The sequence below is a fragment of the Callithrix jacchus genome, chromosome 19 (genome assembly GCF_049354715.1).
Source record: "Callithrix jacchus isolate 240 chromosome 19, calJac240_pri, whole genome shotgun sequence".
NCBI lineage: Eukaryota > Metazoa > Chordata > Mammalia > Primates > Cebidae > Callithrix > Callithrix jacchus.
Window position 1 is genome coordinate 32,114,931 of NC_133520.1, and position 247,031 is coordinate 32,361,961.

At 47.6% G+C, this 247,031-nt stretch overlaps 1 protein-coding gene and 1 pseudogene across 50 annotated transcripts; both read left to right on the plus strand.

Annotated features, from left to right (window-relative positions):
• Positions 1 to 22,831: 22,831 nt before the first annotated feature.
• On the plus strand, positions 22,832 to 229,282 carry NFASC (neurofascin). 50 transcript variants are annotated; one of them, XM_035280869.3, is made up of 34 exons: positions 22,832 to 22,944; positions 126,219 to 126,327; positions 143,311 to 143,380; positions 149,774 to 149,954; positions 156,091 to 156,108; positions 157,269 to 157,374; positions 159,485 to 159,681; positions 160,123 to 160,245; positions 163,465 to 163,635; positions 167,876 to 167,926; positions 173,990 to 174,101; positions 174,512 to 174,696; positions 176,019 to 176,150; positions 178,991 to 179,134; positions 179,846 to 179,957; positions 180,643 to 180,809; positions 181,254 to 181,401; positions 182,628 to 182,752; positions 183,629 to 183,673; positions 184,929 to 185,030; positions 185,323 to 185,520; positions 186,812 to 186,882; positions 188,210 to 188,432; positions 190,517 to 190,632; positions 192,341 to 192,545; positions 193,817 to 193,939; positions 195,001 to 195,174; positions 197,633 to 197,647; positions 204,445 to 204,681; positions 208,470 to 208,586; positions 209,881 to 210,033; positions 216,669 to 216,800; positions 219,547 to 219,616; positions 222,902 to 229,282. In XM_035280869.3, the coding sequence occupies exons 3-34, from the start codon at positions 143,369 to 143,371 to the stop codon at positions 223,131 to 223,133; spliced, it is 4,197 nt and encodes a 1,398-aa protein (XP_035136760.1). In that variant the 5' UTR covers positions 22,832 to 22,944; positions 126,219 to 126,327; positions 143,311 to 143,368; the 3' UTR covers positions 223,134 to 229,282. The 50 variants fall into 50 exon arrangements, with proteins under 50 accessions (XP_035136760.1, XP_078213106.1, XP_008983769.2 ...); XM_078356980.1 differs by lacking the exon at positions 156,091 to 156,108; XM_008985521.5 differs by lacking the exon at positions 143,311 to 143,380.
• LOC144580399 (large ribosomal subunit protein uL13 pseudogene) lies at positions 152,025 to 152,906 on the plus strand (annotated as a pseudogene).
• Positions 229,283 to 247,031: the final 17,749 nt, after the last annotated feature.

Sequence of the window (247,031 nt, forward strand, 5' to 3'; positions counted from 1 at the left end):
GGCTCTGTACCAAGTTCTTTTGCACCGAAGCACAGAGCTCTGTCTTTCTCTGTGGCCCAGATCTATATAGGGCAGACTGTCAGGTTCTGACTGCAGGCCCCTCTGTGCCCTGCAAGTAAGGTTGTGTCAATTGCTGTTTCTCTTACAATAAATGTCTCCAGTTCCAGCACAAGGCGGCAGCAAAGAGAAGCAAACTGCCTTGATAGTTGGGCGGAAAAAGGAGAAAGTAGGCTCTGGACAGTCCCGGTAACCTGATAGGTAAATGAGTAGCGTTCACATTTGCTTCAAATCAAAAGCCAAAAGGTAGTGTTTTGCCAAAGACCTTTAGAACTTAATTTTAAAGGTTAGGGAGGGCCAGGTGTGGTGGCTCGCACCTGTAATCCCAGCACTTTGGGAGGCTGAGGCAGGAGGATTCCTTGAATCCAGGAGTTTGAGACCAGCCTGACAACAGAGCAAAATCTTGTCTCTATAAACAACAACAAAAACCCCAAAGCATTAGCCGGGTGTGGTGGTGCACATCTGTGGTCCCAGCTACTTAGGAGGCTGAGGCATGAGGATCCCTTGAGCCCAGGAGGTCGAGGCTACAGTGAACTGTAATTATACCACTGCACTCCAGCCTGGGTGACAGAGCAAGACCCTGTCTCAAAATAAATAAGGGTAAAGGGCATTGGGGATACTCTAGACTAAACAATACCTGATGCACTATTTGTTGAATGAGTGTTAATTGATAAAAATATAAATCCATATAATCTTCCTAGAAGATATATGCATTATATTTTAAATTTTTTAAATGTTCAAACCCACTCATCCAGAAATTCCACTAAAAAAGAATGAATATATAAAGAGCTAATTTTATACATACAAAGTTGGACACCACAACATTTTATATTTTTTTGACAGAAAGAACTAAATAACATCAACATGGAATTTGTTTGTTTTGTTTTGTTTCGTTTCGTTTGAGATGGAGTCTTGCTCTGTTGCCCAGGCTGGAGTTCAGTGGCGTAATCTTGGCTCACTGCCACCTGTGCCTCTCGGGTTCAATCAATTCTCCTGCCTCAGCCTCCCCAGTGGCTGGGGTTATGGGTGAGTGCCACCAAACTCAGCTAATTTTTTGTATTTTAGTAGAGACGAGGTTTCACCATGCTGGCCAGGCTGATCTCAAACTCGTGACCTCGTAATCCACCTACCTCAACCTCCGAAAGTGCTGTGATTACAGGCGTGAGCCACCATGCCCGGCCAGAATTAGTTTTAAATCTTGTGTACACCAAAACGAAAAATGTAAAACTATACAGCCAGCAGGTATGATGGTGTCAAAAGTGAAAAGCAGTTTACAAAATGCTACACATAGTATGCTCTCACTCGTGTGAAGTGCCCAGGGATTCTCTAGGTAGTGGGGTGAAGGTGGGGTGCGTCTCTAAAGAATGGAGTCATCATTGAGAATCACCTGTGGAGACTTTTAAAACCACAGTCCTCCCCAGCCACTCACCCCAGGAAACTGTGATAGATCCCTCTGGGAGATAACAGTTACATTTGAGAATCGTTTCAGGAAGGGAAAAGGCTAGAGAACTGCTGGAGGTGTATACATATCCATTTGTGTGTATATGCATGTGGGATGCTAGGGGGATGCTCACCAGAATGACAGCATCAGTCTTCTCTGAGTGGTGAGATTTTCAAGTGTTTTTCAGTAATAATAATGATAATAGTAATACTTCTAATAATCATAATAAAAAATAGTTTGTTTAATCATCCACCTGTTGAAGGACATCTGGGCTGTTTTGAATTTTCACCTATTACAGATAAAGCTGCCATGAACATTTGTGTACAGGTTTTGGTGTGAATATAAGTTTTAATTTCTCAGACATGCATGCCCAAGAGTGCATTAAGGCTTGTTTTACTGCCTAGCATATGGCCTATCCCAGACGCTTCATGTGCACTTGAGGATGTATATTCCATTTTTGGATAGAGTGTTTCATCGATGGCTGTTAGGTCCAGTTGGTTTATAGTGTTGTTAAAGTTTTCTATTTCTTTTGATCTTCTGTCCCATGGTTCTATTTTTGGAAGTGGAATATTGAAGTCCCCAACTATTACTGTTGAATTGTCTGTTTCATTCATGTCAGGTTTTGCTTCATGTATTTTGGTGCTCTGACATTAGGTACATATATGTTTATAATTGTTATATCTTTCTGATGAATTGAACCTTTTGTCATTGTAAAATGCCCCTCTTTGTCTCCAGCCACACTTTTTCTTTTGAAGTCTGTTTGGTTTGATGTCAGTCAGTATAGCTACTCCAGCTTTCTCGTGGTTGCTGTTTGCATAATAAATATTTTTTCACTTTTCTACTTTCTATCTGCATCTTTAAATCAAAAGCGTGTCAGATAATCTCTGTCTCTAGGCACAGGCAAAGATTTCATGATGAAGATGCCAAAAGCAATTGCAACAAAAGCAAAAATTGACAAATGGGATCTGATTAAACTAAAGCGCTTCAGTGCAGCACAAGAAACCATCAGCAGAGTAAACAGACAACCTCCAGAATGGGAGAAAATTTTTGCAAACTATGAATCAGACAAAGATCTAATATGAAGCATCTATAAGAAACTGAAACTTGACCTTTGTCTAACATCCAGCATCTATATACAAGTTTGAAAGTATGATGTCGGATGTCTGCTATAAGGATAGGTGCTCTCATTTTGTAAAGATTCCAGGGATTCTATACATCTTGCACATGTACCCCTGAACTTAAAATAAAAGTTTACAAAAAGCATGTCTACTGTAGACAGCATATATAGTTAGATGATGTGTTTTTTACCCCAGTCAGATAATGTCTCTCTTTTGATTGAATTGTTGAGTCTATTCCCATTTATAGATATGGTTGGATTTACATCTGCCATTTTACTTTCTGTTTTCTATGTCTCGTGTCTTTTTTGTTGCCCCATTACAAAGTGGGCAAAACATGAACAGATATTTTTCAAAAGGAGACATACATGCAACCAACAAGCATACCCAAAAAACTTCAATATCCCTGATCATTAGAGAAATGTAATTCAAAACTACAAAGAGACACCATCTCATGCCAGTCAGAATGGCTAGACTAAAAAGTCAAAAAAATAACAGGTGCCGGCAAGGTTGCAGAGAAAAAGGGATGCTTATGCCAAGCTTGTTAACCTGCCACCCCCGGGCCACATATGGCCCAGGATGGCTTTCAATGCAGCCCAACACAAATTTGTAAACTTTCTTAAAACATGAGACTTTCTTGTGATTCTTTTTTAGCTCATCAGCTATTGTTAATGTTCTTTATGTGTGGGCCAAGACAATTCTTCTTCCGGTGTGGGCCAGGGAAGCCAAAAGATTGGATACCCCTGGCTTATACACTGTTGGTGGGAGTATAAATTAGTTCAGGCATTGTGGAAAACAGCATGGGAATTCCTCAAAGACCTAAGAACAGAACTACCATTCAATCCAGCAATCCCATTACTAGGTATTTGCCCAAAGAAATATAAATCATTCTGCCATAAAGACATATGCACGTGAATGTTCATTGCAGCACTATTCACAATAGCAAAGACATGGAAACAGCATAAATGCCCATCAATGGTAGACAGGATAAAGAAAATGTAGCACATATATAGCATGGAATACCATGCAGCAATAAAAAGGATGAGCTTATGTCCTCTGCAGGAACATGGATGGAGCTGGGGCCATTATCCTTGGCAAACTAACACAGGAACAGAAAACCAAACACCGACGTTCTCACTTATAAGTGAGAGCCAAATGGTGGGAACACATGGACACACAGAGAAGAAAAACACACACTGCGGCCTATCCGAGGGTGGGCAGTGCAAGGAGGGAGAGGATCAGGAAAAATAACTAATGGGCACTAGGCTTAATACCTGGGTGATGAAATAATCTGCACAACAAACCCCCATGATACAAATCTACCTATGTGGGAAACCTGCGCTCATACTCCTGAACTTAAAAGTTAAAAATAAGCATGTCTTCTTTAAACAGCGTATATAGTTAGATCGTGTTTCTTTTCCCAGGTGGATCACCTGCCTTTTGACTGAGGTGTTGGGGCTGTTCATGTTTATTGACATGGCTGGATCGACACCTGCCATTTCATTTTGTTTTCTGTCTCCGTCTTTTTCGTTTCTCATCGACGGCTTTCTTTTGCATTAAGTGCATCTTCCTGATGTAGCATTTTAATTTATTTTCTTTGTTTAGGCGCCACAAGCCAAGGAAATATTTTAATTTATTAATAATTTTTTCATGATATTTTTGAGCTGTCGTTTTAGTGGTTACTCTAGGATTTGCCATATACATGTTAACTCGTCAGAATTAGCTTTAGGTTTACACTAGCTTAATGCCAGTGATATATAGAAATGTTACTCCTACATAGTTCTATTCTCTCTCCTCCCTTTTCTGTGGTATTATTATTACATCAGGAGCCCTTTTATTTATTTGTTTTTTTGAGAGACAGGGTCTCACTCCGTTGCCCAGGCTGGAGTGCAGTGGCATGATCATGGCTCACTGCAGCCTTGAACTCCTGCACTCAAGCAATCTTCCTACCTTAGCCTCCCGAGTTGCTGGAACTACAGGTCCCAGCTACTTGGCCACCACACTTAGATAATTTTTAAATTATTTGTAGAATTAGGGGTCTTACTATGTTGCCCAGGCTGGTCTCAAACTCCTGGGTTCAAGTGATCCGCCTGCCTTGGCTTCCCAAAGTGCTGGGATTACAGGTGTGAGCCACAGCACCTGGCTGAGGAGCTTTTTAAACATACAGATTTCTGGACTCTGCCCGAGGCCTACAAAATCAGATTCTACATTTTTTAAAACTTCGCAGGTGATTCTGATGATTGGCAAGTTTGGGGATCTCTTTTCTAGAGGGTGAGGAAACTGAGGCTGAGATGTGGCACCAGTTGTACTCCCAGGAGATGGCGGGCTGTGCCCAGAGCCCAGGCATTCTAGCTCCCAACCTGTACTTCTCCCCACACACCCTGCTGCTTCCCCATGGGACTGCCCTGTGACCTCTCTGTCAGTTTCCTGCTTTTGGCACCTGCCAACTTTTCAGAGAGGTAAAATGAATTAGGAATTAAGAGGGAAATCAAATGCCCCTCTTATTGATATTATAGATTATTGTGCCTTCATGGAGATTTTATTTATTTATTTGTTTATTTTTGAGATGGAGTTTCGCTCTTGTTGCCCAGGCTGAAGTGCAATGGCACGATCTCGGCTCACCACAATCTGCTTCGTCGGTTCACAATATTCTCCTGCCTCAGCCTCCTGAGTACCTGGGATTACAGGCGTGCACCAACACACCCAGCTAATTTTTTATATTTCTTAGTAGAGATGGGGGTTTCTCGAACTCTGGTCTCGAACTCTGACCTCAGGTGATCTGCCCACCTCAGCCTCCCAAAGTGCTGGGATTACAGGCATGAGCCCCCGCGCCCGGCCCATGGAGATTTGAGGGGAAAGTCGGAGACCTTGTACAACCGTGTCCATGATGACCAACAAGGACTTGGATGAGTCATTCCAGAAGGGCTTACTCCCCTTTGTTACCTATGAAGAACTAATATAATAAACTGAAGAATAATCCACCCACTTATTCATCGTTTATTAGTGTCTAGTAGATGCCAAGAGTTTGGGCAGGCATTAGAAATAACAAGATGAATGAGAGGCAACTCTTGTTCTCAAGCTGCATAGAAAGAACAATGAATTAAAGGATGCATGGAAAATATTTAACCTACTCAAAAAGTTTTGTAAACAGACTTTTTTATAATAACTTATATGGTAGCAACATCTGATTAAACCTGAAAATATTTGGTGGGAAAACCTGAGCTGAACTGACACACAAGCTAAGGAAATGAATTATAGCTTTATTCATCTCACTTAGTGTGAATATTCATACATTTTACTGCATACATATTAATGTGTTTGATTTACAAAGTTCTGCCTCAGACCTCACTGGAGTTGTGACATTATGTGTAGTATCTGAACCAAATTATCTATCTAAAATCTGAAAAATTATGAATTCTGGCTTAAGGATTTCAGATAAGGAATTTTGTATCTGTATATATACGTATATGTATATATATTGAAACAGAGTTTTGCTCTTGTTGCGTAGGCTGGAGTGCAAGGGTATAATAATATCAGCTCACCGCAACCTCCACCTTCTGGGTTTAAGCAATTCTCCAGCCTCAGCCTCTTGAGTAGCTGGGATTACAGGCGCCCGCCACCATGCCCAACTAATTTTTGTATTTTTAGTGGAGAGGGGGCTTCACTGTGTTGGCCAGGCTGCTCTTGAACTCCTGACCTCATGATCTGCCTGCTTTGGCCTCCCAAAGTGCTGGGATTACAGGCATGAGCCACTGTGCCCAGCCCTACCTGTATTTTTTTTTTAAGTTCCCTTTGGTTCAGGAGGAATTCCAGAGCATTGAAGTTCATGGCCATAGTATAAGGCAGAACTTCCAGAAAGAGCCTCTGAATGACCACTGGGATACAAATACAAGAGCTGCAGCATTTCCGTGTGGGTCAATCAGGCTATGGCCCTTTATCTTCTATTGCTACAGAGCACTGAACTAAACTTGGCTGGTGAATCTTCTATAGCGTCATGCAATAACTTTAGACATGGTCTCACCAAAGAAACAACCGGGCCTGTACTGACCCCACAAAGGCAGGGTGGACCCCTCTACAGGTGCTGGGCAGTGACTCTGAGCCTCTGTCCAGCCGTCAGTGCCCAGGTGGGGTTGGGGTCTGACAGGAGGGAACAATTTCCCCAGCAGCTATGTGCAACTCGGCCGTGGGAAATCCAAGCATGAAGAGTGGAGAGTCAAGGCCGAGAGGTAGGCAGCAAGGTGCAAGTCCAGACAGGGGGCTCAGGACAGGGCTTTGGTGCCAGAGAAGGGGACAGGCAAGGGCAAGCAAGGACTCAGTCTGAGAATGTGCCAAGGCAAGAGCTCGGTCAGTGGAGGCAGTACAGATGACCAGTTACCTGTCTGAGATTAAAGCAGAGAATAGGCTTAGGGAACGAGGCTGGGCCTTCTCAGCAGCAAGGCTGCCTGGATCTGAGTTGCACTCTAGAGAGCTAAGTCTTTCCCTATCAAGGTCTAATTCAGCACCTGAGGTTGAACATGGACCAGATTCTAGGAAGTTTCCCTCTGTGGGCAGGGCCTGGCCCCAGAGACCAAAGGTCCACAGAGAAGAGATATTAGGAATCCCTCCAGTTCTACAAACCATAGTGACTTGTGTTGGTCCAATAGATAATACATAATAGATAATGTGCAATAGATAATGACCTTGCCCACAGAAAGGTTTGACCCTTGCCCAGATGCTGAGAGGTAACCCCTAAGCCGGTGGAATATCCTGCCTGCTAACGATGCCTTCGTTTATCTGCACACATAAGGGTGGGCCAGGAGAGATCAGGTGTGATCAGTTCCGTGTCTGGTCTATGGCCATGCCAGGTAGTTTGAATGTTAACAATGCAGTATATGGAGTTGGGGCAAGAAGAAGGTGTTAAATCACACAGTATCAGTTTGGTTTCTGGAGGGGCTGGAGACTAAGGTGAGCCGTGTGCGTGGTCAGCTGCACCTACATGATTGACTCCCAGTAAAAACCCTGGGCACCAAGGCTTGAGTGAGGTCCCTGGCTGCCAGCACTCTCCGTGTGCTGCCCCATATCACTGCTGAGAGAAGCAGGCACTGTCCACACGTCTTTTCTGGGAAAGGACAACTGGAAGCTCACACCTGGTCTCTCCTGGCCCAGCCTTATGCGTGTAATGGTTTTTCTGAGTTCTCCAAGTCCTGCTGGTAAATCACCTAACCTGCAGGTGGCCTTGGCGATCTCACAAACTGCAGTCCCATTTTCCTCCCTAAAACAGACCCCAGATGGACCCTGAATGCCAGGCCTTTTTGTGTCGTTCTTACTCCTCCAGGCGTTTCACCACCTCAAGTGCCTCAGTGACCAGCCGAATCCCTCTGCAGATCAGCATGCCACAGTGGCCAGTCTCTTCCTCCCCATGGCTGGGGCCAGTGCAACTATGTGAGTGTTCCATCTGCACCTGGTCGCAGAGTTCCATGTCTATTTCTGGCTTCCAGGCCACTTTCCAACAAGAAGTCCAATTATGGAGCTAAAAATGTGATTTGGACATTGTATATTAGCAATGATTTTATGAGTTCCTACATAAATAACTCACCCTTAACCCCCACCAGTGGAGGAGCTGCCTGATCACAGTGAGATCTCCAGCAAGTCCCTTCTCATCTGCAGGCTTCAGCTTCCTCCCTACAAACTAATAACCTGCCCTGCAGACTCTATTGCTCATGAAGACTAATTATAACCTAGGGTCTGTAAGTGCTTTGTGTTATGCAAACTTCAGGAGAGGACATTTTCAGAGACAGCAAAGAGGGTTCCACCCTGACTGACTTTGGGTAAAAGTCAAAATTTTTGTCTATGTTTTCTATGCCTCCACTTTCCTTAGAAAAATATTTTATTAGCAGCAAACTAAAGTAACAACCTTCAAGATAATTTAAAAAATAGAATGTAGAGCAGGAGAGCACATTCACTCATGCTTTTGTGAGTTGTCCGTCCCTATTTCTTTCTAAGCATATTTTTGATTGCCTGTAAAATAGAAAAAGGCCTCTTCCCTTCACATTTTCACATAAACCCTTTCTTCTTTTCACCAAGGGAAGTCAACCTTCGTTGTGATTTCACTTTCACTGTGATCCTTGCCCTGATCCCCATAATTCTGGGGGCTTTCCTGCCCCCTGGTCCCCTCCCTTGGTTGTCCCAGCTGATCCCTGTGTGGCGCAGACACAGCATTCTCGTTAGTGGAGCATTTTTCCAGAGCAACCGCAGCCCAGGTGGTGAGATAGGCGTCATTACCCTGTGGGCTCCCGCAGGTGCCACAGCCTGATCCCTCTCAACTTCTCTAATGAGCTGGAAGACAGGAAAATTAACCTCATGAATATGCAGGTACCATTTCCTGAGATTGGGGTCCGTCCTCATCTCTTCTTTCCAAGACATCCTCGATCCCTCTTCCTTTTCTTCTCCACGTTGCTCCCTATTCAGAAGAATCAATAGAGACCAGAAGGATGAAAAAGACTTTCTCCACCAACCCCTAAGAAAATAAGCAATTCACAAAAAGTTAAAAATATGAAGTTTTAGCTCAGTCATACAGACTTTGCTTTCTACTCTAAAATGTATCTACATTTGCTTTAAGACATATGCAGTTGATCCTCGAACAATGTAGGTATTAGGGACTCTGACGCCTGCACAATCAAAAATTTGTATATCTTTTGACTCTTTAAAAACTCAATTACTAATAACCTACTGTTGACAGAAAGCCTTAACAATAATGTAACAAGCAATTAACACACATTGTATGTGTTAACGTGTTATATGTACATTATATATTGTATATATTATATGTATTATGTACTGTATTCTTATAATAAAGTAAGCTAGAGAAAGGAAAATGTTAAGAAAACCTGGCCAGGCACAGTGGCTCATCCCTGTAATTCCAGCATTTTGGGAAGCTGAGAAGGGCGGGTCATTTGAGGTCAGGAGTTCAAGACGAGTCTGGCCAATATGGTGAGACCCCATCTCTACTAACAATACAAAATTAGCCAGGCATGGTGGCACACACCTGTAGTCCCAGCTACTCAGGAGGCTGAGGCAGGAGAATCGCTTGAACCCAGGAGGCAGAGATTGCAGTGAGCCGAGATCACACCACTGCCCTGTAGCCTGGGTGACAGTGCAAGACTCCATCCTCGCTCCCCCACAAAAAAAATGTTAAAGAAGAGAAAATGTACTTATTTATTACTCATTAAGCAGAAGTGGATCGTCATAAAGGCCTTCATTCTCTTGTTATCTTCATGTCAAGCAGGTTGAGGAGGAGGACGAGGAGGGTTTGGCCTTGCTGTCTCGGGGGTGGCAGAGGTAAGAGAAAATTCACATATAAATGGACTCACGCAGTTGAAACGCATGCTATTCAAGGGTCAGCTGAACAGGCACATCTCATTGTATTGTGCTTCATTTTATTGCCCTTCCCAGATACTGGGAAGATGCCCTCTAGGACTTTCATAGCTGCAGAGGAAAAGTCAAAGCTTGGCTTCAAAGCTTCAGAGGTGGACTCTGTTGTTATGAGTTGAGGCAGCCGGTGACTTGAAGTGAAACCCAACACTCATGTACCATTTTGAAAATCCTAGGACCCTTAATAATAATGCTAAATCTACTCTGCCTGTGTTCTATCAGTGGGACAGCAAAGCCTGGATGACAGCACATCTGTTACATCATGGTTTACTGAATATATATGTGTGTGTGTGTGTGTGTGTGGAGAGAGAGAGAGAGAGAGGGAGAGCAAGAGAGAAAGAGAGAAAGAGAGAGAGAGTCTCACCCAGGCTGGAGTGCAGTGGCATGATCTCAGTTAGCTTCAGTTTTGACCTTCTGGGCTCAACTGATCTTCCTACCTCAGCCTCCTGAGTAGCTAGAATTACAGGCACACACCACAACATCTGGCATTTTTTTTGTTAGTTAGTTTGTGTTTGCAGAGACAAGGTCTTGCTATATTGCCCAGGCTGGAGAGTTTACTGAATAGTTTAAGCCTATTGTGAGGCCAGCAGCTGAGAAAAAAAATTCCTTTCAAAATATTATTGCTTATTGACAATAAACCTGGTCACCCAAGAGTTCTGACGGAGATGTACAAGGAGATGAATGTTGTTTTCATGCTGCCAGCTCAATATCCATTCTATTCATGGATCCAGGAGTAATACTGACTTTTGGGTCTTACTATTTAAGAAATACGTTTTCTAAGGCTATAGCTGCCAAAAAATAATGACTCTTCTAACGGATCTGGGTAAAGTAAATTGAAAATATTCTGGAAAGAATTCACCATTCTAGATGCCATGAAGAACACTCATGACCCATGGGAAGAGGGAAGAAGTTGGTTCCAACCCTAATGGATGACTTTGAGGAGTTGAAGACTTCAGTGGAGGAAGTAATTAATTGCAGATGTGGTAGAAATTGTAAGAGAACCAGAGTTAGAAATGGAGCCTGAAGATGTGAGCGAATTGCTGCAATCTCATGATCAAACTTAAACGAATGAGGGGTTGCTTCTTGTGAATGAGCAAGGAAAATGTTTTGTTTCGTTTTGTTTTGTTTTGTTTTGTCTTGAGACAGAGTCTCCGCTGTTGCCCAGGCTGGAGTGCAGTGGCACTCAGCTCACTGCAACCTCTGCCTCCCAGGTTCAAGCAATTCTTGTGCCTCAGCCTCCTGAGTAGCAGGGACTGCAGGCGCCTGCCACCCCACCTGGCTAGTTTTTGTATTTTTAGTAGAGACAGGGTTTCACCATGTTGGCCAGGCTGGTCTCAACCTCCTGACCTCAAGTGATCTGCCCACCTCCACCTCCCAAAGTGCTGGGATTCCAGGTGTGAGCCATCACACCTGGCAAAAGTGGTTTTTTTGAGAGGAAATCCACTCTCGGTGACGATGCTGTGAAAATTGTTGAAATGACAAAAAAGGATTTAGAATATTCCATAAACTTAGTTGATAAAGCAGCAGCAGGTTTTGAGAGGACCAACTCCAATTTTGAAAGAACCTCTACTGTGGGTAAAATGCTGTCAAACAGCATTGCACGCTACTTTAGTAAAGCAATGAGGCAAACTTCATTGTTATTTTTAGAAATTGTTAAAGCCATGTCAACTTTCAGCAATCACCACCCTGAGGAGTGAGCAGCCATCAACACGAGGCAAGACCATATACCAGCAAAAGGATCACGACTCACTGAAGCCTCAGATGACTATTAGCCTCTCTTAACAACAACATATTTTTAAATTAAGGTCTGTACATTGTTTTTTTAAAATGTGCTATTGTACACTTTATAGACTATAGTATAGTGTAAATGTAACTATTTTTGGGGGGATGCAGTGTCACTCTGTTGCCCAGGCACAGAGTGCAGTGGTACGATCTCGGTTCACTGCAACCTCTGCCTCCCTAGTTCAAGCAATGCTCTGTCTCAGCCTCCTGAGTATCTGGGATTACAGCCTGCCATCATGTCCAGCTAATTTTTGTATTGTTAGTAGAGACAGGGTTTCACCATCTTGGCCAGGCTGGTCTTGAACTCCTGACCTCGTGATCCACCCGCATTGGCCTCCCAAAGTGCAGGATTACAGGCATGAGCCACCACACCTGTCCTAAATGTAACTTTTATAAGCAGTGGGAAACCAATAAATTTGTGTAACTTGCTTTATTGAAATATTCCCTTTATTGGGGTGGTCTGGAGCCAAACCTGCAATATCTCAGAGGTATGCCTGGTAGTTTTTGGTTAAAAGTACAGACTCTGAGGCCAGGAGCAGTGGCTCACACCTGGAATCCCAGCACTTCAGGAGAACAAGGCAGATGGATTACTTGAGATCAGGAATTCAAGACAAGCCTGGGAACCAACATGGTGAAACTCAGTCTCTACTAAAAGTATAAAAATTAGATGGGTGTGGTGACACATGCGTGTAATTCCAGCTACTCAGGAGACTGAGGCAGGAAAGATGCTTGAACTCGGGAGGCAAAGGTTGTAGTGAACCAAGTTCATGCCACTACATTCCAGCCTGGGCAGGAGAGCAAGACTCCATCTCAAAACAAAACAAAACAAACAACAGCAGCAACCCAAAAAACGAAAAACAGCACAGACTCGGAACCATACCGCGTGGGTTCAAACCCAGATCTTCAGTTTGCCAGCTCGGAGAACGTTGGTAACATATTTAACCTCCGTCTTTGGCCTAGGCTTTCTCATGACACTGTAGTAGTGATTCAATGTGTTTTATCTGTTATCAGTTCTTAGAGACAGGCATACAGTAATCACTACTTGCCTTAGCTATTCTTATTTCAGCATAAAAATATACAAAATTACCTACTAGCTACATGATGAAACTTTCCCCATTCTATCCAAGTTCTCATTAAATCTGAGCAAAAACTAGGATCCATGAAGATATTTCTTGTTCTAGAATCCTTGGTATAGCACTGACACCCCATGCTGAAATGAGTGGAAGTAGAGAAAAGTTGGCCCCAGAGCAATCCCTGCCAAAATCCCCGTAGCAGGGTGTTTGATACCAGCTGGACCACTGCTAAAACCCTTTTGTCTGGCACCAAAGCCCAGGTCACCCTTGCATGCCCACAGGTTTCCATCTCTTACTGCTGCTGAACACAGGCCTGTTTGTCAGCCTTGGTACTGTCTTTGCTCATGTTGAGTTCAGTTTGGTAAATATTTACTGAGGAAGGGAATGTGGAAGGCAGGATAAAGGAAGTTGCCAAGCCAGGATGTGTCCCAGGTAAAGCCACATCAGACCTTGGCCTGACTCACAGATACTTTGAGTGTAACTCCTCCACAGAATAGTCCTCCCTGAGGCAAAGAGAAGGGCTTTCTGCCCCTTATAAGTCATCATTGGCCACTGCAACCTCCATCCATCTCAGAAAGAGGCAGGTCCTGCAGTGGGATCAGGGGTTCAGGGAGGGACACAGGTGGGACCCCTTTCCTGTTCGTTGCACCACTCACAGCAGCTGGGGAATGGGAGCACCAGCTCTAAAGTGGATATGGCTGGGTCACTAGCAGTGTCTACGACATCTGGTTTCCACTTTTTAAAAACACGCATCATGCATCATGAGGTTGCTATGGGAGTGGTGACACAGAAATTCTAAGCTGGAAGTGGCAATAACAACAGGGACACAGACATGTGACTGAGTGGCTCCAGGGCAATAATGTGCCGGAACCAGCTTATGCCAGCTCACGGGAGCCGATGATTAAATTTTCAGGAACTTTGCAGCCAGCTGTGAGAGATAGCCATCGGGAAACATTAAATTACATAAACTTACAATCAAATAATTACATTGAAAGAAAAAGTAGAAATAACTCAAAGCTCATCATTTTCTAACGATTTTACTGTGTTTTACTATCATCTATGATCTTGAGGTTATTTATGTTCACAGTAGCTGTATGGTGGAAATGTGATCTAATGGTCTCTCCTTCATTGCATTGAGTGACATCATGTTGACATCTTGAAATTGACCATGGTAGGAGAATTTACACCACAGAAATCAGAAAATGCTACACCTTGGGGCTGTTTTTCTTTCCAGTGAACCAGTTGTTAAGTATTTACCAGGGCATCACTGATTCAGATGGACTCATTCTCCCCCAATATGCACCAACACACGCAACAGCTGAATGCTTATCCATGGGGAGGTTCTTCCTGGGCAAGGATAGATGAGCAGCTTCTGTTTGCTCTTGGAGTTTTTTTAAGACGAGTCTCAGTAAGAAAAGGGGTTTCTTTTCTTACTCCAACACCTTTGCAGGTAGGAGTCACCTGGTCAGAGCACTTGGTTTGTATGAAACAGAGGGAAATTATGGTCCATGAAAATGTCTCAGGTACCTTTAATATTTTCCTTAAATGATGACTACTGATCAATTTGTTTAAAATGTTCTCTTGTGTCTGAAAGGATGTGGCACCATTTATTTCAGTCTCAGCTTCAATGAGGGGGTGAATGATGAGGACTTATTACAAGTCAGAAAGTGCCTAAGGAAGCATAAGGAAAATATCATTTACTCCAGCTCCTAACACCTAAGAACTGAAGGAGTGAGTCTATTTGGAGGCCTGAGAAGAAACAAGATTTAATTATGAAGGCTATGTTATTTATAAAGCTTAACAGAGAAATTCTTTGTTGCTAATGAAGTCTTAGAGGATCCTTAAAAGGAAGCCTGCAAATTACATGTGAAACTGTGACAAATCCTGTATTTAGAAGCAGACACCATCCCATCTGCCACTGTCACATCCACTCTCCCAGGTCTACCCAGAGGTGGTGGGAGGCAGGAAGGCCACCCACCTTGGGACCTGGCCTCTCCCCATGAGCTCAGGTGCACAGCTTGCAGACCTGAAATATAAAAGCTTATTTTAAACAAACAACTCCTCTTGCCCACTTCCCAGGGGTTCTGTGCTAATAAATTGGCATTAATAAGATAAACTAATTGGGGGTGTCCAGGCCCACAGGCTGGGTTCTCAGCTGCGACCTCCTGGCTCCATGCCCTACTCTGGCTGATCCTGACAGCCAGCAGAAATTGTGTTGGGGGTGGAGGCAGGGGCAGGACAGGAGTCTGGGGCCTGGGATCTAGAGTCTGGAGCACAGTACCCCTGACTTGCTACAAAGTCATGGTGAAGTCTCTTTTCCTTTTCCCCAGCCAGGTGGGTCTGGCCCAGTGCAGAAGGAGGCATCCTTAACCATTTGGACTTACAGCTCCTTGGCAGAATGAAATAATACAATAATAGCCTGTAGGAAGTGAAAAAGACCCTCAAGGTACAGGGACCACATTTTCCTGATAGAAAACTGAGGTACTTCTGGTAGGTGACAGCTTAAAGAGAGAAAACTGAGACACTTAATGTGACAAAGCATCTTCATACATTTACTATATGCAAGAGGCAATGTCAGAAAGACAATTTAGATGCTGAAATGTTGCAACGAATAGGACATCTCCATGGTTTATTGGAAACAACAGAAAGGCCATCATGAATCTGACCAGTGGTCGCTGTGGTGGAGACCTTCTGTGGTTGCTACGTGAAGACAAATATTTTCTTTGGCTATATTTCAGCATCCAGCTTGGTTATTTCTGTCTAAAATGTTTATTTCTCCAGGAAATAATTTTAGCCAAGTAATTCCCACTTCAAATATAAGAAGGGAAACAGACACCAGTCTTTAGGCTATGAGGACAGCCAAACCTCTCTGTATTTCCCTTCTTAGGTCTGTTCATTATCTGTTTGCTGATACCTAACCACAGCCTGTTACTTCATTAGGCCTGTATTTACTCATTGAGAGGCCATTCTTTACAATGTGTTTTCAGATGTTCTCATGCCTGTCTTAGACTACAAATGTCTGTAACTCTTTGATTAGCAGCAAGCACAGCGCCGCACACAGGGAGGTACTACATTCATAGAGGCCCACTCTGAACAGTTGTGCAGGTCGCACACTTTGTAAGTCCAGGTGGGGCCCATCATAATGTAGTCCAGTGCTGTTCAATAGAATTTTCTGCCATGTTCTTCAACCTGTGTCATTCAATGGCCGCTAAGTACATGTGGCTCTTATACACTTATAATGTGGTTAGTGTGACTGAAGAGTTGAATTTTTAATTTTAGTTAATTTAAATTTAAATTTAAATAGTCATTTGTGGCCTCTCCCTGTGGCTACTGTCATTGGATAGCAATGTCTATATTCATAGCAGCTCTGCTTTTACTCATACATTCACTCATCCACAGCTTCAGCTATGAGCAGTGTATGGTGCTGGGCCCTATAGATACCCCCAGAGGAAGATGGTCCCTGTTCTAGGAAACTTCCAGTGCCCTACGTGCTATGAGGGAAGCCCTTACGGAGTGCACTGCTGCACAGATCAGAGGCTGGGTCTGGCTGAGTGAGAGTTTTTTGTTTTGTTTTGTTTTCACACGAGAGATGTTTAAGCTGGGTCTTCAGAAAGGAGTACATCACAAAGGTAAAGTGAGTAGGAGCTTTTAAAAACAAAAAGGAGGAGCGATTGTTTTCATATATTTTGTTTTGGGTTTTGTTCTCTTTTAGGGACCAGAATGTCTCACTGTGTTGCCCAGGCTGGCATGCAGTAGCTATTCACAGGAATGGTCATTGCACAATGAAGCCCCCAATCCCTGGGCTCAAGCAACCCTCTCGCCTCACCCTCTCAAGTAGCTGGGACTGTAGGCATGCACCACCACACCAGGCTTTTAATATGTCCTAACCATTTGATTAAGATGATATGAATACATTTGGGGTTAGCAGGCCACAATCAATCTCAAGACTATTCGCGCAAATATGTTTGCAAGACAGCTGCAAAATGAAAAGCTCTTTTGATAAAGGTTTTCTAAATTCCAGGATTCCCAGCTGGGGAGGAACCATATTTCCCTGTCTAGGGACAGGATTATGAAGCCACCCATCTACAAGATGAGTCCTCAAAGTTCTCCAGAAAACCGAGGCTTCACATATTTAGAGAGAGTTTGCAGTTGGGGTTTTCTTGCTGCTTGGCTCACTGGAGGTAAGAGAGAAATAGCTTCGTTGACTACTCGTGTTAACAAACAGGTATAGGCCTGATATGGTTTAGATCTGTGTTGCTACCCAAATCTCATGTCAAATCGTAATCCTCAGTGTTGGTGGTGGGGCCTGGTGGGAGGTGAGTGGATCATGAGGGTGGTTTCTCAAGATTTAACATTAGCCTCCCCTTGGTGCCGTCATCACGATAGTGAGATCTGGTTGTTTAAAAGTATGTGGCACCGACCAGGTGTGGTGGCTCATACCTGTAATCCCAGCATTTTGGGAGACTGATGCAGGAGGATCACCTGGGGTCGGGAGTTCAAGATCAGCTTGACCAACATGGAGAAACACTGTCTCTACTAAAAATACAAAATTAGCCGGGTGTGGTGGCGCATGCCTGTAATCCCAGCTACTTGGGAGGCTGAGGCAGGAGAATCGCTTGAACCTCCCAGGAGGTGGAGGTTGTGGTGAGCCAAGATCGTACCATTGCACTCCAGCCTGGACAACAAGAGTGAAACTCCATCTCAAAGAACAAAAAACCAAACAAATAAAAGTATGTGGCACCTCCCCTTCACCTCTCTTCCTCCTGCTCCAGACATGTGAAGATGCCTGCCCCTGCTTTGCCTTCTGCTATGAGTAAAACCTCCCTGAGACCTTCCCAGAAGCTGATGCTGCCATGCTTCTTGTACCACCTGCAGAACCATGAGCCAGTTAAACCTCTTTTCTTTGTAAATTCCCCAGTCTCAGGTATTTCTTTATAGCAATGAGAAGATAGACTAAGCCCTTTCATCAAGGCAGAGAAAGACTCCCAAAATCCTACTTTTTCTAATATATTTATACAGGTGAACTTTAAAGGTAGTCATTAAAGGTGGAAATGTTCTCTGTATAAAAGCAGGCGGTAGGGCAGTTCCATGCTTTGCCTCACTCTTAGTGAAGGGACAGGTCTGATACCCAGGCCTAGAGTCATGGCTAGTTAATGGCTGTTCCAAAGCCTCTCTCTCCTCCTCCCTAACTTCCCCATTCACTGCCAATCTCAACCAGGAATGGAATCTCACTTACATACAGTGGGATACTAATTTTGTGAACCTTGGGGAGGTCCCCACATCTGGAAGCTAAAAGCTCTAACGTAGGCACATTTCCAAATGACCTCACAAGCTCAGCTCTGTGGCTGGCCCTCAGTAGTGGCGGGCAAGAGGCAACTCCCAAGGAGATTTGTATTTTTAAATTTCAAAGCGGGAAGTAAGAAAGCAGATGGAAAGATGCTCTCCAGCTTGGAGCTGGACTGAGAGCTTCCTTTCCTTTGGGTACTCCCCAGCATGTGGGAAAGAAAATTCTAGGCACCTAAGAATGTGCCAGGTGTTGGGGGTGATACGGGGCCTGCAGACAGCATGGGGTTTACACACCTGCCACTGCTTTGGCTAAATGTGCGTTGGCTAAATGGGAAAAGGACCAGAGCCCCGCTCCTGGCTCCCTCCCTCCTTCCCTTAATGCTGCGTAAAAACTGAGATGCAACCTTCCCTCTTGGCCTAGGAAGAGAGTAGAATATGCTGAGGGAGAAATGAGAGAAGAGATCAAAGAATCTAGTGGCTTGGGAACCTGTGGGGCAATTTTGACCTTCCTAGTGGCTTTTCCCACTGGCTTTCACTGCACCTGCCTTCCTGCCCTCCTACATTGTGGAGGGCCTACACTCCTGGAACTTTCTAAAATTTGCGCCTCTACATTCCTTCTGAACATGCTACTCTGCTTGCTTCTCTGCATCCTCATCCACCTGCCTTGCTAGAGCTCAGCATGACTATCACTCTGCTCTTGTTCTTCCCCGTCATGGTGATACAGGATTGTTCTCTTGACCCCCTTTGTGGGCAGGAACTGGCTTATTTCACTCAGCCTGCCAATGGCTACTCCTTGTGGAAGGGAGCATGCGAGTGAGTGAGTGCAGGAACCAGAGCGAAAGAATGCTAAAGCTGGCCGGTCACTCCTCTCTGGTGGGAACAAGCTCTGTGTGGGCCCTGCAGCCACATCCAAGCGTGTTACGACCAATGCTGTTTCAGCTCTGCTGTCCAGAGGTGGCCAAGTGCCAGCCAGCTCAGTGGAGGCTCAGGGTAGCAGCCCCTGCCCCCTTGGCACCCAGGTTCTTGTCCAGCGTCCATGAAGAATCAGGTCACATGAACTGTTTGAAAGGTGATAAATGTGGAAGACTTTATTGAGCAGTGAGTGGCTCTCAGCAGAAAGAGAGGCTGGAAAGGGGATGGGAAGGTGATCTTCCTCTGAAGCCTGGCTGTCTCCAGCTGGGCCCCTCTCTGAAGCCACACCATCTGAAGCTGGTCATGTCTGCCCATAGTCTCTGATGTTCAGCTGCTGCTCTGCTCACCACTCAGCCACTTGTATCCTTGCCACTCAGCCGCTTGTGTTGCTCTGTCAGCTGAAACCTTTTATGGGCACAGGATAGGGGCGGGGCAGGCCAAAAAGGCAACATTTGGGTGGAAAATGAGTCAGCTATATCCACTTAGGGCCGCAGTTCCAGGCTTAAGGGTGGGGTTGAGCCGGGAGCCCAGCCCTTCTGTGACAGTGGCAGAGTGTCTGTCCTTTCGCACTTCTCACACAATGGGTTGGCATAAGGGAGTGTGGTTCAGTGGGAGGGGGCACACCCTGGAGGCGCTAAGATCTTTGTCCACTCCCAATTCCACCACTGCCATCTGCAGAGTTAGGAAGCAGTACCCGAGACCATCCTTACTTCTGACCGATTGCAAGTTTGATCATGGCTCACTGAAAGCTGATAGGCTCATAATGATGGTTTACTACATAAAAGGATACAGATGAGAATTAGCCAAGAGAAGAGACAGGTCAAGCAGAGTCTGGAGAATTTCATGTGCAGAGATCGCAGTTTGTTCTCTCTCGATGAAGCTGCGGACAGCACTAAAGTCTCCCAGGAACAATGTAGACACTACGTGCAAAATATTGCTAGTCAGGGAATTTATTCCAATCCTTAGTGTCCAGAGATTTTATTGGGTCTCAGTTACGTAGTCATGCCTGGCCATCCAAGTGGTTGACTTTAGTTTCCTGTCCTTCTGGGAGGCTGAGCTGATACATGCCCAAAGACACCACTATCTGTCGACTACCTGGTGTGGCCCAAGACCCCCAGGTAGATAAAGGCACACTTATCAGGCGAGATAATCCAAGGACTTAGAGATGACCTCCCAGGAGCCAAGGGCAAAAGTCAGATCTCTCTTGGGGCAAAGCTAACCCTGTACCACACCTGTCTGTGTGATGCTGTACCCTTATTAAGCTCACTGGGCATCTATTTTCTCATCAATAGACTGGGGCCAATGATCCCCATCTCAGTGGGGTTTCTGAGGGTTAAGTGACATAATATATATGAAGGGCCTAGAATGTGAAAGTCTTCAACAAACATTACTTCCCTCCTAGTATGCTTAAGGGCCTCGACACTCATCTTCTAATCTAGCCCAGGGCATCCTTCCCTCTCTCCTCTTCTTCCCACCCTGTCTCCCAATTTGCTTTCCCTTTTCCCCCAGAAAAGGATAATACCTTTCTTCCCTACGTGTCATCATCAACTTGCTTTTTAAAAAACAAATATGTGTGTTTACCATTTTTAAAACTGCGCTATTGCATGGATTATTATAATGGGTTTAATCATCGCCCTCTTGATGAGCTGCACTGCATGTCCTTGTTCACACATATCTTTGTGGCTTGGGCCAGTGATTCTGCAGGCTGGATTCTTAGAGGTGCATTGATGGGTCAAGGGTATATTTAAAGTCTTGATGGTACTGTAGTATTGCTCTCTCAAAAAGGCCATACCAAGTTTAACCTCCACCAATAAGCATGAATCTGCCCGTTTCCCCGCATTTCCTGGGGACCAGTGTGCAAGAGGATGCCTTCAAGTGCCTGAGACACATGCCAAGGGCTTTCTCTTGGTCTGAGCCTAGGATGAAGCACGGCTTATGGAATTTCACTGGGAAGAATGAGACACCAAGGAATGTGAAAATCCTGTGACTTGCCATTCACAAGGACAGGGGACACAGTGAGTGGGGTTTCGGGTCTGGGTTCGGTGGAGGAACTGGCTTGAAAGTCCATGCCTCTAAGGGTTTCAGCCAGAACTAGAAGTGCAAACCCAGGAAATAAAAAGAAGCAGGAAGGCCAGATAAATGTCAGGAAAGAAGAAAGAAAAGCAACCAGTTTCTGCCCTCGGTCTTGAGCGAGTCTGTTCCTGACGCAATAGCAGAACAGCTTGCAAAGTGCCTAGGGCTCCTCTTAGCCCCTAGAGTCCATCACCAGCAGGGGGTGCCCCTCCCTCGATCAGGACTTGCCTGCAGCTCTGGGACACCCAGGCCAAGGAAACACCTTCACCCTCAGGGCCTCTGGAGGTCTCCAGGCTCCCCTCAGGCCCAGACTTAATTTCTTTATACTAAGGTCATGAAACTTGAGTCCCAATTCAGTTTCAACCACGAAACTCCTGTGGAGCTTCCATCTCTCTAGGCCTTCGTTTATTTGCTGTTTAAAAATAATGAAGAAAGGGAAGGGAAGGCCAGACAATAATTAACATTTGTAAAGACCATTTTGGTTCAGTGCCTTATCTCATTGATGCTCACTCTATCCCCATTTTACAGATGGGTAAAAGAAGACATAAAGAGGTTAAGTGAACTACCCAAGTTCACCCTGCTGGTAAGCCAGGACTTTCTTGACAAATCCTGTGATCCTTCAACTTGACCACATTAAAAGATTCTACTATTGGTGAAATCTAAAAATTTTAGGGCCCATCTTAAAATAGCAAAGTAGTTTTAACTAGGCACTGTCAGATGCAGCTGGGCTTTGAATTATTACCTGGGCAGATACCTTGGTTTTCTCATCTAGGATAAAAGACAGTGGTGCCAGGATAGGAGCTATGAGCACAGAGAAGGGAACCCAACTAGCCCTTGAATGGGGCCACAGAGGGGTGCTGCAGGGGACTGTAGTTTTGGATGAGGAGCTGAACTAGGAGATTCCAAGTGCTCTTCCAAGACTCAGATTCTGATTCCCTAACTGGGATCTTTCCACTGTTTCAAGTGATGACTCTGAGCCATGTCAGAGCTAGAAGAGACCTTAGGCGACCACCCAATCAACTTCTCATGGTTCAGTTGTGGAAACTGAGGTCCACAGAGAAATGTCTTGCTATCATGTCAGATAGTTCCCCAGACAAGACTGAGGCCTGAGTCCCCTTAGGGCAGAGGAAATCTCTCATTGTTAAAAGAAAGCACCCCCCCCCCCACTGTCAATAGTAGTTACAACCTCTCTCACATCCCGGATTCAGAGTCCAACGACTTGCCAATCAACAAACGTTACTGGAGAGTTTGCCACAAACTAGTCTCTGCGCAAGGCCCTCAGAACACCAGGTGTCCGACTACTTCCTGCTCCCTAAAGTCACAGTCTATGGTGGAGGGGCAGGCACGCTGGGTCTTCAGCGTACTTCCTCCTGTGTGCTTTGCACGTAGTAGCTGCTCAGCGAACGGAAACGGAGGAACTACTTGTTACACTCTCAAGGAGAGCCCGCAAAGAGGCCTCAGGTGAAAAGAGAAAGGAGGATTTTTTTTTTTTTTCCCGGCCTCGGCTCTGCCCACCGCTCCCCAGCGCGCTGGGCGCGGCGGCGCCGGAGCATCCTTCCCTCCGCCTCTGTCCCGGTCCCCGCTTTGCGGCCGCTCGGCGCGCGGAGGGAGGGGCGCGGGGGCGCGCACGCAATGTGTCGGGGGCGCGCCGGCCGCCCGGGGACGCGCACGGGCTGGTCTCTGCCCTAATGCGGCGGCTGGCTGCGAGAGGCGCTGCAGGGGACGCGGGGGAAGTGGCGGCGCCGGCAGCGGGCGGCTCGGACAGCGCCCAGGCCCGTAGCCCGAGCCCTTGGAGGTAGGCGAGCGCGAACACCGGGGAGATGGGGGTGGAGAGTCATGGAAACCCACCTAGCGACACCTCTTGTTCCCGCCCTCCTCTCTCTGTCTCCATCCCCTGACCTGTACCCTTCCCCCTCCGTCCACCTGCCCATCCCTTCCCCTCTCCACACTGTCACCTGCCCCGGATCCATCCGATTCCATCCGTACACCCACCCCATCCCCGTCCAGCTCCCAGCCCCCTGCCCAGCCCAGCACCCTTTCTAGCTCGTTGGCCGCGTCCCCTCCCCCTTCCGACATCCTCAACCCTTTCCCTTTCCTCTCTGTCCTCGCCTCATCCGTGAGCCCTGACTGCCCTTGTACTTCTGTTTACCTCGACACCCCACTTTGGATGACCCCATGCCTCCTGTTTTTCCTACCGTACACCTCAGCCCCTTCTTGCCCTCCCCTATTCTCTTCCCTCTCATGCCCCTGCCAGTTCGTGGCCTGTCTCTCCATTCGCTCCCTCAGTTTCTGTCCTCCCCCAGATCCCCCGTGCTCCCCCTGTCCCAGCCTCTTCCCAGCTGCCTCTTGGTGTCCTCCCGCATCACAGCCCCTCTCAGGAACCCCGCCTTCTCCTCCTTGGCTGTTAGCTGGCCTGCCACCCGTCACCTTCCCTGCTGCCCTTTCTGGTGCTGTGTGGAGCCACACAGCCTGTACCCAGCCCTCCCTCCCTGGCCCCTGGCCCCTCCTTTCCTGCGTGGGGATCTCGATTGTGGAATATAACCCCTTTCTTCATGTTTAATCCTATTTGTGGCTTGGGGAAGAAGAATGCTGGGGTTAGTAGGCCTCTCTCTTATATTCCTCTCCAGCCTTGCAGTCACCCCGCTTCTCTAGCTGTTCAGGTTTGTTTCCTAGATGGAGCCGGGTGGGGGTGCTGGCATTGGGAAACTAGGATGGGAAAGGGGTAGGGTCCAGGGGATTGACTGAGCGGGCTCCTCCTGGGGCTTGGCCTGAGCCCTGATTAAAGGCCTGGATAAGGAGCTCTGCTGGGGGGCTGGAGAATTTTGGATTTTAGAAAAGATTCTCCTTCAGCCTCCAAGTCAGCACTTTGGCATCTGGAGCTGTCATGAGCGTGGTCCATCAGCTAGGCTGAGAGTGGGCAGAGTGCTGAATCACCTAGAATCTGGTCCCCGTGGCAGTCCCCAGCCTATCCTGAGCCAGGTTCTGCTCCTGACTCCATCCTTGGCATTTTGGCGTAGTGTGTGTGTGTGTGTGTGTGTGTGTGTGTGTTTTGAGTAGAGATATCTCCTCCTTCAGTGAGGGGGAGAGAACGACAATACCTCTTTTCTGCCTGCCTGTGTCCCTAGCATGAAGGCCTGCCTAGTGTGTCTCATCTACCCTTGGAAATGTGCTGATCCTTGCTGGGCCTCAATCAAATCTCCAGCAAGGCAAGGACAGGCCACAGGGCTTTGGGACCTGGTTGGACAGGAGTTTAATTGTTTGTGTGGAGCCTACGACAAGCTGGGAGCCCACAGGACTTAAAGCAATAGGAGAAGCCCAGGGAAAATGTGTGTGCAAGAGTGGAAGCCTCTGGGGATAGGGACCATACCAGCTGTGGAGTGGGAGCAGCGAGAGGAAGGCAAGCAGAGGTCTATCCTTCTGGTATGGGAAGGATCGCATGTGATGGAATTGTATTGCAGGAAGAGTTGAAGGAGATGAGAGGCCTGCTACGCAGCTAATGCATTTCACCTTTTGTCTTGATTGAGCTGGCACTTTGGTGGCACTTTGTCTCTGGATTCAACTGAAGGTGTGTTTTGTGTGTGTGTGTGTGTGTGTGTGTGTGTGTTGTGTGATGTGTGTGGAGAGACAGAGAGAGAGAGAATGATGCCAATAAGGACAGAGACTCACTCCCACTTACCCCAGAAATGTGGTTGCCACTGTGAAACAGAATGGCAGCCTGATTCCTGTCTTGGGGCCTCAGACAAAACCCAGAGGTTTAAATTGAGGCGTTAAGGACAAATTGCAGACAGACCCTGTCCGTTCTCTGCAAGGCTCTCTCACTTTAGGAATCCAAATGGTTGGACTCTGTCAGCTCCTGTGCAGTAAACTCTGAATGGGGCTTAGGCAGTGCCCGGCAAGGGGTGTGCAGTTGGGGGGAAATGGCTGCCCCTTGCTTTGTCACCCTTCTCCATCCCCTCTCCAGCGTGAGTGGGGGTGGGGCTGGAAGCTTCCCCTGGCATCAGTGCCTCAGGGCTGCCAGCTTTTCCGGGTACAAGGAGGAAGCATCACTTGCGGCCATTGGTGAGAGCTGATTGGATTAAGGTTCTGATGTTGAAATGCTTGATTGGAGCTCAGGTTAAGTGGGGGATTCTGATAACAATGTACGTATTTCCCAGTTTTGTGCAATGCATCTCACCCCTCACCCCCTTGTTTGGCATCACAAAGACTACAGAGAAATAAACCAAGGCACACGGAGGGAGGAGCCAGCTCCCCAGAGAGCTGGAGCAAGACCTTCCAATCGTGCCTAGCCAGCCCCCTGTGGGCTGAACTGGCTGCACTTACAAGGGCTGGTTCTTTCAGGCACACATTGAGGAGGTGGCTAAGAGCTGGGGGTGGGGTTCTGGCTTTACATTTCTGAGGGGGGTGGGCCAGAGGAGGGTCTGATTTCTGCAGTGAGTGAGGGACAGGATGCCAAGGCTCTGATCACTCTGTTGCAACTTGTTTCCTACCTCTGGCTCCACTCTTCTCTCTCAGGCTTTTTTGGAGGCCAGAGGCACCCTGAGATCTTCAAGACTATGCAGGAGTTGGGGCGTGAGAATCATCCCTTTGTCTTCAGAAAAAAGAAATTCTTAGGAAATCAGAGAAGAAGCAGAGATATTCAGTTTTCAGTCTGATTGGCTGGGGTGATGTTTGGGGTGGGGAGGAGAGAAGTGAGACGAACGTAAGGTCAGTTCCATATTCACTCTCATTTAACAAAGATCCAATAAGCCCTATAGTGTGCTGCTCTGCTAGGTGCCGAGATCATAGCGATGAAAAGCAGGCCAGGGTCCAATCTCTCCAAGCTCCCAGGTAATGGAGGAGGAAGACAGGTGATCAGACAAATAACACAGATAAGCTTGAGCGAGAACATCCGGAGAGGGGTGTTGCGCAGCTGGATCTTTAATTCTGGTGGTATCGGCACCCTGTCCTACACAGCTATGAAGAGGGCTTGATTGTTGCTACCCAGAATGGTAGCTCAGGGATGACTCTGAAGTTGACTGCCAGGAAAAGGGTAGGGGGTGAGGTGAGGTTCAAGGTCCTGTCATGTCCCTAGCTTGAAGGGCTAGAGGGGATGTTCTGTGTGCAGCTGAACCCAGCTAGATGCAGCTACAACCTGGTAGGGGAATACCCATAGGGAGCTTTGCGATGAGGTCGAGGCTGCTTACCTCTCCCAATCCCATCTTCTAAGCTCTTTAGGGGTAAACTGTGGCTGGATACGCTTAGAATGTCAGTGAGTCAGAGGCAAGAGCCTCTGGGAGCTACCCGTGTGTAGGGAAGACGCACAGGATCGTGCTCAGAAGCAAGGCAGGGAAAAATACTGTGAGCCCTGCTGTGTGTGAAAGGGTTTGGGGTTATGGGGAGGTCAGAGTCAGGTGGGAGTCATTGTTGGTGCGCAGAAGAGGTGGTTAGAAGCTATGTACTTGACCACAAGTTCCCACAAATATCCATAGCTGAACTAAGGAGAGAAACTCTTGGTTTCGTCTTTCTGAGTAGCCCCTCTTTTCCCCACACGCCCAGTTTTGTTCATTTCATTCATGTGTCCTGAGCCTTTGAATTTGGAGACACAGAAATGAAACCAAATTAAAACTCGGCACAAGAACTGCTATAACTGAGGTTACATGAATTCCTGGCATTGTAGGAACATGGCTGAGGGGTCATAGTGGGCAGTAGGACCTGGAGTGACTGCACCAAACTGTCTGGATAGACCCCTGCCTTGGCTTGAGCAAGTCGATACCCTGGGAGTTAATGATTGTGCGGGGTGCTTGAGTAGGCACTTCCACAGCTTTGCTGACCCAAGGCATTGGTTAGATTGTGCCAGCTTGAGAACTCCCAGGCCACCCTTTTTTCATTAGGTCTTGAGGCAAGCCAGAAAAAACAAAAGTGGCATAATAACAATAGTCATCATTATTGAGCTCTTTCTATGTGCTAGGCACCCTACTCTGTGCTTTCTATGTATCATTTCGTTTAGTCCTCAAAGGATTAACCCTACAAATAAGATATTGTTAGGATCCGGGTTTTACAGAAATGACAGATTCAGAGAGACAGTTACCTGTTGAAGATTACAGAACAGGTGAGTTGCAGAGCTAAAATCTAAACCTTTATTTGCTTGACTTCAAAGCCTATGCTTCTCTTTCATATGTTGTACTGAGCCCCACCTCCCACCCCACCCCCTAACCCCAGGTGGAAAAATTAAAAACTAGGATTTTTTATCCACATGCACAAGGCTTTCTAGGAAAATCTGTCAGAAGGGCTCAGTTAGTAGGCATTTTTGAGTGCCTCACTTTCTTCTGAAAGATAAAGAAATGTGGTTCCTGCTTTCAAATAGAAGAAATAAGACTGAGACATGTAAAACACCTTGAGAACAAGATAATACAGGATCTACTTAAATCTTCCTTGGTGCCTCAAACCTTGGACAGTAAAATTTCAAAGAAAAGCATGATCTGTTAGTTGGATCAGGTTGTTGGAGTCAGGGAGGTGACATGGCACAGTAGAAACTGTTCAGCCTTTGTGACCAGACAGATCTACGTTCAGACCCTGCTTCTTCCATTTGCTAGCTGCATAGCGGCAGCTCATCTGCAAAATGGGGATATTAATATGAATCCTGCAGGGCTATTACAGAAATTAAATGTGGGAGGATAGTGAAAAGCCCAATGTAATAATACCTTGCTGGTAGTAAATATTCATCAGATGCTAACTGCTGTACACAGAGGCAGTGGGAATGGGACTGAGCCTTGAGGAATTGGCAGAATTTGGATATGGAAGAGAAGCAGAGGGTATTCTAGATATAGGAACCATCAGGTGTATCAGCAAAAACCTGGGTTCAGATTCTCTGGGAAAGAAGTGACCTGCCTCATCCTGCCTGTGCTCCCTTACCCTCACCCCACCTTCTCCCTGATCCATGCAGGAAACTCTTGCAGGAAATGGATATCATCGTGAAAGGCATGAGGGGCCTTCAACTTCTGGCCCCACTGTTAATCTAAATGGATTTCTTTCTCTGTAAAATTAGAAGATTGCTGCAAGTTCCTGTCCCAAAGCCCATGTTTCTGGGATTTATGTCATTGATTAACTTCTTGTCCTGGCTTTCCTCTCCCACATGCAGTGCCATGAAAAAGTTGGAGTGCCTGGGGCATGGTGGGGTCATCTCCTCGTACCCCTATCATCCCCTCCCAGCTCCTGCTGCTCTCTTTCTCCAGGAAGCAGCTGTCTTAGCATCTGCCTTCTCCTCCTTCACCTGCTCCTCCTCACTCCTCCCCTCCCGGGCTGGCCCAGCCCCTCCTAAAAGGCCTCCCTGCCAGCCCCCGTTATTATGATGCTAATCATGTTGTTAATTTTTTTGAGATCCAGAAAGAAAGCCCCAATCTGTTCTAATGAATTTAATTAGAGAAGGGCTTGGAGAGCTTCAGAACCTCTTACCAGGATCACAATAAACAGAGTTAACGAGATAAACAGCCTGGGATCAGCCGCTCAAGGGTTGAAGGAAGGATTTCCCAGTCAGCCCTAGAATATGGAAGTCCTTGGCATCAAGCGTTAGAGGAAGGCTTCGTGGACTATGGCCCTCCAAGTGGGCTCCCTTTTGACCTATTTCTGCCTGCCCCACCCAGGCCCGCGTGCTTAACTTCAGACCAAGTTCTGACTTTAGGTGGCAGATGAACCTCCTAAGCAGGCCTAATTATTCTCATCATCATCACCAAGCACCTGGTATTTGGGTCAGGAGGACCACATCATCTTCTGGAGCAATGTGGAGGCTTATGAGACCCTGTCTCCTGCCCTATAGGTAGGTAGGTGGTAAGAGATATATGTTCAAATATAAGTAATATTTGTTAATTGCAGAAAGTAAGTACTAGAAAGCTGACAGAAGATCAGATTGGGCTTGGGCGATCTGGAAAAGCCTCTTGCAAGAGGAACTACTTGAGGTGGGTCTTTTTTGTTTGTTCGTTTTTAGATGGAGTCTTGCTTTGTAACCCAGGCAGGAGTGCGGTGGCATGATCTTGGCTCACTGCAGTCTCTGCTTCCCGGTTCAAGCAATTCTCCTGCCTCAGCCTCCCAAGTAGCTAGGACTACAGGCATGCACCACCACACCCTGCTAATTTTTGTATTTTTAGTAGAGATGGGGTTTCACCATGTTGGCCAGGCTGGTCTTGAACTCCTGACCTCAAGTGATCCACCCGCCTTGGCCTCCCAAAGTGCTGGGATTACAGGCCTGAGCCACCATGCCCGGCTGGTGGATCTTGAGATATCAAGACTTGAAGACTTTCTCTAAGGCTACTGGAGAAAAAGCAGGTGCAAAGGCAGTGCTATACAGAGGATCTTTGATTCCTGAGGATGAATGGCATGTCTTGGGTGGCGGGTGCATGTAATTCAGTAGTGAGGGATGTGGCAGGAGCAGTATATGGAGACAAAATCATAGAGAACCCTGAGTGCTAGATCTTTACTTATCTAATCTGGTTGCACTTCTGTCTCCCTGCTTTGCTTCTCTGAGCACACAGGATGCCCAGCTCTGGGAAAGGCCTCCTGGGATGGGAGAATTCTGGCCTTCATGCTGAGCCAGCTTTCCTGGATCCAGGTTAGGCTAACTGGAGTGGATTGACCAGATGCTAAGTTTTGTTCTCAGATCTTGTGATTTTTCTGGGACGAGAGTGAATGGCTGACAGAGCGATTCCAAGAACTTTTCCCAGTGATGAGAATTCCCTTTTTCTTTACTGATGCGGGCCAATTTGCTTTGGCAGTAGCATTTTAAACAGCTGTTTGGTGAAAGCTTCAATTTCAGGGTCAATGAATTTCATCATTCTTCTCTTTATATTACTAAGAATTCTCTGAGGTGTGTATTTGGATATGTGTGTGCAGGTGTGTCTCTGGGTGTGTGGTGCCTATGTTAGTAGAATTATTCCAACTAGATTTGGTTCTAGTTTTATCTTTATTTGCAATGTAAAAGTTATTAAATATTTCTAGGCCTTTGTTCTTGTTCAAACATGGAAGAGTCTTTCCTATATCTTACTGTGTGTTGACCATAAGCCAAATTCTTTGAGAATAACAGAATGTTAATTATGAGGAGGTATTATAGCTGTCTGTCATTTTGACAGGAGGTGTAATATTGAGGTAAAATTTTAAGCCCGTCTCCCTGCCGCCTGATTCTTGGAACATCTTGACTTGTGAGACCAGCCAGAGTTTTATTTATGGGCACCACCAGTGTTTACGCTTCTTGTTACTTTTCCTAGCCTGTCTGGGCTTGTGTGTAATTAGTAAATGAAGTTAGTACAAAGCTGTCAGGTATTGGCTGACCTATATGAGAGAAATTTATATGCAAGACATTGTTGTCACTGCCATTGTTATAATACCCATTGTGTGGTGTTTTTCCACATGTTGGAGGTGAATGCCTTTATGGAGGAAAATGCTTCTGAGGCCATAGTTGATTTTCCTATGCTGACGTAGGTAAGGACAGAAACTAGATCTCTTTCCCGATTATCATCATACACTGAGTGGAATTGAAGCCTTTGTCATTCACATAGGGAGCTAAACCAGGATTCTCTTGCTGACATCAGCCCTGGGATGTGCCCTGGTTTTGTTTTTATAAGATGTTCATTGCATCTGCAGTTATTATTTGAAGACCCTACTATGTGCATTGTACTCTTCTAGGTGGAAACTTGCTCTGAGAGAATCCTCAACTCACAAGATGTTAGAAATGTTTTAGTTCAAGATAGTTATTTTACTAATCAAGAAATGAAGACTCAGAAATGTGGCATGACTGACTTGTGGCTACCTGACTGGTTGCTGGCAAAAGCTAGTCCTGGCAAAACCCACATATGAACCTGGTAATGATACAAGATGATTGATAGGTAATTAAGTTTCTAAAGCATGATCTAAACTAGAAGTGCTTTGGGGTGGCCAAGAACAGAGGAAATCATGTAGATTAAAGTCTCTGGGGAACGATCTGAAGAGGGGCTGGCTTGGGCCTCTAGAGACAGGTAGGACCTGAATAGGCAAAGATAAGGAAGTGGCATTTCTTGTGGGGAAAGGAGTGCCCACTCAAAGGATTAGAAAAGGGAAACATCTAGTGTGGTCAGGCATGGTGAGTTGGCCAGGCTGCAGCAGTGGAAGGTGCAGTCTGGGGCCAGACTGTAGCAGACCTTGACTTGCTAACTGAGGAGTGACTTTTTTGGAGCTGATGAGGAGTATTTGAAGCTTCATAGCTGAACACACCTTGCTCTGAAGACAACAAGATTGTGGTGTTAGAAGTGGATAGGAAATCCCTTCCAGGCACCTGATGGTTTCTGAGGGAATAGTTTCTTCTGAAGGGGTGTTTGGGGAAGCCGGAGTGCTGAAACACGCTGGGAAGTAGCTTGTCGCTGTCCAGAGTGCTGATCTGACCTGAGTGATTCTTCTCAATGATGCAGGGTTGGAAAGTAAAGCCAGGGAGTGCTTAGAACCAGCTAAGGGGATCTGGAGAATGATTCTGGCCAGGACTAGGCAGCATGTGGGCTTTTTATCAGTAAACTAGTTACAGTGTCTGACTTCATAGTCTGTGATGAAAGTGAAAGTATGGAGAGACTGTGTGTCCATGTATACATGCTAAGATGAACCAATTTGTAGCCCTGTAAGTTTTGTCTTAGAATTTTTGTGTTCACATGAGAATCCCAGCAAATTGCTGCTTTCATTATGAAAATGCACACCCTCTATTCAACATTCCACAGAACACCTAAAACCTCTCCAACAAACCAGGGGAGAACAGCAGAACTTACCAGAATACCCTACTCATTACTTCAAACAAAACATCTAAATGCTTTATATTAGTGCTTTCCAATAGAACTTTCTTTAATGATGGAAGCGTTCTGTATCTGCACAATCTAATATAGTACCCACTAATTACATGAGCACTTGAAATGTGGCTAACATGTGCAGAAAGCAGAAACTGGACCCCTTCCTGACACCTTACACTAAAATTAACTCCAGATGGATTAAAGACTTAAACATAAGACCTGGCACCATAAAAACCCTAGAAGGAAATCTAGGCAAAACTATCCAGGACATAGGAGTAGGCAAGGACTTCATGAACAAAACACCAAGAGCATTGGCAACAAAAGCCAAAATAGACAAATGGGACCTAATGAAACTCCACAGCTTCTGCACGGCAAAAGAAACAGTCACTAGAGTGGATCGGCAACCAAGAGAATGGGAAAAAATTTTCGCAGTCTACCCATCTGACAAAGGGCTGATATCCAGAATTTACAAACAACTCAAGCAGATTTACAGGAAAAAAACAAACAAGCCCATTCAAAAGTGGGCAAAGGATATGAACAGATACTTTACGAAAGAAGACATATATGAGGCCAACAAACATATGAAAAAATGCTCATCGTCACTGGTCATCAGAGAGATGCAAATCAAAACCACATTGAGATACCATCTCACGCCAGTTAGAATGGCTATCATTAAAAAATCTGGAGACAACAGATGCTGGAGAGGATGTGGAGAAAAAGGAACACTTTTACACTGTTGGTGGGAGTGTAAATTAGTTCAACCATTGTGGAAGACAGTGTGGCGATTCCTCAAGGCCTTAGAAATAGAAATTCCATTTGACCCAGCAATCCCATTACTGGGTATATATCCAAAAGACTATAAATCGTTCTACTATAAGGACACATGTACACGAATGTTCATTGCAGCACTGTTTACAATAGCAAAGACCTGGAATCAACCCAAATGCCCATTGATAATAGACTGGATTGGAAAAATGTGGCACATATACACCATGGAATATTATGCAGCAATCAGAAATGATGAGTTCGTGTCGTTTGTAGGGACATGGATGAATCTGGAAAACATCATCCTCAGCAAACTGACACAAGAACAGAAAATGAAACACCGCATATTCTCACTCATAGGTGGGTGATGAAAATGAGAACACATGGACACAGAAAGGGGAGTACTAAACACTGGGGTCTATTGGGGGGAAAAGGGGAAGGCGAGTGGGAGGGGGAGGTGGGGAGGGATAGCCTGGGGAGAAATGCCAAATGTGGGTGAAGGGGAGAAGAAAAGCAAAGCACACTGCCATGTGTGTACCTACGCAACTGTCTCGCATGCTCTGCTCATGTACCCCAAAACCTATAATCCAATAAAAAATTAAAAAAAAAAAAAAAAAAAAAAAGAAATGTGGCTAATACGACTGAATAATTGAATTTTGAATTAAATTAAATTTAAATAGCTACATGTGGCTAGTGGCTACTGTATTAGACTGCACAGCTCTATAGAGTCGGAATCTTTGGCCTTTGCCACTTACCTCTTCTTACTACCTAAGCCTCTTTGACTTAGAGTAAAGTGGACTTTTGAGTGAGGGTAAGTTTGACAAATTGCTGGAGAAAGACTCATGCTGAATTCAAACTGAAGTCTGTGTCTGGCTGAGAGTTTTGCCCTGACTTCCTTGTTTTCAAAATGAGAACACCCATACATGAGGCCCTGTAAGTTTTCCATTCAAAGGCAGAGAGAAGGTTCCTTGGATTCTGGCTGTGGTCTCAGGGACCTGATCCAAGACTTTTTGAAGCCTGGAATGGGCAAGCTATGCAGTGTTTATGGCTCTGGAAACCTGGTTGTGGAGTGAGGTGGGGTACGAATAATGTGCTGTTGTGTCAGATATTTGCAGGCATCTCAGCAGAGAAAAGTTCCCAGTCCTGATCCATCTCCCATTCCAACTCTACGTATCTTTACAGTCATCCTGTTTATTTGGCACAGTGGACATGGATGTAGTAGATAGGATGGGGGTATGGGTGAGGTTTTTTTTCTGTTTTGTTTCTCTTTTTCTGAGCCCTTTTTGCCCCCAGGAAGAGTGAGTGTTAGAAGTACCAACGGGTGATAAATGCTTACAAATTCCAAGCAAGAGATAAGTAATAATCTGTCAAAACACTGGAGTAGAAAATCTCCATGGTATTGGCACATGCCAGCCTCCATTAGGCCTGCCTAACCTTACCATAAACGTGCTTGATTTCCTGTGCCTCTGGTCTTAGGCTTGCTATGTGTAAGTCTGATTTCCTAAACCAGAGTGCATGCTTTTTGAAGGCATTTCTTATTGTCTTCTTGTTTTCTCCCATAGAATCTCAATGTGCTGGTAGTAATCCCTGATACATGCCTGTTTGTAAGTCACTCTTTGTTAGCATGGAGTGCTTGGTTTGACCCCTAGAAAATGTGTGCACATGAATACAAATAATATTTATTGAGCCCCTGCTGGGCATAAGTCTCTGTGCTCAGTACTGCGGGCAGTGACAAAGGAGGAGCTGAAGATGGTTGCTCCCAGTCTAATAGGAGAGCAAAGACAGGCACATGTGAAGAAATCACACACACACGCACACACACACACACACACAGACATACATGCACACACACAACTGATAGGGAGAAACAAAGACAAAAGCAGCCTCAGGGATCCAGAGCTGCGGGTGGGGTGCAGGGTGCTGGAGGGACCAGATTACATGCGTCTCCCTGTCTGGCCTCTCAAGGATTCCCTCCTTCATGAGGGAATGGCTTAGCTGGTACCAGCCACCTCCATGCCTGCAGTGACAGAGCTGCCTTTGTGGTTGGTCAGGCAGCTTGCTCTCTCACTTGGCTGTATGGAGGCAGGGCTGTCCTGAGCTCACCTCTCCTCTTCTGTGGTGAAGAGCACTTAGAACGGGGTAGGGGCAGTGGGGAAGAGGGCTGTGGAAGGGGAATAAACTCCTTTTTCTTTTCGTCACTTAAGTGGTGACAGAGGTCTTGCTCTCAGACTTCCTTTTAGTCACAGAAGGGGTTCGTTGGGTTTGCATCAGCTCTGGCCATGGAACCCCATGATGCAGGCCCAGGTGCAGCTCTGGAGGAGCAAGAGAAGCTGAGCTTGGTGATGTGGTTTCCCATGATCACCCAGACCCCTGGATCTACTGTCTCCGGGTGTGCCCTGCCTGGTGGGGAGTGGGTAGGCTGCATATCCCAGCTGTGGCTAGGGAGGGACTTTTCTGGCTGATTCACCAGGAGGAGTCTGCCCCCCACCACCCTCTGCATAGTGCTTCTCAGTCCTCCACATGCACACACATCACCTAGGATCTTGTTAAAATGTAGATTCAGAATCAGCAGGTTAGGATTGGGCTTGAGATTCTGCATTCCCAACAAACTCCCAGGTAATGCGAGTACTGACAGTCTTTAAACTGCCCTTTGATGGACAAGGCCCTACGCACGGGTTCTCAACCCTGCCAACATGGTAAGACCACTTGGGGAGATTTTACAATATGCTGATACCTGAGACCCAACCTGTACCAAATAAATTGCAATCTCTGAGGGTTGGGTCTAGGCACTGAGATATTGTAAAGGCCCTTCAGGTCATTCTACTATATAGCCCTATCTGAGAACCACTGGACAGTTTTTCTCCTCCCTCTGCTGTACCTTTCACCTGGCTATAACTTCCTTACATCAAGAGACTTACAAGTGGCTTGAGGTCAGAGAATGTCTTACAGCACATTACTAACAACTGCGCCATGGTAGTAGTAGTTATCTGATGTGTGGGTGGTTAGATCAGTTAATTACAACATGATGCTAAGGGCTCTGTCACTTGGTGCCACAATTACCACCTGCACTGGTGGCCCTGGCCACCACTCCTGTAGATGCACCATCACCCATGAAGGGTCAAAGAATGCGGCTAGGCTTAAAGCAGGCTAGTTCTATTCTTGGAATAATGACTCTAAGTGGGTGTCCAGTGCCTGGAACTAAGTCAACAGTAAATATTTACCAAATTAATGATTATTTTGGTAGTGGGGGAAGGGCCAGCAGAAAGGAGACTGAATTAGGAATCAGAAGACTGGGGCTAAAGTGACTATCATAAACTGTTCAACCCTCCTTAGCTTTCATTTTCTCAGTTGTAAAAAATGATGATTCTAATGCCCACTTAATAGGGTGATTTAAGTAATCGCAAAGAAGAGGTCCTGTAAATTCTAGTGTTGTACAGATAAGCGGTTATATAAGAAATTCATTTTCAAAGTGGCAGGGCTAAGCTATAATGTTAACTCTGACTCATGTCCTGACAGACCCTCTGGGGTCTCACTGCGTGTGTCTCCATCTAGAGAACAGCAAGAGGACTATGGGACATGCAATTGACTGGCACCTACTCTGTATCAGTGACTGTGCTAGATGCTTGACTTTCTCATCTTACTGACTCATCGCAACCCTGATTGGACGCAATTATTCCCATTACACTGAGAAAATGGAAGCTCAGATGGGGAACCACCTTGCCCCACATAGCACATGGTTGTGTCTGATTCCAAAATCTCCTAATCCCAGCTCACCAGGAAACTCTGGGTTCCAGCATAGGTTGAAGATCCCTTTGTTTGAGAAGCCTCCTTCTTTGGGTGTTGCTTAGATTCATTAGTGAGATAAGAGTGCGAGTATCACAGAGACTCCAGTCTTCCATTAGGGAATGTTAGGATCTGACAGCACGGAAGCTTTGTGAGTCTTGGTGGACACCATACCATAAAGCCACTGCTCAGTGCTCTTGAAGCCCTGAGGCTGAGACTGCGACATATTCCCCATAGAAGAATCGCCACCTGCCACCACTGTCCCCTCTCTGCTTGACAGAGCCATTGAATCCAGCATTGGACTGTTTTGCTTACAGAGTTACTTTTGATTGTGGCACTAAAAGAAAATGGGAACATACAAGGGGGACAACCTTATGAGTCTCCCCTAACCATCTTACTTCCAGGTGTGATGTCAACAGAATGTTTGCATCACCCAGTGCCAGTTCTCCCATCCTGAGAGGTCAGTGACTCCTCTCCTCCAGTAGGTTTAGCACTAAGAGGAGGCCTGATGTCTGCTCTCCTCCTGTCCATGCCTTTGGCTTCTAAAGTGATGCTATTGCAAAGGCACGTCCTGGCAGAAGTCACCCTAGCTAAGCTCTTCAGTTAAAGAAAACAGGGAGGGCTGATTTTCATGGTCTGACCAGTTAGCGGGTAGAGCTCCAGTCCAGGTGCCTATTTATCTATACCTGGAGTAGATCTTTATCTCAAGACCTTATAGGGTATTTGCTGAGGCTAACTGAACCCTCATTGAAAAGAGAACAAGATATAGCTCACCAGACTGGGAACTCAAGTTTGACTACCTAGGAACTGCAAACATGGTTCCAATATACAATTCTAATGTTCTTCACTGAGGTCTGACTAACCGTATCTGCTCCACATTTGTTCTCTTGTAATCTTCTAACTTTGCCGATTATTCTCTTATGTATTTCATGATATTCTGTGCTGGGATATTGCTTTCTTGTATCAAGGCCAGTTTCACATCACCAGAACTTTCTTAAGCTTTGTTTATGAATTGTTCAAAGTTTACTTCAAGTACAGAGGGTTTAACCATTGTGTTGCTTCGATTTGTTCTCTGCTAAGTCCCTGCTTTTACACTGGGGCTTTCTCTTCCTCCTTTCTCTTTGAGTGTCCCTAGAGTTTTGTCTTTCTGAAAACTCTTTTTTTTTTATTTCCCCATTTTTGAGTGTACATGGTCATTATGTTGCCCCTCTGGTTGGAATAGAAACTTCCAGTCAAGCCTGGGCCAAAAACAAATCCCCTGTCACCCAGAAGCCTGGCCCATTCTGTGTAACACCATTAAATGCTTCATCTGACCACAGAGGTCTGGGGTTTTAATGCTTAATCTTTTTATTCCCACTGACCTGTGGTTATTCCAGCACAACCTGTCTTTGTATTTCAGGAGTCAGCATGAAGCCTAGTGGGCTTCTTGGACATGGATGGATTCATGAACTACTGGGGCTTGGATGGGTTTGGCTGGCGGGCCCCCAGGATCCTGCGGCCTTTCCTCCTCCATCTAGCTGCCCTCAGCAGTGGGGCCATCAGTGTGTTGTCTTGCTCAGACACCTGGTATGGGAGTTGTCTGCCATTGGTGTGAGGGATGCTGAGGTTTAATGGACAGTTTGAATGCTGTATGCTGGGCCCTTTTGGAAGGATCTGGAAGGCTGATATGGGAGTGGGTCAGGGCTGGGTCAGGGCTGGGTCAGGTGCTGGCTGCATTCTGAGTCAGACCAGGAAAATCCTCTCTAAACTCATCCCATGGTTCCTCTGTGTTCCTGAAACCTTGACAAATAAAGAGGGAGCTTTTAGATGGCACCATAAAAAGTTGCAGCTGGGGCTTCTGAGAGCAAGAATGCTTTGTTTCTCAGCGGGCTGGTGATGTCATCCAGGGCCTACCCAGATGCTGGTGTGTTGGGGACAGACCAATATAGGCCAAGGACTACTCAGTGGTGGCTGAAGATACTGTGCTTACTGGGACTGTTTTCTTTTTTAATTGAACATGTTATTGAGATGGTTAATCCACACACATCCATTTGTAAGAAATAATACAGAGATCCTATGTGCCTTTACGCAGTTCTTCCAGTGGTAACATCTTGCAAAACCATAGTACGCCCTCACAATCAGATATTGATGTTGATATAATCCACTGATCTTATTCTAATTCCTCTAGTTTTACTTATACTCATTTCTCTGTGTGTCGTTCAGACTGTTTTTGCTCCAGATCATTTGTCTGCCTTCTCCCCTTTCTTTTCTCCCTAGGTTTGTTTATCTTTTTCTTTTCTTTTCTTTTTTTTTGAGACAGTTTCACTCTTGAGGCCAAAGTAGGAGAGCAATGGCACAATCTCAACTCACCTCACCACAACCTCCACCTCCAGGGTTCAAGCGATTCTCCTACCTCAGCCTCCCACTGGGATTACAGGCATTTGCCACCACACCCAGATAATTTTGTATTTTTAATAGAAATGAGGGTTCTCCACGTTGGTCAGACTGGTCTCGAACTCCCAATCTCATGTGATCCACCCACCTCGGCCTCCCAAAGTGCTGGGATTAGAGGCATGAGCTACCACGCCCAGCCCCAGATTTGTTTCTCTAAGCCCACATTGTGCAATGCCAGAGTGCGTGCATCTAGTCTCAGAAATAGAAGATGGAGCAGGAGCAAGGGCCCACAACTGCACTGACTGTGTTCCCATTTGGCTCTCTGTTCACCAGTTGAGTGATCTTTGGCAAATGACTTACATCATCTCTAATTTTCATCTGTCAAGTGGAGAGTTAAGTCGGGCTTGCCCTTCATGGGTTATTAGGATTAAAATAAGTAATGCCCATGAACCCCTTTGCCTAATGCCGGGCAAATTAGAAGTGTGCTGTGAAAGTTAGCTGTTGTATTCTTGCCCCACTTCCCTTGCTGAGGGTGGCTTCATGCTCTGCCTTATTCAAGTATACCTGATGGCTTCGTTGAGCAACGATAAAATATTTTTGAGCCTCAAATAGGTGCTCAATTGTATGCTAGATATATTGGGTATTACAGCAGAGGCAAAGAGGCAGTTTTGGCCTCAAAAACCTCGTGCTCCAGCTGAGAAAGCACGCCAGGCATCCATGCATGGCAAAAACAGTAATAAACAACTGCAGGCCAGGGCGGTGGCTCAGGCCTGCAATCCTAGCATCTTGGGAGGCCGAGGCGGGCAGATCACTTGGGGTCAGTGTAAGAATTAAGGCCAGGCGCGGTGGCTCACACCTATGATCCCAGCACTTTGGGTGGCCGAGGCGGGTGGATCACGAGGTCAAGAGATCGAGACCATCCTGGTCAACAAGGTGAAACCCCGTCTCTACTAAAAATACAAAAATTAGCTGGGCATGGTGGTGCGCGCCTGTAGTCCCAGCTACTCGGGAGGCTGAGGCAGGAGAATTGCCTGAGCCCAGGAGGCGGAGGTTGCGGTGAGCCGAGATCGTGCCATTGCACTCCAGCCTGGGTAACAAGAGCGAAACTCTCTCTCAAAAAAAAAAAAAAGAAAAAAAAAAAAAAAAAGAATTAAAGAACGAGGAGAGGACATGAAGGGCAGCTTTTCAGTCAACAGGGACAGGTTTATTTTAAATAAACCTGAGAGGGGCGGCTGGCTGAGTTAGGTCAGAGCCACACTCTCTTACAGATTAAGAGTTTTTAAGGATCAGGGTGGAAGAGTTTATCGGAGGCTTGGACTGCTCCGTTTCATTGTTGTGCTTATCTGGCGGGGAGAGCTTTGTATGTTTCCATACAGCTTCCTACAGCTGCAGGCATATCCCCCAGTCTGCTTTTAGCTTTCCTATCTTAGTGCACCTGAAGGGAAAGGAATGTGCTTATTAAGGCTCACTGTGTTATGGGGGACCATTGTATGAAGGTGAAATTTGGCAGTTACCCAGGAGACTTTCCCCCTACTTCCCTCTGTGCCTGAGCTCTCTTATCTGTGTTTTACTGTCTGTTCTTTCTGGCTGCTTATAGTTAGAAGAGAAGTGATTTCCTTGAAATGCTTGAGGCTAGAAAGGGAGCTGGAAAAGAAAGTGGCAGTGTTTGTCCAAGAGGATGGTGCTCCTGCTCTGTCAGTCAAGATCCCAGCCTGGCCGACATGATAAAACTCTGTCTCAACTAAAATTCAAAAAATTAGCCAGGTGTGATGGTGGGCACCTGTAATCCCAGCTACTCAGGAGGCTGAGGCAGGAGAATCACTTGAACCCAAGAGGCGGAGGTTGCAGTGAGCTGCGATGGTGTCACTGCACCCCAGCCTGGGTGACAGAGTGACACTCCGTCTCATAAATAAATAAATAGACAACTGCAAATGGCTGATTCAAACCACAGGAGCTCCTGGAGTTTAGGAAAGGGAGAGGACATTTTAATCTATAGTATCTAGAAAGACTTAAAGCAGGATATTTGGAATGGCACCTTGAAAGATGGAGCTCTGGCGAGGCATTGTGGTTCACACCTGTAATCCCAGCACTTTGGGAGGCCCAGGCAGGAGGGCGGATCCCTTGAGGCCAGGAATTTGAGACCAACATGGGCAACATAGCAAAACGCCATTTCTACAAAAAAATTTTAAAACTTAGCTGGGTATGGTGGTACACCTGTAGTCCTAGTTACTTGGGAGGCTGAGGTGGGAGGGTCACTTCAACCCAGGAGTTTCAGGTCACAGTGAGCTATGGTTATGCCACTGCACAGCAGCCTGTATGATAGGCAGAGACCTCTGACTTTTGCTCCCAATAAGCTTGTGCAGTTGTGTCTCCACAGGGGAAGGGGTCGAAATTCAGAAGAAATGGATAGTCCAGTTAACCTTCAGCCCTAATTGCCTTCATGCTGGCCACACCTACAGGGACAAAGGATGGAGGGAGGAAGGGATGACTTCTGATTTGAAAATGAGGTCCTGCCAGGCGTGGTGGCTCACCCCTGTAATCTCAGCACTTTGGGAGGCCAAGATAGGCATATCATGAGGTCAGGAGATCGAGACCATCCTGGCCAACATGGTGAAACCCCATCTGTACTAAAAATACAAAAAATTAACCTGGCATGGTGGTAGGCACCTGCAGTCCCAGCTACTTGGGAGGCTGAGGCAGGAGAATCACTTGAACCCAGGAGGCAGAGGTTGCAGTGAGCTAAGATCACACCACTGTACTCCAGCCTGGGCAACAGAGTGAGACTCCATCTCAAAAATAAAATAAAATAAAATAAAAATGAGGCCCATGTCTAGGCCCCATGGCTCACACCTATAATCCCAGCATTTTGGGAGGCTGAGGTGGGAGGATTGCTTGAGCCCAGGAGTTTGAAACCAACCTGAGCAAGACAGTGAGACCCTGTCTCTACCAAAATTAAAAAAAATAAATAAATAAGGCCCAGGGAGGGTAAGGAGACTGACATAAGAAGGCTAGTCAACGAAACAGGTAGAAGTGAGGTGTTATGTTTCAGAGTAGGGAATTCATTTCTCATAATAAGCCATTTTCCTTTGATCTAATTGTATCCTCACACCCTTGTTCCACCAGGTTAATATACTAAGCTAATATATGATTTCCTCCACTGAGATGGGAAAACCAATACACAGTTTGGTGGCCATTTGAGGGTGCAGCATGAATTAGGGTGGGGCCATGCCATGGCATCCATCTCCTGACTTGGGCCTGTGGCTTTCTAGCCTAGTTCTCTCCTGGGCCTCTGTGACTCAGGCCTCAGCTGGTGTCCAGCCTGAGGCAAGCTCTGGATTCCTAGGTGGGCGATGGGGAGTAATCCACCCAATGGAAGACGTCTTCCAAATCAAGCAGCCCTGGCACAGAGCATCATGTGACCATCACTGCACCCTCCCAGCTGTGGCAGCATTCCAAGCCCTGGTCTCAACAGCCACGGGACTTGGTAGCCAAGCCTGGGAAGAGCCCATTGTCCTCTTGCATCACCGCTGGCTGTGTGGCTGCTGGCTAGCTTGCTTGTTCATTATTTGTTTTGTGGAGGCTGCTCTGAGTCCTATATTCAGCCACAGCTGGACAGCTGGCACTTGCTCAACTTTTGCCCCAGTCTATCCTAGAATCTCAGTGGTGCTAACGGAAGACTGCTGCCTGTGTGTGTGTGTGTGTGTGTGCGCGCGCGCGTGTGCGTGTGTGTGTGCACTTGTGTGTGTCCATGCGTGTGTGTGCGCGTGTGTGTGTGGTGTAGGAGAAGAGGGAGAAAGGAAGGTGTTAAGCTTCCTGAAAAGGTAGGAGATTTCTGTCTCCACGGGGGCCTGGTTTTGGGTTGAGAGAACTCGGATGTGTATAAATTGACCCTAGTTGTTTGCTTTAACCGCCAGTGGGAGGACACATGGATGATCTAAGTGTGAGTGGCCTGTGACTGCCCATTCTGGCTATTGCTGTAGCAGCAGCAACAGTAGTAATCATACTGGTTAAAATAATGGCAGCTACCAGATATTGAAAGCTTACTATGTGCTAGACAATGTCTTAAGTGCTTTAAATATATACTATCCCACTCCACATTCTACTTACATTTTTTCAGCTGCCCTGTTTTCCAGGCAAGGAAGTGAAGTGCAGGGCTACCTTCCTGGCTGGTAGCCCAGGGTTCTCTAGCCCTGATCTATTTGTAGGATACATTTGCTTCTCCATGCCCTATCTGCCTACCTAGGCTGCCTGTGTGAGACAGAGTGAGGAAGGAGGGCCAGGCCTACTTCCTTTCTTACCTTGGGGTAAGACTTGCTCTGGCTTCAGAAATTCCTCCTGTCCTCTGTTTTACTGGGGCCTATTCTATGAGGGTGAAGTTTAGCAGTTACCCAGGACTTCCCTCTGTGCCTGAGCTCTTATCTGTGTTTTACTGTCCACTCTTTCTGGCTGCTTGTAGTTGGCTACCAGCCTCTTTTCCTTTATATCTGCTCATGCATTGGCTATGCATTTGGGAAGTCAGGGGGTTGGAGAGGACTTGGCTGTCTCCTGCCACTCCCCCTCGTCTACCTTTTTCTCCGCAAAATTCCACAAACCCTGTGGGTTAAAAGTGGCTCCTCCTTGGCCCTGTGTTAGATGCACTGCCATCTCTGTTTGCAGGCAGGCCACTTTATATTTTACTTCTTTTCCCATGAGCAGTGGGCATGGGTGGTGATGGAAGTATTGTTCAGGTCCTCTGTTTGTCCCATTCTGAAGTGAAAGCTCACAGGATCCCTCCAAGCCGAGGAGCTCAAGGACATTAGTCACAGTTAAAGACGTTGATAAGATGAATACAAAGAGAGAGTGGAGGGCCGTGTGGGGCGGCAGTAGGGGACTCACCTCTGGCTCTGCTTTTGTCTTCCCATTACCCCTTTGTACTGGAAACAGTGATAATTCACCCACTTCCCAGCAGGAAACACTGTGACTTAGAGGGGCCCCAGGAGGGAAGCCTGGAGAATTCCTCCTCTCCCTCTCATCCATTCTATGTCCGGGAGCTGACACTGCCTCTCGGCAGGTGCTCAGTGGGTCAGGCCCAGTGGATTTGATGCAGTCCCCTTTTGTCATCACTTTCGGCAATTTTGTGTCTTTTGAAGCAGGATCTTGCTCTGTCACCTAGGCTGAAGTACAGTGGCACAATCACAGCTCACTGTGGCCTCAACCTCCCAGGTTAAGTGATCCTCTCACCTCAGCCTCCTGAGTAACTGGAACCACAGGCATGTGCCACCATGTTTAGCTAATTATTATTATTGTTATTAGAGATGGCATCTCCTGTGTTGCTCAGGCTAATCTCAGACTCCTGGGTTCAAGTGAACCTCCTGCCTTGGCCTCTCAAAGTGTTATGATTACAGGCATGAGCCACCACGCCTAGTGCAAATTTTATTAAAATAAGACATACAGTAAAGTTTGCAGATTTATACTTTTTCCTTTTAAATGTTATTTATCTGATTATAAAGGTAAAAGTTAAAAATTTGAAAAGTAACAATCAAAAAGCCCCAGATCCTTGGAAATAACAACCATTATTTGATGTGTAGTTTTTCAGTTGATCTTCTAACTGGGGAGTTGTTGCTAGAATCTGGCTGTTGGTAACACAGCAGATAAGGATAGGGGTCGCGGAGGGCCCATTGCCCTCGTCACAGGATGTTCCCTGGCTACAACTCAGCTTCTGACCTTTACCTGCAGCTTAGAAACAAAGCGTTCCTTATCACTCCTGCCCAACTGTTAATAAGTTAAATAATCAGCGATAATATCACAGAGGCCATTATTTATTGAACAGCCTGCTTTGTTCAAAATACACAAGTCAAGTTTGACATGTGCAATGAGATTCTTAGGGCTTGGAGGCAGGCATGTCCCTGGGGAGACTGGTCGGCCCGAGTGAATGCTGAGTGCTCACTCACATCTATTATTAGATTGGTGTCTACCTGCAATCTGCTTTTTAGGCCTCCCTTTGGGGCTTGTGATCAAAGCTAGAAGGTGGGAGCCCCAAATGGGAAGATGTGGCCCCATTCTTGGACTTCCCAGCTTCAACCCTGTGTGTCTGAGCCTCCCTACCAAAACCGGCTTCTGTTGAGGCCTTGAGTTATCTTATGTGAAGTGCTCACAAGTGTGCTTGGCGCATTTCGAGTTCCTGTGTTCACTAATACCATTACCATCCAAGGTCACTGTCATCTCCTCATCCAGGCTGGGATAGAAACTGTCAGAACTGCAAGAGATGTTGAAAACAGGCTCTTCAGTGGTTCTCCAGCTTTCGCCTGCATCTGAGTCACTGGGGGGGCTTGTTAGAACATGGATTGCTGTGCCCCGCCCACACAGTTTCTGAGGCAGTAGGTCTGGAGTGGGGGCCAAGAAGGTACATTTCTGACAGGTTTCACAGGTTCTGCTGATGCTGCTGGTCCAGGGACTGCACTTGGAGAGCCACTAGTCTAATTCTTCATTTTGCAAGTGGGGGCCTCAGGGAAAGAACTCAGTAGGGAGCTTAATACTATTTGGTTTCAGAGCTGGAACCAAACCCAAGTCTGCAGCCCAGTGCTCTAACCATGTGATGTTCTGGTCATCCATCCTCCTGGAAGTGCCTGCAGTTGGGTGGTAAGGGATTGCCTTCCTAAGACTGAAATTGTCTCAACTCTGGAAAGGGAGCAAGAGCAGGCACAGCAGGCCTCTAAGGGCCAGGAATCCCAATCCTAACCCTGCTGCCGTCTCTCTTTTATGATGGTTGGTCCTTCATCCATGTATTTACCCAATAAACCTTTACTGATTTTCTATGGGAACAGAGCTGTGTCTGGTGCCGTGAGGGGTACCTAGACAAACAGGGCACAGCCTGAGTTCTGTGGCAGGTGTTTCATCTCTTCCTGTCCAATCCCTTGGTGCTGCTGTTTCCTCCAGTGGGCTCTGGAACCTTCTTCAACACAGTGAGAAGAGAGGACTTGGAGTCAGGAGACTGGATACTAATCCTTGCTCTGCTCTGACTTAACAGGTGACCCCAGGTGACATCTTTAGGCCTCAGTTTTCTCATTAGAAAATTCAGTGAGGCAATGAGTGAAGTGATGGTGAACAGAAGTCCTTTCCCAGCCTGTGATTTGACAACTCTGGGGGCTTTCAAATGGCTTGTAATGCAGCTGTCTTGGTTTCAATTTTTAATCGTTGATGTAGTACCTTGTCCCCTGTTTTCTTCCTTAATATGAAACAGACTGGGCTCTCCTGGTATGTAAGGTGTGAGAAGCTAGAGGAGACAAGATGCCTGTCATGTCTCCACCTCTCGAGTGTCTTGTTATCTCTAAACACTGCCAACTGCAATGGTGGTTGATACAGCTTGGCGCTGTGTCCCCACTCAAATCTCATCTCAAATTGTGATCCCCACGTGTTAGAGGAGGGGCCTGGTGGGAGGTGAATCATGGGGGCGGACTTCCCCCTTGCTATTCTTGCGGTAGCGATTGAGTTCTCACGAGATCTGATGGTTTAAAAGTGTGTGGCACTTCCCCCTTCCCCTCCCTCTCCTGCTCCTCCATGGTAAGACATGTTTGCTTCGTGTTCACTTTCCGCCATGATTGTAAGTTTTCTGAGGCCTCCCAGCTGTGCTTCTGTACAGCTTGTGGAACTGTGAGTCCGTTAAACCTCTTTCTTCATAAATCACCTAGTCTAAGATAGTTTTTTATAGAAGTGTGAGAATGGACTAATACAGTAGCTTTGTCCTCATATTTTTAATTTGCTTTTCTTCTTAGTCCATTGTTTCATTTTATCCATAATGAACCAGGAAACATATGAAACTTCATAGAGTTAATGAGGAGCTCAATAATAATAATGATAATTCTACAAATTTGTCTGAAGATGATGCCTACCAGATTGTATTCATTTCACCAGAATTTTTACATGACACATCAAGATGTTTGAGTACTAAAAAAAAGTGATAATTATACTAAAGTAGATTTTCATTTACTGAGAATAAACACTATCTACAACAAAGAAGTGCATGTAAATCAGTCTGAAAGCTTCTCTTTTAGAAGCAAAATTTAAAACCGACAAAGCACCAAGTGTGTGAATTTCCAACTTCAGCATGTGAGAGCAGCTTTCGACTATTTTTAAACCTTAACATTTGATGAAATTATTGTAATGTAATTTGACCCCCAGGCCTGTTATGATGTGACATCTACAAATGTGTTAACAAATCATGCTCTTTTTTTCCTTTTTCTTTTTAAGCCAGAGTCTCACTTTGTCTCCCAGTCTGGAGTGCAGTGGCATGATCTTGACTCACTGCAACCTCCACCTCCCAGGTTCAAGCGATTCTCATGCCTCAGCCTCCCGAATAGCTGGGACTACAGGCGTGTGCCACCATGCCAGCTAATTTTTGTGTTTTTAGTAGAGATGGGGTTTCACCATGTTGGCTAGGCTGTTCTCAAACTCCTGACCTCAGGTGATCTGCCCGCCTTGGCCTCCCGAAGTGCTGGAATTACAGGCATGAGCCATTGCACCAGGACAAATCATGCTTTTCTTATCTAGTTAATTGAAATAAATTGAATAGTATGTGTTATTGTTAAATGGGGAAAAAGTTAAAATTTGCCTTTATGCATATAATAATCAATATTAAATGTTGTGTTAAAACTATATAAAAAATTTTCATAGTAAGCTGATCTAAAATTACGTATTTTAAAACTTAAAATAACCAAAATTAACCAAATATTTTAATATCCCCTTGGGGTGATCACAAGGAAATAAAGATGAAAGGATTAGAGAGAACAATCTCCAAGATTCTGGCTTTGATGCTCTGGATTCTAAGATGGCGTAGAGTCTGAAAACCATAAAGAACAGGAGGGTATAATAGTTTGCTGGGAGTGAGGGATATAATATGCCCCCCATTCCCTAGGACTGTTGTTGGAAATAGGATTAGATTGTTGTTGGAAATAGTCTTTGAGAGTCCAGATGTCAGAACTGAAACCAGAGAGCAGCTTTCTGTCCAGTTTATCCCAGAACTTTCTAACTGTGAGAATCATTGGATCTTCGAAGGAAGGGACATTAAAGATCATCTGATCTCTTTTTTTTTTTTTTTTTTTGAGACGGAGTTTCGATCTTGTTACCCAGGCTGGAGTGCAATGGCACGATCTTGGCTCACCACAACCTCCGCCTCCTGGGTTCAGGCAATTCTCCTGCCTCAGCCTCCTGAGTAGCTTGGATTACAGGCACGCGCCACCATGCCCAGCTAATTTTTTGTATTTTTGGTAGAGAAGGGGTTTCACTATGTTGACCAGGATGGTCTCGATCTCTTGACCTTGTGATCCACCCGCCTCGGCCTCCCAAAGTGCTGGGATTACAGGCGTGAGCCACCGCGCCCAGCCCTCTCTGATCTCTTTAGAGCTGCCTCCAAATAGAAAGTGGAGTAAGGCTGGGCATGATAGCTCATGCCTGTAATCCCAGCACTTTAGGAGGCCAAGATGGGTGGATCACCTGAGGTTAGGAGTTCGAGACCAGCCTAGCAACATGAAGAAACCCCATCTCTACTAAAAATACAAAAATCTAGCCAGGTGTGGTGGCACATGCCTGCAGTCCCAGCTACTTGGGAGGCTGAGGCAGGAGAATCGCTGGAATCTGGGAGACAGAGGTTGCAGTGAGTCAAAATTGTACCACTGCACTCCAGCCTGGGTGACAGAGAGAGACTCCATCTGAAAGAAAGAAAGAGAGAGAGAGAGAGAGAGAGAGAGAGAGGGAAAGAAAGAAAGAAAAAAAGAGAGAGGAAAGAAGAAGAAGAAGGAAGGAAGGAAAGAAAGAAAGAGGAGTGAGTGAGAAGCCTTGTGAGAAGTAAGTGCTGCATCTTAGGAAGTGTTTAAACAGAGGCTGGTTGACCCATGCCTGGGAGAATGGCCTCTGTTCTGGCCTTGGTGGCTGGAGCCTGCCTGGGGCTCAGAAACAAGCATGGCCACATGGGTAGTACTCCCTCCCCTCCTCTCCCACCAGCTAAGAGTTGTCTTTGGCAAAGTTCAGTCCATAGATGGGTGAGCTCAGGGCCTGGTCCTGCGACTCCTGGGGTGCTGCTGTGGCACCATGGAGCTCACATCAGCCTCCTGGGCTTGCCTTGTCTGGGTGAACCAGCTTGTGTGTCTTCAGTGGCATTATAATTTTAGGTACATGTTTTTGGGGGCGAAGTCAGTGACCTTTGAAAGAGGGACTGACAGCCTGGTCTGTCAAGGGAGACAAGTCCCTTGGACTTGAATTTAAGATACACCTGGGGCCTTGTGTAGCCCACAGCATCTACTGCCATGTCAATAGACACTGTGTTCCCATGCCACCTCCTCCCTGCCTGGCTTGATACTTTTATGACCCCACTAACAGATGGGAAGCAATGCCGTGGAAAGCCCAAACCCCAGATAATCTACAACCCACATTTGGTTTAGGAAGGATCTACTGGATGTCATTTTTAAAACATAGATTATCCTTCCTAATTTTTATTTGTTTGAGGCTGAAAAAAATGTTTTAATATACTTGGAGTCCATATTAGAAGTGGCTAGCCTAGAATGTGTTCAGGCTCAGAAATAAGCTGTGCTAGACCCGAACATTTGCTGCAGATAATTGAGGATTGCTTTTAGTTCCCCATAATCACATTAGCTCATATTTTTGTATGTTAATCCTCTTCAACTTTGATTATTTCCTCTGTGCGTGTGTATTTCCCCCATGTCCCCATTTAGACTTGACTGGCTTCCTGGAGCCCCAGCCTAAAGCTATCTTTCTGCATCTCTTTTTACCTAGGGCTTAGTCACTGGCTCCCATGGTACTTTGAGGTGTAGCTACGTGGAAGCCAATTGAAGCACAGGGTTTATAACCTGGAGCCAGTTCTTTGTGTTCTATTCCTATCTGGGGAGACCTTTGTTGAGTATATGTGCATATGTCCTAAACACAGCTGTTCACACAGCTACTATCTCTTGGTATTGTGCCAAACCCATGCCAGCCCCCATATTGCACTGAGTTGGGAGAAATCTCTGATGTTCTTGGCTTGTCCCACTTGGAGAGAGAGAAGGGAGTCCCCATGGTGAGGGTGTGAATGAGTTTCTCAGCTAGATTTCTCAAAACACCCCCTTTCTGCCTGCTATTCGTAGCTATCGGGGCCAGCTAGGCACACCCCTGGGTCTCTCCTGGCAAGGGGGAACCCATCTGTAGAAGAGAGAGGGGCAGAAAAGAGACAGGCCACAGAGGGTTCATTGTGCAGGTTTCTGCTTATCTTCTTTCCTGTTCTTCCTTGGGAAGGGCTCCAAGAAAGCCTCCTGCCTGTCTCACAAACCTAGCCATAGCCATTAGCATAATCTCGTAGCTAGATTGTTCACTGATGCCACTAGACTGCTCATTCCCCACCCCCACCCACCAGCCTTTTTGTCTGACCTATTCATACACTCTCAGCAAGAGCTGAAACCCTTGGCATGTTATCAATGTCTCTTGTTTGCTCCGTTCCTTGGGTAGCAGGCTCATTGAGGGGATGCATGAGTGGGAGCTGCATGAGAGTGGCCTCACCTACTTCCATCTCTATCATGTCAGGCCCCTTCATTTTTGGTTGATGTGTAAACCAGTAGGCGAATGCCTTTCTTGCCTGTGAGGGAGCTGGCACCTGGGAACTTGGCCTCAGACAATAGACCCTGCTTGGGTTGCCCTCCTCTACCCTTCTGACCTGCGAAATCCTCTAAGCTGACCTAATTACCTGCGGTAGGGAAAGCATATGGATTCCCAGCATATGCTGCAGTTTGAGGAGGGAGGGGACCCTGGGACAGGTGGGTGTGTGCACGACTCTAGGGTTAACCCTTTGGCTGCTGCCTCATTAGGAAAGCATCTCCTTTCACTTTGGCATCCTTGTGGGAGTGAACCATTCTAGAGTTCTTTCAAGCTGGTTAGCCCTTTCCAGGACATTCATCTCTGGGATACAAAGCACCAATTTAGTGCCAACTTAGCACTGACTTGGGGGACTTTCTGCTCTCACTTGGCACCAATCATCAGGAGATTTATTTAGCCAGAAGCCCCAATCTTTGCTTCTTCAGGGTTCCCTGTTCAGTGCCCTGGTGAGTCCTTGGTAAGAAGCAGTTTTCCACTGAGCCCTCTCGTGGCCTCACTCTGGGCTAATAACTGCTTCTCCAGACCCAATACACTCAGAGAAGCTGAGATACTTGGGACTGGTATGCAAGGTACCTTCACCCAGCTCATCACACAGTGGTTGAGTGTGTGCTTTGCTCACAGTGTCTTACATTGTCACAGTGCTCTTTTACTTGCATTGGAGAGCCTCCTTTGAGCTTCCTGATAGCACTGAAATGTACTCTGGGAGCCCTCACGAGGACCCTGAGACTCAGGCTCCATCAGTGAGCGAGGGATAGAGCCAGGAGCTATCGGCTGTCAGTCCACCTGACTCCAGCAACAGTGCTCTTCACGCTGTCAGAGCTGCCGCATTAGTGCAAATAGAGCGAATGTGTGAGACTTAGCCCCTTACCTCAGGGAATCATCTTAATTTGGAAGCAAGGTTTACCCATGCAGAAAAAGACTCAAGAATGCTATTCCAGGCTCAAACACAACTAACTGTATAACTGGGAACCAAGAGACAGAATGGGATTGGGAAGGAGGAAGGCCACTGTTAACTGGAGTCCTTGGGAAAGGCTTTGTGGAAAAGGCAGGCTTTAAGCTAGACCTTAAAAGATCAATCATATTTTGATATATGGTGAAAAAAGGAAAATAGACTTTAGGAATTAGGACCTAGAAAAGACTATGGTGGGAATGGGGTGGTGAGGTATGGGGAAGAGGAATAGTAAGGAGACCTTTGAGCACAGGGCAAGGTGTATTATTGAGCAGGTGGGCACCAAGTGAGGGCTGAATTCCAGGGTCAAGTCAAACCAGTTGGACCCAAGGGACTGGAGGAGAAGAGGCCAGAGCTGCCTCACAAGACAAGGACTTTGAGAACAGGGACATAAATCTAAAGCATTGCCTTTGACCTCACCCTCCAACCCTTGCTGCTGGGGTCCCACCTGCCCTCCATGCTCCTAGAATCAGGAATTTTAGACCCAGAACCCCTACTTGCTGACATAGCTAGAGATCCAGCAGATGTTTTGAGACCCATTGAGTGAGATCTCTAAAGTGGAAACTGTGTAACTGGGATTGGGCAGGAAAAGCTTTCAGGGAGGAGAAGCACCGGGAAAATATTTATGGAAGATCATCTTGGACCTTTTATCTATGTTTCATTAACCCTTACAATGACCCCATGAAGCACCTATTATCATTATCCCCAATTCACACAAGAGGAAGCTGAAGCTCAGAGACGTAGAGGAACTTGCCCTTGGTGACAGCCAGTCCATGGCTAGGGCCTTCTGACTCATAAATGCTGTGCCCTCCTGCTTGTAATAAGAATAAAATGGTATGGCCTTTGCCCTCGAGAGCTTGCAGTGCAATTGGAAGAACAAGCTCAAAAGGCTAAGAAGACCCCTAAGAGTACTGGGCAACAGAGGGGGAAAAAGTGAATATACAGACAAATGGGAGAGCCATTGTGAGCTGTTGCAGACAAAGTTTCCCAAATGAAGCTATGCTTTAGGACATAAGTGAGGGTGGTGGACAGGGAGAAGGCCAGTTCTGATGGAGACGGTCACAAAGTGCCAAGGACAGATGCAGAACAGGGTTGTGTGTGTGGGGGGGGTTGTGTGTGTGGGGTTGTGTGAAGAAACATCTGCCAAACATAGGTAAAGAAGAAACTAGAACGATCCCTCATGTACCTAGTGTCTAACTTTTAAAAATAATTTATTGAAGTAAAATTTGCATGCCATAAAATTAACAATTTTCAAGTGAAAGATTCAATGACATTTAGTAGGTTGACAATATTGTGCAACCATCTCCTCTCTCTAGTTTCTTTTCTTTTCTTTTTTTTAGGCAGAGTGTTGCTCTCTGTTGCCCTGGCTGGAGTGCAGTGGTGCCATCTCGGCTCACTGCAACCTCCGCCTCCTGGGTTCAAGCGATTCTCCTCTCTCAGCCTCCCAAGTAGCTGGGATTACAAGTGCCTGCGATTAGGCCCAGCTAATTTTTGTAGTTTTCGTAGAGACAAGGTTTCATCATATTGGTCAGGCTTGTCTCGAACTCCTGACCTCAGGTGATCCACCTGCCTTGGCCTCCCGAAGTGCTAGGATTACAGGCAAGAGCCACAGCGCCTGGCCTCCCTCTCTCTAGTTTCAAAACTTTTTAATCATCCCAGAAGATCACCCCGTACCCATTGAGAAGCGATTCCCCATTCTCCCTCTCCCTATCCCCTGGCTATCACCAATCTGCTTTTTGTCTGTGTAGATTTGCCTCTTCTGGGTATTTCATATTAAAGAAACCATACAACATGTAGCCTTTTATAGCTGGGTTCTTTCACTTAGTTTTTTTTTTTCTTTTTCTTTCTTTTTTTAATTGCATTTTAGGTTTTGGGGTACATGTGAAGAACATGCAAGATTGTTGCATAGGTACACACATGGCAGTGTGATTTGCTGCCTTCCTCCCCATCACTTATATCTGGCATTTCTCCCCATGCTATCTCTCCCCAACTGCCCACCCCCCGCTGTCCCTCCCCTGTTTCACCCAACAGACCCCAGTGTGTGATGCTCCCCTCCCTGTGTCCATGTGTTCTCATTGTTCAACACCCACCTATGAGTGAGAACATGCAGTGTTTGATTTTCTGTTCTTGTGTCAGTTTGCTGAGAATGATGGTTTCCAGATTCATCCATGTCCCTACAAAGGACACGAACTCATCCTTTTTTATGACTGCATAGCATTCTGTGGTATATATATACCACATTTCCCCTGTCCAGTCTATTATCAATGGGCATTTGGGTTGGTTCCAGGTCTTTGCTATTGTAAACAGTGCTGCAATGAACATTCGTGTGCATGTGTCCTTATAGTAGAACGATTTATAATCCTTTGGATATATACCCAGTAATGGGATTGCTGGGTCAAATGGAATTTCTATTTTTAGGTCCTTGAGGAATTGCCACACTGTCTTCCACGATGGTTGAACTAATTTACACTCCCATCAACAGTGTAAAAGTGTTCCTATTTCTCCACATCCTCTCCAGCATCTGTGGTCTCCAGATTTTTTAATGATAGCCATTCTAACTGGTGTGAGATGATATCTTAATGTAGTTTTGATTTGCATTTCTCTAACAACCAGTGATGATGAGCATTTTTTCATATGTTTGTTGGCCTCATGTGTGTTTTCTTTTGTAAAGTATCTGTTCATATCTTTTGCCCACTTTTGAATGGACTTGTTTGTTTTTTTCTTGTAAATCTGTTTTAGTTCTTTGTAGATTCTGGATATCAGCCCTTTGTCAGATGGGTAGACTGTGAAAAATTTTTCCCATTCTGTTGGTTGCCGATTCACTCTAATGACTGTTTCTTTTGCTATGCAGAAGCTGTGGAGTTTGATTAGGTCCTATTTGTGTATTCTGGCTTTTGTTGCCAATGCTTTTGGTGTTTTGGTCATGAAGTCCTTGCCTACGCCTATGTCCTGAATGGTTTTGCCTAGATTTTCTTCCAGGGTTTTTATGGTGTTAGGTCTTATGTTTAAGTCTTTAATCCATCTGGAGTTAATTTTAGTGTAAGGTGTCAGGAAGGGGTCCAGTTTCTGCTTTCTGCACATGGCTAGCCAGTTTTCCCAACACCATTTATTAAACAAGGAATCTTTCCTCATTGCTTGTTTTTGTCAGGTTTGTCAAAGATTGGATGGTTGTAGATGTGTTGTGTTGCCTCTGAGGCCGCTGTTCTGTTCCATTGGTCTATATCTCTGTTTTGGTACCAGTACCATGCTGTTTTGGTTACTGTAGCCTTGCAGTATAGTCTGAAGTCAGGTAGTGTGAGGCCTCCAGCTTTGTTCTTTTTGCTTAGAATTGACTTGGCTATGTGGGCTTTCTTTTGGTTCCATATTAAGTTTTAGGTGGTTTTTTCCAGTTCTGTGAAGAAGGTCACTGGTAGCTTGATGGGGAGAGCGTTTTTTTTTTTTTTTTTTCCTTGTTTCTATTCTCTTTATTTGGTTAAGGGGATTTTTTTTCTAACTTCCAAACAATCTGAGGTAAACATGAGAGGGAGTGTAATCAGAATCTGAAAGCAATTCAGGCAGAAATGATTTCTGAACAAAAGAGTTTCAGAAAAGTTTTAAAACCTATAATTTCAGTAGTTGAACATAAGGCACCCTGGTCAGTTTTGTGTGTGTGTGTTCAAGAAAGTGCCGAGGGGGAAAAAATGGGTCCCTTTTCAGTTGTACCTGCATTTTGTAAACCAGTCACCAGAAAAGACAAGTGGGCCAATGATCATGGTGCTCCTCAGGTAAAAGCATTATTTAATTTCATTTTAAGCTTCTTAAGCTCTTACATTTGACCAAAATTAAGTGACTCTTGATGGTAACGTTTTAAATGAAGGTTAGCAGTTGCAACCATTTTGTTTTCTGGCTATTTCATGTTTCTAGTCCCTGCTGCGCATGCTCCCTTGAACTGTCTGTACTTTCCTAGTAAGTAAATTGGTTCACTGGCAAAAGAAATGCAACAGTTTGCAACCAACATTTGAGGCCAAATTTGATGGCAAGAGTTTTCAGTACCTATTGATAACCTTCACCATAGTGCAGTTTACACGAAGTTAAATTGGGACTTGAGTCATTGCTTACAGGTTTGCCTAGATTCAGGGTCTTAATCTCCCAGCTTTTCTTCTGCAACAGTAATGCAGAACCAAAATAACCATTTTCTACCATTGCCTTCTGTATGCAGGATATGCAGGATGTCCCGCAAGGGGCGGGGAAAAATTACCCTTTCTTTAAAAACAGTAATGAATTCAATAAAATACTGGCAAACCAAATGCAACAGCACATCAAAAAGCTTATCCACCATGATCAAGTAGGATTCATCCTGGGAATGCAAGGCTGGTTCAACATATGCAAGTCTATAAACATAATTCACCACATAAACAGAACCAAAGACAAAAACCACATGATTATCTCAACTGACGCAGAGAAGGCCTTTGACAAAATTCAGCAGTGCTTTATGCTAAAAACCCTCAGTAAACTAGGTATTGACAGAACTTATCTCAAAATAATAAAAGCTATTTATGACAAACTAACAGCCAATATCATACTGAACGGGCAAAAACTAGAAGCATTCCCTTTGAAATCTGGCACTAGACAAGGATGCCCTCTCTCACCAGTTCTGTGAAGAAGGTCACTGGTAGGTAGCTTGATGGGGATAGCGTTGAATCTGTAAATTACTTTGGGCAATATGGCCATTTTCACAATATTGATTCTTCCTAACCATGAACATGGACTGTTTTTCCATCTGTTTGTGTCCTCTCTTATTTTGTTGAGCAGTGGTTTGTAGTTCTCCTTGAAGACGTCCCTTACATTCCTTGTTAGTTGTATTCCTAGGTATTTTATTCTCTGGGTAGCAATTGTGAATGGCAGTTCGTTCTTGATTTGGCTCTCTTTAAGTCTGTCATTGGTGTATAGGAATGCTTGTGATTTTTGCACATTGATTCTGTATCCTGCAACTTTGCTGAAGTTGCTTATCAGTTTCAGGAGATTTTGGGCTGAGATGATGGGGTCTTCTAGATATATAATCATGTCATCTGCAAATAGAGATAATTTGACTTCCACCTTTCCTATTTGAATACACTTTATTTCTTTTTCTTGCCTGATTGCTCTGGCTAGAACTTCCTGTACTATACTGAACAGGAGTGGTGAGAGAGGGCATCCTTGTCTAGTGCCAGATTTCAAAGGGAATGCTTCCAGTTTTTGCCCGTTCAGTATGATATTGGCTGTTAGTTTGTTGTAAATAGCTTTTATTATTTTGAGATAGGTTCCATCAATACCTAGTTTACTGAGGGTTTTTAGCATAAAGCACTGTTGAATTTTGTCAAAGGCTTTCTCTGCGTCAGTTGAGATAATCATGTGGTTTTTGTCTTTGGTTCTGTTTATGTGGTGAATTATGTTTATAGACTTGCATATGTTGAACCAGCCTTGCATTCCCAGGATGAATCCTACTTGACCATGGTGGATAAGCTTTTTGATGTGCTGTTGCATTTGGTTTGCCAGTATTTTATTGAATATTTTTGCATTTATGTTCATCATGGATATTGGCCTGAAGTTTTCTTTTCTTGCTGGGTCTCTGCTGGGTTTTGGTATCAGGATGATGTTGGTCTCATAAAATGATTTGAGAAGGATTCCCTCTTTTTGGATTGTTTGGAATAGTTTCAGAAGTAATGGTACCAGCTCCTCTTTGTATGTCTGATAGAATTCGGCTGTGAACCCATCTGGACTTGGGCTCTTTTTGGGTGGTAGGCTCTTAATTGCTGCCTCAACTTCAGACCTTGTTGTTGGTCTATTCAGGGTTTCGACTTCTTCCTGGTTTAGGCTTGTGAGGATGGAAGTGTCCAGGAATTAATCCATTTCTTCCAGGTTTACTAGTTTATGTACAGAGAGTTGTTTGTAATAATCTCTGATGATGGTTTGTATTTCTGTGGAATCTGTGGTGATATCCCCTTTATCATTTTTTATTGCATCTGTTTGACTATTCTCTCTTTTCTTTTTCATTAATCTGGCTAGTGGTCTGTCTATTTTGTTGATCTTTTTGAAAAACCAGATCCTGGATTTATTGATTTTTGAAGGGTTTTTCATGTCTCTATCTCCTTCAGTTCTGCTCTGATCTTAGTTATTTCTTGTCTTCTGCTAGGTTTTGAGGTTTTTTTGATCTTGCTCCTCTAGCTCTTTCAATTTTGATGATAGGGTGTTGATTTTAGATCTCTCCTTGCTTCTCATGTGGGCATTTATTGCTATATATTTTCCTCCAGAGACTGCTTTAAATGTGTCCCAGAGATTCTGGTATGTTGTGTCTTTGTTCTCGTTGGTTTTGAAGAACATCTTTATTTCTGCCTTCATTTCATTGTTTATCCAGTCAAGATTCAAGAGCCAGTTGTTCAGTTTCCATGAAGCTGTGTGGTTCTGAGTTAGTTTCTGAATTCTGAGTTCTAACTTGATTGCACTGTGGTCTGAGAGACTGTTTGTTATGATTTCCATTCTTTTGCATTTGCTGAGGAGTGATTTACTTCCAATTTTGTGGTCAATTTTAGAGTAGGTGCGATGTGGTGCTGAGAAGAATGTATATTCTGTGGATTTGGGGTGGAGAGTTCTGCAAATGTCTATTAGATTTGCTTGGTCCAGGTCTGAGTTCAAGTTCTGGATATCCTTGTTAATTTTTTGTCTTGTTGATCTGTCTAATATTGACAATGGGCTGTTAAAGTTTCCCACTATTATTGTGTGGGGGTCTAAGTCTGTTTGTAAGTCATTAAGAACTTGTCTTATGTATCTGCGTGCTCCTGTATTGGGTGCATATATATTTAGGATCATTAGCTCTTCTTGTTGCATTGATCCTTTTACCGTTAAGTAATGTCCTTCCTTGTCCCTTTTGATCTTTGTTGGTTTAAAGTCTATTTTATCAGAGACAAGAATTGCAACTCCTGCTTCTTTTTGCTCTCCATTTGCTGGGTAAATCTTTGTCCATCCCTTTCTTTTGAGCCTTTGTGTATCCTTGCATGTGAGATGTGTTTCCTGGATACAGCACATGGATGGGTTTTGGCTTTTTATCCAATTTGCCAGTCTGTGTCTTTTGGTTGGGGCATTTAGCCCATTTACATTTAGGGTTAATAGTGTTATGTGTGAATTTGATCCTGCCATTTTGATGCTAGCTGGCTGTTTTGCCTGTTAGTTGATGCAGTTTCTTCATTGTGTTGATGCTCTTTACCATTTGGTATGTTTTTGGAGTGGCTGGTACTGGTTGTTCCATTCTATGTTTAGTGTCTCTTTCAGGAGTTCTTGTAAAGCAGGCCTAGTGATGATGAAACCTCTGAGTACCTGCTTGTTCTCAAAGGATTTTATTTTTCCTTCACTTATGAAGCTTAGTTTGGTTGGATATGAAATTCTGGGTTGAAAGTTCTTTTCATTAAGAATGTTGAATATTGGCCCCCACTCTCTTCTGGCTTGTAGGGTTTCTGCTGAGAGATCTGCTGTGGGTCTGATAGGCTTCCCCTTGTGGGTAACCCAACCTCTCTCTCTGGCTGCCCTTGGCATTTTCTCCTTCATTTCAACCCTGGTGAATCTGATGATTATGTGCCTTGGGGTTGCTCTTCTTGAGGAATATCGTTGTGGTGTTCTCTGTATTTCCTGGACTTGCTAGGTTGGGGAAGTTTTTCTGGATAATATCCTGAAGAGTATTTTCCAGCTTGGATTCATTCTCTTCATCACATTCAGGTACACCTATCAAACATAGATTAGGTCTTTTCACATAGTCCCATATTTCTTGGAGACTTTGTTCATTCCTTTTTACCCTTTTTTCTCTAATCTTGCCTTCTCGTTTTATTTCATTGAGTTGATCTTTGACCTCTGATATCCTTTCTTCTGCATGGTCAATTCGGCTGTTGAAATTTGTGTATGCTTCACGAAGTTCTTGTGTTGTGTTTTTTAGCTCCATCAATTCACTTATCTTCCTCTCCAAGTTGTTTATTCTCATTAGAATTTTGTCAAATCTTCTTTCAAGGTTCATAGTTTCTTTGCATTGGGTTAGAACATGTTCTTTTAGCTCACAGAAGTTTCTTATTACCCACCTTCTGAAGCCTGATTCTGTCAATTCATCACACTTATTCTCCATCCATACTTGTTCCCTCACTGGTGAGGAGTTGTGATCCCTTGTAGGAGGAGAGGCATTCTGGTTTCAGGTGTTTTCATCCTTTTTGCGCTGGTTTCTTCCCATCTTTGTGGATTTATCCACCTGTCATCTTTGTAGTTGTTGACTTTCAGATTGGGTCTCTGAGTGGACGTCCTGTTTGTTGATGATGAGGTTATTTCTTTCTATTTCTTAGTTTTCCTTCTAACAGTCTGGCCCCTCTGCTGTAGGACTGCTGAGGTCCACTCCAGGCCCTGCTTGCCTGGGGATCACCTGCAGCAGCTGCAGAACAGTAAGGGTTGCAGCCAGTTTCTTATTCTGCTATCTTTGTCCCAGAATGATACCCGCCAGATGTCAGTCTGAGCTCTCCTTTATGAGGTAACTCTTTGTATATATGGGGGTCAGGGAGCTGTTTGAGGAGACAGTCTGTCCTTTATAGGAGCTCAAGTGCTAAGCTGTGAGCTCCGTTGTTCATTCAGAGCTGCTGGGCAGGTACATTTAAGTCTGCTGCAGCAGAACTCATAATCCCCTTTTCATTTCCCAGGTGCTCTGTCCTGGGGAGTTAGGGCTTTATTTATGAGTTTCTGTTGTGCTGCTGGCTTTTTTCAGGGCTGCCCTGCCCAGCGAGGAGGCAGCCTAGTCACTGTCTGCCTGCAGAGGCTTTGCGGAGCTGCTGTGGGCTCTGCCCAGCTGCTGTGTGAACTTCTCTGCTGTCCTGTTTATATGGGCATAGTTAGAACTGCCTCAGCAATGGTGGCCCACCTCTATAATTGCAGACTCTCTCTGTAATGGCAGACTGCCTCAGCAAAGGCAGATTGCCTCAGCAATGGCAAACTACCTCCATAGTGGTGGACTGCCTCGGTAATGGCGGAGCCCCTCCCCCACGGAGCTGAACCATCTTAGGTTCAGCTGTGCTTGCTGTGAAACTCTCAATCCAGAGCATTTCCAATTGCTGATTTTTTGTGGGAGTGGGATCAGCCAAGCCTGATCACCTGGCTCCCTGTTTCAGAGCCCCCCCCTTTTTTTCTTTTTTTAGTTGAATGGTCGATTCTGTCTCTTAGGTGTTCTAGTTGCATGTTGAAAAGGCACCAGGATCTGTGTGATTTCCTGTGCAGCACCCCACTGTGCTGGCTGAAACAGCTGCACTGAGATTTGTGATGCTTTTCTGCCCGGGAATCTCCTGGTCTGGCTCCCTGTTTCAGTCCCATTTTTAATCAGATGAATGGGTGACTCTGTCTTTCAGGAGCTCCAATTGCCAGCTAAAACGGCACCTGAACCCATGTATTTTGTATGGAGAACTGCTGCCCCGGGGCGCTGGCAAAACAGCCACGGGGGCCAAACCAGCTGTGTTGGTGACCCATGGGGCTCTTCCGCCTGGGAACCTCCTGGTCTGTGGGCAATAAAAATCCATCTGGAAATGCCGTGTCCGCTCACCCTCCACACTTTCGCTGGGAGCTGCAATCCTGAGCTGCTCCTAATTGGCCATCTTGGATCCCTCTCACTTAGTTTTCATTCACATTTTCAGGGTTCATCCACATTGTCGCATACATCAGTACTACATCCCTTTTATGGCTAAATAATATTCCGTTGTGTGTATATACCACAATTTGTTTCTCCATTCACCTGAAAATAGATTTTTGGGCTTTTTCCACCTTTCTGCTATTATGCATAGTGCTGCTATAAACATGTAAGTACACCTGCTTTCATTTCTTTTGGGTGTGTATATACTTAGGAATGGGATTGCAGGGTCATGTGGTAATTCTATGATTAGCTTGTGGGGGATATGCCAAGCTGTTTTCCAGAGGCTGCGCCCTTTTATGTTCCCACTGGCAGTGTGTGAGGGCTCCAGTTTGCCTCCTCCTCCCTGCTAGTGCTTGTCTTTTGACTTGAAAATCACCCCTCATGGTTTTACACACTGAACTCAGCACGCCAGGTGCCACCTCTTCCTCAATGTGGGCCAAAAAGCCCATCCAGCTTGGGCCGGGAGGCTTGGCTGCTTCTCAGTTCTGCTTCCCACACTTGCTGTGCCATCCATCAGCCCTGTGCTCTCTTAAGTTGGGAGATTGGAATCCAAGAAGTTGGACTATCCTGCTGTGATGGTCATCGGAGCAGAGAAACCCAAAATATATGCAGTTTCCTGCGTGGCGTGCCCCTGCCTGCCTAGCAGCAGGTCAACTGTCTGGTTTCTGGGTGGGGCTGTGCTGCCTGCCCCTCAAGTACCCTCTGTCTCCCTGTTGCAGCCCTCAAAAACCCATTGTGTGACAACATGGGATCTCAAAGTCCACTGACCCTACTGCTGGGATGTTTTCAGTCCTGCTTGGGTGCTCCAAAATGTCAGCTGGCTAGAAGGGGTGTGCACTACTTCTAGGGTGGTGTTTTCATTTGCTAGGGTGGCCCAAACAAAGTGCCACAACCCTGGTGCCTTCAACAACAGAAACTTATTTCCTCACAATTCTGGAGGCTGGAAGCCTGAGATCAAGGTGCTGACAGGGTTGATTTCTTTCGTAGGCTTTTCTCCTTGGCTGCAGATGGCCACTTCTCCTCCCTTCATCTTCATGTGGTCCCTGCTCTGCGAGTGCCTGTGTCCTAATCTCTATTTTTTTTTTTGAGATGAAGTTTCACTCTTGTTGCCCAGGCTAGACTGCAATGGTGCAATCTTGGCTCACTGCAGCCTCTGTCTCCCAAGTTCAAGTGATTCTTCTGTCTCAACCTCCCAAGTAGCTGGGATTACAAGTGCCTGCTATTATGCCCAGCTAATTTTTGTATTTTTAGTAGAGATGGGGTTTCACCATGTTGGCCAGGCTGGTTTTGAACTCCTGACCTCAGGTGATCTGCCTGCCTTGGCCTCCCAAAGTGCTGGGATTACATGCATGAGCCACTGCACATGGCCTAATCTCCTTCTTGTGAAAATGCCAGTCATCCTGGATTAGGGCCCACCCATATGAGCTCCTTTTACCTTAACTACCTCTTTAAAGGTCCTGTCTCCAAATACTGCAGTTACATTCTGCAGTAGTGAGGGTTAGGATTCAGTATATGAGTTTGGGGGTACACAGTCCCGCCCATACTGGGATAGAACAGCAAATATTCATAATGATGAGGGAGGGGGAAGGGCATCTGGGAGAGGCCTTGTGCTTCCTCTGGACTCCTGTTTGGTCTGAGTGACTCTTGTAGGCGTATACAGAACAGGTGGAGGGGAAGAGAGTCATAATGGCAACAAACAGGGCACTGAGGGCTTCAGGGAGGTGGAGAAGTAGTGTCCGAGATCAATAATTTATTCCTGGATACTAGCAGGAGGGCGTTGTCATGGCAACAGGCGGCTCCAGCAGGGACTCCTCTGGAGTCCCGTCTCCTCGATCCCTCCACTCTCCCTCCCGCCTCCCCTGCTTTCTCTTGCTGCTTCCCTTCCCCCTCATTTTTCTTCACTGTCTCGGGAGCCTTTTTGTGGAGTGAGCCTGCCTGCACCTGCTCAGTGCAGGAGCTCTGGGGCTCCCCACAGCCGTAGCAGCTCCTTCCCCGCCAGAGCCATCACCCAGACTCTTCTTTCTGGAAAGACCCCAGCGAGGGGGCATCTCACTGTCTTTCCCACCGCCAGGACTCTTGCTTTAGTGGAAACCCCCTGGGGCCCTCCTTTTTCTCACAGCCAGTTTTACCAACTGTCTGTCGCTCTCCACCAACCAGTTGAATGACTTCTAATCACGCTTTTCTCACTGTGCCAGGTGCCTCTGTCCTTAGAGAGATCCTCCAAGCTGGGCAGCTGGGTAGGGTCTTCCCCCACCTTAGTCCCTAGATGGGACCATCCTTGGGACTGCTCATCGTTGGTTACAGCAGTTGGTACATCTTCCTTTCCTCCTGGCCTCGGTGGATAGGAAGATGCCAGGAGCAAACAGCCAATCAGAAAGTCTGTGCACCGCACTAGACTGTAAGCTCCATGGCAGGGATTTTGTCCTTAGTACCCATAGTGGGTGCCCAGTAAATATCGGTGCTATCTTGTGGAAAACATGAGAGAGGTCTGAAGGATGTCTGAGACAAGTGGGTCTTGGGTCTCTAAACCAATATTTCCCTGAGGCTGGACCTTGGGTCCCACAGCTGCACTGAAGGAACCCATCGAATATTTAAAGTTGTTTTTTATGCACATTAAAATTCACTGCTCCCCTGATTTACTGGCTGTCACAACTAATAAGGGATCTGGGTCTATAATAACCATTTAAGACTTAATGTTATTAGTCCTATAATTGCTGCTAAGGGTCTTGTCTCTTCTCTGAGTTTGTAAATCCTCATGCACAAAGATTAGGAAAACATACCCCTAAGCTGGAGGCTGCCAAGGGGTCTGGGCAGTTGGGGACCAAACTCAGTTGCCTTCCCTGTGTGTTGGTTTCCTAATAAAGCCTTGAGCTGGGGGAGTGCAGATTTAGCTGTGGAGCATCTGTGAGCATCCTTGGGGAGTCAGGGAAGAAAGGGAGGGGTTACCCAGCAGAAGAGTGTGGCGTGGGCTGCCCTCATGACAAGCAGCTGCCAGTGGAGAAAAGAGCCTTATCTCCAGGGAAGGGACAGCTCCTTCCCAGCCTACAGGCTCACACCCTGATGGCCCAGAAGAGATAGTAGTGATGTTGTAATCAGATGGCCATGATACCGCAGGCAGGGATTAGAGTTGCCAAGAAAACTAGCTGTATTAGAAATGTCTTCCTCTGGCTTATCTCAGGAACTATTTCTGCTTCTCCCTACAGGGGATCATTTCCAACATGCCTCTGTGTAGTCCTCATCTAAAAGCATTTATGAAAGGCCTAACAAGTTTTGGTGTGGTGAAAGGTCAGGGCATATGGGTTGATAGTCACTGGATTGTAGGCCAGCGTCCCCTGTGTCACCCTCACTTCTCTGCCACCAGTGAGGGTCCAACACTGCTGCCTGTGAGAGCTGCCGACCAGAGCCAGCACCTGCTGCCCTCTCATACCAGAGCTCTCCTACCAGAATTTAGCACAGAAATTCTGCCCACTTCTTTTTTCTTTGGGGAAAAGGGTAAAATACACTTAATATAAAATTGGTTAAAATTTACCATTTTAATCATTTTAAAGTATGCAATCCAGTGGCATTTAGTACGTTCACAATGCTGTGCAACCACCACCGTCTAATTCCATGAGACTTTCATTACGCCAAAAGCAAACCCTCCACCAGTGAAGCGATCACTCCCCATTCTTTCTTCCCCTTGGCCCCTGGCAGCCACTAATTGGTTCTGCCTCTATAGACTTGTCTACTCTGGATACTACATATCAGTGGAATCATACAATATATGGCCTTTTGTGGACTTAGCATTGTGTCTTCAAGGTTTATCCAATTGTTGCATGAATCAGTACATTCCTTTTTGTGGCTGAATAACACTCAATTATCTGTATATGGCATATTTTTGTTTCTCCATTCACCCACTGATGGACCATTTGGGGTTTTTCTTCCACCTCTGAGCTGTTGTGAATAGTGTTGCTATGGACATTTTTGTGTACAAGTTTTTGTTTGAACACCTGCTTTCCTTTTTTGTTTTGTTTTTTTTTTTTGAGACAAGGTCTTGTTCTGTCACCCAGTATGGAGTGTAGTGGCGTGATCATCTGTCTCTGCAGCTTCGACCTCCTGGGCACAAGCGATCCTCCCACTCTCCTGAGTAACTGGGACTACAGACATGCACCACCATACCCAGCTTATTTTTGTACTTTTTGTCAGTTTCTCCATGTTGCCCAGATTGGTCTCCAACTCCTAAGCTCAACTGATCTACCCTCCTTGGCCTCCCAAAGTGCTGGGATTACAGGCATGAGCCACTGCACCTGACCTGAACACTTGCTTTCAATTCTTTTGGGTATATACATAGCAGAATTGTTGGGTCATATGATAATTCGACATTTAACTTATTGAGGAACTGCCAGACTTGTCTCACTTCTAACACATGCCAGTCTCTGTCTTCTTTTGAGAGAGTGGGCAGCCTCCCTGTACCACTCCAGACTCATGAACTTTGGCAGCCACTTCTGGTTAGTTTCTGGTTCCTAGCCCCTGGTCAGGACACAGTGACATGTGTGGACACAATACGGGGATATAGCAGTAACAATGGGGTGATTTCTAATTATTTGTAGTCATATTACCAGATCTTATTTACTCACACATGTGCTGTCCTTTGAAACCGTACCATGTTGGAAGCTGCGTGTTTGTTCCTGTAATGAAGCCAGTGCTCAGACCCTTGTTTCATCCTGCGTAGGAACAGCCTTCAGAGTTGTTGCCTTGATAATCATTCTTTGCTTTTGACACTGAACAGTATTCCCAACTGCATTACCCGCCATCTTTCCCATTCTTAGCTCTATCTTTCAACCTCAGGAAAAAAATTACCATCTACCCTCATAGGATAAAGATTTGCTACCATGGGGTTCCATCAAAAGAATATACTGCAGGCTTTGAAAACAGTTCCAAAAGAAAAGCTTCTGAAATGGCGGGTGCATTGTTGGAATATGTATATAGCTTCCCAAGGGGACTTCTTTGAAGGAGACAGCACTAATTTAAATGTATAAATTCTGGTGTGTTCATTTAAAAGATCAGCTGGAAGGCTTTATAGGCATATAATAAAAAGTCGGTGTGAATGGTTATTGAATTACATACACCTCTAGGAAATCAAAGAAAGAGTTTCATTTAGGAGTTTCAGAGAGATCAAGTTTAAAATATAACCTGGGAGTTTGGTGGTATGGTTAACACAAAATAGTATTACCCAACTGCTAGAGAGGAGAAGGGTCAGTGGGGAGAAAGGCTTAGATGACCTTATGAAGATCTCATCTTCATAAGGGTAAGGAGGGCACTTAGGTAGTCTGGCTAGGAAGGGGACATGTAGTACATTGCCATTTTTATTATTCTCTATCTTTGGAGAGCAGTGTAAGGAGAAGGGAGACTGGTGAGAAGTACAGGTGAACTGGAACCTTAGTGAGTTAAGTTTTTAAAATTTTTAAATAGCACATCTTGTAGCCTAGACTACTCAAGGCTTCCCTATAAACTTTAAATATTTTAGCCAGCTTTGAAAGCCTGACAGAGAAGCTTTGGACAAAGAACTTAGGACAATGTGCTGAGTATGTTTGACCTACTAGGTGGGGTTTTTTTCTCCTTGTTCAAAAAACTCAAGTCAGCAGAGAATGGGGTAGAAATAAAGTCATCTGGATAGTGGACTGGAAGAAAGTGATGGGTCAGAGTTTAGTCTGTTTTTTTTTTTGAGATTTCAGAGGTACACTGGAGGCTGGTGACACTGTCCCCATTTGACAACCAGGCCTGGGAAGTGGAGGACAAGGTCAGCGTAATTTCAGAGCCAAGAATAGATCCCCAGCTCCATGCCATCACCACAGTAACTCACTCCAGGGTTTGAAGAATATCGCCCTCTGGGGAAATAGCACTTCTGAAAACTGTTTCATGTCTTTGTCTCATTTATCCAGCAATCATTTATTTGAGGTCAGATATTGATGGATTTGACAGCAAAGTAGGGAAGAATGCTGCAGTGATTTAAAAAAAAATTATTGTGATGAAGTACAGTTGTCTGTGTAATATAAAACTTACTATTTCAACCATTTTTAAATGTGCAACTATACAATTGATGAGGACAATCAGGACTTGAACTCAGATCCAGAACAAGTAAACTTAATAAATATTTATAGAGCTCTCCACTTTAAATACACAAAATATACATTCTCCACCTTAAATACACAAAATATTGATTGGCCATTATTAATACCCATTTTTAGAATAAAGCTACATTCCCATTCTCTCTCCCTCTTTTTCTTCCTCTTTCTTCCTCTCCTTCACTCCTTTTTTTTCTTTCTTTAAAAAAAAAAAAGAAAAAGAAATGTACAACTCAGTAACATTTAGTATATTCACAATGTCATGTAACCATCACTACTTTTCTGTTTCCAGAACATTTTAATCACCCCAGGCAGAAACTCTGTAACCAGCTGTGTGCCATGGCTCATGCCTGTAATCCTAGCACTTTGGAAGGCCAAGGTGGGTGGATCACCTGAAGTCAGGAGTTTGAGACCAGCCTGGCCCACGTGGTGAAACCCTGTCTCTACTAAAAAATACAAAAATTAGCCACCAGGTGTGGTGGTGGGTCCTGTAATCCCAGCTACTTGGGAGGCTGAGCCAGGAGAATCACTTGAATCCAAAGGGTGGAGGTTGTGGTGAGCCAAGATCGCGCCACTTCACTCCAGCCTGAGTGAAAGAGTGAGACTCTGTCTAAAAAAAAAGAAAAGAAAAACTCTCTCTTTTCATGACCGTTAAGCATTAACTCCCTGTTCTGTACTCTTCCCAGCCCTTGGTAACCTTGAATCTACTATCTGTCTTTATAAATTTACCCATTATATTATGTATATTTCACATAAGTAGAGTCATACAATATTTGTTCTTTTGTGTTTGGTTTATAACATTTTCGAGGTTCCTCTGTATCATAGCACGTAGCAGAACTTCATTCCTTTTTATTGCCTAATACTATTCCATGGTATGAATATACACCATTTTGTTTATCCACTCATCTATTGAGGACACTTGCATTGTTTCCATCTTTTGGCTGTTGTGAACAATGCTGCAATGAATATTGTATATAAGTTTCTGTTTGAATTCCTGTTTTCAGTTATTTTGGGTATACGCTGAGGAGCAGAATTACAGGGTTGTAGAGTAACTGTACGTTTGACATTCTGAGAAACTAACAGGCTGTTTTCCAAAGTGGCTGCACTATTTTACGTTACCATTCAGCAGTGTACAAGGGTTTCGGTTTCTCCGCATCCTCACCAACACTTGTTATTTTTCATTTCATTGATTATAACCATCCTCTACACATCCTATAGTAGGTGTGAAGTGGTATCTCATTGTTTTGATTTGCATTTCCCTGTAATGATTAGTGATGATGAACATCTTTTCATGTGCTTCTTGGCCATTTGTGTGTCTTCTTTGGAGAAATGTCTGTTCAAGTTCTTTGCTTTCTTAAATTGGCTTTTTGGTCTTTTGTTGTGGTTATTGTTGGTGGGTTTTAGGAATTCCTTATATAGTCTGGATATTAAACCCTTATTAAGTGGAATAAGCTGTATTTTCACAGCACAAACCCTCAGCCTGCCCTAGAGAACCTTGGGATTTGCATCTGTTTCCTGCTACTTGTGGGTTGTCTTTTCACTTTATTGATAACATCCTTTGATACACAAAATATTTAAATTTTGATGAAGTCCAGTTTATCTCATCCTCATTGCTGCTAGTGCATTGGTGTTACATCTAAAAGTCCATTAACAAACCCAAGGTTGTGAAGTTTCACTTCTAGTTTTCTTCTAAGAGTTTTATGGGTTTAGCATTTATATTTGGGTCATTGACCCATTTTGACTTGGTTTTAATATATATAGTAGTGCTCCCTTATCCACAAGGTATACATTTCAAGATCCCCGGTAGATGCCTGAAACCATGGGTAGTACTGAACCCCATATAGACTATGCTTTTTTCTTATGCATACATAGCTATGATAAAGTTTAATTTATAAATCAGGCACAGTAAGAGATTGACAGCAACAACTAATAATAAAATAGAAAAGTTATAATAATATACTGCAATAAAGTCATGTAAATGTAGTCTCTCTCTCTCTCTCTCTCTCAAAGTATCTTAATGTACTCTATTCACCTATTTTCAGACCACAGTTGACCTTGGGTGACTGAGACCTCAGAAATCAAAACTTTGAATAAGACAGGGGGGACTACTGTAGTGTGACATTTGTGGTTTGGGGTACAACTTCATTCTTTTGATGTGGAAATCCAGTTGTCCCAGCACCATTTGTTGAAGAAACTGTTCTTTCCCCATTGAGTCGATTTGGCACTCTTGTCAAAAATCAGTTGGCCAGGAAATATGGGTTTATTTCTGGACTCTCAATTCTATCCCATTGGTACAAAGTTTTTCCTTATGCCACTACCACACTGATTTGATTACCATAGCTTTGTAATATGTTTTGAAGTCAGGAAATGTGAGTCTATGGTTTTATTCTTCTTTTTCAAGATTGTTTTGCCTAGTCAAAGCCTCTGGCAATTACATATGAATTTGAGTGTAATCATTCTTGAACGTAGTGTTGGTTTCTGTTGAGTGAATATGCAGAGGTAGAACTGCTGGGCCACAGGATAGAAGTATGTTTCAGCTTAGTACACACCGTCAGTTTTCCAAAATGATGGTGCCAGTTTACCCTCCTGCCAGCAGTCTATGGGAGTTCCATTTGTACCACACCCTTATCAATATTTGATATGCCAATACTTCTGTAAAATTTTTAACCTTTCTGGTATACTCCCCTAAAATTATGATTCCACACTGTTGCCTCGTTTAAGGGGCAGCCAAAGTGCAGGCATCCACAACCTTGCTCCAGTGGACTTTCTCCTAGCACTAGGTCTTGGAGAGTGCTTCTTGCTCCCTTCCCCATCAGTGGCGGTCAGGGTCTAGCTCAGCTGTGGAGGCTGGAGGTCTGGCTGGTGGAAGAGGCAGAATAAGCTGTGTCCTCACACTGCCAAACCCCAGCCCACCTGAGAGGATCTTGGGATTTGGAGTATGTGCATGGTGGGGACAAAGGATGATCAAGGGCTCCTAAAGGAAAAATGGTAACTGGACACCATTTTGGCTGCAGGAGTTGGATATGATTCCATTGTGGATGGGGCCTTTGGAGCTGTGCCGAGCCCTTGAGAGGTCAGTTCTTCGGTAACCATGCTTCCAAGAATTAAAAACCTGGCAGACCTTTCTCATTTGACCTTGAAAAGGCTCTTTCAGATACCAATCCTGAGTTCAGAAAGGATAAAAGGCTTTTTTCAGCCCTACAGCACCCTAGGGCTGGAAACTCTCAGGCCTGTGCCTTATACTTGCTCAGCTCTAAAGGTCCTGAGGCAGTGAGCACTCTTTCCACTTTCTAGCTTGCTGCATAGCTGAACTCAAGTTCAGTAAACATTCACTGCAAGCCTGTGTGTGCAAGTCATCAGACTAGGCATCTTGGAAGCTGCAAAGGATATAATATGAACGCCCTGACTGTAAGTTTGTCATCATCTGGTAGAGAAGGAAATATTTGCACACGTCATTACAATGAATCTTTGCTTAGTGAGGGAGATACATAATGTCCTTTGGAAGCCAGGGCGGGAGAGTTCATGTCCCACCCTGAGAGGTCTGGTGCACCACATCCATGGTAGGTGCATGGACATGAAGGGTTGGATTAGCTTACTGGAGGAGGTGACATTGGCACTGGGTCTTAGAGGATGATTAGGATTTGTTAGCCAGAGATGGAGTAAGGGAATTCTAGGCAAAGAAACAGAAAAGCAGGCTGTAGATGTTACTATCCCGGACACTTGGAGGAAAACAGGTGCAGTCAGATTACTGCATGCTGACAAGCGGGACCCCTAGATGTCAGCCTGGAGGAGCTAGATTTTAATTTGCAGAAACAGGGAGTCCCTGTAGGATTTGCACATGGAAGATTTATTTAGTGTTGCTCCTAATTGGAGAGCGTTCTGGTAACAAGAGGGAGACCATGGGACTGCTCCACCCACACAGCAACAGAAATACAATATGCATATCAGGATAGGCATATGTGCCCACAAACACACATACAGAAACTAGGACAAACAAACACACTGAGACCTAGAGACCCACATATCAAAACACGTAGCCATACTATCAGAACTCACCAGATACACACACACACACACACACACACACACCTGTAAACCCAAGAAGAAACATTCAACACCATATACATGTGAGATACCTATACACACATGAAGGCAGACAGGTGCCCACACATACTGAGTCACACTAAGACACACACATACAAGTTGGATAGATCCTCTGTGCCTGATATACACAAATGCCCGCCAAGCTTGGCAGGTACACATGCACATTTAGACTTACGCTTACACCGAGACGCTTACACACACACAGCCAGAACATCCTCAAACTCACTGAAGCCTCAGAGACACACATGCTGTCCACACACTCACGGTCACACGCTCATGCATGGGCGCAGTTATGGACAGACCCACACAGCAGCCACTCCAAGCAGAGACAGAGACAAGCCCTGGTGGGTAGTGACAGCCCACGGCAGCCCGGTGGCACCTCACACCCTCCTCCCAGGCTCCCTTCTGAATGACTTGCTTCTTGGCTGCTGCTTCCAGGCCTGGGTCATCCTGGGATCCCATCCCTGGATGGGATGGTTGTGTCCCACCTTCCACTCAGTGCTGAGATTTCTAAGCTCCTCTGACAGGGTCACCCAGCTTCAGCTTAAATAGTTGAGACAAAATACTTTGTGGTGGCAAGTTTCCTGTTGTAATAGCGTTAACTTTCCATGCTGGGAAGTGAGGATTATGCACCCAGGGATGAGACTGGACCCTTCACTGCAGCAGTTACAGTCTGTGAACAAATCCAGCTGGAGGGCCTCTGGCCTGCCCAGTCTGCTCTCTCCCTGAGTTCTTGTGGGCTGTGCATGGCCAGGGTCAGCAGTTCCCCTAAGTCATTGCATTGCTGATCTCTTCTGGTGTGGGAGAACACAGATGTGACGCACCATACCTCTTTGGAGGGATCTGTGGCTGGCAGGGGAGTGAGCCTTGTGGGGGAGTGGGAGTCTGGTGACCTGCCTGCCTAGGATGCCTAGGACGTGCTGGCACTCTCCCCCAGGCAGGCCAGCTGTTACTAGAGCCATTCTGCATTGGCACGGGTGTCCTCTGTGAATGTGACCCACATTCAGGCCAGCCCAGCAGCTGTCTTCCCCCACCACATTCCTCCTTTCTGGCTGCCAACCCCTCCTGGCTTCCTGTTCCCTTCCAGCATCAAGCTCCCTGGGTTGAGAAAGGGGCTGCTGTCCACAGGTGGCTTTGGGAGATGGGCTGGTGTGGCCACCTCTGTGAGGAGAAAAGCCACAGGAACTGCAAAGCGATAGCTTCCAACACTGCTGAGCTCAGAGCAGGCAGAGAACAGGAGGCAGGAGCATGAGGGCAGCTACCCTCTGGGTCTGCCCACCCCTCTGACCCCCAGGCCATCCAGCAAGGGGTCATCTGGCTGCCGTCCGATTTTCTCAGCATCTTATCCCCTTTTATTCCTCTTCAACAGGGGATCAATCTGATCTTTCCATTAACCCCTCTGTACCTTGCTGATACGGAAAAGGGCTACCTATTCCTGGGCGGACTTTGCCCCTGACCTGGGCTGCCCACTCTGTTCTGGCTCTGAGTCTTAGGGCCAACGCCTTCCATCCTGGTTGTGCCTTTCTCCTCTATCCTTCCCATTCCCATACAAACTCCATTAGCCTTGCATTCATTTTTGGCAAGATAAATGGCTCAACAGGAGCCTCTGTGGAGAGGCCAGCTGGGGGTAGATGTGGGGCTGGAGGGGGCAAGAGCAGGGGTGCAGGTTGTTGGCTTGAAGCTCAGTATGAGCCAATAGTGGGATGTGGTGGTTGAAGAGGCATTGCACCATGAGCCTGTCTCAAAGGCTGCCCCATGCGCTGGGTGGGGAAGCTATGCCCTGTTCTGGGTGCCATGCCACAGCAAGCACTTTTTCTTGTTAACAAAAGTGATTTATGTTTCCTTTGCAGAGCATTCAGAAAAGATAAATAAGCACAAAGGGGGAGAAAAGCAAATTATCCCTAATTTCACTACCCAAAGATAGTCATTCTTCTCCTATATTTGTAATCTGTTTTTTCACTCAATCTTCCATTTGATTAAAATATTTTCTGTATTATTTTGTCATTTTGATAATTATATCACATTTCACTGCATATGAGAGTTTTAAGAGTACAAGCCAGTTTTTTTTTTTAGCATTTACCATGCATATTAGGCATTTATAGAATCTTTGTAACTCAAGACGATACTGTGATCCCAGTTATACAAATAAGGAAACCGAGGCACAGTTGCCTGAGGCTTGGCCACACTAAGTAACTTGCCCAAGACAGACACCCAATAAATGGCGGAGCCAAATTTTGAACCAAGGTTGCCCGCTCTAGGACGCTTATGAGCTCCGCACTGTGCTGACTGTCAAACCACCGCGTGCCATCTTTTGTTTATCCTTTCCACTAGTGTTGGTTGTTTAGGTTGTTTCTGACTTTTTTTTATCATTATAAACAATATTCTGCTGAATATTTGTGTAACTTAAATATTTCAATTATCTTTGATTATTTAAAATCCATTCCCAGAAATGGAATTTATGGAACGAAGAGTATAAACATTTTTAAGATGTTTCCATGTTTTTCCAAACTCCCTTCTGGGAAGGCTGCTGTCGGGATGCCTCTGCCAGGAGGGTAGGACTGCTGAGCCTTACACTCTAGGAGAATCCCTGACCCACTGAAGTTTGCCCATCTCAGAGGAAGCAGGACAATGTGGTGAGTGGAAGAGGGGAGGTTGAAGGGACCGGAGGTATTTAGCCTGCAGAAGATAGAGGCAAGGGCCACACGCATGGCTGTAATCAAATGTGTAATAGGCTGTCAAGTGGAAGAGGGAGGTTTGTCCTGAGGCCTTCAAGCAGAAGTGGACCAGAGGACCAAAGTCATGGACAGCCATTGTCCTGTGCAGGAGCCATTGTCCTGTGTGGGGCCAGCGCACAGCCCTGGTTGGAACAGGGTGGGTGTTACATAAAGGTTACATGACCAGCTGCCACCCCTGGCTTGGGTTCCTGGAGGACGTGTGTATGGGGAGGGCCAGGACCACCCCTGCCACATTGTGCTCTCCTACAAAACATGACGTCTCTGAATCTTAACAGGGGGCTCTGCTTCCCACCCCACTCCCGCCTTGGGGAGCCTGGCCCGGCCTGGTACGTCTCTCTGTCTGTCCCCTCAAGAGCACAGCCTGGCTTGTGTCATGGGCCACACAACTCTTCCATTATACATGAGGGGGACCCAGCAGTGAACGAGTGAGCAAGCCGGCCGAGGGAGGGGCGAGTGGTTATTAATAAACAAGTGTATTGTGTGGTGTTCCATTCACGGCACTCTCACAGGACATGGTGGGCCTGAGATAATAAAGCTCTGTTTATGCCACAGAGGGCTGTGGAGGTGTCCGGTGGGGGGTGACAAGGAGCAGGGAAGCCAGGAATTATTTTGATTCCACCCAGGGCAGGGCTGCTGTGTTTTCTCTGAGGCCAGCATTCAGGGATAGAAGATCTTGCTGGGATTTTGCTCAGGCCTAAGTCTGCCAGCTGGGATGGCCTGGGGCCTAAGAAATGCCTAGCTTCCCTCCCCACCTGTCCCCATGGAGGGAGACTGAGAAGACGCTGGATGAACTGGACCATGGCTCCTTCAGGAGAGAGGTAGGATGGCCCACTCTGCCCTCCTCTCAGCCTGGCATCCTCACCCCATTCCTCCTGCTTTGGTCTTCAAAGACTCTGAAGAGGTGTGTGCTAGGACTGTTCATACTTTCCCAACAAAGCTAAGACTGTGTTTGTGTACAAGGGCTGCAAGAATCTTCCTAGCCCAGGGAGTGGATTGGCTGCATGTTAGGATCTGAAATACCAAGTAGGTAGACTTGAAGGGGAAAGAGGTGGTGATACTGGTCTCCTATCCTAAATGAGCTGAAATTGTAGGGGGAAGAGAGGCCAAGGACAAGGTTCCACAGCCCCTACATGGTGGGCAGAGGAGCTTTGATCTGAGGAATGAGGGTGTCGGGAAAAGTGGGATGCCGGAGAGCATTTTGGAAGAGGGAGAATCAGCGTTGTGCACCTGATTGTGAAGCCTGTGTTAACTCCCTGGAGTGTCCCTCTCCAGGGTTAGTTTTCTCCTATTGCCTCCTTTGGCCATTTCCTCTGGGCTCCACCATCTCAAACCAGCTGTCTGCCTCCAGCCAGGCCTGTCTGGCTGAGTCTTGGTGTCTCTGGATCTCAGGATCTCAGGCCAGGAATGTGGAAGCTGCTGGTTGGGAAGAAGTGAGAATAGGCCCTTTTGCTCTCAGCTGGCTTCTAGGGATGGAGAGCAGTTTCTGGGTCAGCGGAACCTTGGTTTCCTGTCACTTCGTGCTAAACCAAAACAAGAGTGAAGGCAGAGCCCACACAGGCTTATATCACCCGGTCTGGCTGATGATGTTCACTTTGACCTTTGGAAGTGGCTTTGGTCTGGAGCTACCCTGAGTTAGCAAACTTTTTCATCTCAAGACAGCTCTGTCCAAAGAATGCATACTGGTTTATTGTTGGTTGGGAGGGAAAAGTAGGCTGGTGAAAGGGACAGTGTGTCCTGTCCTCCTTATGGGTACAGGGCTCCCTGAAGCAGGGGTTTGGATCCAGTGACTTTAAAGTTTTGTTTGGGTTGAAGATGCAGTGACCGTACTTCACCCAGGAAGGGTTGAGGCTGTATTAGGGCCAAAACAAACCGATGATCCCAGGTTATTGGAGTATTGCATGCCTGGCTCAGACCAGTTCACCCCTCCCAGAGGCAGCCAGACCTCACCCCAGGGCAGAGTGTCAGGAACATCGCAGAGTGCTCCCTCAACCCTATGCACAAAGCAAACAGTACAGTTTTCCCTGAGCATAACACATCCTGGGGCCTGAGTGCCGCAGGAGGATGAGGAGACTCTACAGAGAATTGCAGCTCCTTCCTGGACTCTCCTTGGCTCCTGCAGGCACTGTGGACACTTGCTTCTCATCCCTCACCCACGGTGTGAAGGAGCAGTGACTATTTTTAGAAGCCTCTGCATGCTCCTGGGAGCACTGTTTCTGTGATTTATTGCTGGGCTGGATGCACAGGAGCTGGTGAGACAGGTGGGGCTGGGGAGTGCAGGCTTGTGTGTGGTCAACTCAACTGCAGTCACCTGGCTGGGCACCTGGCCTGGAGGAATGGCCCAGTGTCCTCCACCAAGCTTTTTTTGGGGCTCCTACTGGCTATATTGTAACATTGTCATTTGCTGTGGGAGGCTTCTGGAAAATGAGGGCCTTCGTCAAAGAGTTGGGCAGGCTGAGTCATCCTTGGACACCCGCCTCTCTGAGGCTGATGTGCTCAGGGTGCACCAGGAGGAATTGGCCAGATGGCCTCCCCCATGATGGCAACACCATCAACAACCATAACCACAACGGCTCCTGTTCACTGAGAGCCTTCTCCACGGTAGTCAGGGCTCTGAGCACTGGATGTCTGTCTTCATATAAACCTCCCAACAACCTGTGCTATCTTCATTTTACAATCAAGGATCCTGGCCAGGTGCAGTGGCTCATGCCTGTAATCCCAGCACTTTGGGAGGCCAAGGTGGGCAAATCACAAGATCAGGAGATTGAGATCATCCTGGGCAACATGGTGAAACTCCATCTCTACTAAAAATGCAAAAATTAGCCAGATATGGTGACAGATGCCTGTAATCCCAGCTACTCAGGAGGCTGATGCAAGAGAATTGCTTGAACCTGGGCAGTGAAGGTTGCAGTGAGCCAAGATTGCACCACTACACTCTGGCCTGGCAACAGAGTGAGAATCCGTCTAAAAATAAATTTTTAAATAAAATAAAATGAAGGATCCTGAAACCCAGCAAAGCTAAGCATGTTGCCCAGTGTTAACACTGTCGGTGACTGAGCCAGGCCCAAGAACCTGCCCTCTCAGAGCCCCTATGCTTGGAACCTCTTAGAACCTGCTGCCATGTCACCTCTCAGTAGAAGGTAATAAAGTGGATTATTTTGGTGTCCTTAGGAAGGACTGAGGTCAGATACAAGGAAATATTTCCTGACAGTGAGGGGAGCTGTGTGAAATGTTCTTCCTTCCAGATCTTTGAGAGGCATCTTGCATTTCAGAAGGGAGCTGTCTTGCAGGCTGGACTCTGGATTAAGGACCACTCAAGGGATTTTCTCTCTTGGGATTTTGGCAGCTCTGTTTTCTGGACCCTGGACCAGCAGTGGTCTGCCATCAAAGATGCTGGACCATGTGTAAGAACAGGGACCAACCAGCCAGCAGCTCTGGGTACACCAAGTACCTGGCTGGGATTTGGAGTCCTGGGATAAGGCCAGGGAGCCCAGAGAATTCCCCAGGCTTAGAGAAGAAGCCCTAGAGAGAGAAACCACTCCCATGGTTTAGTGGACCTTTCATTTCTGCCTTTCAGCCAGATGTGCCTGTTCATCCAGAAAGAAGCCTTTGGCTTCTGCTGGGGCCTCTGTTTCTGGGCCTGCCACCACCGAGCACACAAGGAGCTGGACAGATCCCGGGGAATGCTTCGTTCTTTACCTAGGACACAGCATCTATGGGTCATGTGTGCTAGGGACAGCTGCTGGGGGCCCTCCAAACTGAGGCAATGAAGAAGCCAGAGAAAAGAGCCCTCAGTGGGATTGGTGAGCCATCTGGATGGGGATGGGGGACTCTTGTTTGGCAACCAGCTGGGCTGCAGTAGCTTTTTCTTTCCCTCTGTCACCCTGATCTATAGCATGGCAGCAGCCTCAGAATGGGGGTGGGGTAGGGGCTGTCTCTTCTCCCTCCAGGAGCTGCAGTGAGGAGCAGGGCAGCTAACACCCTGCAAGTAGCTAACACCCTGCACAGTGGGCAGATAGGTGGGGGTGGAGCCAGACTGCTGGGGTCCAGTCCCACTTCAGCCCTCAGCTGGGTGACCCCTGGTTTCATCATCTATCAAGTGTGATATTAATAGCACCTTCCTCTTGGATTTTGGGAAGATAAATGAACTAATCCATGAAATCATTGGCACAGGAGTAGGAAGGAGAAGGCTGTCTCTGTTCAGTCCCATGCAGCCTTCGTTCTCCTTCATTCCTACCCAGCCCAAACCTTCCTCTGCTGCGGGACAGGCCCACATGTTGGAGGTGTCGTCACTGTGTCTCCTGCTGCTCAGCTTGGTTCAGGTTAAGTAACCCATGGTCTCCGCTGGCTTCCTGCTGCCACTCCCTTTTGTCCCTGGAGCCAGTGCAAGGCCACATGTTCAAGTTCCAGTTCTTCTGCCTCTTGGGCTGCCTTTGGCACCATTTTGGGTCTCTGGAGGTGAGCATTATCTTCTGGTATATGCCAGGTTTCTGACTTCCTGGATCTTCTTCACAGCTCAGCAGTATCCAGCTGCCTGGGGGCCTGGGAATGGAATCACATGGCTTTATTCCACCCCTTCTGCCCTGTGACAGGCTCTCCAGGGCCCTGCTTGCCGCCCGTTCCCATTCCTGCACTTCCAACCCACCATCCTGGGTTATTTCCCTCCACCCTCAGGCTCTGGGTCATGATGGCAACTGCCCCAGATCCTTCCTGCCTCTGTTGGTGCCCTTTTCCCCTTCCCACCTCTGCCTGGGGCCTGGTCTGAATGTCATCTAGGTTTATACTTCTCAGGGATTCAAGCACACTTTGCATGCCTAAAGCAAACTCCTCTTGACATTTAAAGGAGGGCCCAGTGATAGAGTCAGCTCCATGTTTATAATCACTTTGGAAAAGGAAAGGTAATGTTCCACTTTGCTCTAGACTGAATAAGGTCAAAATGAGAGGGGTGGCTGGTGGGGGCAGGTGGCATCGTACTTTCTGGTTATCCCTAGTCACTGCTCCATTCTTTGACATGTCTTCATTTAGCCCCTTATTAAGCTGATGAGGCAAATACCATAATCCTCATTTTATAGATGCGGAAAGAGGTTAAGTGACTTGCCTAAGGTTGCACAGCAAGTAGGTAGAAAAGTCAGGATTTGAGTGTGGGTCTGATTCATTTTTTTTTTAAATCATTCAGCCTCTAGAAGAAGGTAGGTTGAATAAGGTGTCCGTATTGATATAGACACATCTGAATTTTGATTACCCTTAAACTGGATTTCTGACTAGGAACAAATCCAAATCTCCTGTTCACATTGCTTCTTCCTCACTCCACATCCCTTTGCTATGGGCTCTTCTCTCATAAAGAGGCCTGGGAGGCACTGAAGGAAGAGGGGGACCCCAGCCTTCCACTGTTTTCTGTCAGCTTCCAGGTTACACCAGAAACCTGGGGACACTATTGAGACTGTCTGTCTTTCAGAAGTCACATGTGCCTGAGAGGTGACTATATTTTGCTGGGGGAAGGGGAAAGAAGAACAGAGTGGGGAATCTGGAGGTGCCTGAGTCATACAGGATTAGAAAGCTAAGGTGCTTCTTTTCCCTAAAAGCAGGCTGTGAGGGAGCATTCTACAAAATGATCGCAGATTGTCGGGAGGGCTGGAGACATGCAGTCCAACAAGCTTGTTCAGATCTCCAGGCCCGGGTTCTCTTCTGAGCACTCCCCCCACCACATCCCTCAGGTTCCCTGCTGTGTGTTCTTTGTAGGAAAAGATGTAAGTGACATGGTAATGGCACTAAGCACACACCAGAAACCAGTGGTAGATACAAGCCACCCTGTTCCTCCCCACTCCCACAAATCTCCAAGACAGGATGTTATTAACTAGTTTCTGAGGGGACATTTGAAACCCTAACTTCTATCAGCCTGAGGAGAGGTCTGATAGGGTCTTTGTTTGCCTGACTCTGAAATTCCCAGGTTGGTGGGGAAAAGTGGAGGGAGGAGGGTCTGCAGCCTTCTTAGACTCAGCCTGGAATTGCCTGGTAGTACACAGTCATTTGGGATGTATTGTCTTTCTTTCTGAGCCTTTAAGATCTACCTCCTAAATCACTAATAAGGCATGGGGCTCTCTTGCTTCATTTCTTAGGGATTTTTTTGTTTGTTCATTTTGTTTTTTTCTCAACTTTGAAAGTCAACTGTATCAAGGTATAATTTACACTCAATAAAATGTACTCATTTTAGAGTACAGATGAGTTTTGACAAATGTATATGCCCCATGTAATCACCATCCCAGTCAAGATGGAGTATATTTCTATTGCCCCCTAAAAATCTCCTTATCCAATTTACAGTCCACCCCCGACCCCAGCCCCTGGATATTTTAAGGATGCTTCCAGCTGTAAGGAAAAAAGGTAATAAACTAAAGCCAAAATGTTGCCATTATGGTATATCTTTCTTTTCCTTCTTTTGTCATTATTTTCTTATTTCTTCATGGTGAAATATGCACAACATGCAATTTACTATTTTTGCTATTTTTAAGTGTACGTTTGGTAGCATTAAGTACATTCACTTATTATATAACCATCATCACTACACACATCTTCAAAACTCACTCATTCTCCCCACTAGAACTGACGATTAAACACTACCTTCTCATTCTCCCCTCCTTCCAGCCCCTGGCAACCACCATTCTGTTTTCTCTCTCTGTGAACTTAACCACACCAGGAACCTCAATTAGTGGAATCATACAGTATTTGTGTTTTTTTGTCTGGCTTATTTCACTTAACATAATGTTGTCAAGGCTCATTATATTGCCACAAGTATCAGAATTTCATTCTTTTTCAAGGCTGAATAATATTTCATTGTATGTGTTATCAACTGAAGAACGATGGTTCTCATAAATATGAAGAGGAGAGCTTTATTTCTTATAAAGAGTTGTCACCTGCAGACTAGGAAGCATAGCCTCTGGTAGAAACCAAAAGCAGGCACTTTGATGGAGGGAAGAGTAGAAAAGGAATTTATGCCAAATGAGTTGGATAAATATATATATAATATATTCATTTACATATTTATATGTAAATATTACATATATAATTAATATGTATAAATGTATTACATATATTTAATACTTTGTAGAAGGGGCTGTGAATATTCACAAAGCAGAGGGTGCACAAATACGTAGTAAGCAAACATGCATGTTACTTACACCTCGTGTTCACTTTGGAATGGAGACTTAACATTTAAATGCATTAAAATTAGGCTCTATACACCCAAAGGTGAGGGGAAGGCATAGAGGCATCCCAGGCACAGCGTCTGTAAAACGGCCAGAACCAGTGCATGGTCAGTGGTCTCCTGTCTGGAAGCAATGCTGGTCACTTATAGCAAAACTGCGCAATGGAACCGGCAGGCAGTTGGTTGAAATCAATGGTGGAGCAAGTCTTTGGAAAGGGCTAGTTTCTATGTAATCTTTAGGAAGAAAACTCTGATAGTGGTTATTGAGGTGGGAGGTTTAATGAGGCATGTCTGATCTCCCATCCTGTCATGGCCTGGAACTCAATTTTTAAGATTTCTATGGGGGTCCCCTTGGCCAAGAGGGGTTCCATGCAGTCGACTGGGGGGCTTAGGATTTTGTTTTTATTTATAATACATACTACGTTTTGTGTATCCGTTCATCCATTGATGGACATTCGGGTTGTTTCCTCCTTTTGGCTATTGTGAGTAATGCTGTCATAAACATTGGTGTACAGCTGCCTACTCAGGTCATTACGGCATTTGAGTGCTCAGCAGCTCCTCCTAGCAACTCCTTCTGGTTCAACTTGTCCTCTCACCGGGACCCCGGGTGGCATGCATTTCTGCTCCTCGCCTTCTGCCCTGTCTCGTTAGTGCCTATAGTAAATGATGTTTCCCATACTGCAGTCGTTGATGGGTACTTGCGGGACCAGGCTTCCCAGGCAATAGAGTTTGGAGTTCCTTTTGCCAGAAGCTTTCTTTTCAGTGTGTCTGGGTTTCTCCTGGCCAGCAGCTGACTTCTGGGGTTTGATTCCATTGAGCTTCTTAGTGCAAGAATACAACAGAAGGAAAGAAAAGAAACTAAATGTTATCAAACGTCTACTATGTGCTGCTTCAAGGTGTCAGCACAGCACTAAAAGCTTCATGTTCTTTTACATGGCAGCCCTGTGAGATAGGGTTGAAATTTGTTTCAAGGGCAAAGAAACTGAGCAGAGTCTCAGAGAGGTTAAGTCACTTGCCCAAACTCACAAAAGCCAGCATGCCTTTTCTACACCAACTGAATATTAGGAAATGCAGTTTTTGTCATTAAAAAAAAGTAAGGGCAAAAACGGCAATTACTTTTGCACCAACTTAATAACTCCCTAGTCTTATAAATGTAAATTGCTAGAGAAACTTCCTGGATGTTTTCTTTTACAATGGAAATCAGGCCTGGAGTTCCCCAGATGATTTAGAAAGAAAACCCCTTGGGCTTCTTTGCCCTAGTTCTGGTAAAATATGTGGAATTACAATTAAAGTTTTATTTTGTTTTTCAAAATATACAAAAGTAAAGAGCGTAGTATAATGAATCCCCATGTACCCATCACTCAGCCTCAGCCATGATCAACACTTGGCTCATCTTGTTTCATCCAGCAGATTCTTCCCTTTGATCTGCGGGATCCTCCCGATTCACGTGGCACTAGTTTGTGTGCTTTGGAAGAGGGTAGGAGAGTCGGCAGATCTGGGCACCGTGGAGCCAAATCCTTCCCAGCTGGAAGAGTGTTAATTGCCACTGGTTGGAATCCCCTCTGATGGTTCATTATTCATCTGCTTACTGAATACCATCCAGGAGGCAGGGGGACCGATCTTTGGAGAGGCCTGGCCTGAAATGGTGGGGTGGTATGCAGAGAGGCTTCCCTTTTGAAGAGCACTTTCTTCCTACAGTTTGATTTTTATTGGAGATTCTTCTGGAAAAAAAAGAAGGTTATATGAGGATAACCTCCCCCTTAGGGGAATAGCACTGAGCCAAACTAATCTGAGAGCAGAAGTAGAGACCGACCAGTGCAAAACAAGTCTGTGGCCTCTTCAGCTAGATTTAATAAACATTTTTATTTTGTAAACGAAACGTGAAATATCTTCAGTTTGCCAGACACTGGGTGCTGAAAATGCAGCTATGACAAGTTGGTTAATCTGCTCTCAAAAATTTGTGGGACAAAAAAATAGTAGTGAATGACTAGCATTTGTTGTGTCCCAAAGTACTTTACAGACATTTGTACATTGTCTTTTATTGCTACTTGTCTCCCCTGCGAAACATTTTTCTGTAGGATAGGGTACAGTGATCTCTGTTTTACAGACAAGGAAACCAGGGCTCAGGGGGGCTCACTGAACCCATACAGCTAGCAGGGGTGGAGCCCGTGGACTTTGCTGTTGCTGTCTGTGCAGAATGAATGTAGGATGGGGAGGACCAAGGGGTAGGAGAGAGGAGAGATGACGGGAACCATCTCAGGCTGCAGAAATGTGGTTATGTAAATATCTCACCAGATGTGCTTTCTCATAGGATTTGAGGGCAGCCAAATGGTACATTTTTCTCTTGACATTAGAGGACTGTGGGATTTATTTTTATTTCGAAAACAGGGCAGTTCTTTTGGAAATGGGAAGGAGTAAAGGCTGGAACTTGAGAAGTGTTCTATCCTGAGACTGCAGAAAGGGATGGAGGGAATAGAATTCAGTTGAATTTGTTTGTTCTACTTTTATTTAAAAGAAGATTTAGCATCTTTCAAGGGAAAAGAGCAGCGGGAATAGTAGGGGTAGTGTGAGGTATGATCTGGTTTGACCTCTGATCTGGTTTGACCTTGCTTGGTGATCAGATGGTTTGGGGTTCTCATATTGTGGGCTCTTGGCTGCGGGCACAGCTGGTGGTACCAGCCCTTTCGTTCTGGGGTGAAGCGGCTTAGCAGGCTCATTTTCTGCATGGAGGCGTACTTTGTAAGTGTGAACACATTTTCTAGAGTCAGAACATAGACTCAGCTAGTTATCTCAGTAGCAGGTGGAGTACACAATTTATTTTAAAAGAAAACCTGTGAACCTCTTTTCTTCTCATCCCAGGCAGCCCCTTATCCCTGTCCATCTTTAAGCCATCACCTATAGGGTTTAGGTTAGACTTAGCTTTACCGGAGTGAACTCAGAGGGAGGTGAACCACTGAAGTGAGGCCCAGGTTGGCTGAAATCTTTTAGGAATGGAGAGAAAAAGAAGTGTTTACTATTGGCATTTTAATTTATTTTTTTGCCCCATTTACATGTTTAATTTCTTTTTAACACTGAAGGCTTGAGTTTTTCACTGTGAGATGTGAGGAGGTTTCATTTGGTTCAGAGGTAGGGGAATGAAACCTCACAAGTTCCTTTCAGCTGTGGGATTTGGGGTTTTTAGTTTTTCCTAGTTGACCCCACCCTGAGTTCCCAGGTGTTTTAAAAGCAAAATTTTCTGTGGGAACCGCTTCAGAAAGAACCCAGAAGGAAGTCGTGTCTTTGAATGGATGCATCACGTCCACGTGCACCTTGCTGACTGAAACAGGAGACAGATGAAGGTGGATGAGGCTATGTCTTTTAGGAATTTCAGGCCTCCCAGGCTAGCCAGAGAAATGCCTGTACCTTCTCAGAATAAGCAAACAGAATGTATCAGCCCTCCTGCCCTCCCTCCTGGGACTGCAACACACAAATGTCAGTTGCTATGGATACAGGCAACTGAGGCTCCCCTGGAGCAGGGTCAGAAGTAGAGGCTGTTTGTGGCAATGATACAGGGTGGTGCCGCTATGTTCCGTACGATGGTGCCTCAGCATGGCAGGCAGGGACCAGCTTTGCCTGAGCCTCCGCTTTGGCTCTAGGGATCCCAGGCTGACCAGCAGGTGCATCTGTTGAGCCACCTCTGGGGCTGTGTGCACTTGAAGCAGGTGACACCTGCGCAGAGCCACTGGGCATTAAGTGACAAGTAGGGCACAATTCATATTGGGGAGGCCTGTCTATTGGTGACAGATGCACTGCTCCCTCCTCTTTTTTCTGATTGTATTAAAAGTTACGGCAAAAACTGCAGTGATGTTTGTACCAACCAAATACAGCCTGCCAGGCTAATGCTAGTAGTTCCTCCACTCCCTGGAGCTTATTTCCAGGTTGGAGTCACTACCCAGTTGAGCTTTATTATGAGTGAGGCCTTGTCCTGAAGGCAGAAGGCAGCAGCAGAAGTCAGGGAAGAGCTTCTGGTATGAGAGGGGAGACACAACCCCTGCCCTCAATGAGCTTCCAGTCTGATGGGGAAATCATGGGTTCCTGAACAACACAGGATAGTAGACAAAAGACAGAAAAGGAAAAACCCATCAGTTCTTTGTTTCTGACAAAGATTCTTTGCTTGACCAAACTTTAGCCAGGCTCCTGAACCTTCTGCTAGGCCCACCTTGGCACTTTCTTATAAAATCCAATTTTAGCCAGAACCCTGCTAAGTCAGTTTAACAAACCCCCCGCCACCCTCGATGGCTGCTCACCCTTGATATCTGACCAGGTTTCTCATCCTCCATCACTCCCCAGGTGATCTCTGATCACCCTGGCCTGTCTGCAGCTGGAATCCTGTTTGGTCTGTGTAACCAGAATCCCCCTTGCTCCTGATGTTTCCTCTTAGTAATTTTCCATCCACTGAATCCCACCCTGCTTCTTGGCTAGAAATTCCCACTCACCCATTGGGCTAAACTCTGAATAGTTTCTCGCCCATACAGGACCCTGTTGCAGTGCTCCCTGCACCTAGCTGGATGGTCCTGAATGAAGTCTGCCTTACCATGCTTTAACAAGCGGCACTGGATACTTTTTTTCTTTAACATCCCCACCCACCCCCACCCCTGGGCCATGCCTCCCTTCTTGCTTCCCATAAAATCCGACTCATCTCCATGACATACAAAGCACTGCATGACCTGACCCTCCCTACCCTGCCCCGCCGTTCCCCCTGCTCCCGCCAGCCTGTCTTTTCCTCAGTGTTCCAGCCAGCTCTAGCATTGGGGCCTTTCCTTTTTCTTCCCTCTGCCTGGAGCTGTTCCCACCATCACCTTCCAGTTCACTCCTTTATTTTATTTAAGTCTGTCCTTGATATGGTTTCTTGACCACCCTATGTAAGATCCGGCGTCCTTCCTCCCCACACTGCTTTCTCTTGTTTCCCCACCGTGTATTTCTTCACAGCACTTCCCCACTACCTGCACATATGTCTCTGTTTATTGCTTCATGGCCTCTCTCCCCGACTGGAAGGTAGGCTCTGTGAGTGCTGGGACGAAGTCTTGTTTACCCCTGAATCCCATTGCCAAGAGCATTGCCTGGCACCTGTGAGGCCCTCAATAAATATTTGATGAATAAGTGAAAACTAGAGCTCAGTGTTTCTCATGGAATTCTGGGAGAATGTTTACCATGTGCTTTTCTATAATTTTACCAGTTAAAAGACAAAACTTCTCTTTTGCAGTTCTAATTTGAAATTGAAAGATATTTTTCATTAAAGTAGATTTTGGCTTTTTAAGATAGTGTCTCTCATGCTGGCGCATATAGACCCCTGGGGTTCTCGGGTATGCTCATGAGAATCTGGGAGGTAGTCCTTCCTTTGGAATATGCCTACATAAGAGTCCATATTGGGAAAACCCATTTATAGCTGCTGGAGGCCATGGATAAGGGCTGAAGGTAAAGGCTAAGGGCCAGAGGTAGGGTGTGTTAGAGGTGTCTCCAGAGGACTTTCTAGAAAGCAGATCTTAAACAGTAGTTACAAGGAAGGCATGGGCCTCACCACAGGATAGAATGGCACTGGGCGACTTGCACTGAGGGCCCAGCTTGTGTGAATGCAGAGAAGCCATATGGGGCAAGCACTATGGGCCATAAGGGGCTTGTCCGAAACACGGCTGCCTGGCTGAAAAGGAGTTTCAAATTGGATAGAACAAGGTGCAGAGTTAAGTTGAGGGCACTTCAGACCCTGAAAGTCTAAATTTGAGTGACAGCTGTGCAGGCTGGGTCTGCACTGGAGCAGTGACCCATAAACTCAGCTTTCTAGCCCCTTCCCCATCACTTACATCCCATTGAAGTCATGTCAACGTGAAGGCCCCTCCAGGGATCACTGACCCCGCTCTGTGGCCTGTGCAGCTGGAGTGTGGAGTGTATATGCACAGGAGTCAGCTGGCAGGTGGAAGATGACCCAGCTCTCTGGAGGACGGTCCCCAGCTCACCAGCTTGCAGTCCTTTGTTTAACTGGGAACCTAGCAGGCCAGAGGTCAGCATTTTTCTTGAAGACTGTCAGAGCATGCCTGTAGCTGAGGAGGAGCAGGGTCAGATTCCCAGGAAGCGGGCCAGGATAAGGTCCTATCACCACTCAGCTCTGCAGCATCTGTAGTCTGGCTGGTGCCAGCAGCATGGAATTGGTAGGGGAGCTTCCATCATCTGGCCATAGAGCCACAGGCTTGAGCCGCTGGAAGGCCCTTTACAAGCCACACTGTGACCTCCCTGTTGCAAGGATGAGGTGCCTGAGACCCAGAGAGTTATGGGGAAGATCTGGGACCTGAACCCGGGTGTCCTGACACTTAGCTTGGTGCTCCCTCTACTGTCTCCTGATCAGGACCAGGAACCCAGCTGGGTAACCCAGTGGGGAAGCCAGCATAACAGTTTTTTCCCTTCCCTACTTCTCACACAGAAATATAAAGGTGACATTGGGAGGTTGAAATAAATGCATCCCACTCTCTGCTGGAGTGAACATGATTCTCCTTGGACATGTAGCTATGATGTGGCTCCCTCACCCTGTCAGGGCCTTGGGTGCTTTTGGGGGTGAGGGGTGTGTGTGGAAGAACTGTGATTCAGGGACTTTCCGGCCTAAGGGTAGTGTCTGTATGTAGGGCAGCTTGTACAGAAAGGCTGCCTGCTGGGCCTGGGGAGAAGGAGGTCTCTGTCACTCAAGGCACTACCTTTTCTCTGTCTGCCCGCTTCTTTTTCCACCTTTCCCTGGTTCTTCAGTGGTCAGCAATCTCAGTGGTGGTCCCTGAAGTCACCCCTGGAGTATTGAGAGCCTCTTTTTCCCTGGCCCAGGAGTTTAGGAAGGCAGGCGAGGGAATGTAGCTGAAGTAGACAGAGGTAGGCTGACTTCAATGGGATGTAAGTGATGGGGAAGGGGCTACAAAGCTAAGTTTACATTCTAACTTCTTACCTTGGAAGGGAGTGATGTCCTGATATTGAGAGCTCTGCTTTTGGAATCCAGGACACCTACGTTTGTACCTGAGCACCTCCCCTGACCTTGAATGGGCTACTTACTTAACCCTTGTGAGCCTCAGCTTAAAAAATGAAGTTAATAGCCCCTCACACATAGTACTGTTCTGAGGATTAGCTGAGGTCATGCATATCAGCAGAGTACGTGCTTGAGTGCGCAGCACACAGTAGGCATATGTGATCATGGGATCACATCACCATCACCACATGATGGCTGGATGCCTGCACTGCACCTACTAGCATGCTGGGTGCTATGGGAAATAAAGAGAATGCCACACTTCAGCCACTGAGCATGTAGTCTTACTAGAGAGAGAATCACACAGAAAAGACAGGATGCACCATATACCTAAAGCTAAGATTGAGAGATTTAGATTATGGGATGGATTTGGGGAGAGATCCATAAAGAAGTAACCGGGCGCAGTGCTCACACCTATAATCCCAGCACTTTGAGAGGCTGAGGCAGGAGGATCACTTGAGGCCAAGGGTTTGAGACCAGCCTGGGCAACAAAATGAGACCCCCCCGTCTATTTTTAAAAATATGTAAACCAAACTAAACTGAAAAAGATGTTTTTAAAGACCTTTTGAGAAGCCAAGGGTGGGAACAACTTGATAAATATTCAAAATAATATTTCACTTTTAGTATCTCCTCCCACCTGCCCCTCACCCCTAAAGTGAACATTTTAGAATAACGCAGTTTGGAACAAGGAGGAAATTGTTCCAGCCATGGGCCAGGCAGAAGTCCTGAGTGGCCAGGAGCCCAGGGACTAGAACCCTTCACCTTCACCCTCCCCTTTGCCCTGTGGGGGTAAGCATGGTACACTGCGCACCTCCTCGCCAAAGACCAGAAAGTCTTTGTGGCTAAATGGAGAAAGAATTTTCCACCCTCTTTGCCCTCACTGGACTCTGTGGGATGCTAGAAATATTTTGCAACCCACCCTCAGAGAAAGAATTGACCAGGGCTGGTGCCAGAATATTCAGTACATTCAAAGAGTCTTTTGTTTTATGAAGAAAATGACTGGGCTGGGAGCCTCGTCTTCTGATTTGACATCACAGCCTGGTGGGGGTGGGGGGCGCTTTCACTGGTCCTATCCCCACTCCCTGGTTCAAAGTTCCCTAGCCAGGATTTTTTTTTTTTTTTTTTTGACAGAGTTTCGCTCTGTCATTCAGGCTGGAGTGCAATGGTGCTATCTTGGCTCATGGCAACCTCTGCTTCCCAGGTTCAAGCGATTCTCCTGCCTCAGCCTTCCGAGTAGCTGGGACTACAGGTGCTTGCCATCACGCCCAGCTAGTTTTTGTATTTTTAGTAGAGATGGGGTTTCACCATATTGGCCAGGCTGGTCTCGATCTCCTGACCTTGTGATTCGCCCACCTCGACCTCCCAAAGTGCTGTGATTACAGACGTGAGCCACAGTGCCCAGCCAGTCAGGATTATTTAGGAAAGCTAAGTTCTGGTTCCATCTGTGAGTTCTGTAACCTTAGACACATTTATCAGCCCCTTTGGTCTTCACTGCTCATCTGTGAAATGGTGAGACTATTGCACTCCTGTTGAAGGGTGAGTTCTTGTTCTCCAAGAATGACCTCTTGTTCCATTTCCAGCTGTCAGGTCTGAGCTTCCATGAAGTGAGTGTGGCCCCTTTCCAGATGGGCACTCTGCGATATCAAACATGTAATTCTGTCATTATGTGAAACATGTCAGAGCTGTGCTTTGGAAATCGCTTTTGAGGCTGCAGCACGTTCTTTGAATATCCTCAAGAATGGGCAGGCTTCTTCCTTTTAGAAGGAATTTGATTTCTGCAAGCCGCCTAATCAGGACAGTAAGTCTAGGATCAAGCTAAATTAAGATACTTTTAGTTCCAAACAAATGAAGCTGATTTCGTTCAGCTTCTAAACTGACTCAGCAGTCGGTTCCAAATAAAGTTTCAAAACTGCTCTAAGCAAGAACTGCATCATTAAAACAGCAGGTGGTAGGCTATTATAACTTTTAAGGACAGCACTCATTTGGACTTTTAAAAATTATGATTTAAAAAAAAATTAATTTGCTACTTTATATTTACCTCTCATCTTTTTAAAAAGTAATTATCCTCTTTATTCCTATTCATTTGCTAATGTGTTTTTATGTGTTTGGCTGTTTATCCTTTTTATTTCCTTAAAAATGTGACTCAGATCACTATTAGCTATAAAAACACAAAATGTCCTATCTCAGTGGTTCTCAAACCTATCTCAGCTTGTTTAAACCTAGGTTGCTGGGCCCGCATGCAGAGTTTCTGATCCGGGAAGTCTGGGATGGTCCATAATTTACATCATCTGTATGTTTCCAGACTCTGCTGCAGGACCATATGTTGAGAACCTCTGGCCCAGCCGAAGTCATTTGGTCATCTCGTTCAACCCCTTGTACAAATCAGTAAACTGAGGCCCAGGGAGAAGCAACTTCCTTGCCTAGTGTTATACAGCTACTTACTGACAAAGTTGGAACTGGAACCCAGGGATGCCACATGCCCCTTCTAGTGCTTCTAAAATGATCATTTCCTGGTTGAAGACTTGTTAACATGATTGTAGGTTCTTACATTTTGCAGGACCCTCTCAGATTCAAATATTCCAGTCTGTTATCATCCCCTTTAGTACAACTGTGTCATGTTTTTATTTCATCACAGGAAGAGCCTGTGTTTGATTTGCCTCTTAAAAAAATTATGATAAAATATACATAATGTAAAATATACCATTTTAACCATTTTTAAGTGTACGGTTCTGTGATATTAAGTACATGTATGTTGCTGTGTGCATCTTCATTGCCACCATCCATCTCCAGAGCTTTCTCATCTTCCCAAAACTGAAACTCTACTCATTAAACAATAACTCCCTATTCCTTCCTCCCCCCAGCCCCTGGGAACTGTCATTCTACTTTCTGTCTCTATGCATTTGACTACTCTAGGTACATCATATGAGTAAAATCACACAGTATTCATCCTTTTGTAAGGGATTTATTTCACTCAGCATAATGTCTTCAAGATTCATCCAGCTTGTAGCATGAGTCAGAATTTCCTTCTTCTTAAGACCGAAAAAAGACCTTTGCATGGATGTATCACTTTTGTTTCTCCACTGTCAATGGACATTTGAGTTGTTTCCACCTTTCAGCTTTTGCACATCATGTTGCTATGAACATGGGTATACAAACAGCTCTTCAAGTCCTGCTTCTAATTCTTTGGCATATGTATACCTGAATGTGATGTGGAATTGATGGATTATATGGTAATTCTATGTTTAATTTTTTTTGAGGAGCCTGATTTGCTTTTTTTTCTTTTCTTTTTTTTTTTTTTTTGAGACAGGGTCTCACTCTGTTAGTGTCACCTGGGCTGGGATGAGATCATGGCTCATAGTAGCCTCGAACGCCCAGGCCCAAACAGTTCTCCCACCTCAGTCTCCCAAGTAGCTGGGGCCACAGGTGTGCACCACCATGCTTAGCTAATTTTTTATATTTTTTTGTAGAGGCAGAGTTTTGCCATATTGGCCAGGCTGGTTTTGAACTCCTGGGCTCAAGCAGTAGGCCCGCCTTGCTCTCTGAAAGTGCTGGTATTACAGGCATGAGCCACCACACCTGTCTCCTGACTGGCCATTAATTCTGGGAGTTTGAGGCTGGAAATACAGATCTGTTATTAACAAATTAGTGGGTAAACAGACCCTAAACAGTCCCTGGCTTGTACCCATCGGGTGCCACTGTTGGAAGGTGAATCGAATACCCTGAGGCCTTGTGATAAAAGAGACCCTGTTATTCACAGTTCATAGCCAGAGGCTGCAAATGGTCTCCAGGGTTTTCCCCCTTCTCCCCCTTGGCTGTCTTCTGATTTCCCCTTCACCAGTTTCCATTCATATTTGTCTTCCTCTTTGCCTTTGGGCAGTTATCTGCTTATATCTCTGTCTACCAAATCTAACCAGCCCAAAGCACTCCCACTGTAGTGCAGAATGAAGTCTGGAACCAATAGGTCAACCTCATTTCACTTGCCAAAAGACAAAATTACAACACATTTAGTTTAAAGATTGAATTGGCTTTTATTTGTGATCTTAGAATTGGGCAATACCTCTTTCTTTAAAATAAAATGAGTGTTCCCATGAGCTGAGCAGAGGAGTTTGGCTTTATAGACAGAAAAGGCTGAAGAAAATAGTCACAAAGAACAAAAAACAGATTGGTCATTTTAAACTAACTGTCCTTGCAGGGTTAAAACAGTGGTGACTTCCTTATTATGCTGACTCAGGTTGGCTGGAAACGTCTGGTTTTTTGAAAACTGGCCCGTTTCAAAGTTCAGTTTGATTCCATGGCACTTAGCACAAGTGACGTCACAGAAACTTTGTTTAATACACAACACCTTAAATTCTCTAGATGAAATGGGATTGTAATCCAACGAGACAGTATGCCAGGTGGGAAGTATGGGGTGGGAAGACCTCACATACAGCAGAGATTTAAAAATGCTTACAGAATTAAATGAATGAGCATGACAAGACAGTGAGAATGCTGTCAGGCAGAGTTCTAGGGCTGGGCATTTTGTAGGAAATAGCCGATTACATGGGTTGGTTTTCACTACAACCCAGCAGTCTGGGGATACACCACCTCCAGGGAATCCTGTGCTGCCCTAGTGTTAGAGGAGGCAATGGGGGAGCCTGGTGCTTTCTGCTTCTGAATGATCACCGGCTTGAGAGTTGGAGCACGAGTCCTCCTTGGCGTTTGCCCTGGTTGGGATGTGGGTCCCGTGCGATGTCAGGCAGTGACTCCAGGAGTCAGCAGGGTTTCAGAGGCTCAAGGGGTAGAAGGTCCGGGCTTTGATTTTGTTAATTTGAGGTTCCTGCCTAAGTCTGCAAAACCCCAAATTTCTCTTACCTGATTCCAGAGAATATTGTGAAACTCCAAAAGCAAAACTATTATTTTTTACATTTAAGGAAACTTAAAATGATACAATATTCTTTTCCTAGGTGATGTACCAAATCCTTCTGTCAATGAAGTTAGACTAATAGCAGCCAAGTGTAGAGCCCCCGTCGGGCTTGTTTCCACACCGCTTTCCCACCTTTCCCAGGATCAGTTAACTGAGTGGGTAGGTTACTTTAAAGACAATATTTTGAAGCAGCATGATGCCTATCACTGATGACATCAGAAATTACCCTTTTGTTGATAGTCCAAGTTCTCCATCATTCAGGTTAACAGGAAAAATCAAGCAGGTGTGGTAGGTAATCCCTAAAATCCATGTTGGCTCAGAAGAGCATCATGCCAGGTTATTTTTTGACAGCAGAAGCTACCACCTTTCTGAAGAGTCTTACAGTGTTCACTTTTTTTTTTTTCTTGTTTTTGAGATAGAGTCTTGCTCTGTTGCCCAGGCTGGAGTGCAGTGGTGCAGTCTCGGCTCACTACAATCTCTGTCTCCCAGGTTCAAGCAATTCTCCTGCCTCAGCCTCCTGAGTAGCTGGCACTTCAGGTGATTGCCACCACGCCCAGCTAATTTTTGTATCTTTAGTAGAGACTGGGTTTCATGGTGTCATCCAGGATGGTCTCTATCTCCTGACCCCGTGATCCACCCTCCTTGGCCTCTCAAAGTGCTGTGATTACAGGTATGAGCCGCTGCATCCTGCACAGTAATCACTTTTACCCACACATTGGTAAATATTTTCTCAGCCCCGAGGTCTTTGTGTTCCCCTTCCTCCGGGCTATGTTCCCTGAAGGAGGTAGTCTAGACAATTAGGCCCCAGCGAGCAATATCCTTGTTCCCTTTCCTCAGTTAGACTGGAGGCTCCTCAGAGATCCCAGCTCCCAGAAACAGTTCAGGAAGGCCAATGTATGGGGTGGTAATTGGTGAGATTTATCTGGCGGCTGGGAGCTGTCATCAGGTTTTCAGAGTACAAATTTGTATTAATAGAATCCATTAACATCTGTGCTTGCGGCAAATTGTAACCAGACTCCGCCTTATCGCAGCACCATGCTACTGCTTCAGAGGGTAATTCCCCTCCGGCAGCCGACTTCTCTCTCCTGCTGTTCTGTGTGTAAAAATGAGAGGATGTTTATTTCCTCGGGGCTGTAACAAAGTCATCAAATGAGACCAAAAAGTCTTTGTGGGCCTCGGCTATCTCTGAGAGCTTCCCTGGTGCCATCTGCTTAGGGTGAGGCTGAGCACACAGGCAAATTGGTTGACTTCCTGTGGAAGATGTAGGAGAAGAGTTCTTCCTGATTTAAAATCCCCTGAGATGGAGGCTGTGCTTTGACTCCTGGATAGCACCCATCCATTCCTCCATCCATCTATTCATTCAGGTGGTGTTGGCTGCACATGTGCTCATGCTGAAGCAGCCCAGAGTGCAGAGCTGTGACACCTGCTCTGCACCTGCCCAGAGCCCCCGTGTGACTGAGGGCTCCAAACTGCACCATGTGGAACCCTAGGAAGAAATACACAGCAGGCCTAGGGGCAACCAACCCCATCCTTTTATAGGAAAATAAAGTGGGCATGGGAAACTTAAGCTTTTCCTCTTGAACTTAGTATGACGACAAAACAAGGGGAGAGGGGAAACATTTTCAGTGGCTTAAGTAAAGGTCCTTGAGAAAAAGGATGCCTGGTGTCTTTGGAAAGCAGTGAGGTACTCTTTTTTCTTTTTTTTTGTGATAGTTCTCACTCTGTTGCCCAGGCTACAGTATAGTGACATGATTTCTGCTCACTGCAACCTCTGCCTTCCAGGTTCTAGCTATTCTCCTGCCTCAGCCTCCCAAGTAGCTGGGATTGCAGGCACCTACCACCACACTCAGCTAATTCTTGTACTTTTAGTAGAGATGGGGTTTTGCCACGTTGGCCAGGCCAGTTTCAAACTCCTGACCTCCTCAGGTGATCCACCCGCCTCAGTCTCCCAAAGTGTTGGGATTACAGGCATGAGCCACTGCGCCTGGCCAGGGAGGCACTTTTCTAAGAAGGGGGTGGTAGAGGGAGTGACAGTGGCATGCATCCCCTGATCCTCGCCCCATGGTCTCACCCTGGTAGTGGACCAGGCCTTCTCACAAGGATAGTGTGATGGGCCAAGAAGGTATTACTTCAACTGAGGGCCAGAAATTTGGGTCTCCATTGAAGCTGTTAGACATAAGGTGCCTAAAGTGCTATTTGAGGGTAGCATGTAAAGGCCTCTTCCCTATTAGGGTCCTAGGTCACTTGGCATCTTGGCCTGGAGTCCCTAGAAAACAGAACCTCAGGCAAGGCTTATATGTTACAACTTAAATAAGGAGTGCCATCCCAGAGAACAGAAGTAAAGGAAAAGGCAAGAAGGGTGAGGAGAGGACAAGCCAACAGGAGGATGCACCCACCTCCTGGTCTCAAAGCCAGCCAGTGGCTCAGGATATTGGAAGTGTAGAGATGGGCTGTTCCTCAGGACACTGCATCAGGAGAAGGGCCACCCTTTCCCAGTGTAAAAGTCAAAGGTTCATCCCACTGAAAATTAATTGCCCTGAACTTCTGGGTTGCACACGCCCAGGCTCTCTGAATAGGTTCTGCTTTATCTCACCCCTCAGTGTCAGTAAGAGGCTGTAGGACTAGGAGCAAGAGGTGTAGAAAGCTAGGCGTATGTCTTGGTACTGTGGGGTGGTGCCTGTATGAAGTGGGTAGCTCCCACAGAGATGATCACCACAGCAGTATTTGGGGCCCTGTGGACATGTGCCCGAGAGCATGTGAAGTGGCGCTGGATCACACACCTTCATACCACTATGGACAAGCATTAGGATAGATTTTTTTTTCAGTACTGCCAGGAGTGTGCAGCACAGAGTAGGGCTGGAACAGGTTGGTCCCGGAAACATTATTGTTTTCCTATTGGAGACTCCTTGTAGGCTTGATGAAATGCCTGACAAGTCCAGGGGAAGGACACAGAGATGAAGAGGCAAGGTGCCCAGGCAGGCAACAAGAATGGCTGCCACTTACCTTCTGTGGCCAAAACTTCCTGCCAAACTAACCGAATCTACAAGGAAACCTAGTACCATAATCTTCTCCAGCCCTAGCCTCCATGGAGCCCTGCACCCAGCCTAGGGAAGAAGATACCACGGGCTCCTCTGTGATTACTGAGCATCAAGAACATGCCTTGTATGCTGTAGGCATGCATTTTTTTTTTTAAAGTAAATGAGTAAGTCCCATAGCAAGCAATTTTAAGCATAGGAAGGTGGCCTGGAGTTGGTGAAAAAGAAATATGTTAAGTGAAAGTGAGTTCTCTGATACTGACTACACATTTGAGACTGTTTTTGCTAGGTTAGCTTAACCCTGCTTTATCCACCTTGAATAGTTAACCCCTTCCTTTCCTGAACTCTTAACGACTTTCAGTTCCTTAGCAAATGTAGCAACACTGTCTGCTATTGTATCCGCTGTCTATTTTGCATAACAAGCCACCCAAAACTTAGTGGCTTAAAACAACCATTTTATGTATTCACAATTCTATGAGTCAACAAGTTAAGCTGGGCTCAGTTGGGAGATTCTTCTGATGGCCATGTCAGGTGTCACTTATGTAGCAACAGCCATCTGGTGGCCCAAATACAGCTGGATGATCTCAGATGGCCTCACATGGCTGACATGCACTGCTGTCAGCTGGTTGGTCTAGGGCCGTGCTGTGCAAAACGGTAGCCACTAGCCCATGTGACGATTGAGCACTTGAAATATGGCTGACCTGAATTGAGTTGAGCTGTAAGTATAAACTAAACTCTTTATGCTTAATGTAAACTATCTCATTAATAGTTTTTACATATTGATTAGAAGCTGATAATATTTTGAATATTGGATTAAATAAAGTACATTATTAAAGTTGAATTGATTTCACCTGTTTCTTTTTACTTCTTTAATATGATTATTGGATCATTTAAAATCCCATTTGTAGCTTATGCTATTGTATTTCTATTGGACAATTACTGGGGTGGGCTAAAGTACACCCACCTGGCAGTTGACCCAAATGTTCTAAGGTTCTAAGGAAGTCTGCATCATCCATGGCTACAGCAAAACAAAACTGTACCAAGTGTCAAAGATGAATATTGTTAGGGAGCAAAAAAACAGTGATTAGGTTTCATAGTAATCCCTTGAGACTTGAACTAAAGAATCTGTAGGAAGCACGTATATAAGGGACAGAGTAAATAGATACTTCGGAGCCAAAATAGATGGCAGTTGGGTGTGGGAGGCTTGGAGAGGGAGAAGAAGCTGCTTTTCAATTCTGGCTGGTGAACATGCTAGATGGTGTCATTCACTGATAATGTGACTATAAGGAGAAGGTCTGGTAGAGATGTTCATGGGCCTGGTTTTAAATATGTTGTTTTTAAGGTCCCAATGGAGATCCAAGTGGAGATAGTTATTGAACAGCTGAAAATACAGATTTAATGGTGGGAGAGACACTTGGACATGAGAAATCAATATGGGAATCATTACTGAGCAGGAGGTGATTGCAAACATTGGTGAAGCTAAGATTCCCCAGGGAGATTGTGGAGACTAAGAGCATCTCTGAGAGTGACACCTGGGAAATACCCATGTTTGAAGTATAGGGAAAGGAAACAGAACCTCTGAGGAAGACCAAGAATCATCTAGCAACAGGGCCTAGTACTTGATCTATAATTGCTAAAGAAAGAGGGGAAGTGAGATTCCATAGTGAGCTGTGTGGTGTTCATCTTTTTAGTCCCCAAAGGGCATTATACAAAGAAGACGCACAATTAATGTTTGTTGAATTAGATTAAGATGCATTGAACGGCACTACACTGTATTGAGCCAAGTCGAGCTTTGCTGCCTCCTGGCAGCTCTGGCAGTTTTAGGCTTTCCACCACTCTGTCAAGCTCCTCCCCCTTTCCCTCTCTTATTCACTAAATCTATTATACAGTAAAGCTTTATTGCCCAACTAAACAATTTAGGAACTTAGTAAAAGCTGGTATGAATTATCTCAGCAGTTCCCATTTGCCTGCCTGTAGATGACTAACAGAATGCCCAGATAGCAGAGCCTTAAGGAAAAGGACACGAATCGCCTCTCATAGCAAGCAGTCTGGATATAGGTGGTTTCAGGTTTGGAGCAGGACTTAGGTTATAAAGGACCCAGACTCTTTTTGTCTGGCTACTATGGAATCTTCAGCTTATCAACTCTTCATCCCTAGATTCATCACCTCATAGTTATAAGGTGGCTGCCATATTCCAAGCATCATGTCCCAAAATAGTCAACTTCTTGGCAGGAATAACATATCAGGCCTCTGCTGTATCTTTGACACAGATAAAAAAATCTTTGTCACAAGTTTTCCCAGCTGACTCCTCATGCCTCATTGGCCAACTTGGCCATATGCCCATCCTTAAACCAACTACTGGCAAAGGGGAACGTTATTATTGTGCTTGGCTTAGCCAAATCGTGTCTTACCCCTTGGAGCTGGGGAAGAAGACATGAATGGCCATTAAGCAGGAAACTAATTTTGTCTTCCATACTCATTTTTGGGGGGTGGGGTTCCTTGTAATTTAGGTTCCAAAGCATTCAATTCAACATTTTTATTGAGTGCTTACTATGTATCAAGAACAGTTATTTTACCATTGAGGCAAATATTAATAACAAAGAGCTTAGATATGAACATACTGAGTAGATCCTTCTACAAACCACCTCTTGCTGACCCTCTCTTATTCCTTGGACTTCTTTCTACTTGGGAGGCTAAACCAATCCTCTGCATTCCTGGCCTCTCCTTCAGCTCCTCCCTTTAAAATATTTTACCATCTATTCCGCTTTCAGTTTTTAGTTAATCTCTCTCAGTCTTACTTTCCGTCAGTCAACCTCAGCATCACCTTCAAGCTTGTTTGCTTTCTCTTTTTCTTCTTGTGCTATCCACTGTCGTCCATGTTGTGCCTTGCATTATGCCATTCTCAGGAGTCACCTGTCCACCTCTGCTGACTAGTCCTGATTTGGACACTGTCCCTGGCTCCAAAAGTTCTAGTGATTCCCCACTGCCTGTTACATGAAGTCTTTAGCTCGGCAGAAGGTTATCTACCTAATTACTGGCAGTGTTGCCTCTAAATGAGACTTGGGTGAGAAAAGGGAGCATTGAGGGGTTTGTTCACTTAACCTTTATTCTCTGAGTCTTTTTACTTCTGGAATGTCTTCTGTGTTGCCTGCATAGTTTAAAAAAACGGAAAACCTCTAGCCTAGCATTCCAAATGTTCTGTGTTTTTCCCAGTTCCTCCCCCACTACTCTTTTAACAAACTTTCCTCTCATCCAAACTGGTATCCTTCCTGCCCATAAAAACACCCTCGGGTTATGATTGCTCACACCACAACCCAATATCCAGTGACCCTTGCCGGCCCCTCCTAACTTACCTAATTTCTGCTGCTACTCAAGCTTCCAAGACCCAGACTGTCTACACATTACCCAACAGCCCCATCCCACTTCCTGCCAGCCCCTTCCCGCCACCACCAGCTTCTTTTAATTTCTTCCTTCTCTGAACGCCTGCTACAGTTTTGCTGTTGTACATTAGGGATCTGGCTCTGAACCTGTCTGCCCCTTTGTGTCATTCAACCCTGTTTTTTTGCTACTGCATAATAGAGGACGTGTACCCATTCTTACAGCTTCTCACTGACCCGTGATTTTTGCTAATGACAGTGAATGTGGCTGGACTGACCAACACAGTGGGGCAGTCAGGATTTCAGCTTACAAAAATGGGCTTTAAGATATGGTCTCCAGAAATGCATTGCCTATAAACTGGAACACCTGAACTATTCATTTCACTTTTAGATGTTTACTTCCTGGCAATGTCATTGATGTTGTAGCCTTGAGGCATTATTGAAACACCACATTGTTACTTTTCAGAGCTGTATTTCCAAACCACTACTCACAAACATCCTCATTTTAAAAAATATTTAAGACCCTATATTTGAATTTGAGCATCTATGTTCATAACCCCCTTTATGTAAGTGACTGCTCTAACATCATAATCCCCTTCTTGGAGATATAGCATCTTCAGTCTTGAGTGCCTTCTTCAGGTTTCTGCTTTCCTCAGTAATCTGTAAGAGGCTGAGAAGGAAGGGAATTGGTTCTGCAAAGGGGATCAGTATTCAACCTACTGGGTTCCTTGAGATTATTTTGTCTGGAAGCTTCTGAGCTGTGAACAGCTCTGTCCATTCTCTGGCCTGGAAGAGATGGCATGGAGAAGGCCAAAAAGAACAATCTGGAGGAGAGGAAGTGGGGTGGGGTAATCAGAAAAGCTGAATGCAGAGAAGTGAGGTACATTGCCCGAAGCTGTCACAAAATCAGTGGGAGGGGGAATATTGCAGCCCCCGCCTGTGGCTGCTGCTTGTTGGGTTTAGTAATTGTATTCTGAGTAGCATTTAGACAGGCATTTAGACGAGTCTAGAATGTGAATTCTTGCAGGGGAGGCAGCCAGCACAATCCTGCTTTGTTCCAGTTCTTTGAAGACTAAGGAAATAATTTTTAAAACAATAACCCTCCTTCCTGGGCTGTCACTTGTTCATTTGCTCCAGGGACTGCTCAGTAACTCTTTGGTCTCTGTTATTTGCGTTTAAACTCTGTGTTTCTAACCACAGGTAGGAACGGGTAGAAGGAAGAAGGTTTGGGTTCATATGAAAGGCTGGTGAGGCATTAATTGTGCCATTCCATGTATGTTGTACACTCAGGAAGGGCCACAAGCCAGGGTCTCTCATTCATTTCTTCCTTCAGTCATCCATTCATCAAAGACTTTCCAAGGCCTTGGTTTTGTGTCCAGGCCATTGTAGGAACTATCTTTGGCAGAAAAGAAGTAAAATATATGATTTTTGCCTCAAGAAACTATAATTGGCATATAATAAAATTATTATTATTAATGGCAGCTGATGCCGTTTATGGACTTCCTTTTACTCTGACCAGAAACTAAGCTAGAGACATTATAGATATTAGTTTAATCATCAGACAGTTCTTGAATGCTTTTCATCTAGTCACTGTGCTAGGGGCTGGGACAGGGCAAGAAGCCCCCAGGGGCTTGAGTCTGGCAGGAATTGCGTGAATGATTGTGGGTATGCAAAGGGGCCTTGCCATTCTCAAAAGTGCTCCTTCTAGCACCGTCAGATTACCCAGAACTTGTTAGAAATACCGAATATAGGGCCCCCCACCCAGACATGATGATTCAGAACCTGTGCATTTTAACAAGGTCACCAGGTGATTCATTCATATGTACATTGAAGTTTGGGAAGCACTGGTGAGTAGCCAGGGATGTAGCTTGGCCTGGGCTAGGAGATCAAGGAAGGCCTTTCTGAGGCAGTGACTTTTAAGCTGAGATGTGACAAATGAGTAGGGAACATCTAGACAAGACAATGACAGGTGGAGGGTGGGTTGAGTTCCAGGCAACAGGAGCAGCCTGTGGGCAGGCCAGGACAGTGAGGGTCAGCGTGATAGTGATAGCATAGCAGAGAAGGGACCTTCTGGAGGAAGGCATTGTAAACCAGGCTAAAGTTTAAACCCGGTGATAACAAGAAGGGATTGGAGAGAAATCTTGTCCCCAATTTATAGACAAAGATGGGCTGAGAAGTTTTCCCAAGGTTACATAGCTAGTACTCACTGGTAAACTAATACGAGCTGGAATTTATATCCAACGCTCTAATTCTAAAACTTATTTTCTTTTTCCTCTCTTATTTCTTAGATAGGGTCTCACTCTGTCACCCAGGCTAGCATGCGGTGGCACAGTTGTGGCTCACTGCAGCCTCAACCTCCTGGGTTCACCTCAGCTTCCTGAGTAGCTGGGACTACAGGTGTGTGCCACCATGCCCAGCTAATTTTTTTTTTAGATACAGAGTCTCACTCTGTCACCCAGGCTGGGGTGCAGTGGTGTGATCTCAGCTCACTGCAACCTCTGCCTCCTGGGTTCAAGTGATTCTCCTGCCTCTGCCTCCCAAATAGCTGGGATTATAGGCATGTGCCACCATACCCAGCTAATTTTTATCTTTTTTTAGTAGAGGCAGGGTTTCACCATGTTGGCCAGACTGATCTCAAACTCCTGACCTCAAGTGATCCAGCCTCCCTGGCCTCTCAAAGTGCTGGGATTACAGGTGTGAGACACCACACCGAGCCACCTGGCTAATTTTTAAAAATTGTTTATAAAGATGGCATCTCACCATGTTGCCCAGACTGGTCTTGACCTCCAGGTCTCAAGCAGTCTTCCCACCTCAGTCTCCCAGAATGTTGGGATTACAAATGTGAGCTACTGTGCCCAGCCTAAAGCCCATTTTCTAAATCACTACATTAAGGTCATTAAGAAGACAAAATATACAGATGATATAATTCTGAATGCAGTTTTGTGTTATTTAGGATTTGAAGAACCTTATAATGATCTGGCTTAAATTTAAAAGATGATTAAATTTAGAATAAAATAATAAAACCCATGAGAACCCAGGAGGAAATGTTAAGTTCCATTTGAGCACACTTTTTCCCTCAGGTTTCTAGGAGATATGGTATAAAAGGAAACCCTCTATATAGATCGTTCTTGTTATCTGAAAGAATGAAGTAGATTTCTCTGTCAGGAAGAAGCTTATTCTTTTTACTTATCATTAAAGTGTAAGAGGAAGCATGAAGCGATGGATTATGAGGGCAGAGCACTCTGGCTGATCTAGTGTCCTGTCTTTCTCTAGGGCTTCTGGGCTGGGCAAGCCCTGTATTCTTTCTTTCTGTCTATTCCCGTTGGGCCAGAAGGCAGTCAGGGAGACACGGAGGAGCAGAGACCCAGTGCAGCCTTGTGTCCTCCACATCTCAGTCCAGACATGTGAGCATTGAGCATTGGCACCAGCTTAGACACACAGATCTCCTTTCAAGGCCCCATGTGATTCGTTGATTTTTACCAGGACTAATTGGCCAACCCAGCCATTTTGGAGGAGCAGTGAAAGCAGACCCCAGTCCTTTGTGTTGGAGGAGGTTAAATGAGGAGATAGAAGCCCTCAAGTTTTAAAGCTATTCTAAAGCTATTGGAGGATATGACCTTTAACCTTGGGGAGCTTTGGGCAGAGACATAGCCCCTGCCTTCAGACAGCTCCAAGTGTGATGGGGGAGGCACAGCTTCTGCAAAGTGCAGACTGGAGGGGAGAAACAGACCTGCCCCGGGGAGCTCCCAGGCTGATAGCAGGAACAGAGATAGAGAATAAACACGTGCAGAAGTATCAAAGGTGCCGACGTTATTTAAAAAAAGTCATAGCACTGCTGGCTCCATGCAGCCATCAGAGGACTTCGGAACATGACAGTTTGCTTCTTCTTGCCTTTTCCTGAACTGCTGTAAAAGCCAAAGGTGCTCACTGCATCTGCAAAATTAGAAGCCAGTGGAGACAGCAACGTTTTCTTCATTAAGCTGGTTTTATCTGCCCAGGGTTTATTTGAGGTTTCTGCTCATAGCCCTGGCAAAAGAGGAGAAGCTTCTGAGGCTGAGGCCGGCAGCTGGGCAACACTCAGGGGGAAAAGGCATCTCTCTCTTGGATTGGGCCAACTCCCCTGCGCAGCCAAGGCCAGTGGTACTAGTAGGCGAGACATTTGCCGGCTCCTGCCTCTGGAGAACAGCTGTGCTTTCCAGCAGACGTTCCAGAGCCCTGTCTGGCATATAGTATATTTGTCTGGCCTTGGCAGAAATGGAATCCTTCTGTCTCCCTGCCCTTCCTACTCAACACCTCCCCTGGCAGCTGTGACTGCTGATGCCAGGGCAAGAAAGAAAGAGAACTTGAGGCTTACTGAAAGGCATGACGGATTCATTAGGAAACACTTGATTTTGTCCCATAAATGACTTACATATCACCTTGAGCAAGTTCTCCATTTTCCCGTCAGTATTAAATCAAGGAAGTGTGGCAGAGAAGAAAGGTCATGTGATCTGAAATCCTGAGACCCAGGTTCAACTCCTAGTTCTATGACTGTTACCCGCATGACCTTGAATGAGAGGATCCTATTTGTCCTCAGATACAGGATTTTTAAAAATCATTTGAGCTGCAGTTTTCTTTTCTGTAAAGTGGGAGTGATGTCAATACCTACCGTACTAGGTGGTTAGGATGATCCATTATAGTAAATATATTGAAATGCCTTGAAAATTTTAAAGCATTTAATAACCAGTGTCATTGATGAGGAGATGGCTACCCTTCCCTTTGCTCCTCTCATAGTGTGGTGTTGATAATATTGAAAAAAGGATCAGAAATGAAAATGAAAAGTTTATTAAAATGTAAGATTAAGACTAGCCAAAATAAATACTCTGAGAGCCTGAGCAGTGGAAACAGTTAATTTATGTTCAATACTGTGCTTGGGCTGAGGGGGATAAATGGAAAACCAGATCTCAGGTTCAAAGAACTCAGAGCCTACTGAGGGAAATACGAACTAAGAATGGGAACAGTAATACATCATATTAACTGCTGCCTTTCAAATTCCAAGTGCTGGGAGCTTCAAAAGAGTCAGGAATGGCCAAATGGAGCAAACACTTTTTATTCTAGCTACATGTATAAATGTATTCATTTACTCAACAATTATTTTTGGACCACCTTCTATAGGCTGAACACTATTCTAAGTGTAGAGAATATAGCAGTAAACAAAACAGACAAAATCCCTGTCTCTCAAAGAACTTATTTTTATGGGGAAAGACAGATAACAGGGAAAATAAGTAAAATATGTAGTACATTAGGTGGTGCCAAGTGCTAGGGAGGTATAAGCTAAGCAGACAGGGAGATAGGGAGTGCTGGGGGAGGTGATTTGCAATTTCAGATCAGGCAGCCAGGAAATTCCTCAGAGAGGGGACACTGGGACAAGAACCTGAGGAAGAAACAGAGGATAGCAGGCAAGAATGGTGGCTTAGACCAGGAGAGTGATGGTAGAGGAAGTGAGGAGACAACAGAAAAACAGATTCCTTTTTTTTTTTTAAAGTGGAAACAGGGTCTTGCTATGTTGTCCTGGCTGGTCTTGAACCTCTGGGCTCAAGTGGTTTCCTCCCCGCTTGGCCTCCCCAAGTGTCAGTCACTGCATCTGGCCCAGATTCCTTTTAAAGGTGAAGGTAATATGATTTGCTGGTGGCTGGAGTGTAAGGTGGGAGAGAAAGAGAAAAGGCGAAGAATACTCTTGGGGTCTGTCATGAACTAAAATGGGAAAGGCTGTATGTGGTGGGCCAGGGAAGTATGGGCAGGGGCTGTGTTCTAGTTAACAGCTCCGAGATGCCTGTTAGAAATACAACTGGACATGTCAAGTAGGCAGTTGGATATGTGGGTCTGAAGCTCAGGGAGAGGTCTGGGCTGGAGATTTAAAACTGGGAGTTCCCAGCATAAAGATGGCATTTCATACTGTGAATCCAGATGAGATCACCAAAGCAGAAAAGAGATCCTGGGAGGAGCCTGGGGCACTCCAACCTTAGAAGCTGGGGAGAAGCAGAGGAACAGCAATGAGAAAGGAGGAAACCCAGGAGGTGGCAGTGTTCCATATGCGAGGTCAAGGATGTATTTCAAGCAGGACGAAGTGCTCACTTGTGCTAAATCAAGAATGATGAGAGCTAAGTTTATTTATTTACCACTGGACTCAGCACGTTGAGGTCATGGGTGACCTTGATCAAATTGAGTTATGGTGGGGGACATCTTGATTGGAATGGATTTAAAAGAGGTTTGGAGAAGAGAAATTGTTAAGTCATAAATGTGGGCAACTCTCCTGAGCCGTTTCCTTGTGAAGGAATGAGAAATAGGGCAATAGCCCAAGGGGAAAGTGGGGGCAGTGGAGGCTCCTCAGATTGGGGTAAATCACAGCATGTTTGTAAGCTGCTAGCAAAGAGCCAGTGAACAAGGAAAAGTTGAGGAGGCAGGAGGTAGAGAAGGACTGCTGGAGCATTGTCCCAGAGCATCCTCCCAGGAGCAGACAGTTCACCCGCGGTAATGGAGAGAAGGTGGCACAGACAGGCAGAGGCAGGCAGGCAGGCAGGTGCGTGAGGGGGCGGCACCTGTGGAGGTTCTGTTTTGGTGGCTTCTGTTTTTTTAATCAAAGAATAAACAAGGCACTTGCCCAAGAGTAAATGAAGGGAGAACCCAATTTCCTTAAAAAAAAAAAAAAAAAGAGTGTAACCCCAGCACTCAGGAGGCTGAGGCAGGAGAACTGCCTGCCCAGGAGTTCAAGACCAGCCTGGGCAATATAATGAGACCCTGTCTCTACAGAAAGTTTTAAAAATTAGTTGGGCATGGTGATGACGCACAGCTTTAGTCACAGCTATTCAGGAGGCTGAGGTGAGGTGGGAGGATTGGTTGAGCTGAGAGGTCAAGACTACAGTGAGCTGTGATTGTACCACTGTACGCCAGCCTGGGCAACAGAGCCAGACCCTGTCTCAAAAAAAAAAAAAAAAAAGAGAGAGAGAGTATAAAGAAAGAAAAGATGCAGAACTTATATAATAAACTAAAAAAGGCCTAATAAGCATATCAACTAATATGTGGGCCTTATTTGGATTCTGATTCAAACATTAAAAATAAAAAGATATTTATGAGACAATTGGAAATTTGTACCATCAATGGATATTTTGTCCTATTAAAATTACCAGTTTTGGAGGTGTGATAATGTTACCAAGGTTACATTTTTATAACAGGGTCATTGTCTTTTAGACATAGATGCTGAAATATTAATTGATGAAATTCGTCAATGACGTGGATTTACTTTAAAATAATCCAGTGGAGGGGTGGGGAGAAGGGAGGGTGGGGCGTAGATGAAGTGTAATTGCCTTTGGGTCAGTAATTGTTGAAGTTGGCCGATGTGCAAGAGTCATTATGCCTTTTCTACTTCCATAATACAAACCAAAACAAAGGAAAAAAGAAGAGGGAAGGAGATGCCGGGGCTTAAGAGGAAAAGGGAAGGTTGGAATTGCCATCTGGGACTGCCAATGAGGGGGAGAGGCATATGACTGTCAGATGCCACTAAGGACCCACTTGAGATTCAAGAGCCTCAATTTAAAGTGAGGCCAGACGGCAGGGAGGTATATGTGTATGTATTTCCCCAGCCATATCCAGCAGCACGTGCAGGCACAGAGTAGGTGGAGGGTTAGATTTGACCAGAGTTCTGAGGTTAGCCAATAAAATATAAGCACGAATAATACCATTCTCCCATGATATTGATGACGTCTCTGAGGGTCAGAATTATGTCTTTGCTTCAGCAAGTTTGGGCTGATTTGACTAGCTGATTCTCAAGTCCCCTGTCCCCACCACAAGTTTCAACCAAATTCAATACTCTGTCCTCAGCACTTAAAAATGATTTATTTGGTTGCATGAGCAAGACAAAAGGAGGGGGATGGGTAGAAGTGGCTCTCATTGCCTTGTCTCCCATTTTTCTACCATTCTTTCCGAAGCAAAGGGTGCTTATCTGGGTTTGAGTGATTCCTCCCAGTTGGTCTGTAGCTGGGCCAGGTGTGAAGTCACGCCTCTCTTGTACAATGACCTGCCTGCCTTGTGCCCCCATTTTCACTTCTTAGCTTGGTCTGTGGAGGAAATCATTGAGGTCCAGTAGGGAAACAAAGCACTATCTACAGAGGCCAGGTGTCTCCCATTTCTCTGATTGTGGCTGGACCTTTATGGGGTGTCCCCCTCAGCCTCTCCTGCCCATCAGCTTCTGATCTTTCCCAAGACTGTTCCATCTGAGGCAGGAGCTTGGCTCTCATTGGCTCCCTTCTTCCCAGGTCCTACTTGCAGGACTGAGGGTCCAGTTGCCAGGACCTACCTGCTCTAGCTCTCTCGGAGACAGATGTCTGATAGATCAGAACATGTCTCTGGCCAGGTCATGTTGACCAGTACACATATGTCTCTGACTCTGGTATATTTTAAAACAAAGACATATTGAATATGTAAACTAAGTATAGCCAGTATGGTTTTTATACCAATTTTTCTTTTGAGAATCATAGTCGTTTTCTGAGAGAATCACCAGGGGGACTTTTTAAAGAAACCCCCGGGTAGTTTGCTCATCTTTGTATCTTCCACAGGGTTGTTCACCAAGTATTTGTTGAAATTTTGCTACAGCACCACCAACTAGGTTTCAGCAAGGCATAAAGGAGCGTACACTTGGGAACACAAACCTGGGTTTGATTTTGGCTTTGCCACTCACTAGCTAAGAAACCTTGGACAAGTTAGGCTTCAGATTTCTTCTTCTTCTAGTTTTGTGTGTGTGTGTGTGTTTTCTGAGACAAGGTCTCCCTCTGTTGTCCAAGCTGGAGTGCAGTAGTTCAATTTTGGCTCACTGCAACCTCCGCCTCCAGCTTCAGGTGATCCTCCTGCCTCAGCCTCCTGAGTAGCTGAGATTACAGGCACATGCCACCACGTCTGGCTAACTTTTGTATTTTTAGTAGAGATGGAGTTTCACCATGTTGCGCAGCCTGGTCTCAAACTCCCGGGCTCAAGCGATCCACCTGTCTCAGTCTCTTAAAGTGATGGGAATACAGGCATGAGCCACTATACCCAGCCTAGGCTTCAAATTTCTAACGTGTAAAGTCAGGATAATAGTTTTTCCACTGTTGGAATGTTGGAAGGATTAAAAGGGATGGTTACACTAGAAATGGATATCGGTTCTTAACTTTCCCTCACTGCTGCTGCCTTTTTTTAACAAGCATGGCTCTGAAGGGATTAGAATGTAGATATCTCTGTGACCTTAAAGAGATCATTCATCTCTGAGCCTCATTCACATTTCTGAGCTATCTCTGCACCACTTTTCACATGACATTGAATGATGGAATCCAATTAGAGATTTCTGAGATCCCTTTCAGTTTAGATAATCTAGGTTTCCTTTGACTTATTGGAACAGATTTTCTTTTATTTTTAGACCTCAGGTGCACAGAATCATAATCGTTGGCTCATGACTCACTCTCATCATTGGACCATGCAGGTCCTGCTCTTTTTCTTTCTCTTTTATTTCTGCTCCTTCCCCCCCCTTTCTTCCTATTCATCCATCCACCCATCTGGTTGCTTCTTTGTTTATAATAATAAGTATCTACAAACCTACCACCCCTAACAAAAGCTAAGACCTTGATAATTAGCAAATGTCTAATCTTATGATTCCCTCACCACGACCAGTACCCCCAATCTATCCTTTCTGCCTCCTCCACTACCAGAAGCAATTGTTATCTTTTAATATTATTTTTAATTTATTATTATTATTATTTTTGAGATGAGGTCCTATTATGTTGCCCAGGCTGGAGTGCAATAGTGCAGTCACAGTGCATCACAGCCTGGGACTCCTGGGCTCAAGCCATCCTCCTGCCTCAGCCTCCTGAGTAGCTGGGACTGCAGGTATGCACTAGCACACCTGGCTTATTTTTAATTTTTTGAGGAACTTACATGCTGTTTTCATTAGAGGCTGTACCATTTTACATTCCCACCAACAGTGCACGAGGCTTCAACTTTACATCCTCTCCAGTACTTGTTATTTTATGGGTTTATTTTTTAATAGTAGCCATTCTAATAGATATGAGAAGGTATCTCGTTGTGGTTTTGATTTGCATTCCCTAATGATTAGTGATGGTGACTTTGAGCATCTTTTTATATGTATGTTGGCCATTTGTATATCTCCTTTGGAGAAGTATCCATTCAAGTCCTTCACCCATTTTAAAAATCAGGTTTTTTTTGTTGTTGAGTTGTAGTAATTATTATCTTGAATCCTGTTTTCTTTTTTTTCTTGGCTTATGTTATCTTATCGCATAGGATTCTAATTCACATTTTGACTTCTGTGTAGTATTTCACTGTTTGACTCTACCACAGTTTTATTATCCTTTTCTCTGTTGAACTTTTGGGTTTTTCCTAGGTTTCTGCTGTGATTAATAGGACTGCTAGGGACAGTTTCGTACATGTGCAAGAGTATCTCATGGGTGTATATCTAGGAGTAGATCTGCTAAATCGGTGTGTGAATGTTCAACATTAGAGGTAATGCAAAACTTTTCCCAAAGTGGTTGCTTATATATATATATATATATAAGAAATACATAAGCAACAGATAAGAAATCCTTTTTCAACATTTGTTATCATTAGACGTCATTTTTTCCAATTGAATGAGTGTAAATTGGTTTCTGATTATGGTCTTAATTGCATTTCCCAGATCACCAATGTGTTTATTAGCCGTATGTATTCCTCTCTGTCTCCTGCCTAGATGTCTGTTGGATTGTTTATCCTCCTATTAATCTATGAATGTTCTTTATAAAATATTTTGATAGAAATCCATTGTCAGGTGTGTGTCTCTCCATTGTCTTCTAGGTTTTAACTTAACTTTTCATATATCTGAAGGCTTTTTTCTTCCAAATGAGATTTACTGACTTATAAGTTACACAGAACAAAATGCACCCTTGCCAGGTGTGCAGCCCTATGAATTTTGCCAGACACAGAGTTATGTAACCACCACCATAAGCAAGATACAGAACATTTCCATCATCTCAGTAAATTCTCATGTACCCTTTTGGGGGTTAATTCTCTCCCCTTAATCCCAACCCTGGGTAACCACTCATCTTTATTCTGTCCCTAGGGTTTGCATTTTCTAGAATGTCATATAAATGAGATGCTAGAATATCCCACTTTTTGAGACTGGCTTCTTTGACTTCATGTATTTGAGATGCCTCTAACTTGCTGCGTTATCAGTAGAACATTGCTTTATATTGCTGTATCGTGTTCCATTGTATTGCATACCATGGTTTATTTACTCATCTGTTGACACACGTGGCTTATTTCCAGCTTTTGGCAATTATAAATAAACTGCTATAAATATTACTATATACGTTTTTGTGTGGACACATATGCATATTTTCTTTCTTTTTTGTTTTTTTGTTCTTTTACACATGCCATGGTGGTTTGCTGCCTCCATCCCCCCGTCACCTACATTAGGTATTTCTCCTAATGTTATCCCTCCCCAATCTCCCTACCCCTGCTATACCTCCCCTAGTCCCCAACCCCCAACAGACCCCAGTGTGTGCTGTTCCCCTCCCTGTGTCCATGTGTTCTCATCGTTCAGCACCTACTTTGGAGTGAGAACATGTGGTGTTTGCTTTTCTGTTCTTGTGTCAGTTTGCTAAGAATACTGGTTTCCAGATTTATCCATGTCCCTGCAAAGGACATGAACTCATCCTTTTTCATGGCTGCATAGCATTCTGTGGTGCCACATTTTCTTTATCCAGTTTATCATTGATGGGTATTTGGGTTGGTTCCAAGTCTTTGCTATTGTAAACAGTGCCGCAATGAACATATGTGTGCATGTGTCTTTATAACAGAACAATTTATAATCCTTTGGGTATATACCCAGTAATGGGATTGCTGGGTCAAATGGTATTTCTATTTCTAGATCCTTGAGGAATTGCCACACTGTCTTCCACAATGGTTGAACTAATTTATACTCCCATCAGCAGCGGAAAAGCATTCCTATTTCTCCACATCCTCTCCAGCATCTGTTGTCTCCAGATTTTTTAATGATCGCCATTCTGACTGGCAGGAGATGATATCTCAATGTGGTTTTGATTTGCATTTCTCTAATGACCAGTGATGATGAGCATTTTTCATATGTTTCTTGGCCACATAAATGTCTTCTTTTGAAAAGTGTCTGTTCATATCCTTCACCCACGTTTTGATGGGTTTTTTTTTCTTGTATGTTTGTTTTAGTTATTTGTAGATTCTGGATATTGGCCCTTTGTCAGATGGGTAGCTTGCAAAAATTTTTTCCTATTCTGTTGGTTGCCAGTTCACTCTAATGATTGTTTCTTTTGCTGTGCAGAAGCTCTTAAGTTTAATTAGATCCTACTTGTCTATTTTGGCTTTTGTTGCCATTGCTTTTGGTATTTTAGTCATGAAGTCCTTACCTATGCCTGTGTCCTGAATAGTATCGTCTAGGTTTTTTTCTAGGGTTTTTACGGTGTTAGGTCTTATGTTTAAATCTTTAATCCATCTGGAGTTAATTTTTGTATAAGGTGTAAGGAAGGGGTCCAGTTTCAGCTTTCTGCACATGGCTAGCCAGTTTTCCCAAAACCATTTATTAAACAGGGAATCCTTTCCCCGTTGCTAGTTTTTGTCAGGTCTGTCAAAGATCAGATGGTTGTGGGAGTGTGGCGTTACTTCCAAGACCTCTGTTCAGTTCCGTTGTTCTATATCTCTGTTTTGGTACCAGTACCATGCTGTTTTGATTACTGTAGCCTTGTAGTATAGTTTGAAGTCAGGTAGCATGATGCTTCCAGCTTTGTTCTTTTTGCTTAGGATTATCTTGGCCATACAGGCTTGAACTGTAAAAAACTACCTTAAACTTCATATATACATGTTTTCATTTCTCTGGAGTATATACCAAAAGTAGGAATCCCAGGTCATATGACACTGTATGTGTAACTTTCTAAGAAACTGCCAAACTGCTTTCCAAAGATTCTCACCAGCAATGTATGTGAGTTCCAGTGGCTGTGCATCCTCAGTAGGACTTGGGATTATGAGGGCTTTGTTTGTTTGTTGTTTAGCCATTCCAACAAGTGTATAATGGTATCTCACTGTGATTTTAATTCATATTTCTGGGTTGCACATCATTTTGTGTTTGTTGGCCATATATATATCTTCGATGAAGTATCTATTTAGCAAAATAATCTTTTGCTTGTTTTTTATTAGGTTGTTTCTTACTATTCCTTTGAGAATTTTAAAATGTGTTATGGAACAAACCCTTTATCAGTTTATCAAATATCCTTCAAATCTTTTCTTTCAATCTGGGGCTTGTGTTTGCATTCTTCAGCAGTGTCTCTCAAACAGCTGTGTTAGACTCCCCTAGTCTAGACTAGCCCTCCCTGCCCCCTCACTGTGTAGCAGGCATGCTCGATCCTGGGTTTCCCCGTGTCACTAACAATCACTCTGGCACCTTGCAAAGATATTGGCTCTCCAAATTGTTTACTGTCCTGTTTGGACTGATCTAATTGATGAGAGTGCTTACATCTGTTTTGAACATTCCAGAGAGAATCATTCAACTTCCTTGCATTTCAAAAATCTTGTCCTCTTGCTAATGGCTTCAGAAAGCAGGTCCAGTTATACTGAAATAAGTAACCCTGTTTTAGCTGAATGTGAGATTCACTTAACAAAAGAAGTTATCAAGGAAGGTTAACACATCTCCTTTCTTGTAAATGTCATTGTTGGGCCCTCATGATGCTCTTAGCATTTGGGCAATTTATTCTGAGAAGAAATAGCTTTTAAATAAATTTGGGAAAATGTTTTAGTGTTTAGAATCTATACTACATGCTAACACATAATGAGAATGTGTAGTGGGGGGATTGTTTTTTTGGGTTTTTGAGACAGGATCTCGCTCTGTCACTAGAGTCAGAGTGCAGTGAAACAACCATGGCTCACTGCAGCCTCGACCACCTGGACTCAAGCGGTTCTCCTGCCTCAGCCTCCCAAGCATCTGGGACTACAGGCACACACCCATGCCTGGCTAATTTTTGTATAGATGGATTTTTGCCATGTTGCCCAAGCTGGTCTTAAACTCCTAGGCTCAAGCTATCTGCCCACTTTGGCTTCCCAAAGTGCTGGAATTACAGATGTGAACCACCATGCCCAGCCTGAGAATATATTTTTATAATGTTTTCATCCAATTTGTATTACTTTATATGGTAATAGATTTTTCCCCTAATTTGTTTTTGCTTTCACTAACATTAAATTGATTCTGTCAAGAGAAAAATATAAGGTATAAAAATTGGAAAGGAAGATATGTTATAATTATCTACAGATTATATAATTATTTACATAAATAGAAAAAGAATCAACTGAAAACTATTTTTAATTAAACTTTTTATTTTGGGACTAATATAGATTCGCATGCAGTTGTAGCAGATAACACTATACTTTGCCCAGATTCCCCCAATGGTAACATTATACTTTGCCCAGATTCCCCCAATGGTAACACTGTACTTTGCCCAGATTCCCCCAATGGCAAAACTGTAGTACAATATCACAACCAGGAAATTGACATTATACTGTCAAGATCACCAGAAGGATGATGATCTTTTATGTTGTCCTTTTATGACCACACCCATTTCTTACCACCACCTCCCCCTTCCTTAACCCCTGGAAACCATTAATCTGTTATCTATAATGTTAGTATTTCTGCTCCATAAATGGAATCGCACAGTATGTGACTTTTTGGGATTGGCCTTTTTCATTCAGCATAATTCTCAGGGGATTCACCTAAGTTCCTGCATATATCAATAGTATCAGTGGTATCAATAGTCCATTCCTTCTTATTGCCAAGTAGTATTCCATGCTGTGGGCCTACCACCGTCTGTTTAACCATTTACTCATTGAGGGACACCTGGATTGTTTCTAATTTTTGGCTATTATGAATAAAGCTGTTATAAACATTTATGTACAGGTTCTTGTGCGAACATAGTCTTCATTTTTCTGGATTGAATGCCCAGATTTATATTTGCTGGGTTGTATGATAGTTACATGTTTAATTATTTAAGAAACTGCCAAACTGTATAATAGACTGGCTGTACCATTTTACATTTCTACCAGCAACATATGGGTGATGTCATTTCTCCACATCCGCACCAGCCTTTGGTGTTGTCACTATTTTTGTTTCATTTAGTCATCCTAATAGGTGTGCAGTAATGTCTCACTAATTTTTTTCTCATTGTGGTTTTAATTCACATTCCCCTAATGGCTGATGATGTTGAACTCCTTTTCACATGCTTGTTTGCTGTCTGTACATCTACTCTGATGAAATGTATTTTCATGTCTTGTGCCCATGCTCTAGTTGGATTATTTGTGCCTTTACTGCTGAATTTTGAGAGTTCCTCACATATTCTAGAACTTGTTCTTCATCATCTGTGTGGTTTCTCCCACTCGTCATCCTTCACAGATAAAAGCTTAATTTTAGTGAAGCTGAGTTTATTTATAAATTTTTCCTTTTATGAATTATATTTTGGTCTCAAATCTAAGAATTGTTTGCCTAGCTCCAGGTTGCAACAATTTCCTTCGATTTTTATTGCACAGGTTTTTAGTTTGACATTTATGTTTAAGTCAGCCATCCAGTTTGAGTTAGTCTTTATATGAGGACTTAGGTTAAGATTTCTTTTTTCTTTCTTTCTTTGTTTTTTGCCTAAGGATATCCAATTATTTCAGCACCATTTGTTGAAAAGACTGTTTTTTCACCATTTGTTGAAAAGATTGCTTTTGCATTTTTATTAAAAATCAGTTGAGTATATATGTGGGTCTATTTTTGGATTTTTTTGTGTCTCTTCCTTCACAAATATCATGTAGGTTTGGTTACTGTAGCTATATAATGTCTTTGAATTGGGTAGACTGATGCTTCTATGTTTTTCTTCTTTGTCAAATTTGTTTTAGCTACGCTTGTTCCTTTTTATTTCCATATAAATTTTAAAATAATCTTGTCCAGCTATTAAAAATTTTGTTGGGATCTTGATAAGGATGGCATTAAACCAGTATATCAGTTTGGAGATACTTTGCATGTGTACTGGGTGGAGTCTTCCAGGTTGTGAACAGAGTAGGCCTCTTCATTTACGTGGATATTTGATTTCTTTAATCAGTTTTGTGTAGTTTTAGCATACACGTCCTATACATGTTTTGTTCATTCTATGGCTAAGTATTTTTGCAGATTGTAATTGTTATCCTATTTAAATTTTTTGTTCCCTTATGTTTATTATGTGTATATAGAGATAGTTGATTAATTTTTATGTTTGTCTCATATTCTGCAACGTTGATGTATTCATTTATTTATTTTAATTTGAAAAGCAAGAGCTTGCTCTGTTGCCCGGGCAGGAATGCAGTGGCACCTTCTTTGACAACTTCTTAGCTCACTACAGCCTTAAACTCCTGGGCTCAAGGGATCCTTCTACCAGTTCTACCTCCTTAAAATCTTTTAACATTTTTTTTTTAGAGAGAAGGTCTTACTATGTTGTCCAGGCTGGTCTTGAACACCTGACTTCAAACTATCCTCCCACCTCCAGCCTCACAAAGTGCTGGGATTACAGGTGTGAGCCACTTTGTGTGGCCTCATATATTAGTTCCAAGAGATTTTTTTAAATCAGTTCTTGAGATTTTCTATATAGACCATCATATTATCTGCAAATAAGAACAATTTTATTTCTTCCTTTCTGGCCTATATGCATTTTATTTCCTTTTTTTTTTCTTTATTCTGTTGGCTAGAACTTTCAGCCAACACTATGTCAAATAATTGTGGTGAAAGCAGATATCCTTGCCTTGTTGTTAATTTTAGAAAGAAGCATTTGGTCTTTCCCCATCAAGTATAATAACATTCTCTGTGTATTTTCTGTAATTTTTTATCACACTGAAGAAATTTCTCTCAATTCCTCTTTTTATGGGTTTCAAAAAAAATCATGAATGAGTTTCATTTTGTCAGATGCTTCCTCTGCATTGATTGACATGATCGTGTATTTTTCTTAATTAGCCTGTTCATATGGTAGATTATACTGATGGATTTTAGAATGTGGAACCAGCCTTGCATCCCTGGAATGAACCCCATTTGGCTATGGTGTATACTTCTTTGTATTTATTGCTGACTTCTGTTTGCTTATATTTTGTTAAGGATTTTTTTAAATGGATGTTAACATTTTATTAAGGAAATAAAGGTGTTGCAATATTGCCCAGGCTGGTCTCGAGGTCCTGGCCTAAAGCAATCCTTGTGCCTTACCATCTCACCCCATCTGTTAAGGATTTTTGTGTCTGTATTTGTGAGAGATTTATTGATTTATAATTTTCCTTTTCTTTTGTTCATCTTCTTTTTTAAATTTTGGACTATCTATGTCTGGTTTTGGTATAAAAGTAACACTACTTTCATAAAATTAATTAGGAAGTGTTTCTTCTTTTCTGTAAAAGAGATTTTATAGAGTTGATGTTAATTCTTCTTTAATAGTTTGGAGGAATTCTCTAAAGAAACCATCTGGCCTGAATGTTTCCTTTTTTGAAGGTTTTTAAATTATTTGTTCAGTTTTCTTAATAAATTAATTCAGATTATCTATCACATATTGGGAAGTACAGTAGTTTTTGTTTTTTGAGAACTTGGTTCATTTTACCTAAGTTTTTTGTTTGTTTGCTTGTTTGCTTGCTTGCTTATTTGTTTTTTGAGACGGAGTTTTGCTCTTGTCGCCCAGGCTGGAGTGCAATGGTGTGATCTCGGCTCATTGCAACCTCCGCGTCTGGGTTCAAGTGATTCTCCTGCCTCAGCCTCCCAAGTAGCTGGGATTACAGGCATGCACCACCATGCCCGGCTAATTTTTGTATTTTTAGTAGAGATAGGGTTTCTCCATGTTGGTCAGGCTGGTCTTGAACTTTTGACCTCAGGTGATCCGCCTGCCTCAGCCTCCCAAAGTGCTGGGATTACAGGCATGAGCCACTGTACAGGGCCCATTTCACCTAAGTTTTAAAGTTATGTGTGTAGAGTTTTCTTGGTAGTTTCTCATAGCCCTTTTGTCTGCAGGGTCTGTAGTGGCATCCCTCTTTCATTCTTGAGATTGATGATTGTGTCATTTCTGTTTTTTTTATTTTTCGGTTTTGCTAAAGGATCGTCAATTGAATTGATCTTTTCAAAGAAGCAGTTTGTTGTTTCATTGATTTTTCTCTATTGTGTTTGCTCTCTATTTTATTGATTTCTGCTCTTTATTATATCTTTCCTTCTGCTTGCTTTTAGATTTTAGGGTGGGAAGTTGACTCTTCCTTTACTAGTTTCTCGCGGTGGGACCTTCAATGACTGATTTGAGGTGTTTCCTGTTTTCTAATGTGTGGATTTAGTGCTATAAAATTCCCTCTGAGCAGTGCTTTAGCTGTGTCACTCAGATTTTGATATGTAGTATTTTCATTTTCATTCAGTTCAATGTACTTTTTCATTTCAATTGAAACGTTCTCTTTGAATTATGGATTATTTAGAAATCACATTCAAGCCAGGCACAGTGGCTTATGCCTATAATCCCAGCTACTCAGGAGGCTGAGGCAGGAGGATTACCTGAGGCCAAGAGTTCAAGACCAGCCTGGACAACATAGCAAGACCCCCATCTCTAAAACTATAAATAAGAATAAATAAGTTGATGTGGTGGCATGCACTTGTAGTCCCAGCTGCTCAGGACCCCAAGGCAGGAGAATTTTCTGAGCCCTGGAGTTCAATGTAGCAGTGAGCTACGTTCACGCCACGGCACTCCCACCTGGGTGACAGAGCAAAGCTCCATCTCAAAAAATTTAAATTTAAATTTTAAAAAAATTGTGGTCTAGGCACAATGGCTCATGCCTATAATCCCAACACTTTAAGAGTCTGAGGCAGGGGGGATCACTGGGCCCAGGAGTTTGAGACCAGCCTAGGTAACGTAGTCTAAAGACCTTGCCTCTACAAAACAGTAATTTAAAAATTAGCTGAGCATGGTAACACATGCCGATAATCCCACTTACGTGGGGAGCTGAGATGGAAAGGTCACTTGAGCCCAGAGGTTGAGGCTGCAATAAGCTGTGATCATGCCACTGCACTCCAGCCTGAATGACAGAGCAAGACCCCATCTCACAAAACATATTTTTAAATTTAAAAATAGAAAAATAACTTTCAATATGGTAGGATTCAAATTAGTATGCAACAATTATTTAAAATAACTTAATGAATGATCAAATGCATAGTAATAAATATAACAAAAAGTTCATAATTTGTACAATAAAATTTTTAAATGAAATTGAAAATTCCAAAGAAAATTTGAATAAATTAAAATTCATATCACATTCTTAGAGTCAACATCATGTCATTCTAAGTTAATTTGTAATTTTAATATGACTCCAATAAAAATATTACTTGATTTTCTTTAGAAATGAAAAAATCTGATTCTAGAGGAATCTAAGAAAAATTTGACAAGCAAGAGTAAACAGAAAAAAGTTTTTAAAGAATATAAACTCGATTATAAAACTACAGTAATTAAAATGGAATGATACCAGCACATGAAGGGCTAAACAGATGAGTAGAAGATAAAGTCCAGAAATAGATCCAAACACAGAGGAGAATTTAGTACTGCGTATGATTGAAGATGACATTTCAAACCATAGAGTAAAAGGTAAATTTTTAAATGAATGAGTTGGGATCATGACCATCTTATATATAGCTAGAGCCCTTCTTCGCATGATTTCAAAGTGAGTTTCAGATGGATTAAGATTGAAGCACAAAGAAATTACCAGGCTGGGCAACATGGTGACACCCTGTCACTACAAACAATTTAAAAATTAGCCAGGTATGCAGCTGTGGGCCCAGTGCTTGTGGTTCCAGCTACTTGGGAAGCTGAGGTGGGAGGATCACTTGAGCCTGGGAGGTCAAGGCTGCAGTGAGTCATGATCATGTCACTGCACTCCAGCCTGGGCGAAAGAGCAAGACCCTGTCTCAAAAAAAAAAGAAAAAAGAAGAAGAAGAAGAAAGAAATTAAACCATAGAAATATTAAAAACATGGAAACATAAAAATAATCTTGAAAAAAGAAGGCCTAAATATGACACAAAACATAGTAAAATAGAAAAGATCCAATAAACTACGAAAAAAATTTCATGCATAGCAAAACCACAAATAAAGTCAGGATAAAAATAATGATGTGGATAATTTGCAGCCCCTCTTATAGACAAGGAGTCCCCTAATAAAAGTTCCTTCAGACTGATGAGAATCAACCAACTGCCCAGTAGAGAAATGGGCAAATAATAGAATATTGAAATTGATATGGTTTGGCAGTATCTCCACCCAAATCTCATCTTGAATTGTAGTTACCATAATCCCCACATGTGGTGGGAGGGACCTGGTGGGAGGTAATTGAATCATGGAGGCAGTTTCCCCCCATGCTGTTCTCGCGATGGTGAGTAAGTTCTCACTAGATCTGATGGTTTTTTAAGGGGCTTCCCCCTTCACTCAGCTCTCATTCTTGTCTCTCCTGCCACTATGTGAGGAAGGACATGTTTGCTTCCCTTTCTACCATGATTGTAAGTTTCTGAGGCCTCCCCAGCCATGCTGAACTGTGAGTTAATTAAAGTCTTTCCTTTATAAACTACCCAGACTTTGGCAGTTGTTTATGGCAGTGTGAGAATGGACTAATACAATAAAATGAAAATACTCAATCTTACTTATAGTAAGAGAACCACAAAAGAGATACCAATTTCTGTGTGTCAGATTGTCAGAGATCGAAAAGATGAGTAACACAACATATTGGAGAAGGAATGAGAAACAGGAACTCTCATACATTGCTGTTGGTAGTATAAATTGTCACTACATTCATGGAGGGAAACTTGGTCACGTTATCTTTGACCTGGAAACTCTGCCTCCAAGAATTCATTTGAAAAATAGTCTTGCAAATATAAGAATCACATTTACCCAAAGATATGTATTATAGTAATTTTTAATATGAGATGACTATAAGCAACGTAAATGTCTATCAGTAGAGGATTAAGTAAATAATTATATGTTTATACAATGAAATACCATGGAGTTTTTAACATAACAAGGCAGTTTTATATGAACCAATACAGAAATATATCTAAGGTAGCTGTTAATGGCAAAAAGCAAAGGAAAGGAAAATATGTATAGTATGCTAGAATTTTAAAAAACACATGCATGTGTATATGTGCCTGCAGAGACTATCTCTGGAAGGGTACATAAGAAACTAGTTAACTGGTTGTCCAGAGACAGGGGATGAGTGGAGCTTGGGAAGCTGTGGGACAGAGTTGGAAGGAAGATGTTCTAGGCTAACCTCAAAAGTATACTGTCTATACTTCTGTATCATTTGAGTTTCATACCATGTGAAGGGATTAGCTATTCAAAAAGTAGGTAAAATAACTTTTTAAATGTTTAAGTAAGAATCCTGGGAGACAGAGAAAGAATGATCTTTGTGCCCTGAACACAGACTAAATATTCAGGGGGTGGAGGCACATGAACCACGAGTCAGGAGAATTTTGATTATGTGCTTCTTTAGAAATATGTCCTAATGGAATTACAGAATTCCAAGATGAAAAAGTATAAGAGATCCCCAGACCAGCTTATATTTATGGCAGAGGGAAGGACAGTCTGAGAATAAACATTTGCTGAGGAAATATCTGTAAAGAACCCCCAGACAGACATTAAGATATGCTGAAAGAGAGAAGTGTTAGAGCTCGTTAGCAACCCCAGACACTCCCTGTCATCAGTCCCATATGCTGGATCCTGCTTTTGTTGCTAGGGAGTGTCTTCCATACCTACTCTCCTCGCTTCCAGCTCAGACCTCCTTCAGAGGAACCCAGCAGATGTCTGAAGCGTGGCTGCTTTATCTGACCTTCTAGGATCTAGGGACAGCGCCCAAGTGCCTGGAAAACTGACCATGGTCTCTGCCTTGCTGTGACCTAGAGCTGCTCTTCTTGCAGCCTGCAGGATATCATGTGCCTTCTTGGTCCCTATTCCTCCCTGGAGTATCAGGTGTCTTTCCTGAAACCTTCCTATGCCTGAGTCAGAGGGAGAGCCTATTTCCTGAATTCTAAGTTTCACTTTTCACGAAGCCTAAAGTCCTATGACTGATGATCAAATCACTGGGGATAATTACAACTTCATTCATCTTTAAGGATTATCTGTCTGTCTGTCTGTCTGTCTATATATCTGTCCATCTATCCTCAAATTGCTGCCCTCGTTTGATCTCCACAGTAATCCTATAGGTAGGTCTGATCTCTAATTTTCAAATGGCAGTAAAATATTTGTATAAAGATTTGGTTTTCCAAGTACTTGCCTCTATGTTATTTCATTGCAGTCCCCTGACAACTCTCATAAAGGAAAGGAAGGTTTTATTAACCCAGATATACCTATGAGGGTGTTGTTGGAGAGGCAACTGTGGAATAGTGGGCCTTTGAGATAAGATCATATGGGTTTGACTCACATGGATTCTTTTTTTGTTTTTTGGTTTCTGGTTTTTTGTAGAGACAAGGTTTCGCCATGTTGCCCAGACTGGTCTCGAACACCTGGGCTCAAGAAGTTCACCTGTCTCAGCCTTCCAAGGTGCTGAGATTACAGGCATGAGTCACCATGCCCAGCATCACATGGATTCTTTACACATATTTCCTCAGGTGTAAATGGGGATAATAATGTGTATATCAGGCTGGGCACAGTGGCACATGCCTACAATACCAACACTTTGGGAGCCAAGGTAGGAGGATTGCTTGATTTCAGGAGTTCAAGTCCAACCCGGGCAACATAGTGAGACCTCATCTCTACAAAAAATAAATAAAATTAGCCAAGTGTGGTGACACACACCTGTGGGCCCAGCTACTTGGGAAGCTGAAGTGGGAGGATCATTTGAGTCCCAGAGGTCAAGGCTGCAGTGAGCTGTGATCCTGCCACTGCACTCCAGCCTGGGTGTTAGAACAAGACCTTGTCTCTAAAATAATAATATCTATGTCATGTCATACTGGATTTCTGTTAGGATTAAATTCTATCATATAGAGAGTTTCAAGAGTTAATATTCCAATGATTTTCTATTTCTTGACCTGCTCTATCACTTAAAATACTTTTTACTTTGAAAATGTTTTATGGAAGAGGAGAGAATAATATCATGAAACTTATGTATCCATCATCCTTGTCAATAATTGTCAATATAAGGCCAATCTCGTTTCAGCTATGCCCCCACCTACTCCCCCTTTTCTTTCATTAAACAGTTTTCTAAATAGTGAGGTATTTCCCTGACATCCTTCAAATGTGACTAATGGCTTATTTAGGATTATCTTTAAATATTATTGGGAATTCATAGACTTAAACACATTTGTTATATTTCTCCCTGTTGCAATTATTATCCGTATTGATACTCAGCTTGACCACAGAAACCTTATTCTGCTTGGTTTCGGAGTCCTTTTGACATGACTCTCGTAGTCTTTAACACTGTTTGCTTTTTTGGCATGACAGGATATTCTATGTTTATCTTGTATGTTTGCCACATCGAATTTAGAGTCAGTCATTTCTCTGAGGAGGCCCAACTCTTTCCCAGGGAATGGTATTTAGAATTCATAATCTGATTGCTAGAGGTGCTCATTCCTACTACGATGGCCATTGTTTCTAGGCCTTACAGTGAACAGAGCTAGGAAACGTGCATGCACACCTGTATGTGATTAACCTAAAACATGAAGGGCATACTGATACCCCCAGTTCACAATCAAGACTACAGAATTTTTACCCAATCTCATCAATCTTACATTTGTATCTCCTTTCAGCCAATAAATCTTGTTTCCAAGCAACATCAACAGTATTACTCATTTGATTTATTCCACAATGGACATATAATATTATAGTACCATCAGTAATATGATTATTTAATACAATTATTTAAAACAGTTTAGAATTTCTTGTGGGGCACAGAGCAGTTCTTTTTATCTTTAGGGTACATCTATCTAAGGCAAGCGTGTCCAACCCACAGGCCACATGCAGTCCCGGATGATTTTGAATGTGACCCAACACAAATTTATAAACTTTCTGAAAACATTATGAGACTTTTTTGCAATTGCTTAAACTCCTTTTAGTGTTAGTGTATTCTGTGTGTGGCCCCAAGACAATTCTTCTTCTTCCAATGTGGCCCAGGGGAGCCAAAAGATTGGATACCCTGATAAGGATACACAGTCAAATTACTATTGTTTTAATCTATGTGTAGTATGCCAACCAACTGAACTCAAAGGTTCATTTCTTTCATTTTATTTTCATCTTTATGTAATTCTTTGAAACTTTTTTTTTTTTTTTGAGATAGGGTCTTGCTCTCTCACCCAGGCTGAAGTACAGTGGCATGATCCCAGCTCACTGCAACCTCCACCTCCCAGATTCAAGAGATTCTCATATCTCAGCCTCCTAAGCAGATGGGATTACAGGTGCCCTCCATAGGATCCAGCTAATTTTTGTAAAGTTTAGTAGAGACGGGGTTTTACCATGTTGGTCAGGCTGGTCTCGAACTCCTGATCTCAAGTGATCCACCAACCTTGGCCTCCCAAAATGCTGGGATTACAGGCGTGAGCCACCGTGCCCAGCCTCTTTGAAACTTTTTAATTATGTCTTGTAATTATGTCAAATATTTACATATTCCAAAGCAAATCCATGTAACAAGGCCTATTCAAAGTACAGCTTCTGTCTGTCCCTGCACTTCATGTCTCCCTCTCCCTGTAGGTCATTTTTTTTTTTTTTTCTGAGACGGAGTCTTGCTCTTCACCCAGGCTAGAGTGCAATGGCATGATCTTGGGTCACTGCAATCTCTGCCTCCTGAATTCAAGCTATTCTCATGCCTCAGCCTCCCGAGTAGCTGGGATTACAGGTGTGAGCCACCACGCCCAGCTAATTTTTTGTATTTGGGTGGAGACGGGGTTTCACCATGTTGCCCAGGTGGTCTCCAACTCCTGAGCTCAGGCAGTCTGCCTGCCTCGGCCTCCCAGAGTGCTGGGATTACAGGCCTGAGCCACCACACCTGGCCCCTGGAGGTCTTTTTTTTTTTTTTTTTGAGACAGAGTTTAGCTCTTGTTACCCAGGCTGGAGTGCAATGGCGCAATCTCGGCTCACTGCAACCTCCGGCTTCTGCGGTTCAAGCAATTCTCCTGCCTCAGCCTCCCGAGTAGCTGGGATTACAGGTGCATGCCACCATGCGCAGCTAATTTTTGTATTTTTAATAGAGACGGGGTTTCACCATGTTGACCAGGATGGTCTTGATCTCTTGACCTCATGATCCACCTGCCTCGGCCTTCCAAAGTGCTGGGATTACAGGCGTGAGCCACCGCGCCCGGCCCCTGTAGGTCTTTTAAAATGTATTTTATGCTTTATCATTTTATTGTCTTTTTAAAATATGTAAGCAAATGAATACATATTTTTGTATTCCTCCCCTCTTTCCTAAATAAATGGTAGCATATTAAACATTATTTTCTATCATGTGTTTTTCACTTAACAAGAAGCTTGGGGACTGTAGGCATATAGGGTATACTTTGAATAGACTCCTGGAATTGGGATTGTTGGGTCAAAGAGTAAATGCATACTTATTTAAATAGCTGTTGTCACATTCCCCTCTACAAGGGTGGACTGTACCATTTTCTGCAGACACTCTTTTTTGGAGGAGGGGAGATGGAGTCTCACTCTGTTGCCCAGGCTGGAGTGCAGTGGCACAATCTCAACTCACTGCAACCTCTGCCTCCCAGGTTCAAGCCATTCTCCTGCCTCAGGCTTCTGAATAGCTGGGACTACAGGTAGGCACCACCACACCCAGCTAATTTTTGTATCTTTGGTAGGGACAGGGTTTCTCCATGTTGGCCATGCTGGTCTCGAACTGATCTTGAGTGATCTGCCCTCCTCGTCTTCCCAAAGTGCTGGGATTACAGGCATGAGCCAACACGCCCAGCCTCCTGCAGACACTTTTTAATGTTGTAACAAATGACAAAATGGAATATGTTATCTCTACCAAGAAAGGTTATATGTTGTTGAAAAGAACTGGACTTGAACCCCGCTAACTAATGGTCTGACCCACTCTGTCATGCCTTCTCCCATGTTACAGATTCAGAAATTGAGTCACACATAGCGAGGTGTCCTGCTCTAAATGACATAACCAGGATTTAAAATTTGCATCTCCTGACCCTGAAATTGGATCCCCTTTCAAAGTGTTATGGATTTATTTACGGTAAACTTGGTTTGCTTATCAGTAGACAGAGTAGAAAAACATAGTCATTCTCCTAGGAAGCTGAAACATTAAGGAGATGATTATGGGTAAGTTCTCTCCTGGTATAAGAGAGATTCTTCGAGATACGGCTTAACTTCTTGCAGTGAATAGGGAGTCAGCAATTAGACTGTGGTGTCAGGGCACTAAGAAATGATCACGGATGAGAGACAATCCCCCTTGCAGGATCCGTCCTGTTTTCTCTTTTTTGGTTTTTGTTTGTTTTGTTTTTTTGCAGAGTGCTTTGAACTTCTTTGAACAAAGATGCTGTTACGCTATGCAAAACTTTACAAATGCATGTAGACAGAGATGTCATTTCCCCCGTGAATGAGCAAGCTGCAAACCACAAAGCCTTTTTTTTTCCTTTCTTAGAGTAACCCTGGGGTTTTCCTTTGTGCTTGCTTGAGACAGGTTGATTGACTTAGGTGCAATTTGGAACACTGGAGTTTTCCTTCCTGCTGCAGCCTGGAACGGAGCCTCCTCTGGTGTTGAAAGGAGGAGGCTGAATGAGGCAAAGAAGGTAAGCAGGACTTGGGCCTGGGCGTGTGTCACTGGAGGGGTGAGGGTGGGAGGACATTCCTGCCTCCTGCCCCTTCTCTTTGAGAAGGGAAGTCTGTTTGCCTGGCCGCGGGAATCTTCTGAGGGGCATCTCCTTTCTTCTCCCCAGAGACAGAAGCCCTGAGTTGCCGCAGAGTGCATCCCAAGGTTCTCCCTGCAAGGAGGCTGTGGAGGGTAGTGTTTGAGCCTTCTTCCCTGTCAGGGTCAGTCAGCCAACATTAGCGCTGGCATTGTCCCAGTGTCCACCTAATTGAAAAATCGGGTGACAGCTTTGTGACCCACACCCTACTTAGTCTGGACCTCCACAACCTGGGAGCTCCTGACTGACAGCCCTGGCATATGGGGGACAGTTCGAGATTCCCTGCCCTCGGCAGATGGACAGTTGTCCAGGCTCAGTAAGCAGCTGAGATCTGTAGCACTGAGCCATGCCCCGTGCCCAGGGTCTGCCTTGTTCCATTCCGGGTTGGATTTTGCTGCCACTCCCAGCAACTCCTGTTTTACTCTCAGGCCCTGGTGGCAGGCGAGGACAAGTGACGACTGAGGGCTGCAATTTTGACAGAGCAGTAAGGGCAATAGTGACAGACTGACCGAGACTGCTGAATTGGGAGGGTCTGGCCTGGAGGCCTGAGCAGGACGAGGTTGCCTTGTTCTTTTTTTTTTGAGACGGAGTTTCACTGTTGTTACCCAGACTGGAGTGCAATGGCACAATCTCGGCTCACCACAACCTCCGCCTCCTGGGTTCAAGCAATTCTTCTGCCTCAGCCTCCCGAGTAGCTAGGACTACAGACGCACACTACCATGCTAATTTTTGTATTTTTAGTAGAGATGGAATTTCACCTTGTTGACCAGGATGGTCTCGATCTCTTGACCTCATGATCCACCCGCCTCGGCCTCCCAAAGTGCTGGGGTTATAGGCGTGAGCCACCGCGCCCGGCCTTGTTCTTTGAGTTTGGGCATCTCTGCTTCATTGAAGTTTGTCTTTCTCACTCCACCACCCTCTCTTGGTGTCTTTTGTCCTCCCAGAAAGACTTAGAGCTGAGGGTGGGGCATGGAGAGGGTTGAAAAGTGGAAGCTGAGAGTGCTGATGACATGTGTTTGGGATCCAGTCACATCTGCTGGAATTCCAGGTCCACTGGCTTTGTGACCTTGAGAACGCTGAACCTCTCTAGGCCTCAGTTTTCTAGTTTATAAAACGGGGATAATAACCAACACCTTGTGGTAAAGGTTAAAGGGTAAATATATAAACAGGTAAAGAGCCCTGCGTGGTGCCTGGCACATAGCAGGCATTTAATAACTGAGGGTTATTATGATTTCTCTTATCAGTGGCAGTTCAGATACACTTGTTTTATCAAGGCAGTTTCTTGTGTGGCCCTTTCAGGGTTACCATGTATCTCAGAACAGTGTCAGGTTTCAGAAACCTCCTGGGAAATTCATCTGACCTTAGGGTATGTTCACCCTATTGTTTTTACTAACGTTGAACTTGAACATACTGACAATAGTGTGTGTTTTGTTGGGGGTGGAGGGCAGCTGGGGGCATGCCATTCTTTTACTACATGTGGAGGAGTGTGATTGCAAAAGCGGTGTACCAGTATATTTAAATGGGTCCAAAGTATATATGAAACTGGACGGGGACAGAATCAGGGAGTTAGGTCAGCTCTGTGTCACCAGGTCCCCACTCTTGACACTTTCCCATGCACCCTCCCCACTCTATCACTGTCCCTCCTGCGCATTCACTCTGGGTAGCCTGACCAGATCCCCACCTCAGGAACCCCGGGGGCTGCCTTCTCTGATGACGGCAGTCTCACTGCCCGACTACAGATGTGGCTGCCATGGAGTCATGCCCTGCCACCTCCTGCCTGATCAGGATAAATTCGTTCTGGCTCATACTTCTGGCCACTGAAAATTAACCAGCAAAATCAACTATCAGTTCTGAGCTGAATCCTTTTAATAGTGAATCCATCTACATTAACTGTATCGTTTGACTGTCAACACAATTCAGTCATATGAGCAAGGCTTCTGTCATCATCCCCATTTGATCGATGAATAAACTAAGGCTCTCTGAGAAGTTATTTCCCCCAAGATTTCACAAAACTAATTAGTGAAAGAGCCCCTGCTATACTTGGATCCCTGAATCATAGACTGTTTTTCTTGCTATGACATCACACTGCCTCCTCCAGTGTGAAGCACCCACAAATCATGAAGGGGCAGTGCCTATCAAAGGACTTTCAGGCACACAGAGGAACCTTAAAAAAGAAATCAGAAAGCCTGCAGGGACTACTTGCCAGCAGGACATATGGTTGTTGAGGGTACAGTAAGTTCTGAAACAAGGGAAGCTGACCCAGGTTTCTTTAGATGATGATAACAGTCATCATTATAATAATCAGCACCTCAGCAATCCCTGGGCACCAGGCACTGTGCCCTGCACTCTGTCCTCCCACAGCAGCCCCATGAGGTAAGGCCCGTTATTACCTGTGTTTGACTGATGGCAGAGAATAAAAGTACACAGAGGTTAAGGAACCCCCACCTAAGAAAGAGCCTGGATTCGAATCCTGTAGTCCAACTCTGGCACCTCTGTGGCAACCATTTGGATTTGGGGCTGGCGTGTGTATTTAGGGTGGCTCATTCCAAGATTCACTGGAAACACTGCCTAGCTGTTTCGGAGCAAGTGTCCCCTGGGGCTCCAGGTGTGCGCTCTGAAACCACCTAAGGAGGAAGCCCTCCGTTTCTTTGCCTCTTCTCCCTTTGTTGGAAGCCACTGCCATCTGGAGCTGCCCCAGGCATCCACTCCTGCGCCGCCCCTCCCTCCTCCTCCCATCCCAGCATGGAGCACCCTCCACACCCGGGCTTCATCTCTCCCCTTCCCTCCTGACACCCCCAGTACTTCTGCTCCTTGTCAGCTCCCATCACAGGAAGCAGACACTAGCCCTCTGATGCAAGGCAGAGAAGCCACTCAGCTCCCCCAGGCCTTCAATTTCCCAAACGGATCTATTTGGTTAATTGCACTCACACTCCTAAGTCCCTCTACCTGTCAGAGAGAAGCTGGGCCTCCTCTCTCCGGAAACATTGGCACAGACCCCCTCAGACAGCATGGGCCCAGGACACACAGCTGTGGATCGCTGAGGGTGGGGCCATGGAGCTTCACTAGGAACTGTCTTCCCCACCTGCTGCCCCCAAACCAACTCCAGGCACCTGAGGCAGCTCCGCTGCTTAGCCCATTTTCCCCAGGCACCGAGACCTATAGGGTAGGTATGAGGGACAGGGGTGTCAACAGTGAAAGCTACTGCCCCTAATAGCTCGTGCCATTTACCTCCTTTCTGCTGCAGGGATGCAATCATTTTCTAGACCCCTCTCAGCCTTTTCTGCTGCCTTGCTAAGCCCACCTTTCCACCAGAGGCTGGGCTGTGAGGTTTGAAACAGCATGACACTGTGAGTTTCTAATAAGAGGACCATATACTCTAGCAAAGGGAGGCCCTTCCAGGGCATAAGACACCAAGGTTTCCCACACACCACTGGAGCTAAGAGTCTTTGGTGTAAGCAGTCATAGCCGCCAGCGCTTTGCAACCAGACCTCTAGACAAATGGTGCATCTTATAACTCAGGAAAATCCTCGTTCTGTCTGCTGCCTCCCCGTTCTTGCTCCCACCTCCCTCCCCCCACACCTCCTGTATGTTCACATCTCCAGCCTGTAGAAGCCTGCCAGGATAGCAGTTGGATCCAGACTGATGTCTGCATGGGATGTAAATGCAGAATGCTTGAGGGAGGGAGGAAAGGAGCAGGTGCTGCTCCCTCCTGCTGTCTTCCATCTTTCCTCCCTACGCTCCCGCTTATCACATCAGACGAGGATTTTAAAAATGCGACTGAGTATGTGCTATCCTTGGAATATCAGCAGCTAAACCAATATTGGCGGCCGAATGGATGGATATCACTTCAGAAGACCCTGCTCCTTCTCTGGGGCTGACTCCAGCTGTTTGGTTTGACATCAGAGCTCATGGGACATGGGTGGAAGAAGCTGGTATGGAGTGCTTTGCTTCCAGAAACCATGGCAAAGGCAAGAGAGAGGGGAACTCAGAGGGGATTTGACTGGCCTGGGATTTTATAGGAGCCTCCCTTTCTCTCTGGTCTAAGGTAAACAATGCCTGTGCAGATAACCATCTGTTGGCTGTAAGAGTAAACAGTCATTCCTTAGCTATAGAGCCAGGGTATGGTGTCTGCACAGGTGTCATCTACACTGTAGATCTGCAAAGTAAACTTGAAAGTCCGTCTTTTCCAAAGCCTTATCGCAAAGCAGTATACCAGCTGTAACTTGGCAGGGGAGGAGAAAGGACCAGTCGTTTATGTTGTTTGTTTTGCTTTGGTTTTTGAATTGGAGTTTTGCTCTGTCACTGCAACCTTCACCTCCCAGGTTCAAGTGATTCTCCTGTCTGAACCTTCTGTGTGCTGAGACTATATAGGTGCCCACTTCCATGCCTGGCTAATTTTTGTATTTTTAGTAGAGAAGGGGTTTCATTATGTTGACCAGGCTGGTCTTGAACTTCTGACCTCATGATCCACCTGCCTCGGCCTCCCAAAGTGCTAGGATTACAGGTGAAGAAAGGACCAATAGTTTTTGAATGCCAACTATGTGCCAGGCCTTGGATTAGATGCCATATGTGTACATTAGCTCATTAATTCATTTAGGAATTGTCACAGCAACCTTGTAATAAATAAGTGCATTATCCCACTTTTAAAGACAAGAAAACAGACTCAGAGAGAGAGAATAAACCGTGGAAGACCACTTAGCAGATAAATGGCTAGGTGGGATGGAAACTCAGGTGTGTGTGGCTGCAAGTCACATGTGCCAGCTGGATTAAACACGCTTCCTTGTGAGACGAATCTCTGCATCTTTGTCTGATACTTTTCCCCTGGTCTGCATGGCTTCCTAGCTAGGTTGTCATTCACGACTGTTTATTAACCCAGCCCTATTCTGCTTTGAGCTAATACTCGCTTCCGTGAAGGGCCAAAGAAAAAGCAAAAGGCTCTTCCTTTCCCCCAAGAAGCTCATAATCTGGTTAAGTGATTGAAAGTCGTCTCTTTTCCCCAACCCAAGGTTCTTCAGCTATAGTCTTGCCCCTCTTTTTTTTCCCTGCTCAAGCTCAGCCTTATAGTTAGAATCTTACAGATTTTAGCAATCACTTGTTATGGTTTTCAAATGGCTTTAGGACTCTGATCTGTTGGAACTAGGCTTGCAATCCCCCAAGTCGAGGACAGGATAAGCAGTTTGATTTGAGTGATGTCGTGAGCCGATGTGTCCAGGTGCTGGGTCCTCAGATGGACAATGGTCTGAGATTTCAAATAGACACCTCACTCAGAGAGCCTGGCAGGGTCCAGGAGGAGGAAGCTGGGGTTTAAAATAAGGATGGGTTGTGCGGTTGCACAGATATCTTTTGGGAAAGCTGCTCCAAGAGGGAGGAAGAGGTTTCTGGCCATTCTAGAGCCACCTTCCCTTTGTACAGCATTTTATAATTTACTGTGGCGATAGAGACCAAACAGTTTGTGACTTGCTGGAGGTGATATACAAGAACTTAGCCCTAGGTCTTTTTTTTTTTTTTTAATTAACCAATCTTCAATGAGTACAAATCCCCAAACTTAATTATTCCTAAAACTTTTTACTCCGACCAACAAATTTTTACAATTTTCCTAATAAATCTTATAGTTTTAGCAATCACTTGTTTGGTTTCATTAGTAAACTTAGTTCGTTTAATTCCTTTGAGCATTTGAAACTGTATGTGTAAATTTATCTATTTTCCTTTTCAAAGTATCACAGTTTTTTTCTAACAAAGCCTTCCAAGTCCTTATGTAATTCTTTTTTCATACATATATATATATATATACACACACACATACACACATTTTTTTTTTTTGAGTGGGGAGAGAGGGTCTCACTCTATTGTTCAGGCTACAGTGCTGTGGCACAATCTCAGCCCACTGCAGCTTCAACTTCCTGGGCTCAAGTGATCCTCTCACCTCAGCCTCTCAAGTAGCTGGGACTACAGGCACATGCCACCATACCTGCCTAATTTTTATAGTTTTTGTAGAGATAGGGTTTTTCTGTGTTGCCCAGGCTGGTCTTGAACTCCTGAATTTGAACAATCCACCCACCTCCGCCTCCTAAAGTGCTGGGATTACAGGCGCAAGCCACAGTGCCCTGCCTTATTAAAATTTTTTAATGACAGCTTTATTGAGATACAATTCACATTATAAAATTTACTATGTAAATTGAATTCAGGCTGGGTGCGGTGGCTCACGCCTATAATCCCAGCACATTGGGAGACCAAGGCAGGTGGATCACTTGAGGTCAGCAGTTCGAGACCAGTTTGGTCAATGTAGTGAAACCCTGTCTCCACTAAAAATGCAAAAATTAGCTGGGCTTGGCATTGGATGCCTGTAATCCCAGCTTCTTGGGAGGCTGAGGCAGGAGAATTGCTTGAACCCGGGAGGCAGAGGTTGCAGTGACCTGCACCACTGCACTCCAGCCTGGGTGACAGAGGGAGACTCTGTCTCAAAAATAAATAAATAATACAATTCAGTGATTGTTGTGCCCCTAGACTTGGGCAACCATGATCACAATGGATTTTAGGACATTTTTATCAGCACTCCCAGCCCTTACAAGAATCTATGCCATTAGTCACTCCTCTTCCCCACCTCCACCTCCAGCCCTAGGCAACCACCGCTCTATTTTCTATAGATTCGCCTATTCTGGACATTTCATATAAATGGAATCATACAATATGCGGTCTTTGTGTCTGGCTTCTTAGCAAGATGTTTTGAGAGTTCGCCACATCAGTACTTCATTTCTTTTGCGGCTGAGTGATATTCCTCTGTGTGGACATACTGCATATTGCTTGTTCAATCACTGAGTCCTAGGGTAGCTCTGTGTTTAACCTTCTGAAGAGCCCTAGACCTTCTAACCCTAATTCCAAGGCCCCCTTTCTGGACTTCTACCTTCAGCTCCTTGCTTTCTCCCACACTTGGGGACCTGTCACACAAGATTATCACTCCCCACCCCACCATCCCCCTCCCTCTGACCACTCCTCTGTAATGACAGAGCCGCTGGAGACAGCTGCTGCCTGATGCCTTGATACCCCACGCCTTCTCCACCCATTTGTGGGGAGAGGGGGATGGGGAACTTCACAAGCCTCTCCCTCCAGCTGTGAAGAAGGATGTGTGTCTAATTGCTGTGAAAACTTCCTCCACAGGGGAGCAGACGAGGCAAGTGAGAAGCTGGGTTCTTGAACTGTAGAGAGTTGGAGACTCTTCTCCGTGGTGGGGTCAGAATTCCTCCCCAGAAGAGAGTTCGCTTCTTGCTTTTCAGCAGGTGGAGACTGGCAGTACCCCCTAGCATTAACACCTTAACTTCTGTTTTCTTTACATCCTGTTTTACCTGCTAATTTTGATATGGCAGAAGACTGGTCGGAGCTGTCAGTGACTAGCAGGGCCAGGGAGTAGGGCCTGCATACAGCCACTCACAGATAATCCACAAATCTCATTTAAGCCAGTCCTCCGCAGGGTATTGGGTCCGCTAATTGGGAGGGAATAGTGACTACGTTTGAGCATCTTTTCCACTTCATATATATGTCCTAGTCCTGCCCCCAGAGCGTGAATAGGCAAGCAGTAATGAGGAAAAAATCCACAGCCCCAAAGACCCATAGAGTCTTCGGCGATTCTAGCATCAGGGATGTCCTCCCCAGTGTAGCCCGTGACTGCCAGTCTGTGGTGTGTGTCAATGACAAAGCTGGGCTGTAGACCAGGGACACCTGTCCACCTTGGGCTTGCTGTGCCAGGCTGCACTGTGCCAGGCTCCAGTTAGTTGGCCTTGGGTCAAAGAGACAGCATGAAGCAGCAGCCACACTTTCTCCATATATAGGGACATAAATATAAGGATGTGCTTGCAGCGTTGTGGTAATAGGGGGAAAAGTAAAGGAAAACCATTTAAAGGTCCGTAACAAGTGGATGGTGAAAAGATTTGTGGCAGTCCCACACGATGTCATTACAACAAGAACACAAACGTCTCTGTGTCCAAGCCGCATGGCTTGATAACCCAACTGGGTACGGTGTGGCAGTGAGATGCAGGCACCTCCCACCCTAGCAGTGGCTGCACTTTATTGGCGGGTTCAGGCTTCTCATGGGGCTCTGGTCCCGCTGGTTGCTTATGAATAACATGGTGCCTCACAAAGCACTTTGGCCCCTAGAGAGCCTAGTGTGAACACGAGTTACTCACTGGCTCTTCACGGTGGTCACCTGGAGGGAAAGTCCCTTCCGCCTTTCTTCTTTCCCAATCCTTCCCTCTTCCCCAGCTTAGTAATAGCCAAGAGGTTTAGGTTTCAACCTATAGATTAGTTCCGAGTGTTGAGCAGGAAACAGCTGTTTTTCAGCCAAATCCCTAATCCCAAAACCAGGTGTCCCCCTCCACCCCCTTCCCAGGAGGGAATCAGAACAACCTGATACCATTTTCCCCCATCCCCCTGGCCTCTGTGAACTTAGCCAAGGCAGGGAGAGGCAGGCTGGGCCTGCTGAGTGCTATCAGCGGTTAAACACACAGCCCCTCACTCCCACAGATCTCTCCCCCGACAATGAAAGGGAGCCAGGCGTGAAACACAGCCACTGAGCAGATGGAGACCACCCCCCTCCAACCCTGAGGAGGGAGGAGGGAAAAGCGGGGAGTCAAATCCCATATACAAGGTTTCCCGGGCTAAGTGAAAATTCTAGAAGACTGACTAGTCAACCCCGCACCAGCTAGAAAGCTGGGTTTCTCTCCCTGAGTGTGGGGGAGGCCGAGGTCCTGAAGCAGGCTGGTGAGTGCTTTCCTCTGCTGCCAAGTCCTGCCCTGGAGAGTTTGATAGTTAACTGCCTCTTCCATAAGAGAAGACTGACTTAGAAGATGCTGAGACATGGGGTCATTTCATCTGGGGTAAAGAAGGAGATATGGTGAGATGTGATTTTGTGGCAGATGCTCCCTGGGGAGTGGGAGCTGGGGAGTCCCTCCCTGCCGCTTCCCCTCCTAATCTTATTTTCTTCCAGAGATTCCTCTTTCTACACTTGCTTGGTGTTCTGTCTCCCTGGGACGGGCTAGGCATCAATAGGGGACAGTTAGAGTTTCCTAGGAGACTCATAGCCCTGGCCTTCAGATGCCTGTGAGCTGGAAGGGAGGAGCACGGCTGGGTCACCATCTGTTGCAGCGTTCCTTCGTTGGCATGGCAGAGATGGAAGGGAGGTGGCCATGGGGATCAGAGGGCAGGAGGGGAGGCGGGGGACGGCGGCCCTCAGTCCTGCCCAGTCAATCCCTGTGCTGAAGGCAAATTTCAGAAGCCAGTGCAGCTAAGCCAGAGCCTCAGGATGAAAGAGAAAGGAAGAGGCTGACAATGGAAGTGTTGGCGATTCTGAGGCTGCTGCCTGGGGTATCTGAATCCCTCGATTCTGAGAGTCTGTGGAGTGGAGCAAATAGGGTGACATTGAGTGTGGCCCTGATAGGTCAGACAGAAAGCTCTGAAAGCTGGAGGAGGGGGGGATTAAAGAAAGAAAGATGAGCATGTCTGCTGAGCAGAGGCAGGCTCTGCTATAGGGACAGGATGCTGGTTAGATGCTATTGTTAGGTTATTATTGCTGTTGTTATTCCTCAGGCTTATACTGTACAACAGATCTATCCCATGTTATAGCAACCAAGGATTTATTACACTGATTCATTGATGAGCTGTTAAAACATCTGCCAGTAATAGGAAGTATCTGATAGGATGGCTGTCCACTCGTCCCACCAGTATTTACGGTACTGTCTCAGGGGAGACAAGACGTGGACTCTGAGCTTAACCTCAAAGTCTGACACAGGAGATGGATTTGGGAATAAATGAATCCCATGGGGCAGGAGGAAATGACCGCTGGAACAGAGCATGGGGCACGCTACGAAGCACAAGAGAAATTGCCACCTACTTTCAGTGGGAAGGCCGGACCCTGTTGTGGAGGGATGGCCCACTTAGGGCCTTGGCAAAAAGGGAATTTGCACTGCAGAGAAGGAAGAGAATAGCATTTCTGGCATCACCAAAATGGGAGCAGAGACGGCAAGAGGTGCAGAAAGCACATGGCCTGTACAGGGTGCTCCAATGCCTGGAGGCTGGTGTGGGGATACAGGAGGGCAGATGCTGGAGGAGAAGCCACAGCCACACAGGGGTCAGGAGCTGGGTCATACAGGGGCTTGAGAGCTGTTCTGAGAAGGCAGATATTATCCCTCAGATTCCTGGATAACTTTTTCTGCCAGAGATAAATGTGATAGAGGCTAGGCCTAGGCAGGACACACTCTGATTCTTTATTCCTTAAGAAGAGAAAAGAGAAAACAGAATATGAGTAAGAATGTAGTTATTATAGTGTTAATAACCTGAGCTGCTCTGCGAACATTATTGCTTTGTATTAGGAACAAATTTCTTGACAAATACATATGGTCATCAGTTCCAACTAAAAGAACCTGCCGCCTGTCCACATGGAACCCTGCATCCTGATGAGGGGTTAATCTGAGCTCTTTTCAGATCTCTCACGTACCCACGTACATACTCCTTAGTTTTGTGTGCCTCTGTATCCTCGTATTTGCATTCCTCTCTCTCTGTCCTGAACAAGTTGTTTCCAGGCAGCTATAGTAATAAGCCCTGCTGCATTTTTTTTTAATCCAATGAAGAATGGCTGAGTTTTGCATTGGCTCTGTTGGGCTTTTATTATCTCTTTGTTCCCCTGCAACTTCCTGCGGCAGTGATGTGCCAATGTATTTCTATGTTGGTCCTTGTAGTACTTTTCTAGTCATTTGATTAGAGCGCTAATTGCTGGCTCCAGGCCTTGGTAGCAGTCATCTATTGGTGTATCCCTAGGCAGTAATTCAGGAGCACAGCGATAGAATACCTGAAGAACTGTTTTATTCATGGCTCTTAGCCATTTCACACTGAATATATTCTCTTCCTTGCTTGTGATTCCCTGCACCCCATGACTACCAGACTTGCTCTCCCTTCTGTATTCTTGGTGTCAATTAGTAGAGTCATCCTAGTCCAATTTCCCAACTTAGAAACATTGATGCCATCCTTCTTGCATCTACTACTGGTCAGTCAGCAGATCCTATTCTAACACAAAAATTGTCCTCAACAGGCTTTGGAGACCATGAAACCATCCTTCTATCATGATCTCCCCTTTTCTCTCTCACTCTGCCCAGGGCCACCTGTGGAATCTGGAAGAAGGCAAGTGAAGCCAAGCGGGAGAGGAGGCATGGGCAGCGCAACCCCCCCCCACCCCGGGCTTCATTCCCAGAATAAGGAGATACTGTAAGGCAGAGTGTGGCTAAGCCCCAGACCAGCCCCTGACAGGCAGAGTATAGGCCTCCTTTGGGTTAGGTTTATCCTATACTCATAGAAAACGTAAAGGTCTTGCTTTTCGTGAAGTAACTTGAGCTTGTCAGGAAGGAATGCAGTAAGAAAAAAGTAAGAACAGCTTTAGTTCCTGTGCAGTATTTCATTTAGTTCCTATAACAACCGTCTGAAAAAGTCAGTAATGCAGTAACATGTATTTCCATTCTTGAGATTTTTTTAAAGGCTTGGAAAACAAGATATTTATCAAAGATAAGTGGCAGGATTGAAACCCTTACTTGGATCTTCTATTCCATAAATATTCCTTGCCAGGGACTATGCTGACCACTGGCACCCAAGAATGAACAGGGCATGGTGTCAGCCTCACGAATTTCATGAAGATTGACACTTTTTGCGAAAGGCATTGAAAAAAAAAAGAATTTCACAAATAGGGGAGAAAGATTAAGCCAGAAGTGAACACACTACAGCCTGTGGGCCAAGTCCAGACCAGTACCTGCCTGTTTTCATCAATACGGTTGCACTGGAACAGAGGCAGGCCTGTTCACTCACTGTCTGTGGCTCCTTTCACACTGTGAAGGTAGAGTTCAGCAGCTGTGACAGACACTGCATGCCTCACAAAGCCAAAAACAGTCACTATCTGAACGTTTACAGATGTTTCCCACCCTTAGTTTAAACATGGTTTTACGGCAGTGTGCCCCATGCCCCAGAGCGGCAGGTCTGTGGTAGAGTGGCACAGCGGGAACACAGGATTCTTCACTTGGCCAAAGATGTCTGAGCAGAGTCTTGACGACTGAGTAGGAATTGATCACATGCAAGGAGGAAAGGCCCTTTCAGGCACAGGGGATCACATGTGTAAGGTATGGAGGCACGGATGGTGTGGTGCAGCATGCAGTTAGAAAGCATTTGGGCTTGGGTTGTTGGGGGTAGGGGAAGCAGTTGGAGAGACCTGCAGGAGCCTGATATCCAAAAACCTTGAGCGCTGCACTCAGAAGTATGGGTCTGATCCTATAGATTAATGGGATGATATGGAAGAGTTTTCAGAGGTGCACTGACACTATCAGATGAGGGTTAGAAAAGTCACTGTAATAGCAACATGCAGAGTGGATTGGATGGAGGAGACCAACCGGAGGTTATGGCCATAGTGTATGAGACATGTATCTGAAAGGTGAGATGAGGAGGGTGTGTGGGAGACCGGGAGTCAGCAACACTGGGAAGTAGACAGTCTGAGGGCCTTGGTGCCTGGGTGTGGGCTGTGAAAGGTGTGGGTTGTAAGGGCGATTCCCAGGTGTCTGGCTTGGATGACTTGAATGGGTACCACCAACAAAGATGGGGAATGGAGATGGGGACATATGACCCTAATGGAGACACTGAATTTTAGGCAGAAGAAGAGAATCCAACCTTGTGATCAGTGCCGCCATGGAGGGTATAAATGCCAGACCTAAGAGGGGGTCTCAAAGTGATGTCTCAGAGGCCAAGGAATGAAGAATGTTAGGATGGATGGATTAGCTAACAGTTTCCAGTGCCTCCAGAAGGTTTGGGAAAATAAAGACTGAGAACACTAGATTCAGCCAGTGGGAGGTCAAGAGAGGAGAGTTAGAGGAGTGTGAAGAGAGAATGGGAAAGGAAGAAGCCAAAAAAAAAAAAAAAAGGCTTTCAGAAGAGAAGAGATGGAGAAAAAATTCAACTATGCAAATTTATAGGGAGGCTGTGGGATACAGAGAAAGGTCTTTTTGTTATAAGAGAGACTGAGCATGGTGGCTCACGCCTGTAATCCCAGTACTTTGGGAGGCCAAGGTGGGTGGATCACCTGAGGTCACGAATTTGAGGCCAGCCTGGCCAATATGATGAAACCTTGTCTCTACTAAAAATACAAAAATTAGCCAGGCATGGTGGCATGTGCCTATAATCCCAGCTACTCAGGAGGCTGAGGCAGGAGAATCACCTGAACCTGGGAGGTGGAGGTTGCAGTGAGCCAAGATCACGCAATTGCACTCCAGCCTGGGCAAGACAGAGTGAGACTCTGTCTCAAAAAAAAAAAAAAAAAAGAGAGAGATGAGAGAAACTTGAAGATGTTTCTCTGCTGAAGCAGAGAGGCAATTGAGAAGAGTTTGGACGTTCTGGAGAGAGTGGAATTTCATGGTCAAGGGCAGATCCATGCGGAAGCTGGGGCTGGGTCCAGATAGAGGTGGACCGGAGGAAGGATGCTTTTTTTATACAGTAAGTAGAGGCATAGGAAGCAGGCATCAGCCAGCATCCTAGGGGCATTTCCGATTCTGACAGCACAGCCAGTTGCAAGTGATAGAAAATTCAACTCTAACTGGCTTACAAATTAAAGAGAATTGTTAATGTGCATGTAATTAAAAACCCACAGTACGGCTTGTTTCAGGAAATGCTCAATCAGTAGCTCAAACAAGGACACAAAGGATTCAGTCTTCCTATGTCTTCTCTCTGCCTTCTGGGTTATCCTCAGATTCCTCATGGAGACCCCCATTCCCACCCCCAACAGCTCCAACCTCTCCTCTTACTGAAGATGACCACAGGGTCTTTTTCAGGAGGGGACACTCCTCTTTCCTAGAGGTCTCAGCAGAAGTCTTCATGAATCACATTGCCGCTTGCTGGAATAGCTGCCCATTCCTAAACCAGCTGTGGTGGTGAGAGGCTAGGGGATGGTCATTGGCTTAATCTAATCAGGGCTCAGCACTGGAATTGGTGTAGGATTGCTCTGAGAAAGGGGTAGAGGTGAATTCTCCAAAGAAAAACATGGGCATTGTGGATGAGAGGAGGACTGTGTGGGTGCTGGCTAGATAGCCAGTAAATGTGCACTAGGGTTCTCTGTGTGCTGGGCATTGTACAGGTTGAATGGGACACTGTCTTAGCCTCAAGGAACTCATGGTGCAGGTGGGGAAACAGACAATTGACACTGAAATCTGGCACTCATGATACTGAGTATATTCCAGGATGCTCTCAGAGAACATAGCACGAGGACCTAATCCAGCCTTGGTGGGAAGGGATTGTGCCGGAAAACCAAGGGAGGCTTCCCAGAGGAGGTAGCACCCGACCTGAGCCTGGAAAATGGCAACGAATTAGGCAAACCAAGGAGACCAGCAAAGGCAGACTAGGAAAGAAGCGTGATTGACATAAAGACAGAGTGGAAGTAAACAAAGGCCACCCACATGAGAACAAGCAGAAGCTATTTATTCAGAGCTTGCTACAGCGAGGGAGTCAGCCACCATCACCTGCATTTGACAGAGACTCAAAGGCAGGCATGGGAGTGGGAAGGCTTTGCCATGAGTAAAAGGAAGGCTCCAGATGTGTCTGGGAAACGAGATGGGCTAACTAGAAGCAGGCATCTTACGTGATTGGTTTAGGAACATATTTGGCTTTCCTGGTCAGTTCTGAGTTGAAAGTGGCAGCAAGAAATAGGGGAGCCGACAGCACCAAGCAAGCCTGACTGTTCTGGGCTGGGTGCTGCAGAGCTTGTGGGTCAGGACTGCACCGTCGTCTAGGGTCTGATCTGTTCAGTCTCCATGGGATGGGTGAGGGTGAGAGCACAGGGAGTATTCCTGAAACTAGAAATAGTTCAATATAAGTAGGGGTAATCCAAAATGGGATAGGGGAAGATGAGACTGGGCACCCGAGCCCTGAACACAAATGCAAAGGCTAGTGTGGAAAGCCTGAGGGTTTTCCAAGGCCAGCCCTGCAGCCTTAGCCAGGCATGTCTCTCTTCACACCTGTTCCTTGCCACTGCCCCCATGCGTCACGGCCGCTGGACACAGGGTATTTGAATGTGGGACATTAGACTGCTGCACGGGGTTTCCCGTCCCTTCCTCCCACACTGTCTTTATGTCAGTCACTCTCCTTCACTGTTGTTCTTTCACTCAACAGTCTTTTCTTCAAATAAAGCCTTATGCAAAACCCCATTGTAAAAACAGTGACTGTTGGCAGCTCTGGGGAGAGTGGGGTGGAGGGTCCTGAATCCCACCTGCTCTCCTCCCTCCCAATCCTCCTTGAAGAAGGCCCCTGAGTCACTTTCAGAGAACCCACCAGCTCCTCTGAACCCAATGTGAAAACCCAGCACTAACAGATCCTTTTTTTTTTTTTTTTTTTTTTGAGAGACAGTTTCTCACTCTGTTACCCAGGCTGGATTACAGTGGCATAATCTTGACTCACTGAAACCTCCACCTCCTGGGTTCAAGCAATTCTCCTGCCTCAGTCTCCTGAGTAGCTGGGATTACAGGCATGTGCCCCCACACCTGGCTAATTTTTGCATTTTTAGTAGAGATGGGATTTTATTATGTTGGTCAGGCTGGTCTCAAACTCCTAACCTCAAGTGCCCTACCCACTTCAATCTCCCAAAGTGCTGGGATTATAGATGTGAGCCACCGTGCCCAGCATTAACAGATTCTTAAGAAATCTTTAGCTCTGTCCTCATCCCTCTGAGTATTTTATGCTTTACTCCAGAGGTGGCCATGAGGCTGGCTGGACAGGGTAGGGGTCTTGCTGAAAGAGTGTGAGGTGTCCGGGTGTGCAGGGTGAGGGCTGGCCTCACTCAGAGGCTGTGGCCTCCCTGCTTCCGCCCTGGCCCATCAACATTCCACCCTCTGTGTGGCAACCAGAGTGGTCCTTACAAGCAAATCTCACCACGTGACTCTGGCTTCAAACCTTGCAGCCGCTTCCTGTCGTGCTTAGAATGTGCTTTCAGCCCCTTCCTTTGGCCTTCAGAGCTCTCCATGAGCATGCCCTGGACTTTCTCTCTCTGACCGTGACTTGGTCCGTTCTTCTCCTTGTACCCGCCAAGCTCCAGCCACACTTGCTTCTCTTGGTTTCTTGCATGGGGCCAACGTGATTCTTGCCGCAGGACCTTTGCACAAGCAGCTCTTCCTGTCTGGATGCTTTTCTGACCTGTCTTTGCAAGGTTAGCACCTTCTTACCATTCAGATCTCGCTCAGATGTCAGCTTCTCACAGAGGCCTTCCTTGACCATTCACTTCACTTTGCCACATCTCATCAATCACTACTGTGGTTTCTTTCTTTAAAAAAAAAAAAGACTTTTAGAGCAGTTTTAGGTTCACGACAACATTGAGCAGAAGGTACAGAGTTCCCGAGCCCCCATCTCCATACATGCACAGCCCCCTCCATTATCAACATTTTCACCATCCTGACATGTGTGTTACAGTCGATGAACCTACACTGACACACCATTATCACCCACAGTCCACAGTTTATGTTAGGTTCACTCTTGGAGTTCTGTGGGTTTGGACAAATATGTAATGGCAGGTATCCACCATTAGGGCATCATACAGAGAAGTTTCACTGCCCTAAACACCCTCCTCTGGGCTCTGTCTATTCCTCCCCCAACCCGCACCCCTGGCAATCACAGATTTTTTTATGATCTCTATAGTGTAGCCTTCCCAGAACACCTATATGGCTGTAACGGCACAGTGTGCAGCCTTTTCAGATGGGCTTCCTTCACTTAGTAGTGTGCGTTTCCTCCATGTCTTTCCATGCCTTGGTAGCTAACTTCTTTTGGGCACTGAGTAATATTCCATTGGATGGACTTCCATTTCTCCATCCACAGATGGGAGGATGTCCTGGTTGCTTCTGAGCTTTAGAAATCACCAGCAAAGCTGCTAAACATGCGTGTGCAGGTGGGTTGTGTTTTCTCAGTTGCACTTACTGCCACTTGATTTTTTGTTCGACATTTATTTACTGTCTTCCCCGCTGGGATGTGAGCTCCATGAGAGCAGAGGGGCTTTGTCTCTCGCCCATGCATGTGTTCTCTGTAATAATGCCTGCCGCCCAGCCGGCTATGTGAATGAATGCCTGCCGACTGCAACCCAAAGTCTGAGATGGCTTCCGCTCCAGGAGGCGAAGAGCTGCCAGCTGAGTCGTGTCTCGGCGCTGCCAGTCTTCTTTCCCTGTCACCTCAGACGTGTTGTGACCACCAGGACAGCCTGCCCAGAATGTGGCTGTGGGAATGTGAGGAGCTCCCGATGGCAACAGCTTGTGGAAGCCATGGGCATCTCATCCGTCTGCCAGGGACAGCTTGTGGAATCAAAGGGGCCCCCAATATGGTGAAAGAAACCAGAGCCCAGATGAAAAGGGAAAACAGAGAAGCGCGCTGACTGTGGATGCATCATTGTTACAGCTACTTACTACTCTCATTGGTAATGTTGTGGAGGTGGACAGAATGCTTCCCCATCCCTATGAGCTCAAACCCACTCCGGGGCAGCAGCTGACATTTTTTGAGTGTTTACTCTGTGCCCCATGCTTTGCCAAGTGCTTTACGTGGGAACTGTGTGATAAATCCTCACAGCAGCCTCTAGGATTGGCACTATCATTACCCCCATCTTTCAGATGTTAAATACAAAGCTTCCAACCTTCAGTGCTTGCCCCAGTCCCACCGCCTGGCACTTTTAAGTGGGAAGTGGCCTGAAACCCAGGCGGTCTAACCATGCAGCCAGTGCCCTTGAAGGAGACAAGACCCCACCATGCCCGGAGGTCTTCTACCAGGCGGATCCTTAGCAAACTCACCTGTGTGCCATCTCAGACATGTTGAATCTGAATTTCTCCCAAGCCTTGCAAATTTAAAGGCCCTGTGTTTAGCCAAGTTGCCCACATGTGTGGACCATCCCTGTCTAAGATAACAGGTTCTAAGGGCATTAAAAAACAATCTACGGCCTGATTTGGCCCCTGCCAAAAGTTTGAGGCCCTGGGAATCTGCATGTTTGGAGAATGTCGGGGTGATTCTGAAAAGCATCCAGCCTTCCTCCTAGGTGGGAATGTTGTCAGTAACATGCCTCCCCTGTGCCATTAGGAGTTTTTATGAAACAGTCCTTACCATGGCAGAACATTTCACCTTTAGATAGCTCTAGTCTCTTTTCTTCCTGTGTGGATGTGTGTGTGTTTGTGTCGGCGGGGAGGGAGAGGGCATTGGGGGACCTCAGATATACAAGAGCTGAATTAATCATGTTCTCCAGTGCTTAGTCTACGATCCATCCACACAGGAGTTCTTTCTTTGTTGTCTTTTTGTTCTTTTCTGCACTCTTTCCCTGCCGCCTGCAATGAGCCCTCCTCTCGTGGACTTTATGTCCTTACAGCCTGCCTCTTATTTTATTAATAAATAAAAGGATCCTTCAAGCACATCATATGTAGGGTATGTTTCATTTTCACGAATGGTATTGTGGCACGGCTGCGTTTAAGAGACAGTTCTTCCTGTGCCTCAAGAAAGCAGCTGCCTCTCTGAAGCATCCTGGTTTTTGGTCCTCGCTTTGTCCCTGCGGAACTAAACAGAAAAAGTTGACACTCTCCCAGCATGTGAATCCAATCTCGGTGGCACGTCTTCTTCAGGCTCAACCTACCCCCTCTCCTCTACTTTCCCTCCTAGGATATGGGAGTTTCGTGAACCTCCCCGGGATGATCTCACTAAAACCAACCACCCCTGAATCTGGAGGTTGCACTTCTCTGCGCCTAAGCAGTCACCTCTGGTGTGGTTGGAAGGGTGGGAGAGGAACCTGAGAGGCAGCAAGACTGAGCCTTAAGGCAAGACTGTGCAATGGCTAAGGTCTGGATTGGATTGCGGACTGGATTGCTATAGGCTAGCAAGCCTGTCCCTTTTGCCTTTCTTCCTGGTCATCAAGACAGGGGAACTGTAAGCCTTGCTGATGTGGGGGTACCTTCAGGCAGGGCATCTCTGCCCTCACTCTGTGTTGGGTTCTTTGAGCTCAGTAGTAGAACTCTCACGCCCAGAAAGATGGTGGGTTCACCCCTTCCTTTGACTTGGATGGAAATTTCCTCAGAATGGATGGGAAGGGTTGCAAATCATGTGCCTGTCCTCTATGCTGAGTGAGCCCAGCCTGGGGAGCTCACATTGAATAACCTGCTCACATCGAATAACCTGCCCTCTTCATCCTCTGCCCCAACTTTATGAGCACATACTGGAGACCAATATTATACTTTTAAAAACTAGAGATGAAACATAAACCATTTTAAAGCACACAACTCAAGGCCAGGCGCCGTGGCTCACACCTCTACTCCCAGCAATTTGGGAGGCCGAGGTGGGTGGATCACCTGAGGTCAGGAGTTCGAGACCAGCCTGGGCAACATGGTGAAACTCCATTTCTACTAAAAATACAAAAATTAGCCTTGTGTCGTGGCACATGCCTGTAATCCCAGCTACTCGGGAGGCTGAGGCACAAGAATCACTTGAACCCAGGAGGCGGAGGCTGCAGTGAACCGGGATCATGCCACTACACTCTAGCCTGGGCAACAAAGTGAGACTCTGTTTCAAAAATAAATAAATAAAAAGCGCACAATTCAGTAGCATTTGGTCCATTCACAATGTGTGCAACCACAACTCTATCTAGTTCTAAACATTTGCGTCTCAAAGGGAAACTTCATGCCCATTAACCAGTTACCCTCCTTCTCCCTTCCCCTCTGCCTCTGGTCACCAGAGGCAATCTGCATTTTGTCTCTATGTATATATCTATTCTGTAGATAAGACCTAGACATGGTTTATCTATGGGATCATTCCATGTGATCCTTTGTGCATGGTTCTTTCACCAAACATCTTTTCAGGATTCACCCATGTTGGAGCATGTCAGTATTTAATTCCTTCCTATGGCTGAGTCATATTCTAGGGCATGTACATTCTGGAATTCATCGGTTTATCCCTTAGAGGACTCTGGGCTGTGTCCACCCTCTGGCCACTGTGCGTGATGCTGCTGGGAACACTCGTGTACATGTACTTGTTCGATGCCTGTTTTGAATCCTTTTGCACATATACCTTAAGAGTAGAATTGCAGAGTCATATGGTAATTTTATGTCTAACTTTTTGAGGAACTGCCAAACTATACGTTTCTTCTTTAAATAGCAACCTTACTCTGGTACTTTTCCTGTACATCAAAAGACAGAGAAAAATGGATGGAAAATCCCTGGACTGAGTCAAGACACTGGGTTCTTTTTCTAGCTTTGCCACTAACCAGCTGGGTCAACTCAGACTAGTCACTTCCTTTCCCTGGGCTTTTGTTCCTTCATCTGAAGAGAAAGGAGATTGTATGAAACTGGTGTTATTTAAATTCTCTTTCTCTTGTAAGATTTTTATTTTTTTGGAAAAAAACTGGATTCCAGAGAGGAAGGAGGAAGATAATTGCTGCACAGCTAAATGTGATTATCTTGAGATTCTTTTTCTACTCTGTTATTAAATAGTGAATTTTAAATGTCCAGTACAATTGGGCTTTTTTTTTTCTTGCCAAATGTGTAGCTTGTTTAATGAATAGCTTCTGGCTTCCTAGTTCTACCAAGATTCCCAAAATAAAATACCCTTTCCTTTCCCATCACTTCCTACTGCTTGGCAGCGCCTAAACCAAACATGGTGGTCCTAGAGCCAGGATGGGAGCCATCCCCACTGTTCCTGCTGCGCCTTCCCCTCGCGCGGTTTCCCTCAGCACGAAGGGTTCAGCTGCCTAATCCGTGTCTGCTCCTTGAAGATGTATAAGCCAAGGAGAGATATTAGTGGATTCTTTCTGTAACAGTGTAAGGACCATCTTGGAGAGCTGGGAAGATGAACCAAAGACCTCCTGTGATGCCTTCTAGCCAGAGGGTTCCTCCTTAGGAAATTTTCTGCTCACTTAACCCTCTTCCAGTTTATTGGTTTCCTCTCCAGAAAGCAGCGTCTGTGTAGGGATGGATTTTTTTCTTTCACTAATTAGTAGCCTTCACAGTATGCCACCCAGGTCCACAGCATGTGCTCTCCTGCGCCGCCTGGTGGTTTTCTGGGGAAACGTGAGGTTTTAAAAAACATGATGGTCCACATGGCTTCTTATTTCATCCATTGAATCATTCGTTCATTTTTTCATCCATCCATATATCTATCCATCTCACAGTTTTGAGGATCTGCTATGTTTTAGATACTGTGATCGATTCTAAGAATAGAACAGTAAACAAGACAGGGTACCTTCCCTTATAAGGAAGCTTTCATTTCCATATGGGAGACAGACAAGTGGCTTTTGGAATGAACGCAAAATGAAATGTGCCGTAATGGGGGAAGTAAAGTGTGTGCAGGAGCACAGATGAAGGACACATATGTCATGCCTGGCAAATACTAACAAGAGAGGGCAGACACAGAGTGTTCTAGACAGAGCTTAATGGTGCAAAAGTCAGTAAGGAGGACCAAACATGATGGACCAAGGGAGCTGGTAGATGAGCAGTCTTGGCTGGAACATGGGATGCAAGGGAGGGAGGCGCAGTGAGCCAGCAGAGGGGGTGCATTATGCAGGGCCTCTGAGCCATGTCAAGGATGCTACTTTCACTCCCAAGCAGCAGTGAGCTATTGAGAGTTACACTAGGGGAGTAGCATATTTTTGTTTGCACTTTAGAAGTAACAGCTTTGGTTATGAGTGGAGAGTAAGTCAGAGGGGCATATCACACTGTATCCCATAAATGTGTACAATCATTATGTGTCAATCAAAAATAATAAGCAACAAACCATAGTGGGGGGAAATGGAAGTGGAGAGACCACTTAGGAAGCTGTTGCAGTAACACTGGCATGAAATATTGGTGATCAAAACCAAGGTGGTGGCGGTGGGAAGGGAGGCAAGTGGATGGAGTCCAGAAATATACACAAAGTTGAGGGTTGGTGCTTGGCCCTGCTTCTAGGAAGGAAATTGCAAAAATGTGAATAAGAATCCTTTAGTTTGCCCATATCCTGGCACAGGGGAAGTCCCTTCCCCTATTACAATAATCAGTGACCTAGTTTTTGCTCCAGGTCTCCAGAAGGATGCCCTTGTCCCCCAGGATCTCTCACCCTCCCAGAAAGCAATCACTGGAGTCTGGTTCTCTCTTCTACACCCTCAGTCAGGGTGGATGGGACATGGTACGTGTGCACAATTGAGAGTGGGCTTCAATTTGCTGCCAGATAAAATAGAAGCGGAAGAATGATGTGTCCATCTGATAGGTAGCTATGAATCTGGGAAAACTGGAGGAGATCTGGAGAAGCCGCCTCCTGTCTTCCTCTTTGACTTGGCACCACAGTAGAATAGCAAACGTGACTGATTTGTTAAAAGTGTGTTTCAGAACCTCAGGCAATCTTAAAGCACTGTATTTGAGTCCCAGCTGTAGGCCGTTCTTGCTCTTCTCTTTCTAGAGAAGGAGAAGAAAGGTTTGTCTCTAAGGATCCATTCTAGGTTCCCTGAACAGCCATATCACTGTAAACCCTGGAATGATTTCTTGTGCTTGAGGATGAGCACTGAACCCTCATAAATGTTGTTTACTCTACCAACCAACCGAAGCCCACTTCTTCCTGGTCATTGTCTTACCACTGCCATTATCTATAAAAGGACAATATCAGGGACCACTGTACCGTAGCTGCACAAAATACTTGCAGAATCATTCATTGTTGTAAAAAAAAGTCCTTTGTGCAGCCAAGTCTTCACCTATCAAACCCATGATCCCCAGTCCTGTCAATGTCACCCTGCCCCCTCCACCCTGGGCTCAAAGGACATCAGTGTGATCTCATCTCTGTTCCCCTACCCCAAATATGCTCGGCCCCAGGCCCACTCAGCACATGTGGTTTGGAGAGGCTGTGGGATTGGTGCCTTTCTTACCAGATGGGTGTGTGGCATCTTCCTGTTGCTGAGCCCGCAGGCAGTAGGCCAGTGTTTGTTTTCATCACTGTTCTTTGCAGAGGTGCCCTTCCTTCTCTAACAGTGGTTTTCAGCTGGGGGCTTTGCCCTCCAGGATACAGTTGGCAATGTCTGGAGACATTTCTGATTGGTACTGGTAGAGGCGGGTGGGCTGTACTGGCTTCTAGTGGGTAGAGGTCAGGGATGCTGCTGAACATCTTACAATACCCAGGACAGTTCCCCACGCCAAGGATTGTTTAGTCCCACGTATCAATAGTGTCGAGGTTAAGAAACCCTGCTTTATCTAGAACCTTAGTCTGTGAATGAGGGGGCCCTTGAGTCCTCCAAGGCCCCGTAGGATTGCTAGAGCAAACTACCAGTTCATGAAAAACTCATTTGCTCTTGTGTTTCTTTCCACAGCTGAGCTCTGTCCAGAAGGTCCAGTTAAAGCGGCTCAAGGTGACAAGACCCCGAGGGCTGGGGAACAGGGAGTGGGGCCGGGTGCCAAGGATGGCCAGGCAGCCGGCACCGCCCTGGGTCCACGCAGCCTTCCTCCTCTGCCTCCTCAGTCTTGGCGGAGCCATCGAAATTCCTATGGATCGTGAGTCCTGCCCCATCCTCTTCTCTTTTTCTACTGATTTTGGGCAGAGGGGTGGGAGGGAAGGGAAGGTCAGGGAAGTTCAGAGCATTCAAAGAAGGTTGAGGAGAGGGGAAGCAGTGGATTCTGAGATTCAGAGCTGGGTTTCTCTCCAAAGAATTGGCGCAGGCTCAGGTTTGGAATATGAGATTGTGTGTTGCAGAGTCAGTTTCTCAGGGCTGTGGCTGAGCTCACGCTTGGGGCCCCTGGAGCCAGCTGAGTGGGAACAGAGGTGGCAGACTTTGGGATTCTGAGTGCTGCTTGGGGTTCTTCCCTCTGCTCACCTCTCCAGTTCTTCTGTGGTCTTGACTTGCCCATAAAAGCTGTTTCCAGGATCAAGGGTGGAGGATCCGTTCTTACTTGTATTTCTAATGTCAGATATATTCAAATCCACACCCTTAGGTCCTCTTGGCTGGAGTAATCAGGAGGACACAGGCCTGGGAAGGGCTGGGAGCAGAATTATCTTTGCAAAAAACACAGCTAAATGAGACATGAAAATAGAGCCCCATTATCATGCCGCATGGGAGAACAGGCATGAATTCCTTCGCCTTGTTTTCAACTTTCCCACAGTCAAGATACAAAGTAGAATCGCTGTCATTCTGTTTCTCATGGAGGGGGCATTGTTTGATCATCACAATAATAAAGTAAAGGGCTTAAAATGCAAATCTAACAACCAGGTCTCCACCAACCATATCCGGTGCTGTGTTCATCAAAGCCCCCTTTATTAGCCGATAAGCTCCTCCCCCTGCCGATAGGTGTGTGCCACTTTACCACAACTCTGACACTTCTTAGCATCCCCAGGCTAAGATATGACCCCTATTCCTTGTGTCAAGGACCAGAGGGGACCCACATGACACCAACATTGGCTTGGGCTGTCTCTAGTTAATAGATGTCCAGGGAGGGGGCAGGAGAGTAATACAAATGCCAAGAAGTCCGCCCTGAGCTCTCCAAAGCCAAACCCCTGGTCCTGAAGTTAGCATAGTTTGGGAGAAGAGGTGTAGGTATCTCAGCCCTCCTGGTACCCTATTTTCACCAATAATAGCTGCCCCAGAGAAAGGGACACTTCAGATGATAGAACACCAGTAATAACTATAAGTCAGACCCAGAGTTTAGATGGGCAGAGCCCCTGTTGCCCTCCCAGTGTCCCCAGGTGTGTGGACTTGCATGTAAGTGTGCGTGTGTATGCATGCCCACACACACGTGCGTGGGCACAGGGAGGGAGGAGAGGAGAGTCGTGAAAGGGCCTGTTCCCATGGAAACTGTCTGCGCGGCTGGCTCGAGGGGAGTTTCTCATTAATAGTCCCAGGCAGACAGTCTAATAAGGAGCCTGGTAAGGCCAAGTCCCTGGAGGGAGGGGGTGCAGAGGAAACTGGGTTATCAGGGAAGTGGTGAAGGCTCATTTCTCTTCTGCCACTTCTCCTCACTCACCTGCTGCTTTGATCCCTGGGGCCGTGGGTGAGGGGTCCCTGTAAGGTGAGCCTATAAATAGATGGCTTTGGTGTCTATCTCAAAAATCTGGAATTCTAAAGCTCTACAGGAAATGGAGACACAGCACACTCCAAGCAGTTAGGCTCTGCAAAGTCCTGCCCGTAGGGTAGAGCTGAGAGTGCCCTGACCTCCCCGCCATCTCCTCATTCCAGCCTCCCTGGGATGACCCCCACCCCACGTTGTGTTCGCGGAAACTCAAGCCTTTACTAGCTTAGAGTTGCACAGCAAATGGATGGTGAAATACAAAAAGAACCCAAGTCTCTTGACCCCCAAATCTGGGGCCTGATACATGCCACCCCTACCTGCCTCCTTTCAGTCCTTCTCCTCAGAACCCACTGGAATCGCAGGTGTCACGTGCCAGGGAGAGAGCTAAGTGCTGCACGCACCTCACTGCACATGGTTCTGGCAGCTCACCCTCAACGTAGGTGTTATCCTTCGCCTGTGGGTTAGAAGACTGGGAAGGAAGAGCCGCGATAGGACCGTAGCGCTGCTCTGATGAAGAGGGAAGTCCTTTTGCAGTGCCATTCCAGTTGCCCAGCTGTGTCAGGGTGGGAGACCCAGGCTGCCTGGAACGAGTCTCACCCATATGGCACCTCCCAGGTTGCTGCAGGTATGATGGCCCTGACAACGTGTCCAAAAAGAGTCTGCAGAAACTGAAAGCCCTTTCCCAGGTGGTTGCCGAAGATGACAGGATGAGGGGGCAGGTACTGGCACTCTGTGGCCAAGGCCATCTCCTGGGCCTCCTGACAGCCATTGTGGCTAAGCAGGTACTGCTGGGCAGGAAGGCGATGGTCATGCACTGTGAGGGCATCGACATTTCTGGCAATTTCTATAGAAACAAGTTAAAGTGTCTGGCCTTCCTCCACAAGTGGATGAACACTGCCCCTTCCTGAGGACCCCACCATTCCCGAGCCTTTAGCCACCTTGTTTGGCAGACCCTATGGGGCATGATGCCCCACAAGACCAAGTAAGGCCAGGCCGCCCTGGACCGCCTCATGGTGTTTGATGGAATCCCGCTGCCCCAACAGAAAAAGCAGATGGTGGTCCCTGCTGCCCTTACGGCTGAGCATCTGATACCCGTGAGAAAGTTCACCTGCCTGGGGCCCCTGTCTCATGAGATTGGCTGGAGGTACCGGGCAGTGACAGCCACCCTAGAGGAAAAGAGGAGGGAGAAGGCCAAAAGGCACCACCAGAAGAAACAGCAGCTTACAAGGCCATGGAAATGGACCGAAAAGAACATGGAGAAGAAAATCACAAGTCCACAGAGGTCCTCAAGACCCATGGGTTTCTAGTCTGAGCCCAATAAAGACTGTTTATTCCTCAAAACCAAACAAACAGAACAAAAACGCTGAATGCAAGACTGCAGGCAGGCCCTTCAGAGAGGCCTCGGCTGCCCTGGGAAGAGGTCGTCCTCAGCAGGACTCCCCATCTCGCTGGCCCAACACAGCAGACCTCCCATGTGCGCTGAGCTGAGCCCACCCTCCATCTAGCCCTGCGCTGAGATAAAATCGAGCATTCTTAATGTTCTTGCCCTGCCAGATGTTCCTTCTACTCACTTGCCTGTTCAGGGGACTTTATCTGTGTCTCCAGAGCAGGGGCACTGCTTCTATTCTGGAGAGGCTGGGTGCCGCAGGCCTCCTGGAGCAGAGCCCCGGGCCACTGCACAATTCCTCATTGAAGGCCCAGCCTCCGGCTCCCACTGCTGTGCCAGCGGAGTCACACGCACCCCTCCCACCCATCTCTCCCTCCCTCCCTCCCTATCCAGCCTCAAGAACAGTCTGACCTTTGAAAAAAGCCAAGGGTCGCCTCATCAACCGGAGTGAGTTTGCCAAAAAGTGAGTTGGCTGGCCCTCTGTCCCTGGCCCTGCATCAGAGGATGGCATTTTCCTCTTAGGAGTGACAGAAACAATTCTCCACCTTCATCATAAATCATGCTGCAGGCACATGCACACTCTCACACATACATGCACATTCACACAGACACTCACATGCTCACACCTGCTCACTCATGCACACTCACCCACTCACACCCTCACATACCCACATGTGCTCACATTCATGCACACTCACTCCCACTCCCACACACCCTAATCACACGCCCTCACATGCTCCATCTCCTGAGGGATGGGTGCCAGCCAGAGGTCGTACGCATCAGAGCCAGGGGAAGAAAAGAGGCACATGAGCAGAGAAACCTCGCAGAGTGGCTAGGCGTCTGCCTCACTCCCTGCAGAGCTGGGCTGGAAGACCCATGGAATTCACTTTCCACCTCTCCATAGAAGGCAAATGGTGTGACACTGGGTAGGCGCTTGGTCACCCTCATCCCTCCTAGACAGGCGGTCCCCACTGTCTTCTCCCTGTGGCAGCTTGTCTCCTGGGTAGATTCTGTCCCTGTAAGAAATTCCTTAGTAGCACAGTGGTGACTGTAGATGCCATCCCTTTAGTCAAGTATATTCTCCAGAGGCCCCTGGCTTGATGGTATGGGGGCTGGGGACAGCATCCAGCCAGCTCTTGCTGCCCTGAGTCTCTACCACCCATGGTCTCCCCTCTCGCTCACTCTTCTCCAGAATGTCAAGGGGAGCAGAGTCCTGAGGCCCCAGCTGGCTCACTCACCTCTCTGGCCAAGGATGGATTTGTTTAAAAAAAAACACAAAACAGAGCTCTGAACTGAGCATTGGGAGAGCTGGTTCACATTCTAGCTCTGCAGCAAGCTTCCTGTGTGATCTTAGCCAAGAGACTTCTTCCTTGGATCCGGAGATTCCCTGACAATGTCTAGGGCTCTTTCCATTGAGTCAGCCTTTGATTCTGTAAAAGAGAGGCTTGGAGTCCATGCGGGCAAAGGAGGTCCCTTGTCAGCCTTGCTACCCAGGGTGAGACCCCAAAAATATACTGAATGAAGAAGCCAAGGGCCTGGGCTAAGGGTCCAGGGCAGTGGGTCCCAGTGACAGCCCTGCCTCTTCTAAAAATGGCCCCTTCCCCCGCCCAACTCAACCACTGGAGTTACTTTCTAGAGTTACCTTTCTTGGGTCCCTGGCAAGAATATCCTATATGCCTAAAGATGCTGCAGAGGCGAGCTCCGGGTAGCATGTGTTTGGGAGCCATAGATTTTTGCTCCCCTCCTGGTCTTTTCATTCCTTTGTCTCCTTCCCAGGCAGCCCTGGGCACATGGTGAAGCAAATGTCTCTTCAGACCCCCCGGTACCATGCAAAATAATTATTTTGGATCTTTTTGTGAGTTTCAGTCTCAAGACTTTCCTTCATGCACGTATAGCAGGCCCTGGTCCTGCCACACTCTGCCCCTGCCGGGGTCTCTCTTCTCCTTCCTGCCGTCGCTCTTCCTGCACCTCTTGTTCTGAGCATGACTCTGTCTTCTCCAGGCTGCCCTCTCTAAGCCCCAGAATCCTCGCCACACCTCACTCAAGCCAAGTAGGAAAGCTGCAAGGTCACCGTGGCTCTGCCCTGACGCTGGCAGCCTGAGACTCCCCCCAGGGAGCCCTCACTCTGAAAAAGTCAGCCTGCAACGACAGGACAATAGTCTGCATCTGCATGAAATGAGAATGCCACGTTGCTTTCTGATATAATCATCAGGAAAAGGCATTTTAAAGACACAGCAACACACGTTCTCTTTTCTGCAAATTTTAACCAAGACCTTCTCCCCACAAGAAGCACACCATCTAAAACCTTCCTATCCAAAGTGTGGTTCTTACACCACCAGCATGGCATTGCCCGAGCACTAGTCAGAGGTAGAGTCCCAGGCCCCACTCGAGCCCGACTGAATCAGAACCTGCATTTTAACCAGCCCCCAGGTGACGCATATGTGTGTTAAAATTTGAGAAGCCCAGACTTTAAATACATACGCCTACCTGTACAGGAGCTCACCTCTATGAGCACATGCACAGTTTAGGTAGGAGCTGGGGAAGATCTGTGCCACCTGCCTCCCTATCTTCCTTGTGAAAAGCACAGAAAGGAGCCACAGGCTCTGCTTTATCACTGGAGACTCCCATTCAGAAGCGGGATTTCTATCGCGCGATGTACCATGAATAGAAGCAATGCCCATGAATGGGACATTTGTCTCTAGAGTCTTCCATGGGATGGGGAAGGAGGAGAAGCCAGGAGAGAAGTTGTTGTGGGAGAAGTGAGCCTTGGAGCTGTGCCCTGCAGCAGTGGGTCAGATCCACTCCCTTCCTGGCACCTGTCTTGCCCTCAGCCTCTCCCATTCACTGTTGGCTGAGGAGCCCACTTCCCTCAGTGGCATCAGATGGAGGGGAATACCTTCAGGGCCTCTTTCAAGCAGAACTGTCACTTTCGGCCATGTGGACTTCCCTGGTGACACTGTCCTTTAGTCAGAGCCAGGCTTTCTGCCCGACTCTGTGGTTTTGGTGTCCCAGGGGAGGCATCACCTTCTCCATAAAGCACTCACTGGGTCTGTTCCCCAACCCTGCTGGTCTCTTGCACTGAGCTCTGCAGCCAGGAGGAGAGAGCCCTGTGCCCAGTGCCCTCCCCAGGCATACCCCCGCCCGCTCCCTGTGTGCTGGGGTGTGAGGACACCTGGGCAGTTGTGTGCATAATGATGTTCTTCTTTTCTCCCTCCAATGCTAACCCGTCGGAACTAACAGCAAGCATTCAGAATGAGCGTAAGTGCCCTGCGTGCCTCTCTGTGCCTGTGCTTCTGGGAAGTGGGAAGGAGGAATGAGGTGTGAGGTGATACCTGCTCACATGCCTGGGGATTAGGGGCCTGCTGGGACTTCTGTGGGGCCTTTTCCCACCAGAGCTCTGTATGTAGTGAGGTCTCTTACTGAGTGGGAAGGAAGGAATATTGCCTGCAGCATTCTATTGCTGGGAAAGACAGAGGGGCACATGGTAAGAGCTTGACTCTGAGCTTGGTAAGAAGTTCGTTGGATCAAAGCTCAGGGGCACCACAGCTGTTTCCCCATCCTCCAGTGGCTGGCACAGGACCCTAGGAAAACACACTGGCACTTGGGATCTAGAGGGAGAGGATCTGGGAAGTTCCTGGGGACTGAAGCCTCTCTCTGTCCTAGCCTGACCACAGTTTGGCATTTGTTGAGCCTCCAGGGCTCTGAACCACCATGACCTCTAAGTTCTGAAAATCTAGCTGCTTTTTCTTCCTTTATTCATTCAACAAACATTTATCAAGAACTATTGTCCACTGTGTGTTGTGCTAAGCATTGTAATGTAAAGATGAGGAAACTAAAAGCCTGGCCTTCAGTTTCCCCTCAGGATGCTATGGGAGATTTTTTGTTTTTGAGATGGAGTCTTGCTCTGTTGCCCAGGCTGGAGTGCAGTGGCACAATCTCAGCTCATTGCAGCCTCTGCCTCCTGGGTTCAAGTGATTCTCCTGCATCAGCCTCTTGGTAGCTGGGGTTATAGGTACTTACCACCATGCACAGCTAAATTTTTTTGTACTTTTAGTAGAGATGGGGTTTTTACCATGTTGGCCAGGCTGGTCTTGAACTTCTGACCTCAGACAATCCATCCGCCTTGGCCTCCCAAAGTGCTGGGATTACAGGGTGTGAGCCACTGCACCCAGCCTATGGGATCTTTTTAAAGGGGTTCTTCTTATGCTTAATCTTTGACATCTACCTTCTTTCCTGAGGCATGGCACCATTTAAGGAGCTGGGTCTCTAGAATGGGGCCCTGTTCACTGCCCCACTGCACCCACCCACTTGCCTGCTTGCATGTGTGGCTCCTGAAGCGCTTCATCTCAGCTGTTCCCCAGGCTGGAACCCAGCGGGGTCCCTGCAGCGCTGATCATGTTCCCTGTGCACTGTTGCAGTGACGCAGCCACCGACCATCACCAAGCAGTCAGTGAAGGATCACATCGTGGACCCCCGTGATAACATCCTGATTGAGTGTGAAGCAAAGGGGAACCCTGCCCCCAGGTAAGTGGAGGGGAAAAGAGTGCATTGAAGCCACCCGCTTGCTTCTGGGCCTGATGATGATAAGGCAAATGAGGCAGCTGGAAAATTAGACTTGTCCATTCCAAAACATTTCCATTAGGCACCTTCTAGGTGGAAGGCACAATTTAGGACTAGGAAATCTTGCTGACAAGGAAACTGGAGACCAGAAAAGAAATGGCTTAAGTTCACATCAAAAGCCAGGACCCGATATTCCGTTTTCCAACTTTCCGTGGAACATTCTTTCCCCCACCCTGTGTTCCCATCATCTGCCCTGCTTTTAGCTTATACAAAGTTCCACTTCCAAGCTAAGTCTTTCACTCTGAGCTTCTCGGTACCTGTTTATGTGCTCATTCCCACCAAATAAGACATCAGCAGACATGAGTTAAAAGCCTGCTGAGCGTCCAGGCTCTGTGTTAGGTTCTGTTACTCACGTTGTCTTGTTCCACTGCCTAACAGTGCTCTGGGAAAGGACAAATGTCCTTATGAAAAAGAAGAGAAACAGAAGCACAGAGGTTTTAAGTACCTTTTCCAAGTTACCCAGCTTGAAAGGGGCAGAACCCAGATTTAAACCCACACTTCTGATCCCCCAAGGCCAGATTCATTTCTACCTAATGATGAGCATTGGAGACATGGCAGACGTTACATTATCCACCCCCATCCCGGTCCTCAGAGTAGCATCCACAGACTGAGCCTTTCAGGAGCCTCATGTAAGATTCAGACCCAGACGTGACTGGACCCCAACTAGGGTGTGTGTGTCAGCAAGAGAAGTGAGGCCAAGAAGAGGCTGCTACGTGTTCAGTAGCTTTATTCTGGCCCCTTGGGTTCACACAAGACAGTCTCGAACCCAGAGCTTGAGCCTGGGAACCAGCAAGGGAGTCACCCTGAAGGTCAGGCAGGGTACTGGTAACCTCACTTGCTTCTGAGGTTTGGTCTTTGCCCCATGGTTCCTTTGCAGGGGCAATGACCCTGCGGCACTGAGCAGCTCATACTGTTCCACTGTTCCTGCTTTCCCGGCTGCTTTTACTTTTTATTTGTTTATTTTTGAGGTGGAGTTTCACTCTTGTTGCCCAGGCTGGAATGCAATGGTGCCATCTCAGCTCACTGCAACCTCCCAGGTTTAAGCGATTCTCTTGCCTCAGCCTCCTGAGTAGCTGGAATTACAGGCACCCACCACCATGCCCAGCTGATTTTTGTATTTTTAGTAGAGACGGGGTTTCACCATGTTGGCCAGGCTGGTCTTGAAATCCTGACCTCAGGTGATCCGCCTGCCTCAGCCTCCCAAAGTGCTGGGATTACAGATGTGAGCCACCAAGTCTGGCCCCCTCCCTGCTTCTTTTATGAGTTAGATCATGGGCATCTGAGGATATGAGGCTCTGGCTGCAGCTCCAAGGAGGAGCAGAGGGGGCCATTCTAGTGCTCCTCACCAGAGGCTCAGTTCTACTAGGCTGCCGTTTCTTTAAAAGCTGCCACTCTTGGGCCACAGGGCATGGCCACTGCTTTATAATCTATACTCACAGAGCAGGGCACAAATAACCTAAGCCATTTCACTTTGGCTTTAGAATAGATTGTAAAATTAAGGTGGTAGGAGGAGCAGAGATAGCTCCCTGATGTGTTTAGGTTGGGTGGAATATGAATTTAAGTTTGCATTTCTAGTAGGAGGCTGGAAATGTCCTCGGATGGAAGAAGCAGTGGATTCTAGACTCTAAAAATGAAAATCTCTCCTCAATCATGTGTTTAGCATAACCCCCACCTCTGGCCTCCAGTGGCTACTTGAGTATCTATTCCTTAGAGCCATGATTCCCAGCCTTAGCTGGGTAGGAATACTAACACCAGGCCCCTGGCCTGGAGAGTGGGACCTGGGACTCTGCATTATATAGAGCTCTCCTGCTCGGCCAGGTTGGTACATATTGGTATAGGAATGCCATGATGGGGCTGAGATCAACCAGGCTGGAACCTGTTGGTATCAGGGTGCCAGGATGGGGCTGAGAGAGGAAATTTTGGCACTGAGCCAGGGACTAGGGATCTGCAATCTGCCTGGACCCCAGAGCCCACCCCATTCATCTTGGTTGCCCCTGCTCCCCACTGTCCACAGCTTCCACTGGACACGAAACAGCAGATTCTTCAACATCGCCAAGGACCCCAGGGTGTCCATGAGGAGGAGATCTGGGACCCTGGTGATTGACTTCCGCAGTGGTGGCCGGCCGGAGGAATATGAGGGGGAATACCAGTGCTTCGCCCGCAACAAATTTGGCACGGCCCTGTCCAATAGGATCCGCCTGCAGGTGTCTAGTGAGTAGCATGGGACAGGGCTGAAATGCCCTGCTCCTGGGTAAATGAGGAGTGGGGGGTGTGGAAGGCCATTTCAGAAGGGCTGCCCTTGCCCTTGGCCTGCAGATTCCTTGGTGTTCTCTGTGCATCTCCCCCAACTCAAGAGTGATTTTCTGGAAAGGAAGCTTTGGACTTCCTTTTGAAGTTGCTGTCTGCAATAATTTCACTGGCCACTGTGGGGACAGGAGAGGGAAAGGAGGGGAGCCTTTGAAGATGCCTCCCTTCTCCTGCCTCTCAAGGACAGTCCCTCGAGTAGGTTCACCTGCCCTGTCCCTTTCTTGCTCCCACCTTGTCCAAGTGCCTCCTCTGTTTCTCCTCCTTGCATTCTTGCCTCTGCCCCTGCTCCTTGGCCCGGGCCCAGCCATCACCCTCACTTTGTCCTCTTTGTCCACTTCTCTCCAGAATCTCCTCTGTGGCCCAAGGAAAACCTCGACCCTGTCGTGGTCCAAGAGGGCGCTCCTTTGACACTCCAGTGCAACCCCCCGCCTGGACTTCCATCCCCAGTCATCTTCTGGATGAGCAGCTGTGAGTCTTGGGGGCCTGGTATTGTGTTCATATTTCAACCTTAGGGAGTGGGGTGGATGTGTTAAATGGGAAGGAGCTTGCCCAAGCTAAAAGACCTTGATTTGTGAGAAGCAGATGCAATGTGGCAACCAGGATGAGAACACACAGGCCATGCAGAGAGAGGCTGCTTGGGTTTATTTTCTAGCCTGGCTGCTGTGTGATCTTGAACAAGTTGCTTAGCATCTCCAGACCTCAGTTTCCTCTTCTGGAAAAAAAAAACCAGAGCTAATCATAGTACTTACCTAATAGGATTATTATAAGAATAAATGAGTCAATATGTCCAAAGTGCTTAGAACAGAGCCAGACACACAGTAAGCACTTGGTAACATGATAATGAAAACGCAGAGCAAGACAGAAGGGATTAAGGGAGAAGAGGAGAAATTGTTTTTCCAATTGGCTAATTGAAGGCAGTTGATACCAAACCACCTCTTTCAATTCTTGGCCTGTCTGGATATACTCTGATTCTCCCTTCTGGTAGGAGGAAGCGTGAATGGGGAATTGAAACCTTTTCATAAAGGAGTGATTGGGAGATAGGGTATCTGGAGCAGGGCAGCGTAACATCATTCAGAGATTGTTCTGGCTCATTTGGACTGAGGCTCGTTCAACCTCTCTGGACCTCAGTTTCTTCCCATGTTTTCAATTTAAATAAAAGGAGAAGCGTTAACAAAGTTAAATAGAAGACTGCTATCTCTCTGTGTGTTTTCCTGGCTTCCTGTCCTCCCTCCCTTCCTGCCTACCTGTCTGCCTCCTCTCGCCCTCCTTCCATCTCTCTGTTCCCATCTACCCATCCATCCGTCAACCTATATCTCCACCTACCTACCTGCCTGTCATCCATTCTTCTATCCATCCCTGAGTTGTTACCAGCCTACTTTGAAAAGAGGCTGCCCTATTGATGAGGCAGCATTGTAAGTTGTTTTGCAGGATGGGGCAGCATTGTAAGTTGTTTTGCAGGATGGGCGTGGCTTTGTGCTCAATCACTGTCTCTCTCTTCCCCCATTATAGTGCATGTTTGTGGGGAAGGCTGCCTGGCCACAGGCTGCTGGCCTCATTTGTTAATTCATAGTTCAGCCTCCCCTTCCTCATCTCCCCCACATCACATTCACCACCAAGTTGTGTTTACCTCCAAAGTAGACCTCAGACTCTCTTCTTCTTCCCATCCTCATTGACATGTCCCCACCCAGGCCACCATCTGTTTTTCCCTGGGTTACAAGAATTATCCATAACATGTCTCCGTGGTCTTTCTAAAAATGTGACAGTTGATAGTTTCACTCATCTGCTTAAAGCCCTTCCTTGGCTCCTCCATCACCTCAAAATAATGGTCCAGATCCCTTTCCCTGGCACTCAATCCCCTTCTAGATCTGGCCCTCTGCCTCTCCAGCCCTCCTCCCACCCCATCCCCTACACCCCTGAGCTATGTGCTCTTAGCCTTTAGCACACACTCTTCCAGCTCCTTAGAAACCTGTTAGCTCCTCTGTCTTCAAGGCTCAGCTTAGGACACCCTAGAATGCACTGGGTTCTTTTCTGCAGTTCTTTCCCTTCTAACTGATGTGTTCTGCTCACCACGCTCCATTGCAATTGTTTACCTATCTGCTCCCTCTTCTACTGAACTGGAAGTTAGATGAGGGCAGTAGTTGTCTTGCTCATCTTCCACCAGCACCTAGCACAGTGCCTGGCACATAGTAAGCCTGCAGCAAATCAGGAATGGTTTGAAGAGCTGACCAGCCCATTGTGGGGAATTTGGCATCATTAACCTTGTACTTTAAGAAATGGTGACTTAAAAACAGCTGTGGGGCTGGGTGCGGTGGCTCACACCTGTAATCCCAACACTCTGGGAGGCTGAGGCGGGAGGACCATGAGGTCAAGAGATCAAGATCATCCAGGCCAACATGGTGAAACCCCGTCTCTACTAAAAATACATAATTTAGCTGGGCGTGGTGGCATGCATCTGTAGTCCCAGCTACTCGGGAGGCTAAGGCAGGAGAATCACTTGAACCTGGGAGGCAGAGGGTGCAGTGAGCCAAGATCACGCCACAGCACTGCAGCCTGGGCGACAGAGCAAGACTTCATTAAGAAAAAAAAGGCCGGGTGCGGTGGCTCAAGCCTGTAATCCCAGCACTTTGGGAGGCCGAGGCGGGTGGATCACGAGGTCAACAGATCGAGACCATCCTGGTCAACATGGTGAAATCCCTTCTCTACTGAAAATACAAAAAATTAGCTGGGCATGGTGGCGCATGCCTGTAATCCCAGCTACTCAGGAGGCTGAGGCAGGAGAAATGCCTGAACCCAGGAGGCGGAGGTTGCGGTGAGCCGAGATCGCGACATTGCACTCCAGCCTGGGTAACAAGAGCGAAACTCCATCTCAAAAAAAAAATAAAAACAGTTGTGGGGATAGGAAGGAGACAGCTGTGAGTAGTCAGCTTGAGGCCTATTCTAACAAGCCTAGAAACCTGATGTTTTGGGTTTACATCAAACATAGCACTTGAAAACAAAATATAGTCAGCATTTTCAGCCACTCCAATGATATCATTAATCAAGCATTTTCAAATTTTAACATCTCTAGAATTGAAAGGCCTCTTAAAACTGACGGCATACATCACTGATTGGTACGTATCTTACAGTTACAATCAGTAGTGCTTTCTTCTTAGAAATAAAAAAAGGTGTACATTATAATTGATGGTTACGTTTTTATCAAATGCAGCAAGGCCAACTTCAGTTTCGTTTAATTCAGCAAATGGTGAGTGCCTCTATATGCCGAGTCCTAAAACGGGTGCTGGGGCATGAGATGAAGAGATCATGTTCCCTGCCCTCAGAGTGCTCTCACTGCTAGCTTGAGAATTTGAACCTTGGGGAGCACCTGAAGGCTTGTGTTCCTTCTGCTGGCCCTGTGGCCAGTCAGATCTTTTGTGATGTGAACAGGAGAGATTACAGTGTGGTCATAGAACATGGGCATGGTGGGCAGGCAGGTCTGCATCTAAAATCCTCCTCTCCTCTCTGCCTTTGCAATGCTGGACACATTACATCCTCTGCTTTCTGATCTGTAAAATGGGAATAAGCCATACTTATACTGGTAAGCTCCTGGTTGCCACCCGACCCTCTATAAGTGTTCTATCACCAGGACTGCAGTGGCGATGATTACTGTTATTACTGCTAACCTGCGGCTGCACCTCTGCTTTCTCATAGCCATGGAGCCCATCGCCCAAGACAAACGTGTCTCTCAGGGCCATAATGGAGACCTCTACTTCTCCAACGTGATGCTGCAGGACATGCAGACCGACTACAGTTGCAATGCCCGCTTCCACTTCACCCACACCATCCAGCAGAAGAACCCCTTCACCCTCAAGGTCCTCACCAGTAAGTGCAACCCCTTCCCGGGGCTGGGAGCCAGGGAAAGAAGCCCACTGACCCCTCCCAGGCCCGGGTACCTGAGTCTAGGGGTGACTTGAGGCTGACCTAGAAATCCTCCCAGCTCATGGTGCCTGAGCCACTTCAGCTGTTCTTTAAATGGTATCTCTTGATTGTGAAACCTTGAGTCACACTTGGTCCTACGCTAAGTCAATGCTTCTCAAACTCTGGTGGGAATCAGGATCACCGTTGAACTTGGCAGCGTTCCAGCCTATCACAACCCAACAGCCCTGCACCTTTTTGTTCTTTATCCTCCAGGTCATTCAGATGCACCCCAGAGTTTGAGAACCACTGCTTCCGGTGGTCATCTAGAGCCCCTCTCAGGACACAGCTTGATTCTTTCTTTTATTTCTTCTCATTGCTTCGTTATCTTTATTTCTGCAAGAAACTCATAGCAGAAAATGTGAAAATTAGTGGAGACACCAAAATAGAATGTATTTGGTTCTGAAGTACGTGTATGTGGAACCATATGGAATCGCTATGTTTGTAAGTTGCAGGCTTATGTTTTAGTTTTGTTTGTTTTCATTTCTATTCCCCGATTCTCTTTGGCTGGTACAAAAGCAAATCAGCATTTCCTGACCCATTATAGCATTGGTGGCTCTCCCTGGAGGCGAGAGAGCAGCTTAGTGAGAGGTGTTCTTCTTGGCAAGGACAAGGCAGCCTAGAGCTTTGGCCGCAAAGTCTCAGCCCACCCAGGACATTGGAAGTTGTCTATGTTGATGTACACCATGGATTTGTAACATGCCTTCCATCAAGGAGCCACCCCAAAAACAGACCTTAGTCTGGCTCAGGCTGTGAGCATTGTTTTCGATGCTCTGGACAGTGAAGATTTTTGGGGAGACCAGTAGAGAGCACCACGTGGGTGCTGGCAGTTTGCAAAGGTCAGAGAAAATAGTCTGGCCCTGGCTTCCTGGAGCCCTTGCAGGGGTGGTGGACAATGGCTCCCAGGAGGGTGTGGTTCGGGAGAGGTTCAGGTGAGATCACTTCTCATTCAGAACAGGTAGCAGGTATGACCACTGGTGTTCTCGTCTGCCTCCCCGACCCTTGCTGATGACAGAGGCAGTCCTAAGACCCGACACAGCCCCACACTCCGTGTCCACCACGGCAGAGGTGGATCCAGGAAGCAGCTTCCTTTTTCGCTCCCCTTCTCGTGTTTTTGTTTTGTTTTTTTTCTTTGACCTCTTCATTTTCTTCCTTTTCCTTCTTGACTTCTTTATTTCTCCTCTCTTTCTTTTCCCTCCCTCTGTTCTCTTAGAGCTTCATTCTATCCTCCTCTAATCACCTCCTCCTGCCTCAGCGGTGTCCCCATGCACTGATCTGAGTTGGTGATGGGCTCCCGAAGGTGGTGGCCAGCAGGATTGCCTGACACCTGCAGCAAGCCCCTCACGTTCCTGGCAGGGCCACCTGACCTCCCTCTGCTTGCTCCCCTGTCCCTGGCTTTCTCATTGCTGACGCAGGCCCAGGGAGATCCCTTGGAGGACAAAGTTGGTTTGTCTGCAGTGCCTCTTGGGTGCACATCAGGGTGAGTGCCTGCCAGCTGGCTGGGCTGCGGAGGACAGTGTGGTCTGCCCAGGGCCTCGGAGTGGCCTCAGCAGCCAGGCGAGGACTAATGTCACTGGCAGGAGGAAGAGCAGGGATGTCAAGAACGAGAGAAGATGCTCACTGAGTGGAACCTAGACAGCAATCAGTGTCCCCACCAGGACCCCTCACTCCTTGCCCAGACAATGCTGGAAATCGGCCTGCTGCTTTTGGAACCGAGTCAGTTGACCTTCTGCCATCCTGGACAGAGCCCATCACTGTCACACAGAGTAGAGCAGAGCCAAGAGATTGAGATGGTGAAGAGTCTTCCTCTGTAGAATTAACTAACTTCCTCTGCAGTTAGAGATTTCAACAACATGTAGAAGTTGGACTTTCCAGAAACACTCTTTTCTCTACCAGAGGAGGCAAGGGGTGTTTGTTAATGCTTCATTTCTGGGTCCTCTATTCCACTGAAAACTCTTTGCCCCAAATGACAAGAAACCCCCTAGGTGATTGGAACAGAGCCCCATCAGCCTCCTGGAGTTCTCCCAGGGGCAGCTCTGGCTGGGAGCAAGTTCTGGGCATCTGAGCCAGCCCAGAATTGGGCACAGTTGCTTAAAATAGCACAGTGGGGTTCTCTGCTTTCCTGTCTGAAGAGGACACAGGCTTTCTCTTGTACCTTCTGAATCAGGTCTGGGGTGGGAGGCAAAGCAGTCAAGCAGGGCCAGCTTCAAAGGCCCTATTCTCACCAGGCGCTCCTGTCACAGTTTGCCCATTTGGGAAGAAATAAATCTCATCATGTCCCATTTTTATTATTTGCATTGAAGGAAGTTGACAATGGTAGATAATGCAAAACACTGGGTCATCTGAAATCATTTTTAAAACTTGGGACGTCATCAAAGATAAGCAGTGGAGTTGGGCTCCGGAGCTGGGCCCGTCCCACTTTGCCCGTGCTGTAACAGGTGCCAGGTGCCTCCTGATGCAATAAGAGGCAACTGTGGGGAAAAAAAGGAGGGTCCTCCTTGACGCAGACACCAGAGCACCACCCCTCCTTCCCTCTAATGTCTACATGACATTCTTGGAGTACTCAAAGAAGTCTCCCTGAATTTCTCGTGTGTGCTCCAGAATTCACACACCGTGAGGTCGGTTCTGAGCATGGGCTACTTCTCTAGAGAGAGATAGGTTGCCTTTCACCTGGTGGCATGGGAGCATGAAGGAAGGGCCCTGTCACCTGTGTGTACCACCCTCCTCTCCCAGGAGAGGAACAAAGTTGCCTCCCAAGCCCAGCTGCATCCCCCAGCTGCCCCTGGGCCACCCCATCTCTTCATTCCATTGTGGATTAGTTTCCTGCCTTTAGCTCTAGATGGACCCAAGCAGACTTCCCAAACAGGCTGGGTCTTTACAACAACCCCCTCTTGAGAGAGTTTAGAATAATGAAAATCTTCCTACCAGGCGCTAAGCAGATTTGGGATGCAAGGCAATGCCAGTCCCAGAAAAGAACTCTCATACCTCTTGCAACTAGTTGTAATGGGATTGGATCTGTCGTCAAATATGCAAATGTTCTGGCAGAGCCCCTGTCCTCCCTCAGGCTGTTGGACCGTGTTGTGGGCTCCTCAGGGCTATCTGCTTGGCTTTCAGTTAGCTGCACCCCACCCGCTATTCGTACTGTTACAATTTGAACCCAGTCCCTGGAAGGGAACAGAGGTAGAGAGGGAGAAGCTACTTTAGGATGCTGTTGTGATTATGTGTCCTGTTCCGAAATGTCTTCCTCACTAAGGAGTAAATGCCCAAGGGTTTGAATTACCTAACAATGGAACTGAAGCCACTGGTCTTGCTCCATATGAAATGTCTTCAATCCTGAGTAATCTAGAGAGCTTTGAACCTCCAGAATGTTCAGCAGGACTTTCCTAGTCCAAGGTGTAGAACTCAGCTTGCACATTCTCCTGCCCCAAGCTCCATTTCTAAATTTCTAAAGCCTGAACCTCAGCCATGCTCTCCCCACCTCACTGAACCACTCCCAGCATCTTCATAAGGAGGGCTTGTCTGCCAACAGGGACATCTCCAAGATCATAGTGGTGCTCACCTGGTCAGACTCCAGTGACACGTGTTGCTGATTGCGGCCAGGGCCCCTTGGCCCCACACTTTAGGTCAATGACCTCCTCCCATTTACCGCCAACCCCCTGCAGCTTAGCTTCTGCCCAGGCAGAACTTTGCTCTTCCCCAGAGCTCACTAACACTCCTTTCTCCTTAGTCACTCCAAGAGCTGGCCTGGCCCAGAGTCCTGGGAACTGAGGACTTTGATAAGAAGGAGTCGTTCAAAAGACGGCTACAGGACACCACTAATCCGTCTCTCATTTGTTTGAAAATATAGCAGGACCAAATAATTAAAGTTCAAGCCTAATTTTTTTAATTTAAAAAAAACTTATTTTATTATTGCCTTCTTTTGCAGGATTTAACCTTTTTCTTCCCCTTTCATGGGCTGTTTCTGTTGCTTGTTCTTCACTGCGCGCATTGCCTTTCCAAATACGCCGTGTCTTACCTTTGCAAAAGAGCCACTGCTGCCTTCCTCGGTTGTTTTTTGTGGCTTTGCATTTGTTTTTGATCTCCCTGTTTATGCCTCTGTGACTTCTCTGTGGCCTCCTGTTTGCTCACCCTCTTTTGTTTATTACAGACCACCCTTATAATGACTCGTCCTTAAGAAACCACCCTGACATGTACAGTGGTGAGTTGCAGCGGTAACCTTGGGAGTAACCTTGCCTGTGCTAACTCCAGTTTGCCTAACTTGACTGATACCACGTCATTAACTCCTGCTGGGTGGCAGCTGGCCCAGCCAGGGTGCCAAGGTGACACCTCCAGAAGGCTGCCTGCCAGGAGGAAGGTGGCCAGTGTGGGGGTTCGAGGTGGCTCACCTGGCAGTGTGGTCTCCTCTAATGGGCACGCCTGAAGTTGCCGAATTGTCAACAAGTTGTCCAAACCATGCTAGGACTTCAAAAGAACTTCCTGAAAAGCAGAACTTTTTACTGAAAAGTAGCAGCTTAGGAATCAGGGATGGATGGATGGAGAATATCTTAGAATAGGTGAGTTCCATAGTGAAGAGGAGACAGGAAGTCTGGTTCCTATTGGTAGCTGAAAGAACAGAAAGATTGTTAGTGTGTTCAGTTAACTCTTAAGTGTGTGGATAGGAATTGCCTGCTTTGTAGTCTCACTTTAGTTACCGGGAGTACCATTTCACAGCGAAGTCTCATGTCTCTTTAAAATTCATCTGGGCAATAGGAGTAAGAGTCCAGCTCTGAGTTCTCTTTCAAGATGAGTATAAATGAGGTGAAACCATCCACTGCACCCTCTCACCTGGGCCTCTCCCCTCCTTTGGTAGTGTATGCAAATCCAATGCCCACCAGTCCACACCTGCGAGGCGTGGAACAATTACAATTAGGCATGGCTCTAACTCATCACACAGCTGGTGGCTCAGTCTGATTAATAGGGTAATTGGCTATTTCCACACCTGACTTACCCCCACCATGGCTCAAGAATGCCTTATTTTCCCTAAGCAGCCAGAGGCACCATCATTTGCTGGCTCTGGTGAGGCAGCTGGCCCCCATCATTAGTTATGCCTCAGAAGCTGAGGCTGCAGGTCCCCAAGGGACCTCATTGTGGGCTGAAACAGATAGGAACTGTCTGCACTGTGATGTGCTAATATAAAGAATGATGAGTGACTAGAGCAGGGGATGGGATGAGGGAGTGGGAGCCAGGGAGAGAGGCAAAGGCTCTCACTTGGCACCAAGCAGCTAGAACCACACTGAGATCCTGCCAAAGAGATTTACTACCCAAGGATGCAGAGGACCTTGGTTGGATTCTGAGCATTGTTTGTTTTCAAGATAATGGGGCCAACCACTATTGTGTCAAGAGCCCCAGAGCCCTGGCATGGAATGGACCTGGTTCTAAATTGGATTCCAGGTAATCTGTTATAGGAAGTACTCTGTAAGCTGGAGTGTCTCAGAGCCAGAAGGTCCCTTAGAGACCATCTGGTCTAAGTTCCTCACTTCATGTAAAATATGCCATGCAGAGGAACATACACATAGAGTTGTTTTATAAATGGAGTAAATTTGAGTGATTCCACCACTTAAACCAGTTTGTGACCATTGATCAAACAATTATTGCAAGAGAATGAGTGGGAATAATGAGATCCATCCAGGACTATGAAACAAGCAAAGCTTGCATGAGTTCATGTGGAGACCTAAGAACGAAGCTGCTGGAAAGGATATAAAGTCAAAGGGAGACACATTTTGAACAGAAGACAGCTAGTCTGATGCTTCTAGCAAGAAATCAAAGAGACAAAAAAAGAAGGAGGATGACTTCTTTCTGGAGTGCAGGCATCTGGACAGAGAGACTTGATGAAAAGTGCCCAGTGCATCTCTCTGTTTGGCTCTGAAATATGGCATGTCTCTTTTGTAGCAGGGGAGCCACCCCATACTTCTATAGAGTGATTTCTAGAGTGGATTAGTATCCTCTGAACATGCCAGGTGCCCCCTGACCTGCTGCGTGGCAGGAGAATCTGGTCTGAGAGTATAACTTGCCACTTAGAATTCACCCAGGTGAGGAGACCAGGTAGTTAAGAGTATGTGCTCTGAGCTAGGCTGCCATGAACTAAATCTAGGGTCTAGGACATACCACTGAGTGAAGCTGGGCAAGCCATTTAGTGTCTCAGAACTTTAATGTCCTCATCTGCCAAATGGATGTATTACCTGCCTCAGAGGATTGTCGTGAAGACTAAACAGGATAATGTGCTTACGGCTCCTAGTATGTGTTAGGCACATTATCGATACTTAACAAATATTACCCATTATTGGTTTAAAGGGAATGGTTTAGTGTTGACTGTATTCTGGATTGTTCTTCTATGCTTCCAAAATTAAGAAAGACACAGAGAACTTGAAGAGAAGCCAAGGGGAGAAAAGCAGGTGCAATTATAGGAAGAAAGTACTATAGAGGGAGAAATTGTAGGGCAGACCAGAGAAACAAAAGCTGTTCAGTTCCTCAGCTGTGCTGAGAACTGTGTAAGAAAAAAAGCTCCAACTACTGCCTATGGGATTTGGGTTAGACTTATGGAAGAAATTTCCTGGCACTGAAAGGTATCAAATGTTACTAGGCAAAGAGTTTTTCCTATATTCTGGGGTTGTTTGGTCAGCCATTCCTAGAGCCAGAGAGGTGGACGAGCTGCCAAGAATCTGGCCCCATAAATCTCTGGTTCTCAATTCTGAGAATTAAAAGCAGCAAAGCAGTCTGGATGTAGGATCCAGCTGCCTCTAAAAGCTATTTTTGGCAGAGGTCCTCAGATACGTCTTGATTCATTGAACCCTCTTGTCCTGCTAACACATAGCACTTGACAGAGGCGGGCAGCTAAGGTTGTCAGCAGTCTTGGTGTTTCCTCCAAAGAGATGATCAAGAGGCATTTTTCACTGGACCTTTAAGGCCAACATGGTCGAGGCATTGTCATCTCCTGTTGTCTGCTAGCTGACCGTATTCCCCCAGAAACCCGTGAGCTCACTCTGAGCCACAGCTTATGAGAGCAGGAGAAGACTGGCTGTCCTTGGGCAAGGAGTCAGATGGGCCTGCAAGGGAAGCTCTTCCTGAACCCGCACAGATATAAGCTTTAGCATATGGACTCTGCGTTTGATCAAGCATGAGGTCACACTCCACTCTGACGATCAGGGAGAATAACCAATAACCGTCTTCATGTGGACAGGCTCTCCAGGGATCCCTGCTTCCATGATGAAAAAGGGTGTCCCATCATAAGATGCGACAGTCATCTGCCACCATTTAGAGTTTCATCTAATAATCACCATTGTCTTAGAGTCTTCCTGTCTCTGTCTCTCCAGGGAAGAAAAGTAGTAGACACCCTCTTTGAAAACTGGCTCTCAAAGCCAGCAGCTTTGTTAACCTTCCTACATTTTCATATGAGTTCCTCCTACTGCAATTGACTACATTTCTTCATAACCTTTCCTTCAGGGCCAGCCATCTCATTCCTTAATGATATTGTGTCCCCCAAGTCTTCCTCAAGTTTTCCATGCCTTTAAGAATCCAGCTGAGGTGCCTTTAGAGCTGCTGAATTCCCTCCGCAGCTTCTTTTTCTCCAGCTTGGGCCTGAGTTTTTTTTAATAGCCACTGAGGAGAGATGGGATCTTAGCTGAGACAGTGAGAATAGTAAAACATAGTGGAAGAGTTTCACCAGAGCAGCTCACCAAGACAAAAATATCTTTCTCCTTTACCTCTTTTGCCCTTGGGTTCTCTTTGGTTTGAATAAGAAAGATATTCCTGAAGCTGACTGTCAGAAGCAGGAACAAGTGGGATGCCCATCGGTAGACAGAGAGGCAATGTAGAGTGGGTGGAACGCACACATTTTTGGTGCTGAATGGCCCAGAATCCAAAACATAAGTAGCTTGTAACCTTGGGCAAGTCTGTTTACTTGACTGAGCATCAGTTGCCCCTGCTGAAAGTTGGGATGCAACCCTACAGGTTTGCTGTGAGGATTAGGCATAAATGGTGTGGGTGGAGCTGCCAGCACAGTGCACGTACCCAGCAAATGCTCACTGAATGGTGGCCCTGGTTATGACCTCTGACATTTAGGATGCCCTTCCCCTTTTTTGAACTCTGGCTTGTTTCCAGTAGCTTCTCCTTTAGGATAATTCTATTGTTGCTAGCCCACATCTCACAAATGCAATATGGCTGTAACCTTTTTATAGTCACAGCTACAGCGTGTCAAGCACCCACAGCGGGACTCTATGCTAAATTTTCCTCCTTCCCATTTTTATTGCTTTGCTGGGTTGTGTGTGCTTGTGGTGTCGCATGTTACAGTGTGAATTAAATGTCCATAGGGTCACAGATTGCTTTCTGCAGATTCTGTCCTGGTGTGGAAGGAGTATGATGACTGAGCTGGGACCCCTTCCACATAATCCCAGGGTTCCCAGCTCTTGACGGAATCACCAACCTGACAACAGAGCCTTCTGCCCTAGAGTCTCCTTTCCTCCTCATGCCCCTGACCTCATGTTGTCGTGGTTGTTTTGGTGATTCCGTGACGGTGGGTGGGAGGAAGCTGTTGGTGTCGGGCTTCCTTGGTGCAGAGAATTGGATGCTGCAAGAGCTATAGATATAGACGATAACCCATTAACCGTATAATGGATTAACCCCTTCAGTAGTCATGTTGTAATGTGTGATGGTGGGACAGGTGAGGCTTCCACAGAAAGAGAAATAATATGGGTAAATTGCTGCCTTCTTTTTTGTTCTCTTCTTCCCCTTCAATTCAGTCATCCCATAAACCTTCGTTGAGCACTTGCTGTATGCCGTGTATTGTACCGTCAGCCTAGTTTCCCTCTGCATGTTTCATACTTTCTTCTCCTGACAAAAAGATAAAATTGAAGCAAACTCTATGAATTGCACTCCACCGGTGCCAAGGGAGAGAGTTGAGTGCCCCAGAACAGGAGCCCCACTGGTGCAGCCAGGCCCCAGAAACCCCAGCAAGCTCCTTTAGGATGTACCAGTTACACGGGGATAAAGGCCCCCCCACACTCTCCTCACTCTGCTAGTACCGATTAAACGGTGGATAAGTGGCCTTCATCCTCACCCCAGGTGTCTCTGAGGCCTCCCAGCTCCTGGCGGCTCTGCCTCCCTTCCATCTCTCCCTTGTCCAGCTGAGTCTAAGACCCTTTAAACCCATGGGTGGGCTCAGCTTCTATTTTTATTTTTAGCCATTCTTATGTACGATCATACACCTTGGCCAGGAGGTACCTCGTCCAGTTTCCCTTTTGCCTTGGGGTTTCTGGATAGAAAATTCTTGTTCTTTTCCCTTCCATCTTACCCATTCCCCCAGAGCCACACAAAGAGCTCTGGGGGAAGAGGTAAGGCTTGGGGAAGGTGGGGTTCACACTGTTGTGGGTGGGCCCATGCTGGCATGACCCTTCTACAGAGAAACAGCCATCCTGAAAATGCTGATCTCTGCCAGCCACCTGGCCTTCAAGACCTGTATGAATCTCATTGATTTCAGACCCATGACTGCTCCAACCTAGTTGAATTATAGATCACCTCCTCCAACTTGGTGACCACTTTTCTGTCACCCCCTCCCCCAGCAGCTCATATGTAATTACTACTCCCCTTCCCAACCATCTTCCCCAGTCATTAGTGAGGAGGCAGAATGGTCGTGGCCCCAGCGTGATTTCCTGTCATCTCTGCTCATTAATTCTCTCCATGTCTTTGCTAAGCCATTAACAACTCTCCCTGCATTTCTGATTGTTTGTGCAGGCTTTGTGACTCCGTCCCAGAGCCTTGTTTTCAGGGTCCCAAAGAGCAGGTTGTCTGTCCTGTGGCCCCAGTACATGCCTTCTCTGCTTCCAGATCCCTGCCTGGGGAGAAGGACCGCTGCTGAGACGGCCTGCCCTGGGGCCCACATAGTGGCCTCTGGGATCCCAACACAAGCTGCTCAGGAGTACATCTCTCACGGCTCAGACAGCCGCTCCCCATTGCAGGGAAGGGAGATTTCCTGAACCCAAGGGAAGCTGGGCTCCTCTGGGCAGATCCTTTCAGTACCTAGAGTGTCTCTCACTCGTGCTGGTGGGGCTGAGGAGCCCTGAGCTTCCTAACACACCTCACTTAATGACGCCCAGGTCCTTGGGGTGGTTTCAGCTGGGAGGATCTGGCAGGGGCCATGATGCCATTTCTTTCTAGCCTGACAGTGTTGGCCTAGCGGGATCCGCCCTCTGGAAGGAGGCTTACGGGAGTTTGTTCTCTCCTGTTTCAGCCCGAGGAGTTGCAGAAAGAACACCCAGCTTCATGTATCCTCAGGGCACCGCGAGCAGCCAGATGGTGCTTCGTGGCATGGACCTCCTGCTGGAATGCATCGCCTCCGGGGTGTACGTGCAGTTTGCAGCCCCCCCCTTCTAGCCACCCTCCAGGAGGATGGGGATGGGAGTTTGTTCATGCTCTTGTTAATGCATATCAGTAGTACAGCAAAAAGAGAAGCAAACAGCTCCTAGTGAGCAGGGTGTTGCAAACCATAGTCATCTCCATCCCATCCTGGCCATCTGTTTCGGATAATGAGGAAAGAGGGTAGCTAGGCATCCCGTATATGCGTTAGGATCTCGTGAGGCCTTAGCTAAGCCTTCAGTCTCTCTGTACAGGAAAGACCAACTCTTAGAGGACATGTATCCTCCTGGGCCCAAGTATACTTTTAGGCCACCTGGGTTTCCCCCAGCTATAGAAGAGAAGAAGGGCCACACATTCATTGATAAGTTTTTTGTTTTCTGCTTGGTACCTCTCCTAGCCCAACACCAGACATCGCATGGTACAAGAAAGGTGGGGACCTCCCATCGGACAAGGCCAAGTTTGAGAACTTTAATAAGGCCCTGCGTATCACCAATGTCTCCGAGGAAGACTCCGGGGAGTATTTCTGCCTGGCCTCCAACAAGATGGGCAGCATCCGGCACACGATCTCGGTGAGAGTAAAGGGTACGTTGTGTGTATTTCTCATTATGATTATTTTGCCAACCCTGAACACCATGCCCACCCTTCTCTCTGAGGGTGGTTGGGAGCAGAGTGAGTGGGGGAGACTCCCAGTGCACTGGTCAGTGGCAATGGCGATCTGCCATGGATACTGTCACTCACTGAACGTGAGAGGATGTGTGCATGCCAGTGCATGGGGCAGGGGGTGTGAAGGAAAGGAGATCCACCCTCACCATCACCCAACTCTCCTTGGTGCCAGCACTCCCTCAGCAGGTGAATTTCCTCCCACAGCCCATTTGGATCATTCCCAGAGCCTTTTTTTTCTTTCATTTTGCATTCCCGTTCATGATGTGTCGCGTGAGCCTATGCTGTCTGTGTACTTGTGCATGATGCTGTGCTGCTTTTTAAAACTGGAGAGTCCTCATGGCCAAAATTATTTTTTGAAATCACTTCCTTCCCCACAAAGCAAAGAGGGCCCACCTGAGTGACTGCAGGCACCAGAGCACAGGCCATCATGGGTCCCAGCCGTGTGTGGCAGGCGGCTCTGGTCACTGTTTCGCCTTGGGCCACACGGATGGTTGGGATGATGAGATCTGAGACCAGAGGACAGGAACTTTCTTAGCATGCAGTCAGTGGCCCTGTGACCTCGGTTTCAGCATCATACACAAACTAGGGAGTTCTTAGACTTTGGGGGTGAGGGTGGGTATCAAGGTCATTGGGAATCTGATCTGAAAGGCTCACTTCTCAGAAAAATCCATATTTCCACATATTAATAAAATTGTCCAAACCATTGAACAAGGTGGCCAGCTAAGAACTGCTCTAACCAAAGTTCAGTGCCTAAATGAATAAATAAAAGACTTATCCTAAATGGTCTGAGCTTGCAAAACAGAGACCCAGAGGGACCAACCTAGTGCCCACTTTACCACCTTCCCTGGCAGTAGAGCCATCGGATGTACACTGCAAACACTGGTGACTTCTAAAAGTATTTGCCACCCTGGCCTCCTGTGAAGATTCTGATTTAGTAGGTCTGAGACAGGCCCTAGCATCCCTTTTTTAAAAAAAAAACTCTTCAGGGGATTCTAATGAGCAGCCCCAGTTTGGAACTATTGTTTTGTGAACTCAGAATAGACAGATCAGCATCTGTGCAGCCAAGCCAGCCAGATACAGGCTGGACCAAGTTATCCCTATGAGGACAAGCTCTGGGGCAGGTGGTGAGTGCCTGGTACTGGGACTCAGGAGCTCCTGCATACTAGAGGGAGACTGTTTGGCTTCTTCTGCCTGTCTCATGCCATCTAACTCCCCTGCCTGTGCCCGTCCTTGTCTTCCAGCTGCTCCCTACTGGCTGGACGAACCCAAGAACCTTATCCTGGCTCCTGGCGAGGATGGGAGACTGGTGTGTCGAGCCAATGGAAACCCCAAACCCACTGTCCAGTGGATGGTGAATGGGGAACCTTTGCAATGTAAGTAGCGAGCTGCTGTCCCATCTCTCATCTTTCTCCTGTCAAGGGCTTCATATCCTTGTCACTGTAGCCAGCACTGGTCACACTAGATGATCAGGAAAAGAGAAGCCCTCTGGTGGCTGTTTCTCAGCTGCCCATCTCTTTGGACATCTCAAAAGGCAGTAAATCTACCCTATCTTTGTGCCTGAGAACAGGAAGCCTGGAGCTCTGTGGTTATATTCCCATGCTTAAGGGATTTCTGCTCCCTTGGGGATTTTTAAATCTCTGCTTTCTTCCCCTGCACAACTTCAGAGCCCAGTTGATGGCCTGGGGACTGTGGCTGTATCTCTGCGGGGTTGGGCTCTGAATGACAGCTGGGGCTTGGAAGGTAGAGTAGAGCTCAGTAACCCATTGTTGGTTACTCAAGTTCTGCTCTCTGCTGAGGGCAAAATAAGAAGCAGGGATGTGCAATAATGTGAAATATTATGGTTAGATATGAGGAAGAACTTCCCCAGAAGAGCAGATGCACAGGTGCAGTTTATCAAGTATGCTTAGACTTGGGGGACATTGAGTCCTGCCCAGGTGGATGGAGTGAATGACGCCAAGGCCCCTTATAGCCAGTGGGGTTGGTTAAGTTTTCACATCATAAACTCTCTGGTTGCATTTACTTTTCTTTTTTTTTTTTTTTTTTTTTTTTGAGATAGAGTCTTGCACTGTCGCCCAGGCTGGAGTGCGGTGGCGCAGTCTTGGCTCACTGCAGCCGCTACCTCCTGGGTTCAAGCAATTCTCCTGCCTCAACCTCCTGAGTAGCTGGTACTACAGGTGCCCACCACCAAGCCCTGCTAATTTTTTTTATTTTTAGTAGAGACAGCATTTCACTATGTTGGCCAGGCTAGACTCAAACTCTTGACCTCGTGATCCTCCTGCCTCAGCCTCCCAAAGTGCTGGGATTACAGGCATGAGCCACTGCGCCCGGCATGCATTGACTCTTCAAAATGTCCTGTCCTTCCTTTCTCTAAGTGGTCAGGGCAAAGCGTAAGCAATGGTGTCAACCAAATGGGGAAAAAATAGATGGCGAGAACTCAGAATCTAACTCAAGAGCAGCAGCTGGTAGAAGCAGGGGAAGAGGAGGGGACACAGGGAGAGGAGAGAGTAAGAATTTACCTTTTTAGACATTTATTGTGTGCCACATTCTGTGCTAATCTCAAACATTTAAGGCTAGAAAATAAGGTTCTCATCAGTGTGGTGAGTTGCCCAAAATCACATGGCTAGGAATCAGTGAAGCTGTGGGTCGCCATGAGTCTGCAATACGACTGCACCAGCTAGTACTGAACCTAGTTATCCCCAGTAAATGTTGCTCCCCCAGCTACAAGCAGAGATAGGGACACTGCCTGCCCCTGCAGTTCTCTCAGTCTTAATAGGACTTTGAGGGTAAGGCAGGCAGTTGCACTCAACTTTACAGCACCATTCAGTAAATGCAGCCCAGGACTTGCAGCTGAGCCTCACCCCTGGAAAGGTCACCTGTCACTCTCCTCAGGGGACATGTAAGGGAGTGACTGGGGGGAAACTTAATTGCACAAGCATTTGCCAGGCAAGGAGCTGTACAAGTTGCTGGCATTGCCTTCCTTGGTCCCTTTTTGCTGAGTGGGGACCTGGGCATGGATGATAAGGATGCTAATCTTGTCTTCCTTTACCGTCTGCTGACTCCCTGGTTCTGGGCTCAGACTGGCTATCTGTGAAGTGGCGCCTGTGGGGCAACTCCTGCATCCTCCACTGACTCCCCTTGCAGGTCTGAGTGATCTTGAATGAGCTCATGGACTCTGTAAGCTAAGTCATCAGCTACCTAGTCCAGAAATCTTGGGAAGGAAAGTCACTTTCTGGTGGTTAAAGATGAGAAAAGTGGCAATTCTTTACATTTTTAGGAAATTTTTGTTTTTACAGCTCATGGTTGTTCTCTTATCTGAGTCTTCCTTCGAGCAGGGGAAAGGTGGAAATGATTTTTCCCCATCTTACAGATGAAGGAAATGAGGCCCAGGAAGGTTTGTTGATTTACCCCAGATCCCAGAATGAATGAAGTGTGGGCAGAACCAAGACACCCCCCCCCAACCCTCTCCAGTCTCTGCTATCTCCACCCCAAGTCAGCAGTACTAGAACTGTGGGCAAGAATATCCTGTCGCAATTTAGGGCACATTTTTGGAGAAGAGCTGTGAGCTTTGGCAATTATAAGGACTCGTTTCATTTTCGAGAAACATTGGCTTACGGGTTTAACTTTGTGAATGTTTGGAGCACGCTGTTTTCAGACGATGGGAAGGTGGTAGGTTCTGTCTATTGTATATTGCTTTATCCTTTTCAAAACACATTAAATATATGCATGTTCAATTAAAATTATAATAACAGTATGTATTAGACCTTCTGTTCATCACTTTGTACATGCATAAAATCTCCGGTTATCTTTACAAAAATCCCATGAGATGATATGTTACCCCCATTCTGCAGACAAGGAGAGTGAAGCTCACAGAGATTGAACGAGGCTGGTAGTAAGTGATGTGGTTAGAATTCAAACTCCTTTCTGTTTCCAAAGCTAATGCTCTGAACCACACCTGCCTCGTGGGTTTGTAGGTCAAACAGGAATTCATACTCCCACACTCTAGACTAGACTAGAAATAAACCCCAGTAGGTTCAGAGAAGGGCTCAAGGTCACACACAGCCCAGCAGTGGCAAGGCCAGAAGCCCTATCATGTGGCCCCACGTGGTGCTCCCCACAGCACCCGGTTGTACCTGGGAGCCCTGGCCAGAGCCCCACATGCCCTTCACCCCACCCTTCCCATCTCTCATGAGGAGCATCTCTTTCTTGTGTGTAGCGGCACCACCCAACCCAAATCGTGAGGTGGCCGGAGACACCATCATTTTTCGGGACACCCAGATCAGCAGCAGGGCCGTGTACCAGTGCAACACCTCCAACGAGCATGGCTACCTGCTTGCCAATGCCTTCGTCAGCGTACTGGGTGAGTGCGCCCTTCGCAGCCTGGCTCCCCCTCCTCCCCGCCACCACACAGTCGCCCTGTGGCTCGGCTTGGTTATATCATGGTGCACACTTTCTTCTCCCAGGATTGGCCAAGCCGGATAAGGTAAGAAGATGGTGGACAGGGGAAACATGGAGAAAAGGAAGACATTTGTGGGAGGGATGGAGGACTTAAAATTCACAAAGCTGGATGAGTAGACAGTGAATTCCATCAGAACAGTCAGTCTTACTCTTCTTCCTCCCATCATGAGAGAGAGTGAGTCTGTCCCATCTCCTTGGTATATCCGTGTTGACTTCCCCTGGGTTCACAGCTGGATCTCATGGCAGGAAATGGTTCTGAGTATATTTGCTGTACCCCCTGGGCAGGGAGAGGGAGGTGGGAAGGGGTAAGCTAGGAAATGCCCTAGGGCTGTGGTGGGGCAGCTACAGAACCTGCTGGATAATTTGGGGAGACCCTTTGCAAAAGCTGGTTTGGATGTAGGGTAGCTGGTTTGGTTGAGGACAGAGGGAGGAGTAAGTTTCTGCTTCCCCACCTAATCCTTACGGGCTTTCTGAAGGAGGGAAGGTTAATGGGGGAAGGTGTTTCAGTGCTTGGGAAGCTGCTGTAAGCAGAAGGCACGCAGAGGTGGGACCAAGGGGGAAGAGATGGAAGAGTTAGACTCAGCAGTTGAGATTGGTTCTCTGGGAATTTCAGATGTGCCGCCTCGGATGCTGTCACCCCGAAACCAGCTCATTCGAGTGATTCTTTACAACCGGACACGGCTGGACTGCCCTTTCTTTGGATCTCCCATCCCCACACTGCGATGGTAAGTTCCAGGAAACCAGGCCTTCCACAGCAGAGGTCACCTGTCTCATCTTCTCCTTCCCATCTGGCCCATAGTAGGTGTTCAGCAAGACCTGGGAGGTGTTTTTTTTTTTTTTTTTTGAGACGGAGTCTTGCTCTGTTGCCCAAGCTGAAGTGCAGTGGCGCAATCTCAGCTCACTGCAACCTCCACCTTCCAGGTTCAAGCAATTCTTCTGCCTCAGCCTCCCGAGTAGCTGGGACTACAGGTGCATGCCACCACACCCAGCTCATTTTTGTATTTTTCATAGAGACAGGGTTTCATCATATTGGCCAGGCTGGTCTCGAACTGTCCTCATGATCCACCCACCTCAGTCTCCCAAAGTGCTGGGATTACAGGCATGAGCCACTGCGTCCTGCAAGACCTGGGTCAAAGCTGGATGCAGTGGGAGGAAGATGAAGACCTGGGAGGAAGCTAGCAGATCATCTAGGTCAGCCCCTCATTGTACAGAATGGAAAACCGACACCTAGAGAGGGATGGAGGCTTGCCAGGGCCACTTGGTGGTTAGAGGCAGACCCTCTGAGGCTCTGGGCTCCAGACTCCTAGATGGGGCTCCTTCCACAGCCCCCACAGTCTCTTAATTGGCTGCTGCCCCTGCCCTTGGGCTGGTCCTGTCTCAGGATGCTGTGTTCTGCTGCTCTGTTGTGAGGTTTAAGAATGGGCAAGGAAGCAACCTGGATGGTGGCAACTACCATGTTTATGAGAATGGCAGTCTGGAGATTAAGATGATCCGCAAAGAGGACCAGGGCATCTACACCTGTGTCGCCACCAACATCCTGGGCAAAGCTGAAAACCAAGTCCGCCTGGAGGTCAAAGGTAAAGGAGAGGGTTTGCTGGTGGAAACCAGCAAGGAGGGGCAAGGCGGTCCTGATCGCAGTTGTCCACATGCATATTCACGTGGAAAACGCACCACACCTATGTTTAATCTGGAGTTGGGCTCTTCTGTGCACCTATGGAGTCCATCTAGGATCTGCATGGTCCAAAGAGAATTAGGAAGGGAAACTTTCTGCCCACACCGACTCCCTTCTACCACCCTAGAAATTGCATCATATATTCCTGAGCCAGATGGAAAGGATTTGGGGCATTACCTGCGTTTGTGATTGCCCACCCAGAACTCTGCTCCATTCCTACCACTGCACACTGTTCATGCCACACTCCCTGGTTGGCCCAGGCCTGGAGGGCAGACATGCACCACTGTGGCTGCATGGGGGTGCTGGGCAGAAGACAGGCCAGTGGCGAGCACTCTGGGCTTCTCCACAGACCCCACCAGGATCTACCGGATGCCTGAGGACCAGGTGGCCAAAAGGGGCACCACGGTGCAGCTGGAGTGTCGAGTGAAGCACGACCCCTCCCTGAAACTCACTGTCTCCTGGCTGAAGGATGACGAGCCACTCTATATTGGAAACAGGTTTCTCTTCCTCTCTTCTCTCTTCCTAGTGCTAGTTTGAGATGTGTTTTCTTTTCCCTTGCTGTTGGTGACACGTTGAAGAACACAGGGACAGGGAACCCATGTCTTGCATGTCACCAAGGAGCTACTGCAGAGGAGGTGATGGCCTCGGCGACTCCCCCACTTCAGGGGACAACCCTGACCCTGTACAACCTCCCTCTCTCCCATCACTCCCCGCTTCTCTCTCTTACACCTCTTCTCTCTCCCTCCTCTCAGTCTGTACTTCTCCTCTCCCTGTCTCCCCTCACTCCTCTTTTCCCTTTCTTTGTGCCCCATCTTATCTTCCTCTGCTGCATTCCAGGCTCCAGGCTTTCAGCCCTATTGTAGTACCCCCGATCTTCAGCAGAGGGCAGGGTTGATCTGAGCCGGCTCTCAGCCCTCAGTGAACCTGGAATGCTTTTACTACGCCTACCCCTGCCCCTCTCCTCAGATCCTGATTTCACTGGTGTAGGGTAGGACCTAGGCCACTGACAGTGTTTACAAGTGCCCCGTGTGTTCTAAGGTGCATCAGTGTTGAGAACCACTGTTCCAAGCCTCCCTCCCCAGGTCTCACTTTGCTTTACCTTCTTCCATCTTGGGGGAGCAAAGCTGTGCAGGGCCCTGCAGTTGGACATGGTGCCCACTGCTTCTAGCCATCATCTGATGTTTTGCAGAGGGTGTCCCCCCTCTGCCAACCTCTGGCACTCGGTGCTGACAGCGCTACAGCCCCATCCTGCTCTGCGGCCTCCCCTCTCTGCAGGAGCCTGGGGTCAGGATGGCTTGAGCCTGAGTGTAGAGGAGACAAGTCTGGGCTGAAGACAGGCAAAGCTGCAAGTATGAGAGGAGAAGGAGTACCAGCCTGCCTGTGGGGCATGGGCCTAACAGTGTCCTAGCCAGGGAGGGGTGCACAGCACAGTAAGGCATACAGGCAGGCACATGTACAGAATTCAAAGGTGGCAAATGGGCTTCAGGGGCACTTGAGCACCACCCGCTCTTTGTTCCCCTCCATCAAGTATGATGAATGCTCCCGGTGACGGTGAAGACCTCACCTCTGTCAAAGCATTGAGAGGGAGCCTCATATTTCCCAGAAGGAGCTTCCCTTGCCCTCCTGACTTGAGAGCCCCATCCAGGCAGAAAGCAATGGGCAGCACTGAGCACCACCACCCCCCCCACGCACCCCTCCCAACCCCTCCTCGGTACCTTTACAGGATGAAGAAGGAAGATGACTCCCTGACCATCTTTGGTGTGGCAGAGCGGGACCAGGGCAGTTACACGTGTGTTGCCAGCACTGAGCTAGACCAAGACCTGGCCAAGGCCTACCTCACCGTGCTAGGTAACTGCCGCTGCTCACCCTGGCGCTGAGCAGCCCCACCCCCTCCCCAGCAGCCAGAGAAGCAGTGGCCCGGGACAGTTCTGAGGGCAATGCCTGCAGCCAAGTGGGCAGGTCAGGCATGGTGATCTCTTCTTGCCTTTTGATGTCAGGGTCAGGGAGCTGCCAGTTTCAGAACAAGCTGTGCTGGACAGGTTACCTCCTGAGTGGAGTCATTAACTTCTCCACATCTCAGCTGAAAGGGGCCTGAGTGATATATAGAAAGTGGAGAGGAGTTTCTTGTTGTGATTGTTTTACGTTTCTTACAGCTAACTCAACCACTAAGTCAATTAAAACAATCCATCCTTAAAGCAAGACTGAGTCTGTGTTTGTGCTTCCAGTGACCTCCGCCAACCTTCCTTTCCCCTAGCCCTGTTCCTGGGTTTTGTGGCATTTCATCACGTGCTATGCACTGGGCAAGATGATGCTGCCTCTTCCTGTCCTGCACCCAGACTGGAATGTAAATACTAAGCTAACCCAAACCGAGAGGAAAGAGGCCTCTCCCTTCCAGGGAAGCAGGTCCTCTGTCACCCCGTGGGTGCCCTTCTGCCACTAGCATTGGTGCAGTGGAGAGGCACAGTTGCTGGGAGGGTGGACCCAGGCAAGATAGTCACATTGGGATGGGAAGAAAACAGAGGTGTTGTCCCCAGCTGTGGAGGAAACACAGATGGCTTCTATAAGGGTAGGGGGGGTCCCCATGGAAGGACGGGTAGAGCCCTGCCTAGGATGCCTCAGCCCAGGGGCAGCTGTTTAAGCCTCGACTGCCTGCCCCCATTCCTTCTAGAACACCTTTAACCCTGGATAACCTGCTAACTTGGATAACCCATCTTACCTTTGCAGCTGATCAGGCCACTCCAACTAACCGTTTGGCTGCCCTGCCCAAAGGTAATTCCCACTAATCACAGTCCCCCGCCAGTGCCCTCTCTCAGCACCCAGGGTGTGGAGCCTGGAGAAGGAAGCCACTTTGGGAAAGGGCGACAGTGTGTAGATTTGTAGGCAGCACTTCTGGCTACATGTGATCTCCTTTCGGTTGCCCACATCCACCTCCCCAAGCCCAGGGCACAGCCCTACTCTGGGCTTCCTGCTCCTTACACAGGCTGAGCTCAGACGTTCTCAGCTGCTGTTTCACCCCATCCCTTACCTGCAGCCACACTCACCCCACCCTCCGGGTGGCTATCCTCCCAGCAGTCTTACAGGTCCTATTTGCAGGGAATGCGAACGCCGCTCCTTCATACACCTGTAAACTCGTGTTCAGCCTCCCTGCATCTGATGCTTTCTGTCCATTTACAATCTACACACATTCTACACACACATGAGCATGGGTCTGTGGGACACGCCTTCCGGGTCCTTCCAGTGACCAGCTAAAAGATGGAAATACCTGTTCAGGGAATCAAGATGGAGAGAAAAATCTTGCCTACCCTTACCAGTCAGTGGCCGGATGCCTTTGTCCCAGGCCAGGAGGGCACTTAGATCCACTAAAGCAGTCCCAGTGAGATTTGTGCCCCAAAAAGGTACGGCTCTCACCCCTGTTTCAGGCCTGCTGGGCTCCTCTGTCCTGCTGCCCATCAGTAAAACTCCTAGACCAAGTCTCCGTCTCCTCCCTGGTCTGATCCCCTTTCTTTGTTGCCCCCACTCCCCAACCCATCTGCCCTGCTCACAGCCCAAGCCCCTCTGGGTTCCCATCTCCTCAGAGCCTTGGCACACAGAATAGAGGACAATGATGGTGAGAAAATGGGACAGAATCCCACACTCCCTCATCAGCGTTCCTACGTGTTGTGAGCGTGGGTCTGATGTTGGGTGGCATTCCTGAATGCTTGCACTCTCTCTCGGAAGATCCACTGAGACGGGGCAGCGTTGCTCCTCGTTCTCTCTGTGCCCGCGTAATCCCTTTTATTTCCTTGTTCCACATCCATTGATATCCTTTGTGTGGTGGGGGCGGTGCTGGAATTCTGGGATTTTCCTCTTTGTTTTTCCTCGGGCCCCTGTGGGAAAACAGTGGTCCCTCAGGGCAGGCTGGGGTTGGATCCCACTGGTAATAAAGACCTAAGTCCATCAGGGAGCTGTCCGGGACTCGGGACCAGTACATGGGTGGACCCACTCTAACTCAGGAGCCCTGCATGGTGTCTTCTTCTGCCGCCAGGACGGCCAGACCGGCCCCGGGACCTGGAGCTCACTGATTTGGCTGAGAGGAGCGTGCGGCTGACCTGGATCCCCGGGGACGATAACAACAGCCCCATCACAGGTAGCTCAGGGGCCCCACACTCCAAAGCTGGAAAAGAGGGTTGGTAACACCCTAAACCAAGGGCCTTTCCCGGTCTCCAGTCCCACTTCTGCCTCGCTTGCTGTGTGTCCTGGGCTGTCCTCAGAATGTACAGAGGCCTTGGTGTCTCTTCCTTTGCCTTGGGAAGAATTCTCCCTGTGCCTTTGCGTGAGTGAGATTATACAGATCAGTGGAAGCCAAGGAATAAGTGCTTTTAAAGAAGAACGCTGCTAACTGAGCTCCCGAAACAGCTCTGTTTTCCTTGCCCACTCAGACTATGTCGTCCAGTTTGAAGAAGACCAGTTCCAACCCGGGGTCTGGCATGACCATTCCAAGTACCCCGGCAGTGTTAACTCAGCCGTCCTCCGGCTGTCCCCATATGTCAACTACCAGTTCCGCGTCATTGCCATCAATGAGGTTGGGAGCAGCCACCCCAGCCTCCCGTCCGAGCGCTACCGAACCAGTGGAGCGCGTGAGTACCCGAGGGCTGCCGGGGAAGGCCTCGGAACCCCGCACCCCAAACTCACACTGAGTGTCCCCCATTCCCAGCCACGTGAACTTAGGTTACTTAACTTCTCCAAGGCCTGGCCTCCTCATCTGTGAAGCAGAGAGTAATTATAACACCTACATCCCAGAGCTGTTGTGAACATTTGAGAATGTGTGTCAGGTACTTACCATGATGCCTAGCATTTAGTAAGCATATGAAAAATGCTAACTTCCATTTTTATTTTATTTATTTGTTATTTTTTGAGACAAAGTTTCACTCTTGTTGCCCAGGCTGGAGTGCAAGGGCGGGATGTCGGCTCACCGCAACCTTCACCTCCTGGGTTCAAGCGATTCTCCTGCCTCAGCCTCCCGAGTAGCTGGGACTACAGGCATGTGCCACCACACCCGGCTAATTTTTTGTATTTTTAGTAGAGATGGGGTTTCTCCATGTTGGTCAGACTGGTCTCGAACTCCTGACCTCAGGTGAACTGACCTCAGGTGATCCAGCCGCCTCTGCCTCCCAGAGTGCTGAGATTATAGGCAAGAGCCATGGTGTCCAGCCTTAATTTTGTATTTTTAGTAGAGACAGGGTTTCTCCATGTTGGTCAGACTGGTCTCAAACTCCCAACCTCAGGTGATCCGCCCACCTCAGCCTCCCAAAGTACTGGGATTATGGGCATGAGCCACCGTGCCTGGCCACTTCCATTTTTATTATTAGTGATTCTTTATCTGCTTTAAAGGGGAGAGCTATGGCAGAGGTACAGCAGAAATACATAATTCAGTGTGAGAAATATGTAAATTGGTATTACATCAGATTTCTTTTCCTAACACTCTTGGGTAATATTCGGATTTCTGAAATCACACCAGCTCAAAGAGGGTGGAGATGTTGCCCCCAAAAATGTTAAATGTCAGGGATAAGCCAGTCTGCTATGAAACACATTTAGTGGATAATCCACAAAGGAGCTAATCCACATTGAGTTGGCTTACTGACCACCCACAGTGTGGAAAGCCTTATGATAAATGCTATCTGGTAAAGGATTAAAATTCAGACGTAATTAGCCCTTCTCTGGAAGTTTTAAATCTCAGCTCAGAAGGCACATCATGCACATGAGGAAAAGGCAGAGTCAGCTCATTTACACACAAGACCCAGTGTGTACACACACACTGAGAAAAGGCAGAGCATAGGACAGACCTATCAGGTGGGATGGAGGGAGGTTCCTCACCTTGCCCTGGTAAGGCACAAATTGGACTTGAACCTGTGTCTGTTTGGATTCCAGCTCCTGAATCCAATCCTGGTGACGTGAAGGGAGAGGGGACCAGAAAGAACAACATGGAGATCACGTGGACGGTAAGAGGCCCTCCCAGCCCAGTGGGGCAGCTCACCTTGCCGTGTGCACCAGGAGCCTCTCCCTTGATAACCTAACACTCCAAGGCCACAGAGTGGTTCAGACTCTCTGGCTAATCTTGGTGGACATTCTTCTCTGAGAAATCAAGCTCCTCTCTCAGGCATTCAGAAACCAAACAGGACAAATGTCTAAGAGCAAGATTTCAGAGAGGACACAGGAGCAGAGGGTACTGGGTTCCACCAACTGGAACCCAGTACCCTCAAAACGCATGGAGGATGCAACTAAATCAAGCTGACTTCTCTTGAAGGAGGAGGGACTGGGGTTAGCCTTAGGAAGGATCTAAGCACAACACCAAACCGAGTTTCAGTGTTTCTAGGGCCCTTTGCCTGGAGATGTGTAGGAGCTGGAGAGAAACCGGCATCTAAGATATGTCCAGCACAGGCTTTCTTTTGGTCAGAGAATGGAGTAGGTGACTCCAAAGACTCCCTCTGGTCTTATAAAATCCCATCTTCATGGTGGCTCACTGCCTGCATTTTCCAAACCAGAACTGGAGTGTGTGGTCTCAAAATGACTCTTTTTCCAAACCACTTCCCAGTCTGAGAATGCAGATGTAGCCACTGAAATATGAACATTTCTGAGCTTCTGCCATGAGGAATGGAAATGGGAGATGCACTGTTCGGGATCCTGACCTTCCCTGTCTTTCTGAAGGCTGCGCTCACGGCAGCCATGGTCCAACAGAGCAGCAGCAGCTGGGCTGAGCCCAGATTCAGGACCCTGGCCTGTGGCTCCGTATGGCAGGCTCCCGGGGGACTGATTCCTGGGCACTTAGAGAATAAAGAGCAGAATCACACTGGCCGCTAAAGAACTCTGACCTGTTGGGAAGGACAGGACACACACAGATTCGATAGAATGGAAGTCCTTTCTGGAATTTTGAGTTCATTAGCAGGAGTCATGCTGTGGTTAACCAAAACTCATCTCTTCTGACTTTGGAGAAGCTTACCTTATTGTCTTTATTTTGCTTTCCTGTTGCTCCTGTCACACAAAGGAGTTCTATTGAAAATAAAACCTTTGCACCTGCAAATGTGGGTGGCTCTCAGAGTCAGAGTAACTGGGTCTCAGGCGAAGCCTTTGTCACAGAAAATCTGCATGCTGCTGGGCTTTTGGGGGACTCACTGGGGTTGGGGAGGTGGTCTCCCTAACTCTGCAAGGGGGTGGGCCAGTGTTGGGTACATCTGGAGGGGATGCCTGGCACAGCAAGAGAGGGCAAGCTGTGGGTGGATCTGGGCCCGTCTCCGGCAGCCTCCCCAGCCTGTCTGTCCCTCTGCCCAGCCCATGAATGCCACCTCGGCCTTTGGCCCCAACCTGCGCTACATTGTCAAGTGGAGGCGGAGAGAGACTCGAGAAGCCTGGAACAACGTCACAGTGTGGGGCTCTCGCTACGTGGTGGGGCAGACCCCAGTCTACGTGCCCTACGAAATCCGAGTCCAGGCTGAAAATGACTTCGGGAAGGGCCCTGAGCCAGAATCCGTCATCGGCTACTCCGGAGAAGATTGTGAGTAGTCTCCTCCCCATCTCCCCACCAGGACCCTTGTGGCTCGGTCGCACGAGGCCATGCTCACAGGCCAGGAACCTTGGGGCAGGTATGGGAGGACAGCCAGTTCCCAGGAAGGAGAAATCTCCTGTAGTGACCCAGTCACGTCAGGAGTGGAAATATCATCATCCCAACATAGTTGGAATTACTGAGTGTCCTCACCCAGTCCAGAACTCTCATTTCACAGATGTGAAAACTGAGGCCCACAAAGGGAAAACCCTCGCAGTGTTCTGAGAACAGAGCCCAGGTCTTCTGAACCCCTGCAGTCTGCCTTACTGCTGAGCCATGCTAGTACCAAGAAAAACATCAGGATTACCCATCCCAAAGAGCTATAGTTAGACACCTCCATAGGAAGCAGGACAGCAGGCCAGAGGCTCCAGCGGGGGAGCCTTGAGGGATCAGGAGGCCTCTACAGCACTAGACGGGAGGACCCCAGACCAGACCCTGCTGGTGCTCCTGCTGCAGCTCCCAGCCCTGGGAGCTGAGCACAGAAAGAGATGGTCTTTGTGGGCTGACCCCTGGTAAAGCAACAAGATTCTGGTCATATATGTGGGCATATATGCCTCACTAAATAAAGCAGAGGTGTTGGGAAGTCCCCTCCTGGCCAAGGGCCTTCATGCCCTGTTGGGTCTGGGTCTGATGGAAGAAGAGATCATGTAAGTGGATGGGGTGGGCAGAAGGAAGGGAGGAGGGATAGTCTTGGGTGGGGGGACTCAGAAAGAGCAGTCAAGATTAGGCCCAGTGGTGTTCCTAACAGTGAGATGGAAGAAGGGAGGTCTGGGCCCTGGGCCCCACTTTCCCAGAGGTAATTATGGATTGGACTCACAAGGGAGATGAGCAGAGAGGGTCAGCAGGGCCTCTGTCCGTCCCACTCCTTACCTCCATGGTGGTGGGCACTTCAGACAGGAGCCAGATGGGACTACTGGATGGTAAGTGTGAAGGGTGGCATCTGTTCACGGATTTCACGGGCCAGCCCGCGGTTTCCATTGCATGCTTCCACCCTGCGGCCCACGCTCTGAGGGATTAGAGGGGACGAGGCAGAGCTGCTTTTGCGCAGAGTGGAGAAAACAGGAACAAGAATCAGTTACGGGGGAGAAAGGGACCTTCTTTTTCCAAGTAGCTGCAGGGCCAGAATCACTTCCTGAACTAGGTTAGGGCATCTTCAACCTGTGGGTGATGTTTCCTGCCAGGAAACAGATGCACTCTCAAAAGGTACTATTCATAACATGTGGATAGAGTTCAAGGGAAATTGGCAAGATATGCGATCCACCTTGAAGGCTGACAGCAGCAGGAAGCCATCATACCACTCTGAGCTTCCATTGACAGGGATAGATGAGTCCACAGCCTGCAAGGACCGCCCTCAGGAGCCATGACCTTAGGCAGAAGAGTACAAGGCAGGCCAGGCACGGTGGCTCATGCCTGTAATCCCAGCACTTTGGGAGGCCAAGGTGGGCAGATCACAAGGTCAGGAATTTGAGACCAGCCTGATCAACATGGTAAAACCCTGTCTCTACTAAAAATACAAAAAAATAGCCAGGCATGGTGGTGCGTGCCTGTAATCCCAGCTACCAAGAGGCTGAGGCAGGAGAATCTCTTGAACCCGGGAGGCGGAGGTTGCAGTGAGCCAAGATCACCCCCTGTTGGCACCTGCTATTGGTTAAACCCATCTGGAAGCCTGAGAATGGAGCTCTACTGATAAGATCTGGTGAGGGCAGCCCCCTAGGACACAAAGCAGGGTGGGGAAGGGTGGAGGATGAAACAAAGAGGCAGATGGAAACTACCCAGCACAGGAGGGGACAAATGACTGCCCTCTAAACATGTAGTCCCTTCCACCTGGACTGCCACCCTTTTGTTCTAAGCCTTCCCCTCCCCCCAACACTTTTTCAAGTACTGTCTGATGTAGGACACTTGACCCTTGCCCTCATGGGGTACCCAGTGTTGAGTGGAGTACGGGTACAGGACAGCAGAGAACAAGTCACTAGCTGCCCTGGAGTCCAGGGGCCGGCCTCCCGACATAACCAGCTCTCTGTCCCAACACATTGCAGATCCCAGGGCTGCGCCCACTGAAGTTAAAGTCCGAGTCGTGAACAGCACAGCCATCAACCTTCAGTGGAACCGCGTCTACCCCGACACGGTCCAGGGCCAGCTCAGAGAGTACCGAGTGAGGAAGCCAGCTCCGGACTCACCCAACCACCCAGCTCACTAACCAGGGCCAGGGGTAGCAGATGCGGGGCATAAGATATTTGAAAGAAATCCTAGGGGTACTTATTGAATCCAGAGTTGACTCAAGATGATTCCAAAGTTAAATATTTTAAAATATACCCAGAAAAAAAAATATATATATATACACCCAGATGTGTCCAGCAGATATGCTGAGAGATTCTGCTCAGCAGAAATGCACGTGAAGGGCGGTGGGTTTGGGTTGGTGTCGCATAGCACATTGCATTTGGAATACATGGGTGAGTGGGCACACATGTATCTTCAGAGCAGTGTCAAGGCACCGCTGAGCTATACCTCTCCCCTCTCCCAATGGCCCCTACTGGGCTGCTTACCTCCTGAGCCACAACTAGCAGGCAAAGCCACTGAAAGCGTGCAAATGCCCTCCCTGCTGTCGCAGCCAACTCCAGATAACCCAATATATGGACTTCCAAGGCCTTTGGCTTCTCTTGGTCCTCCCTGCCTGGGAGCAGTTCCTACTCAATCGTCCCTCCGTTTCAAAAGGGTGAGCTAAGATGGGAAGAAGAGAGATAGCACCCAGAGTGTACACGGCGCTCCCTTCTGAGTAGCGCTAATTAAAAGTTGGCTGCAAAGTGAGAGAGGCAGTAACTGTGACTAATGCAGGTTCTGTGGCCTCAGAGGTCATCAAGAGTTGGCTGATGGACAGCTGGGGGCAGAGTGAAAGAGGCTATTCTCTTCTCAGGAAATGAATTTGGCCAGTAGGGAAAAGAAGGCAAAGTAATGTGTACACTTGAATGAGCTCTTCCCCACAGTTGACTTGCACTCTTAACTTACTTGCTTAGAGATTTTTCTGGCTAAAGCTCCCAATGGGTCCCTCTCTACATCTGGACTCCTCCCTACCTTGCCACAGGCAGCCTGGGAGACACTGGCATGGCCACCTGACCTGTGGCTTCTTACCCACTGCTAATTAGAGACCTCATGTTGCCCAAACTCATTCCACCATCCCCTGCAACGCCACCACCTTCCATAGCTGTCCCTTCCCATCCAAGCTCTGCTATCGTGCAGCCTGGCATCCCGCTGACTTGGACATGTGACTGTCTCTTGGACATGTGTCTGTCTCATCCCTAAAGGTCTTCCAACAATATGAAAAGAAATCATAGAAATCATTTTACTTCAAAGGATTAAATCAACCCTTTCTCATATTCAGACTTCTGGGGGTAACCTGCTACCTTTCAACTGCTGCCTGCAGTCAATCTAAACCATACTAATCCCATTCAAGGTGATGTGGTCTTTGAGCACAGAGTGGAGCTTTCCATGCCTGGACTCTTGGCTCCTATTTTTGGTTCTGGCACAGACTCGCTGAGCAACCTGGTACCCACCTTGGAAATCAGTCTCATGATGGAGCAGCTCAGATGTAAGTTTGGCCAACTTGCTCATTCCCCAAAGACGTGGCATGGATCAGAAAATAATTGGAACCAAAACCTCTATTTGGGTTGACATAAATTCTTGTTCATGCGTGGCTAATGAATGGGGACTAAAAGGCTGCTTCCCCAGCCTGTATAGGACTGATGAGGTCACTTGGGACTTGGAGCCTGTAGCAAGCAAAGGAAAGACCCGTCACTGCCACCACCACTAACAACTAACCTGGCCCTGCCTGCCTGACCCCTCACCAGCCTGCCTCTGTCCCGAAGGCCTACTACTGGAGGGAGAGCAGCTTGCTGAAGAACCTGTGGGTGTCTCAGAAGAGACAGCAAGCCAGCTTCCCTGGTGACCGCCTCCGTGGCGTGGTGTCCCGCCTCTTCCCCTACAGTAACTACAAGCTGGAGATGGTTGTGGTCAATGGGAGAGGTGACGGGCCTCGCAGTGAGACCAAGGAGTTCACCACCCCAGAAGGAGGTAGGTCTGGCCCGCAGCTCTTCAGGGTGGGGCAGGAGGAGGGTGGCACACACCCCCAGGCCTGGAGAAACTGCAGTGTGGCTCGGTGAGGATGGCACAAGGTGACTTCTACGAGGCCTCCAGGAGCGGACGACCTGCAAGCTTAGCCACTACAGTCATTCCCAGAGTGCCATCACCAAGGTGACCTGCCCTGCCAGGAGGTTGTACCTCAAAAGAAGACCTGTGAGGTCTGCTGACATAATTCCAGACGGGCTATGCAGACTGATCTCCGAGGGCACAGTGGGCACCTGGGCAGCCCCACCACCTTCCGAGGCAGAGGGCAGCACATCCATCCTCCTGACTGCCTGAAGCCATCTGATTTGTTTGCCAGCACCCAAGACCTTCACGGTTCTCCCCCCATGTTCTCAAGAAGCCATCACTGAGATAGTCAGCCTGTGTGTGCGGTGGCTCTGCGGAGGGAGAAGTATGGCCTCGCCTTCCATAGGTCCATGGTTTGACCTGGCCCTGGGGTCAAACCCCTATTCTCTGTTTCACATAAATTCAAGTTCATGAGTTAATAGATGCCTGCAAAGCTCCTGGTTCATCTCCTTGTCCTTGCCAGTCTTCTTTTACCTGCTTTGCATCTGTTTCATCCTCTGTTTCTCCTCCCTGCCTCTTTAACTGCTGTTTTCCCTCTTCTCTTCCTCCTGTCCTCTGCTTTTCCCTCTTGTTCTCTTTATTCCTGTCTTTCCCTCCCCTTGGTTTGGTTTTCATCATTGGCCTCTTCCCAACACTCCTGCCCTCCCACCTTTTCCAGATGTTCCACCCTGGGTTTCTGTCTCCTTACCCCTGACATTCTCAGCTCAGAAGCCTGGACCCAGTGATGAGAATCCTTGTCTGAGGATGGGGAACTGCAGCCTCTGTACAAAACAGCTCTAAGTGGTTCTCTACCTAAGAATGGCTCTGCCCAATTTGGAGGTATCTTTGCAGAATCAGAGCCTAATGTGTGCTGAATCCAGGGTAGTCACTAGAAGAAAACCTGATTTACTTCTTCCTCTCTTAAACAGCAGAGACTGAGCTATGTTTGTCCTCAGACCTGGAAGCAATGGCATCCTGGATGGGGCAGTGGCCTCCAGTCGTCCCACAGTTCTCCTGGGCTTCGGTTTAGCAGTGTCCAGCACGGGGGTTGTCCAGAGGTCAATGCCTTCATACTTGTGCTTTGTTTTCTGTGTTTTCCTCATCCTCCCTGCCCCCTCCCCTTCATCTCCCCTGCTCTCTCCTCCTTCCCCAAGTACCCAGTGCCCCCAGGCGTTTCCGAGTCCGGCAGCCCAACCTGGAGACAATCAACCTGGAATGGGATCATCCAGAGCATCCAAATGGGATCATGCTTGGATACACTCTCAAATACGTGGCCTGTACGTTCTGCCCTTGCCTTTCTCTTAGATAATCTGGGAACCAAAGACCCCATTCTCACCACTTTTCCTAAGGACTCGAGGTAGAAAGCCTGTGGGTGCAGATGGCATTGTGGAGGGATGGAGGGGCCAATGAAACAGTTCCCAGTAGGATTACGGGAGGAGGTGGGTCTCAATCTCTGCTGTCCTTACGTAGCTCTGCCTGCAGGGAGCTTAGAGTCTCACTGATGAGACAAAGGAAACTCCAGTCTAATGAGGAAGATAGCCATGACCTTTAGGGATCTTATGTAGTCTCCAGCACATACAAAGTCTAGGAGAGTGAGTTCCTCAGGCTCTGGAGCTTCCACCGGATGGGGTAGACAGTATACTCACAGGAGCCAGAGTCAGTCAGGACACCCCTTGACAAGTTGTCATTTATGATGAGGCGGCTGCATGTAGAGCTGCCCAGTGACTGTGGGGTGACCCAAATCAGGAGCCTAGGTTGGAAAGACCCCTCCTCAGGAGCTCAACATCACCATGCAGGGACAGGAGTGCCATTACATTTGAAGCAACACCTCACTGAGAAACTCAAAAGCCGAATGTTGTGTTGTTAGCAATTTTAATAGCCAACTGTGTGCTTGTATGCTGTTCTGAATTGATCTCTGGACCAGACCCGTTCACCCTTTGAGGTCCATTGATTAGGCCTTTTACAAAGGAAGCATTAAGAATCAAAAGGCTTAGTGGTGTTGCCCTAGTTCTATTTGAAAGGAAGAAAGAAAGTGAAGAGTTTTATCCTTGTTGAAAGGGCTTAAGAATATAAACTGAATCTTTGTGAATCAGCCACATAACTCTGCAGTGAGCTGGAGACAATGGATAAGTGAAGAAGCAGTAACCCTGGGTGCAATCAAAGAGCCGGGAGGGAGTCCTTGCCCAGCCTTTGAACCAAGCCTTTAAGATCACCAGGCAGGTGCCATCATTTCCCTTTCCAGCAAAGCCAGGAAGGTGTTCTCCCTCCAGCTTGCAGGTTATATAACCCCTCGATAAATGTTGCTGAAGTTTAATTCCACTTAATTCTCTCTCCCCAGTTAACGGGACCAAAGTGGGAAAGCAGATAGTGGAAAACTTCTCTCCCAATCAGACCAAGTTCGTGGTGCAAAGAACAGACCCCGTGTCACGCTACCGCTTTACCCTCAGCGCCAGGACGCAGGTGGGCTCTGGGGAAGCCGTCACGGAGGAGTCACCAGCACCCCCGAATGAAGGTAGGTACATGGCGGCAGCCCCTGGGGTAAAAGCTCCCAGCTAATTACGAGGCCTAGAGAAACACACTGAGAGCTGTAGCTGGCTGCCTGGGCAAGAGAGGAAATGAGACTGGCAAGTCCTCAAGCCCTCGGTAGGTGAGAACCCATCTTATGTGTGAGAGGTAGGTGCTGGCATTGAATCTGGAGCTCAGCTCTCCCTGGACCACTGTGGTCAGACCTGCGTCCCCACTCGCCCTGACTTGCTCAGCCACTTGGCATCTATCATCTTTCCTTCTCGTAGAGGAATAAGGAAGAGAGCAGAGCTGATAGATGAGAAAAAGCATAATGAACTCCAAGAACAGCGAGTGTTCACCTCTTGAGGGAGGCAGGAATATGATTGTGAGTGCCCCATGAGGGCTCTGGGGTCAGTCTTCTTTTTTCAAAGGCACCTGAGTTCAAGGAGGCAGGGGAAACTGTCATGATGACGCTGCTTACTGGCATCGTGAGTAGAGCAGAGAATGTGGTCCCTTCTTGCAGCCTGAATTGCTTCAGTTGTCAGGCTACAGAGAGGAGGAGGAGGAGTTGGGAAACAGCCCTTTGCCAAGCCAGCTTCACAAAGAGCAAATGAGTTCATCTCCTGGATCCAGGCATCATCTGGTAGCATTTCATCCCCAACCAGAGCTGCACCTTCCTGAGTATTCCACTAGAGGGGGCTCCAGGCTCACCTGCACACGAGCTGGCATCAGTGGGAATGTTCACTCTGGGACCTCCCAAGGAGGCAAGGCTGTACTCAATACTGGCACACCCCCGGGAAAGGCTGAGGACTCCAGAGATACAATGGTCTATTCAACAGCCATTTCTTGAGCACCCACAATGTGAGGTGCCAAACACTGCCACACACAAGGGATATACAAAGGTAATAAGAAGCTCTCGCCATCTAGAGGGGGAGCCATCTATATACAAGAATATCTCATTGCATGTCTAAACAAGGGGGCACAGTGGCCGGGCAGAGGAGGGGCTTCGATCTTCACAGGAAGACTCCGGAGAAGAGGTGATGTGAATGGCACCCTGGAATCTGATAAGTCATTGTGTCTGATGCTTTCCACAGAAGGCTCAGGGCTCTCGGCCTGGCCCGGGCCCACACAGGGTCTCCTAAGCACCACCCCCACCCGCATTCCAGGAGAGCATCAGTGCTGCCTTCTCTGGGGCTTCCAGGCCCTACTGCATCACCCCAGGCTCCCAGGCAGCTTCACAAGCTGCCCACAGCCTTCCCTGGCCCACCACTCTAGCCAGCAGCCCAGTGCCGAGGCGGGAGAACAGGGGCCACTCAGAAGTGGAGAAAGGCTGACAGCCCTCTCTGCATCCCTCTCTGGTTTCTTAAACCAGGAGTGAGTCACACAACCAGCTCTTCCTCCTGCTGTCTCCGTCTTCTGTACTCTCCCAAGCCCCTGGGTACCCAGGAAGTTTTTTTAGGGCGGTGGTGAGGAGAGACTTAGGTTAGTGGCTGTTGTGTGTCTGTTACCAAAGGCCAGGCTAGGCCATGCCCTTTCTTGACTACTCAATTCTGTAGCTAGATAAAGAGAGCCCCTTCTTCCCTCCCTATCTGCACCCCAATACAGAACATCAGATAAACAAAGCTCCACTGTCCAGCCCCAGTAACCACCGCAGGGAATGTTGTGGAGCCCCAGGGGACAAGAGGACAAAGAGAGGCTTTTTTCTTGACTTAGGCCCTTGAAGAAAATTCAAGAATTTCACTTAGGGCTCTCAGTCCAAAAAAAAGAAAACAAAATAAAGAAAAAAGAAAGGGCTCTCAGTCCAAACTTGGGTTTCTAATTTCATAAAGTCCAACTTGAGGTGAAGAATTGGAGTGATGGAATACCAGGACAGGGGCTCCATCCTTCAAAGCTCCTGCCTTCCAAGGTTGCGATGATGTGGGGGCGGGGGCGGCTGAACACACATCCTCTCTCCTGTCCATCCCACTATTCAACATCTTCCCCCAAAGATAGGACCATCCTTTTGACTGGAGTTGGTGTTGGTATCCTCCCACACCACCTACTCCTTTTTCCTTTGATTCCTGGCATCATGGGGCGTCACCAAGCCTGCTCAAAGATCATGCCAACCTAACCAGAGCAGGACATTCTATTGAGGACAGAACTGGGAACACAGTACTCTGAGTGGACTGTCCCTGCTGCCACCTCTTAGCTGTCCAGTCCTTGAATCGAGGTAGAAGCAGTGTGTTAGAAAGGTCTCCGAGGCCCAGGTAGGAACATGCCTGCCTCAGGTGGAGATGACCATGAACCCTGAATGCCAGTTGGCATCCACAGGCCAGCAGCCAGCACCTGGCCACACCGTCTGCATAAGGTTTGGGCTGGAACCTTCTCGGCCTGCTTGTCCTGTGGTTTCACTTTTGCTCTGTTTTCTCTTCCCTTTTCCATCCTTTCTCCCTCTGTCTGGCCATCTTGGGTGCTGTGTTCTGAAGCTACTCCAACCGCAGGTACCGTACCAGCAGCGGAGGTAATGGGCATGGCATGGGGCAACGCAGGCAGAGCCCAGCCCAGCCAGGGTGGACAATGAGGGAGAGGCTTGGGCTGAATGCATGCTCCAGACTCACCCTTTCAGTGGTTGGAAAGCCAGACTGACAAAGGGGATGTGTGTGGAGGACAGGACCAGAGGAGAGCAAGCCTGCTGTCCCTGCTTCCAGAATGATTTGCCCCCTGCTGAGGAGGACGGCTCAGCAGGGACCCCACACACACTGGCCCTGACCTGCTCTCTGGTGCTGCAGTTTGATTCTGACACTGAGTAGATTACTTCCCATGAACCACCTGAGCCCTCGCCTGGGCTTGACATCTCAGTGTCACGTGTCTCAGTGTCCCCAGCTGTGGCCCTAGAAGGCCTGCTGCAGCAGGAGCAGGGACAGCTGACTCTTAGTGTGGCTGCCATCCCCTGAAAGGGTGAGCGCGCTGTGCATGCCGTCTTTGCATGTTGCATGGGGGCCCAGCACCGGCTCTGCCAGCCACCACGGGCTCTGCTCAGCAAGAGCAAACAAGCATGGTCCTGGATAGGGCCAGGTGCTCCAGTTCCTGGAGTCTCAGCAGGCGCCGTGGGCAGATTATCTCCTCACCCTTCAGAAACCCAGCTTCTTCAAGTCTTTAACATTAAGAACAGTCTCTGCTCTCGGGGTGTGGGAGGTAGATCTACAGAGGAGTGAGGAGCTGGGCAGCTCTGGGCTTAGGTAATGACTTGCTAACCAAGTTCCTCCTCTCTAGTCCTCGTGTCGTGGGTTTGAGGGCCATCAAAGGGCTCATCACAAGAGGGCTGTCCCCAGGCTGGGGAGACAAGGCAGGGGACCCCAGAGTTCCTTTCCAGGCCCTCCACTGAGCCTGAATTACATCAGATGGGGAATGAGAACAGGATTCACTCTGGCAGAGCAGAGGCTATGAGCAAGCACTCACCAGAGCCTCCTTCCATGACAGGCTGCGGAGGGAGGACTGCGGACCAGGCCAGGAATCTGAGGGTTGGCTAATGAAGGGGATGCCTCCTTGCTCAGTTGTTTCCTCCTCACCTTTGTTTATTCATGCCCACCCCCATCCTAGGTTGATTCTATTTCTGTTGCACATCCTGCTTCCTTCAGTTTGTGTTTTGCAGCCAGATCTGTAGATGGTGAGCTCCCATCAACCTTCCCTCTCTCTCCCAGTCCTCACTCCCACCCCACCCAATGCCTCCCCACAAGGTCTGAACACCCCTGTGAAGGTATGAGGCAGAGAGGTGATCCCAGGCCTGGGGGCCAGGGTGAGAGCCATCCTTACCACACTGGGGGCCTTCCTGACTTCCTGCTTGAAGTTTACATAAGTCTCTCCCCTGACAAAGAGAAAATGCAGGGAGGGCACCAGGCTAATCAGCTGCAAGCTCATTGGTGAGGCAGCTCCGCATTCACCGCCCTTGTTCTGGCACGCTTAGGCAGGTGGCATGGTGGCAGGCAGTCTGCCTACTTCAATGGGCATCTGTGCTGCCCCTCTGCTGACTGAGTAAGAGGTATATTTGCAATCATCCACTTCCTACTTCCCATTTAGAAAAGATCTAAACTCTTGTTACGCAGCATGAGCTCACGTTCTCAATCAAATGTTTCCTGGGCTCTGGCTTCCACGTGACATGGCAGTGGAGGCAGACTGCACTTTTTTGGAAATGAGATGTGCTGATAACATCAGCTGTTCTCAGCTTTAAATGCGTAAGAACCTTCTGCACAATGAGCAGGTGCCAAGCAACGAAACTCACATTCCATGTTTGTGACGTGGGCCTGGCATCCAGCCCACTGCTGTCTTCCCTCTGGTCCTCTCCAAACCTGGGCGCTGTGTCCCCAAACTGCTCTGTTCATCTCTCACCCAGTGAAGATAATCCCTGTCATCCACCTGTATCTGCAGTCTCTTAGGATTGCTGCCCATCTGTCTGATAATCTGTGATTTGGCCGGGGTAGTCAACACGCCATGTGGACATTTTTGGATGAAACCTTCCACCTTGGAATGTCTAGGCAGTGTTGTCCTCGTCTTTGACTCAGGGCTCTTGATAGGTGCCCTGCTCTGCAGCAGGTTCTGGTGACAGAAAGATGAATGTCACATGTCATCTCTCCTCAGTGTTCTCGTTCTCCTGTATGGTGCTCCCTAAAACCCTCCTGGAAAACCCTTGGCCACAGCAAGGGTACCTTCCAGTGTGCGTTAGGTCACAAACCTGTGAGGTTGACACTGCCATCTAGGAGGAGCCTTGTGCTTCCAGCTCTAGCCCCCTGAGGATCCCCCTTTAGCTAACAGAGGGTCTCTGCCCCCTCTCCTAGGTTACCAGGCCGATGGTCACCACTGAGCTCTGGCCAGAATTGCTTCCAAACCTGTAGCTCCTGTTGTGTCAGGAAATGACATCCTAGCCCAGTCATGTGTCTGTCCCACCTGGGGCCACTCTGTTTGTAAGCCCTACTTCTCAGTTTCATTGCTCTTTATCCTTTCCCCCACCTCAGTGCCCGGGGGATGAAATAATCTGAATCTTCTTTGACCTGAGCAGTGGAAGCTTCTCCCCATTGAACACTTGTCCTCTCATTCCTACTCGTACCAGCACCCTGGCAGCTCACTGCCTGACTCTTCTGCACCTTCCCTCGGAGGCTTTTCTTCTTTCCCCCACCCTCCCTAGCTCTCTGGGGGGCCCTGTCCGGCCTTGGGACAATAGACACAGCTAATGAGTAGGTCGAAGATTTGCCAGCAGTGACCTCAGCCAGCTGAGATTATATCCTCTATGGTAACTTCGATGGTGGGAGCCCTGGGGAGGCTGCTGGAATGTGGCACCTTTTCTCTCTCTCATCTCTTGCTCCCTCTTACTAAACCTGAGCCAGAGAGGAAGCAGCTAGGTAGCCATCATCAAAGAAAATGCTTCCTTTCTGCCACAATGGGCAGAGCGGCCATCAGGGGAGGGGGCAATGCAGTGTAGAAACATCTTCAGAGCCATCTCTCACCCTTACCTCTGCCCAGCAGGGCCAGTGAGGAAAACGCTGTCACCTAGGCTCTCTTGACATCTCTGTCCCCACCGCTACTCACTGGAACATTCTGGGAAGCCTGTGCCCCAAACTTTGGCCCCGTTGGGTTATGAGAGAAAGAGAGAGAGAGAGAGAGAGAGAGAGAGAGAGAGAGAGAAAGAGAGAGAGAGAGAAAGAGAGAGAGAGAGTGAGTGTATGTGTGTGTGTGTGCGTGTCTGAGGCCACGGGCTGCATGAGAGAAAGTATAGTTTTGGGGAAGATGAACTTGGATTCTGGGGGCCTGGGGACTGTAGCAGCCACTGTACCTGTGGGAAGGCCCATGCCCCTACACTACACAGTATGATGATTCAGGTTAAAAGGGGGTGCTTTCTTTCTTGTTTTGTTTTGTTTTGTTTATTTTTGAGGCTGAGTCTCGCTCTGTCGCCCAGGCTGGAGTGCAGTGGCACGATCTCGGCTCACTGCAACCTCTCCCTAACAAGAGTGTTTTCTAATTATGCCTTTTAGATAGTCATGAGAAGGGGTACCTTGTGAGCATTTCATTTCTCAGAAATTATTAGAAAATACATTATTGATAAAGAACTATGGCCAGGCGCAGCACTTTGGGAGGCTGAGGCCAGAGAATTGCTTGAGCCTAGGAGTTCAAGACCAGCCTGGGTAACCTGACAAAATCCCATCTCTGCAAAAACTACAAAACTTAGCCAGGCATGATGGACCTGTAGCTGGACCTATAGTCCCAGCTACTCAAGAGGCTGATGTGGGAGGATTGCTTGAGCCTGGGAGGTAGGGTCTATAGTGAGCCATGATCATACCACTACACTCCAGCCTGGGTGACAGAGCAAGACCCTGTTTCAATTCAAAAAATAAAATCGTCCAGGTGCGGTGGCTCACACTTGTAATCCCAGCACTTTGGGAGGCCAAAATGGGTGGATCATGAAGTCAGGAGATTGAGACCATCCTGGCTAACGTGGTAAAACCTCATCTCTACTGAAAACACAAAAAAATTAGCTGGGCATGGTGGCATGCACCTGTAGTCCCAGCTACTCAGGAGGCTAAGGCAGGAGAATCACTTGAACCTGGGAGGCAGAGGGTGCAGTGAGCTGAGATGGCACCACTGCACTCCAGCCTAGGCTACGAAGCAAGGCTCCACCTCAAAAAATAAATAAATAGGCTGGGCGCAGTGGCTCACGCCTGTAATCCCAGCACTTTAGGAGGCCGAGTTGGGCGGATCACAAGGTCAGGAGTTTGAGACCAGTTTGGCCAACATAGTGAAACCCCGTCTCTACTAAAAATACAAAAAAAAATTAGCCGGGCGTGGTAGTAGGTGCCTGTAATCCCAGCTACTCGGGCTCAGGCAGGAGAATTGCTTGAACCTAGGAGGCAGAGGTTGCAGTGAGCCGGAATCACGCCACTGCACTCCAGCCTGGGCAATGGTGCAAGACTTTGTCCAATAAATGAATAAATAAAATCAGAGCAGTCCTGTCTAAGTAGACAAAATAATTTCTCCAGGTCCATTCCAGCAGCACAAAGCAGCAGAAAGAGCCCATGTATGTCCATGGTTGTGAGAGCTGGAGCAGGCCTGAGGGAGAACTGACCTTTGCCACATGGGTCTTTCAGGCTTTTCCACGTATGTGTGCACATGTGTGTGTGTGCATGTGTCAGGGGGTAGGGATAAGTGAATTCCTTCCTGCTGAATATTTAGAGTGCTGAGCTTATACTCCAGGCCTGAAGCCACCCTGGACTGAACACAGTCCTGAATAAAGAATGTGAGAGGGAGAGTTGCCCCTCCGCTCACTCCTCCCCACGTCGCCTGATGTCTGTGGGTTGACCAGGGTTTGGGGAATTTAGTATTGTGAGCTTTGCACTTGTCCAGGACCCTCTGGAACATATGGGGCATAGTCAGCTGCCCAGTGGGACTTTGGTGGCCAGCACCCTTGGGGCACAGTAGTACTTCTGATCTTACTATAGGGAAGCAGGAGCATTCCCTCCTTCTCCAAAGAGGGACTTGTAATATTGGAGACCCCAGGGAATGGAAGGGCTTCTGTTGGGCAGGCTCTGGCTGAGAAGGCTTAGGATCACTTCACTTTCCCTTGAGAAAACTCTCTGGCAATTCTCTCTGTGGCATCCCTTCCTGCCCTAGCCCCTTTCTCCAGGAGGTGGGAGATAGGATTTTCCTGAGAGATTTGAGGCTGGGTGGGATTCCTTGGAGTTAGAGTTAGCTGCCTTTGTTTTATTTATTTATTTATTTATTTATTTTTGAGACAGAGTTTCGCTCTTGTTACCCAGGCTGGAGTGCAATGGCATGATCTTGGCTCACCGCAACCTCCGCCTCTTGGGTTCAGGCAATTCTCCTGCCTCAGCCTCCTGAGTAGCTGGGATTACAGGCACGCGCCACCATGCCCAGCTAATTTTTTGTATATTTAGTAGAGACGGGGTTTCACCATTTTGACCAGGATGGTCTCGATCTGTTGACCTCGTGATCCACCCGCCTCGGCCTCCCAAAGTGCTGGGATTATAGGCGTGAGCCACCGTGCCCGGCCCCTGAGCTGCCTTTGTTTTAAAGTCCCTGCCTACTGCCACATCAGCATCAACACTAGAAAGTGGACTGCGGTCAGATCACAGGAGATTGAGTACAAGGAGGTGAGGTGTTTCTGTCTCTACGTGGCCTCATCATTCTCATACTCTCAGTTGTAGCAAACATTAGGTCTGCAGGTAAAGACAGGGCAGCCCTTTCCATGACCTTCTACAGCAGGAAAGAAAACCTATGAAAAAGTTGTCACGTGTATCAGCTTAGCCCTCCCAAGCTGACCAACATCCAAGTAGAGCTTTGGGCGGGAAATGGGTGTCATGAGAGGGTTAGCCCACATCTGAACCATTCTGTATGCAGAAAAGAACCCAGCGTGCGCCTCGCTCTGCCTGGGACTCCTCTGTCTACTGTGGGCTGGGAAGGTGGTGCTGCCAAGTGCAGGCCACACTGTCGTTCCATGTGTGCCCTCTTCCCATGTTCTCGTGTGAACAGAAAGCACTTGGGGTGCCTGGACTCAAACTTCCTAGAGAGAAAGGCAGTTGCAAGAAGTCACCTTGGATTGGGGTGGTTGCAGGAAGGGCCACCGTTGAGCAGAGAAGGGAAAGAGAGGGAGGAGAGGCAGGGGAATGACTGAGGAGAGCCAAGACCGGGGGAGGGTAAGGGCAGACAGGGCGCTGTGCAAGGGTCACCTGCACAGAGTGGAGATTGTTCCCTCTGTCATCGGGTTTGGGTGGCTGTTTGGGCTTGAGCAGGCATGACAAAGGGTGATTTGGGAGTGGATGGTTGGGAATGGCAGGCCACCCTATGCCTCTACTGGATGGGGCCCCGCCACCTGCCCACCTCTAGGCTGGGGCTCCAGGGCTGGACCCAACTGCTTGGGCCAGTGTCTGGGTGGCATCTGGCCAGTGTTTGGCCTGGGGCTTCATGCCATCCCTGGGGTCTGAGCCGATTCAGCGCGTGTCCCCTTCCCATCTCATCTTCACGCATCCTCAGTTGGGTGCATGCTGGGTGCTTCGAGCCATGCAGACCATGAGAAGAAAATGAAACACACACAGGGCTTCATTCTCTTCCTTTCCCATGGTTGTGTTTTCCATTGCTGCGACCCGTCTGACCCAGTCCATGATGCTTGGGGAGGCTCTTGATGACTAAAGCCCCATCTCCTCACTGGGCTGCCTGCCTTGCACGCGGGGGCCATATGTCCAGGCTGGGCACAGCCAAACCAACCAGACTCGGCTGTTTTGCATTTCCCTCTCAGCTCCTCCCACATTGCCCCCGACTACCGTGGGTGCGACGGGCGCTGTGAGCAGTACCGATGCTACTGCCATTGCTGCCACCACCGAAGCCACAACAGTCCCCATCGTCCCAACTGTCGCACCTACCACCATCGCCACCACCACCGTCGCCACAACTACTACAACCACTGCCGCCACCACCACCACCACCACGGAGAGTCCTCCCACCACCACCTCTGGGACTAAGATACACGAATCCGGTACTGCGTATTGCCCATGCTCCCCATCCCCTCCTGGCCCACCTCCCCACTGCTCTCCAGACGAACCCACAGGATCCCCCCGATAGGAGGTGGGGCCTGCGGTGGTGTTTACCCCACAGGATCCCCCCGATAGAAGGTGGGGCCTGCGGTGGTGTTTACCAGCACCTCCCTTTGTGTTTCCTTTGGAAACTCATCCATGACTAGATAGTCCAGTAGCCTGGAGGCCCAGATCTCCCCAGCCTGGTCCCGACACACACACTCCGTGGGTAGCCCCCCATCATTCAGTACCCCCCATTCTAGCCTCAGATCCCTGTTCCTTACCAGAGGACCAAGCTCCTTGGGCAGGGCCCCCAGGTTCCAGATGTCAGGACCACTTCTGGCTACATGTCAGGCAGTCAGCTCAGGGCCGAGCACTCCAGAAGGAAGACAGTGTGAGGAGGGAAAAGGACTGGACACTGTACAACCAGCCTGACGGGGTTTCCTGCCATGGCCATGTCTCAGCCTAGAGGCTGAGCAGCAGGGAGTGGCTGTGCCAAGCAGCTCTGTTCCCAGAACCCCTGCTCCTTCCTTGCCTCTCCTCCCGAGAAGAACACGTACAGACTTTTCTTTGGCAAAGTCAGAGCTTCCAGGAAACTGTATTGCCAAGGAGTTCCTTAATGCCCATTCACGTTTCTCATGGCCTCAAATGCAGGCATGGAGGGAAAATTACAGGTATTCTCAGGGCCCCTGGTAAGCATCAATCCCAGGGCCAGTACGCTGAGCCAGGAGACTGCACCGTTCCTGTATCATGCAGCCAGGCCAGGAAGCTCTGTTCTTCCAGTTCGGGGAGACCGCCGCCCCCCCCCCCGGGAATTCAGCGATACTTCCAGGCACTGAGATCAGTCTTATTACCAACAAGGGGAGGGTCTATAACTTCCTGAGCCCACAGGCCAGCTATCAGAGCAGCCTGAGGCAGCTGGCAGAGCTGGCAGGAAGCACTCAGAACTCTTCTGCAGCAGCCATAGAATTGTAGGCCCCACTGGGCACCACCTTTGTCTCCTGGGCAAGTCCCTTCCCCTTCCATGGCCTCCTTTCTCCCACCCTACTCCACTTTTCCCGGCCTCCCGAATGAGGATGGAGGCTTAATGGACATGAGAAGATTTTGTTTTTAACTCAATGACGTGGAGTTAAGTGAGCAGTCAGGGGAGATGAGATGCGCAACTGCCGTGGGCTCCTGAGACCCTGAAAGTGCTGGTGTGCTTCACGGGTGCCCTCTAGAACTTAACAGACACTTTAGGGAAAAGTCGGCTGAGGAGGACCTGCCAGGGTATTAGAAGCTGCCACCAGCAGGTTGGTGGTTGATGTTCTTTGGGGCCATGGTGAGGCATCTTTTTCATTAAAGTGGAGCTTTGTGTCCTACAAGGGCTATGAGTACAGAGAAAAGATGAACCAAAAATGAGGAAGGAAGTGGAGCTTGCTCCCCAGCAAAGAGTTCCTTGCCTTCTGAAAGATCAGCCTCATGGCCACGTAGGCCCAGCCCCCCTTCAGACTCTCACTCCCCAAGTTCTGTGTCTGAGACACTGCAGAGCACCTGGCCATGGCCTTGGTCTTATCTAGACCTTGGGAACACCCCTCAAACATCCTCACCCCCCAAATTGCAGCAGAATGGCTGTCTAGGACTTTAACAATGAATGTTCACCTTTATCGTGCCTTACACCTTGGGAAAGCATGTTTCATAAGTTCACTCTTCTTAGGGTGAAATAGGCCTTTTTACTTGTCCTTAGCTTGTCTTTTTGAGATTTCAAGGGAGATTCCCTAATTCTTACATTCTAGGAGTGAGCGAGACAATCCATGCTCCCCTTCCTGACCCTTTTCATGTTTCTGAGGTGTTGCTATCTCACGTTCTTGGTCTGTCTCTTTGAACTTTCGAGTGCTTTTGGGTCATCATCCTGATCTCTCTGTGGCAATGCCTTCCTCCAACTGCCACCTCTAAATCATCGTGGCTTCCCATTGCCTTTTCTAAAAGAATCCCAATCTTCAGCACCCTTAAGACAGCCAGATTTGAGTCAATTTTGTATTGGTGGCCAAACTGTTTAAACACAAATTCTCTAGCTATTTACAGGGCTCAGAGCTGAGGAGGAAGGAACTCAAGTCTCCAAATCATGACTAATCACAATTCATTCTCACTAGCAAGAGCCATGAAATTGTAAGGAGCTGGGATTTGGGATGGCTTAAAGCAACCAGGACAATTGAAGCATCTGGCAGACAGGCAAAGAAGCCTACCTTCTGCCCTCCCCACATTGCCATCAATGGAATCACTTCCTTGGCTCCTCACTTAATACAAATCATATTCACCTGGGGCAACCAACGCCTGACAAGGTTGTAGTGCAGAAGGCACCCCTTTGAAGTGAAAACCAGGAGATCTTTTATCACTTCTCCAGCCCTGCAGGCTCAGTCACATGTCAAATAGATAATGAATAAATGCATCACCAATGTACTCTATTCATTTATTTTTGACAACTGAGTTGGTGACAGTGCCCCCTTGCATGCTAATAAAATATACAGAAACCACACTTGTAAAGTCTTTGAAATACAAGGCTTCATGCTAGTACTCCACTATTAAATCTTTGCTGGAAAATGGGGTAAGCAGACTGCTGGGACTCTTGAAAAATGATTACGTTTGAAGATTAGTGCCATTCTCCTGTATACAGGCTATGGTCTCAGACAGCACCATGGCTTTGATAAAGTGGCTCCCAGCTCATAAGAGCTTGATAATTAATGTCCCCTGTGTTGCCTAGAGATCAGGCGTCAAAATCTTGGTGGTGCTGAGAAGCTGACAGAACAAGATTCTTCTGATATCTGGATCACTGAGGGCTGGTTGTCAAGGAGTTATCTTCTCTTGGTCCCACCCAGTCCAAGAGTGGGAGAGGAAGAGTTCATACTGTCTTTACTTTGGGCCCCTGAGATTCGAGGCTTTAGACAATCTGAGGCTGTCAGACACATCAGCCAGGCTCTCTCTGACCAAGATCAGCCCAAGACCAGCCTCACCTGGCTGGATCACCATTCTACTCCAGCTTCAAAAGCCCATCCTTCCTGCAAATCTCATCAAGACTCTTGGTTTTTAAAGATAACCCTCTCCTTCCTACAGCACTTCCATGCTTGAAGGGGAAGGGGCTGGCGCCCACCTCCTCCTGGCCACATGGCCTTTTTTCCTAGGGCCTTTCCTTACACTGCTTACATGACAAGGGATCTGAAAAGGGAATAAGTCCAGATTAGAGCCTCAAATGGCACAGATCAAAACCTGCTCTTTCAACAAAAATCAGCCGGGCATGGTGGCGGGTGCCTGTAACCTCAGCTACTCAGGAGGCTGAGGCAAGAGAATCTCTTGAACCTGGGAGGTGGAGGTTGCAGTGAGCTGAGATCACGCCTCTGCACTCCAGCTTGGGCAACAGAACAAGAGGTGTCTCAAAAAAAAAAAAAAAAACACTCTTTCATTCCTAACCCTACCTATGTGGACACATAGTCAGTTTCCAGCTCTGCCTCAGAAGTCCTCCCAACTGCACCTGCTTGTCCCTGGACAGCAACCTCTGGCCTGGCCACCAAGGCTGCAGCTTGGAGCTCTATCAGACCCTGTGCACAGCCATTTCTGACTCCCCTTTCCTAGATGATTGTGTGTACGTGTGTGCGTGCACGAGCGTGGGCATGTGCGTGCATGCACACGCTTGTGTGCATGTGTGTATGTGTGTGTCTCCATGTCTCTGGTGCCAGTCCCCCCTCATCACTAACTCCTCTTCTAACCCGTCCACCAGCCCCCGATGAGCAGTCCATATGGAACGTCACGGTGCTCCCCAACAGTAAATGGGCCAACATCACCTGGAAGCACAATTTCGGGCCCGGAACTGACTTTGTGGTTGAGTACATCGACAGTAAGCATTGCTGTGCGGGGTGGTGGTGGCAGCAGCGGCGTCGGCAGCAGCGGCGGGTAGTGGTAGATGCCATTAAAGAGATCCTGTAAACTCCCCCAGGCTCAGAGAGGCCTTTTAGCCTGGCTTAATTGTGGCTTAATGAAATCGATATGCACTCAGGAGGCAGTGACGTGGGAGGAGCAGGCTCAAGGAGAAGGAAAGGGGCTACTCAAGCCATTAGTGGAGGTCTAGGGTTGCATATCTGTGGAGGACCTGTGTAAAGGGCCCTTCATTCATTTCCTGCCCAGGATGAGAGTTCTGAATAGCCCCCAGATGAGCCAAATCTCTCCTCTGCATTGATCTCCTTAACTCAGGCTCCACTAGACTGGCTGGGCCATTTCACAGACTTGGGCTACAACCCTGCTTTGCTCCCAGAGCAATACCAGCAGGCTCCAGTCAGAGCCACAGACCAGAGCCATTTGTCCCAGCTGGTGGCTTGAGCTGAGCTGCTCACCCTTTACTGGAGCTTGGAACCCAGGGTACAGATTCACTGGACTGCAGAGTGTCGCCTCTGAGTGAAGGTCCCCATTCCTATCTGGCAAACCCACCATCCTGGCCTCTTTAGTATGTGCTCTAAGCAATTAAGGCAACTAACGCAGTCAGCAAATCCACCTGGGACAGCCTACCCAAAGACCGCTCAGGAGAGAGCAAAGCTGACTTAGTCCTCCCTGGTTGGAGGAGGAGTTCTTCCATCCTGGACTACACAGTTTGGTCCATCCTTTCTCAGCCTCCCACCACCCCCATTCACCCTTCAGCCTACATGCAAAGGCACGCACTTTTCCTGATGTGGGATTTCACCACATGGTGAGAAATGAGAGGTGAAACTAAGAATGAGAGCCGAGAGGCAGAGTCCTCGCTCATCTCCCGTTTCTCTGAGGGATGCTAACTGGCTCTCTGGCCCTCACCAGCCAGATCCATGTGAAAAGTTCATCTCTTCCAGGGCAACAGAGCGTCCGCTGACAAGCTGAGAGTTTAAGGAAGTAGGTCATGATATGTCTAGTGTGAAGAATGGTGAGGAAAGAGAACTTCAGAAGGAAGGGTGTCCCCAGCTGAAGGGCCATTTAAAAGTCAGTATTGCATGGACAGGCATGGGGATGCTGCCTGGAATCCTCCCAGTCTGTACGGCAGACTGGACCTGCTGTTCCCTGGTCCCTTCCCCTACACTTTCTCCCTTTGACAGGTGACCAGGACCTAAGCACTGGCTCTCCAGCTCCTGGTGCCTGGCTCTAGGCTGACTGAGGTTTCTGTTCCCCAGGCAACCATACGAAAAAAACTGTCCCCGTTAAGGCCCAGACTCAGCCTATACAGCTGACAGACCTCTATCCCGGGATGACATACACGTTGCGGGTTTATTCCCGGGACAACGAGGGCATCAGCAGTACCGTCATCACCTTTATGACCAGTACAGGTGAGAGGGGACCTGGCCTGGCCATCCCCTGCGAGCATGGGACATTTCATTCTCATCCTCAGCTTCCTGCTTGCCTCTCTCCTTGGAAAGAAGACTGGTCCCCACCCCATTCCCCACCTTGCATGGCGTGTCTCAGCTCTTATTATGCATCAGCTGAAGGCTCCCAAGAAGCCAAGGGGAGCCCCATGTGCATGCGTAAAGGAGAGGAAACAGTTCAGTTTCTGGCCCTGTGGGGGTCTGAAGGAAACAAAGGATTGTTTAATGACAACAGAGAACACTTGGCCCCCTGCTCTGCCTGGTGTGTGTGCACACTTGGTCACTGTCCGTGGGTCTGGGGGCTGCAAGAGAGCAGTACAGCCTGACCTGTGTGCAGGATCCCTTCATGCAGGATCGGGGGATAGGGCCGTCGCAGGGCATTGATCTAGAAATCGCCCTGGGAGATCAGTGCCTGTGTTACTCCCTTGCCATCATCATGTGTTGTTCAAAATTTCAGAGTGACACGACTTGTTTGGGGCTTTGTTTTTGTCCCGTTTGCCTCATCCTAAAAGGAGGTGACTTTTTGTCATGCAAGGAGAGGGGAAGAAGCTCTCCAGGACTGAACAGTTCTGGCTCTATAGTGGCTTCAGCTGTGGATGAAGAAACGTCTTCCTTGTGCCAAATGAACAGGCCAGCTGGGACTCAGCAAAGCGTACCAGGTTCAGCAATCTCTGCTGGTAGGGGTGGCTGGCAGTCCGGTTACTTACAAGGCACTCGCTGGTCTGAGTGTGTGTAGCTTTAAACTCAGCCGAGTAGGCTGCCAAGTGGCCTGTATGCTAAGCCCCGGGGCTAATGGTAAGGGTGGAGAAAGAGATTAAGATGGAAAGGGATCAGTACCTTGCCCCCAAGGGATATCCTAATCAGATGCAGGTCATTAAATGCACAGGATAGGGGAGGGGAGAAAACACACAGTGATTTATATGAACTTCTGAATGTCGACTTAAATATTCATTACTCCTCCTGCACCTGGCCCTGCGAGGCTGATCCTGGTAGCTTGCACCTTGGGAGTCCCTGCCCATCTGTGTCAACGTCTCACCCTACCCCTTCTCGCCTAGTCCGTCCTGGTCCAGCATCTTGTCTTCATCCCTGTGTCTCCCCCTGTCCTGTGCATTTGCATGCCATCAATTCTCAGAGTGTCCGAGAGTCGGGCTTGCTGATTGAGGCTAGCCAGGCCAACTCAGGCAGGATGTCTGAGTGAGTGGCTAGGCTGTCCTGTCACAAGGGGAGCCAGGCCAGGCAGCTGGACAGTGGACCGAGCAGAGCAGATGGCTGGACTCTGTCTAGCCCAGACGAGGTCCCAAGCTGTTGCTCACTGGTATGTGCATTTGATTTTGCTTCATTACATACTTGAGTCCAGCACAGCAGCAAAAAGCAAAGATGATATTTGAGAATAGAGTTCCATCCTAGGGAAGACTGCCAAAACCAGGGCAGCGTGCTTTCAGAGTTTGACTTCTCCAGGTGCTAAGCCCTAGGGCTGTGGGTGAGGGCCCAGGCTAGAGAGCCAGAGAAAATGGACCAGTCCCTGCCCTCAAGGGGTGTCCTAATCTGATTTGGGGTATTACGCACATGATAGAGAAACAATTGATACTGTGTATGCTTCTGAACCTAAAGACTCATTTCTCTTTTCCTGCTTGATGGAAAGGCTCATCCTGATAACTTTCTTTCCAGTGATGAAGGACTCAGCCCTGATGAATCTTCCCAGATCCCTCCCAGCGAGAGCTGGAGTGGGCAGGTTGACCAGCCCAGCTCTGAGTACATATTGTCCAATTCTCTCACAGGCTGGCTGGAAATTACTGTCTGCAAACCACATAGGGAAAGAAAATATTTTCACTTTCTGAAGTCTGTGAGCATGTGTCCATATCCTTCAAAAATACACATTCTCTTTCCTGTGGGTGGACTCCAGAGCCAAATCCATGCAACCCTCAGAGTTCTTGTTTCATCAAAGCAAGAACTCATGAGCATCTCTGGACCCTGACCACTGGTCATTTAGACAACCACAGGCTGTCGCTTTAGTCTGCAGACTTGAACGCGCTATAGCAGTTCAGGAAGGAAATGGAAGGAAACCACTGGGAAGGCTGACAGATTCTCTCATCCTCACCAGAAAAATCCCAATGGAAGTTAATCACATCCTTGAAGTGTTTGAAGCCAAAGAGACCTGAGGGGCTATAAACACATAACCCTGGACTCCAAGAGGCCTGCCAGCCCTTCCGTGCTGGGGGCAGGATGGGGTAAGGCAGGAGGATGCTGGATGCTGAGAGGGGGCCAGCAGTCAGATAGCAGCCTGCCTCAGACCTCAGGAGAGCAGGGAACAGGGCCTCAGGGGACCTGAATGCAGTCAGCATTTCTGCGTTTGGGAGAAGCATCTCCTCGGTAGACCTAGGATGGGGCAAGGTGCGGAGAGGTGTCAAATGGTGCTTAAGTAAGAACAGCCAAGCCAAACTGTATGTGGGGAAAATCCATCCCTATTATATTTGTTAAGTTATCCTGATTTCTAGAACATAATTTTTGTGCAGACTTTGAGTGACTGGCCTTTCTTCCCTGGCCAAACCCAATTCCTACCAATTAGAATTAGGAGTCATGAGAGCTGTCTGCTTTGCAGGTGTATTGCCTGTTTCTGAGTGGGTGAGGTATGGAAAGCACACAGGACATGACTTCTAGTCCAGTGTAAGAGGCATGTAGGCCAAGAGGATGCCGTGCCGGCTCCTGTCAGTTATAGCTGAGGGTGGCGAGTGCAAATCCACCCTGGTCTTTGCACATTGATCTTACTGGATCCATTAGAAATCTTGAAACAAGTTTAATAGTCCTGTTGAGTGTGGCGTTGACAGTCAAATATAATTGCTCTGGGGCCTTGCTAAAATGCCTTCCTCTCAGAGGCCAATTCTTGGGGTCCCCTTATAAATGTGATCATTATGTCCTAAATTTCTCTTGATCCTTGAAAAGCTAAATCGCTTTGATGGAATGTGATTGAGCCCCGCTTACCCCAGATCCCAATTGGTTTTGAACAGGCTTCTGTGTCCAGACTTCACAGGAAATTCTTTGACCTTTTCAGTAAGGACAGAAGGTAACATTTGAACTTCACCTGGTACGTCAGGAATGAAAAGCCACATTTGCTTCCTAATGGCCCATGTGGTCCCTTTCCCCTGGAATGATGGCTTTCTTCCCCAAGAGGAAGGAAGTCTTGTGGAAGCAGCCGTCAGGGCGCATCTGAACAAGCACCAGGAAGATGGGGTGCATCTCGGTCATTGACTAGGTGGTGGCAGACATACAATCCAGCCTCCTTGCAAGAGGTGGATACAACTCTCCAAACACATGTTGAAGTAACTCCTTCACCCTGGTGCCCAGGTGCAGCACATTGGCAAGGCAGTATCCATATGACCCTAGCTGACATCAGGGGGTCAGCTAGGGAAAACCTAAATCGGTATGCCAGGTTAACTGTATTATAGGAAGATTAAGTTGACCCTTTAATCAATAAGTAGTTGCTGACTACTTGTTCTGTGACCAGCATTGTGCCAAGTACTAGGAGGCTAAAAAATATCCCCTGTTCTCAAGACTTTAATAGTTTAATTGGAAACCCAGGATGGGGCCCAGGAAATGGAACTATTACATGTTCCACTGCATGGAGCGGCTAGGGGTGAAATGGGAGTTCAGAGACGGTGTGAGTTAGAGCAAGAGGAGAGTCAGGGAGGAGGGGTAGAGTGTGCAAAGGCGGCGGTGAGCTAGGAGGGCAACAGCCTGGGCTTTCTTGGGCAGGAAGGGCAGGATGCTCGGAAAGGAGACTGGAGCACCCGCAAGGCGAGGCTCGGGAGCTCAGCCCACACAATGGAGAGTAAGGAAAGGTGGCACCATTGGAAGCCTCCTAGGAAGGTGGTAACAGATGTCTCATTGTATCCACAGGAACTGGCAGGCACAGGTGAGGGGACCCCTGGGATAGAACAGAGCAGTGGGAGGAACAGGGGAGGCGTTTTGGAAGAAGTGACAGCTCTTAGAGATGGGAACAGTGATGAGGCCTCTGGCCGTGGCAGGAGAGTTGGGAGAGCTGGGAGAGCCAAGACGGGGTAGGAAGACACAGGCTGAATTTTAAGCATGGGCATCCAAGGAGAGCTGGAGGAGAAGGCTCTGGTCTTACGGTTGTGGAGGTGGGTGGGGGAATAATGGAGATGAATAAAGGGTCATTGGTGATTACCAGAGTCAAGGAGGTAGAGGTCGGCTTGGGAGAGGCCCACTAAGTGGAGCAGCTGAAGCACTAAGAATAGAGGGGCTTGAAGTCAGCTTGCCAGGTACAGTGGAGTTGGTGGGAACCGAAGAGGGCTAAGAATATAGTGTACCAATAAGAGGGCAGCATGTGAGCTGGAGCTGGAAAGTCTGGCAAGTTCCTCAAGGGTTTTGTTTTAAGACACAGAAACAGTTAGGACTTTGAGAGCAGCCTATACAACACAGCAAGACCTTGTCTCTACAAAAAATCAAAAGAATTAGCTTGGTGTGATGGCATGCACTTGTAGTCCCAGCCACTTGGGAGGCTGAGATAGGAGGATCACTTAAGTCCAGAAGATTGAGGTTGCAATGAGCTATGATAACACCATTGCACTCCAGCCTGGGCAACAGAGACCCTGTCTCAGAAAGAGAGGAGGGAAGGAGAGGGCAGGGAGGGGAGGGGAAGGGGGGAAGAGAATAAAGAAAAGAAGGAGGGAGGGAGGGAGGGAGGGAAGATTAAATAGATAATGACAGATCTCTATATATTAAATGGTTAAAAATGCTGTGAAATAGAGACAGCAGCCAGGTGGGGGTTGGGGAGATGGGCTTTGTTTAAGCTGGGAAGGTTCGAAGACCTCTCTGAGGAGGTGCCAGTTGCCAAGGCAGCCATGAGAAGAAGGAGCAGCAGAAGCAAAGGTGCTGCAGTAGGAATGAGGGTGGCCAGCGTGGCTGGAGCATAGAGCGTGAGGACACAGTGGCGGGAGGTAGGACTAGAGAGACAGCCAGGGCCTGCTCTGATGGAGCTGACAGGTCAGGATAAGGAATGAAGAGTTTTCTTAAAGAACAATAAGAAGCTTCGGAGGGTGAAAGCAAGGAAGTGATTTAATCCTGCATTGGGGGCTGGAACGATCACTATGACACTGTGGCGGGGGGCCTGCTGGGAGCAGGAGTGGAAGCAGCCTGCATAGGTCATGGTACTCCCAAGCGTGTTCTCACAGGGCTCAGCTGCTTTTCAGCCCAGGGCTGCCCTGGGCAGCCAGAGTGCAGAGGGTACTTGTTCATCAGTCCTCACCCCGTATGGAGAACTTTCTTGGTGCAGTGCCCTTGGCTGGGCACTGGGAAGACTGCAAAAACAGTTTCTGCCCCCAAGAGGAGCAAAGGGTGGGCTCGCCCCCATATAACAGCCTCACTAATGGCCTGTGATGAAGACCTGGGGGCGCACGTGCTGTGGCCCTCATGCTGTTCCCTGCGTTCCTGCTGTTCCCTGTGCTCCTGCTGTTCCCTGTGCTCCTTCTGTCATGTGCCTCTCCCCAGGTGTCTCCAGGCTGGCTGGCTCCGGGGCTACTTTGTGTGTGTTCAGTTCCTTTGATCCTTCCCTTCTGTCACAGAGTCTGGAGTTCTGCATTTCAGGAGGGGTCGCTTTTGTTCAACTCCAGCCAGTAGAAAGAATAAGGGCGAGTTGATACTGACCACACCCACCTCCCAAACTCAAACCCAGCCATTCGGTCATCGAGAACACCCTCAGATGACTCCTGAGCACCTGTTCTTCAGGCCCTCCTGCAGGCCTTGCAAATCACAAAGGGATCTGCCCACTTTGAAACAGGTCTCCACATGCGCTGGCCACGGACAGAGGGATTCACTGTCACTGGCTGGAGGGGTCACATCAGCTTGTCACAGACCACCAGGGGTCACCCTGTGTGGAGGAGTCTGGAAGTGGCATGGACTGGAGCAGAAGGCCCAGCCCGAGCCCCTGCCCCACATCGCTGCTGACCTGGCCAGGGGTACCCACACCAGGATTGCCTTTGCTTTCAGGAAGCGCATGATCTACTAGAGAGGTGTGAAAAGACAGGGCATCCTGGGCCTCCACTTGGTCCAGTTCCCACCCTCAGGAAGCCTGGATGGCTTCGGAGCCATGCTCTGGGCAGGGATGCTGCTCTGGGTCTGCACAGCCTGCGACGCTGTTCTCAGCAAGTTTTTTGCAGTCTTGATGGGTAGCATCCGGCCCCCATTTCTCACCTTGGGCTCATCCATGGGGAATCATACTTCCCTGGCCAATCTGTGGCTGTCCCTCCGTCCCCACTAGGCTGTGACCAGCCATCTGGTTTGCAAGAATGCCATGCTTTGTCCCTAGGACACTTCCCCCTTCCTAAACCTATTCAGCCTTCTGCTTCTTATTCGCTCCTTGTACCCCTTTTCTTTGCCTCTTTTCTGATCTTTTGACCTTGGCTCTTTAATTATTTTCTTTTTGTCCTTTAGCGGGGTAGTTTGGGCCAGAGGGCTGCTAGGTGGTAGCGTTAGGCTCCAGGAGAAACATCCACATGAAATAGCTGAAGTTCTTCCCTCCATCTCCCTCCTCACCATTTCCCCATGAAATCATTCACGGGTTTGCTTTCGGCCCTCCCCGCCAGCTTACACCAACAACCAAGCGGACATCGCCACCCAGGGCTGGTTCATTGGGCTCATGTGTGCCATCGCCCTCCTGGTGCTGATCCTGCTCATCGTCTGTTTCATCAAGAGGAGTCGTGGCGGCAAGTACCCAGGTGAGATATGTGAGAGGCCTGGGCTTGCAGGGCAGGGCACGTTGCTTTCCTGTGAGTCTCCAGGTCTCCAGCCAGATCCGGAGACTGTGTTCTCTCAGTGAAGCCAGCCCTTGCCAAGCTTGGAAACACAGTCCTCTTGCCTGTGCTGTGCGTCTTCGAGCTGCCAGCAAGCACTTGAGTTAATTAAGTTCACCTGAGGTGGGCGGATGGCATAGTCCAGGCAGCCTCAGAGAGGGGATGGAAGGATCCCTAGCTCCTATTAAGAATGACCGTTCCTCCCCTTGATTCACCACCCATCTGCTCTGTAAATTGGCTTTTTTTCAGCCTGAATCTCATTAGGATCCTGTGTCCTGGGGAAGGAGAAAGGAAGAGAGGCATTTTCTCTAACCATGTCCCAGAGAATGGGGAGAGGAGGGGTCTGGGGAGAAGCAGCACCCCCATGAGAGAGTTCCAGAGGTGGGCACTCAGCAGGACGACAGTGTAACCACCGATACCACTAGCAAGGGTCAGAAGCTCCAACGCGAGGAGCAGGGAGAGGCTGAGGGTGGATGGCACTGGTAGGGACCCACATGGCCTTAAAGGGCTTTGGGCTTCCCTATAGTCCCAAGGAGGCCTCAGTATCCCTGGCTGGAAACAGTGACTTACACCTGTAATCCCAGCACTTTGGGAGGCCAAGACAAGATCACTTAAGGTCAGGAGTTCAAGACCAGCCTGGCCAACATGTTGAAACCTCATCTCTACCAAAAATATAAAAAATTAGCTGGGCATGGTGGCAGGCACCTGTAATCCCAGCTGCTTGGGATGCTGAGGTAGGAGAATTGCTTGAACTGGGAGACAGAGGTTGCAGTGAGTCAAGATTGCACTATTGCACTCCAGCCTGAGTGACAGAGTGAGACTCTTTCTCAAAAAAAAAAAAAAAGATCCTCTAGCCCAGACAGACCAAGGTCAAGGACAAGGACCTCTTGCATTCTTGTTTCTGAAAATATTGATTGTTTTCACACAGGGGCAAGAGAGCCATCTGTCTGTGATGGGGTGGGTAGGGTGACAGGAGACAGGATAATGGATGACCCTGAAAGCAAAAATCTGGCTGGACTGCAGGATGAAATCTCTCCCTCCCCAGAAAGCCCCATCACCAAACACACATGCTCCCCAAATGCTTCCTTCTCCCCATCTCTTAGAACAGGTCCTCCCCCAGGGTCCCCCTAAAACTCAACACAAAGGAAACAGAAGGGAGAGGAGACTCGATTCTTTTTTCTTCCCCAAGCTCACGTACCCACAGACTAGGACTCTGAACAGCTGTGCCTTGACTTGAGTGAGGGAGGGCAGGAAATGATTGTTCCTTACTGGTGAGCGATGTTTTCTTCCACTCTTTTCTGCTGTGTTGGACTTGTCTGGTTCTGTAAGAGACAATGCCCGAGTTAGAGAAAAGGCTGACTCCTCCGTCTGATAGCAAGACTTGGATGGACTGAGTTCACGCCTGTTCCAGGTGGAAGTAGAATACTGGAAGAACGCAGCAGATCAGCTCTGAGCCGTCCTTTGCCCTTTCAGAAAGTGTCTCATTCCAAAAACTGCTTCAAAACTAACCTCTTGCCCTCCAGCTACAGGGTAAGCTCCTGGTCCCTTTAAGATTAGTGAACCAGCAGCCACAAGCCCCAGGCGCCAGCCTTCCCTCCATTCTTCATTCAGTCACTAATTAGTTATGTTACGTGTTCTTCGCCTCTCAAGGGTTCAGTTTCCCATACCGGACACGGGGATGGTTATCCATCTTGTATCTCAAAAAGGATACATAGGCCAGGAGCGGTGGCTCACGCCTGTAGTCCTAGCACTTCGGGAGGCCAAAGCAGGCAGATTACTTGAGGTCAGGAGTTCAAGACTAGCCTGGCCAACATGATAAAAGCTGGTCTCTACTAAAAAGACAAAAATTACCTGGGCATGGTGGCGGGCACCTGTAATCCCAGCTATTTGGGAGTCTGAGGCATGACAATCCCTTGAACCCGGGAGGCAGAAGTTGCAGTGAGCTGAGATTGCACCACAGCAAAAAAAAAAAAAAAAAAAAAAGATACATAAAGAAGCTTTCATGTAAGTGCCCGCTGTGCCTCCGCCTCTGTGCTGTGCACTAGGGATACCGGAGGAAAAATGATCTCTCCTCAAGGACACTGCAGATGACATAGAAAGAATGAGCACAGCACAAGACAGGGCCTTGGCTGAATGCTCACACATCACAGAGGAAGTGGAGGAAAGGGGGCACGCTGACAAGGGGGAATCACAGTGAAGAGACACTTTCCAGTCCATAGGTGTGTACAGCACACAGATCCCCAGCCTGGAGGAAAGAACCAGCTTTCTGTAATGGGCATGAGAAACCTGCACGAACAGTTACACCACAGAGCAGAACAGGAAAGGTGCAAAAAGTGGGGTGCTTGTCTTTGGCAAAGGAAGAGATCACATCTGTGTGGTCTTTTGGGGAGACTTCATGGAGGTTTGGTTGGGGGAGCTTGGTGGGAGGAGATTTCCGTTGTCAACAGAGATGTAAATGACCCCTGGGGCTGAGAAGGAGGTGGCAGAATCAACTTGGCAACTGATTGAGTACAGGAAACAAAAACAAGGGAGGTGTCTATGGCACCTTGTTAAAAAAGAATGCCAGGGAGCCCAGGGCGGTGCCTTCCGGCCCTGCATTCATGGAGCCCTGGAGAGCAAGAGCATGTACTTAATCGTTGTGTCTGTGTCTTTGCTTCTCTTGTTGACCAAGTACGAGAAAAGAAGGATGTTCCCCTTGGCCCTGAAGATCCCAAGGAAGAGGATGGCTCGTTTGACTATAGGTGCGTGATCTCCCTCCTCCTCTCTCGGGCAGGCTGTCCTCACTGTCCCTGAGGCACCACCCTCACCTATGAGCAGCTCTGCTTGGCTGAGAGGCCATGAGTAGTCGTCCTCACCCATTGGGCTGTCACTCTGCCTCTCTGGCAGCACCGTGGTGGAGAGCACGTGCTGCTGAGTTTACTTAGAGAGGCTTCTCATCCTGGGAGTGCCAGATGAGGCTGCTCCCCAGGAGACACTGCCTGACACATGCATGCATTCGTTTGATGAACAGCATTTCATTCAGTCAACCGCACAGCTCAAATGCATCAAGCTCCCTGTTTATGTCTTTCCACCTTTTCACTCTCACCACGAGCCCCAGGACCCTCTTGCTATGAGATAAGCTCAGCTCTCAGGCTGATTCTCTGCTCACACTCCACCCCTAACCCTGAAGATAATGACCCTGGGAGGCTGTGCTGTCTTAAAGCCTCAATGAATGAAGGTGGGGTGATTCCAGGTCATTTCTCCATGAACTTGGCGATATCTTTGGGCTCTAGATCGGAATGGGCCTGGGAAAGGCATCTGGTCCATTGTCCTATGCCCCTAATAAGAGGACCGAGGCCCAGATCAGGAAGCGAGTTGTCTAAGACTCTTCCACTCTCACCACCCAGTGAGTTAGTGCCAGAGCTGGGAAAGCCCGGGGCCGCACTGTTCTATACCCGTGCTCCCTGTCCTTCCTGGATGTGTCTTGGTATCTAGGCTTAACAATGCTGTTGTCTGTCCATGGTGATGGTGAGTATGTTCTGAGCTGAGGGCAGATGCAGGGTGGGCTGTGGAGTGTCGTTCCCAGACCAAGTGTTATGGGAGAGAATGTCTGATGAGAGCCCTCCCTCCACACGTCACCCAGTTATTGCCGGGGCCCAGGTCCCCTTGTCCTCTGCTGCAGTCTCCTTTTCCTGTCCTGGGCCTCTGCCACTCTGCCCATCAGCCTGGCAGGCATAATCAGATCAATGAGTGGCAGAGCCACTGCCCACACAGGAGCTTGTCGGGCAGCTCATGGGCCATGACCGTCCATCCAGTCCCGACATCCCCACGAGCCTCCCAAAAGGGCAGGCACAAGAGGCCCCTTCCCAACTTCCCTGGCTTTATATTCCAAAAGCCACAGGACTTATTCTCCCCCCTGACTCTCAGTGCAGCCAGAGAGGAGGGGCATGGACCTCCCCCAGTACCAGGCTGGGCAGCCTGCCCTACAAGGAGCTGCTTCCTCGTGCACCTCTCCTGCCCCAGACACCAAAGCTGTTGAGCAAAAACCCCTGCCTCCTCCTCACAGCTACTGACGCTGGGTCTACATGCACAGGAGCGTGCCTAGGGCTGCACCGCTACACGTACACAGTCTTCTGCTTGGGCTCTAGGTCTGCAGCGTTCATCCTAGAGCCCTCCCTTGGATGAGTCTAAGAACCCTAACCTGGGAAAAGACTCAAATTCATACAATAAAGGAAGAACTAAGTTTCTAGTGGGGATAGGCCTGGGGGCGAGGAGTGTGGTTCCTCTCACTCCAGTCCATGGCTGAGTGGCTGACCACTTTTCCCATGGGGTCACCTCTGCTTTTCTCCCCTATGTCCATCCGCCTGGACCTTGAATGTATCTCAGAAGCTAGGCCAACAGGTGGCCAGACCAGGACCACCCCTAATCACTCTGGTTTTTTTCAAGCTTCCCCTAGGAGAGGTCTGTTATTTTCAGACCTAGATCCCCTGTCCCCTGCACAGCCTGGCAAGCTACAGACCTCTCCCCTGCCCCTCCCGCTAGCTGGTTGCACGTAGCTTAGCTGCCTGGACCCAGAGGAAGAATTCCCACATAGGACAGTCCTCATGCCCCTGCACATGGGGTAGAGGGCCCTGGGAAGAGGTGTGTGCCAACAAGACCTGCAAGTGGGGTGAGGAGCCTGGCAGCTCCCCTCCTCTAGTTGGCAAACAGTGACTTCCACTTCCTGCGCAGACAGCACAGCCCCAGAAAGCTACCTCCCTCACACTGTCTCCCAGCTCATGGCTGCCCCATGAATACAGCCTAACTGTTAGGCTGAATACAGTTAGGCTGTATTCATAGGGCAGCTCTGGCAGGGTGGGCTAATTGCTTTCCATCTTCTAACACAGCCCCAGCCCTGGCTCGCTGCCCTTCTGACAGCTGTCTTTGCCTGACACTGCTATTAGAAGTGAGAACGCACTGCCTGCTGTAATGGCAACTCAGCTGGTTGTCTTCCCCATGTCCAGGAAGGACTGGGGGTGGGTAGGGAGCTGGGGGCAAGGGAGGGTATAGTGTGCATCTGCTCAGATCTCCTGGCACCACTGTGGTCCCACCCGCTGAGACCCAGACTCCCACTGCTCATCCTCAGCTGCCTCCTGCCCAGGAACCAGGCTCACCTCTGAAGTGTAGCCAGCAGCACCTGGTCCCTGCTCTGAGCCTTTCCAGCCAAGGGAAGGGACATGGTGCCTGAGCAGACGCTGGCTCAGGGAGCAACCCTGCGCCTCCGGCTGTTCCCAGTGGGCACAAGCTGCTTTACCCAGCAGCCTCCCAGCCCTCCCTGCACATGGAGAGCTTAGGGCCAGGGCCTGTGGGCCTCAGAAGGGCTGGGAGCCTTGCCATCTTCTCACGTTTGCTGGCATCCCCTGCTTCCCTGTGTGCCCTCCCTCCCACCACTCTCACTCACCTGTACTTGCTAGGCCCAAAGCAATAGCATCTTTTTATAGATCAACCAGATAGCTCAGCGAAACCAAGACAGAGAAGCAGAGAGGTGGGGGAGAGGTTTTTCCCTTTAAAAGCCTTGATTTTTGTCAAGGCAAGAGTGTTTTCCTACAGAGTCACAGGTCTTGGGAGATCAAACCTGGGCCAGCCCCTCTTGATGGACAGACTGAGGCTCAGGTCACAAAACCACACAGTGATACACTCGGGACTAGAGCCATCCCATATGGTCTCACAAGCAGTGGCTCTGTCTCACCGTGGGGTGGCCATCCTCTGTCCACTCCCACCACGGACAGGGACCCAGTCTCATGGAAAGGACCTGAACCAGGAGCCCAAAGCATGGGTTCCAGTCCCTGCCCTGCCCTGACCTGCAGCCTCCCCTTAGAGAAGGTGCTTGTCCTCTCTAGGCCTCAGTTTCCCTGCTATAGAGCTGGCTGGACAGGGGAGGGTGAAGGAGGGGCTAGACTGGGTGGTCTCCTGGGTCCCATCCTCTCTGAGCTGTTCAGGGGATGTGTCGGCAGGAGGCAGCTGCCCCGTCCCACCCCACCTGAGATTCTCTGTCTCTCTTTGGCCAGTGATGAGGACAACAAGCCCCTCCAGGGCAGCCAGACATCTCTGGACGGCACCATCAAGCAGCAGGAGAGTGACGACAGCCTGGTGGACTATGGCGAGGGTGGCGAGGGCCAGTTCAATGAAGATGGCTCCTTCATCGGCCAGTACACGGTCAAAAAGGACAAGGACGAAACAGAGGGCAATGAAAGCTCAGAGGCCACGTCACCCGTCAATGCCATCTACTCTCTGGCCTAACGGAGCCCACCCAGGCACAGCCACCACTTTGCAAGTGGGAGGAGGGGAGAGGGGGAGACGAAGCCACTGCAGACCTACCACAAAGCCACGACCACCTTCAGGGACAAGGGTACGATATGGGGGTCTGCCAAGCTGTGAGGACCAGTAATCACCAAGCCACCCACAAGCCCCCTCCCAATGATCCCCCCTTCAGCCCCGGGTGCCATCAGTGTGGGAGAGCTGGAGCCGTGGCTGAGCTCAGCTGGAGGGAGCCTGGTCCCTCTCCCAGTCTCACAGCCACCCTGAGCGTTCCACCACACTGCCCGCCCTGGCCTCGGCGCACACTTCCCGTTTCTGTTGGTTACGGGACTTCTCATTGTCTTAATTTCGCTTTGTGCATCCTTCCCCTCCCCAGACCCAATGTCTCAAGTTTTCTTTTCCTTTTGAAAAAGTGTCCCTGGAAAAGAAAGAATAAGTGGATTCTACCCCAGGAGACCGCAAAGTTAGGCAAAAAGGATTGATCCATACCAGAACACGTAGACAGGCTATAGTATTCTAACCAACCTCTGGGCCAATGCGTTTCCAAAGGATGCCTTTCTCGTCATATGCCTCCCCTGGCCCCCAACCCCTCTGCCTCGGCCTTGTCAGTTGCTGAGCTGGGCTTGGCTTCTTCCTGGAAAATGACAGTATTTTTGGCAGGGAGAAGGTGTGCAGGGCTCCTTGCTGCTCTCTGGTTTGGTTAGGAGATGCGTTTACCTCTTGCTCCTCATTCCTCCCCTGCCCTCTTCTCTGGAGTATCTAAGATGTGAACTGAAGGAGTTTGAGAAATAGGAGTGGGCACTGATAGAAAGGACTTCGATGCCAGTGACTGTGCACCTCAAGAAGAAGAAAATCAGGTGTCTGGTCTCGGGGGAACTGCTTACCTCTAGAGAGAAGAAAAAGGCTGGGTTTGGACTTCCTTCCTCCCCACTGGTGAAACCCAGGATGTAGATAGAGGGCCACACCCACTCTGTCCAGAGTAGAGGGCACCTGTCCATGTGGTGGGGCCCATGCTGCTGCCCTGGAGGAGATGGAACCCTGTGATACAAAAGTTTTACTGGTATGTTTGGGGCATAAGGCACTGCCCCCTCTTCTGTCTCTAGCAGATATCTTCTCAGCCAATTCTGTAGGATACTGAAGTTCTTGTTTGATGTGGTGTGTGGATGGGGACTTGCCCGAGACTGAGCCGGTCTGCTCTTTCATTGGAGTATATACATATCAGGGGACCCTGAGGTGGCACTGTACTCAGTGCTGTGATGCCCCCACCTGGGGAGGACTCAATGCTCTTCGTATGCCTTATGCAGCTCTGATCTGACCCTGGAGTTCCCAGGTTCCCAGCCTCTCCCTGCAAGCCTTGAAGCCTCCAGCAACGTCTGTCTCCAGGAGAGCAGGGCAGCCTATGCAAGTGTTCCGGCAGGACCAGAAATGGCCACTCAACATACATCCTCACGTCACCCCAAATGGAGACACTCGCAGACCTGCAGTTCTCAGACCGAAGGTGCTGCCTTCATCCTCCCTCCCCACCTAATGTGTTTTTGAAACCAAAGGTACCTAGCCTCAGAGACAGAGAAAGAGAGGGGGAGATCTTGGGTCTAAGAGGAACCCTTTAGCTGTTTCTGTAGCTCAGTTCAGTTTCAGGAGGGTGAAGATGATCCCCAGGAACGGATCAGCTGCCACAGGCACAGCCTCCCATTTGAGCCTCCAGCTGCTAGCCAGGGGGCCTGGGCCAGACCAGGGTTCTGTCCTTCAGTGACTTTATTAAAGCATCATTTGCCACATGTTTAAGCGGCAAAGGTATTAGCAATGCTTGCATCATTAATCATCATTCAGCTGAAGGTCGAGCTGGTAGACACATACTCTCTGTCTGCTGGTAAGAAACTGTAGCCCAGAACCGAGCCAATAAGGTTGAACCTGAGAGTGTGTGATGGTCATTTGGGCCAAGCCTCAGCCAGGGCTGCTGCCTGGGTGCCTGAGGGGCAGCTTATCACAGTGCAAGGGGACAGGGTAAACAGCAGGGGGTGGGGCTTGAGCTTGGAGGGCCCCTCCCCTGGCTTTCCTCCAACGCTTGCTTGGATACTAAGCCCAGTGTCCCTGAAGGGAATGCCAGGGAAGTGTGCCTGTGAGCTGAATTAAAGGACTGGGCATTTCCAGAAAACTCTCTGGATCTGAGCAGAGTAGTCAGTTTCTCACTCACTCCATACTGCACCGTACATGCCAGTGAACTTATTGCACCAAAAGCAGGTTCTTAGGGCAGGAAGGGACGGTGAGAAAGTCTGCCACACCACCTGCTGACTGGGAAGGGCTGCTTCCCTCATAAGGGTCTCGGGGAGAAGCGAACCCACAGCCTTTGCACTTTGTTCCAGTGTCATACTAGGCTCTGTACTGTCCTTTGTATATGAAGAAAATGTTATTGTGGGTGCTGAGAGCTGCCCCCCCATCACCACACGATCACACCCTTCAGAGCAGGAGCAAATCTGAGGTTGAAGAATTAAGTTTTTCCTGAGCAAGGAAGGCAGGTGGTCCGAGAGATCAAATGCTGAGGCGTGGGGATCGCAGGATTCAAGAGGCAGCCCCTTTGAGGAAGAGGAGGGTGCATTTTCCATGGAGCCCATGTCAGAGTCCAGCCCAGCTCAGCAGGATAGCAGCACTCCCTGCCAACTGGGTCTCCCAAGCAACTACCCCAAGACATACCAACAGTGAAGGCAGGACAGCACCATGCCATTGGCACTCGGTCCTGTCTGGCTGGGAGGAAAGAGTGCTGGACATCTTGCTGTGACTCTGGAAGTTCCATTGACTGGGCTGCAATCCCATCTGTGTGCTCAGTCCTAAGAGCTGTGATTTCCTGTGCTCTCATTTGATCCATCCATTCATTCAGCAACTATCCTGAAATCCAGTCTGAACTAAGGCCTGAGCTTTGGATACCATGGCACGTGAGTTAGATGTGACCCCTGCCCTCACGGGGCTGACAGTCCTGAAATCAAGTGCTGGGACACAGTGGCCATTGAGTTGGGAGCATTCTTTCCTCTATTGCTTAAGCCACTGATGGCTACAAGATTGAAGGGAAGGATTCTGAGGGAGAGCTTGGTCCTTCTGGTCACCAAAGCCTGGCAGAACAGGGCAGTCAAGAACCACGGTGTGGCTTGAGAAACAGTCCTGCTTCCTGAGCCTCTTCACTCTGCCTCTTGGGGCAAGCTCCTCCACCTGTCTGTATTTTTATGCCTCTGTCTCCCTTTCAGTCCCTCCTTGAATACATCTTTTCATGGAGAATCATGGGCTCCCTGAAGGAGCGTCAAGGTCAGGATTAGGGAGGTACACGGCCATGGGTCAGGGACAGCTGCCTCCCACCCTGCCTGGGTGAGGGTGAATGGGATTCTTCTTTCCCTGCCTTGCTTTTGAGGAGATGGCTGAATTTAAGCTAACTGGAAAGCCAAACCAGCACCCTCCTTTGTGCTCCGAGAGGCTGGAGACATCTGGTCTACCTCCCCGCCCCCGCCCCTAGCAAGTCCTAAAGTGTGGAGATGTGACCACAGGTCTGGAAGTAAGCCAACGCCAACATCACTCGCCCTGCAAGGTGCATCTGGGCCCACAGAATGCACTCGTAGTTTCCCTGACCACAGCCTTGGGAAGAGGGTGGAAACACCCGAGGATGTGTGGGTTTCCCAGCTGAGGGACAAGCTCCCCTGCCTCACCTCGCGCCCACGCACGCTCGCACACATACAGCAGACCACAGCCCTGTTGCCAGCAGTGCTTCCCAGGGATAGGGATCCAGATTCTGACATTGTCTTGGAGAGGGTTAGTCCACATCCGGGTTGTGTGAGATGAGATGCAAAGGGGTCTGTGTGGGTGTGGAACGCAACTTAGAGGAGCTGGAGAGGCCACCTGGGTTGGGCCCTATTTAGGTAATTGCTGTTGGCGGCACCTAGAGAGAGCACCTAAGCCGAAGGAGTGGGGTACTTTGCCCCAGCGATGGCACGGGCAGCAGGCTCTTTCTGGCACCCTGTGCTGGAGCAGGGCCAAGTCTTAGGGCATCACAAACGACCCGTCTGATGGAAGGAGCAGGGATGTAGCACATTTTTGTCTTTGTGAGGTTGCCTTGCTAACTCTCTGAGGAGAGGAAGCCTCTTAGGCTTTCCATCGGCTGGGGCTAATGCCAGAGAATCTCTTCTGTGAGGGGGCAACAGGTTCCCCGGGAGGCCGGCACAGGGCACGGCTCCCCGCTCCTGATGCCTTGGTGCAGAGTGACCTCCCACCCAGTCACCACACCGGCCGGCCCCAGACAGACACACACAAGCCCATGGTTGTGGTTGGGTCTACCCCATAAGCTGGCAAAGGATCCTGCTTGAGCTCTGCATGGCTGAGTAGCATAGAGGAGTGCCCTGATTTTAAAAAAGAAAAATGGGACTCAAACCAATGAAACAAAGAGCTTGACATGTTAGGAAGAGACCAGGGCCCTGGGAGGCATAGACAAGCTGGGGAAAGTCAGACCAGCACCCTCCCTTCACCTAGTCAGGGGCTACCCCATGTGAGTTCAAGCCAGACCGTGTGGCTGTCCCCAGCCTGTCCAGCCCAAGCCGAGGGAAGTGTCCTTTCTTTCCCTTCCTTACTAATAATGGGCCTTCCTGAGACACATTCGGAGAAGGATCAGAGGGAAACCACAAGCACCCACCAAATAGTGTCTCAGGCCTCACCTAAAACTGATGTTCCTCCCCAGTATGCGAGTATTAAATGGGTGTTCCATAATGAGAAGAACGGAAATGAAATAGGTACAAAGGCATCTCGCTTAGGACAGAATCAGATTTCAGCATGTGAAGGAATCCAAAAGCTGATCTCATTGAAATGATTTATGGTACAGACAAGGATATGCAAATCCACAGAGGTGAAGGGGTGTTTGCTCAAGATCACATAGCTGGTATATCAAGGTAAGGTTAGGGCTTGAGCCTGGGCCTTCTGATTCTTTGTTCTTTCCTCTCACCAAAGCTGCCTCCCTTGAAACAGAGGTATTAAGATCTGTCCTTCTGGTTCACCCTCTCAGACCTCTTTACCGCCTCTCCTACATCCCCCATATGCCTCCCAAAATGAAAGACAAACAGGACTTTTTCAGTGTCCAAGATCAGTCTGTCTGTGATCAGCCTGTGTTTCACCCAGCCGTGCAGATAAGGGCAGATCAGGGCCAGTGGAATAGAATAGCTGATCGGTGTTTATTACTGTGAACCCTAGACCATACCCCCTAGAATGGTGTCTCTTGCTTTGTAACACATCGGGCCTTCAGCGTGCTGTATTTCTCAGAAGTGAGGGCATCTCTGTCCCTTCTGCCCATGGCCACAGGGTGCAGAGAGGCAGCAGGGCCCATGCAAGCCTGCCACCCTGGGATTTGCTGGGCTGCAGTTCAGCAGACATCAAGACTTTGGTGAAGCAATAAACACAAAACTCTGGGAGAAGACATCCAGAATTGTGTGCACTACTCTGTTTCTTTTTCAAAAAGGAGGCAGATCAGATGGCCCTGAGCTGCCCCTTTTTTCTGATTCCCAACGGCAATGTCTTCAGTCAGTGTTGTCCCTCTGCCCAGCTCCCCAGCTCTTTGCCAACTTCTTCACACTCCTCTTGAGCTGAGCATCAGTCGCCTGTGACATGGTCACCTTTTGTCCTGCTCCCACTCCCGACCCGTGTTGGACCCCGGAGGACCTCCTGCCCTGCCCCCAACACACACCCATATCCCCCACCATTCCAATTTGTTCTTTTCCATGGGGAAGTTTTTTCCCTAGTGTCTCCATCCCTTCCTACGTGTCCACACACACACAAATTGGTCTGATTTTTTCCATTGGTTAAACATTTAACTCCGTGCCAGACCTTGTTTTAACCCCTCTCACATCATGTTCTTTCCTTTTTCTGCGAGTTATTTTGCATTAACCAACTTTGTCAGTGACAGATGCGTATCTGAGGGTATCATGCACAACCTTCAGCAGGGAAGACTTCTGGGCCATGGAGGACCGTCTAATACATGGACTTATAAACTGACTGCATGAGCAATGAAAAGGCCAAATTATTCTGAATTTTTTTTGAATCACTGTAAAAAAACTGATTTCTTTTGTATAGAAAACACTAAAAGTATAATAAAAGTTGTTCAAAATGGACTCTTGCCATGTGACTTGCTCATTTTCCTGATTTGTTCTAGTAAATGGATAGGGGAGGGGTGTCAAGGGGCTGATGACAAAAGTGAACCGAAGGGTTTTGCATGAGTGCCAGACAGCACACTCTTCCAGAATTCCACCGTACCGTCCTCCCTCCAGAAGTTGCCCTTATTCTGGAAGACTCATTTGCACAATTTGTGTTTTAAACACAGTGTGACTAGTATAGGAATGTGTAACGTGTACACTCATGGAGATACCCTCTGATTCAACGTGATACGTGTGCTTGTCCACGATTGAAAAAGTGCCATGCTAGGGAAGTTGGGAGAATGAGAGAAATTTGCCCTGGTGCCCCATCTCCTAGCCCCTCCTCTTTCTGCACCCCCTGCCCAGCATTGTGCCTGGCACAAAGCAGACACTTCATATTGCTGAAAGAATGAATAAAACTGCTCACTACAAACCCAAAACCCCTCTCAATAGACTCCAAGGAATCTTGATCAACAACCAAAAAGAGGCCAGGCACGGTGGCCTGTGATCCCAGCACTTTGAGAGGCCCAGGTGGGTGGATCATCTGAGGTCAGGAGTTTGAGACCAGCCTGACCAACATGGTGAAACGCTGTCTCTACTGAAAATACAAAAAAAAAAAAAAAAAATTAGCCAGGCGATGTGTCACATGCCTGTAGTCCTAGCTACTCGGGAGGCTGAGGCAGGAGAATCGCTTGAACCCAAGAGGGGGAGGTTGCAGTGAGCTGAGCTCATGGCACTGCACTCCAGCCTGAGCAACAGAGCAAGACTCTGTCTCAAAAAAAAACAACCACATAGGAAAGGAAAAGGGACAGAGGGGGCCGTGTTAATGAGAAGCGGTGCTCGGCTTTCACGACATCCTCTGGATACCACCATAGCACTCCTGTAGCTCTGCTGATTCTCCCTAAGGAGCGGCCAAAGAGCCCCACCGAGGCAGGGCAAGACATGAGGGACCCCAGACATTGTTACCTCGGGGTGGCGTGGGGGTTGGTGAGAGCACCAGGAGGTGGTTCTGCTCTTGCAGAAAGTTAACGGATAATTTCTAGGCACAGGCTGTAATGGGGAATGAGGGCAAAAGAATTCCCCTAAAAATGCAGACCCAAGTCTCCTGGACAAAGAGCCACCAAGTAACTGTCCAAGCCACCTGTGTTTATGCTCCCTTCAACGTCCTCAGAACAGACAGGGTGGGTGCAAGAAAGAAAGAAAAATCCTCAGAACGGATCACTGGCTTGAGGGATTATCGCTTCATTGGACTAAAATGAGACCTGATTTCCAGGTCCGGCTCTTCCTGAATTGTTGGATAACTGGTTGGGGAAGTCACACACCTTTGAACCTCCCTATTTATTCCTTGGAATATGGAAAGATTCTTTATCTTTCACTCTTTCTTTTGTTTTCTGGGGTTTTTTGTTTGGAGACAAGGTCTTGCTCTGTCACCCAGGCCAGAGAGCAGCGGTGCAATCACGGCTCACTGCCGCCTTGACCTCCCAGGCTCAAGCTATCCTCCCACCTCAGCCTTCTGAGTAGCTGGGATTACAGGCACCTGCCACCACGCCCAGCTAATTTTTTTTTTTTTTTTTCTGGAGACAGGGTCTTGCTATGTTGTCTAGGTTGGTCTCAAACTCCCGGATTTATGCAATCTACAATCTACCCTGCCTCAGCCTGCAAGTGCTGGGATTATAGGCATGAACCACCATGCCTGGCAGGAAGATTCTTTCTCATCATTCTCAAGTTCATAAGCTGCCTTTGAAATTTGCCCCTCATATCCATATGCACTGTCTCACCCTTAATCCAAGCCCTCGCGGCCTGAATTCAGTGTTCTTGCCTCCTGTGTTGCCTACTCCCTCAAGAAACTATAGCCAGAGGGAGTTTCTAAAATGCAAATCTGATTGTCTCATTCCCTTACTTGAAATCTTCATTCACTACATTAGATAAAATCTAAACTCCATGGTTTGGCATGTTAGACCTTTGGTGATCCGACCCTCACATCTCCATCCTCATTTTTCACCACTCCCCAAATTCTAGCCATTCCAACTATTTCCAGCTTTCCCTGACAACAAAAAGTTCTCACATTTCCCAGCGTTTTCAATTCAATTCAAAAGTGTATATTAACAACGTACCCTGTGCCAAATGACAGCTTAAGTAGAAAGCTCAGGCTGTCATGAGAGAAAGTCAAACAAGCAAAAGCGACATTAGAGTGTCTTGGGCAAAGGGCTCAATAAATACTGGCTCAGTGGATAAACTATGGCCCAAAGGCGGGTACGCCTGACACTGTTCTCTGGACCTTCCACACCATTCCCCAGTCCTTCTGGCTTCTCTTTCCTCTTCTTGTCCTTCCTCTTTCCCATTCCAAGCCCCTCTAGCCCCCTTTCTCCTTATAGGACATTCCTCCGAGACTCCTTGAAGGCAGCTCAGGGAACACTGTCTGCCCTGACAGCCCTACAGACACACACACACACACACACACACACACCCCTACCTCACTGTGCCCCTAAAGCACCTATTTTATTTCTAATGGGGTCTGGCATATGACATTCATTGTCTTTTTGTTTTGTTTTGTTTTTTTGAGATGGAGTTTCACTCTTGTTGCCCAGGCTGGAGTGCAGTGGCACAATCTTGGCTCACCGCAACCTCCGCCTCCCAGGTTCAAGCGATTCTCCTGCCTCAGCTTCCTGAGTAGCTGGGACTACAGGTGCCCACCACCACGGCCTGCTAATTTTTGTATCTTTTTTTTTCAGTAGAGATGGGGTTTCTCCGTGTTGGCTAGGCTGGTTTCAAATTCCCGACCTCAGATGATTCGCCTACCTTGGCTTCTCAAAGTGCTGGGATTACAGGGGCGAGCCACCACACCCAGCCTTTTTTTCTTTCTTTCTTTCTTTCTTTCTTTCTTTTTTTCAGATGGAGTTTCGCTCTCGTTACCCAGGCTGGAGTGCAATGACACGATCTTGGCTCACCGCAACCTCCGCCTCCTGGGTTCAGGCAATTCTCCTGCCTCAGCCTCCTGAGTAGCTGGGATTACAGGCACGCACCACCATGCCCAGCTAATTTATTGTATTTTTAGTAGAGACGGGGTTTCACCGTGTTGACCAGGATGGTCTCCATCTCTTGACCTCGTGATCCACCCGCCTTGGCCTCCCAAAGTGCTGGAACTACAGGCATGAACCACTGCGCCCGACCGCGCCCACCCCCTTTTTTTTTTTTTTTTTTAAGAGATAAGGTCTCACTCTGTCACCCATGGCTGGAGTGCAGTGGTGCTATTACAGCCCTCCACAGCCTCAAACTCCTCAGCTCAAGCAATCCTTCTGTCTCAGCCTCCCACATAGCTAAAACTACAGGCACTGCCACTATGCCCAGCTAATTTATTTTATTTTCTATAGAGATGGGGGTCTCACTATGTTGCCCAGGCTCGTCTTGAATGTCTGACCTCAAGCGATCCTCCCACTTTGGCCTCCCATCTCATGACTGGGATTACAGACATGAGCCACTGCACCAGGCCTCATCGCCTGTCTTTCACTAAACGGTGAGCATCCTGAGTACAAAAGACCAGTTTTTCATCTGCGTCCCCAGGTAAGTGCTTGGCACATAGCAAGTGCCAACTGAGGGACGAAATGAATGAATATGAATAAATGAATGAGACAACATTCCTTTGAAAAATAGTGGCCAGGTGAATTTAAGGTTTTCATACCATCCTCTTTGGATATTGGATACTTGGATATGACACTGGGGGCAATCCACGGGCTCAGTTTCTAGAACAGGCGCCTCCACTCCATGGAACAAAAGTGAAGAGATGAGGCGAGCGCGCTCTTTTAAGAAAACCAACCTCAATGCAATGGAGCCCAGACAAAGCGCTTGCCTCTCTTCAGAGCCCCAGGGACCCAACAGAATATCTGTGAGCCCTCATCCCTGCCTTCTGAAGGTTGTACCTCCCAGCCCATTAGAAATGCTGATCTCCAGCTTGGAGTGGGATTAACAGGCCCAGTGGGGAGGGCACGAGCCATCTTCCTGTCTTTATTAAGAGTGAAGGCTGTGCCCCCTCTTGCCCAGCTGCCCACAAAGGGCTGGAATCTGGGAATTCATTACAGCCCTTCTCATCGAGAAGGCCTCTCCTGCCCAGCATTATCTTAGGTGGAGAAAGGCGGGGGAGGGGCCCATTTCAGCACCCCCTCCCCACTTAATGCATCAGAGCCCATTTGTTTGATGTCAGTTCCTGCTGGAGCGTGGACCAGGCAGTGGGCCTCTGAGCAATTTGGAGCCACAGCTGCGGCCCGACAGCCCAGCCCCCAGTCCCCAGCCCTCACTCCCACTCTCGCCCCAGAATTTGCTGCTGATTAGCCTCAGGCCTCCCCCAGTCCCCGACAGAGAAGCATGGCTTTGTGTAGACCTGGGACTCAGCTGAGTCTGATAGGGTCTGCACACAGACCCTCGGCCCTGGCTCGGGTTCACTGGAAACTCACCTCACTCACACTGAACCCAAACAGGCGTTCTGACTGATCAGCTTTGCGCATAGACCACTGCAGAGAGCGAGCAGCTAGAGGACAGGGGATCCTTCCACACTGAAGCAAACACACACAAGGACATCTTCTGTGCTTAACACCCCATCTGCCCCCTCAAAAGGCTGCATCCTAGTAAATGAAGGGTCCAGGCTTGATCCAGTAGAGAGATTGCAAAGAGCACCCAGGGAGAGCTTTGCATAATGGAGAGGGGGAGATTTTGGACCTCCAGGGCAATCCAGGGGGCAGCAAATGAGGAGCAAGAAACAGCAGAAGAGAGATTAGAGGAGTGGTTTTCAAAGTGTAGTCCATACACTGGCAGTATCTGGACCACCTGGGAATGTATAGAAATCCACATTCTTGGCCTGGCACGGTGGCTCATGCCTGTAATCCTAGCACTTTGTGAGGCTGAGGAGGGTGGATTGCAAGGTGAGGAGATGGAGACTATCCTGGCCAACAGGGTGAAACTCCGTCTCTACTAAAATACAAAATATTAGCTGGGCATTGTGGTATGCGCCTGTAGTCCCAAGTACTCGGGAGGCTGAGGCAGGGAAATCGCTTGAACCCCGGAGGCGGAGGTTGCAGTGAGCTGAGATCGTGCCACTGCACTCGAGCCTGGGGACAGATCGAGACTCCTTCTCAAAAAAAAAAAAAAACAATCCAACAAAAAAACACACACATTCTTGGGCCTCACCCAAGTTCTACTGTATCAGAAACTCTGGGATTTTTGTTTTCACAAACGCTCCAGGTGATGCTGATGCAGGCTAATGCTTGAGGCCCCCAGGTGAGAGGGATACACTGAGAAAGATTCGTATGTCGGGATGTGACCCTTCTTCATGTCCTCCGAATTGGCAATCAAGCCTACTACATTCATGAATTTGCTTCTTGTGAATGGATATTTTAGGCAAACTAGCAAAGTTGCTGGATTTTACATCCAAATTGATGCACGGTGTAACAGAGACTGCTTAAGAATAGAGGGGTCAGAGCATGAACCCCCAGAAATTAGCAAAAATTGCGAGGGGAGCTTGGACTTTCACAGTCCATGGAAGTGGCAGGGAACTGAGCTGTTTATACACTGCTGTCGAAGAGGCAAGAGGGCACCAGATGGTATTTGGGTCACAACACATTTACATGTAAGTGACTTAAGAGGAAAAGGGGAACGAATATTGTTGAAACCAACTGCAAGAGGCACAGCGCTGTGCACTTTATGCAAATATTCCCTTTTAGTCTGCACACCAGCCCTTCCACGTAGGTAGCTTTATATCCTGTTACGCATGAGGAAACTGTGACTGCAAATAGCAGAATAATTTTTTTTTTTTTGAGACAGAGTCTTACTCTGTCACCAGGCTGGAGTGGCACCATCTCGGCTCACTGCAACCTCCACCTCCTGGGTTCAAGCCATTCTCTGCCTCAGCCTCTGGAATAGCTGGGACTACAGGCTCCCACCACCATGCCTGGCTAATTTTTGTATTTTTGGTAGAGACAAGGTTTCACCATGTTGGCCAGGCTGGTCTTGAACTCCTGACATCAGGTGATCTGCCCATCTTGGCCTCCCAAAGTGCTGGGATTACAGGCGTGAGCCACTGCACCCAGCCCAAATAGAATAATTTGCCCAAGGTAAACGACAAAACCAGAACTGGCTGCCAGTTCTGTCTGACTAAAACCCCCCACTTTCACTACCATGCTTGGGGTATGAATGGGCTTCCCTGTGAAGAATCAGCCCTGGCATCTGCGCCTCTAAGGCATCATGCCAGAGCAGCCCCTGCCAACTCTCTAACACGTCCCAGCAACCATTCGCCCCTACTCCTCCTCTCTGGGTAGCAGGGTGTGAAAGCTCCTGACCGCCCCAGGAGAGCCCAGGAGAAGGTTGTGGGTACCATGCAGCTCGTGGTCACGTGATGACGAGGCAGCAAACCACAGGTGCTCAGCTTTCTCCAAGTCTGCCCTAAGTACCAAGTAAGAGCCCGACTCTGCAGACAGGTCAGGCACTAGCTGTGTGACCTCAGGCAACTGACTGAACCTCTGTTTGCCCGAGTTCCCTCATCTACACAATAGGCATTGGTTGTTGTAAGGATCAAATCAATTGAAATGCGAAAGGTGTCTGAGGCATAGTAAGCACTACATAATAATTTATTAAATGTAAATAAACGAACGAATGGCTTTCCACTTTCCCCTCTGCTGTCTACCCAAATGTTCTTCCAGCCTCGACATCCTCCTTCCAAACTCCTCCCCATCCTTCAAAGCAGGCTGGAATCCATTTCTCATAATCCCCTTGACCCACAGGGCTGTCTCTCTCTTGAGAGCTGTTCTCGGCCTTCCTGCTCCTCTAGCAGAGACTTGTCTGATATTGCAGGGACTTTGTCCTGTATCTGGCCAGGCTGTAAACCTGTGGAGGGCAGGGCCAGTGCTTCATGCCTCTTGTACTTTTGTGGCCCTCGTCCCGTGCCTCACTCATACTGTGTAGGGGTCCATAAATACACGTTGACGGATCTCTGGGACCTAGGGGTCCCTGCGGGGTAACCAGATCCCATTTGTATTTAAGCTGTCTGCATTTCTATATTTATTGCCCAGCTAGTGGTTTAGTCTGTGGAATATTGGGGTTGGTGGGGGAGGGTGCAGGCAATATTTCTCTTCCTGAAAGCAAGTTTACCAGGTTCCAAGCAGCTTGATGTAAGGGCCAGTGATGAGTGTTGGGAGTTGGGGTTCACTCTACAGCCCCATTAATTAACTTTCCCCAAGTCCCCTAAGGGCTCTTGTCTCCCATTAAAGCCCAGCAATCCACCCTCATTCATCAGAAAGGACAATGCATCCTTCACTTCCCTCTCTCCTGCTCCTTCTAGCTCCATCCTGGCTGTTAGGGCAAAGCATGACCCTCAACTCACCCAACAACCCATGTCGCAGAAGAGGATAAGGCTGGACGTCCAAAGGCCTGGGTTTGCCCCAAGAGAGAATGACCCCAGGACAGGACTCAGCCACCGACCTTTCCACAAGCCCCACATCATTGGTCCCCATGGACTTGGATGCAGTTGCCTCCCTGGGGTCATTTTACAGAGAATTATAGGAGCCTGACTCCCAAGCTTAGAGCTTCCTCCAGGCCATAGGCATTCGGGGTTCCTTCCTTCTCAATACTGACAACACACCTTTTTGGGGAAGGATGGTCTGGGGAAGACTGACATCAATGCAGTCGGCCCTGAGACCCAGAGGAGCTCATGTCTACCATCCTTCTCCCTACCAAGTCCCAGCATCAATCTCCATGGAAAACAGAAAACACCCAGAAACTCCTTCCTTCCAAATCACTACATCAACCTCCTTCCCAAGTTTTCTGTAGGGCATGCCCCGGTGTAGCTGGTGTGGGTGAGGCTGCTGGCTAACTGCAGGGGAAAGAACGTGGGCTGGGTGGGATGTGCACAGGGCCCACCCAGGGCCCCAGAGAGCTCCCACTCCCCTCTCAATTATGTGCCTGTGGCCCAGACCCACGGAATGTCAGGACTGGAGGGAGCCCTGGTCCATGCCCCTTGTCTTATAGATTCCAGACATCAAGCACTAAATCCAAAACTGGCTCCCACACTGCGCAGCAAACGCAGCACCCCACCTTCCACACGAGCTGATGCATCCTCAGAGGAAGCAGGCTCACTTTTCAGATGATGGCCACCAGACCGAATCTGAAAGAGCTGAGGGCTTTTCTGGGAGGAAAAAATACATGCCCTTAGAAATTAGATTCATTCCAAAGCCAAATAGCAATAGTTTGGGATTTTCAGTTGCTGCAGACCTTCCACGGCCCTCTATCCTCCTGTGACAGCAGGCAGCTGGGGCTGTGGCCAGCTGGGGAAAGTTAAAGGCAGGCACAGGCAAGATGGTAAATTTCAGGCAGCTCATCCCAGGCAAAGCTGAGGAATATGTAGGTGTGACTTTGGTTCCCAGAAGCAGGCAGACTCTAGACCAGAGTCTCTGCACCCGCCGCTTTCTTCCCTCTCCCCAACCCCGACGTGCACCTGCTTCCATTTCCCATTCTCCAGCCCCTCCTCAGAGCTGGCAGACCACTCTCGCAAGTCCATCAGTGGCTTTTAACTGAGCCCCCAGCTTTCATCCTATTAGTGAGCCCTGGAGTAATTACGACTTCATTAGCCAAATAGGTTCTTGGTTCAGAGACTCCCTCCTACAAAACAAAACACACACCCACCCGCTTCCCTCCATCTGAAGTCCCTCCCCCGAGGCCTGCAGCTAACAATGCAGTGGCTTCAGGGAAAGCCAGCAGGAAAAGGGGAAGGGGAGAGAGACAGGCTGGTGTGGGGAGGAGGCCCCCCCCCCCCCCGCCTCCTCCGGGCGCATCTGTCAGCTGGCCCCCAAGAGACCTGTGACGGGGAGAGGGATGACACTTGGGCAAATGAGGCCATGACCCCTCAGAGCTGTCTGCTGTCCCTTGCCCTCTGGCCTTGCTCACCCCTCCTGTTAGGGGCTTAACCCATGGCCACTGCACTTCCCAGACAGGGAGGCAGTCTTCTCAGCTGAGGGCTCTCTGGGCTAATGTCTAGGGCCCCCAGAGTGCAGAGCAGTCCTGGCTCCCCAGCCCCATCTCCCACCCTATACTTCTGCTGCAGCTCCAGGAACAAGGAAGCCATAGGTCTGCCAGAAAAGACAAAGCCATGCCCCCAAACTTCCTGGCCAGGGGACCTTTAGCCAGCCTATGGTCACCAGACCAGATAGGCAGGTCCTTGACACCTGGGAAAGATGCCACAACCCCTTGACATCTTACTGTCATCCCACACCTCAGTGTTAGAGATTTCTTTGGGTCTATATGAGTTCCGCGTTGCAATTAAAACCACCTACACTTTGGGCAATTGCTTATCCGCCTTCTCTTTTCTTACTCTTTTAATGGATTTTAGGAGCATAGAGTCTAATCCTCCTGCCTCTCAGTGGGACCCAGCTAACCTAGGCTATGCCAAGTCTTCTTGGATTTCTCCAGCCAGACAATGCTAACCACAACTCCTGCCACTCCACCAGGCCAGGTAAGCATGCAGTAGGAGGCCTCACCAGCTCCCAACACTGTATTTGCCTACTCTCTGCTAGGAGAAGGGGCAGGCTCCCTGCAGACCCTCCGGCACATGCCTCTTTGTCCAAGCAGCTGCCAAAGAGAACTGACTGCTTCTGGGAGCTTTGCAAGTAACAGCTGATGAATTCTCATTCCTGCTGAGGGCCCCTCTGCTTGGGTCCTCCACCGGCAAATGCCATCTGCTAAGGCTGGACCCAGAGGCAGAGGAATAGATGAGATGACCTCCAGACAGCATTTACAAGACTCCAAACTATACACAGCCTTGGCCCTGGCCCTGGCTCTAACTTGACCCTATTCTGTCCCCAGGCCCGACAAGTCAGCCTCCATCCTCCCTCCCCGCCATCCCAATCCACAACCAGCCCAGAGGCCAGACAAGTGGACCCCTGCTCCTTGCCTTTCAAGGAAAAGGAGTCCTCCAAGACCAGCCCAGCTGTACACACTGCAACCCTGCTCGTATCCCCTGAACGCAACCATCCTTTTGTTAATCCTGCCATTTCCCAAAGTGCCAGGAGCATCTCATCTGACAGCCACAGCATCTGTTCTTCTCACTCTCCAGAAGGCCGGGTGGGAGCTGTGCCAGCTCTTCCCCAAGGCTCTTCCAGTCTCACCTTCCTTCCACCTGAATTGGAAACCCTGCTCACCTGGTCCCCAGGGGGCACCTCCAGTTCCCTCTCTGCATCCCTGGCCACTGGCACCCCTTCCTATAGCCACGGTTGGCAGCCTCGATAACCGTCTCACCTCCCGGGGTCAAGCTCACCTGGCCAAGCAGATGGGCACCTATCCTGTCCCTTAGGGGACTGCAGGGAAAGTGGCTGCTTTCCATTTGAGGCCTGCCCAAGGCCCCTAGCAGGTATAGGAGCCACAAGGTGCCAAGGAAGGGAGAAGACTCATGCTTGGTCCTTTCCAGGGCCCCCTCCCTCAGTACACACAGTTTTTGGAATGCTCAATTGATTCCAAAGCAGTGACACTCTGGCTGGTCCCCCAGCCCATAAGACCCACTGGGAGTCCAGCCTGGCCCTGCCCTAAGCTTTAGTGCCAGGCTTCTTGACCTCAGCACTATTGACACTTCGGGCTGGATAATTCTTAGGTGGTGGGGACTGTCCTGTGCACTGCAGGATGCTTAGCAGTGTCCTCACCTCTACCCACTAGATGCCAACAACACACCTTCTACCCCTCACATGCGTTTCCATTGTGATAACTACAAATGCCCCCAGACCTTGCCAAATGGATCCCTGGTTAAGAACCACTGAGACAAGGCAAAAAAGAAACCTGACACCTGAGTGTCAGTGACTGGATCCCCCTTGTTTCTGATTCCTAGGCTGCAGGTGACAGAGGGATGGCTTAAACCAGGGATCAGCAAATATTTTCTGTAAAGAACCAGATAGTAAGTATCTTCAGCTTTGCTGAATGAGTATCTTCATACAGCCCCTGTTGCAACTACTCGACTGCTGGTGTGGCATAAAAGCAGCCACAGACAATACATAAATGAATGAGCGTGGCTGCGTTCCAATTAATCTTTATTTATGAACACTGAAATTTGAATTTCCTATGATTTTCATGTGTCACGACGTCTTCTTCTGATTTTTATTTAAAAATGTAAAATGCATTCTTAGCACACTGTATGCCCCTGGCTTACAGGATCTCAGAGGGATCAAAACACCTGGGGTCCTGTTGACCTGCTCCTAAGAAATGAACAAAGACAAGGGCAGGGTTTGAAGTTGTGAATGGAGTCCTGCTCCTTTAGGACAGGGAGGAGGATCATGCACCCCAATTCCCTTTGGCCCAGTAACTGCACGTGCCGTTTTTAGTGGGGCAACCCCACCGACCTCGCAGGACCAGCAACATAACTTGTAGTGCCCAGTGGAAAATGGGAATGCTAGACCTCTTGTTTGAAAGTTATTCTAAATTCCAAAACAGCAGCAGAAGGATATTACAGCAAGCAAGGGGCCCTTCTGAGCACAGGCTCTACATACAGGCTGCAGGTCCAGGAAGGTGGCCCTGGACCCCAGCCTACCTCCCAGGGAGGTCTGTACCCACCTCACAGCCTCTGCCAGCTCAGGCTCATTCTCTGACCCTGATGGAACAGCTTCTCCCACGGACCCTGCACGATGACACCCGACTGAGGCGGTGAACAGAGAGTTAAACCTGGCTCATGCGCCCCTCCCCTTGCTGTGTGCCCTGGTGCAATTCTCTATCTGCTTTGGGTAATTTGCACTACCCAGGTTGGTACTGGTCCTGCCTCCAGTACCAATTAACTGGTCCTGCCTTGAGAGAAGTAGCCAATTGTGCCCCAATATGGACTGTCTACCCCCATTCTGAACCCCCTGAGAAGAATGGAATGACCCAATCATCAATTCATTTAACAAATATGTATTAGTGGGCAGGGTACAGTGGCTCATGCCTATAGTCCCAGCACTTTGGGAAGCTGAGGTGGGTGGATCGCTTGAGCACAGGAGTTCAAGACCATCCTGGGCAACATGGTGAAACCCTGTCTTTGCAAAAAACAAAAATAATCAGCCAGGTGTAGCAGTGCCTGCCTATAGTCCCAGCTACTTGGGAAACTGAGGTGGGAAGATGGATTGACCCCAGGAGGCAGAGGTTGCAGTGAGCTGAGATTGAGCCACTGCACTCCAGCCTGGGCAACAGAGCCAGACCCTCTCTCAAAAACCAAAACAAAAAAAAATAAATATTGGGCCTTTGCCATTATGCTCAGGGTACAAAAATACAAGATGCAGTGACGGAGACACACCATCCGCATAGAGATTAGTGGGCAGGATGTCTATGAAGAGATGAGGGCACTGCAGACAGTCACCTCCCACCCACAGGGAGAGCCCAGAGCGGGTCTGGAGTGGCTGCTGGCCTGAATCTTGAGAGCCAGGGGTTTAACCAGGTACACACAAGAGGGAAAAGTTCAAGGAACAGCACAAAGAGAGTGAAATGAGAATCCAGCCCTTTCCAGAGAAAGCGAGTGGGTCAATCAGGCTGGAGTAAGTCCAGAGAAGGCAAGAGAAGAGGGTGGACCGAAGAAGGATCAGACTACACGATCCCTATGAGCCCTGGGAAGGAGTCTGAAATCTTACCTGGAGGCAAGAGATGCTAGAGAATTTTTAGCAGGAGAGTAACTTTATCAGATTTGCATTTTTGGTAGCTCACTCTGACTGCAAATCTGGAGAGTGAATGGGAGGGGTAAGACTGGAAGGCCTAGTGAGGACATGAGAAAGCAGGTGAAAACTGGGGAGGGCCAGAGCTAGGACTGGGAGGAAGGCTGGGAAGGCAGAAGATGCATAGGAGAAGCCTTTCAAGGGCAAGAGAGTCAGCAGGCCTGAGTGGTTGGCAGGACTTGGGGGTGGGGTTGAGGAGAGAGAGGAAGCACAGAAGACGGAGAAGTCTGGAGGGTACCATTCATGGAGGCAGATGTCCCCCCCAGAATCATATGTTAAAACCTAAATCCCCATTGTGATACCATTAGGAGGTGGGGCCTTTAGCAGGTAATTAGGTTATGAGGGTGGAGCTCCCATGAATGGAGTCAGTGCCCTTGTAAGAAGAGACAAGAGAGCTTGCTCTGTTGCTCTCTGCCATGTGATGATCCAGTGAGATGACGGCCATCTGCAACCAGGAAGGGAGCCCTCACCAGACACTGTCTGCTGATGCCTTGATCCTGGACCTTTTGGCCTCTAGAACTGTGAGCAATACAATTCCATTGTTTTGGTCCCCCAGTCTATGGTATTCTGTTAGCAGCCCAAGTTACAAAGACAGCAAAGAACCCAGAAGGAGCAGTTAGAAAGGGCAAAAGCGTGTATCAATCAGGGTTTATGATTGGGTTTATTAAGTTTATTTCAAGAAATTGACTTACAACTTGAGGGCTGGCAAGTCAGTTTTGTGTAGGGCAAGCCAGCAGCCTTGAAACTCTCAGGCACAAACTGATGCTGCAGCCTTGAAACTCTCAGGTGGAATTGCTTATTTCTCAGGGAAACCTCGGTTTGTGCTCCTTGGGCCTTTCAACTATGGAATGAAGACCACCCCCATTATTGAGAATAATCTTACTTAAAGCCAACTGACTGCAGATATCAACCATGTCTACAAAATGCCTTCACAGCAGCACCTAGATTCATGTTTGATTAAATTACTGTGTGCAATAGCCTTGCCATGCTGACCCATAAAACTGACCATCACAGGTGGGGGTTCAAATCCCCTATGGTGACGTGAGAGGCCATGGGCATCCAAGTGAAGACCTATGGCTGGGCCAGCACAGGTCTGAACTCCGTGTCGAAGGACCCTTCCAGGTCCTTGTTGCCTCAGCTATGACCTGCTACAATGCCTGACTTGCCAGCCTCCCTGCCTCCAGGCAGGTGTCTGCTCTGTGCACTCCACCCTCCCACAGTAGACTCCTCAAAGCACAAGTCTCAGCCTTGAACATGTTGCTTACGTACTCAGATCCTTCCAGCAGTCCCCCATTGCCCTTGATAAAGCCCCCAAGGGCTTATAATGCTCATCGTGGGCTGGCCCTAGCCTATTCCTCCAGCCTCAACCCTTCCTTGCACCCTCAACTCCAGACAGGCTGACCAAGTCCCTTCCAAACCTGCCATGCCGTCACCTTTGCACAGTCTGTTGCTTCTTCCTGGCACCGTCTCTTCCCTGCCTCCTCCAGCTCGTACCACAGACAACTGGTCCACATGGTAAACTCAGTCTTCCTTCAAGATACTGTTAAAATGTTTACTCGTTCCTGAGCCTCACTAGGCCAAAGCAGATACCCCTCTGTGCCTTATTCTTCTCTGTATCCCCAGCGCTGGGTGCAATACCTGATACAAGAGGTACTCGGCATTTGCTTGTTAAATGGACATATGTAGGTATAGGTGGAGGGATAGATGAACATAATATTTTCTAACAATTTCTGGTTATCGTTTACTGAGAACGTCTTTCATACCAAACACTGCACGAGAAGCTTTCAGTCCTGAGTCTGTCTAGGTTCTCAGTTGCAGGCAGCATCAATAGACTTTGGCCATTGTAAACAGAAATGGAATTCACCAGAAAGCTATCAAGTTGATCACAGAATCAATGGAAAGACTACAGAAGTCAGCTGAGAAATGGGCAGGAGACAAGGCAGGCCAGCCAGCAGAGACAGACTGAGGTCACATCTGAGCAACGTCCAGCCAGGACGAAACTGCCAGCATCACCCACACTGGACACGCCCTCCCCTGATACCAGAAGCTTGAAATGCCTGCTGTCCCCTTCACTACTGTCTGACACGTTTACCTCACCTTGGCTGACCCACACAGCCCTTTGAAGTAGAGCTCCACCCTACAGATGATGAAACTGAGTCTTAGAAGTCTATGATCATACAGCCTATCAATAAAATGGGTGGCACTGGAATCAAGCTCTGTCTGACTCCAAGGCCTTCCACACCACACCACTCTGCACTGTCTCCTTCCTGGGGCCACCACTGACACTGTTCCTCCATGAAGGAGTTCTCTGTGTAATACCACACAGCAGCCCTAAGATTCCACACTGACTGACATGGGCTGATTGAAACTAATTCCAAGAGGTTGTATATCAGACACGCAGAGATCCTGGAAAAAAGGGGTCTGGCCTAAGGCTCAGGGAGACCTGCAGAATCTAGTAAAGGACTCCAGTGTCCCCGCCTGCCCCTTCCACCTCCCATGTTCCATGGCTACCTATTAGCCACCTGGGCAGCTTAGTAAAGGACAGACAGACCCAGAGGTTATCTGCTCTTCAGCCCAGCCAACTTCCAGGCTCACAGCTGCCCCCCAAGACTATTCTCTCATGCCCTCTGGATGGCACAGCTCTTACCAGGACCAAAAGATATCCCACCAGGAACACCCTCCTTAGACCCAGATGACCTGGGGTAGTCAGGGACAGAGCTCCAGGCAGGGAACCCACACACCCAGTCCTACCCCCACTGCTCTGTGACCTTGGCCTGATCATTTCACCTTTCTGGCTTTGGTTTCCCTGTGACTCAATCCCTCTCTACTGCCCTGCCCTCCCACCCTCCCACCTTCCACACTAGCCAAATTGTTTCATAAAAAAAGAACTCAGGGTTCTTTGAGCTCTTTGGAGAGAGACCACATAAATGCAGGGCATTATTAGCATCATTACTATTAAATATTAATAATGACATTAGCATTGTCTATTATAAGTCTGAAAAAGGAGCTCCAAGAGCCCTGGGTTCATATGGCAAAGAGAATAATTAGGCCCCTCTGGGGCACAGACCCCTCTGGACCCTCACATGAAATTAGGAAGGCAAATGCAGACAGGGCATTGAGATCTTCCTTCCAGTACCCCCGCTAGGTCAACGTGGCTCCTCCAGGCAGTACACAAATCAGGCTCTTCCCAGGCCCCACGTCTTGGCTCCTGCCACACCACATGCCCCCATGCCAGAAACGCATTCTCTACCTCCTCTGTCCATCCAGGCTCAATTCAAGGTGCACCCACCCACCCACCCCCACTGAAACCTTCACCCACATCCTACCTCCCTCTCTCCCCATCCTCTGAATGGTTACTATAGCTAGTCTCCTTCATTCAGTCACCCAGTCAACGGTATTTATTGAGTCTCCACTATGCACCAGGCACTGTGTTAAGCAGGAGGGTGGGGGACTAGGAGAATATGGACTGATGAGATAATCCCTACCTTCTAGACTGCATAGCTGAGGGAATGACCATCAGTATTTGATATGGCACCTGGCAATTCAAAGTGCTTTGAAAAACTGTTATGTTTAATTCACCTATCTTCACTATCACACTAAATAGGAGTAGGAATATTCCCATTTTAATGAAGAAATGAATTCTCAGGGCAATTAAGTGTCATTCTGTTACCTGCCCAGTGTCATCCAGGTAGGAGTGACAGAGCTGAGACAGAGTCCAGTTCTCTTGACTACAAATCCACAGCCACCCCAACCACTTGCAGCCCTTCCTGCTCTGCCTCATACCCTTGTTTTACAGATCGGGGAGGCTAAATCCCAAAAGGGAAATGCTGACATTTATCGAGCACCTGCTGTGCTAGATACTTCACGTGTAATTCAAGGCTCACGTAAACTCAGTGAGGTAAGTGTTTTAATCCCCTTATTCCAGGTGAAGAGGTATGTGGCTCACCCATGGCCTCATAGCTCCTCAGTAGCAGGGCTGGGTGTCAAATGGGTCTGTCTGCAGAGATTTGCCTCATGGTCATATCAGTCTTCCCCAGAGCTGTGCATGGATAGTCCTGTTGCCACTATCACACTACTTCCAAAAAGCTCACTGGCACTTTGAAGATCGCATCCCCTGGCTATTGGATCCCTACATTCCAGGCAGAGGAGCTGCTCCGTAAATACGTGGCCTCCTGGGAAAAGGGTCTTTCTGGAAGCAGAGGCAAAGATGATGGTGGCTGGTGAGGCCAGGAAAGGAGAGGTGAGGCGGGGAACTGGTAGGAAAGAGACAGCAAAGCTGCAGCATCCTGGGGCCGTGGCTGGGTCTCATCTCCTCCCCACTTGTCCCCAGGGACGGGGCCTGGCGGTCCCTTCTTGATGGGCTGGTGACCCACTGGACTCCATTGCTATCCATCTTGTGCAGCTACAGCAGGAAGAAGCAGATGGTCTAGGCAGGGTCGGGTGGCTCTCAAAATGCCTTCTGACCCCTACCCACTAGCACCAAGGGAGCACCACATGTTTGCAGACAAATTTATAAGCCACTTGATTAGCCATCTGATTATCTTCAGCTGGCCCTTTCTTGCCCTGTTTGAAAGTCTGTGGGGACTCAACTTTGAAATATGGGGCCCCAGCTCTGGACAACATGGAGCCACATCGATCAGCCACAGAAAGGAGAGGTGGCCCTTATAGTTGACTGCACTAAAGATTCTGGACTCTGGCTGTCACCAAAGAAGGGGAAACTGTTCTGTGCCCTATTTTGCCCACCCCAAAATAACAGGCAATAGATATCTGAGTCCGCAGCACAGTAGGTTAAGCCGGGATGCTGGAGGCGGACCACAGGCCTCATTCTGTCGTCTAGGCTGGAGTGCTATGGCACAATCACAGCTCACTGCAGGCTCAGGTGGTCTTCCCACCTCAGCCTCCCAGGTAGCTGGGACTACAGGTCACACCGGCTAATTGTGTGTGTGTGTGTGTGTGCGTGTGTGTGCGTGTGTGTGCGTGTGTGTGTGTGTGTGTGTGTGTGTAGAGACGGGGTTTTGCCATGTTGCCCAGGC

Bases quoted from the DNA above. Each gene is read 5' to 3' on its own strand.
- NFASC (XM_008985521.5), top strand. From the start codon at position 22,838: ATGCGGCGGCTGGCTGCGAGAGGCGCTGCAGGGGACGCGGGGGAAGTG. The intron at 188,433-190,516 runs GTGAGTAGTCTC...AACACATTGCAG, and splicing joins CGGCTACTCCGGAGAAGATT to ATCCCAGGGCTGCGCCCACT. The intron at 190,633-192,340 runs GTGAGGAAGCCA...TCTGTCCCGAAG, and splicing joins GCCAGCTCAGAGAGTACCGA to GCCTACTACTGGAGGGAGAG.